This window comes from Heptranchias perlo, chromosome 27 (genome assembly GCF_035084215.1).
Source record: "Heptranchias perlo isolate sHepPer1 chromosome 27, sHepPer1.hap1, whole genome shotgun sequence".
NCBI lineage: Eukaryota > Metazoa > Chordata > Chondrichthyes > Hexanchiformes > Hexanchidae > Heptranchias > Heptranchias perlo.
In genome coordinates, this window is record NC_090351.1 from 42,607,627 (window position 1) to 42,868,352 (window position 260,726).

A 260,726-nucleotide genomic window follows, 5' to 3' on the forward strand; every position below is an offset into this window, starting at 1 on the left:
CAAACTGCTGACCACCCCACTTTCCTTCCTGGCCCCCATGTTAGCTGGTATTGTTAACAGTTCCCTCTCCTCAGGCACTGTCCCCGTCCCGTTCAAATCTGCCAACATCACCTTCCTTTTCAAAAAAAACACCCTTGACCATCTGTTCTTGCAAACTACCGCCAGCTCCAACCTCTCTTTCCTCTCCAAAGTCCTTGAGCATGTTGTCATCTCCCAAATCTGTGCCCATCTTTCCTGCAACTCCATATTTCAATCCTTCCAATCAGGTTTCCACCCCAGCCACAGTACTGAAACGGCCCTTATCAGAGTCACAAATGACATTCTATGTGACTGTAACTGTGGTAAACTATCCCTCCTCATAATTCTCGACCAATCTGCAGCTTTTGACAAGGTTGATCACACCATCCTCCTCCAACGCCTCTCCTCCAATGTCCAGCTGGGAGGGACTGCGCTCACCTGGTTCCATTCTTATCTATCCAGTCATAGCCAGAGAATCACCTGAAATGGCTTCTCTTCCCGCTCCCGCACCGTTACCTCTGAAGTTCCCCAAGGATCTATCCTTGGCCCCCCTCCTATTTCTCATCTACATGCTGCCTCTTGGCAACATCATCCGAAAATACAACATCAGGTTCCACATGTACACTGACGACACCCAGCTCTGCCTCTCTACCACCTCTCTCGACCCCTCCACTGTCCCTCATTTGTCACACTGTTTGTCCAACATCCAGTACTGGATAAGCAAAAATTTCCTCCAACTAAATATTGGAAGACCGAAGCAAATGCCTTCGGTCCCCGTCACAAACTCCGTTCCCTAGCCACCGACTCCATCCCTCTCCTTGGCCATTAAGACTGAACCAGACTGTTCGTAAATTTGGCATCCTATTTGATCCTGAGATGAACTTCCAACCACATATCCGCTCCATCACAAAGACTGCCTACTTCCACCTCTGTAACATCGCCCGTCTCTGCCCCACCTCAGCTCATCTGCTGCTGAAACCCTCATCCATGCCTTTGTTACCTCTAGACTTGACTATTCCAATGCTCTCCTGGCCGACCTCCCATCTTTCACCCACCATAAACTTGAGCTCATCCAAAATTCTGCTGCCCTTATCCTAACTTGCACCCAGTCCTGTTCATCCATCGACCCTGTGCTCGCTGACCTACATTGACTCCCGGTTCGGAATCGCCTTGATTTTAAAATTCTCATCCCTGTTTTCAAATCCCTCCATGGCCTCGCCCTTCCCTATCTCTGTAACCTCCTCCAGCCCTACAACCCTCTGCGATCTCTGCATTCCTCCAATTCCTGCCTCTTGTGCATCCCTGATTTTAATCGCTCCACCATTGGCGGCCGTACCTTCAGCTGCCGAGGCCCAAAGCTTTGGAATTCCCTCCCTAAACCTCTCTATATCTCTCTCCTCCTTTAAGAAGCTCCTTAAAACCTACCTCTTTGACCAATCATTTGGCCTCCTGCCCTAATATCTCCTTATGTGGCTCAGTGTCAAATTTTGTTTGATAATGGTCCTGTGAAGCGCCTTGGGATATTTCACAATGTTAAAAGTGCTATATATATGTAAATTGTTATTGTTATTGTTGTCACAAGCCCCCACCTGTCAAATAACCCTCACCTGTCACATAACCCCCACCTGTCACATACCCTCACCTGTCACATAACCCCCACCTGTCACATAACCCCCACCTGTCACATGCCCTCACCTGTCACATAACCCCCACCTGTCACATACCCTCACCTGTCACATACCCTCACCTGTCACATAACTCCACCTGTCACACAACCCCCACCTGTCAACCATCCACAACCCTAGGCTTCCACTTGACATTTTGCCCAGAGCTGTGACTGTTAGTGGAATTCAGATTGTGCTATCTGAACATTTGCTTTCCCAGGTTTCATCACCACAATTCAATAGTAGAATTGTTAGAATATTTTACTTTAGCTTCTAGCAGTTTATGTTCATTTGTTTTTCAACATTCTTTGAAAAAAATCCAGGTAGTGTTTACAGTGACAATTTTTTAAATAGAAAAGTTAGGTTTTTTTTAAAACAATCTGTGTGTCTGTGGAAAAAAAGACAACTGCACACATACCAATGTAACTTTTGTGTTCTATAAATTTGAGAAAGTAAATTAAGCTGAGAAAAAAAAATGGGGAGAAATTCAACTCACACCCACTTGTTTTGCATCTGAAAAATGGGCGGAAGCAGTTGAAAATCGTTGGGGGGGTGGGGGGAGAGCCAATACCAGTCCCTTTGTCCCCAAGATCCGTCTGATACAATATTCAGATAGACCAGTAAATGGACAAAGCAGCGTGCCTAAAACAGGCAGAAAGCTGCTTAAATATCCAAATTGAGGTGCTGTTCCAATTGTAGGACCTCAATTGCAAAATTCATACTCGTCGGCAGAGTGCGCTGTGCAGGCACCGCCCATTGTACAGATGTGGGGCTGCCTAACCCGCAGTCCTTAAAGGGACACCTGGAGGCTGCTCAAAGCTGCAGAGGTTCTCCTCCTGGGCCCAGAAAAACCTTTAGACTGCCGCTCGCCCGTTCAAGGCCTTCCCTTGATTGCGCCCCTGATTGACCCCACCCCCGGTGGCCCCACTCCCTGATTAGCCCCCCAATTGCCCCCCTGATTGCACCCCCTGATTGCCTCATGCCATGATTGCCCCCTGATTGCCCCACCCCCTTATTGCCCGCACCCCCTGATTGCCACCCCTGATTGCCCCCACCCCTTGATTATCTCCTCCCTCCCCCCCATACCCGACCTGCTGACCAGCTCCACATGAAAGCGGATTGATTTCCTGCCCTCCCCACGGGGCATCCATTTGTTATCCGCAACTTGCCACCAGCATTTAAATGAGGCCTGAAACCAAGTTTATCTCAGCCTCAGACCAGCACAGACCAGCACTGAGCTGAGAGGTTGGTTCGCTGATTTGAGCCCGTTTCTAATTACTAACCAATTATTACCTGTTATGTTGACAATTAGAAAATGTTGACATTCTAATAGTGACACCTGCGAATAAAAGAGAAAGAGCCTGTAATTAGCACCTGATTATCACCTTATTTTTTTTATTATTCGTTCATGGGATGTGGCGTCGCTGGCAAGGTCAGCATTTATTGCCCATCCCTAATTGCCCTTGAGAAGGTGGTGGTGAGCCGTCTTCTTGAACCGCTGCAGTCCGTGTGCTGAAGGTTCTCCCACAGTGCTGTTAGGAAGGGAGTTCCAGGATTTTGACCCAGCGATGATGAAGGAACGGCGATATATTTCCAAGTCAGGATGGTGCGTGACTTGGAGGGGAACGTGCAGGTGGTGTTGTTCCCATGTGCCTGCTGCCCTTGTCCTTCTAGATGGTAGAGGTCGCGGGTTTGGGAGGTGCTGTCGAAAAAGCCTTAGCAAGTTGCTGCAGTGCATCCTGTGGATGGTACACACTGCAGCCACGGTGTGCCGGTGGTGAAGGGAGTGAACATTTAAGGTGGTGCATGGGGTGCCAATCAAGAGGGCAGCTTTGTCCTGGATGGTGTCAAGCTTCTTGAGTGTTGTTGGAGCTGCACTCATCCAGGCAAGTGGAGAGTATTCCATCACACTCCTCACTTGTGCCTTGTAGATGGTTGAGAGGTTTTGGGGAGTCAGGAGGTGAGTCACTCGCCGCAGAATACCCAGCCTCTGACTTGCTCTTGTTGCCACAGTATTTATGTGGCTGGTCCAGTTAAGTTTCTGGTCAATGGTGACCCCAGGATGTTAATGATGGGGGATTCAGCGATGGTAATTCCATTGAATGTCAAGGGGAGCTAGTTAGACTCTGTCTTGTTGGAGATGGACATTGCCTGGCACTTGTCTGGTGCGAATGTTACTTGCCACTTATCAGCTCAAGCCTGGATGTTGTCCAGGTCTTGCTGCCTGCAGGCACGGACTTCTTCATTATCTGAGGGGTTGCGAATGGAACTGAACACTGTGCAATCATCGGCAAACATTCCCATTTCTGACCTTATAATTGAGGGAAAGTCATTGATGAAGCAGCTGAAGATGGTTGGGCCTAGGACACTGCCCTGAGGAACTCCTGCAGCAATGTCCTGGGGCTGAATTGATTGGCCTCCAACCACTACCATCTTCCTTTGTGCTGGGTATGACTCCAGCCACTGGAGACTTATCCCCCTGACTCCCATTGACTCCAACTTTATTAGGGCTCCTTGGCGCCACACTCGGTCAAATGCTGCCTTGATGTCAAGGGCAGTCACTCTAACCTCACCTCTGGAATTCAGCTCTTTTGTCCATGTTTGGCCAAGGCTGTAATGAGGTCTGGAGCCAAGTGGTCTTGACTGAATTCATACTGAGCATCGGTGAGCAGGTTATTGGTGAGTAAGTGCTGCTTGATAGCACTGTCGACGACACCTTCCATCACTTTGCTGATGATTGAGAGTAGACTGATGGGGCAGTAATTGGCTGGATCGGATTTTGTGGACAGGACATACCTGGACAGTTTTCCACATTGTCGGGTAGATGCCAGTGTTATAGCTACACTGGAACAGTTTGGCTAGAGGCGTAGCTAGTTCTGGAGTACAAGTCTTCAGCACTACAGCCGGGATGTTGTCGGGGCCCATAGCCTTTGCTGTATCCAGTGCACTCAGCCATTTCTTGATATCACGTGGAGTGAATCAAATTGGCTGAAGATTGGCTTCTGTGATGGTGGGGATATCGGGAGGAGGCCGAGATGGATCATCCACTCGGCACTTCTGGCTGAAGATGGTTGCAAACGCTTCAGCCTTGTCTTTTGCACTCACGTGCTGGACTCCGCCATCATTGAGGTGGGGATGTTCACGGAGCCTCCTCCTCCCGTTAGTTGTTTAATTGTCCACCACCATTCACGACTGGATGTGGCAGGACTGCAGAGCTTTGATCTGATCCGTTGGTTGTGGAATTGCTTAGCTCTGTCTATAGCATGTTGCCTCCACTGTTTAGCATGCATATAGACCTGTGTTGTAGCTTCACCAGGTTGGCACCTCATTTTTAGGTACGCCTCATGCTGCTCCTGGCATGCTGTTCTACACTCCTCGTTGAGCCAGGGTTGATCTCCTCGCTTGTTGGTAATGGTAGAATAAGGAATATGCCGGGCCATGACGATACAGATTGTGCTGGAATACAATTCTGCTGCTGCTGATGGCCCACAGCGCCTCATGGATGCCCTGTTTTGAGCTGCTAGATCTGTTCTGAATCTATCCCATTTAGCACGGTAGTAGTGAGGACACCATCCAACACAACACGTTGGATGGTGTCCTCAGTGTGAAGACAGGACTTCGTCTCCACAAGGACTGTGCAGTGGTCACTCCTACCAATACTGTCATGGACAGATGCATCTGCGACAGGTAGAATGGTGAGGACAAGGTCAAGTAGGCTTTTCCCTCGTGTTGGTTCGCTCACCACCTGCCGCAGGCCCAGTCTGGCAGCTATGTGCTTCAGGACTCGGCCAGCTCGGTCGATAGTGGTGCTACCGAGCCACTCTTGGTGATGGACATTGAAGTCCCCCACCCAGAGTACATTCTGTGCCCTTGCTACCCTCTGTGCTTCCTCCAAGTGGTGCTCAACATGGAGGAGGACTGACTCATCAGCTGAGGGAGGACGGTCGGTGGTAATCAGCAGGAGGTTTCCTTGCCCATGTTTGTATTAACTGTTAGAAAATGTTAACATTTAATTTGTGACATATATGTGACATGGAAGGGAGTCAGACAGAGAGAGAGAGAGAAGAGGATGCAACAGGAGAGAAATTGGAATGTGTAGTTTCTGATTTTCAGGCATAAAACGGGCATCAATTTCTGAGCACTAAACTGCTGCCAATTAGGCCCTCACTCTTTTTGCGTGCCTCTGACAGCTGCCTGAAAGTGATCTTGGCTCAACTTAAATAGCAAAGAAGAGATTTCTGTAATATTCTTGAAAAACCAGTCGGAGGATGTGCCGTGAAAGCTCCGGCTAGTTTTTCCAGTTCTAGTGTGGTCTAACTAGCAGCCCTATCTGCGGAATTGAGATGGCCTGGATTGGCAAACTGTTTGGGGGGCCCAATTGGTGCCCACACTTCACCACTATTATTACAATGAGGCCCGAGGACCAAATTCTAAGAATTTCAATCCTTGGGCCTTCACCTTCGGGCACAGCGATTGTTCCCTAAGCCTTTCTGGTATCCAAAAACTGGCATAAACCAATTTCTACTCCAAAAAATCACTTTGAGTACAGTGACCGATGTTACGTAGTTTACATTACACACTGAACCAAATAGCAATGATTTTGGTGGAGGAATGTTGACTGAGGCACAGGGAGAACTCCCTGATCTTTGGCAGAAAATGCCATGTACCTGAACCAATAGAACAACTAGACTTTGGTTTAATGTCTCATCCAAAGGATGGTACCGCTGACAGTGAAGCTCTCCCTCAGTATTGAATTTAATGCCACAGTGTATTTAAACTATACGAACTTCACAGATTCTGTTCAAAATTGAAATTTTCAGGGGACCAGGTGATGCAATTTATCTTTTATCTCTGGGGCCTGTGACGAGATCCAGCCCAGGTTGCTGGGATGAGAAACCTTTCTGTCCGTTGGCTTCAAGGATCTTCATAAATACAAAACTGCACAAAATTGCCAGTCTCATTCAGAAAGGTAACAGGATGGCTACTGGTACAACAGAGGCAGAAGTTCACTGCTGGGCAAGACTTTACTCTGCACCTCACTCTATCCCTGAATGACCAGGTACCAGAGTGTGAAGGGGTCCCTCAGAACCACATTTCAAAATAATGAGCACAAAATCCATGCAACATTATTTAAAAGCAAATGTACAATCACAAGCAAACACCAACTTGAACTTAAACTTACTTTTTATATGAAGAAAATAAGATTGAGGGGGGGACAGAATTCTGTCTTTAAAGTGCGGAGAGGAGTGGATATAAGCAGCATATGATTCAATGATTTTTTCATAGAATCATAGAATGAAACAACACAGAAGGAGGCAATTCGGCCCATCGTGCCTGTGCCGGCTCTTTGAAAGAGCTGTCCAATTAGTCCCATTCCCCTGCTCTTTCTCCATAGCCCTGCAAATTTTTCCCCTTCAAGTATTTATCCAATTCCCTTTTGAAAGAAATTTTTTGCCCCAAAAATGTAGTGAACTGGCTCCAAGATAAAGTAATTGAGGCTGAGGTGATTAAGCCCTTTAAAAAAGAGCTGGATACATGTATGTTTGGAATCAAAAGGTTACAGGGAGTATAGCTGCTTCTGTGTTGCTAGGATTAGTGAACTGTTACCATTGTGGGTGGATATTAGTGTTAATATCACCTTTAAATGAGGCCCAGGAGTTAATCTCTATCATGGTTATAATTATGGTAAATCCCTGGAAACGAAAGTGATCACGAATCTTTTGAGAAATTGCTTATCATACCTCAGATTATTGACTCCCTCCTCAAGTCACAAGCAATACGGAAAATACAGAAGGTGCAACAACCATAAAGAAAAGACAGGCTAACATTTTTGTTAACACTCTTCATCAGAACCAAAGATACCTCAGATTGTTAACTTTATCAATGTTAATTAATTTGTTTTATATTTCCATCATTTTCTGTTTTAAAGTGAATGCAATTTTACTTTAAGTTTGATGCACATTTGAAACAGTCATTCCACACTTTCTTACTGTAAAAATGACATAAATTTAAATCTGAACCACTATCGAGTTTGCATTATAGAGTTATGCAGCCCTTCGGCCTCTATCCGTGCCGTATAACTCTATAATGTTACGATAATATCATAAACTTGATATCGCCTTCTGCCTTCCCACCCCCGACCCTATTGAAATGGCACAATGCAGTTCCAGGTAAAATGTTGCTGTGGCCCTAGCTGTTTGCTGATGTGTTGGGCTTTGGCCCCTTGATTAGATGCCTGAAGTCTCCCACATGGCTGCTTGTAATGTGCTGCTCACCTCCCCTGCAACATTTGGAGTCAAACAAGTGTCATTAAAAACATTCTGTGCTAATCTGCCCCCTGAAATCTCCAGTATGTGGTTTGGCGGAGTCAAAACAGATTCCTGTGCAAGAATGATGGTGCCTATTGGATAATACTGAATAAGGGTATAATGCTGCCAAGAATATAATAACACTCTTAGATATGGTTCATACAAAAGTAAAAGAATAGACAAAAAGCTGAATATAATACAGTTGTGGCTTATGGATGTTTCTATTCAGTAAGAGGATTAAACATCTCTGGATCTGATCACTGTTTCCAGTTTCAGAAAGGCCTTGGCAAATGAAGGTTGGGAATGAGGACAGGGAGAGGAAGTGACGAGAAGGGCCCAATGAAAGAAAAGGTGCCTGAGAAACAAGTCGGGTGCAAGGCAATTTGGAAATTCTATATAATTCATTACTGGTTCAAGTAAATAAAAGTTGTAATTAGCAGGAGAAGAGATACATTGATTTTTCAGCTCTGCAGTAAAGTCGATTGCTCAACTGATTACACTGAACTTGCATTGTGGTACCCAACTGGTACTTTAATATTGCTTCACTGCACAGTTCGATTGTGATGTAGCTTTTGTGCTGCTCTGTCACTGAGGCCACCGTAGAAACAAGTATCGGGAAAAATAATGGAAGATACCCCTGTTGAACAAAGCAGACATTTCCATGTAGACTCCCACAATATTTTACTCAAAGTCATTGAACTATACTCTCTACTTACCCTAGGTGTTGCTTAAACATTAACTAGAGGGAAGGAAGCCAGAAACAAAGCGCCCTCATCACACTATAAATAGAGGGTCCCACACGGGATAGAGTCATAGAGTCATAGAGTTATACAGCACGGATAGAGGCCCTTCGGCCCATCGTGTCCGCGCCGGCCATCAAGCCCTGTCTAATCTAATCCCATATTCCAGCATTTGGTCCGTAGCCTTGTATGCTATGGCATTTCAAGTGCTCATCCAAATGCTTCTTGAATGTTGTGAGGGTTCCTGCCTCCACAACCCTTTCAGGCAGTGAGTTCCAGACTCCAACCACCCTCTGGGTGAAAAAGTTCTTTCTCAAATCCCCTCTAAACCTCCCGCCTTTTACCTTGAATCTATGCCCCCTTGTTATAGAACCCTCAACGAAGGGGAAAAGCTCCTTAGTATCCATCCTATCTGTGCCCCTCATAATTTTGTACACCTCAATCATGTCCCCCCTCAGCCTCCTCTGCTCCAAGGAAAACAAACCCAATCTTCCCAGTCTCTCTTCATAGCTGAAGCGCTCCAGCCCTGGTAACATCCTGGTGAATCTCCTCTGCACCCTCTCCAAAGCGATCACATCCTTCCTGTAGTGTGGCGACCAGAACTGCACACAGTACTCCAGCTGTGGCCTAACCAGTGTTTTATACAGCTCCATCATAACCTCCTTGCTCTTATATTCTATGCCTCGGCTAATAAAGGCAAGTATCCCATATGCATTCTTTACCACCTTATCTACCTGTTCCGCCGCCTTCAGGGATCTGTGAACTTGCACACCAAGATCCCTCTGACCCTCTGTCTTGCCTAGGGTCCTCCCATTCATTGTGTATTCCCTTGCCTTGTTAGTCCCTCCAAAGTGCATCACCTCGCACTTTTCCGGGTTAAATTCCATTTGCCACTGTTCCGCCCATCTGACCAACCCATCTATATCGTCCTGCAGACTGAGGCTATCCTCCTCGCTATTTACCACCCTACCAATTTTTGTATCATCAGCGAACTTACTGATCATACCTTTTACATTCATATCCAAGTCGTTAATGTAGACCACAAACAGCAAGGGACCCAGCACCGATCCCTGTGGTACCCCACTGGCCACAGGCTTCCAGTCACAAAAACAACCTTCGACCATCACCCTCTGCCTTCTGCCACTAAGCCAGTTTTGTATCCAAAGTGCCAAGGCACCCTGGATTCCATGGGATCTGTTCTGCTTGTAAGTTTTTCTTAAAGCAATGAGAGTAGTGGTGAACGGTTGTTTTTCAGACAAGAGGGAAGTATACAGTAGTGTTCCCCAGGGGTCAGCATTAGGACCACTGCGCTTTTTGATATATATTAATGTCCTGGACTTGGATATAGAGGGTATAATTTTAAAGTTTGCAGATAACACGAAACTTGGAAATGTAGTAAACAATGTGGAGGATAGTAACAGACTTCAGGAGGACATAGACAGACTGGTGAAATGGGCAGACACCTGGCAGATGAACTTTAATGCAGAGGAGTGTGAAGTGATGCATTTTGGCAGGAAGAATGAAGAGAGGCAATATAAACTAAATGGTACAATTTTAAAGGGGTGTGGGAACGGAGAGACATACACAAATAACAGGTGCACATACACAAATCTTTGAAGGTGCCAGGACAAGTTGAGAAGGCTGTTAAAAAAGCAATTGGGATCCTGAGCTTTATTAATAGAGGCATAGAGTACAAAAGCAAGGAAGTTATGCTAAACCTTTATAAAACATTATTTAGGCCTCAGCTAGAGTATTGTGTTCAATTCTGGGCACCACACTTTAGGAAGGATGTCAAGGCCTTAGAGAGGGTGCAGAAGAGACCAGAGACGAGGGACTTCAGTTATGTGGAGAGACTGGAGAAGCTGGTGGTGTTCTCCTTAGAACAGTGAAGGTTAAGGGGAGATTTGATAGAGGTGTTCAAAATCATGAACAGTTTTGACAGAGTAAATAAGGAGAAACTGTTTCCAGTGGCAGAAGAGTCAGTAAGCAGAGGACACAGATTTAAGGTGATCGGCAAAAGAGCCAGAGGTGACATGAGGAAACATTTGTTTATGCAGCGAGTTGTAATGATCGGGAATGCACTGCCTGAAAGGGTGGTGGAAGCAGATTCAATAGTAACTTTCAAAAGGGAGTTGGATAAATACTTAAAGAGAAAAAAATTACAGGGCTGTGGGGTAAGAGCAGGGGAATGGGACTAATTGGATAGCTCTTTCAAAGATCCGGCACAGGCACAACGGGCCGAACGGCCTCCTCCTGTGCTGCACCTACTATGATACTATGATACTATGATATGCGAGATGTTAGCTCTGGGGAATGGAATACATTCCTATATTAGGCAGATAGTGTCAACAACAAGCTCTTCCAGGTTGGAGGTCCGGTATAATATGGTCGGATACAGAGTAAAGCTCCCTCTACTCTACCTTAGCAATGTGTCTTAGGCCACCTTCAACGCACCAATGTGGCATTTTCCATTTCTCACACCATTGGCATTAGATTGCCATTTTAGTTCATTAACGGTGAAAGCAGAGATTAAATGACCCAGCTGCAATTGACTCACCTAAATTCTGATACTTTGATCATGTTGGACTCAAGTTTCAGAAGACGGAGCAATCACTATCATATGGTGAGTGGAATGCATACATTGAGGTATTGTCACTTGAGGATGAGTAGATTGAGATTAGACCTGTAGGATAGGAGCAATACTTGATCTCCACCAGTGACACTTGCACAGGAAATTTGGCTACATAATGATCAAAACACACCACTGGGAGCCTGGGAGCAAAGTTCAATCTTCACTGGCAGTGAACTCCAGTGTCCTGAGCCTAGGAAGAGAAGACAGAATCATCACACAATAAAAAAGAAACAATGAGTTAAAGCTCTTGCTTATGGGTTGCCATGATGACTCTGGATAATTGCATGGCTTGGTGAAGTACTAACCCACACAGATCAGGGAGGTCACAGGTTATATCTAAGGTCTGTGCTGAGTTAGATGATTGCAGTTTGACTGTTGCTGGAGAAAGGAGGTAGAAAATCTGCCATAGTTCCTGCTCCCTACCAACTAATCACTTTAGGACATTGCATTGGTGTGAATTAGTCTTGGCCATGATACTCTATATGGCAAAATTGCCTGGCAACAAGCTGCCAATATCACAAGGAAAGAAAGCAGATGATGCTCACACCTGTGGAATTAGTCTTTTCAAATGAGGAGGGAAGAACATTTAAAACATAGCAGTTTCTTTGTCCTCAATGTTTTCATTACCAATGTTCCTCCCCTCTCCCCAATCTTCTCCCAAGGATTTAGGTTTCTTGCTACAGAATGTTTGGTTGCTCAAGTACCAGGCACACACTCCGATTTTGCCCAAATACCTAATAATCATGTGTGAGACTTGGCAGGGAATGTTAAAATGTTCATTGGATGTGAGCACAGGGCATCAGAGCCAAGCCTACTCCTGAGCTCAACCAATGTCTACACTCCTGCTCTGGATACTGGAAGGCAATTAGGAAAGGGAACTCTGGACACCTTTCTGCTACATAACCTGGGGCTTTGCCAATTGTAGCACACCAATTGTTGTCCTGACTCAGATCGGCTAATTCAGCATAAGACAAGGATCAAACCTGGGATCCCTCTGCTTCATATGGCTCAGTTACTGATTGCATAAACTTGTTGTGCCATGAGGAAAGTGACAAAGAAAAACCCAGATAGTTCTTTTTATAGGTGAAAAATAAACATTTCAAAATACTCCTTTCATTTCCAGTTGATGGAATGTCTATGGATGTTGTTTAGATGGATTTTCAGAAGGCATTCGATAAAGTCCCTCATAAGAGACTGTTAGCTAAAGTTGAAGCTCATGGAATGAGGACAAATTATTAACCTGGTTAGGAAATTGGCTGAGCAGCAGGAGGCAGTGAGTAGGGATAATGGGCAGGTGCTCAAACTGGCAGGATATGACTAGTAGTGTCCCACAGGCATCTCTGTGTTGGGGCCTCAATTATTCACTGTATTTATTAACGACTTAGATGACGGGATAGAGAGCCACATATACAAGTTTGCCGATGTTGCAAAGATAGGCAGCATTGTAAGCAGTGTAGATGGAAGCATAAAATTACAGAGAGATATTAATAGATTAAGCGAATGGGCAAAACTGTGGTAAATGGATTTCAATGTAGGCAAGTGTGAGGTCACCCACTTTGGACCTAAGAAGGATAGAACAGGGTACTTTCTAAATGATGAAAAGCTTGAAACAATGGAGGTTCAAAGAGACTTCGGGGTCCATGTACATAGATCATTAAAATGTCATGGATAGGTACAGAAAATAATCAAAAAGGCTAATGGAATGTTGGCCTTTGTATCTAGAGGACTAGAATACAAGGATTTTATTTTAAAATTCACAAGCTTTCGGAGGCTTCCTCCTTCCTCAGGTGAATGTTCACCTGAGGAAGGAGGGAGCCTCTGAAAGCTTGTGAATTTTAAAATAAAATTGTTGGACTATAACTTGGTGTTGTAAAATTGTTTACAATTGTCAACCCCAGTCCATCACCGGCATCTCCACATCATAGAATACAAGGAGGTAGAGGTTATGCTACAGCTATATAAAACCACACCTGGTGTACTGTGTCCAGTTCTGGACACCAGACCTTAAGAAGGATATATTGACCTTGGAGGGAGTGCAGTGTAGATTTACTAAAATGATATCTGGACTCCAAGGGTTAAATTATGAGGCAAGATTACACAAACTAAGGTTGTATTCCCTGGAATTTAGAAGAATAAGGGGTGATTTGAGCAAAGTTTTCAAGATATTAAGGGGAACCGATAGGGTAGATAGAGAGAAACTAATATCACTGGTTGGGTGGGAGCGGTGGGGGTGATCTAGGACTAGGAGACATAGCCTAAAAATTAGAGCCAGGACTTCCAGGAGTGAAGTTAGGAAACACTTCTACACGCAAAGGATGGTAGAAGTTTGGAACTCTTTTCCGCAAACGGCAGTTGATGCTAGCTTGTTAATTTTAAATCTGAGATTGATAGATTTTTATTAACCAAAGGAATTAAGGGATATGGGGCTAAGGCGGGTATATGGAGTTAGGTCACAGATCAGCCATGATCTGATTGAATGGTGGAACAGGTTTGAGGGGCTGAATGGCCTCCTTCTGTGCCTATCTAACAGGCACGAGGGCTGAATGGCCTCCTCCTGCTCCTATCTAACAGGCACGAGGGCTGAATGGCCTGCTCCTGCTCCTATCTAACAGGCTCGAGGAGCTGAATGGCCTCCTCCTGCTCCTATCTAACAGGCTCGAGGAGCTGAATGGCCTCCTCCTGTTCCTATGTTGTATGTGTGATGTTTTGAAAATATTCAGGGTCTTCACCTTCCAGCTTTCTGTTAAAGTTTTCACCTCAAAAAATCCCCTGCTCTGTGAAAGATTCTTGGGCATGAAAGAGTTCATTTAAACCCAAGTAAACCAAAAGCAGCTGGAGCACAGATTAACCTCTCTCTCAAGCTCTGTTACCTCAGGGGAGCACAGAAATACTGCGCTGAATTCCAAGCATATCTGCGGCAAGTTAATGTGACTGTTATTTCAATTGCATGTCTGAAGAAACACAGCTCAATCCTATCTTTTTAGAAAGATTAGTAACTGTTAACTGCTCCAAGCACACACAGGGCCTTCTGACAGCTGCTAAAAATGATTTTTTTAATGGAATATTCCATAAATTGAAAGCCTTTGGCCCACTGGGTTCATTTTCAGAGGTTCCTGGGATTGTGCTCAGTTACATCCCTCTGAAATGTGATCTTCCAAAAATTCAGTTGTAATCAATAGTTATTGGGAATAACTTTCAAGCAAGAGCAATGGTGAGATCTGTTCTATGCTGAGATTAAGCTTGGCACATGCACGCACCCACTTAAATGGGAAAGGCCTTTGGGAGCCAGCCAACTGAACAAAACTCAAAATTAGTGAAAGAAAAAGGAAAATAAAGTTCATCAAGTTTCATGAGAGAATCCAAGAGAAAGTTAGAAAGAAAGGTGGAGATAGAGAGAGGGAAAGAGAGATTGACAGATAGAATGAAAATGAAAACAAAGGAAAAGGTGAGTGAAAGAGAGCGATTTGAATGGATAAAGTTGCCTGCACATCATACTGGCTGTAGTAACTAGGCTGCCTGTGGTTACCACGTGAGGTGATTTACTTAAAAACAGTGATGATAACAGCAAAACCTTCAGACTGGATGGCAGGGACTTTACAACCACTGCCTAAAACAAAGGTACTGATGCTCCACGATATGCAAAGATGTGCAAGTTTTGAATGAACCATCTGGGCATTGTGTTTATCACTGTCTTAAAGTTAATTGTTCTTCTCCCTGTGCACCCCCCTTCCTCCTCCTCACTGTCCAATAAGTGCAGCAGCTGGAATTAGCTATGCTTTTATGGTTAACTGTGATCATTGGCCCCAGTTGCACAATGTTATAAACTGGATAGCCAGGTGGTGAAGGATCGAATACTGGAGCCTAGTCTTCAGTTGCTTCCACAATTTTATTCACAGAGCTCCACATGACACCCACACCACACCCGAGATCAGCTCTCTTATAAATGGATACAAGAGAGTTCCCAATTGATACACACCACCTGAATATAATTAGCACTAATTGAATAAATCACATGGATACAATTAACATACAGGCCCACCAACTGGTGGGGGGAAGGGTAAAGAAAAGTACAAGGAGATTGAAGAGCACAAGGAGATTGAAGAGCATTGGCAGAATCAGATGCCACGATCACTAGGACTGTAATTGTCCAAACCAATAGGGTTCAGTGTAAGCACATTCCTTATAAAGTGAAGGGCAAGGCTGGTAGAAGTAGGGAACCTTGGATGACTCGGGAGATTGAGGCACTAGTCAAAAATAAGAAGGAGGCATATGACATGCATAGGCAGCTGGGATCAAGTGGATCCCTTGAAGAGTATAGAGATTGCCGGAGTAGAGTTAAGAGAGAAATCAGGAGGGCAAAAAGGGGATATGAGATTGCTTTGGCAGATCAGGCAAAGGTGAATCCAAAGAGCTTCTACAAATACATAAAGGGCAAAAGGGTAACTAGGGAGAGAGTAGGGCCTCTTAAGGATCAACAAGGTCATCTATGTGCGGAACCACAAGAGATGGGTGAGATCCTGAATGAATATTTCACATCGGTATTTACGGTTGAGAAAGGCATGGATGTTAGGGAACTTGGGGAAATAAATAGTGATGTCTTGAGGAGTGTACATATTACAGAGAGGGAGGTGCTGGAAGTCTTAACGCGCATCAAGGTAGATAAATCTCCGGGACCTGATGAAATGTATCCCAGGACGTTATGGGAGGTTAGGGAGGAAATTGCGGGTCCCCTAGCAGAGATATTTGAATCATCCACCGCTACAGGTGAGGTGCCTGAAGATTGGAGGGTAGCAAATGTTGTGCCTTTGTTTAAGAAGGGCGGCAGGGAAAAGCCTGGGAACTACAGACCAGTGAGCCTGACATCTGTAGTGGGTAAGTTGTTAGAGGGTATTCTGAGGGACAGAATCTACAGGCATTTGGAGAGGCAGGGACTAATTAGGAACAGTCAGCATGGTTTTGTGAGAGGAAAATCATGTCTCACGAATTTGATTGAGTTTTTTGAAGGGGTAACCAAGAAGATAGATGAGGGCTGTGCAGTAGACGTGGTCTACATGGACTTCAGCAAAGCATTTGACAAGGTACCGCATGGTAGGTTGTTACATAAGGTTAAATCTCATGGGATCCAAGGTGAGGTAGCCAATTGGATACAAAATTGGCTTGACGACAGAAGACAGAGGGTGGTTGTCGAGGGTTGTTTTTCAAACTGGATGCCTGTGTCCAGCGGTGTGCCTCAGGGATCGGTGCTGGGTCCGCTGTTATTTGTTATTTATATTAATGATTTGGATGAGAATTTAGGAGGCATGGTTAGTAAGTTTGCAGATGACACCAAGATTGGTGGCATTGTGGACAGTGAAGAAGGTTATCTAGGATTGCAACGGGATCTTGATAAATTGGGCCAGTGGGCCGATGAATGGCAGATGGAGTTTAATTTAGATAAATGTGAGGTGATGCATTTTGGTAGATCGAATCGGGCCAGGACCTACTCCGTTAATGGTAGGGCGTTGGGGAGAGTTATAGAACAAAGAGATCTAGGAGTACAGATTCATAGCTCCTTGAAAGTGGAGTCACAGGTGGATAGGGTGGTGAAGAAGGCATTCAGCATGCTTGGTTTCATTGGTCAGAACATTGAATGCAGGAGTTGGGATGTCTTGTTGAAGTTGTACAGGGCATTGGTGAGGCCACACTTGGAGTACTGTGTACAGTTCTGGTCACCCTATTATAGAAAGGATATTATTAAACTAGAAAGAGTGCAGAAAAGATTTACTAGGATGCTACCGGGACTTGATGGTTTGACTTACAGGGAGAGGTTAGACAGACTGGGACTTTATTCCCTGGAGAGTAGGAGGTTAAGGGGTGATCTTATAGAAGTCTATAAAATAATGAGGGGCATAGATAAGGTCGATAGTCAAAATCTTTTCCCAAAGGTAGGGGAGTCTATAACGAGGGGGCACAGATTTAAGGTGAGAGGGGAGAGATACAAAAGGATCCAGAGGGGCAATTTTTTCACTCAAAGGGTGGTGAGTGTCTGGAACGAGCTGCCAGAGGCAGTAGTAGAGGCGGGTACAATTTTGTCTTTTAAAAAGCATTTGGACAGTTACATGGGGAAGATGGGTATCGAGGGATATGGGCCAAGTGCAGGCAATTGGGACTAGCTTAGTGGTATAAACTGGGCGACATGGACATGTTGGGCCGAAGGGCCTGTTTCCATGTTGTAACTTCTATGATTCTATGATTCTATGATTCAGCCCCTCGTGCCTGCTCCACCATTTGATAAGATCATGGCTGATCTGTGATCTAAATCCATATACCTGCCTTTGGCCCATATCCCTTAATACCTTTGATTGCCAAAAAGCTATCTATCTCAGATTTAAATTTAGCAATTGAGCTAGTATCAATTGCCGTTTGCGGAAGAGAGTTCCAAACCACCCTTTGTGTGTAGAAATGTTTTCTGATCTCACTCCTGAAAGGTCTGGCTCTAATTTTTAGACTGTGCCCCCTACTCCGAGAATCCCCAACCAGCGGAAATAGTTTCTCTCTATCCACCCTATCCGTTCCCCTTAATATCTGATAAACTTCGATCAGATCACCCCTTAACCTTCGACACTCCAGAGAATACAACCCCAATTTGTGTAATCTCTCCTCATAACTTAACCCTTGAAGTCCGGGTATCATTCTAGTAAACCTACGCTGCACTCCCTCCAAGGCCAATATGTCCTTCCGAAGGTGCGGTGCCCAGAACTGCTCACTGTACTCCAGGTTCGGTCTAACCAGGGTTTTGTATAGCTGCAGTATAACTTCTGCCCCTTTGTACTCTCATCCTCTAGATATAAAGGCCAGCATTCCATTAGCCTTCTTGATTATTTTCTGCACCTGTTCATAACACTTCAATCATCTATGTACCTGAACCCCTAAGTCCCTTTGGACATCCACTGTTTTTTAACTTTTTACCATTTAGAAAGTACCCTGTTCGATCCTTTTTTGATCCTAAGTGGATGACCTCACATTTGTCTACATTGAATTCCATTTGCCACAGTTTTGCCCATTCACCTAATCTATCAATATTGCTTTGTAATTTTATGTTTTCATTTACACTGCTTAAAATGCCACCAATCTTTGTGTCATCGGCAAACTTAGATATGAGACTTTCTATGCCTTCATCTAAGTCGTTAATAAATATTGTGAATAATTGAGGCCCCACGACAGATCCCTGCGGGACTCCACTAGTCACATCCTGCCAATGTGAGTACCTACCCATTATCCCTACTCTCTGCCGCCTTTCGCTCAGCCAACTTCCTAACCAAGTCCATACTTTTCCCTCGATTCCATGGGCTTCTATCTTAGCTAATGGTCTCTTATGTGGGATCTTATCAAATACCTTCTGAAAGTCCATATAAATAACATCCATTGACATTCACCTGTCCACTACTTTAGTCACCTCTTCAAAAAATTCAATCAGGTTTGTCAGGCACGACCTACCTTTCACAAATCCATGCTGGCTCTCTCTGATTAACTGAAAATTCTCGAGGTGTTCAGTCACCCTATCCTTAATTATAGACTCCAGCATTTTCCCCACAACAGATGTTAGGCTAACAATCCAGCATTTTCCCCACAACAGATGTTAGGCTAACTCGATATTTGTTTTCTCCCAATTCATTCCCCTCTTGTACTGGAGGTGTGAAATCATAGAACATTTTAGCACCATGGGTGTCCGGTGCCCTCTGGTACCTCACGTAGCATTGGGAGGTCAACTTAGCTCAGTTGGTAACATTCGTGTTGCTGAATGAATAGATTGTGGTAACAAGACCCACTCCAGGATTTGAACACATGACCTCAGCTGACGTTGTGCTGCAGGAGGTGCCAGTTTTGGATGAGATTTTAAAATCCAAGCCCATCTGCTTGTTCATGTGAATGATGAAGATCACCTTGTACCATTTGAAGAAGAACATGAAAGTGTTCTGGCAACATTTCTCCCTTAACCAAAACCAGTTTAAGTGGCCATTCGTCTCATTGCTGTTTGTTTAACTTTGTGGTGTGAAAAATTCGCTGTTGTGGTTACCCAAATAACAACAGTCACAGCATTTATAAAGGAGCTAATTCAATGTGTAGCACTTTGGGATGTCCTGAGGATGTGATAGGAACAATAAAAATGCATATTCATTCTTTTCCTTTTTACCCAAGCGAAGCATCAAAAGCAAGCTTAATCCTGTCCTTATTTTCTAACAGTGTCAGCAATCAAGACTAACATGGGCCATTTTCTTTTTCTACCATCCTACCCCTAACCTTAACCCAAAACAGGCAAGAGCCTTATTTAAATATTTAAATAGGGACCGGTTGTAGGATGATTATCAAATTTTCAGTTACCACTGGGCAGAAAGTGCGCTTACCCTAATCCTAACCCTAACCCTGACCCCGACCCCAATCATAACCCTAACCAGTGGTCCTTAAAGGGACCACTGCAGGCCACTCTGAAAATGAGGCAACAGCTTCATGAATGCTCCTCCTGGCCCTACAAAAACCTCCCCACCCACTGCCGGCTGCTCACTGCCCAACCCCCCGATTGCCTTACCCTTTAAGGTTTAACTTCCAGCTCAGCTCGACAGAGGAGTTCCCAGATTTTCCTCCTCTCACCCCCACAATCGGTGAGCTGCCTATCCACGCTGGTAAACGTTTGCAGCTTGCTGAACTAATGCATATGAGGCCCGACCATGGAAATAGCTTGGGCCTCTCGCTAGTGGCATTGAGCAGGCCATACGACCGCTCCGCCCACTGCCTGCCTGATGTGTGCTATAACAAAGGGTGCTGAGGTCAATTTTCTTAGTCCTATTGTCACCCTGACTGCGATCAGCTAACTCAGAATAGACTGCGGATAAAACTCAGGAGCTTCCTGGTCACACTGAGCAATGCATTTAAAAACCGTGCTATCAGGGAGGAGGGAGGAACTGTGGACAGGGAACCAAGACAGCAGGGGGCCTTTAAACACTCTCCTACTTCAGCACTCCAAGTCTGACACAGCACATTTGCCCCCAAGCTGCAACAGATGGATTTCCTAACCCTCACATTGATTTCATTTTCTAAATTTTTATAATCAGTTGCAGCAATTTCACCGTAGACTGCTGTAAAGCCTTGCTTTGTAAAACTTTATTAAAACCAGAACTTCTGGGGGAATTTTCTTGGCAAGTTTGCTGTGGGACCGGAATAAGCTCATTATCGAACGAGAATTAGGAAAAGAAAGTCATATCAAAACGAAATCACTAGGTGAGAGAGGGAGGGCACCGCTCAATTCACATAAAAAGCCCCTTGTGTTTTACTGGTTTCGACCTTTAATAAACATTGCTCAGCTGTTGACTAATCCACCAAAGCAATGTGTCGCTCCACAGAGGGGTTGGTTTTGTGACCAGCTAACAATACGTGCTGCAGCTTGGAACAGAGAGTCAAGTGGAAAACAGGAAGTGGGAGTGGGAAGACATGCAGGAGATAATTGTTGTCCTAGAAGTGATTTCGATCTAGTCACCTCCCCACATGAAGATGACAATTTTGCACTATTACAGAAGGCTATTTCTGGCAACAGAAAAAGCGCTAAACTAGGGTCAGGGTCGGGATTAGGGTCAGGGTCAGGGTTAGTAGCAGAGTTAGGGTCAGGGTCAGGATCAGGGTTCGGGTCAGGGTCAGAGTTAGGATCAGGCTCAGGGTCGGGGTTAGGATTAGGGCTAGGGTCAGGGTCAGGCTCAGGGTTAGGGTTAGTTTGCAGATTCCATCATCGGGAAGGAATGTTCTTCACAAAATGGCACATGGGCTCTCAGGAGGGATTAGGCAAAGCATTAGAACAGAATATTCATCAGCAGCTCTGTCGAACATTGGGGGGGTTTTAATACAAACCATATAGAGGAAATCTTTGTCCTTCGGGAAATGTTTCAGAAATTCTGCACCAGATGAGAATCTCCTGGGAGGGAATACTATCAAAAAACTGGGTATGGAAGACAACACTCCTAATTTTCTGTCCAATAAATTCTGGTCCATTCTCTCCCCATGGTCCTGTATCAATCACAAAATAACCCCTCTGCCCCGCTCTCTCCCCATTGCCCTGTATCAATTCCATAATAATCCCACTGCCCCACTCTCTCCCCATAGCCCTGTATTTATCCCAAACTAATCCCACTGCCCCGCTCTCCCCATAACCCTGTATCAATCCCCAAACTAATCCCAATGCCCCGCTCACTCCCCATAGCCCTGTATCAATCCAAAACTAATCCCACTGCCCCGCTCCCTCCCCATAGCCCTGTATCAATCCCAAACTAATCCCACTGCCCCGCTCCCTCCCCATAGCCCTGTATTTATCCCAAACTAATCCCACTGCCCCGCTCTCTCCCCTTAGTCCTGTATCAACCCCAAACTAATCCCACTGCCCCGCTCTCTCCCCATAGTCCTATATCTTACTCTGCATCTAACTTTTATTCACTCTTCTCTAAAAAGATACAACGATCTCTGCCTCAATTACTCCCTGTAGCAACACATGCCTTGCTCCAACAACGCTCTGCATAAAGAAATTGATCATTTCCAATCTCATCCTCATCCTCTTAGTGACAATTTTAAATGGTTGGCCATTGTCCCAGACTCTCTAATAAGAGGAAGTACTCTTTCCCTACTCACCTATCAAAACCTTTCATAATTTTAAAAATCTTCTCTTACTCTTCTCTGCTCCTGTGGGAATAGTCCCAGTTTCTCAAGTGGATCTCACTCATCAAAACCAATAGTGCAAATTTAACAATCGGAGCTGATCTAAGAGCAAACAGCAAAATAGTTATTGGCAGGAGACTGACATCTGTTGGTTTACTGCACTACTTCTGACCTGTTACCCTGTCTCTCTGTAGAGATTGTGACGGTGTAGCAGTAAGTGAGATTCGAAGAGGAGCACGCATGTCAAAACACTGCACTTTTTCGAGGTGCAGTTCAGCAGGTCTCTTTCCTTTCTGTATTTTTGATTGAAATAAAAGACTGCAAAAAGTTAGAATGTGGATCTTAATGAACTTGCCTCTTACCTCAACAGCTGCTCACACAAGCTACCATTCCAACTCCTGGGAAAAAGCACATGGTTTAATTGAGGACAAGTTCAACCTCAAATGTGATGCCTCCTAAAGTCAATGCACATGCCGACGCTTACTGTGAAGGCTCACAGATGAAGACTGGTGATTTGGGAGAGGTTAACTGGCATCTATGGAATCTGAGCATCTTCCAGGCAGGGAGGAAAAACTACATATCTACAAACATTCCTCTGACATCAGGCAGCCTTTTCTTTGACTACAAGGATCCTACTGGACCCACAGACAGACATAAGAATATGAAAACATAAGAAATAGGAGCAGGAGTAGGCCATACAGCCCTTCGAGCCTACTCCTACTTTACTTCATTATCATCTAAGTATAGGGTAAAACACTGAGAATTAGACAAGAAGAAAAGGAATACATTTTTAAATTAAGAACAATTATGAAAATCATGTCAAAGGATTGGATAGATCACATTTGCAAAGTCAATCCAATAGAATCAAAAGTCCTATTGTCCAATTGGATAGCAGTGAAGAGACGTGAGAGGAAGGTGTGTACATAGTAACACAGGGCCAGGAGGAGGCCATTCAGTAAATCAGCGCGGCACTGGCGAATCAGCGCGGCACTGGTGAGGTCAGGACTGCCATCAGTAAGTTGGAGAACGATGAATTATGGAGTAAGCAACAGGATTATACTCAATAACACTGTTGCTGAGATCATACCATCACTAAAAGCAAGAACCTCATGGACAGAATAATGTGCATTATCAAAGAAATTAATACAATTGATAGGTTGCAATCCAGAGTAGAGCTTTTTAAAGTTGCTTTTATCTTTCTCCAGTGTCATGATCTTTTTCCTTGCTTCCCACATCCAACCTGCAGCAACTCCAAAGTAATTTGACGGACTCACTAAGCAGCCGTTGGTGACTGAATAAGTCAAAATACATTTTTATTAGATGGGACAGTGAGATTTTTGCCATTGTTTTAGGAATTATACTCTATGATTCTGACTATTTTTCTATGAATACTGCAATACAATGGCTTCAATTATAAAGAGTAAAACTGCAGTTCAAAGAATAATCCAGAAACTGTGAAAATCACTGAAAATCAGCGAGGTAGGACATGCCCAAAATTACACAACCTATCAGTTGTGGGCATTAGATTCGGGGAGGGAGCTTTGCATTGATATTTGGTCGCTACCCACTGCCCCCATACCCCCACCCACCTCCTCTCTCACCTCATCAAAGTTCCCTGAGAAACGTACTCTTGCATCCTTTTCCAAGAACATTTGTGATTGATTAAGGAGACACACCTCCAAGATCCTATCCTGATATGATTCACTAGGGAGAATGTTCCAGAAATCCCAGGGGAAATCTATCAGTCTTACCATCTGAACAGTTTCTGATTAGGATTAAAATATCCAATTAGCTGCTTAAAATGGCCTGCACTGGTCAAACTGGGTTGGTGAGATGACACCCACTGTGTTTCCCCCTGGTGAATCTGACGCAAGTGGAATTGACACCAGGGATGTGGTGAAGCTGTTTGAATCCCTGTGGAGGATCCTGTGGTCAGCAGCTTCTTCTTTCATGAGCTGGTTCTCAGTCCCTCTGATGATCTTCAGACCTGGAGTTTTCCACATCTCCCAATCCTTTCCGCAAACAATTTCCAGTCACCACACAAGATAAAGTTCAACTGTTGCAATAAACCTAGAGTGAGATTTCACAGCTCCAGAGATCCCAAACATCCTTCAGTTTCTGGGATTCAACCCAGTATTCCCGGGGTCTGCCAACATTGGACAAATCGTAGTTGTGAGATTTTAAGTTGTGATTCATATACCTGAGCCATCGCTTCGGCCTAGAAAAATAAATGTGGTTGAAAATGGCAAGGTGTGAATCAACATGGCCCACAGTGAACTGCCAAGTAGTGTTATTATACACTATTATTATACACTATTATTATATCATTATACATTATTATGTTATTATACATTATTATTATAACATCAATAAAAATTATATTATACATTTATTATTATATCATTATACACTATTATCATTACAGTATGATTATTCTCTATTATTATTATAGTATTATTCACTATTATTATGGTATTATTATACACTATTATAGTATTATTATACTCTTATTATATCATTATACATTATTATTATACACTATTATTATAATATCATTATATATTATAGTATTATTATCCACTATTATTATACATTCTTATAATAGCATTATTATACACTATTATTATAGTATTATTACACACTATTATTAGTGTTATACACTATTATTGTTAGTAAAGTATTATTATAGTATTATTATACACTATTATTATTACTTTAGTATTATTATACACTATAGTATTATTCATAGAATTATAGAATCGTAGAAGGTTACAGCATGGAAGGAGGCCATTCAGCCCATCGAGTCCACACCAGCTCTATGCATGAGCAATCCAGCTAGTCCCACTGCCCCGCCTTATCCCCATAGCCCTGCACATTTTTTTGTTTCAAGTACTTATCCAGTTCCCTTTTGAAGGCCATGAATGAATCTGCCTCCACCACCCCCTCGGGCAGTGCATTCCAGATCCTAACCACTCACTGTGTAAAAAAGTTTTTCCTCATATCAGCTTTGATTCTTTTGTCAATCACCTTAAATCTATGTCCTCTGGTTCTTGACCCTTCCACCAATGGAAAAGTTTCTATCTACTCTGTCTAGGCCCTTCATGATTTTGAATACCTTGATCAAATCTCCTCTCAACCTTCTTTGTTACAAGGAGAACAATCCCAGCTTCTCCAGTCTATCCACGTAATTTAAGTCCCTCTTCCTGGAATCATTCTAGTAAATCTCCTCTGCACCCTCTCTAAGGCCTTCACATCCTTCCTAAAGTGCGGTGCCCAGAACTGGACACAATACTCCAGCTGTGGCCGATCCAATGTTTTATAAAGGTTCATCATGATTTCTTTGCTTTTGTACTCTATGCCTCTATTTATAAAGCCCAGGACTCCATATGCTTTTTTATTCGCTTTCTCAACCTGCCCTGCCACCTTCAATGATTTATGCACATATACCCCCAGATCCCTCTGTTCCTCCACCCCTTTTAGAATTGTGCCCTCTAGTTTATATTACCTCTCCTCTTTTTTCCTACCGAAATGCATCACCTCGCATTTTTCTGCATTAAACTTCATTTGCCATGTGTTCGCCCATGCCACCAGAATGTCTATATCCTCTTGAAGTCTATCACTATCCTCTTCACTACCCTTCCAAGTTTTTTGTCATCTGCAAATTTAGAAATTGTGCCCTGTACTCCCAAGTCCAAGTCATTAATATATATCAAGAAAAGCAGTGGTCCCAGCACCGACCCCTGGGGAACACCACTGTACACCTCCCTCCAGTCCGAAAAACAACCGTTCACCACTACTCTCTGTTTCCTGTCATTTAGCCAATTCTGTATCCATGTTGCTACTGCCCCCTTTATTCCATGGGCCGCAATCTTAATAGCAAGCCTACCATGTGGCACTTTATCAAATGCTTTTTGAAAATCCATATACACCACATCAACTGCATTGCCCTCATCTACCCTCTCTGTTACCTCATCAAAAAAATCTATCGAGAGTATTATACATTATTATCTTAGCATTACTATACATTATTATTATACACTATAGTATTATTATACATTTATTATAGTACTATTATTACTATAGTATTATTACACACTATTATTAGTGTTATTATTGTTAGTATAGTATTATAGTTTTATTATACAATATTATTATTATACACTATTATTATATGCTATTGTTATATACCACTATTATTATTACAATATTATTGTACACTTATTATTAGTGTTATTATACACTATTATTATAGTATTATTGTATTCTATTATTCTAGTATTATTATACACTCATTATTATAGTATTATAGTATTATTATACACTATAATTGTTATTATAGTATTATACACTGTTGTTACTAATATATTATTATACACCATATTATTATTGTATTATTACACACTATAATTATTATTATTATAGTATTATTTTACACTAATTCTCTCCTTTCTTGTTCTCTGGCTGAAAAGTAAGAGAAAGCAAAAGGAAGTGCTGGGAATCACTGATAATCCAACCCTAAGGCAGGAGGTTTGGAAGGTTAAACTGTCCTACATCCTGAACAGGATTCAGGTCATTCTCTGATTAAAGTCAAACCTTGTACAAGTGCAACCGTATCTACATGCAAAAGTATTTCTTCCACCCATTTAGGGAAAGGTCTCCCAAGCATTTTAGATTATGTTGGTGAAGGCTACAATAACTTTGTTGGTTTGTATGTGGTATTTTTGAAAAGAGGAATAATTGCAGCTGCAAATAATCCTTTAGTGAAGCTTCTGCTTAAGTTTTTTTAGTAAAGTTTCTTTAACAATAAATAAAACACAAAGAAAGGACGCTCCAAAGGGAAGTCATTAGAATACAAAGTACTTCCTCGTTTAATCAGATTTATGAGTAAAAATCATCTGGCTCCTGGATGGCCCAGTGAGTTCATCTAAATGTGTGAATCAACCACACAGAACAAGAGGGTATCAGGTCAATTGCTAGTCTGTATTGAGTTGGCTGTCTTCAACTAGGGAACCTGTAAGAGATCTAAATGACCTTGAAGCCCTTGGGTTAGGGAGAGGAAAATTCCTGCTTCTGATATTGCTCCCAATTGTCTAATAGCCTACCTATGCTCACTATCAAGGGTTGCACATGAAAAATAGCTACTCAGACAAGGGATCAAAAGGACACTCTTTGAGAACTGTTCTAGCACATGTTCTAGCACCTGTTCCAGCCCTGTTCTAGCACATATTCCAGCCCTGTTCTAGCACTTGTTCTAGCCTACAGCCCAGCCCTATCTGTTGTTGTTAGCTGCTGAGCTTTAGGATTGTACCTCGTTGCATTGCTGGATTCGTACCTTTACTCTGCTGCTGTGCTGGGTCCTGGACCGAAGTTCATTTCTGCACTGTTTTCTGGACTTTATAATGACCTCCACCTTCACCACTGCTTTCCATGGAGACTGTATCTTCTGCTGGGCTGTCTCTATTCCAGTACCGGGTCTACTCCAACATCCTCAGTTTTCTACTCCTCTGCTGGGATTTTTCACTCTACGCTGAGCTAGCTTTGATCTCTTCCTGCTGGTTCCCATCCTGTTCAGGATTCTGATCTGAATGATCTTTGCTTTGTTGCTTTCTGTGGCAGCTAACTCCGCTCATCCTTCAGAACACCTCTGTCACCCTTCTCTGGACCGAGTGGGACCTGCTCCTCACACGCCTACTGCTGCTCCTGATCTTGTGTTTATCACCTCTCTACAGCTGTTCCTCGGGCCTGCTCCCTCATCTGCACTTATCCCACGGATTTACTTTTCACCCTCCCCTGACTCCTTGGAATTCACGGCTCTCAGCCCTTGGGGTTCACTCCCACTGCTCTTCATTCATAAGAACATAAGAACATAGGAAATAGGAGCAGGAGTAGGCCATACCGCCCCACGAGCCTGCTCCGCTATTCAACAAGGTCATTGTAAACAATTTTACAACACCAAGTTACAGTCCAACAATTTTTTTTTGAAATTCACAAGCTTTCGGAGGCTTCCTCCTTCCTCAGGTGAATGTTGTTGGAAATGAAATCGCATTTATAAATCACAGAACAATGCTTGGTGATTACAGACAGTTTTTTCAACTGCCCGTTGCCAAGGCAATCAGTGTGCAGACAGACAGGTGTTACCTACAAGGTCTCCGAATATACAAATCACCAAAAAAAAAACAGAGATAGAGAGGTAGAAACATAGAAAAGACAGCAACTGACCCGTTATATTAAAAACAGATAACATTTGTTCGCTGGTGGGGTTACGTGTAGTGTGACATGAACCCAAGATCCCGGTTGAGGCCATCCTCATGGGTGCGGAACTTGGCTATCAATTTCTGCTCAACGATTTTGCGTTGTCGTGTGTCTCGAAGGCCGCCTTGGAGTACGCTTACCCGAAGGTCGGTGGATGAATGTCCTTAACTGCTGAAGTGTTCCCCGACTGGGAGGGAACCCTCCTGTTTGGTGATTGTTGCGCGGTGTCCGTTCATCCGTTGTCGCAGCATCTGCATGGTCTCGCCAATGTACCATGCTCTGGGGCATCCTTTCCTGCAACGTATGAGGTAGACAACGTTGGCCGAGCCACAGGAGTATGAACCATGCACCTGGTGGGTGGTGTCCTCTCGTGTGATGGTGGTATCTGTGTCGATGATCTGGCATGTCTTGCAGAGGTTACCGTGGCAGGGTTGTGTGGTGTCGTGGACGCTGTTCTCTTGAAAGCTAGGTAATTTGCTGCGAACGATGGTCTGTTTGAGGTTGGGTGGCTGTTTAAAGGCGAGTAGTGGAGGTGTGGGGATGGCCATAGCGAGGTGTTCGTCGTCATTGATGACATGTTGAAGGCTGCGGAGCACATGGCGTAGTTTCTCCGCTCCGGGGAAGTACTGGACGACAAAGGGTACTCTGTTGGTTGTGTCCCGTGTTAGTCTCCTGAGGAGGTCTATGCGATTTTTCGCTGTGGCCCATCGGAACTGTCGATCGATGAGTCGGGCGTCATATCCCGTTCTTACTAGGGCGTCTTTCAGCGTCTGTAGGTGTCCATCGCGTTCCTCCTCGTCTGAGCAGACCCTGTGTATTCGCAGGGCCTGTCCATAGGGGATGGCCTCTTTGACGTGGTTAGGGTGGAAGCTGGAAAAGTGGAGCATCGTGAGGTTGTCCGTGGGCTTGCGGTAGAGTGAGGTGCTGAGGTGCCCGTCTTTGATGGAGATTCATGTGTCCAAGAAAGGAACTGATTCTGAGGAGTAGTCCATGGTGAGCTTGATGGCGGGATGGAACTTGTTGATGTTATCGTGTAGTCTCTTTAGTGATTCCTCGCCGTCCATAGAAAGAAAATGTCGTCAATGTATCTGGTGTATAGTGTTGGTTGGAGGTCCTGTGCAGTGAAGAAGTCCTGCTCGAACTTGTGCATGAAAATGTTGGCGTATTGGGGTGCAAATTTGGTCCCCATGGCTGTTCCGTGTGTTTGGGTAAAGAACTGGTTATTGAAGGTGAAGACATTGTGATCCAGGATGAAGCGGATGAGTTGTAGGATGGCGTCTGGAGATTGGCTGTTGTTGGTGTTGAGTATTGATGCTGTCGCAGCGATGCCATCGTCATGGGGGATACTGGTGTAGAGTGCCGAGACATCCATCGTGGTGAGAAGTGTTCCTGGTTCAACTGGTCCGTGGGTACTGAGTTTTTGTAGGAAGTCTGTAGTGTCGCGACAGAAGCTGGGGGTTCCCTGTACGATGGGTTTCAGGATGCCCTCGATGTATCCAGAGAGGTTCTCACACAGGGTTCCGTTGCCTGATACGATAGGACGTCCGGGTGTGTTGGCTTTGTGTATCTTTGGGAGGCAGTAGAAGTCTCCCACGTGGGGAGTACATGGGATGAGAGTGCGTAGGATGCTTTGAAGGTCTGGATCGAAGGTCTTGATCAGTTTGTTGAGCTGGTGGGTGTGTTCGACGGCCTTCGAGACACACGACAACGCAAAATCGTCGAGCAGAAATTGATAGCCAAGTTCCGCACCCATGAGGACGGCCTCAACCGAGATCTTGGGTTCATGTCGCGCTACACGTTACCCTACCAGCGAACAAATGTTATCTGTTTTTAATATAACGGGTCAGTTGCTGTCTTTTCTATGTTTCTACCTCTCTATCTCTGTTTTTTTTGTTTTTTTTTGGTGATTTGTATATTCGGAGACCTTGTAGGTAACACCTGTCTGTCTGCACACTGATTGCCTTGGCAACGGGCAGTTGAAAAAACTGTCTGTAATCACCAAGCATTGTTCTGTGATTTATAAATGCGATTTCATTTCGAGGATTTCATTTCCAACAACGTTCACCTGAGGAAGGAGGAAGCCTCCGAAAGCTTGTGAATTTGAAATAAAATTGCTGGACTATAACTTGGTGTTGTATAATTGTTTACAAATATGGAATCCCCTATCACTATTGCTCTTCTGTCCTTTCTCCTCCCCCCCTATACAACTGGGACACCCATGGTGCTATGGTCTTGGCTCTGGCTGCACTCCCCAGGGGAACCCTCTTCCTCACCAGTATTCAGAACTGAATACTGGTTGGAGAGTGAGATGCCCTCAGGGCACTCCTGCACTACCTGCCTGCTCTTTCATCTACTGGATCCGCTGGTGCACATTGCACGCACCGAGGCCATGGCGCACGTCCGCTGGACCCTGAATCAAGATCTGCTGGATCCCTGAATCAACATCTGCTGGATCCCTGAATCAACATCTGTTGGAGCCTTGAATCAATATCTGCCGGATTCAGATTCAGAAGGGAGAGTAACAAAGCTGAATCATCTGGAACGAGCTGCCAGAGGCAGTAGTAGAGGCGGGTACAATTTTGTCTTTTAAATAGCATTTGGACAGTTACATGGATAAGATGGGTATAGAGGGATATGGGCCAAGTGCAGGCAATTGGGACTAGCTTAGTGGTATAAACTGGGCGACATGGACATGTTGGGCCGAAGGGCCTGTTTCCATGTTGTAAACTTCTAAGATTCTATGATTCTATCTGCTGGAGCCCTAAATCAACATCTTCTGGACCCATGAAGCAACATCTGTTGGACCCTGAATCAGCATCTGCTGGATCCCTGAATCAACATCTGCTGGACCCCTGAATCAACATCTGATAGACCCTTAAATCAGCAAATGCTGGATCCCTGAATCAGCATCTGCTGGACCCCTGAATCAGCATCTGCTGGACCCCTGAAATAGCATCCATGGGACCCCTGAATCAGCATCTGCTAGGTCATGGTCGTCACTCCACTCTTCTTTGTCTCTAATTTTCACTTGACAACCTCCAGAAGTGCACTCACTGATACTCAGCCCCTCAAACAGCTCCTTGTCTCACTCCCTCTCTACAACTGTCTTTGAACTTGAACATTGGTTCATTGATGCTACAAACGGACTCTTCACCCCTCTGCCCTTGCAAATTACTGCCCTATCTCCAACTTCCCTTTCCTCTACAAACTCCTTGTTGCCTCTAAAATCCCTGCCCATCTTTCCCACAATTCCATGTTTGAAACCCTCCGATCAGGTTTCTGCCCCTGCTACAGCACTGAAACGGCCCTAATCGAAGTCACAAATAACATCCTCTGTCACTGTTGACAATGGAACACGATACCTCCTCATCCTTCTTGACCTCTGCAGTCTTTGACATGGTTGACCACACCATCCTCTTCCAAAGCATCTCCTCCGTTGTCCAGCTCGATGGAATAGCACTGTTACCTATTCAATCATAGCCAGAACCTCTCTGGCAATGGCCTCTCTACTCACCCCTGCACTATTACCTCTGGAGCCCCCAAGGATCTATCCTTGGCCCCCACCTCATCCTCATCTACATGCTGCATCTTAGCAACATTATCTGAAAACGTGGAGCTAGCTTCCACATGTAGGCTGACGACACCCAGCTCGTCCGCAGGTGCTATCACTGCCACATCTCTTTCTCTGCTCTCCCTTCAAACTAAAAGCTAACCCTTGTCCCTCTTTTTCATTTCAGCTGATGAAAATGTGGACATTCCTGTGCCAGTGGAGGAAGAGGAGGCCCAGCCTTCCCGAAGATGCACCATCACTCGATCTCACCCTCGCAAGCATCAGCTCAGATGCTGGCCCAACAGCATAATTTAGAGGCTAGGCTAGAGGAGGGGTCTCACCTGGCACAAGTACGCAGGAACTAGGGCAGTGGAATAGGACACCACAGGTGCCAACTTGCCGGAGGGCGAGATCACATACTGGCTCTGCTGCAGAGGACAGATACTGAGATCGAGGGCCCAGCTTACCGAAGAAGGCTGATGGACATATATCAGGAAATGCCAGGTGCACTGGGCAACCTGCCAGACAGCACGTGCACAATGTCGCGGATCATGGAGGAGTCCAGCTCCAACTTGTGTCCAGGCTTCGCGCAGAGCATTCTGTCCACTATGGACCAAGCAGTCAGCTCCATCAACACCACAGTGGCACCCACCATAATGCAGCCTCTGCTGACAGCTCTCACAGCTGCCATGGAAGCTCAGAAAGCTTCTATCTTGACAGGGGTCTCCAAAGCATCACAGTAGTCCTGTACTCTGTTCTCACGCAGAGCTGCAGTCCTAGGAGAGTGGCCTTGGCTCCATGGGAGATGCACCTGCTGTCCTCTCTCAGGATGAAAAATTCCTGTTCCCCCATCACCCAATCCGCCAGTGCCCTTGTTAGTGCTACACAGCCAGCTGGAACATAGGAACATGGGAATAGGAGGAGGCCATTCAGCCCCTCGAGCCTGCAACATGGGAACAGGAGGAGGCAATTCAGCCCCTCGAGCCTGTAACATGGGAACAGGAGGAGGCAATTCAGCCCCTTGAACCTTTAACATGGGAACAGGAGGAGGCAATTCAGCCCCTCGAGCCTGTAACATGGGAACAGGAGGAGGCCATTCAGCCCCTCGAGCCTGTAACATGGGAACAGGAGGAGGCAATTCAGCCCCTTGAACCTTTAACATGGGAAGAGGAGGAGGCCATTCAGCCCCCCAAGCTATAACATAGGAACAGGAGTAGGCCATTCAGCCCCTCGAGCCCATTCCGCCAAACAATTAGATCATGACTGATCTGTATCTTAACTCCATCTACCCACCTTGGTTGCATAACCCTTAGTATTTTTGTTATTAGGGGTATCCCTAATAACTAAAATCTATCAATCTCAGTGCTTAAATTTTCAATTGACCCCCAGCCTCAGCAGTTTTTTGGGGGAGAGTGTTCCAGATTTCCATTACCCTTTGTGTGAAGAAGTGATTCCTGACATCACCCCTGAATGGCCTCGTTCTAATTTTAAGGTTATGCCCCCTTATTCTAGACTCTCCCACCAGAGGAAATAGTTTCTCTCTATCTACCCTATCAAATCCTTTAATCATCTGACACATCTCAATTAGATCACTCCTTAATCTTCTATATTCAAGAGAATACATGTCTAGTCTATGAGCCTGTCTTCAAAATTTAACCCTTTTAGCCCGGTATCATTCTGGTGAGTCTGCACTGCATCCCCTCCAAGACCAATATGTTCTTCGTGTGATGTGGTGCCCAGAATTGAACATGGTGCTCCAGATGTGGTCTAACCAGAGCTCTGTACAGCTGTAACATAACTTCCACCACTTTGTAATCTAGCTCTCTTGAGATAAAGGCCAACATTCCATTAGTCTTTTAAATTATTTTTTGTACCTGTCCACTAGTTTTTAATGATTTCTGTACTTGGACCCCTAAATCTCTTTGCTCCTCCACAGCTCCTAACTTCTCGCCATTTAGAAAATACTCTGATCTATCTTTCTTAGGTTCAAAGTGGATGACCTTACACTTTTCCAAATTGAACTCCATCTTCCACAGTTTTGTCCACTCACTCAATCTATCAATGTCCCTTTGCAACTTTTTGCTCCCATCTACAGTAGTTACTGTGCTTTTCACTATATTTATGTCATCTAAGTCATAAATATAGTGAAAAGCTGTGGCCCCCTGTCCCTGGGGGACTCCACTAGTCACATTTTGCCAATTTGAGTACATTATCCCTACTCTCTGGGCTCGATTTTGGTGTCGGGTTTCCGGCGGGTTTCCAGCGGGGGGGCCCCGAAAATCCCGATATCCGGTCACGTGACCGGATCGCGACGAAATCCCGGCCACTTCCGGGTACCGCGCTGACGTGCGGGGCTGCGCGCGCAAGCCCCGCTGGTGGGAATCCCGCAGGCAATTAAAACCAGCGGGGTTCCACTTGAGAGTACTTGCCTTGCTTGTTGAGGTCAGTTAATGAGCTGAATCAGCTGTCAAAAGAGGAAGTGTGGGATTTTAGGTTCAAGGCAGTGAGTTTCACACACTGGGTGAAACAGTCTCTCTCCAACCAGGCGTGTTGCAGCCAGCAGCCTGTGGCAGGTGCCAAGGTGCACTCCACGGGGGAGAGCCCTCACCCACGCAGGAGGCCACCGCGTCACATAGGGCAACCCCTGCCCCCCACCACCCCCCGCCAAGCCAGAGGACAGACCGACACGAAACCGCAGCCCCAGTCCGAGGAACCACCCACCTACCCTGCACAACCCCTCAGACCAACACCTGCCAAATGGGTGGTGTGTGGACATCCTCGGAGGACGAACAGCATGACTAGCCCCAGCAGCCTTGCAGTCCACGCCGTCCGCCGCAGAGACGTGGAGCCCCCCAACACGGTGTTGTTGCATGCCCACCTGCACAGCCTACTGCACATATGTGATTCATGCCCTGTGGCTGCAGCACAGGTGGTGGCAGGTTGAGTGAGGCTGGCCGTGAGGGAGATGCACGAGAGGGTGAGTATGGGATGGAGCAATGAGATTGTATGAGGATTGGGTTGCGTGTTAGTGGCAGGATGAGTACTGGCGAGGTGAGTAGGTGGAGGTAAGATGAGGATGGGGTTTGAGTGGGTATGAAGGGTGATGTGACAGAGTAGTGTTGGCGGTGCCGAAGGAGATGTGGGGTGGGGGCAGTGTTGTGGCAGACGGAGTGTAGGGGAAAGACTTCGTGTTCTCACTGTGGCTGACCTACTGCGGTCATTGCAGCGCCTCCTGCACTGTATGCAGGTGGGCCATATGTTGGTGGCGCAGGTGACCCCCTCTGCCACCTCGAGCCAGGCCTTCTTGGTGGCAGAGGCAGGCCGCTTCCTCCCGACCGCTGGGTGGAAGATCTGTGTCCTCCCCCTCCTCCTCACCCCATCTGATGATACCTGGGGTGAGGCATCATTAAACTGGGAGCAGCCTTCCCCCTGGGCTGCTCCATGCTGCAATTTGTTCCATTGGTTGCAGCATGTGTCAGTGGAGGACTGCCCCTTTAACTAGAGAGCCTCCAGCTGACAGATCGTACTGCGCATGCGCAGCCCGCCCGACGCGCAGGCCAGCGCCGCGGACCCCGGAGGATCAGGTAATTGATTCCTATTAGTGTGTTGCCTGCTACGATCGCGCGGGCAACCCACTAATTTCTCCGAGCGTGTTGACCACGCTCCCGAAACCCAACCCGCCGGAAACCCGCATGCCTGCTAAAATCAGGCCCTCTGTCTCCTACCTCCTAACCAATTCCCTACCCATGTCAATAGGTTGCCTCCAATTCCATGCACAGAACCCATTTTATTCCACTTAATGCCCCTAAACAGGGGTTAATTCAGAAGAGAATTGAGCCCTCCTTCTTTAAACTCATGGTAACCTATACAATTACACGCCAGAGGCTGCAGCGAGACATGGTTAGATGCAGCAACAAACACTGAAATAACAATCCTCCAGACAGGACTCTATCTCAAACCAAAGCCACTGCACATTACCAGACATAAGATTTATGAATGAAAAATACTGACAGTGGCATTAAAGCTTTAAGTTGGCTTGAACTGATAGTGTGAGACAATATGCATCACTGCTGGCTGCGAGATGAAAGTAAAGGAATGGAGCTGGGACAGTGGCCTGCTGCAATTAGTCATGTGTGTAAGAAAGGCTTGTCCTGTTTTTAAGATTTGTATCTTCCCATTCAAGCACTGTGACATTTAGACTGTAAAATGTGGAAACCTGTCAAGACACAGACACTATCTACAAACCAAATCTCCAAATAAAGGTGAAATAAATTATTTGAATAGTCCATGAAACAAATTTGCTCAAGATCATCAATTAATATATTATTAAAACTGACTCTACTCTCCTGCTCACTGAACTAGCCAACTTGGACCAGATACCTATGCTCTGAAATGAAATATTAGTTGAATCCTGATAATGACATTGCTGGTTTTCCAAAGAATGTTATTCTTGGATCAGGACTTCTGTAAACTGTGGAACAAAATAGGCGATTTTTCCAATCTTTGTGTCACAGTCTGTTTAATCATCAGTCAGCGACTCAATCTAAACAAAACAGAAAACAGAAAAGTAAGAAGACTATCTGTTAGTACAGTTTACAATAGACTGATACTATTAGTGCACTGACATTTCATATCGGAATAATCGAGGAAAATGTTATATTTGGGGGTCAGGAATTCCATGCAATAAGAACAAATTGGCTTCATTCATTTGAATTCTATACAATGAAAATTATTGGGAAGGACATTGCCTCATTGCAATATTGTACAATAGGGATTGTGAGTGAAAGGGAACATAGGAACAGGAGTAGGCCTTTCCGCCATTCTATTAGATCATGGCTGATCTGAGCCTCAACTCCATTTACCCGCCTTTGCTCCATAACCCTTGATACCCTTACCCAACAATACTCTATTGATCTCAGTCCTGAAAGCTCTAATTGTGCCCCAGCATCCACAGCCTTTTAGGGGACAGAGCTCCAGATTGCTACTACCCGTTGTGAAGAAATGCTTCCTTATTTCATTTCCGAACAGCCTAGCTCTAATTTTAAGATTGTGCCCCTTTGTTCTCGACTCCCCATCAGAGGAAATAGTTTATGTAGGAACAGAAAGACCTGGGGGTATACGTACTCAAATCTTATGCAGGACAAGTTGAGAAGGCTGTTAAAAAATTATATGGGATCCTTGGCTTAATAAACAGAGACACAGAGTACAAAAGCAAGGAAGTTATGTAAACCTTTATAAATCACTGAGTATCAGCTGGAGTATTATGTCCAGTTCTGGGCACTGCATTTTAGGAAGGATGTCAAGGCCTTAGACAGGATGCAGAGGAGATTTACTAGAATGGTACCAAGGATTCGGGACTTCAGTTATGTAGGGAGACTGGAGAAGCTGGGGTTGTTCTTAGAGCAGAGAAGGATAAGAGGAGATTTAATAGAGGTGTTCGAAATCATGAAGGGTTTTGACAGAGGAGAAACTGTTTCCAGTGCTAGAAAGGTCAGTAACCGGAGGATACAGATTTAAGATAATTAGCAAAAGAACTACAAGCGATATGAGGAGAATTTTTTTACGCAGTGAGTTGTTATGATCTGGAATGCGCTGCCTGAAAGGGCGGTGGAAGCAGATTTAATAATAACTTTTATTAAGGGATTGGATAAATATTTGAAGCGAAAAAATTTGCAGAGCTATGGGGAAAGAGCAAGGGAGTGGCTCTTTCAAAGAGCCAGCTCGGGCATGAAGGGCCGAGTGACATCCTTCTGTGCTGTATCATTCTTTTAGACCCAGCATCATTCTGGTGAATCTGCTGTAACATGGGAAACCCTTCCTGAGGTGCGGTGCCCAGAGCTGAACACAGTACTCCAGGTGTGATTGCAATACTCCAGATGTGGACACAATACTTCAAAGGTGATCACAGTACTCTAGATGTGAATGTAGTACTCCAGATGTGGAGCCCATAGCTGAATGTAGTACTCCAGATGTGAGCTCAGTAGTCCAGATGTGACTGCAGTACTCCAGATATGAATACAGTACTCCAGATGTGAACCCAGTACTACAGATATGAACACGGTACTCCAGATGGGGTTTATCTGATTGAATTCAATGCTGGCTCCATTTTTACCTCCATTTGTATTGAAAAAAAAGTTCAGGCTGTTTCAGGAAATATATTGGACCTTGGGCCAATGTATTTATATATAACTACATCTTGTTAAAAATCTTACATCTGGATATAGCTTATCTAGAAAACCTTACTTCCTGTTGTCCCTCTTTTTGTCACACTTTTGTGTCAACTTTTACCATTATAAATTATTTTGTCACCTTGAATGCACAAAGCACTCGTGACAAGATATATGAATTAATGGCACAAATAGAGATAAATGGGTTTGACTGAGTAGCCATTACTGAGAAGTGATTGCAGGGTGACCAAGATTGGGAACTAAAATTCCAGGGTGCTTGACTTTTAGAAAAGGTACACAAAATGGAAAAGGAGGGTGGTGGGGCTGGGGGTGTAGCCCTGATAATAAAGGATGAGATAAAGGCAGTAATGAGAAAGGATCTTAGCTCAGAAAATCAGAATGTAGAATCAGTTTGGGTGGAGCTAAGAAATAACAAGAGGCAGAAATCACTGTTGGGAGTTTACAGGCCCCCTAACAGTAGTTATAGTGTTGGACAGAGAATAAATCAGGAAATTAGATTAAATGTAATAAGGGTAATGCAATAATCGTGGGGTCTTTAATCTTCATATAGACTGGGCAAGCCAAATTTGCAAAAGTAGTTTGGAGGACGAGTTCATTGAATGCATTTGAGACCGTTTTCTAGAACAATATGTTAAGGAACCAACTAGGGAACAGACTATTTTAGATTTAGTATTGTGTAATGAGACAGGGTTAATTAGTAATTTTATTGAAAAGGATCCTCTGGGGAAAAGTGATCATAATATGATAGAGTTTCATATTGGTTTGAGAGTGATATTGTTAAGTCCAAAACTAAGGTCATAAATTTAAACAAAGCCAATTACGCAGGTAGGATGGGTGAGTTGGCTATGGTTGATTGAAAAATTAGATTAAAAGATATGATGGTAGATAAGCAATAGCGAACATTTAAATAAATAATTCTCAACGAATATACATTCCCTTAAGGAATATAAACTCCACGGGAAAAGTGATCCAACCGTGGCTAACTAGAGAAGTTAAGGGTAGTATTAGATTAAAAGAAGAGGCTTACAATGTTGCCAAAAAGAGTAGTAAGGATTGGGAGGATTTTAGAAATCAGCAAAGGATGACCAAGAAATTGATAGAGAGGGAAAAAATTGAATATGAGAGTAGACTAGCAAAAAATATAAAAACAGACTGTAAGAGCTTTTACAACCATGTACAAAGGAAGAGATTAACAAAAGTAAACATGGGTCCCTTAGAGGCAGAGACAGGAGAAATTATGATGGGAAATAAGAAAATGGCAGAGGCGTTAAACAAACATTTTGTATCTGTCTTCACAGCAGAAATAGTGGGGAACCAAGGGTCTAATGAGAGGTTTTTTTTATATTCATTGATGGGATGTGGGCGTCGCTGGCGAGGCCGGCATTTATTGCCCATCCCTAATTGCCCTTCAGAAGGTGGTGGTGAGCTGCCTTCTTGAACCACTGCAGTCCGTGTGGTGAAGGTTCTCCCGCAGTGCTGTTAAGTACGGAGTTCCAGGATTTTGACCCAGCGACAATAAAGGAACCGCGATATAATTCCAAGTCGGGATGGTGTGTGACTTGGAGGGGAATGTGCAGGTGGTGTTGTTCCCTTGTGCCTGCTGCCCTTGTCCTTCTAGGTGGTAGAGGTCGCGGGTTTGGGAGGTGCTGTCGAAGAAGCCTTGGCGAGTTGCTGCTGTGCATCCTGTGGATGGTACACACTGCAGCCACTGTGCGCCGGTGGTGAAGGGAGTGAATGTTTAGAGTGGTGGATGGGATTGATGAAGCAGCTGAAGAAAGTGAGGAACTTAAAGTAATTAAGATTAGTAAAGAAAAAGTAGTGGAGAAATTAATGAGAGTGCCGACAAATCCCCTGGACCTGAGGGCCTACATCCTAATATTATAAAAGAGGTGGCTGCAGAGATAGTGGATGCATTGGTTTTGATCTTCCAGAATTCCCTAGATTCTATAACAGTCCCCATGGATTGGAAAGTAGCAAGTGTGACCCCACTATTCAAGAAAGGAGGGAAGAGAGAAAACGGGGAACTATAGGCTAGTTAGCCTGACAACATTAGTAGGGAAAATGCTAGAATCGATCATTAAGAACGTAGTAACAGGGCCCTTTCAACATAGCAACACAGGAACAGGAGTAGGCCATTCAGCCCCTCGTGCCTGCTCCGCCATTTGATAAGATCATGGCTGATCTGTGATCTAACTCCATATACCTGCCTTTGGCCCATATCCCTTAATACCTTTGGTTGCCAAAAAGCTATCTATCTCAGATTTAAATTTAGCAATTGAGCTAGCATCAATTGCTGTTTGTGGAAGAGAGTTCCAAACTTCTACCACCCTTTGTGTGTAGAAATGTTTTCTAATCTCACTCCTGAAAGGTTTGGCTCTAATTTTTAGACTGTGCCCCCTACTCCTAGAATCCCCAACCAGCAGAAATAGTTTCTCTCTATCCACCCTATCTGTTCCCCTTAATATCTTATAAACTTCGATCAGATCACCCATTAACCTTCTAAACTCCAGAGAATACAACCCCGATTTGTGTAATCTCTCCTCGTAACTTAACCCTTGAAGTCCGGATATCGTTCTAGTAAACCTACGCTGCACTCCTCCAAGGCCAATATGTCCTTCCGAAGGTGCGGTGCCCAGAACTGCTCACAGTACTCCAGGTGCAGTCTAACCAGGGTTTTGTATAGCTACAGCATAACTTCTGCCCCCTTGTACTCTAGTCGTCTAGATATAAAGACCAGCATTCCATTAGCCTTCTTGATTATTTTCTGCACCTGTTCATGATACTTCAATCATCTATGTACCTGAGCCCCTAAGTCCCTTTGGACATCCACTGTTTTTAACTTTTTACCATTTAGAAAGTACCCTGTTCTATCCTTTTTTGGTCCAAAGTGGATGGCCTCATTGAATTCCATTTGCCACAGTTTTGCCCATTCACCTAATCTATTAATATCCCTTTGTAATTCAAGGCTGAGATAGATATATTTTTGGACTCTAGGGGAATCAAGGGATATGGGGATTGGGCGGGAAAGTGGAGTTGAGGTCGAAGATCAGCCATGACCTGATTGAATGGCAGAGCATGCTCGAGGGGCCATACTCCTGTTCCTATTTCTTATGTTTTTATGTTCTCTCTTTATCTGTGTGTATTTATATCGGCTTGTCTCCCTCTCTCATAGGTGTTAGGAATTAAAGCATTTCCCTTTTCTAACTGTGAACAAAATACAACTGAGGTAATTCATTTGCATGAAAATTCAGCTTTTCAGAAAGTAATTATACTACCAGTAGAACAAGGAAAGTCTCTCAATCAAGGCTTAATGCACTTTCTGAAGTTTGTAGAACACAAAGCAAAAGCTACACCAGGTGTGTAATCAGTACACTGTCACTTCTTTCTCACCTTTCCTAAACACACACTGTGACACACATGGGGCACACGCACACAGGGGGGCACACGCACACATGGTGGCACATGCTGACACGGGCACAAACACACACACGGGGGCACATGCACACACATGAGGGCATGCACACTTCAGGGCATGCACATACGGCACATGCACATGGGGGCAAGCACACACAAAGGCACACACACAGGGGCACATGCACAGACAGGGATGCACACACAGGGGCACATACATGGGGTCACACATACCCAGGGCACAAACACACGTGGGGGCTCACATGCACATACGGGGATACACACACACGGGGGCGCCAACACAAATGGGGGAACATACACACACACACTTTCTTTAAAAAAAACTCTCAATATAAACACTGCCTGAAATTTTGAAATTTGTTCTCTTTCTTTTCTTTTGTCCTTTTCTTCAAATAATTTTGAAAAACACCTGAGGAGAGATTGATAGAAACCAAAGAAAAATATTCCATCAGTACAGCTGACTGAATAATTCTAACACATCTTGGGAAATTAGGTAGACTGCACAATCCAAATTCATCTAACAAAAATCTCCAGCCCAGGCTTTTGTGGAAGGCTGAGGGTTTCAATAAAAACTTTAACGAAGGAATCAAAAGACACAAAAGTTAATTCAATGGATAAATAAATATTTTGTATCATAATTTATAATCCCATTAATAATTGAAAAATGTGGGCGGCAATCCAAGTGTATGGAATTTCACTCATTCAAGTTTGAATCCTGAAAATCCTACTTTTGTATCATTTCTCTGGGTGTCTGTGGATTTTCCCTGAAGTTACAGGGAACAATGAGCAGAAATTTATCCCCTAAACTCAATTTGAATATAAATAAAATTTTAAACACTTTATTTCAGTTTGGTATTTCATTTTACACCACCCCCATTCTCTCTCATTCCCAATTCCCTGTACATTACTGATGTACAAACACGCAACATAGCCAAAGCAAATTCCTTTTGTCCATTATTTTCAGATAAACCCTCAGGTTTCTGGCAGGTTCAAAGAAACTCCAGCCTCCCTGGGTAACTGGTTTTGTTTACAACTTTTGCTCTTTGACAATAAAATAAACAATAATATTACAGTAATAAAATCTACTCAAACACCAGGAATAAATTCTTAACTGGACTATGGAATTAAACACACTTAGAAGTTGAATTTCTGCAGGCAAATCAGAGGAAATCACAAGTCTAAGGTGAGGCAGCAGAGCAGTGGGTTTAGTTTTGGATTGCTCTAGTAGATGGACCAAATGGCCTCCTTCTTTGCTACAAACTTCTATGGTTTTATGGATTAAACATTTTCAAATGAAAGGTTTTCGGAAAGCATTTTGGATGATTGGGAAAAGATAATAGGTTGCCACCTGATGGCCACATTCTGCAATTACAGGATGGCAAATCTACACAGATCAACATAAGAGCATAAGAAATAGGAGCAGGAGTAGGCCATTCGGCCCCTCGAGCCTGCTCTGCCATGCAATAAGATCATGGCTGATCTTCGACCTCAACTCCACTTTCCCACCCTATCCCCATATCCCTTGATTCCCTTGGTGTCCAAAAATCTATCGAACTCAGTCTTCAATATACTCATTGACTCAGCATCCTTAGCTCTCTGGGGTAGAGAATTCAAAGATTCACAACCCTCTGAGCGAAGAAATTCTTCCTCATCTCGGTCCTAAATGGTCGACCCCTCATTCTGCGACTATGCCCCCTAGTTCTAGACTCTCCAGCCAGGAGAAACAACCTCTCAGCATCTACCCTGTCAAGCCACTTCAGAATCTTGCATGTTTCAATGAGATCACCTCTCATTCATCTAAAGTCCAAAGAGTATCGACCCATTCTACTCAATCTCTCCTCATAGGACAACCCTTTCATCCCAGGAATCAATCAAGTGAACCTTTGTTGCACCGCCTCCAAGGCAAGTATATCCTTCCTTAAATAAGGAGACCAAAACTGTACACAGTACTCCAGGTGTGGTCTTACCAGAGCCCTATATAATTGCAGCAAGACCTCCTTATTCTTATACTCCAACATCCTTGCAATAAAGGCTAACATACCATTTGGCTTCCTAATTGCTTACTGTACCTGCATGTTAACTTTCTGTGATTCATGTACAAGGACACCCAAATCCATCTGAACACTAACATTTAATAGTTTCTCACCATTTAAAAAATATTCTGTTTTTCCATTCTTCCTACCAAAGTGAATAACCTCACATGTCCCCACATTATACTCCATCTGCCAACTTCTTGCCCATTCACCTAACCTGTCTATATCCCTTTGCAGGCTCTTTGTGTCCTCCTCACAGCTTACTTCCCCACCTAGCTTTGTATTGCAGCAAACTTGTATACATTACACTCGGTCCCTTCATCTAAGTCATTAATATAGATTGTAAATGCCTGAGGCCCAAGCACTGATCCTTGCGGCACCCCACTAGTTACAACCTGCCAACCTGAAAATAATCCATTTATCCCTATTCTCTGTTTTCTGTCGGTTAACCAATCCTCTATCCATGCTAAGATATTACCCCCAACACTATGAGCCGCCCTTACTTTGTGTACAACATTTTATGTGGCACCTTATCGAATGCCTTTTGAAAATCCAAATTTACTACATCCACTGGTTCCCCTTTATCTACCCTGCTAGTTACATCCTCAAAGAACTCTAATAAACTCTAATCAAACATAATTTCCCTTTCATAAAACCATGTTGACTATGCCTAAGCATACTATGATTTTCTAAGTGCCCTGTTACCACTTCCTTAATAATGGATTCCAGCATTTTCCCGACAACTGATATCAGGCTAGCTGGCCTGTAGTTCCGTTTTCTCTCTTCCCTCCTTTCTTGAATAGCGGGGTTATATTTGCTACCTTCCAGTCTGCCGGGACCATTCCAGAATGTAGGGAATTTTGGAAGATCACAACCAAAACATCCATTATCTCTGCAGCAACATCTTTTAGAACCCTAGGATGTAGGCCATCAGGTCCAAGGGATTTATCGGCTTTTAGTCTCATTAGTTTCTCCGGTACTTTTTCTCAACTGATATTAATTACTTAAAGTTCCTCACTCTCATTTGCCCCTTGGTTCCCCACTATTTCTGGTATGCGTTTTGTGTCTTCTACTGTGGAGGCAGATACAAAATATTTGTTTAACGTCTCTGCCATTTCCTTATTCCCCATTATAATTTCTCCTGTCTCAGCCTCTAAGGGACCAACGTTTACTTTTGCTACTCTCTTCCTTTTTACATACTTGTAGAAGCTCTTACCATCTGTTTTTATATTTCTTGCTAGTTTACCTTCATTTACCTATTTTCTCCCTCTTTATCAATTTTTTTGGTCATCCTTTGCTGATTTCTAAAACTCTCCCAATCCTCAGGCTTACTACTCTTCTTCACAACATTATAGGCCTCTTCTTTTAATCTAATACTACCCTTAACTTCTTTAGTTAGCCGCGGATGAATCACTTTTCCCTTGGAGTTTTTATTTCTCAATGGAATGTATACATGTTGTGAATATTGAAATATTTCTTTAAATGTTTGCCATTGCTTATCTACCGTCATACCTTTTAATCTAATTTCCAAATCTACCTTAGCGAACTCGCCGCTATTACCTTTGTAATTGGTCTTATTTAAGTTTAAGATTCTAGTTTCGGACTTAAGTATGTTATTCTCAAAACTCAATGTGAAATTCTATCATATTATGTTCACTCTTCCCCAGAGGATCCTTTACTGTGAGATTACTAATTAACTCTGTCTCATTACACAATACAAGATCTAAAATAGCCTGTTCCTTGGTTGGTTCCATGACGTACTGTTCTGGGAAACTGTCTCGAATTTCGTAAACTCATCCTTCAGACTGCCTTTGCCAATTTGATTTGTCCAGTCTATATGAAGACTACGATTATTGCATTACCTTTGTTACAAGCTCCTATTATTTCTTGATTAATACTATGCCCAACGGTATAGCCACTGTTAGGAGGCCCATAAACTACTCCCACCAGTGTTTTCTGCCCCTGGTTACTTCTTATTTTCACCACTATATGAGGTTTGCCACCCACCATCTCTGACCTAAAAGAAAACATAAAGACAGAGAGAGAAGCAAAAAGAGTTACGGAGAAGCAGAGAGAAGGAGAGGAGAAAAGGAGAGAGAGAAGCAAAAAGAAAGAGACAGAGAGAAACAGCAGCATGCAGGTAGCAGAGCCGTATTCTCTGTCAAATGTCATGGGAGATCAACAAGTAATAATCTATAATCAAAATATTATATAACTTTATGATCAGGATGTGACTTTAAAATAGGGACTAAATTATAGCTGTGTTCTTTGGTCCAATTTTCCCCCATCTTCTAACTTCATTTCCCTTCAAGACTACACTTGGTTTTGACTTCTTGGGCGATTGACCAGTAATAAATTAAAAATCTTACATATTTGAATATTTCCTGTCAACTTTTTTCATTATAAATTCCTATGTCCAAATATATAATGAAAACTGACTATGTAAACATCATGCTGCAATTACATCTTGCTGCCAATGAAGGGTGTAAGACTACAAATATGGAAAATACTGTAAAAACACTATAAAACTGCAAGACATGAAACAGGCTGCGCGATATGAAACAATTAACCCCAGGTACCTGTCAAAGAGACTCCAGCCCATGATCAGTTTAAGAGACTCATTTACATCAAACAATGATCCCCTGGTGAAGACAATTAACATCGTGACAATGTATAATCAAACTGAGCCTCTGAGCCATGCTCAGTCTTGGACAAGAACGGAAGGCCTTTCACACCTAAACAATGCTGTGAGCCAAGGGTTCGTCACAGTGAGGTATACCGCATTGTCCTGATGCTGTGCAGGTAGCGAGGGAGGAGATAAGGAGTTGTTTCTCGACTCACAGCTCTGCACAACTAAGGAGTTTTGAATCACCGGGATGCCCAGATGAAGATATTGAATCGGGGACAGGGACTCGATAAAATTAACATAAGTAAAGCAACAGAAATGAAGAAAATAATAGTACTAAAGAGTGACAAATCCCCAGGACCAGATGGTTTCCATCCCAGGGTTTTAAAGGAAGTAGATGAGCACGTCGCAGATGCCCTAACTATAATCTTTCATGATGTGGAGATGCCGGTGATGGACTGGGGTGGACAAATGTAAGGAGTCTTACAACACCAGGTTATAGTCCAACAGCTTTATTTGGAATCACAAGCTTTCGGAGCTTTCCTCCTTCGTCAGGTGAGTGTAGGATTCCGTAAATGCACAGCATATATAGTCAGAGAACAATGTCTGGTGATTACAGATAATCTTTCCAACTGCCCGTTATCACACCTCGGCATAGACATAATCAATGCAGTCAAAGGAGTGGAATGGTGTTCAGACAGAGAAACGTTACATCCCAGACTACTGAATACACAAGCAGTCATAACACAAAGACAGAGAGAGAGAGAGAGACACCCGAAAGGCAGAGAAAGAGAGAGAATGACCAGTTGTATTAAAAACAGATAACTTTTTTTTGCTGGTGGGGTTACGTGTAGAGTGACATGAACCCAAGATCCTGGTTGAGGCCGTCCTCATGGGTGCAGAACTTGGCTATCAATTTCTGCTCGACGATTTTGCGTTGTCATGTGTCTCGAAGGCCGCCTTGGAGAACGCTTACCCGAAGATTGGAGGCTGAATGTCCTTGACTGCTGAAGTGTTCCCCGACTGGGAGGGAACCCTCCTGTCTGGCGATTGTTGCGCGGTGTCCGTTCATCCGTTGTTGCAGTGTCTGCATGGTCTCGCCAATGTACCATGCTCCGGGGCATCCTTTCCTGCAATGTATGAGGTAGACAACGTTGGCCGAGTCACAGGAGTATGAACCATGTACCTGGTGGGTGGTGTCCTCTCGTGTGATGGTGGTATCTGTGTCGATGATCTGGCATGTTTTGCAAAGGTTGCCGGTGTAAGGCGGAAGGGAACGGAACACCTTCCAAGACGCTGTTGTTAAAAATTGTGATAGTTGGGATTTTTCAATGAGCAAACTACTGAAAGCCATGAGACAAGGTCATGCTGCCATGGCAATGGATTCTTCTGCTTCTGTAAAGTGCCAAGGAGTGTTATAATTAAAGGCGTGTTATAATTTAAGCTGTTGTTGCTCATAACAAACTGCTGTAACTTTGTGGAAATAAACTTTGAGTGTATCTATGGAGGGGGAGGGGAGGGAGGAGGGGAGAGAGGGAGGAGGGGAAGAGAGAGGGAGGGGGAGAGGAAGAGGAGGAGTAGGAGAAGGGGTAGCAGAGTGGATGGGGATGGGGAGGGGAATGGAAGAGATGAGAGGGAGAGAGGGAAGGGAGAGAGGGGAGAGGGGGAGGAGGTGTGGAGGGGAGGGGGAGAGGAAGGGGCGGGGAAGGGAAGCAGAGCAGATGGGGATGGGGAGGGAGTGGAGCTGAGAGGGAGAGGGGAAGGAGGAGCAAAGGGGAGGGCAGCAGAGGGGGAGTGGAGGTGAAGGAGAGGGGAGGTGTTGAATCAGATTGAGGAAAGAGAAGGGATCAATTCTCACAATCTTAGCTCCTCCTATAAACCACCTGCACAAGTATAGCACGGTTAAAAAAAACAAGTACTTTGAATTTTAATCCTGAAAATGTCCAGAAAAGCTACATTTAAATTGATTTTATGGGGTTTTTATGTTTAACTTCTCTTTGTTTCATCCACCTGGCTTGATGCTTGTAGCAGATTTGGGGATTGTAAATACCCGTTGTCAGCTCCCAAAGACCATCAAGGTGAGGCTTCTCACCCTAATTTTCCCTTTCCAATCTAGAAGATGCACAGAATTAAAGTATATTTTTATATAGGTTTGACATTTAATTATTTTTTGAAAAGTAAGATGGTTTCAGTGTGAAACTGATCCTTAATGACCAGGAAGAAGATCATCGAGTTCACCCATTGGTTATCCAGTGCTTCCTATTGGAAGTCGCAGTCAGCTTAGCTGTGCTCCCTTCCATAGTCAAATAGCCTGCCAACAGTCACTGAAATTAAATGTAGAATAGTCACTTAGTCAAGGTACCAGAAGATGTTCTGTGGAACCTTGTTTCAGCAGTGAATGGGCAAAATTAGAGAGTGCAATTTTAAAAAAAGTAAGTGTAAAACAAACAGAAAAATGAGCACCTTCACTGCACTGTAACTATTAGAGATTCAACAGCCACATTCTGATTCATATCTCGATTAGTCTGCTCTCTGGGGTGACCTTTCGTCTGTAGTTTCAGGAGTTTTGGCCGCCATGTTATCAGGGCATGTCTGGTGATTCATTCCCCTTGTTCATTTACTCTACATCATGTTTAATGGTGCAGTTGGCAGGGAACAGGCACTTGATGTTGATTTACAATGTAATTGAGAATTGCAAAGAGCCTGAGAATTCTGCCTCCTCACATTTGCTTGTAATGACTTTCCTGCATGCAGCTGATGTCAATTTTGCTTTCTCCTTTGCAACTTTTCTTGTCTCTCTCCATTTCATTGATACTCATTTCCTCTCCGTGCCTCAACACTCGGTCATTTTCACTTTCACTTTGGATGAGAATTGGGCAGATTCTACATGGTCGCATCTACTGTCACCACTATGGCCATCATCCTGGTATTGCCACTAACAGGATGTGGAAGGACAAAACTCACCCAACCCTTTGTCTGGAATGTGTAATTTGATCCAGTCATCATCAGGCAGACTACAGAGTTCAGACAAGTCACAGTGCTAACGCTCCTGATTTCAGAGAACAGACAGCGCTGACACTGCCAAATCCAGAGAACGCAGAAGGCTGACACTACCATGTTCAAATAGGAAGGTGTGAGGCCATGGAGGGATGTCAACATGAGGATACGAATTTTAAAATCGAGGCGTTCCCGGACCGGGTGCCAATGTAGGTCAGCCAGCACAAGGGCAATGAGTGAACAGGACTTGCTGCGAGTTAGTACACAGGCAGCAGAGTTTTGGATGAGCTCAAGTTTACGGAGGGAGAAAGATGGGAGGCCGGCCAGGAGAGCATAGAATCATAGAAGTTTACAACATGGAAACAGGCCCTTCGGCCCAACATGTCCATGTCGCCCAGTTTATACCACTAAGCTAATCCCAATTGCCTGCACTTGGCCCATATCCCTCTATACCCATCTTACCCATGTAACTGTCCAAATGCTTTTTAAAAGACAAAATTGTACCCGCCTCTACTACTGCCTCTGGCAGCTTGTTCCAGACACTCACCACCCTTTGAGTGAAAAAATTGCCCCTCTGGACCCTTTTGTATCTCTCCCCTCTCACCTTAAATCTATGTCCCCTCGTTATAGACTCCCCTACCTTTGGGAAAAGATTTTGACTATCTACCTTATCTATGTCCCTCATTATTTTATAGACTTCTATAAGATCACCCCTTAACCTCCTACTCTCCAGGGAAAAAAGTCCCAGTCTATCTAACCTCTCCCTATAAGTCAAACCATCAAGTCCCGGTAGCATCCTAGTAAATCTTTTCTGCACTCTTTCTAGTTTAATAATATCCTTTCTATAATAGGGTGACCAGAACTGTACACAGTATTCCAACTGTGGCCTTACTAATGTCTTGTACAACTTCAACAAGACATCCCAACTCCTGTATTCAATGTTCTGACCAATGAAACCAAGCATGCCGAATGCCTTCTTCACCACCCTATCCACCTGTGACTCCACTTTCAAGGAGCTATGAACCTGTACTCCTAGATCTCTTTGTTCTATAACTCTCCCCAACGCCCTACCATTAACGGAGTAGGTCCTGGTCTGATTCGATCTACCAAAATGCATCACCTCACATTTATCTAAATTAAACTCCATCTGCCATTCATCGGCCCACTGGCCCAATTTATCAAGATCCCGTTGCAATCCTAGATAACCTTCTTCACTGTCCACAATGCCACCAATCTTGGTGTCATCTGCAAACTTACTAACCATTCCTCTTAAATTCTCATCCAAATCATTAATATAAATAACAAATAACAGCGGACCCAGCACCGATCCCTGAGGCACACCGCTGGTCACAGGCCTCCAGTCTGAAAAACAACCCTCTACAACCACCCTCTGTCTTCTGTCGTCAAGCCAATTTTGTATCCAATTGGCTACCTCACCTTGGATCCCGTGAGATTTAACCTTACGTAACAACCTACCATGCGGTACCTTGTCAAAGGCTTTGCTAAAGTCCATGTAGACCACGTCTACTGCACAGCCCTCATCTATCTTCTTGGTTATCCCTTCAAAAAACTCAATCAAATTCGTGAGACATGATTTTCCTCTCACAAAACCATGCTGACTGTTCCTAATCAGTCCCTGCCTCTCCAAATGCCTGTAGATCCTGTCTCTCAGAATACCCTCTAACAACTTACCCACTACAGATGTCAGGCTCACCGGTCTGTAGTTCCCAGGCTTTTCCCTGCCGCCCTTCTTAAACAAAGGCACAACATTTGCTACCCTCCAATCTTCAGGCACCTCACCTGTAGCTGTCGATGATTCAAATATCTCTGCTAGGGGACCCGCAATTTCCTCCCTAACCTCCCATAACGTCCTGGGATACATTTCATCAGGTCCCGGAGATTTATCTACCTTGATGCACGTTAAGACTTCCAGCACCTCCCTCTCTGTAATATGTACACTCCTCAAGACATCACTGTAGAGCATGGGAATAGTCAAGTCCAGAGGTAACAAAGGCATGGATGAGGATTTCAGCAGCAGATGAGCTGAGGCAGTGTCGGAGACACGCGATGTTACGGAGGTAGAATTAGGCAGTCTTGGTGATGGAACGAATAGAGGGTCTGGAGCTCATCTAAGGGTCAAATAGAACGTCAGGGTTGTGAATGGTCTGGATCAGCCTCAGACAGTGGGCTGGGGGAGGGATGGAGTCGGTGGCTAGGAAACGCAGTTTGTGGCGGGGACCAAAGACAATGGCTTCGGACTTCCCAATTTTTAGTTGGAGGAAATTTTTGTTCATCCAGTACTGAATGTCAATCAGTGTGACAATCAGTGTAGCACGGGTACGGTACCCTAGTGGTTATGTTACTGGACGAGTAATCCAGAGACCTGGACTAATAATCCGGAGTCATGAGTTCAAATCCCACCTCGGCAGTGTGGCACCAAGGAACCCTAGTAAAATTGAAATCAACGGGAATTGGGGGAAAAGTCTCCAGTGGCTGGAGTTATACCTAGCACAAAGGAAGATGGTAGTGGTTGTTGAATCATCTCAACCCCAGGACATCACTGCAGGAATTCCTCAGGGCAGTGTCCCAACCATCTTCAGCTGCTTCATCAATGACCTTCCCTCCATCATAAGGTCAGAAATGGGGATGTTCGCTGATGATTGCACAGTGTTCAGTTCCATTCGCAACCCCTCAGATAATGAAGCAGTCCATGCCCGCATGCAGCAAGACCTGGACAACATCCAGGTTTGGGCTGATAAGTGGCAAGTAACATTTGCGTCACACAAGTGCCAGGCAATGACCATCTCCAACAAGAGATATTCGAACCACCTCCCCTTAACATTCAACTGCATTACCATTGCCGAATCCCCCACCATCAACATCTTGGGGGTCACCATTGACTAGAAACTTAACTGGACCAGCCACATAAATACTGTGGATACAAGAGCAGGATAGAGGCTGGGTATTCTGGAGCGAGTGACTCACTTCCTGACTCCCCAAAGCCTTTCCACCATCTACAAGGCACAAATCAGGAGTGTGATGGAATACTCTCCACTTGCCAGGAAGAGTGCAGCTCCAACAACACTCAAGAAACTTGACACCATCCAGGACAAAGCAGGCGCTTGATTGGCACCCCATCCACCACCCTAAACATTCACTCCCTCCACCACTGGCGCACTGTGGCTGCAGTGTGTACCATCTACAAGATGCAGAGCAGCAACTCGCCAAGGCTTCTTCGACAGTCCCTGCCAAACCCACGACCTCTACCACCTAGAAGGACAAGGGCAGCAGGCGCATGGGAACAACACCACCTGCACGTTCCCCTCCAAGTCACAGAACATCCTGACTTGAAAATATATCATCGTTGCTGGGTCAAAATCCTGGAACTCCCTACTTAACAGCACTGTGGGAGAACCGTCACCACACAGAGTGTAGAGGTTCAAGAAGGCGGCTCACCACCACCTTCTCAAGGACAATTAGGAATGGGCAATAAATGCCAGCCTCGCCAGCAACGCCCACATCCCATGAATGAATAATTTAAAAAAAGAGACAACTACGGGGTCGAGAGAGGTGGTTGTGAGGGAGAGCAGTGTGTCATCAGCGTACATGTGGAACCTGATGTGTTTTTGGATGATGTTGTCGAGGGGCAGCAAGTAGATGAGAAATAGGAGGGGACCAAGGATAGATCCTCTGAACTGTGCGAGAGTGGGAACAGAAGCCATTGCAGGTGATTCTCTGGCTATGACTGAATAGATAAGATTGGAACCTGGCGAGCACAGTCCCACCCAGCTGGACAACAGATGAGGGGCTTTGAAGGAGGATGGTGTGATGAACCGTGTCAAAGGCTGCAGACAGATCAAGATGAATGAGGAGGGATAGTTTACCTCGATAGGATGTCATTTGTGACTGTGACAAGACCCGTTTCAGTACTGTGGCAGGGGTGGAAACCTGATTGGAGGGGTTCAAACATGCGGGAAAGATGGGCAAGGATTTGGGAGGCGACATCACATAAGACCATAAAAGATAGGAGCAGGAGTAGGCCATTCAGCCCCTCGAGCCTGCTCCGCCATTTAATGAGATCATGGCTGATCTGATTTTTACCTCAACTCCACTTTCCTGCCCTTTCTCCATATCCTTTGACTCCCTTGCTGATCAAAAATTTGTCTAACTCAGCCTTGAATGTATTCAATGACTCGGCCTCCACAGCTTTTTGGGATAAAGAATTCCAAACATTCATGACTCTCTGGGAGAAGAAATTCCTCCTCATTTCCGTCTTAAACAGGCAACCCCTTATTCTGAGAGTATGCCCCCTAGTTTTAGATTCCCCCATGAGGGGTAACATCCTCTCAGCATCTACCTTATCGAGTCCCCTCAGAATCTTGTATGTTTCAATAAGATCTCCTCTCATTCTTCGAAACTCTAATGTGTATAGAACCAACCTGTTCGATCTTTCCTCATAAGACAACCCTTCCATACCTGGAATCAACCTGGTGAACCTTCTCTGAACTGCCTCCAATGCAAGTATGTCCTTCCTTAAATAAGGGCACCAGAACTGTACGCAGTACTCCAGGTGTGGTCTCACCAGCACCCTGTACAGTTGTAGCATGACTTCCCTGCTTTTATACTCCATCCCCCTAGAAATAAAGGCCAATATTCTGTTTGCCTTCCAGATTACCTGCTGCACCTGTATGTTGACTTTTTGTGTTTCATGTACGAGGACACCCAGATCCCTCTGTACCGCAGCATTTTGTAGCATTTCTCCATTCAAATAATATTTTGTTTTTTTATTTTTCCTCCCAAAAGTGGATGACTTCACATTTTCCCACATTATATTCCATCTACCAAGTTTTTGCCCATTCTCTTAAGAACATAAGAAATAGGAGCAGGAGTAGGCCAATCGGCCCCTCGAGCCTGCTCCGCCATTCAATAAGATCATGGCTGATCTGATCCTAACCTCAAATCTAAATTCATGTCCAATTTCCTGCCCGCTCCCCATAACCCCTAATTCCCTTTACTTCTAGGAAACTGTCTATTTCTGTTTTAAATTTATTTAATGATGTAGCTTCCACAGCTTCCTGGGGCAGCAAATTCCACAGACCTACTACCCTCTGAGTGAAGAAGTTTCTCCTCATCTCAGTTTTGAAAGAGCAGCCCCTTATTCTAAGATTATGCCCCCTAGTTCTAGTTTCACCTATCCTTGGGAACATCCTTACCGCATCCACCCGATCAAGCCCCTTCACAATCTTATATGTTTCAATAAGATCGCCTCTCATTCTTCTGAACTCCAATGAGTAGAGTCCCAATCTACTCAACCTCTCCTCATATGTCCGCCCCCTCATCTTTGTACTGCCTCGAGAGCAAGTATGTCTTTTCTTAAGTATGGAGACCAAAACTGTATGCAGTATTCCAGGTGCGGTCTCACCAATACCTTATATAACTGCAGCAATACCTCCCTGTTTTTATATTCCATCCCCCTAGCAATAAAAGCCAACATTCCATTGGCCTTCTTGATCACCTGCTGCACCTGCATACTAACTTTTTGATTTTCTTGCACTAGGACCCCCAGATCCCTTTGTACTGCAGTACTTTCCAGTTTCTCGCCATTAAGATAATAACTTGCTCTCTGATTTTTCCTGCCAAAGTGCATAACCTCACATTTTCCAATATTGTATTGCATCTGCCAAATCTCCGCCCACTCACCCAGCCTGTCTATATCCCCCTGTAGGTTTTTTATGTCCTCCTCACTCTCCACTTTCCCTCCCATCTTTGTATTTTTAACCTGTCAATATCCCTTTGCAGGCACTTTGTGTCCTCATCGCAACTTGCTTTGATCGCTAAAACACGTTCAAGGACTTTGGAGAGAAAAAAGGAGGTTGGAGATGGGTCGGTAGTTTTCAAGGAATCAAGGGTGGGTTTTCATGGTTGATCTTCGACCTCAACTCCACTTTCCCGCTTGATACCCATATCCCTTGATTCCCCTAGAGTCCAAAAATCTATCCCTCTCAGCCTTGAATATATTCAATGACTCAGCATCCACAGCCCTCTGGGGTAGAAAATTCCAAAGATTCACAACCCTCTACGTGAAGAAATTTCTCCTCATCTCAGTCTTGAACGGCCGCCCCCTTATCCTGCGACTATGCCCCCTCGTTCTATCTAAATATTGGGAAGACCGAATCCATTGTCTTCAGGTCCAACCACAAACTGTGTTCCCTAGCCAACGACTATCTCTTATCCTGGCCATTGTCTGACGCTGAACCAGACCATTCACAACCTCAGCATCCTATTTGACCGAGATGAGCTTCCAACCCCATATCTGCTCCATTACCAAGACCGTCTACTTCCCCCTCCGTAACAATGCCAGTCTCCGCCCCTGCATCAGCCCATCTGCTGCTGAAACCATCATCCATGCCTTTGTTGCCACTAGACTTGAATATTCCAATGCTCTCCTGGCCGGTCTCCCAGCTCTCACCCACCAAATTTGGGCTCATCCAAAACTCTGCTGCACATATCCTAACTCGCACCAAGTCCCGTTCATCTATCACCCCTGTGCTCGCTGGTTCATATTGGCTCCCAGTCTGAGAATGCCTCGATTTTAAAATTCCCATCCTTGTTTTCAAATCCCTCCATGGCCTCGCCCCTCCCTATCTTTGTAGCTTCCTCCAGCCCTACAACCCTCCGAGATCTCTACGCTCCGACAATTCTGGCCTCTTGCACTTCCCCAATTCTCATCGCTCCACCATTGGTGGATGTGCCTTCAACTGCCTAGACACCAAGCTCTGGAATTCCCTCCCTGAACCTTTCTGCCTCTCTACCTCTCTCTCCTCCTTTAAGACGTTGCTTAAAACCTACCTCTTTGACCAAGCTTTTGGCCACCTGTCCTGATATATCCTTATGTGGCCTGGTGTTAAATTTTGTTTGAAAATGCTGCTGTGAAGTTCCTTGCGACATATTACTACATTAAAGGTGCTATATAAATGCACGTTGTTGTTGTTGTTGTTGTTGTTGTTGTTGTTGTTGTTAATAGGATGGGAGGAGGCTCGTGTGGAGCATAAACACCGCATAGACCTGTTGGGCCAAATGGTCTGTTTCTGTGCAGTATAGTCTATGTAACTTGATCCAGAAGCACCCTGACTGGATGTCATCGGAGGGCAGTGGAGTCCTGCTGCTGATTAAATGGCCAATGGCAGCACTACAGGGTGGAACATATTTGGGAACAGTGGCCAAGGCAGAAAGCTCACAACTTCAGATGGTCAGGAGTTCCAGTTTTGTTGGAAGAGATTCAAGTCAGGAGGGACTGAGTGTATGGGGTCGGGGGCCGGAGGCCACAGGCCACTGAAACTGGAATCGAGGGCAATGTAGAGAGAAATAGCAGCAGCATTCAGCGTCTCTCCGCTCACATCCAGGACTCCTCTCCAGTGTTGAAAAAAAAGTAATGACCTCGCCAGAACAACAAAGATAAGATCCATATGACCTATAATGCACTCAATGTACATGTGTGCTAAGTTAATTGTAGGTAAGAGTCAGTAATGCCGTCCGAATTGACTCTCACTGTGAAATAGTGGTCAAGTCTCACATATCCATCATTATTAGTAACCAGCAGGAATGCCACATTAAGACAAAGCCTCCCTCTTGGAGCAACACACGTTCACTTGTCACAAATTCTAGCACCTCAGCTGTGCAGGTGTCAGCCCATACCAAGCTGATGGAAGGGGGCAGTTTCAGAAGAAGGCACACGACCCTACTGCCAACAAACAACTAACATCCTGTTCTCCTTTACCCTCCATCACAGGAGATGGTCGACACCTAGTCGAAAGGTGCAGGCGACAGGCAAAGGACCACCTGACATTTGGTCCTTGATTCCATAGCAGGAAAAAGCACTGTGACCCTGGGGAGTGGGACCACAGACACTGTGATGAAGTGGGATGGCTTGTGGAAGCTGTAGGTTTGTCATAATCATGGTTTGGAGGCTGAGAACCCATGCAAGAAACTAAATTGATCTCCTGTAAATGGAGCTGATGATCCTTCTTAGATACCTGGACTTCAAGGGTTAAGTTACGAGGAGAAATTACACAAATTGGGGTTGTATTCTCTGGAGTTTCGAAGGTTAAGGGGCGATCTGATCGAAGTTTATAAGATATTAAGGGGGACAGATAGGGTGGATGGAGAGAAACTATTTCCGCTGGTTGGGGATTTTAGGAGTAGGGGGCACAGTCTAAAAATTAGAGCCAGACCTTTCACAGGTGAGATTAGAAAACATTTCTACACAAAAAGAGTGGTAGAAGTTTGGAACACTCTTCCGCAAACGGCAACTGATGCTAGCTCAATTGCTAAATTTAAATCTGAGATAGATAGCTTTTTGGCAACCAAAGGTATTCAGGGATATGGGCCAAAGGCAGGTATATGGAGTTAGATCACAGATTAGCCATGATCTTATCAAATGGCGGAGCAGGCACGAGGGGCTGAATGGCCTACTCCTGTTCCTATATTCCTATGTTCCTAGATGAGTCACAGGAAGATGCGACAGAGGAGAGGTGGGCAGTTGTTTTCTAGCTCTGCCCTATCAATCCCTTTATCATCCATTCCCACATTCACATTCTCTTTCTCACTCACCAAGCCAGAGGTAATCACTAGGGAGAATCTAGATAGTTCCAATGATGGTTTATTATCGGGTGTCTCACACAACACGAGTGGGCCAGTGGAGTCCGACAGTGGCCAGTGCAGGTATCACAGCCGTCAGCCCCTGCTAAAGATCTTCAGGACTCATATCGCAGGGGTCACACTCTGAAAAGGATGTTGGACGAGCATCACACTTACATAGAGAATCATCTCAGAGGGCCCAGCTGCGAGGTCTCTAGTTTGTGACCAATGGCCTTCAATGCTTGGAACCACGGAGAGAAAAATGGCAACTGGTTTTCAAGAGTTTTTGGGTTACATCTGTCAGGTTCTATGTAATCTAAGTGCCAACAACAGGTCTGCCCTCTTGCTGATCAGTGGTCCCACAGCTCCAGGACCCAGCTCGAGTGGCACCCTCAGGATGCACTCCCCATTCCTGATGACAGCTCGTATGAACATTCGAGTCAGCCCCCTCAGATGCCGGCTCACATAGATATCAAGATATAGGGCCAGGCTGCCTGTCCGTCGACAAGGGCGATGTAGTCTATGAGGAGTCCTCCCAGGACTCAGGATCCGAGATATGGGTCTCCTCGGTCCCAAGAGTCTTATGCTACCACATCACAGCCGACAGATGTTGAAGAAAGATTAGGAACATAGGAACAGGAGTAGGCCATTCAGCCCCTCGTGCCTGCTCCGCCATTTGATAAGATCATGGCTGATCTGTGATCTAACTCCATATACCTGCCTTTGGCCCATATCCCTTAATACCTTTGGTTGCCAAAAAGCTATCTATCTCAGATTTAAATTTAGCAATTGAGCTAGTATCAATTGTCGTTTGCAGAAGAGAGTTCCAAACTTCTACCACCCTTTGTGTGTAGAAATGTTTTCTAATCTCACTCCTGGAAGGTCTGGCTCTAATTTTTAGACTGTGCCCCCTACTCCTAAAATCCCCAACCAGCAGAAATAGTTTCTCTCTATCCACCCTATCTGTTCCCCTTAATATCTTATAAACTTCGATCAGATCACCCCTCAACCTTCTAAACTCTAGAGAATACAACCCCAACTTGTGTAATCTCTCCTCGTAACTTAACCCTTGAAGTCCAGGTATCATTCTAGTAAACCTACGCTGCACTCCCTCCAAGGCCAATATGTCCTTCTGAAGGTGCAGTGCCCAGAACTGCTCACAGTACTCCAGGTGCAGTCTAACCAGGGTTTTGTATAGCTGCAGCATAACTTCTGCCCCCTTGTTTTCTCGTCCTCTAGATATAAAGGCAGCATTCCATTAGCCTTATTGATTATTTTCTGCACCTGTTCATGACTCTTCAACGATCTATGTACCTGAACCCTTAGGTCCCTTTGGACAGCCACTGTTTTTAACTTTTACATTTAGAAAGTACTCTGTTCTATCCTTTTTTGATCCTAATTGGATGACCTCACATTTGTCTACATTGAATTCCATTTGCCACAGTTTTGCCCATTCACCTAATCTATCAATATCCCTTTGTAATTTTATGTTTTCATCCACACTGCTTATAATGCCACCAACCTTTGTGTCATCGGCATTCAACACTACGCAGCGCTAACTGACACCATGAGCAATCTCAATTGTTCACCCTGACAAAAAGGCCTCCAAAACAGTCAGTGCACCCAGTCAATTCCCTGACAACTGGCCTTCAGTGATTGATAAAGAACTGTGAAGCTCTAGCTCTCGGGTCTGCTGTTCGGCAGCAGGGACCAGAGCAGTATTGACAGAGGCCACTGGCTGATTGACTCTTTAATACTGAGCAAAATAAAATGAAATGTTGAGAAGTTGTACTGTTGCAGAGTATCCCACCCCTCCCTGCTTTTGCCAAGCGCCTTGGGGCGTTTTATGTTAAAGGCGCTATATACATGCAAGTTGTTGTTGTTCTGGTTGTAGTTGTGATTTGTGTCTCCCATCCAAATGTCACAACACAAACCCTAAAGCTCTTCACACTGACGCAAACTCGAGTGCAATTGGTTCTAAGTGTGCAAGGAATCACACTTCCATTCACTCATGTTCCAAATGTGATTTTCTTTTTATGTTTTACTTTAGAGGCCAGCAAGGAAAATTAATGGGAAATAAAACACAAATAGGGACACTCTAAAAGGAAACATAACAGTTTGTGCAGAGCCTGGACTAACACAGCAGGGATTCTGCGTTTAAATATTAAGATAGCATGAGATAACAGGAAAAGCAACAACTGCTGGAAACACCCAGCAAGTGAAACAAGAAAAGGTTCACGTTTAGACACGACTCAACATAGCGGTTGTGTTTTTCCAACATTTTCTGCCTTTATTTCAGTATTCGAATTCCATCCCAGTAAAAAGAGACATGGAGAGCGTTAATGGACTGAGTTATATTTGGTAGGAGACTCCTTTGGTGCCACATAAGGAGCCATGAAATGACCGACAGAATAAACCAGCACCCACGGCCATAAAGATAACGTTAACATTTGGCAACTTGGCCGAATTAACGACCACATAAACTGACCGGGCGGCTTTGATCCTCCGCTTAATGAAGACTCGGTGCTTAAAAGCAACCTGACTTCAATAAGGGACCAAAAGCAAAGCTGCAACAGACTTTGAAACAAATTCAGAACAAAACCACTTCTTGTGTATGTTTTACCTCATAAAAATCAGAGCCAGAACAGGCTCTGGGCAAAGGTCAAACAATCTCCGTAACTCACCTCTTTCAGGATCAATATTCCACCTCATGTTCTCCGGTTTTACATTTTTTAACTACTTTCTTTTAATCAGTGTCGCCTTGTTCTCACTCTCAACCCCAACCTCTTCCAAACATTTCGAGCACATTTCTCACAGTCTTCAAAGACTTGGTTCCAATGAACCAAAGTTATTTTTATAGACCTGTAAGGCCGCCGAGGGCCAAAAGTTTGCAGATTTACTGCCTTGTTCATCCATTACATTTATTTAAGATACATTGGATTTTATTGGGAGCCTGGGATCCATAAAAGGAGTTGAGCTTTTGCTTCAACGGCTCACTGGTGCCTCTGGTGGTCAGCAGCTGGAAATACGACGTTATTACAAATGGTTTCAGCTTTGCACTGGGTTGGAATTCAGTTTTTTTGCAATAGGCCCAGACACTCCATAATACCTACAGAGACAGGTCTGACAGCCTCATACTAAATACGCAAGACACACAGGAGTGTTGTATCCAGTATTCACGTTGTGTTTTATATACACAAAACTGTTATATACCAGTAAGGAATCTTACAACACCAGGTTATAGTCCAACAAATTTATTTTAAAATCACAAGCTTTCGGAGATTATCTCCTTCGTCAGATGAATGAATGAAAAGGTTCTCAAATCGCATATCTTATACTATGTTGGGACAGCATCACACCAATCAAAAGGTGTCGTTGTTATTCAAACAGGCCAGTCACGGAGAACAGCACGTCCCAGTACACTAGATATACATTGTGTCTATTACACAGGCAGGCAGAAAGAAACTCAAAATGGCAGAGAGAGAGAGAGAATTTTAAAAAACATATAAATTTTTTCCCCCTTTTTGCTGGTGGGGTTACGTGTAGCATGACATGAACCCAAGATATACCAGTAACACGGTGGGTTATATAGTAAATATACATGAGCACTTTACTCCTATCCCAGACTGACTGTCTATGAGGCTTTCTTGCCTCTCAGGTGAGGGTAAAGGACGTAGCGAATAGAACATATTAGGAATAAATGGGATGTATCGAAAGATTGCACAAAGATGGGGAGAGCAGCCAGTTATTGGGATCCATGTGGGAGCCACTGATGTCGGTAAAGAAAAGCCTTAAATCCTGTAAAATGAGTTTCGGTGATTAGGAAACGAGTTTAGGAGGCGGTAAACTCAGGATTATTTTCCCAGTTATGTATTAGAATAGGGAAGGTCAGGAAGATTAGGGCAATGACTGGTTAAATAATCAGAATGAGGAAGTGGGGCTCTGTTTCGTTGGGCTTTGCAACCAGGTCTGAGACAGATAGGAGCTATTCCACAAAGGTGGGCTACATCTGACCGGGGAGAGTGCTAATGTACCAGTAAAACAGTTAAATAGGAAAGTGACATAGTTTTTAAACTAGGAAGAGGGGGGTGGCTGGAAAATAAAACCCAGCAGGATCAGCTATTAGAACAGGGAGAAATAGATGAGGATAATATTCATGCAGAAAACAATTCATACAGAAAAAACTTGCATTTAAATAGCACCTTTTACGACCTCAGAATGACCCAAAGGGCTTTACAGCCCATTAAGTATTTTCGAAATGTAGTCACTGTTGTAATGCAGGAAACGAGGCAGCCAGTTTGTGCACAGCAAGATCCCACAAACAGCAATGTGATAACGACCAGATAATCTGTTGTGATGTTGGTTGAGGGACAAGAAAAGAGCTAAGGAGTGAGATAAAGAAAACCAGGATGGAGAATGAGGGGAAAGAAAACAAAAAACATCAAAAAGAACAGCAAAGTATTTTACAAATATATCAGAGAAAAGGGAATGGTTAAAAGCTAGGTGAAAACCCGAGTGGAAAGAATCATGGAAGGTTACAGCACAGGAGGTCGCCATTCAGCCCATCGAATCTGTGCCGGCTCTATGCAGGAGCAATCTAGCTAGTCCCACTCCCTCGCCTTATCCCTGTAGCCTTGCAAATTTTTTCCTTTCAAGTACTTATCCAGTTCCCTTTTGAAGGTTATGATTGAATCTGCCTCCACAACCCCCTCGGGCAGTGCATTCCAGATCCTAACCACTCACTGTGTAAAAAAAGTTTTTCCTCATATCACCTTTGGTTCATTTGCCAATCACCTTAAATCTATGCCCTCTGGTTCTTGAACCTCTGCCAATGGGAACAGTGTCTCTCTATCTACTCTGTCCAGACCCTTCATGATTTTGAATACCTGTATCAAATCTCCTCTCAACCTTCTCTGCTCCAAGGAGAACAACCCCAGCTTCTCCAGTCTATCCATGTAACTAAAGTCCTTCATCCCTGGAATCATTCTAGTAAATCTTTTCTGCACCCTTTCTAAGGTCTTCACATTTTTCCTAAAGTGCGGTGTCCAGAACTGGACACAATACTCCAGCTGTGGCCGAATCAGTGTTTTATAAAGTTCATCATGACATCCTTGCTTTTATACTCTATGCCTCTATTTATAAATCCCAGGATCCCATAAGCTTTTTTAAAGCCGCTTTCCCAACCTGCCCTACCAGCTTTAACGATTTGTGTGCATATACCCCCAGATCGCATAGAATATAAGGGCAAGGAGGTTATGATGGAGCTGTATAAAACACTGGTTAGGCCACAGCTGGAGTACTGTGTGCAGTTCTGGTCGCCACACTACAGGAAGGATGTGATCGCTTGGGAGAGGGTGCAGAGGAGATTCACCAGGATGTTACCAGGGCTGAAGCGCTTCAGCTATGAAGAGAGACTGGGAAGATTGGGTTTGTTTTCCTTGGAGCAGAGGAGGCTGAGGGGGGACATGATTGAGGTGTACAAAATTATGAGGGGCACAGATAGGATAGATACTAAGGAGCTTTTTCCCTTCGTTGAGGGTTCTATAACAAGGGGGCATAGATTCAAGGTAAAAGGCGGGAGGTTTAGAGGGGATTTGAGAAAGAACTTTTTCACCCAGAGGGTGGTTGGAGTCTGGAACTCACTGCCTGAAAGGGTTGTGGAGGCAGGAACCCTCACAACATTCAAGAAGCATTTGGATGAGCACTTGAAATGCCATAGCATACAAGGCTACGGACCAAATGCTGGAATATGGGATTAGAGTAGACAGGGCTTGATGGCCGGCGCGGACACGATGGGCCGAAGGGCCTCTATCCGTGCTGTATAACTCTATGACTCTATGACTCTCTATCTCTATGTTCCTGTACCTCTCTTAGAATTGTGCCCTTTAGTTTTATTGCCTCTCCTCATTCTTCCTACCGAAATGTATCACCTCCCATTTTTCTGCATTAAATTTCATCTGCCACGTGTCCTCCCTTGCAAGGAACATAAAAGTGGACTGTAAAAGCTTCTACAAGTATGTAAAAAGAAAAAGATTAGTGAAGACAAATGTAGGTCCCTTACTGTCACTAATGGGAGAATTTATAACGGGGAGCAAGGAAATGGCAGAACAATTAAACAAATACTTTGGGTTCTGTCTTCATGGAAGATGACACAAATAACTTCCCAGAAATGCTAGGGAACCAAGGGACCAGTGAGAAGGAGGAATTAAAGGAAATTAGCATTAGTTAAAAAAAAGTGCTGGAGAAATTAATGGGACTGAAAGCTGATAAATCCCCAGGGCCTGATAATCTGCATCCCAGAGTACTAAAGAGGTAGCCATGGAAATAGTAGACGCATTAGTTGTCATCTTCCAAAATTCTATAGATTATGGAACAGTTCCTGCAGATAGGAGGGATGCAAATGTAACATCACTATTTTAAAAAGGAGGGAGAAAGTAAACAGGGAACTACAGACCAGTTAGCCTAACATCAGTAGTAGGGAAAATGTTAGAGTCTATTATAAAGGATGTGATAATAGGACACTTAGAAAACATCAATGGGATTGGACAAAGTCAACATGGATTTATGAAAGGGAAATCATGTTTGACAAACCTAATGAAGTTTTTTGAGGATGTAACTGATAGAATAGATAAGGGAGAACCAGTAGATGTGGTTTATTTGGATTTTAAGAGGTTAGTGTGAAAAATTAAAGCACATGGGATTGGGGGTAATATACTGGCATGGATTGAAAATTGGTTAACAGACAGGAAACAGAGAGTAGGAATAAATGGGTCTTTTTCGGGGTGGCAGGCAGTGACTAGTGGGGTACCGCAGGGATCAGTGCTCGGGCCCCAGCTATTCACAATATATATCAATGATTTGGATGAGGGAACCAAATGTAATATTTCCAAGTTTGCTGACGACACAAAATTAGGTGGGATCGTGAGTTGTGAGGAGGATGCAAAGAGGCTTCAAGGCGATTTAGACAAGTTGAGTGAGTGGGCAAATACATGGCAGATGCGGTATAACGTGGATAAATGTGAAATTATCCACTTCGGAAGGAAAAACAGAAAGGCAGAATATTATTTAAATGATGATAGATTGGGAAATGTTGATGTACAAAGGGACCTGGGTGTTCTTGTACACCAGTCACTGGAAGCGAGCATTCAGGTGCAGCAAGCAGTTAGGAAGGCAAATGGTATGTTAGCCTTCATTACAAGAGGTTTTGAGTACAGGAGCAGGGATGTCTTACTGCAGTTATACAGGGCTTTGGTGAGACCACATCTGGAGTAGTGTGTGCAGTTTTGGTCTCCTTATCTGAGGAAAGATGTCCTTGCCATGGAGGGAGTGCAGCGACGGTTCACCAGACTGATTCCTGGGATGGCAGGACTGTCATATGAGGAGAGATTGGGTCGACTCGGCCTGTATTCACTCGAGTTTAGAAGAATGAGAGGGGTCTCATTGAAACATATAAAATTCTGACAGGGCTAGACAGACTGGATACAGGGAGGATATTTCCCCTGGCTGGGGGGGGGGGTTCAGAACGAGGAGTCGCAGTCTCAGGATACAGGGTAGGATATTTAGGACTGAGATGAGGAGAAATTTCTTCACTCAGAGAGTGGTGAACCTGTGGAATTCTCTACCACAGAAGGCTGTGGATGCCAAGTCACTGAATATATTTAAGAAGGAGCTAGATAGATTTCCAGACACAAAAGGCATCAAGGGGTATGGGGAGAGCAGGAATACGGTATTGAGATAGAGGATCAGCCATGATCATATTGGATGGCCTACTCCTGCTCCTATTTTTCTATGTTTCCATGCCACCAGCCTTTCTATATCCTCTTGAAGTCTATCATTATCCTCTACACTGTTCACTACACTTCCAAGTTTTGGAAATTGTGCCCTGTACACCTAAGTCCAAGTCAATAATATATAGCATGAAAAGCAGTGGCCCTGGTACCAACCCCTGGGGAACACCACTGTACACCTCCCTCAAGTCCGAAAAGCAACCATTCACCACTACTCTCGATTTCCTGTTTCTTAGCCAATTCTGTATCCATGCTGCTACTGCCTCTTTTATTCCTGTTTCTTTGCCAATTCTGTATCCATGCTGCTACTGCCTCTTTTATCTTGATGACAAGCTATTATGCGGGACTTTATCAAATGCCTTTTGAAAGTCCATATACACCACATCAACGCCATTGCCCTCATCTACCTTCTCTGTTACCTCATCAAAAAACTCTATTAGGTTAGTTAAACACGATTTGCCTTTAACAAACCCGTGCTGGCTTTCCCTAATCAATCCATACTTGTCCAAGTGACTGCTAATTCTGTCCCGGATTATCTATTCTAAAAGTTTCCCCACCACTGAGGTTAAACTGACTGGTCTATAGTTGCTGAGTTTATCCTTACACCTTTTGTGATCAAGGGTGTAAACGTTTGCAATTCTCCAGTCCTCCGGCCCCACCCCGTATCTACGGATGTTTGGAAGATTTTGGCCAGTACCTCCACAATTTCCACCCTTATTTCCCTCAGCAACCTAGGATGCATCCCATGTGGACCAGGTGACTTATCTACTTTAAGTACAGTTAGTCTTTCTAGTACCTCCTTTATCAATTTTTAGACAATTGTCAATCGGTAGACAAACTACCAGGTTCCAGCAGGATACATCCTGGGATCCTGAGGGAGGAAATTGCCAAGGCTCCAGAAATTATATATTTCAGGCTGTAATGAGTGTTGATATGGGATGGAAGATTGGAGACTGGTCAATGTAGTCCCATTATTAAAAAGGGGAACAGAGCTAATCAGGCTAGTTACAGGCCTGCTAGTTTAACATCTGTGGGAGGGAAAATTTTAGAGTTTAACTAAGGATGAAATTACCACATATCTAAATAAAAGAATATAGTTAAAGTAGCCAGCACAGATCTTAAAAGAGACAATCATGCTTGACAAACCTCAGAATTCTTTGAGGAGGTAACAGACATGGTAGATGGGAAAATGCAGTGGATGTAGTGTACATGGACTTTGACAAGGTACCACATAAGAAATTACTACAGAAGATTAAGGTGTATGGAATTAGGGGGAGAATAGCAAACTGGTTTAAGAATTGGTTATAAGGGAGAAAAGAAAGTAGGAGTTAAGGGCAGTTTCTCAGAGTGGTGGGAAGTGGGTAGTGGTGTCCCCAGGGTTCACTGTGTACAGCAATGATTTGGATATCAGCCTAGAGAGAGTAGTGTCCAAATTTGCAGATGATACTAAAATGGAAGGCACAGTTAATTCTTTAGAAGACCAAAGGAAGCTGCAAAGGGATATTGATAAGATCAGGAATGGGCTAAAATGTGGCCAATGGAATTCAATGTCAGTGCGAGGTGATACATTTTCGTTAAAAAAAACAGTAATTATATTTTGAATGGGAGTGGGCTAGGAGCTGTGGAGGAGCAGAGGGATTTGCGGGAGCAGGTTCACAGGACAGCACCCCAGGTTAATAAGGCTGTAAAAAAAGCTGATGGAAATCTAGGTTTGATCACGAGGTATAGAATATAAAAGCCAAGTGGTAATAAAGAGCCTATATAAAACCTTAAGACCTCAGTGACAGCACTGTGTGCAGTATTAGGCTCCACACTATAGGAAGGATATTGAGGCTTGAGAGAGGGAACGGCACAGATTCACAAGGATGCTGCTTGGTATGAGGAAATACAAATCCAAAGAAAAACTTTAAAAACTGGGTCTTTTTCATTTGAACAACAGATTACCGGCCATATAATAGAAGTGTTTAAAATTATGACAGGGTGGGACAGGGTAGATAAAAATCAGACTGTTCAGGGGTCAAGATCGATACAAGATTAAATGTAAGAGATTTAGAAATGGAGAAACTCCTTCACACAGAGTGGAATTCACTTCCAGGGTCAGTGGTTGAGGCAGAAAGTATGTCAACATTCAAAATTAAATTGGATAGGTAGATGAAGGAAAAGGGGATGAAGGGATATGGGAACATGGAAGGTTAAAGTGATCAGGACTATTTGCTCGTGTGGAGGGTAAACTCAATGTCAAGTAATAGACAGAAGTATTACGATATAATAGCTAACAAAGTGGGAGCCTGGGGAAATGTTAAAAAAGACGACAGATGAAAACTTGGGAGTCGGGTATATAATTAAAATAGGTTGGACAATAAGGATTTAATGTCCAGACCAGAAGGTTAAAGAATGATATGTTTTGTTGATAGTTAGCAATAAGAATGTTCAAATTTTTTGAAGTTCTGAGACAGACGCAGACAGAGCCTTCAACTATAGCCAAGTCCCCCATCATTAACATCTAGTGAGTCACCATTGACCTGATGCTTAACTGGATCAGCCACATCAACATGGCTACAAGAGCAGGGCAGAGACTGGGTACTCTGCGATGAGTGACTCACCTCCTAACCCCTCAAAGACTCTCCACCATCTACAAGGCACAAGTCAGGAGTGTGATGGAATATTCACCACTCATCTGGATGAGGGCAGCATAAGAACATAAGAAATAGGAGCAGGAATAGGCCATACAGCCCTTCGAATCTGCTCCGCCATTCAATGAGATCATGGCTGATCTTCGACCTCAACTCCTTTCCCACGCGATCCCCATTTCTCTTGATTCCCTTAGCATCCAAAAATCTATCGATCTCAGCCTTGAATATACTCAACGACTGAGCATCCACAGCCCTCTGGGGTAGAGAATTCCAAAGAATCACAACCCTCAGTGAAGAATTTTTTCCTCACCTCAGTCCTAAATGGCCGACCATTTATCCTGAGACTATGATCCCTAGTTCTAGACACTCCAACCAGGTGAAACAGCCTTTCAGCATGTACCCTGTCAAGCCCTCAGAATTTTATACATTTTTATACGCATTCAAGACACAGTTTGGTCACAGCTCTCACCCCGCCCCCGGCCCCTCCAGCCTGAACTCCATCTCCACCCCCTCCAACCCTGGACTTGATCTCTGCACTGCGGCTGCAGTGTGTACAATCTACAGGATGCACTGCAACAACTCACTAAGGTTAATTCAACAGCACCATCCGACCCTGCGACCTCCACCACTGAGAAGGACAAGAGAAGTAATGTCCTATGAACACTTTCCAATTCATCACTATCCTGACTTGGACGTGTATCACTGTTCCTTCATTGTAATAAGAACAAAAGAAATAGGAGCAGGAATAGGCCACACAGTCCCTCAAGCCTGCTCCGCCATTCAATCAGATCATTGCTGATCTTCAACCTCAACTCCACTTTCCCATCTGATCCTCATATCCTTTGAGTCCCCCAGAGTCCAAAAATCTATCCATCTCAGCCTTGAATATATTAAATGACTCAGCATCCACAGCCCTCTAGGGTAGAGAATTCCAAAGATTCACAACCCTCTGCATGAAGAAATTCTTCATCATCTCAGTCTTGAATGGCAGCCCCCTTGTCCTGCGACTATGCCCCCTAGTTCTAGACTCTGTAGCCAGGGGAAACAATCTCTCAGCATCTACCTTGTCAAGCCCCCTAATAATCTTACATATTTCAATAAGATCACCTCTCATTCTTCTAAACTCCAGAGAGAATAGGGCCCATTCTACTCAACTCCACCTCATAGGACAACCCTCTCATCCCAGGAATTAATCTAGTGAACCTTCGTTCTACCACTTTCGAGGTAAGTATATCCTTCCTTAGATAAGGAGACCAAAACTGTACGCAGTACTCCAGGTGAGGTCTCACTAAAGCCCTGTACAACTGTAGTAAGACTTCCTTACTCTTGTACTCCAATCCCCTCGCAATAAAGGCCAACATGCCATTTGCTTTCCTAATTGCCTGCTGTACCTGCATACTAACTTTTTGTGTTTCTTGCACAAGGACACCCAAGTCTCTCTGAACACCAACATTTAATACCATCTGCCATTTATTGCTGGAATTTCCAACCTAACACCATCAGAACAAGGACTGCAGGGGTTTAAAGGATAAGCCCCATCGCCACCTTCTCAGGTCAACTAGAGAAGTCAGACCCAGCAGCCCCCTGCAGTCCTGTAAGGTGTAGGACCCCCACCACAATGCTCCCCAATGTGCAGCTACATCCCGTTTCCCACCTCAGTACTGCTAGATACTAACGATCTACCTCCAACTGGTAAATGTGATATATCTGGTGCATATATTGTTTTTAAAATGGTGAGGGATAAAAATTAATCACATAGGTCAAGGAATAAAAGCCACTCATTTGCAGTTTCCAAAAAATATTGGACAGAGTTGTGGAATTCAATCCCAAAATACCAGTAAAAATTCCAGCATACTAATGAATAAAAATGGAATAAGAACAGAAAATGCTGGAAACACCAGGTCAGGCAGCCTCTGTAGGGAGAGAAAGAGAGTTAATGTTTCAGGTCGATGGCCTTTCATCAGCTCTGACTTGCTGAATGTTTCCAGAATTTTCTGCTTTTATTTCAGATTTCCAGCATTCGCAGGATTTTGCTTTTGTTTTAATAAAAATGGAATTTAATTTATTGAGTCCCTGAAATTCATTACATTTCCATAAACACCTCTATTGTTATAAAACAGCAAATCCTGACTCCTTGAGCAACACCATGTGAGAATTGATGAGTGTTATTGGTATTTCGTCCAAGGCTCCACCGACACAAACTGGCTCCCAGCCTTTCCTTGCAGTTGGTTTTTCACATATGGGGAATCGATTTCCTAATTTTTTCCCCCAATGACTGTAGGGAAATAGAACTTTTTTTTTAAAATGCATTTTTGGTTTAAAAGACAAGAACCCACTTTTGAGTGAAGGCAATTCCCTGAAGGGCTTATTCATAACTTTGGAAAACCCATAACATTTAAAGAATGGGGTCTTCCCCAAGTCTGAGGCAGGGAGGGGAATTAACCATTCCACTTCCTCTCCCCTCCCCTCACCCTTTAAGCTCCCTCCTCCCCCACTGTCTCCTGTCCTAAGTGTTTGTTAGTCACTGTTTCCCTCTCTTTCTTACAACCTCCCGCAAGCCCCCCTTCCTCTCACCCTATCTTATCCTTCCAACTCCCACCCCATTCAGATCCCTTCCTGCTCCACACTCACCACCTATAAAGACAGTTTGTGGCCTGCTTTCCCCTCACCCACAACTCAACAGATGTGTGACCTGTTGGTCTATTGCGATCTCTGGTCACCTGCCCCATTCAGGACCTCAAAGATCCCTCGCTGCCCAGAACCCAGTACCTCCCACCTGAAAGGATGGGAGGGAGTGATGGTGAGGACAGAAGCAGCAACACAGACAGGCGAGAGAGAATAAACCTTCTGATTTATCGTAAGCAAAGCCATGGTGGATCTAATATTACAAAAAGCTCTCTGCTGTATTATACTTTACACTGGAGCTGACATACTCTATTCTATAGTGTGATGCACTGCATTTTACAACAACAACTTGCATTTAACATCTTTAAAGCAGTAAAATGTCCTCAGGTGCTTCACAGGAGTAATTATCAAACAAAATTTGACATCGAGCTATTAGGACAGGTGACAAGGTAGGTTTTGAGGAGCAACTTAAAGGAGGAGAGGCAGAGAAGCAGAGAGGTTTAGGGAAGGAATTCAAGAGCTTGGGGCCTAGACAGCTGAAGGCATGGCCACCAATGGTGGTGCGAAAGAAATTGGGGATGCGCAAAAGGTCAGAATTTTAATGCACTTGTTACAGTGTATTGCAACATATGCCATAATATACTGCAGCAGATAGTATTCCTGCAGGGCTGAATTCTGAGAACTGTTCCTTCACTGAGTTAAAGTCCTATGTCTCCAAATTAGGACAGGAAACAGGATCATATGCTTTCAGATACAGTATTAAACATCCAGGCTTGGTAATTTGTTTTTTATTCATTCGAGGGATATGGGTATCGCTGGCAATACCAGCATTTATTGCCCATCCTTAATTGCCCTTGAGAAGGTGGTGATGAGCCGCCTTCTTGAACTGCTGCAGTCTATGTGGTAAAGGTACTCCCACAGTGCTGTTAGGGAGGGAGTTCCAGGATTTTGACCTAGCGACAATGAAGGAATGGCCGATATTTTTAAAATTCGTTCATGGGATGTGGGCATCGCTGGTGAGACCGGCATTTATTGCCCATCCCTAATTGCCTTTGAGAAGGTGATGGTGAGCCGCCTTCTTGAATCGCTGCAGTCCGTGTGGTGAAGGTTCTCCCACAGTGTTGTTAGGAAGGGAGTTCCAGGATTTTGACCCAGAGACGATGAAGGAATGGTGATATATTTCCAAGTCGGGCTGGTGTGTGACTTGGAGGGGAACGTGCAGGTGATGTTGTTGCCATGTACCTGCTGCTGTTGTCCTTCTAGGTGGTAGTGGGAGGTACTGTCGAAGAAGCCTTGGGGAGTTGCTGCAGTGCATCCTGTGGATGGAACACACTGCAGCCACTATGCGTCAATGCTGAAGGGAGTGAATGTTTAGGTGGTGGATGGGGTGCCAAACACGTGAGCTGCTTTGTCCTGGATGGTGTCGAGCTTCTTGAGTGTTTTTGGAGCTGCACTCATCCAGGCAAGTGGAGAGTATTCCATCACACTCCTGACTTGTGCTTTGTAGATGGTGGAAAGGCTTTGGGGAATCAGGAGGTGAGTCACTCGCCGCAGAATAACCAGCCTCTGACCTGCTCTGCTCTTGTAGCCACAGTGTTTATATGGCTGGTGCAGTTAAGTTTCTGGTCAATGGTGACCCCCAGGATGTTGATGGTGGGGGATTCGGCGATGGTAATGTTGTTGAACGTCAAGGGGAGGTGGTTAGACACTCTCTTGTTGGAGATGGTCATTGCCTGGCCCGAATGTTACTTGCCACTTATCAGCCCAAGCCTGGATGTTGTCCAGGTCTTGCTGCATGGGGGCTCGGACTGCTTCATTATCTGAGGGGTTGCGAATGGAACTGAACACTGTGCAATCATCAGCGAACATCCCCATTTCTGACCTTATGATGGAGGGAAGGTCATTGATGAAGCAGCTGAAGATGGTTGGGCCTAGGACACTGCCCTGAGGAACTCCTGCAGCAATGTCCTGGGGCTGAGATGATTGGCCTCCAACAACCATCTTCCTTTGTGTTAGGTATGACTCCAGCCACTGGAGAGTTTTCCCCCTGATTCCCATTGACTTCAATTTTACTAGGGCTCCTTGGTGCCACACTCGGTCAAATGCTGCCTTGAAGTCAAGGGCAGTCACTCTCACCTCACCTCTGGAATTCAGCTCTTTTGTCCACGTTGGGACCAAGGCTGTAATGAGGTCTGGAGCCGAGTGGTCCTGGCGGAACCCAAACTGAGCATCGGTGAGCAAGTTATTGATGAGTAAGTGCCGCTTGATAGCACTGTCGACTACACCTTCCATTACTTTGCTGATGATTGAGAGTAGACTGATGGGGCGGTAATTGGGCGGATTGGATTTGTTCTGTTTTTTGTGGACAGGACATACCTAGGCAATTTTCCACATTGTCGGGTAGATGCCAGTGTTGTAGCTGTACTGGAACAGCTTGGCTAGAGGCGCAGCTAGTTCTGGAGCACAAGTCTTTGCTGTATCCAGTGCACTCAGCCGTTTCTTGATATCATGTGGAGTGAATCGAATTGGCTGAAGACTGGCTTCTGTGATGGTGGGGATATCGTGAGGAGGCCGAGATGGATCATCCACTCCGCACTTCTGGCTGAAGATGGTTGCAAACGCTTCAGCCTTATCTTTTGCACTCACATGCTGGACTCCACCATCAATGAGGATGGGGATGTTTGCAGAGCCTCCTCCTCCCGTTAGTTGTTTAATTGTCCACCACCATTCACGACTGGATGTGGCAGGACTGCAGAGCTTTGATCTGATCCGTTGGTTGTGGAATCGCTTAGCTCTGTCTATAGCATGTTGCTTCCACTGTTTAGCATGCATGTAGTCCTGAGTTGTAGCTTCACCAGGTTCGCACCTCATTTTTCAGTACCCCTGGTGCTGCTCTTGGCATGCTGTTCTACACTCCTCATTGAACCAGGGTTGATCCCTGGCTTGTTGGTAATGGTAGAGTAAGGAATATGCCGGGACATGTGCTGGAATACAATTCTGCTGCTGCTGATGGCCCACAGCGCCTCATGGATGCCCAGTTTTGAGCTGCTAGATCTGTTCTGAATCTATCCCATTTAGCACGGTGGTAGTGCCACACAACACGTTGAATGGTGTCCTCAGTGCAAAGACGGGACTTCGTCTGCACGAGGACTGTGCGGTGGTCACTCCTACCAATACTGTCATGGACAGATGCATTTGCGACAGGTAGATTGGCGAGGACGAGGTCAAGTAAGTTTTTCCCTCGTGTTGGTTCGCTCACCACCTGCCGCAGGCCCAGTCTGGCAGCTATGTGCTTCAGGACTCGGCCAGCTCGGTCAGTAGTGGTGCTACCGAGCCACTCTTGGAGATGGACATTGAAGTCCCCCACCCAGAGTACATTCTGTGCCCTTGCTACCCTCAGTGCTTCCTCCAAGTAGTGTTCAACATGGAGGAGGGCTGATTCATTAGCTCAGGGAGGGCAGTAGGTGGTAATCAGCAGGAGTTTCCTTGCCTATGTTTGACCTGATGCCATGAGATTTCATGGGATCCAGAGCCAATGTTGAGGACGCCCAGGGCCACTCCCACCTGACTGTGTATCACTGTACCACCACCTCTGGTGGGTCTGTCCTGCCGGTAGGCCAGGACATACCCAGGGATGGTGATGGAAGAGTCTGGGACGTTGGCTGAAAGGTATGATTCTGAGAGTATGGCTATGTCAGGCTGTTGCTTGACTAGTCTGTGGGACAGCTCTCCCAATTTTGGCACAAGTCCCCAGATGTTAGTGAGGAGGACTTTGCAGGGTTGACTGAGCTTGGTTTGCCTTTGTCGTGTCCGGTGCCTCGTGGTCCGGCGCCGGGTGGTCCGTCCGGTTTTATTCTTCTTATGACTTTTTTAAGCGAGATTGTACAACTGAGTGGCTTGCTAGGCCATTTCAGAGGGTGATTAAGAATCAACCACATTGCTGTGGGTCTGGAGTCACATATAGGCCAGACCGGGCAAGGACGGCAGGTTTCCTTCCCTAAAGGACGCTAGTGAACCAGATGGGTTTTTACGACAATCCAGTGGTTTCATGGCCACCATTACTGATACTAGTATTTTAATTCCAGATTTTATTTAATTAATTGAATTTAAATTTCCCAGCTGCCGTGGCGGGATTTGAACGATATATTTCCAAGTCAAGTTGGTGTATGACTTGGAAGGAAACTGCTCTATCTGGTGGACATTTCATCGCAGCAAGAGAACAAAATAAAGCAGTTTACCAAAATAAACGCTCACTTTTTAAAAAGAACTTTCATCACAAAAAAATCCAATATTTACGAAGAATTGCACTTAAATTTAACAGTTGTTTTAAATGATTTTTTATTTGAAGGGAAGGTTTGCACCATTAGAGATGCTTTTAAAAATCAAAGCTACATATTTTAGCACCGCCATCCTTTGTATATCCTGGTCTCTAACTTTAGTTGATTATCTGTATTTTTTTAAACTTTGTACAGTTATGTCTTAAATTGAGAAGATGAGCTGAAGGGCATAGGCCCCAGTACAGGATTCCCGCTTACCTCATCCGCCAGCACAGGCAAGCCGGAGCCTCTTCCCACCCATGTATTTCCAGTGAGTGTCACTAGTTAATCAACAGGGTCATTTATCATCTTTCTTTAGCCCTGGAGATAGCATAGAGATTGTGCCATAAAACAGTGAGACATTAATCCTGAGAAGAACAAAGCTGGGCTATACAACCCTATTCCTTCGTCCGTGTCATTAATAAATATGGCGAAAAGTTGAGGCCCCAGAACAGCTCCCTGGGGAACACCACTTGTCACATTCCGCCAATCAGAATTTCCAACCCATGTCAAAAGGCAACCTCCAATTCCGTGTGCTATAATTATTGCTAATAATTTCTTGTTTAAAGCATTATCGAATGCCTTCTGGAAGTCCATATAGAAAACACCCATAGACACTCCTTTATTTACCTGATTAGTGACCTCCTCAAAAAAATTCAACTATAGTTAGATGTGAATTACCCGTTACAAATCCATGCTGGCTCTCTGATCAGCTCATATTTGTTCAACTGCTCAGTCACTGCCCTAATTACAGATTCTAGTCGCTTCCCCCCCCAACTGGCGTTAAACTGGTAGGCCTGTAGTTACCTGGTTTGTCTCTCCCACCCTTCTTAAATAATGGAGTGACATTAACAAATTTCCAATCTAATGGGACAATTCCTGAATTAAGAGCTTTGAAAGATAATCACTAATGCTTCTGCAATTTCCTCACTTACATCTTTTAATACCCTGGGGAGAAAACCATCAGGTCCTAGAGATTTATGTATCCTGAGTCCCATTATTTTCTCCATTACCATTTTAAAAAAACTTTTATTGAATCCAATAAATTCCTCCTTAATTTATTTTTAGTTTCCCTTCTATCACTGGTATTTTATCCTCTTCCTCTACTGTGAAAATTGATAAAGTACGTGTTTAATAGATCTGCCGTTACCTTGTTGTCTATTACAGTATCATCTGTGTCAGTCTTTAGTGGGCCCACATCTCCCTTACTCTTAATATATTAATAAGAATGTTTACTATTAACCTTTATATTACCCATCATAGAATCTTACAGCACAGAAGGCCATTTGACCTATCGTGCCTGTGCTGGCTCTTTGAAAGAGCAATCCAATTAGTTCCATTCCCCTGCTCTTTCCCCATAGCCCTGCAATTTTCTCCCCTTCAAGTATTTATCCAATTCCCTTTTGAAAGTTACTATTGAATCTGCTACCACCACCCTTCCAGGCAGTGCATTCCAGATCATAATAACTTGCGGCATAACAAAAATTCTCATCTTACCTCTGGCTCTTATGCCAATTACCTTAAATCTGTGTCCTCTGGTTACCGACCCTCCTGCCAGTGGAAACAGTTTCTCCTTATTTACCCAATCAAAACCCCTCATGATTTTCAACGCCTCTATTAAATCTCCCCTTAATCTTCTCTGCTCTAATGAGAACAATCCCAGCTTTTCCAGTCTCTCCACGTAACTGAAAGTACTTGCAAGTTTTTCCCGTATTCCCTTTTTACAGCTCTTAATATTTTCTTTGTGTCCTTTTGTTGCTTTCTATATTTCTTTTAGTCCACTGGATTACCACTGTTCTTGGCATTTGTGCAAGTCATTTCCTTTAGTTCTATACTCCATCCTACCTCATATGTTGACCATGGTTGCTTGACTGTATAAGTGGCACTTTTGCTCTTTAGGGGTATGTATTGGTCTTGTCTTGCACTAAATACTTCTTTGAATACCTCCCACTGTTTTTCTGTAGGTTTACATTCCTTCACAGTCAACTTTGGTTAGTGTGGGATCTTTCTCCTTCTCAAACTTAAAATGTCAAACTCTATCATGTTGTGGTCACTGATTGCAAGATGCTCCCTTACTGTCAGATTATTAATGAATTCTGGCTTATTACTAAATCTAGTATTGCTTGTTCCCTTGTTGGTTCTAAAACACATTGGGCTCGATTTTCGCACCCGCGATCGGGTGCGTTCGTGGCGGGGGGGGGCTGCGAAAATCAGGGATTCCCAGGGCAGGTCGGGAGCCTGGCTCCAACCCGCCCACTTCCGGGTTTCCCACTGACGAGCTCACATGTGCGCACATCCCCCGCATGGGGGACTCCCGCCGGCAAATAAAGCCGGCGGGGTGCCACTTAAAGTACTTGAACAGGTACTTCAGGTTGTTTACAGACCTGATTGACCTGTTATTTTAGCAGGGATGGGATTTTGCAACTGACTGAGATTGTTTCCCATACTGGGGGAAACACTCCCAGTTCAAATGGACGTGTTGCAGCCACCAGCCTGTTGCAGCTGCAAAGGTCCATTTGACAGGTTGGGGAGGTGGGGGGGGGGGGGGAGGAGAGACCCTCACTCATTGCAGGAGGCCACTCTGTCACTTTGGACAAAGATTGGCCTCCACCACCCTCCTCCTAACAACAAAATTTACCAACTTGCACACTTACCCCGGTGTCCAGACACATGTACCTACCTTGCAGACCCACTCAGATGTACATTTTCCGGATGGGGACCGCCATAACTGCAGTCATGACCCCCTCGGAGGGCAAACAGCATCACCAGCCTCGCCGTCCACCTCTGACACGTGGAGCCCCACAACACAGTGCTGTGACACATCCACCTGCACAGCAGGAGGGAGAACAACCGCAGAGAGATGCGTCGCAGAGGGCACTACCCTCTCCACAGGGTCCACAGACAGAGGCTCAGCTTCCTGGACCTCTCCGAGCAGCAGTGCATGCGGAGGCTCAGAGTCACTTGACATGTAGTCGTGGACATCTGCAGCCTCCTTCATGCTGAGCTGCTCCCGGCTGGCCCGAGCACCATCTTCTTACCTGTCGCTGTCAAAGTCACCACTGCCCTCAACAACTTCTCCTCCGCATCCTTCCAGGGTGCCACTGGGGACATCGCCGACGTCACTCAGTCGTCTGCACAAAAGAGCCCTGCAAATACACCTACACCCACTCTGCAGGGACACAATGGGTGGCATCAGTTGTGGGTCTTCATTGTGATCCTAAGGAAAGGGCATTATTGCACAAAACCAGACAAGATTCGCAAAGATGTGGCAGTAGTGGTGCCAATATAATATGTAATGTGAGTTGATCAGAAATTAAATATAAGTAAAAACCATGTCAAACCCTCAAACACCCTTGTGCATCCCCTTCATGCTCACGACATGTTTGCCTTATGCTTCCTACTGCACATATGTGATGCATGCCCTGTGGCTGCAGCACAGGTAGTGGCAGGTTAAGTGAAAGAGATGCATGAGGGGGTGAGTATAAGATAGAGCCATGAGATTGTATGAGGATTGGGTTGCGTGGTAGTGGCGGGATGAGTACTGGCGAGGTGAGTAAGTGCAGGTAAGATAAGGATGAGGTTTGAGTGGGTGTGAGGAGTGATGTGACAGAGTAGTGTTGGCAGTGCAGAAGGAGATGTGGGGTGGCGGCAGTGATGTGGCAGACGGAGTGTGTGAGTAAGTGTACTCACTTTTTGGATGACCTACTTAGGTCATTGCAGCGCCTCCTGCACTGTATGCAGGTGGGCGATATGTTGGTGGTGCAGGTGACCTCCTCTGCCACCTCGAGCCAGGCCTTCTTGGTGGCAAAGGCAGGCCGCTCCCTCCCGCCCGCCGGGGGGGGGGGGGAAGATCTCTGTCCTCCCCCTTCTCCTCACCCCATCCAATAAGAGCTAGAGTGAGGCATCATTAAACCTGGGAGTAGCCTTCCCCCTGGGCTGCTTTATGCTGTAATTTTTCCTATTTCTTGCAGCATCAGTCAGTGGAGGACTGCCCCTTTAAATAGGGCTCCTCCAGCTCACAGACCTTACTGCGCATGCGCAGTCCGCCCGCCGCACAGCTTAGCAGCGGGGAACCCGGAAGAACAGGTAAGTGGATCCAATCAGCCTGCAATTGCGTGCGAGGCAGACTGATTTCACCGGGCGCAATCTACCCCCCACCGCGAACCCGCTGCCATGGTAATATCGGGCCCATTGTTTCAGAAAACTGTCCTGGACAAACTCTAGAAATTCATTGCCTTTATGACTTAAGCTCCCATTATATCCACTTTGCTTTTGCTACAAGTTTGCTATTTATGTTTCCTGCTTCTTTATCACTGCTGTCCAGGAGGTCTGTAGACAACTCCCACCAGAGTCATGCATCCTTTGCTGTTTCTTAATTCAACCCAGAGTGTTTGCACTGCCCGCTCACCCTTACTGATATCCTTTCTTTCACCTGCTGTAATACAGTTAACGGTATTGCTCCTCCTCCTTTCCCTATGTCCCCGTCCTCTCTCAAGACCTTCTAGCCTGGAATATTAAGCTTCCATTCATGCCCAGCCGGGTCTCAGTAATGGCTACTGTGTTCTACCCGTTGAGCTTTATTAGTGTATCTAATTCGCTTATTTTATTCCTTATGTTACCTGCATTTATGTAGGGAACTCTGATTTGGTTAACAGTTCCTACCCCTGCCCATATGCACTGATGATGTTTTTCTCAGTTTTTAAACTTATCACACCTTTTGTTATTTTTCAACATTCCTGTTTTATTTATACCAAGTATATTATTAATTCCTCTATTATCTGAACTTAGATTATTTCTACCTCTTTTTGCACTGTGAGCTTAGCTCTCTCCTCCCTTCTCTTTCTCATCTTGAGGTTATCAGTTTTACCATTATTTCTAGCTGAACCCTCCCCCTCCCCACCTCTTTATTGGTTTAAAGTCCTTTCTCCAGCCTTATTTATCCTTTCAGCGAGGACGTTGGTACCAGCCCAGTTCAGGTGGAGCCCGACCCAACGGTACAGCTCTTTCCTGTCCCAAAACTGGTGCTAGTGTCCCATAAAATGGAACCCCTCTTTCACACACCAATCTTTCAGCCACACATTCACTTTTCTGATCTGTTTATCTCCATGCCAATTGGCACATGGCTCGGGTAATAATCCCGACATTACTACCCGCAAGGTCCTGCTTTTTAAATTTAGCTCCTAACTCCTGATACTCCCTCAGCAGAACCTTCTCCCTTTTCTTCCCTATGTCATTGGTCCTGATATAGACCACAACTAGATCTTCCCCCTCCCTTTCCAACCGCATTGAGACAGCCTTTACCCTAGCACCAGGTAGGCAACACACCCTTTGGGACACTTGATCGTGGCCGCAGAGGATGCTATCCATCCCCCATAACTACTACGTTTCTGTTCTGTTCTGCTCTCCGCCCACCCTCCCCTCCCCTGAACTGCCTCCTGCTCCAAGGTGCCTGGGTCAGTATTGAGGCTGTCTTTCCAGCAGCCTTTCTCCTTATCCTCACAGGTAGCAAGTACATCATACCTGTTGGACAGGACCAGATTCTGCTGTTCCTCCTTCCCTGCCTCCACTATATGTATCAGTCACACAACTCTTCTTCCTGTACCTGCATCTCTCTACTTGGTATGACTGTTTTCTGCAGTAAACTATCCAGAAATTCTTCCCCCTCCCTTATGTGTCGGAGTGTCTGTAACTCACATCCCAGCTCAACGACTCTGAGCTAGAGTGACTCAAGACAGAGACATTTCTTACAGATGTGGTCATCCGGAGCAGTCTTGATGTCAACAAATCCCCACATTCTGCAGTCCTGACACACTGTCTGTGCTGCCATTTTCTATTCTATATTTATTTACTTATTTAATGTTTATATGGCAGTTATTTATTCATTCATATCAAGTGCCAAATGAATCCCTTTAAATGTTAATTTAGATTTTTCTACCGCTCAGCTTAGTAAATTTATCCTATTAGGTCTATTTACTTATTTAAAGTTGATGGTTTGGTTTTTAACCCTCGTCTCGTATGTGTTATTTTAAGTTAATTAGCCCCTTAATCAACTTTAACCAACTATATAGTTAGAATTACAGCATGGATAATAAATTAAATGCTTAGCTTAAATTCCTCAGGTACCGCCTCTCCGCAGATTAAAAGAAGTTAGGGAAGAGATAGCAGAGGTACTATCACATATATATAAAAATTTCATTAGAAAAGGGAACAGTGCCAGAGGACTGGCTAATGTGATTCCTATATTTAAAAAAGGGAGATAGAACCAGTCCAGGGAACTACAGACCAATTAGCTTAACGTCGGTGGTAGGAAAGATAATGGAATCCTTACTCGAAGATGTAATAGAAAAACATCTGGAAACTGAAAATATTAATATAATAAATAACAGATTTCAAAAGGGAAGGTCATGCTTGACCAACCTTATTGAATTCTTTGAAGTAACAGAAAGGATAGACAAGGGTAATGAAGTAGATGTAGTATATTTGGATTTTCGAAAGGCCTTCAATAAGGTGCCACATAGTAGACTCATGACTAAGGTCAGAGCATCTGGAGTCAGGGGGCAAGTAGCAGAATGGATAGCAAACTGGCTACAAAACAGAAAAGAGAGTAGGGGTTAAAGGTAATTACTCAGACTGGGAAAAGGTGGGAAGTAGTGTTCCACAAGGATCAGTGTTGGGACCACTATCGTTCACTATTTACATAAACGGTTTGGACACAAGAATCGGAAGTACAATTTCAAAATTTGCTACCACCACCAAATTGGGGGGTATAGTTAATACCGAGACTGCAGCAAAATACAGGAAGGCATTAAAAACTTGCAGAACGGGCATATAATTGGCAAATGAATTTCAATATAGGTAAGTGTGAGGTATTACATTCTGGTAGGAAGAATAAGGAGGCCACGTACTGCTTGGATAATAAGAGTCTAAATGGGATAGAGGAGCAAAGTGATCGCAAGGTCGAGATACACAGATCACTAAAAGTAGCGACGCAGGTTAATAAGGCCATTTAAAAAAAGCAAACCAAGCAATGAGGTTCATTTCTAGAGGGGTAGAATTGAAAAGCAGCAAAGTTATGTTAAACTTGTATAGAACCTTGGTTAGACCACACTTGGAATACTGTGAACAGTTCTGGTCTCCATATTACAAAAAGGATATACAGGCATTGGAGAAAGTGCAGAAACGACTTACTAGGATGATACCAGTCCTGAGAGGATACATCTATCAGGAAAGATTGAGCAGGCTGGGGCTCTTTTCTCTAGAAAAAAGACTGAGGGGCGACCTGATAGAGGTCTTTAAGATTATGAAAGGGTTTGATAGGATGGACGTAGAGAAGATGTTTCCACTTACGGGGGAGACCAGAACTAGGGGCCATTAATACAAGATAGTCACTAATAAATCCAATAGGGAATTCAGGAGAAACTTCTTTACCCAGAGAGTGGTTAAAATGTAGAATTCGCTACCACAGGAGTAGTTGAGGTGCCTAGCATAGATACATTTAAGGGAAAGCTAGATAAACACGAGGGAGAAAGGAATAGACGGATATGCTGATAGGGTTGAAGTAGGGAGGGAGGCTCGTGTGGAGCATTAACACTGGCATAGATCTGTTGAGCCGAATAGCCTGTTCCTGGGCTGTACATTCTATGTAATTCCATGTAAGGATTTCAGTTATTGGAGGGGGTACAGAACAGTGTATTCAGTTATTGGAGGGGGTACAGAACAGTGTATTCAGTTATTGGAGGGGGTACAGAACAGTGTATTCAGTTATTGGAGGGGGTACAGAACAGTGTATTCAGTTATTGGAGGGGGTACAGAACAGTGTATTCAGTTATTGGAGGGGGTACAGAACAGTGTATTCAGTTATTGGAGGGGGTACAGAACAGTGTATTCAGTTATTGGAGGGGGTACAGAACAGTGTATTCAGTTATTGGAGGGGGTACAGAACAGTGTATTCAGTTATTGGAGGGGGTACAGAACAGTGTATTCAGTTATTGGAGGGGGTACAGAACAGTGTATTCAGTTATTGGAGGGGGTACAGAACAGTGTATTCAGTTATTGGGGTATAGAGAAGGGCCACACGGTTGATCACAGAACTTAATGGAATGGCATATGAGGCAAGATTGACTATGCTGAGTCTTTTCCCTCTTGAAAAGAGAAGACTGAGAGGGGAGATGATAAGAGTTTAAAATGAAAGATTTGAACAAATTGGATCCAAGTAAACTTCTCTGCCATGTACAGAATTTAAGCACAAGCGGTCATATTTACAAATTATGGATAACAAAAGAAAATAGGAAATGCAGGAGGAAGTTTTTTAAAAAAAAACTAAAAGGGCAGTGAATATGTGGAACAGATTACCAGCACGGGTGGTGAACAAGAAACCTTAATGGGTTTCAAGAAGGAACTAGACTGGTTCTTGTCAACAAATGGGATTCAGGATTATTAGAATGCACCAAGAGAACACTGTGGATAGGTGGGCCGAAGGTAATACTATGGATAGGTGGGCTAGATGGACCAAAGAGAATACTGAGGATAGGTGGACTAGATGGGCCAAAAGGATTACTGTGAATAGGTGGGCTAGATGGACCAAAGTTCTCCTCCTGCCTGAAACTATTACTACACACCTATCTGCTGCTGAAATTTTCATGCCATTGTTACATCCAGAGTCAATTATTCCAATGCTCTCCTGGCCATTTCCAATCCTCCACCCTCCATAAACTTCATTTGTAGCCATGCTTCCAAGTGACACCCTATGCTCTAATTCACTTTCTAAACACCTCTGATTCTCCACTTCTCTCTCCTATGAGACCATCCTTAAAACCCACCTCTTTAACCAGGCTTTTGGTCACCCCATCCAAATATCTCCTCCTTTGGTTTGATAACTAATTTTTTTCCTTACACCTCTGTGAAGCACCTTTAGAGGCTCTATATAAATGCAAGGAGGTGGTGGTGGTGATGAATTACCCAACAGTTCTACAGGCACAAATCTATATTCCAGCCTTTACAAGGTGAGTACCATTATTCTCAAAATGTGAATGGCCCACAGGAAAGAAATGACATCATGAAGGGGGGAAAGTACAACTCTAATGAAAGAATTCAATAACAGATAAAATTAATTTACAGAAATGATCTATTTACTACACATACATAACATAAAACCTTGTGTTAAATGTCCACAACATCTAACATTAACACAGCACCATACCAAAAAAGGAATACAGTGTGATCGCATTCTGTACAAATGCTTTGACAGAAAGGTCTGTGCATGAAGGGATTTATTTTGTTCCCATGATTGAAATGCCTTTTAAAGTCACGCATGCAAACATACATGGACAGTATGTCAACTGTAACTGTGTCCGCACTATGCATACAGGGATTAACGAACAGATGCACCATAGATATCTCAATTTAATTAAATTCTATTAACAGAAGAGATTTGCTCATTAGCAGCCAAGTTGCCCAATGCACAACATCACCTGTCTGCAGGGATTAGAGCGAGGAGTTGTGTAAAAAAAGAAACAGTATTTTTAACAAAAATTTAAATATGCTGGGATACTGCTGACACACATAGGTCAGAAATGTGCTCAAATTATACAGGCCCTCATTTCCTAATGCAGATTTTTTTTTTAGATTGAATGCTGGAAATGTGATTTAACATGCCAGTCAACAACTTAAAAAAAATGACAGGTTAACAAACTTCTTTCAATTGCTGACTGATCTGCTGCATATTTTCAGCGTTTTCCACTCTTAGTTTTGTTATTTTAAAAAAATAATTAACCATCAAGTTATTTCCAGGCTATTTTGAACTGATTACATTGTAATTGTTGATGAAGCTGACCTGCAAAACTAAAATGCCCAGTTGATGGGCACACATGGGGAATACACTTCAGGGTGGTCATGTTGATAAACCACTCTCAAAGTTTCGTACATTATCCACAATCCTCAATTTGTTACCTACGGAACAACAGATAACTAGGTAGTAATACAATTTCACTTAATTTTTCCACCCCTTCCCATCCCCATAGTAGTTCAAAATATTCACCTGTTTTGTGGTTGGTTGAGGGTACATTCTCCAATAAGGCAACCAGCTCACTTTTTCTAGTTTGCTTTGTGAACAATTACATCATATCCTGCAATACCTTAACCTTGTGGTTGAAGAACCTTATTCAAATTCAAATGCAGTCATGCCTATTTCAACATTTTTTAAAAAACATAATTGTCATTTGAGTTAATCTATCCCATTACAATGGGCTACAAGAATGGACTCAAATTCTGACAAGCCTATAACTAGTTTGGTGAGAAAAAGAAATAGGCAAATCTTTACATTACACGTAATTAAATAATGTATTCAGCAAATTGATCTAAACAAAAAAAATCAAACTAAAATACACATTTTGAAACAGTGATTAGTCATTTAAAAGATCTTACACATTGCAGTACATTAAAAGTTTTCAGTGAGCTTAAAATTGGATAAAGGTCATTAGGAATTACTATGTTTGCATGGATTACTAAATATGTGTGGATTCTTTATATTTAGATCAGGAATTGTGCACCAAGAGAAGTGAATGGGAAGGGATCTAGTCCATTAGGATTCTATACAATGGGAATGAATGGGAGGGGGTTTGATCCATTGGAATTCCATTAAATGCAAATTAATGGGAAAAAGTTTGATCTACCAGGATTCTGCACAATGGGAGTAAATGGTAAATGAACTAGTCCATCAGGATTCTATGCACAGCGAGTGAATGAGAGGGTTTAACTCACTGCAATTCTCCACAACAAGTTTGGTCCATTGAAATTCCATAAAATGGGAGTTAACAGGGATCTGATCCATTGGAATTCTATATAGTGGGAGTAAATGGGTCCCTTAGAATTTTGCTCTTAAAACAGGTGCTCATGACTTTGGTCATGATTGTTTAAACATTGCAGAAATACAACCAAGCCACACAACCAAGCATCAGTTCACAATGCATTACAATAAGCACAGTAACTGGACCAAGGCATCTGTACTAGGGGCAGAAAACCGTCTGCTATTAACATACATAACCATTAAATAGGAACAATTCAAAATATACACCAGACCATAATGCTACGAGTGCCTCAAGCATACTTCAGTTACTTATGTCTCACTAAGCAGCTCTTTTTGTTTATTAGGAAACCAAGGTGATGGGTTATGGCCCATTATACATCTAAAGCTAAAACAAGTACAAGAGGAGACAGTGAATCAGGAAGTGGATTTCTTGGATTTTTATAGATTCTAGGAGAAAGACTACAAGAAATGAGGAATTCCACAGTTTTAAGGTCCCAGGAGAGAGTAAGTTAAGAAAAGATGCTGTGATGATTATCAAAACTCAGATGCGAGCATGAGAATAAAAAATAATTCAATGGCAGTTACCTCAAACAGCCTGCATTTTCATTCTTTACCAACAGATGAAACAGAAGAAAAAGCTTATTGTAGTCCATCCAGAAACAGACCATTAAACAGTAATTTCCAACAATAAGTAATTGATTCACACATGAACCAGCATTATCAGCTGACCTGAAGCTCATCCCAGTGGGGGTAGCTACTAATTGGCTTCCCTTATTGTCACCTAGAGGGTGAAATTCTTGGTTAATTTTCGCAAAATAAAGTAGGCATAGTAGAAAGGTATTTTACTGCTTTAGTCACATCTACCTTCTTGTTACAGTTCGTGAGCAGAGTAATTTCATTCCCAGTGGCTTGAAATGTTTCTCAATTCCCTCCCCCTTTCATTTTTTTCATCTCCTCTCCTGAAGGAGAGCTGCACTCTGGTACCTCATCCAAGTACTTGTTCATATACGAGCCTAAGCAAGCTATTCAACCACAAGAGTCAACACAAACATGCCCAATGATATCCCACCCAACGTCCACGTTGTCACTTTCCAGCTGGTGCCAGGGTTTGGCATTTGGCCTCAGTACCACATATAATGGATGGAAAAAAACTCAGCTAATATTCTTGTCATCAACAGTCATAAATTAAACAGTCTGATCTCTCACAGCCCGCAAAACCTAACTAAGTTCATGAAGATAATGACTAATTTATTACACAGTGTTACAAAACCATTGACTATTTTACAGAACCGAGTTGGAAGTTACTGCAGAAGCTCCTCCCAGCTGATTGGCTTCGAGAACACTTCCCTCTCGAGCCAAAGGTCATAGTTCATTTGGAATTCCTCTGGAAGCTCCAAGCGCTGCCCCAGGACACTCTGCAAACAGTTATCGACTGGAGCAAAATCGGGATTGCTTGGGTTTTTGTCATATCTGCGGCTATTAAACCGTTCAATGTTGGCTCTCAATGCACATTCCTCGGCCTGAAAGTCCCATGGGCGAGCATCCAAATCTAAAAATAACAGTTTTAAAAATTAAAAACTATTTATTTTAAATGGGGTTTGAAAGATCTTCAACTTTCCTGGTGTATCAATGACTTAGCTACTGATAGGGCAGCAGGTCTTCACAAGACAGCTTCGTACGAAGAATGCCCTTTGACCCAGTGGATCTCATCACTGCAGAATACCAACACTACCATTTTCCCATTAAGCCTACAGATTTTTTTAAAATTCCACTTGAACACAACACAGAACCTAGATTTAATGTTTCATCTAAAAGAATTCAACTCTGACCATGCAGCACTCCCTTAATATTGCACTGGAGAATCAGCCTAGATTATGCCTTTAAGCATAATCAGGCTAGAAGCCCATGCAAGTCATGGAGACCAGCAAGATTTTCACCATCCCCTCTGATCTTTCCCTTACTGACCCTGAATAATCCGTCCTCAGCAAAGGCCATGATTTCATCCACCTGAGGTGTTAGCCATCGCTCAGTTGGTAGCACACTCGCCTTGTATCAGGTCGTAGGTTCAAGTCTTGAACTTGAGCACAAAATCTATGCTGATTCTCGGAGGGGCAGTACCGACGGAGCGCTGCGCTCTCGGAGGGGCAGTACCGACGGAGCGCTGCGCTCTCGGAGGGGCAGTACCGACGGAGCGCTGCGCTCTCGGAGGGGCAGTACCGACGGAGCGCTGCGCTCTCGGAGGGGCAGTACCGACGGAGCGCTGCGCTCTCGGAGGGGCAGTACCGACGGAGCGCTGCGCTCTCGGAGGGGCAGTACCGACGGAGCGCTGCGCTCTCGGAGGGGCAGTACCGACGGAGCGCTGCGCTCTCGGAGGGGCAGTACCGACGGAGCGCTGTGTTGTCGGAGATGCCGCCATTTGGATGAGAGTTTAAACTCTCAAAGATCCCATGGCACTATTTCAAAGAAGAGCAGGGGAGTTCTCCCCAATGTCCTGGCCTATATTTATCCCTCAACCAACATCGCAAGAGATTATCTGGTTATTATCATATTGCTGTTTGTGAGACTTTGCTGTGTGCAAATTGGCTGTGACGTTTCCTACATTACATCATTGGCTATCAGGTGCTTTAGGGTGCCCTGTGGTCATGAAAGGCATTATAGAAATGCAAGTCTTTCTTTTTCTTTTAAGCTCTATACCTCTACAAATTCTAAACTTGACATGATGCTGAACTCTTATGTGCCTTCTTTTTCAGCCAAGAGATATGCTCTCCGTCTCTCTCTACCCTATCCCCACCCCACTACCTGCCATGGATCTTTTTATTTATTCATTCTCCGGATGTGGGCAAGGCCAGCATTTTATTGACCATCCCTAGTTGCCCTTGAGAAGGTGGTGGTGGGCCTTCTTCTTGAACCACTGCAGTCCATGTGGTGAAGGTGCTCCCACAGTGCTGTTAGGTCGGGAGTTCTAGAGTTTTGATCCAGTGATGATGTAGGAACAGTGATATATGTCCAAGTCAGGATAGTGTCTGACTTGGAGGTAATAGTGTTCCCATGCAGTTGCTGCCTTTGTCCTTCTAGGTGGTGGAGGTCGCGAGCTTGGGAGGTTCTGTCGAAGAAGCCTTGGTGAATTACTGCAGTATATCCTATAGATAGCACACACTGCAGCTATGGTGAGCCAGTGGTGGAGGGAATGGATGTTTAAGGTGGTGGGTGGACTGTCCATCAAGTGGACTGCTTTGTCCTGGATGGTGTCAAGTTTATTGAGCGTTGTTGCAACTGCACCATCCAGGCAAGTGGCGAGTATTCCATTACACTCCTGGCTTGTGCCTTGTAGGTGGTGGAGAGGCTTTGAGGGAATCAGAAGGGAAGACAGAGTGGTCAATATTGAAGTAATGAATGTAGCAAGAGAGAGTGGGTATACTGAAAATAATGAGACAAGTAGGGTACAGATAGTATGTCTGAATGAAGATCAGTATCTTCAAATGATGGAATTGGCCTTTTCTGGGAAAAGATCATGTGAAAAGCCAAAGCTGAAATGGTGGGAGTGCGGACGGAAATATCTGAATGGAAGGGTGAGAACTGATACATGTCTGCACAACAGGGTGAACGCCAAAGGCCAGCCAAGTTTTGACAACCGACAGGCTGTCTGATTGTAATCCCGTAGTACCCTGTTAATGCCAAAATCCAATTGCTGCAAACTAGTCTCAGCATTCAGTTCTGGGTGATTTCAACAACAATGCATTGGGTGGTGTAGGTGAGAGGTATAGACTGGGGGAAAAAGCATAAAGGGTAATGGAGGTGAAGGATTCCCACGGCCTCCAACCTCAGTCTCCCAATCCTGCACAGCTCGCTTCTACCTCCTTCCCAACATCCACAAACAGGACTGTCGCAGTAGATCCATCGTTTCAGCCTGTTCTTGCCCCACGGAACTTATTTCTTCCTATCTCCCCTACCACCCCCACCCTTTCTCTGGCTCTGCACTTGCTTAAAAACTGTTTAATCTTCAACTTCTTCCAGTTCTGACAAAAGGTCATCGAGCTGAAACGTTAACTCTGTTTCTTTCTCCACAGATGCAGCAAGACTTGCTGAGTATTTCCAGCATCTTCTTTTTATTTCAGATTTCCAGCATCCGCAGTATTTTGCTTTTGAAGAATTCCTAAAATGTGTACAAAAGAACTTTCTTTATCAGCATGTTTCCAGCCCAACAAGGAAGTAAGCAGTGCTGGATCTAGTTCTGGGGCATGTGTAGTGTGTTTCAGTGAGAGAACATCTGGGTAATAGTGATCATAATATAATTAGGTTTAAAGTAGTTACGGAAAGGGACAAAGAAAAATCAACAGTGAAAATGGCCAACTGGAAGAGAGCCAATTTCAGTGATTTGAGAATGAATTTAGCACAGGTGGACTGGAAACAAAGAATGGCCAAGAAAACAGTAAATGAGCGATGATTGGCCTTCAAGACGGAGATAGTTCGGGTACAAACCAAGCATATTCCCATAAGGAGGAAAGATGGGGCATCCAAAACTAGAGCTCCCTGGATGACAAAGGAAATAGAGGTTAAAATAAAAAAGAAAGAGGTTTATGACAAATGTCAGGTACAGAATACAGATAGTGGAAGGGGAAATTGAAAAAGGATATAAAGAAGGGCAAAGAGGGAATATGAGAAAAGATTAGCGGGTAACATAAGGGAACCCAAAAATCTTTTATAAACATATAAAAAGTAAAAGAATAGTTAAAGGAATGATGGGGCCGATAAGGGACGAAGAAGGAAATCTTCTTGTGGCGGCAAAGGGCAAGACTGAGGTACTGAAAGAGTACTTTGCATCTGTCTTCACAAAAGAGGATAAAGTTAATGTCGCAGTAGAGGAGAAGGGAGTAGAGATATCAGATAGGATAAAAATAGATAGAAAGGAGGTGCTAAATAGGTTGGCCTCACTCCAAGTTAACAAGTCACCCAGTCCAAATGGGATGCCTCCTAGGTTGCTGAGGGAAGCAAGGGTGGAGATAGCAGAACCTCTGACCACAATCCTTCAATCCTCCTTGGATATGGGAGTGGTGCCAGAGGACTGGAGGATTGCAAATGTTACACCCCTATTCAAAAATGGGGAGGGGGATAAACCTGGTAACCACAGACCAATCAGTCTAACATCAGTGGTGGAAAAACTACTAGAGACCATTCTCAAGGACAAAATTAATTCTCGCTTAGAGAAGCATGGGTTAATAAGGGACTGCCAGCATGGATTTGTTAAAGATAAATCTGACTAACCTGATTAAGTTCTTGATGAAGTATCAGAGAGGGTTGATGAAGATAGAGCAGTAGGTGTATATATGGACTTTCAAAAGGTATTTGATAAAGTACCACATAACAGACTTATTTGGAAAATAGAAGCACATGGGATTAAAGGGGCGTTGGTAACTTGGGTACGTAACTGGCTAAGGGATAGGAGGCAGAGAGTTGTGGTGAATGGATGTTTTTCTGACTGGAGAGAAGGATGCAGTGAGGTCTCCCAGGGGTCGGCATTGGGACCATTGCTTTTCTTGTTATATATAAATGACCTGTACTTGGGTATAAGGAGTACAATTTGGAAATTTGAAGATACAAAACTTGACAACATAGTAAATAGTGAGGAGGATAGTAGCAGGCTTCAGGAGGTCATAGACAGACTGGTGAAATGGGCAGACACATGGAAGATGCAATTTAATGCAGGTAAATGTGAAGTGATGCACTTTGGGAGGAACAACATTGAGAGGCAGTATAATCTAAATAGTACTATTTTGAGGGGGTGCATATTCACAAATCTTTGAAGGTAGCAGGGCAAGTTGATAAGGCGATTAAGAAAGCCTATGGGATACTTGGCTTTGTAAATAGGGGCACTGAATACAAAAACAAGGAATTTAGGCCTCGACTGGAGTATTGTCTACAATTCTGGGCACTACACTTTAGGAAGGATGTCAAGGCCTTGGAGACAGTGCAGAGGGGGTTTACCAGGATGATACCAGGGATGAGGGACTTCAGTTATGTGGAGAGATTGGCAAAGCTGTGAATAATGAGGGGTTTTGAGAGAGCAAATAGGGAGAAACTGTTTCCTCTGGCAAGTGGGTCGGTAACCAGAGGTCATAGATTTAAAAGAACTAGAGGGGAAATGAGAATTTTTTACCACACAGAGGGTTGTTAAGATCTGGAACGCACTACCTGAAAGGGTGGTGGAAGCAAATTCTATAGGAACTTTCAAAAGGCAATTGAACATGTACTTGAAGACAACTAATTTGCAGGGTTATGGGGAAAAAGTTGGGCTGTAAATTGGATAGCTCTTTCAAAGAGCCGGGACAGGCACGATGAGCCGAATGGTCTCCTTCTGTTCTGTAAGATTCTGTCCACTTGACAGAGAGACAAGCTGTGAGCTGGGAACAGAGTGAGGACTTCAGAAATGGGCATTTAAGTGAGAGTGGAAATTCAGTGGTGAGTGAGAGAGGAACTAGCACAGAGATAGCTTTTTAAAAAAACTGAAATTTAAGCTTTGTTTTTAACTTTAAAAATTGCAAGTCAATTGACAGTTAACTGTAAGTAGATCACTGGCCAGGTGCAGAGGGGGAGCAGATGCTTATTAAGTTAACAGAGGAACAAATGCTAAGTTCTCAATTACTTATTCACACTTAAATACTTAACTATGCAGATTATGGGCTACTAAACTTTAAAAAAGGGCATAAATGAGGCAATGGCAAAAATCTAACTAGCAGCTTTAAGTAAGAAATAAAAATCAAATACATAAAAACTCGCATCAACAAGAGGATAGGCTAAATAAACTAAACTGAGCAATAAAAGTAACTAAAGGATATCCAATTAAATCCATCTGATAATCCTAATTTAGTATTAAATGTAAATCAGTTAGCTCTGGAAATGAATAAATAACTGCTGCAAAATAAATAAATATAGAATAGATAATGGCAGCACAGGCAATGTGTCGGGATTGCAGAATGTGGGAATTTGTGGACAGTGAGACAGTCCCAGGTGACCACAGAATGTCTCCATCTTGAGTCATTCGACTCGGAGACCTTGAACTGGAGCACAAGTTAGAGACACTCCAACACGAGAGGTGCAGAAATATCTGGATAGTTTACTCCAGAAGACACGTGGAAGTATATCACAGCTATTACTGAAATATGGCTTAACGAAGGGCAGGAATGGCAGCTCAATATTCCTAGTCACAGGGTTTTCAGACGAGATAGAGAGGGGGAATAAAAAAAGGCGGGGGGGAGGGGTCGCAATAACAATTACAGCCTTGAAGAGGGATAATATGTTAGAAGGATCATCAAAAGAGGCCATATGGGTTGAATTGAAGAACAAAAAAGGGGCAATCACACTGATGGGAGTGTACTATAGACCCCCAAACAGTCAGAGGGAGATTGAAGAGCAAATATGTAGGCAAATTTCTGAGAATCGCAAATAGGGCAGTAATAGGGGATTTCAACTATCCTATTAACTGGGATAGAATCAATGTAAAAGGTATTGAGAGCGCAGAATTCTTAAAATGCATTCAGGAGAACCTTTTTTAGCCAGTACATAACAGGCCCAACATGAGAGGGGGCAGTTCTGGACTTAGTATTAGGGAATGAAGCTGGGCAGGTGGAAAGGGTCATCAGTGGGAGAGCATTTTGGTGGTAGTGATCATAATTCAGTTAGATTTAGTGTAGTTATGGAAAAAGACAAAGATAGACCAGCAGTAAAAGTTTTCAATTGGGGAAAGGCCAATTTTACTAAGCTGAGGTGTGATTTAGCAAAAGTGGACTGGAAACAGCTACTTGAAGGTAAATCGGCATCAGAGCAGTGGGAGGCATTCAAGGAGGAGATAGTGACAGTTCAGAACAAATATGTTCCAACAAAGAAAAAGGGTGGGACTCCCAAATCTTGAGCCCCCTGGATGTCAAGGAGGATACGGCAAAAAAAGGAAGCTTAGGTTAGATACCGAGAGCTCAATACTGCAGAAAGCCTAGAGGAGTATAGAAAGTGCAGGGGTGAAATTAAAAAGGAAATTAGGAAAGCAAAGAGAGGGCATGAGAAAATATTGGCAAGTAAAATCAAAGTAAACCTAAAGATGTTTTATAAATAAAGAGCAAGAGGATAACCAAGGAAAGAGTAGGGCCTATTAGAGACCAAAAAGGTAACCTGTGTGTGGAGGCAGAGACGTGGGTATGGTTCTTAGTGAATACTTTGCATCTGTCTTCACAAAAGGGTTTGATCAAAGAATCAGAGAAAGGTTACAGCACAGAAGGAGGCCATTCAGCCCATCGAGTCCGTGCCGGCTCTATGCAAGAGCAATCCAGCTAATCCTACTCCCCTGCCCTATCCCTGTAGTCCTGCAAAGGTTTTCCTTTCAAGTACTTATCCAGTTCGCTTTTGAAGGCCATGATTGAATCTGCCTCCACCACCCCCTCGGGCAGTGCATTCCAGATCCTAACCACTTGCTGTGTAAAAATGTTTTTCCTCATGTCACCTTTGGTTCTTTTGCCAATCACTTAAATCTATATCCTCTGATTCTTGACCCTTCTGCCAATGGGAACAGTTTCTCTCCATCTACTCTGTCTAGACCCTTCATGATTTTGAATACCTCTATCAAATCTCCTCGCAACCGTCTCTATTTCAAGGAGAACAACCCCAGCTTTTCCACGTAATATCCACGTAACTAAAGCTCCTCATTCTGGTAAATCTCTTCTGCACCCTAAGGCCTTCACATCTTTCCTGAAGTGCGGTGCCCAGAACTGGACACAATACTCCAGTTGTGGCTGACTTCCATACTTTTGTACTCTGTGCCTCTTTTATAAAGCCCAGGATCCCATATGCTTTTTTTAACCGCTTTCTCAACCTGCCCTGCCATCTTCAATGATTTGTGCACATATACCCTCAGATCTCTCTGTTCTTGTACCCCTTTTAGAGTTGTGCCCTCTAGCTTATATTGCCTCTCCTTGTTCTTCCTACTGAAATGTATCACTTTGCATTTTTCTGATGCTGACATTGTAGTTAAGGAGGAATAGACAGGCGTTTCTGCGGCCGCAACCGAGACTCCAGGATGGTGTGTTGCCTCCCTGGTGCAAGGATCAAGGATGTCTCGGAGCGGCTACAGAACATTTTGGAGGGGGAGGGCGAACAGCCAGCTGTCGTGGTGCACATAGGCACCAACGATATAGGTAAAAAAGGGGATGAGGTCCTAAAAGCAGAATATAGGGAGTTAGGAGGTAAATTAAAAAATAGGACCTCAAAGGTAGTAATCTCAGGATTGCTGCCAGTGCCACGTGCTAGTCAGAGTAGAAATAGGAGGATATTTCAAATGAATACGTGGCTAGAGGAATGGTGCAAGGGGGAGGGATTCAAATTCCTGGGACACTGGAAACGGTTCTGGGGGAGGTGGGACCAGTACAAACCGGACGGTCTGCACCTGGGCAGGGCCGGGACCGCTGTCCTAGGAGGAGTGTTTGCTAGTGCTGTTGGGGAGGGTTTAAACTAAAGTGGCAGGGGGTTGGGAACCTGAGCAGGGAGAGAGAGGAAAGCGTAACAGGAAGGGACAGAAGGTATGGAGTAATAGGTAAAGTGTTAAAAAAGGAAAAAGCAGGAACTAAGCGTCACAAAACAGATTTGAAAGTTCTTTATCTGAATGCACGTAGCATTCGTAATAAAATGGACGAGTTAACGGCACAAATAACTACGTATGGGTATGATCTTGTGGCCATTACAGAAACATGGCTGCAGGGTGACAACGACTGGGAATTAAATATGCCAGGGTATTTAACAATCAGGAAGGACAGGCAGGAAGGAAGGGGAGGTGGGGTGGCTATGTTAATAAAGGAAGAAATCACTGTAATACAGAGAAATGATATTGGGACAAAGCATCAAGATAATGAAACAGTTTGGGTGGAGATAAGGAATAATAAGGGAAAAAAAACATTAGTGGGCGTAGTATATAGGCCTCCTAATAGTTGCAACTCTGCTGGAAGAAGTATTAATCAGGAGATAGTCGGGGCATGTAATAAGGGAACAGCCATAATTATGGGGGATTTTAATTATCATATTAACTGGACAAATCAAATTGGGCAGAGCAGCCTTGAGGACGAGTTCATTGAGTGCATCAGGGATGGATTTCTTGAGCAGTATGTAACTGATCCTACAAGGGGGCAGGCAACCTTGGACCTGGTCCTGTGTAATGAGTCAGGATTAATTAATAATGTCCTAGTTAAGGATCCCCTTGGAACGAGCGACCACAACATGGTTGAATTCCATATCCAATTAGAGGGTGAGAAGGTTGATTCTCAAACAAGCGTACTGAGCTTGAATAAAGGAGACTATGATGGTATGAGAGCGGAATTGATTAAAGTGGACTGGGAAAATAGATTAAAGGGTAAGACGGTACATGAGCAGTGGTGTTCATTTAGGGAGTTATTTTACAACTTTCAAAATAAATATATTCCACTGAGGAAAAAAGGGTGTAAAAGAAATGACAGCCACCCGTGGCTAAGTAAAGAAATCAAGGATAGTATCCGACTAAAAACAAGGACATATAAGGTAGCCAAACTTAGTGGGAGGATAGAAGATTGGGAATTCTTCAAAAGACAGCAAAAAGTAACTAAAGGATTGATTAAGAAAGGGAAGTTAGATTATGAAAAGAAATTAGCAAAAAATATAAAAACAGATAGCAAGAGTTTCTATAGTTATATAAAAAGAAAAAGGGTGGCTAAGGCAAACATAGGTCCCTTAGAGGATGAGACCGGGAAATTAATGGTGGGAAACATGGAGATGGCAAAAATGCTGAACAAATATTTTGTTTCAGTCTTTACAGTAGAGGACACTAAGAATATCCCAACACTGGACAAACAGGGGACTCTCGGGGGGGAGGAGCTAAATACGATTAAAATCACTCAAGAGATGGTACTCAGTAAAATAATGGGACTCAAGGCGGATAAATCCCCTGGACCTGATGGCTTCCATCCTAGGGTCTTGAGGGAAGTGGCAGTAGGGATTGTGGATGCTTTGGTGATAGTTTTCCAAAATTCCCTGGACTCAGGAGAGGTCCCGGCAGATTGGAAAACTGCTAATGTAACACCGTTATTTAAAAAGGGTAGTAGGCAGAAGGCTGGAAATTATAGGCCAGTTAGCTTAACATCTGTGGTGGGTAAAATTTTGGAGTCTATTATTAAGGAGACAGTAACGGAACATTTAGATAAGCATAATTTAATAGGACAAAGTCAGCATGGCTTTATGAAGGGGAAGTCATGTCTGACAAATTTGCTTGAGTTCTTTGAGGATATAACGTATAGGGTGGATAAAGGGGAACCAGTGGACGTAGTGTATTTAGACTTCCAGAAGGCATTCGACAAGGTGCCACATAAAAGATTATTACTTAAGATAAAAAATCACAGGATTGGGGGTAATATTCTGGCATGGGTGGAGGATTGGTTATCAAACAGGAAGCAGAGAGTTGGGATAAATGGTTCATTTTCGGACTGGCAACCAGTAACCAGTGGTGTTCCACAGGGGTCGGTGCTGGGTCCCCAACTCTTTACAATCTATATTAACGATTTGGAGGAGGGGACCGAGTGCAACATATCAAAATTTGCAGATGATACAAAGATGGGAGGGAAAGTAGAGAGTGAGGAGGACATAAAAAACCTGCAAGGGGATATAGACAGGCTGGGTGAGTGGGCGGAGATTTGGCAGATGCAATATAATATTGGAAAATGTGAGGTTATGCACTTTGGCAGGAAAAATCAGAGAGCAAGTTATTTTCTTAATGGCGAGAGACTGGAAAGTACTGCAGTACAAAGGGATCTGGGGGTCCTAGTGCAAGAAAATCAAAAAGTTGGTATGCAGGTGCAGCAGGTGATCAAGAAAGCCAACGGAATGTTGGCTTTTATTGCTAGGGGGATAGAATATAAAAACAAGGAGGTATTGCTGCAGTTATATAAGGTATTGGTGAGACCGCACCTGGAATACTGCATACAGTTTTGGTCTCCATACTTAAGAAAAGACATACTTGCTCTCGAGGCAGTACAAAGAAGGTTCACTCGGTTAATCCCGGGGATGAGGGGGCGGACATATGAGGAGAGGTTGAGTAGATTGGGACTCTACTCATTGGAGTTCAGAAGAATGAGAGGCGATCTTATTGAAACATATAAGATTGTGAAGGGTCTTGATCGGGTGGATGCAGTAAGGATGTTCCCAAAGATGGGTGAAACTAGAACTAGGGGGCATAATCTTAGAATAAGGGGCTGCTCTTTCAAAACTGAGATGAGGAGAAACTTCTTCACTCAGAGGGTGGTAGGACTGTGGAATTTGCTGCCCCAGGAAGCTGTGGAAGCTACATCATTAGATAAATTTAGAACAGAAATAGACAGTTTCCTAGAAGTAAAGGGAATTAGGGGTTATGGGGAGCAGGCAGGAAATTGGACATGAAGCTGAGTTCGGATCGGTCAATGCCCTGTGGGTGGCGGAGAGGGCCCAGGGGCTATGTGGCCGGGTCCTGCTCCGACTTCTTGTGTTCTTTAGATTTGTGGTTGGGATCAGATCAGCCATGATCTTATTGAATGGCGGAGCAGGCTCGAGGGGCCGATTGGCCTACTCCTGCTCCAATTTCTTATGTTCTTATGTAATGTGAAACAATGGATGGGATAAACATAGTGAGGGGAAATATTAAGGGGTTTAGCATCTTTGCAAGTAGATAAATCGCCAGGCCCGGATGAAATGTATCCCAGGCCATTAAAAGGAGGTAGGAAATAGTGGAGGCTCTGACCATCATTTTCCAATCCTCTCTGGCTTACAGCCGTGATGCCGGAGGACTGAAGGACTGCTAAAGTTGTACCGTTGTCTAAAAAGGGAGAGAGGGATGGACTGAGTAATTACAGGCCAGTCAGCCGTAACTCTGTGGTGAACAAATAATTGGAAAAAATTCTGAGTGACTGTATTAATCATCACTTAGAAAGGCACGGATTAATAAAGGACAGTCAGCATGGATTTTTAAGGCAAGGTCGTATCTGACTAACTTGACTGAATTTTTTGAGGTGGTAACAAGGACGGTCGATGAGGATAGCGCGTTTGAGGTAGTCAGCATGGATTTTAGCAAGGCTTTTGACAAGAACCTACATGGCAGATTGGTCAGAAAAGTAAAAGCCCATGGGGTCCAAGGGAAAGTGGCAAGTTGGATCCAGAATTGACTCAGTGGCAGGAAGCAAAGGGTAATGGTCGACAGGTGTTTTTGTGACTGGAAGTCTCTTGCTTTTTGTGGTATATATCAATGATTCAGACTTAAATGTAGGGGGCATGATTAAGAAGTGTGCAGATGATACAAAGATTGGCCATGTGGTTGATAGTGAGGAAGCAAGCTGTAGACTGCAGGAAGATATCAGTGGATTGGTCAGGTGGGCAGAAAAGTGGCAAATGGAATTCAATCCAGAGAAGTGTGAGGTAATGCATTTGGGGAGGGCAAACAAGGCAAGGGAATACACAATAAATGGGAGGATACTGAGGTGTAGAGGAAAAGAGGGACCTTGAAGTGCATGTCCACAGATCCCTGAAGGTAGTAGGACAGGTAGACAAGGTGGTTAAGAAGGCATATGGAATACTTTTCTTTATTAGCTGACGCATAGACTATAAGAGCAGGGAGGTTATGATGGAACTGCATAAAACTCTAGTTAGGCCACAGCTGGAGTACTACGTACAGTTCTGGTCACCACATGACAGGAAAGATGTGATTGCACTAGAGAGGGTACAGGGGAGATTTATGAAGATATTTTCAGGACTGGAGAATTTTAGCTATGAGGAAAGATTGGGTAGTCTGGGGTTGTTTTCTTTGCAACGGAGGAAGCTGAGGGGACATTTAATTGAGGTGTATAAAATTATGAGGGGCCTAGATAGAGTGAATAGGAAGGGGCGTAGATAAAGTTCCCTCAGCAGAGAGGTCAATAACCAGGGGGCATAGATTTAAAGTAATTGGTAGAAGGATTATAGGGGAGCGGAGGAGAAATTAGGGTGGTGGGGGTCTGGAACTCACTGCCTGAAAGGGTGATCGAGGCAGAACCCCTCATTGCATTGAAAAAGTACTTGGATGTGCACTTGAAGTGCTGTAACCTACAAGGCTACGGACCAAGAGCTGGAATGTGAGATTAGGCTGGATAGCTCTTTTTCGGCTGGCACAGACATGATGGGCCGAATGGCCTCCTTCTGTGCCGTAAATTTCTATGATTTTAAGACAGCACATCACATGGAGAGAAACGGGTATAGGAAGAGGAGCATGTGACTAACTGTCAGCAGGGTAAGGGGAATCTAGCGAAGGCAACGAGGGGGAACCGTGTGGGTGATCCTTCTCAGCTTCGTCCTGAGGTCATAGGAACAGGAGTAGGCCATTCAGCCCCTCGTGCCTCTGCCATTTGATAAGATCATGGCTGATCTGTCATCTAACTCCATATACCCGCCTTTGGCCCATATCCCTTAATACCTTTGGTTGCCAAAAAGCTATCTATCTCAGATTTAAATTTAGCAATTGAGCTAGTATCAATTGCCATTTGCGGAAGAGAGTTCCAAACTTCTACCACCCTTTTTGTGTAGAAATGTTTTCTAATTTCGCTCCTGAAAAGTCTGGCTCTAATTTTTAGACTGTGCCCCCAACTCTGAGAGGAGCCGAGCCGAGCGGAGGGAGCGTCCGATAAAAGGCGGGATTTCAGAGCGCTGAGAGGAGCCGAGCCGAGCGGAGGGAGCGTCCGATAAAAGGCGGGATTTCAGAGCGCTGAGAACAGCTGAGAGGAGCCGAGCCGAGCGGAGGGAGCGTCCGATAAAAGGCGGGATTTCAGAGCGCTGAGAACAGCTGAGAGGAGCCGAGCCGAGCGGAGGGAGCGTCCGATAAAAGGCGGGATTTCAGAGCGCTGAGAGGAGCCGAGCCGAGCGGAGGGAGCGTCCGATAAAAGGCGGGATTTCAGAGCGCTGAGAGGAGCCGAGCCGAGCGGAGGGAGCGTCCGATAAAAGGCGGGATTTTAGAGCGCTGAGAGGAGCCGAGCGGAGCTGCGACCGAGTTCGAAGTGACGTCAGGAATCAGATCGGGACGCGACACAGGGGAGGCACCTGATTGGTGAGTAGGTTCAGGTGAGTATTTCTCCTTATCTACAGTAACTGAAGTAAAAGGAAAGGGAAGGTCTGCAGGTCTTATAGGAAGTAGCGTTTATTTTTTAGTGAATCAAGGTCCCTAGTGTAGTTAACATTCTCTAAATTGAGAACAATTTAAAGGAGTAAACTCCTTAAAGGGAGTGGTAAGTAGTTTTTCTTTCCTTTTTTTTTCTCTTGACATTGTAGTTGTTCTTAAGCTAATTTAAGGGTTAAGTCATGGCAGGAGATCCCAGCGCCGTGTCATGTTCCTCTTGTGGGATGTGGGAATTCAGGGATCCTTCCTGTATCCCTGATTCCTTCACCTGCGGGAAGTGTGTCCAGCTGCAGCTATTGTTTGACCGCTTGACGGCTCTGGAGCTGCGGATGGACTCACTTTGGAGCATCCGCGATGCTGAGAAAGTCGTGGATAGCACGTTCAGTGAGTTGGTCACACCGCAGATAAAAATTACTGAGGGAGATAGTGAATGGGTGACCAACAGACAGAGGAAGAGTAGGAAGGCAGTGCAGGGGTCCCCTGCGGTCATCTCCCTCCAAAACAGGTATACCGTTTTGGATACTGTTGGCGGAGATGGCTCACCAGGGGAAGGTGGCAGTGGCCAGGTTCATGGCACCGTGGCTGGCTCTGCTGCACAGGAGGGCAGGAAAAAGAGTGGCAGAGCTATAGTGATAGGGGACTCGATTGTAAGGGGAATAGACAGGCGTTTCTGCGGACGCAACCGAGACTCCAGGATGGTATGTTGCCTCCCTGGTGCAAGGGTCAAGGATGTCTCGGAGCGGCTGCAGGACATTCTGGAGGGGGAGGGTGAACAGCCAGTTGTCGTGGTGCATATAGGCACCAACGATATAGGTAAAAAACAGGATGAGGTCCTACAAGCTGAATTTAGGGAGTTAGGAGTTAAACTAAAGAGTAGGACCTCAAAGGTAGTAATCTCAGGATTGCTACCAGTGCCACGGGCTAGTCAGAGTAGGAATGACAGGATAGCTAAGATGAATACGTGGCTTGAGAGATGGTGCAAGAGGGAGGGATTCAAATTCCTGGGCCATTGGAACCGGTTCTGGGGGAGGTGGGACCAGTACAAATTGGACGGTCTGCATCTGGGCAGGACTGGAACCAATGTCCTAGGGGGAGTGTTTGCTAGTGCTGTTGGGGAGGGTTTAAACTAATGTGGCAGGGGGATGGGAACCGATGCAGGAAGTCAGTGGGAAATAAAGTGGTGACAGAAACAAAAGGCAGTAAGGGAGAGTGTACAGAACATGACCGGACAGATGGTCTGAGAAAGCAGGGCAAAGACCAAGGGAAGACTAGATTAAACTGCATTTATTTCAATGCAAGAAGTCTGATGGGCAAGGCAGATGAACTCAGGGCATGGATGGGTACATGGGACTGGGATGTTATAGCTATTACTGAAACATGGCTAAGGGAGGGGCAGGACTGGCAGCTCAATGTTCCAGGGTACAGATGCTATAGGAAAGATAGAGCAGGAGGTAAGAGAGGAGGGGGAGTTGCGTTCTTGATTAGGGAGAACATCACGGCAGTAGTGAGAGGGGATATATCCGAGGGTTCGCCCACTGAGTCCATATGGGTAGAACTGAAAAATAAGAAGGGAGAGATCACTTTGATAGGATTGTACTACAGACCCCCAAATAGTCAACGGGAAATTGAGGAGCAAATATGTAAGGAGATTACAGACAGCTGCAAGAAAAATAGGGTGGTAATAGTAGGGGACTTTAACTTTCCCAACATTGACTGGGACAGCCATAGCATTAGGGGCTTGGATGGAGAGAAATTTGTTGAGTGTATTCAGGAGGAATTTCTCATTCAGTATGTGGATGGCCCAACTAGAGAGGGGGCAAAACTTGACCTCCTCTTGGGAAATAAGGAAGGGCAGGTGACAGAAGTGTTAGTGAGGGATCACTTTGGGACCAGTGATCATAATTCCATTAGTTTTAAGATAGCTATGGAGAAGGATAGGTCTGGCCCAAAAGTTAAAATTCTAAATTGGGGAAAGGCCAATTTTGATGGTATTAGACAGGAACTTTCAGAAGTTGATTGGGAGAGTCTGTTGGCAGGCAAAGGGACGTCTGGTAAGTGGGAGGCTTTCAAAAGTGTGTTAACCAGGGTTCAGTGTAAGCACATTCCTTATAAAGTGAAGGGCAAGGCTGGTAGAAGTAGGGAACCTTGGATGACTCGGGAGATTGAGGCACTAGTCAAAAATAAGAAGGAGGCATATGACATGCATAGGCAGCTGGGATCAAGTGGATCCCTTGAAGAGTATAGAGATTGCCGGAGTAGAGTTAAGAGAGAAATCAGGAGGGCAAAAAGGGGATATGAGATTGCTTTGGCAGATCAGGCAAAGGTGAATCCAAAGAGCTTCTACAAATACATAAAGGGCAAAAGGGTAACAAGGGAGAGAGTAGGGCCTCTTAAGGATCAACAAGGTCATCTATGTGCGGAACCACAAGAGATGGGTGAGATCCTGAATGAATATTTCACATCGGTATTTACGGTTGAGAAAGGCATGGATGTTAGGGAACTTGGGGAAATAAATAGTGATGTCTTGAGGAGTGTACATATTACAGAGAGGGAGGTGCTGGAAGTCTTAACGCGCATCAAGGTAGATAAATCTCCGGGACCTGATGAAATGTATCCCAGGACGTTATGGGAAGTTAGGGAGGAAATTGCGGGTCCCCTAGCAGAGATATTTGAATCATCCACCGCTACAGGTGAGGTGCCTGAAGATTGGAGGGTAGCAAATGTTGTGCCTTTGTTTAAGAAGGGCGGCAGGGAAAAGCCTGGGAACTACAGACCAGTGAGCCTGACATCTGTAGTGGGTAAGTTGTTAGAGGGTATTCTGAGGGACAGAATCTACAGGCATTTGGAGAGGCAGGGACTAATTAGGAACAGTCAGCATGGTTTTGTGAGAGGAAAATCATGTCTCACGAATTTGATTGAGTTTTTTGAAGGGGTAACCAAGAAGATAGATGAGGGCTGTGCAGTAGACGTGGTCTACATGGACTTCAGCAAAGCATTTGACAAGGTACCGCATGGTAGGTTGTTACATAAGGTTAAATCTCATGGGATCCAAGGTGAGGTAGCCAATTGGATACAAAATTGGCTTGACGACAGAAGACAGAGGGTGGTTGTCGAGGGTTGTTTTTCAAACTGGATGCCTGTGTCCAGCGGTGTGCCTCAGGGATCGGTGCTGGGTCCGCTGTTATTTGTTATTTATATTAATGATTTGGATGAGAATTTAGGAGGCATGGTTAGTAAGTTTGCAGATGACACCAAGATTGGTGGCATTGTGGACAGTGAAGAAGGTTATCTAGGATTGCAACGGGATCTTGATAAATTGGGCCAGTGGGCCGATGAATGGCAGATGGAGTTTAATTTAGATAAATGTGAGGTGATGCATTTTGGTAGATCGAATCGGGCCAGGACCTACTCCGTTAATGGTAGGGCGTTGGGGAGAGTTATAGAACAAAGAGATCTAGGAGTACAGATTCATAGCTCCTTGAAAGTGGAGTCACAGGTGGATAGGGTGGTGAAGAAGGCATTCAGCATGCTTGGTTTCATTGGTCAGAACATTGAATGCAGGAGTTGGGATGTCTTGTTGAAGTTGTACAGGGCATTGGTGAGGCCACACTTGGAGTACTGTGTACAGTTCTGGTCACCCTATTATAGAAAGGATATTATTAAACTAGAAAGAGTGCAGAAAAGATTTACTAGGATGCTACCGGGACTTGATGGTTTGACTTACAGGGAGAGGTTAGACAGACTGGGACTTTATTCCCTGGAGAGTAGGAGGTTAAGGGGTGATCTTATAGAAGTCTATAAAATAATGAGGGGCATAGATAAGGTCGATAGTCAAAATCTTTTCCCAAAGGTAGGGGAGTCTATAACGAGGGGGCACAGATTTAAGGTGAGAGGGGAGAGATACAAAAGGATCCAGAGGGGCAATTTTTTCACTCAAAGGGTGGTGAGTGTCTGGAACGAGCTGCCAGAGGCAGTAGTAGAGGCGGGTACAATTTTGTCTTTTAAAAAGCATTTGGACAGTTACATGGGGAAGATGGGTATCGAGGGATATGGGCCAAGTGCAGGCAATTGGGACTAGCTTAGTGGTATAAACTGGGCGACATGGACATGTTGGGCCGAAGGGCCTGTTTCCATGTTGTAACTTCTATGATTCTATGATTCTATGAACTCCTAGAATCCCCAACCAGCTGAAATAGATTCTCTCTATCCACCCTATCCATTCCCCTTAATATCTTATAAACTTCGATCAGATCACCCCTTAACCTTCGAAACTCCAGAGAATACAACCCCAATTTGTGTAATCTCTCCTCGTAACTTAACCCTTGAAGTCCGGGTATCATTCTAGTAAACCTACGCTGCACTCCCTCCAGGGCCATTATGTCCTTCCGAAGGTGCGGTGCCCAGAACTGCTCACAGTACTCCAGGTGCAGTCTAACCAGGGTTTTGTATAGCTGCAGCATAACTTCTGCCCCCTTGTACTCTAGTCCTCTGGATATAAAAGGTCCCCACACAGATGCCAGTTTGCAGCCAATTCGATTCACTCCACGTAATATCAAGAAACAGCTGAATGCACTGGACACAGCAATGGCTACTGGCACCAACAATGTGGAAAACTGCCCAAGATTGTCCTCTCCACAAAAAGCAGGCAAAATCTAACCCAGCCAATTACTGCCCCATCAGCCTACTCTCAATCATCAGTAAAGGGATGGAAGGTGTCGTCAACAGTGCTTTCAAGCGGCACGTATTCACCAATAACCTGCTCACTGATGCTCAGTTTGGGTTCTGTCAGGACCACTGAACTCCAGACCTCATTACAACCTTGCTTCAAACATGGATACAGGAGCTGAATTCCAGAAGTGAGGCGAGAGTGACTGCCTTTGACATCAACGCAGCATTTGAACGAGTGTAGCACCAAGCAGCCCTTGTAAAGCTGAATCCAATGGGAATCAGGGGGAAAACCTTCTAAGAAGATCTAAGAACAGTCTAACAAGGGTACAACTATAATCATGGGTGACTTTAATCTTAAATAGATTGGTCAAACCAAATTAGCATTAATACTGTGGGGGAGGAATTCCTGGAGTGTGTACGTGATGGTTCTCTAGACCAATATATTGAGGAACCAACTAGAGAACAGGCGATCCTAGACTGGGTATTGTGCAATGAGAAAGGATTAATCAACAATCTTGTTGTGCGCAGTCCCTTAGGGAAGAGCGACCATAACATGATAGAATTCCTCATTAAGATGGAGAATGAAGTAGTTGAATCCAAAACTGGGGTCCTGAATCTAAATAAAAGGAAATTACAAAAGTATGAGGTGCGAGTTGGCTATGCTAGATTGGGAAACTTTACTAAAAGGGATGACGGTGGATAGGCAATGGCTAATATTTAAAGAACGTGTGCAGGAATTACAACAATTATTCATTCCTGTCTGGCGCAAAAATAAAACAGGAAAGGTGGCTCAACCGTGGCTTACAAAAGAAATTAGGGATAGTATTAGATCCAAAGTGGAGACATATAAAATTGCCAGAAAAAGCAGCAAGCCTGAGGATTGGGAGCATTTCAGAATTCAGCAAGGAGGACAAAGAGATTGATTAAGAGGGGGAAAATAGAGTATGAGAGTAAACTAGCAGGGAACATAAAAACTGACTGTAAAAGCTTCTATAAATATGTCAAGAGAAAAAGATTAGCGAAGACAAATGTAGGTCCCTTACAGTCAGAAATGGGGGAAATTATAATGGGGAACAAAGAAATGGCAGAACAATTAAACACAAACTTTGGTTCTGTCTTCACAAAGGAGGACACAAATAACCTCCCAAGGGTCCAGTGAGAGGGAGGAACTGAAGGAAACCGGTATTACTAAAAAAAGTGCTAGGGAAATTACTGGGGCTAAAGGCTGACAAATCCCCAGGGTCTGATAATCTACACCCCAGAGTACTAAAGGAAGTGGCCCTGGAAATAGTGGATGCATTGGTGATCATCTTCCAAAACTCTATAGACCCTGGAACAGTTCCTACAGATTGGAGGGTGGCAAATGTAACCCCATTATTTAAAAAAGGAGGGAGAGAAAACACAGGGAATTACAGACCAGTTAGCCAAACATCAGCAGTGGGGAAAATGATAGTCTATTATAAAAGATGTGATAACAGAACACTTGGAGGGCATTAACAGGATTGGACAAAGTCAGCATGGGTTTATGAAAGGGAAATCATGCTTAACAAATCTACTGGAGTTTTTTGAGGAGGTAACTAGTAGAATAGATAGGGGAGAACCAGTGGATGTGGTGTATTTGGATTTTCAGAAGGCTTTTGATAAGGTCCCACACAAGAGGTTAGTGTGCAAAATTAAAGCATATGGGATTGGGGGGAATATACTGGCATGGATTGAGAATTGGTTGACAGACAGGAAACAGAGAGTAGGAATAAACGGGTCTTTTTCCAGGTGGCAGGCAGTGACTAGTGGGGTAACGCAGGGATCAGTGCTTGGGCCCCAGCTATTCACAATATATATCAATGATTTGGATGAGGGAACTAAATGTAACATTTCCAAGTTTGCAGACGACACAAAGCTGGGGTGGAATGTGAGCTGTGAGGAGGATGCTCCAATATGATTTAGACAAGTTGGGTGAGTGGGCAAGAACATGGCCGATGCAGTATAACGTGGATAAATGTGAGGTTATCCACGTTGGTTGTAAAAACAGCAAGGCAGATTATCTGAATGGTGATAGATTGGGAAAAGGGGAGATGCAACGAGACCTGGGTGTCCTTGTACACCAGTTTGTGAAAGCAAGCATTCAGCTGCAGCAAGCAGTTAGGAAGGCGAATGGTATGTTGGTGTTCATTGCAAGATGATTTGAGTACAGGAGCAGGCATGTCTTACTGCAGTTATACAGAGCTTTGGTGAGACCACATCTGGAGTATTGTGTGCAGTTTTGGTCTCCTTATCTGAGGAAGGTTGTCCTTGTCATGGAGGGAGTGCAACGAAGGTTTACCAGACTGATTCCTGGGATGGCAGGACTAATGTATGAGGAGAGATTGGGTCGACTAGGCCTATATCCACTGGAGTTTAGAAGAATGAGAGGTGATCTCATCGAAACATATAAAATTCTAACAGGACTAGACAGACTAGATGCAGGGAGGATGTTCCCGATGGCTGGGGAATCCAGAACCAGGGGTCACAGTCTCAGGATACGGGGTAGGACATTTAGGACTGAGATGAGGAGAAATTTCTTCATTCAGAGGGTGGTGAACCTGTGGAATTCTCTACCACAGAAGGCAGTGGAGGCCAAGTCATTAGGTGTATTCAAGAAGGAGATCGATATATTTCCTAATGCTAAAGTGATCAAGGGATATGGGGAAACAGCAGGAACAGGGTACTGAGTTAGACGATCAGCCATGATCATTGTGAATGGCGGAGCTGGCCCAAAGGGCCGAATGGCCTACTCCCGCTCCTATTTTCTATGTTTCTTCCAGTTGCTGGAGTCATACTTAGCACAAAGGAAGATGGCTGTCGTTGTTGGAGGCCAATCATCTCAGCCCCAGGACATCAACTGCAGGAGTTCCTCAGAACAGCGTCCTAGGCTCAACTATCATCAGCTATTTCATCAATGACCTTCCCCCCATCATAAGGTCAGAGGTGGGGCTGTTAGCTGATGATTCCAGTCTTCAGCTCCATTCGCAATTCCTCAGATAATGAAGCAGTCCATGCCCACATGCAGCAAGCCCTGGACACCATCCAGGCTTAGTCTGATAAGCAGCGAGTAACATTTGCACCACCCAAGTGCCAGGCAATGATACAGAAACATAAAAACAGAAGTAGACCATTCAGTCCCTCGAACGTGTTCTGCCATTCAATTAGATCACAGCTGATCTGTATGTTAACTCCATTTATCTATAATAGAATCATACAACACAGGAGGACATTTGGCCCATCGGGCTCTTCGAAAGAGCTATCCACTTAGTCCCACTCGTCTGCTCCTTCCCCATAATTCTGCAGTTTTTAAATTTTCAATTGACCTAGCCTCAACATTTTTTTGGGTGAGACAATTCCAAATTTCCACTACCCTTTGTGTGAAGAAGTGCTTCCTGACATCACTCCTGAATGCCCTAGCTTTAGTTTTAAGGTTATGCCCCCTTGTTCTGGACTCCCCCCACCAGAGGAAATAGTTTCTCTCTACCTACTCTATCAAATCCTTTAATCATCTTAAACACCTCAATTATATCACCCCTTAATCTTAAATATTCAAGGGAACACAAGCTTTATCTATGCAACCTGTCCTCATAATTTAACCCTTTTAGTCCTGGTATCATACTAATGAACCTGCATTGCACCCTCTCCAAAGCCAATATATCCTTCCTGAGATGCATTGCCCAGAACTGAATGCAGTACTCCAGATGCTGTCTAACCAGAACTTTATACAACTGTAGCATAACTCCAACCTCTTTGTATTCCAGCCCCCTTGAGATGAAGGCTAACATTCCATTAGCCTTTTTAATTAATTTTTGTACTTGTCCTAGTTTTTTTTTTTAAAAAAGTGATTTCTGTACATGGACCCCAAAATCTCTCTGCTCCTCCACAGTTCCTAACTTCTCACGATTTAGAAAATACTCTGATCTATCTTTCTTAGGTCCAAAGTGAATGATCTCACACTTCCCAATGCTGAACTCCATCTGCCAGTTTTGCCCACTCAGCTAATTTATCAATGTTCCCTTGCAACTTTCTACTCCCATCTACACCACTTAGTGTCATCAGCATACTTGGATATACGACCACCTCCAACAAGAGTGCGTCTAGCCACCTCCTCTTGACATTCAATGGCATCAACATCCTGGGGGTCACCAATGACCAGAAACTCAACTGGGCCAGTCACATAACCGCCTTGGCTACTGGAGCAGGTCAGAGGCTGGGTATTCTGCGGCGAGTGACTCACCTCCTGACTCCCCAAAGCCTTTCCACCACCGACAAGGCACAAGTCGGGAATGTGATGGAATACTTTCCACTTGCCTAAATGGCTGCAGTTTCAACAACACAAGAAGCTTGACACCATCCAGAACAAAGCAGTCCGCTTGATCGGCAGCCCATCCAACAGCTGCAGCATCCACTCCCTCCACCACTGTGCGCACCGTGGCTGCAGCGTGTACTATCTACAGGATGCACTGCAGCAACTCACCAAGGCTTCTTCAACAGCATCTCCCAAACCCGCGACCATCACCTTAGAAGGACAAGGGCAGCAGGTGCATGGGAATGCCATCACCTCCACGTTTTCCTCCAAGTTACATACAATCCCAACTTGGGCATATATCGCCGTTCCTTCATCGTTACTGGGTCAAAATCCTGGAACTCTCTACCCAACAGCACTGTGGGAGCACCTTCACCACGTGGACTGCAGTGGTTCAAGAAGGCTCACCACCACCTTCTCAAGGGCAACTAGGGATGCACAATAAATGCTGGCCTTGCCGGTGATGCCCACATCCCGAGAATGTACAAGTAAAAATATATATAAATTAAGGGTGCTACTCTGGGTCTTCAGATAATCCTGGTGGGCATTGCACTACAGTACTGATGGAGTACTTCATTGCAGAGGTGTCGTTTTTTGGATGTGTTGTTGAACAGAACTCAGCTCGGTGTTCCGTGGTTCAGATGGATGAAAAGGATCCTATGCCACTCTTTCAAGAGCAGGTAGTCTCCCAGTGTTCTAGCTAACATTCATCGCTTAACTAAAATACCACCAAAACAGATCCAATTGCTATTTGTGAGCTCTTGCTACGTACGAATTGGCTGCTGCATTTACTTGCACAACAGTGGCTGCACTTCAAAGTAACTCATTATGCGTGAAGCATTCAGATGCTACAAGGCACCATATAAATGCAAGTTTTTTTCTTCTGTGTCTCTTCAAATGAATTAAATCCATCTGTTTTAAAACTATCCCAACCATTTTAGATCTGCCTGTCTTCTCAGTAGGGAGATGGTTTACAGGTTAATGGTAACCTGAACAGATGAGATAAAAATTAACTATAAATAAAACATGGAAAACAAGGTTAGTGTCAGCTTTTTGATTTCTGTGGAGAAAGAGTTAAAGAGAACAAGATTTTAAATGATCACAACATTTGCAATTCCAATTTTTTTATATTACAGAAGTACAAATATTAGCCACATACCATTTCCATAAGCCCAGTCATCGTTCAGACGGTGGCGCACTTTTTGGTAGATTGCAGACATTGTCTTCATGTTGCTCTTCCTCCACTGCCGGCCCAGGTATTTGGTCTGAACCTTCAGCAACTTCAGGACATACAGCTGCATCATGGCCTGTTTCACCTTGAGAGCTCGCTTCAGGATTGGAGCCGACTTGAACACTACCAGCATCTATATAATAAACAAGACATCAACTAACGCTCATTCAAGGCAATGGATGACAGTCTGGCCCCTTTTTAAACACTCCTCCTGACGAAATAGTCTTTTACAAATAACATTACCTAATAATCGCACAAACTACAATTTGGCAAGTGCTTGAATTCAAAAATGTACAGGTATGAAACATAGATTTCTAAAATTATTTTACTTTTTAGGGGTTTACAGCTGTGACTGTGTGTTGTGATAAATGTTATTATGGACCAAGGTTGCCCTTAATAATCTTATTCTTCATGATGTTTCCAACATGGTAGGTCCTCATTCCTAGAAAAGGTTGAAAAGCCACTCATGACTTACTGACGAGCATTACAGCATCCTCGGTACTTGTCATTCTTCATTATAAAGATTAAATGTCAAATTTTATTATACAAAATATGGAATGTAGCATTGTACAATACAGAGGTTCTAAAAGGGAGTTTTTAACAATTGGACTGCAAGCAGGAAAAGGGATTTTCAGGATCCCGAAGGCAGTCATTTTCGTTTTATTTTTAAGGTTTCAGCTTTCACTGTGCCACTGAACTAGAGCCACTGAAATCTCACAACAATGTTAAAATTAAAGAATCAGTATGAGCTGGAAATACGCAGCAAGTCCATCAGCACTTGCATATTAAGTGAACTGTTACTATGTACACAACTTCATCTGAATTGGTTGTGTATTTGAAGCATTCGCAATATTTTTCTTTTCATCTCTACAGTTAATCATTTGTCTGTAATGTTTTTTTAGAAAAAGGTTATTGTTTATACAATCAGCGAATTATGTAATGCTTCTAAATGCACTGTCGGCATCCATAAGACGCACCATGGTCCTGGAATGTTTCCATTTGGTCAGTTTATTGAGGATTCGAAGGAGGTTTATACATGAGAAGAGGTTCCTCCAGCAGAACTGGTTGTTATCACCTGCTTCCTAGGGGTGGAAAAAAACAATCAATATTATGGACTCTCAGCCATCAAAAAAATCAAAATATACCATACACATCAGGTAACAGTTAAGGGGAGAAATATTTTTAACTATGTTGGTTCTATAAGACACATTATTTCAAGGCAAACTTTGTAACCATTTATACAAACATAGCAGTTCCTCACTATAAAATTTCTCTGATAGACCGCCCAAGATTTCCTCAATGGAAGAGCCATTCAGTGCCATCAGTAAAGGAATGGTGACATCTTGCTGCTATATCTACATCAAGTGTGGAAAAACACCCAGCAGCAAAATTACAGTCTTCATCCTTCAAAATGTGGGTTGTGTCTGAAAAGAGCACTTCTGAGCTGTGCAAAACTGGGTGAAAGGCTGATGCTGACAGGTTCTTCACTGGTGGTGACAGTGTTAGGAAAAGGAGCAATTTGAAGGGATAAATTGAGTCTTACACAAGTGGTGTTCTCACACAATTTTAGTGAATTGGTTTAAGTGTGACATACACTGCATACACTGCTACAATCACCACAAGGAATCACAGATTTCTAAATCGTCACTGGATTATCCTCACAATTTTACCAAAATTATTTATGGATTTTAGCAAGGGTCCTGAATCTAAATAAAGGAAATTATGAAAGTATGAGGTGCGAGTTGGCTTTGATAGATTGGGAAACTTTACTAAAAGGGATGACGGTGGATAGGCAATGGCTAACATTTAAAGAACGTGTGCAGGAATTACAACAATTATTCATTCCTGTCTGGCGCAAAAATGAAACAAGAAAGGTGGCTCAACCATGGCTTACAAAAGAAATTAGAGATAGTATTAGATCCAAAGAGGAGACATATAAAATTGCCAGAAAAAGCGGCAAGCCTGAGGATTGGGAGCAGTTTAGAATTCAGCAAAGGAGGACAAAGAGATTGATTAAGGGAAAAATAGAGTATGAGAGTAAACTAGCAAGGAACATAAAAACTGACTGTAAAAGCTTCTATAAATGTCAAGAGAAAAAGATTAGTGAAGACAAATGCAGGTCCCTTACAGTCAGATATGGGGGAAATTATAATGGCAGAACAATTAAACACATTCTTTTGTTCTGTCTTCACAAAGGAGGACACAAATAACGTCCCAAAAATGTTAGGGAAACAAGGGACTAGTGAGAGGGAGGACCTGAAGCAAATCAGTATTTGTAAAAAAAAAGTGCTAAGGAAATTAATGGGGCTAAAGGCTGACAAATCCCCAGGGCCTGATAATCTATATCCCAGAGTACTAAAGGAAGTGGCCCTGGAAATGGTGGATGCATTGGTGATCATCTTCCAAAATTCTATAAACTTTGGAACTGTTCCGAATAAAAATCGTTGGACTATAACTTGGTGTTGTAAAATTGTTTACAATTTTTTAAATTTTTTTTATTCGTTCACGGGATGTGGGCGTCGCTGGCAAGGCCGGCATTTATTGCCCATCCCTAATTGCCCTTGAGAAGGTGGTGGTGAGCGGCCTTCTTGAACCGCTGCAGTCCGTGTGGTGATGGTTCTCCCACAGTGCTGTTAGGAAGGGAGTTCCAGGATTTTGACCCAGCGACAATGAAGGAACGGCGATATATTTCCAAGTCGGGATGGTGTGTGACTTGGAGGGGAACGTGCAGGTGGTGTTGTTCCCATGCGCCTGCTGCCCTTGTCCTTCTAGGTGGTAGAGGTCGCGGGTTTGGGAGGTGCTGTCGAAGAAGCCTTGGCGAGTTGCTGCAGTGCATCCTGTGGATGGTACACACTGCAGCCACAGTGCGCCGGTGGTGAAGGGAGTGAATGTTTAGGGTGGTGGATGGGGTGCCAATCAAGCGGGCTGCTTTATCTTGGATGGTGTCGAGCTTCTTGAGTGTTGTTGGAGCTGCACTCATCCAGGCAAGTGGAGAATATTCCATCACACTCCTGACTTGTGCCTTGTAGATGGTGGAAAGGCTTTGGGGAGTCAGGAGGTGAGTCACTCGCCGCAGAATACCCAGCCTCTGACCTGCTCTCGTAGCCACAGTATTTATATGGCTGGTCCAGTTAAGTTTCTGGTCAATGGTGACCCCCAGGATGTTGATGGTGGGGGATTCGGCGATGGTAATGCCGTTGAATGTCAAGGGGAGGTGGTTAGACACTCTCTTGTTGGAGATGGTCATTGCCTGGCCCGAATGTTACTTGCCACTTATCAGCCCAAGCCTGGATGTTGTCCAGGTCTTGCTGCATGCGGGCTCGGACTGCTTCATTATCTGAGGGGTTGCGAATGGAACTGAACGCTGTGCAGTCATCAGCGAACATCCCCATTTCTGACCTTATGATGGAGGGAAGGTCATTGATGAAGCAGCTGAAGATGGTTGGGCCTAGGACACTGCCCTGAGGAACTCCTGCAGCAATGCCCTGGGGCTGAGATGCTTGGCCTCCAACAACCACTACCATCTTCCTTTGTGCCAGGTATGACTCCAGCCACTGGAGAGTTTTCCCCCTGATTCCCATTGACTTCAATTTTACTAGGGCTCCTTGGTGCCACACTCGGTCAAATGCTGCCTTGATGTCAAGGGCAGTCACTCTCACCTCAGATTGGAGGGTAGCAAATGTAACTCCACTATTTAAAAAAGGAGGGAGAAAAAACAGGGAATTACAGACCAGTTAGCCTAACATCAGTAGTGGGGAAAATGCTACAGTCTATTATAAAAGATGTGATAACAGAACACTTGGAAGGCATTAACAGGATTGGACAAAGTCAGCATGGGTTTATGAAAGGGAAATCATGCTTAACAAATCTACTGGAGTTTTTTGAGGACGTAACTAGTAGATGTGGTGTACTTGGATTTTCAGCTTTTGATAAGGTCCCACACAAGGGGTTAGCGTGCAAAGTTAAAGCACATGGCATGGGGTGGTGGGGGGGAATATACTGGCATGGATTGAGAACTGGTTGACAGATAGGAAACAGAGTAGGAATAATCGGGTCTTTTTCCGGGTGGCAGGCAGTGGCTAGTGGGGTAACGCAGGGATCAGTGCTTGGGCCCCAGCTATTCACAAAATATATCAATGATATGGATGAGGGAACTAAATGCAACATTTCCAAGTTTGCAGACGACACAAAGCTGGGGTGGAATGTGAGCTGTGAGGAGGATGCTCCAATGTGATTTAGACAAGTTGGGTGAGTGGGCAAGAACATGGCCGATGCAGTACAACGTGGATAAATGTGAGGTTATCCACTTTGGTTGTAAAAACAGAAAGGCAGATTATTATCTGAATGGTGATAGATTGGGAAAAGGGGAGGTGCAACGAGACCTGGGTGTCCTTGTACACCAGTCGCTGGATGCAAGCATTCAGGTGCAGCAAGCAGTTAGGAAGGCGAATGGTATGTTGGCCTTCATTGCAAGATGATTTGAGTACAAAAGCAGGGATGTCTTACTGCAGTTATACAGGGCCTTGGTGAGACCACATCTGGAGTAGTGTGTGCAGTTTTGGTCTCCTTATCTGAGGAAGGATGTCCTTGCCATGGAGGGAGTGCAATGAAGGTTTACCAGACTGATTCCTGGGATGGCAGGACTAACGTATGAGAGATCGGGTCGACTAGGCCTATATTCACTAGAGTTTAGAAGAATGAGAGGTGATCTCATCGAAACATATAAAATTCTAACAGAACGAGACAGACGAGATGCAGGGAGGATGTTCCAGATGGCTGGGGAGTCCAGAACCAGGGGTCACAGCCTCAGGATATGGGGTATGCCATTTAGGACTGAGATGAGGAGAAATTTCTTCACTCAGAGGGTAGTGGAATTCTCTACCACAGAAGGCAGTGGAGGCCAAGTCATTAGAAGTATTCAAGGAGATCGATATAGTTCTTAATTCAAAAGGGATCCTGGGATATGGGGAAAAAGCGGGAACAGGGTTTTTTTTTTATTCGTTCACGGGATGTGGGCGTCGCTGGCAAGGCCAGCATTTATTGCCCATCCCTAATTGCCCTCGAGAAGGTGGTGGTGAGCCGCCTTCTTGAACCGCTGCAGTCCGTGTGGTGACGGTTCTCACACAGTGCTGTTAGGAAGGGAGTTCCAGGATTTTGACCCAGCGACAATGAAGGAACGGCGATATATTTCCAAGTCGGGATGGTGTGTGACTTGGAGGGGAACCTGCAGGTGGTGTTGTTCCCATGCGCCTGCAGCTCTTGTCCTTCTAGGTGGTAGAGGTCGCGGGTTTGGGAGGTGCTGTCGAAGAAGCCTTGGTGAGTTGCTGCAGTGCATCCTGTGGATGGTGCACACTGCAGCCACAGTGCGCTGGTGGTGAAGGGAGTGAATGTTTAGGGTGGTGGATGGGGTGCCAATCAAGCGGGCTGCTTTATCTTGGATGGTGTCGAGCTTCTTGAGTGTTGTTGGAGCTGCACTCATCCAGGCAAGTGGAGAATATTCCATCACACTCCTGACTTGTGCCTTGTAGATGGTGGAAAGGCTTTGGGGAGTCAGGAGGTGAGTCACTCGCCGCAGAATACCCAGCCTCTGACCTGCTCTCGTAGCCACAGTATTTATATGGCTGGTCCAGTTAAGTTTCTGGTCAATGGTGACCCCCAGGATGTTGATGGTGGGGGATTCGGCGATGGTAATGCAGTTGAATGTCAAGGGAGATGGTTAGACTCTCTCTTGTTGGAGATGGTCATTGCTTGGCACTTATCTGGCGTGAATGTTACTTGCCACTTATGAGCCCAAGCCTGGATGTTGTCCAGGTCTTGCTGCATGCAGGCTTGGACTGCTTCATTATCTGAGGGGTTGCGAATGGAACTGAACACTGTGCAGTCAACAGCGAACATCCCCATTTCTGACCTTATGATGGAGGGAAGGTCATTGATGAAGCAGCTGAAGATGGTTGGGCCTAGGACACTGCCCTGAGGAACTCCTGCAGCAATGCCCTGGGGCTGAGATGATTGGCCTCCAACAACCACTACCATCTTCCTTTGTGCTAGGTATGACTCCAGCCACTGGAGAGTTTTCCCCGATTCCCATTGACTTCAATTTTACTAGGGCTCCTTGGTGCCACACTCGGTCAAATGCTGCCTTGATGTCAAGGGCAGTCACTTTCACCTCACCTCTGGAATTCAGCTCTTTTGTCCATGTTTGGACCAAGGCTGTAATGAGGTCTGGAGCCGAGTGGTCCTGGCGGAACCCAAACTGAGCATCGGTGAGCAGGTTATTGGTGAGTAAGTGCCGCTTGATAGCACTGTCGACGACACCTTCCATCACTTTGCTGATGATTGAGAGTAGACTGATGGGGCGGTAATTGGCCGGATTGGATTTGTCCTGCTTTTTGTGGACAGAACATACCTGGGCAATTTTCCACATTGTCGGGTAGATGCCAGTGTTGTAGCTGTACTGGAACAGCTTGGCTAGAGGCGCAGCTAGTTCTGGAGGGTACTGAGTTAGACGATCAGCCATGATCATTTTGAATGGCGGAGCAGGCCCAAAGGGCTGAATGGCCTACTCTTGCTCCTATTTTCTATGTTTCTAATTTTTGACAAGGTTCCACATGGCAGACTGGTCAGAAAAGTAAAAGCCCATGGGATCCAAGGGAAACTGGCAAGTTGGATCCAGAATTGGCTCAGTGGTAGAAAGCAAAGGGTAATGGTCGACGGGTGTTTTTGTGACTGGGAGGCTGTTTTCAGTGCGGTTCTGGAGGGCTCAGTACTGGGTCTCTTGTTTTTTGTGGTATATATCAATCATTTAGACTTAAATGTAGGTGGGGGGGACATGATTAAGTTGTTTGCAGATAATACAAAAGTTGGCAGTCTGGTTGATGGTGAGGAAGAAAGCTGTGGACTGCAGGAAGAAATCAATGGACTGGTCAGGTGGGCAGAAAAGTGGCAAATGGAATTTAATCTGCAAGAGTGTGTGGTAATGCACTTGGGGAGGGCAAAGAAGGCAAAAGAATACACAATAAATGGTAGGATACTGAGAAGTGTAGAGGAACAGAGGGACCTTGGATTGCATGTCCACAGATCCCTGAAGGTAGCAGGACAGGTAGACAAGGTGGTTAAGAAAGCATATAGGATACTTTCCTTTATGAGCCGAGGCACAGAATATGAGAGCAGGGAGGTTATGATGGAACTGTATAAAATAGTAGTTAGGCCACAGCTAGAGTACTACATACAGTTCTGGTCACCACATTACAGGAAAGATGTGATTGCACTAGAGTGGGTACAGGGGAGATTTACGAAGATATTGTCAGGGCTGGAGAATTTTAGCTATGAGGAAAGATTGGGTAGTCTGGGGTTGTTTTCTTTGCAACAGAGGAAGCTGAAGGGACATTTAATTGAGGTGTATAAAATTATGAGGGGCCTAGATAAAGTGGACAGGAAGGAACTATTTCCCTTAGTAGAGAGGCCAATAACCAGGGGGCATAGATTTAAAGTAACTGGTAGAAGGATTAGAGGGGAGTTGGAGAATTTTTTTCACCCAGAGGGTGGTGGGGGTCTGGAACTCACTGCCTGAAAGAGTGGTAGAGGCAGAAACCCTCATCGCATTTAAAAAGTACTTGGATATGCACTTGAAGTTCCGGTAGAGACGTAATTGGCTGAATGGCCTCTTTCTGTGCCATAAATATCCATGCTTCTATTTATCCCAAATCTTAGATTATTTTAAATCCTTAAATTTTTAAAAATCTCAGCTTTGAATGTGTTAAAAAATAGTAACAAGTACAAAATTGTAAAAAGATGTATAAATTTCACCACAAAACCAACCTGAAAAATACATTTAAATGACAATTTTCGTCCCCAACTGATTTTTGTGGCCCAATAATTCCACAAGACCATGTGCATTTTGCAATACTACTACATACATACATACATACATACATAGATATACACACATACACACACACACACACACACACACACACACACACAAAGATTGGGCAAATGGAACTAACTGGATTGCTCTTACAAAGAAAGTGCATGGGCTCGATGGGTCGAATAGCCTCTTTCTGCGCTGCAACCATTCTGAGATTCTATGAGATGGGCAAGTGGATTCTACTGTACTAGTGGCTCAGTGGGTAGCACTCATCTGAGTCAGAAGGTTGTGGGTTCAATCCCGCTCCAGCAACTTGAGCAAAAAAAAAAATCTAGGCTGACACTCCAGTGCAGTACTGAGGGAGCGCTGCACTGTCAGAGGTGCTGTCTTTTGGATGAGCCGTTAAACCGAGGCCCCGCCTGTCCTCTCAGGTGGATGTAAAAGATCCCATGACACTATCAGGCGAAGAAAAGCAGGGGAGTTCGCCCCGGTGCCCTGGATGATATTTATCCCTCAACCAACATCACTAAAACAGATTATCTGGTCATTATCACATTGCTATTTGTGGGACCTTGCTGTGCGCAAATTGGCTGCTACATTTCCTACATTAAACAGTGACTACACTTCAAAAGTAATTCATTGGCTGTAAAGTGCTTTGGGATGTCCTGAGGTCGTGAAAGGCGCGATACAAATGTAAGTCTTTCTTTCTTACGATAAATTCAAAATAATTAAGCATTGTGTATAATTCCTTAATAGAGAAACCAGACTATCTTCCATTTTGCTGCCAAATACAGTCATAGTGAGCGACTGTGAGGTACATTTACAATTCACAAAGTTACATACAGACGAGGAAGGCCATCCTGCTCATCTGGATTATCATTCCATTAAAAACCTATAGCTTCCCCATCAAAGCATCTAAATCAACATCACGAGATAAGACTGAGGAAGGTTATGTGATCCATCTTTGCTCGTCCGTCCAGAATTACACTTAAAGTTCTCCCATTGCAGATTCCAATAGTTCTTAAATGATTCCAGGTTTTTCACCTCCACCATTCTATTCGGGAGTCCATTCCATATGTGGATCACTCTGTGTGAAGGAGAACTTCCTGATATCAGTTCTAAATTTGGCTTTTACTAGTTTAAACCCGTGACCCTTGTCTTATTCTCACCATTTAATTTAATTTTCCTAATCTACCTAGAATGATGATACAGCACAGAAGGACGACATTCAGCCCACCGTGCCTGTATTGGCTCTTTGTAAGAGCTATCCTTGGGGTGCCACATGTGTCAGTGCTTGAGCCTCAGCTGTTTCCAATCTATATCAATGACTTAATTGAGGGGACATATTGTAATGTATCCAAGTTTGCTGACGATACAAAGCTAGATGGGAAAGTAAGCAGTGAGGAGGACGCAACAAGGCTGCAACAGATTAAGTGAGTGGGCAAGAAGGTGACAGATGGAGTATAACGTGGGAAAATGTGAAATTATCCACTTTGGTAGGAAGAATAGACAAGCTAAATATTTTTAAAAAGGTGAGAGACTAAGAAATGTTGGTATTCAGAGGGATTTGGGTGTCCTTGTACACGAATCACAGAAAGTTAACATGTAGGTACAGTAAGCAATTAGGAACGCAAATGGCATGTTAGCTTTTATTGCAAGGGGGTCCGTCATTTAGGACCGAGATGAGGAAAAGTTTCTTCACTCAGAGGGTTGTGAATCTTTGGAATTCTCTACCCCAGAGGGCTGTGGATGCTCAGTCATTGAGTATATTCAAGATTGGGATCGATAGATTTTTGGACACTAAGGGAATCAAGGGATATGGGGATAGGGAAGGAAAGTGGAGTTGAGGTAGAAGATCAGCCATGATCTTATTGAATGGCAGAGTAGGCTCAAGGGGCTGTATGGCCTACTCCTGCTCCTATCTCTTATGCTCTATCCAATGAGTCCCACTCCCCTGCCCTTTCCCCATAGCCCTGCAAATTATTCCCCTTCAAGTATTTATCCAATTCCCTTTTGAAAATTATTATTGAATCTGCTTTCACCACCCTTTCAGGCAGTGCATTCCAGATCATAACAACTCGCTGCGTAAACATTTTTTTCCCTCATGTCGCTTCTGGTTGTTTTGCCAATTATCTTAAATCTGTCTCGTCTAGTTACCGACCCTTCTGTCACTGGAAATAGTTCTCCTTATTTACTCTATCAAAACCCTTCATGATTTTGAACATCTCTATCAAATAGAAACATAGAAACTTAGAAAATTTATGGCACAGGAGGAGGCCATTCGGCCCATTGTGTCTGTGCCGGTCAAAATAGAGCTACCCAGTCTAATCCCACTTTCCAGCACTTGGTCCGTTGCCTTGTAGATTATGGCACTTCAAGTGCATATCCAAGTACCTTTTAAATGTGATAAGGGTTTCTGCCTCTACCACCCTTTCAGGTAGTGAGTTCCAGACTCTCACCACCCTCTGGGTGAAAACATTTTTCCTCAGCTCCCCTCTAATCCTTCTACCAATTACTTTAAATCTATGCCCCCTGGCTATTGACCTCTCTGCTAAGGGAAATAGGTCCTTCCTGTCCACTGTATCTAGCCCCTCAATTTTATACAGCTCAATTAAATCACCCCTCAGCCTCCTCTGTTCCAAAGAAAACAACCCCAGCCTATCCAATCTTTCCTCATAGCTAAAATTCTCCAGTCCTGGCAACATCCTCGTAAATCTCCTCTGTACCCTCTCTATTGCAATCACATCTTTCACATAATGTGGTGACCAGAATTGTATGCAGTACAAAAGCTGGGCTCTAACTCGTGTTTTATACAGTTCTAGCATAACCTCCCCGCTCTTATTTTCTATGCCCCGGCTAATAAAGGAAAATATCCCGTATGCCTTCTTAACCACCTGGTCTACCTGTCCTGCTACCTTCTATGGACATGCACTCCAAGGTCCCTCTCTTCCTCTACACCTCTCACTATCTCCCCATAACCTTCTCTGTTCTAAGGAGAACAACCCCAGCTTCTACAGTCTCTCCACATAACTGATGTTCCTTACCCCTATTTATAATATAGTTTTATTTTATTTAGATAGAATAAAACTGTTTCTGATCCAGCCCCGATGCTGTTATAGTCTTGTAAATGTACCCTAAGGAAGTTTGGATCTCTTGGAACCTTGCCAGTTCTGCAAAAAATCCTAATCCTTCTAATCTCTCTTTGAAGGTCACGATAAAACCACTTTAGACCTTGTGTTTGCTTACTTACCAAGCTCTCTGCCGTCAGCTCAGGGAGTTCATGTACAACACAGTATGGGAAATCCAGTACCGAAATACTGTAGAGATTTGGAAATGAATGCAGGAAATTGATGATTAGTGAGTTTGAAATCCAATTTCAACGAACCCCCTTAGTACTGACTTTTCTTTTGGCCCTATGTCACACATCATATGTGCTGTCAGCTGTGGCTCAGTGGTAATACTTGTCTGAGTCAAAAGGTTGTGGGTTCAAGCCCCACTTCAAAGAGTCAAGTGTATAATCTAGGATGACACTCCATTGTAGTATTGAGGGAGTACTACACTGTTGGAAGTGCCTTCTTTTGGTGAGACATTAAAGTGAGGCCCAGTCTGCCCTCTCAGGTGGACAGAAAATATCCCATGGCATTATTCAAAGAAGAGTAGGGGAGTTCGCCCCAGTGTTCTGGCCATTATTTATCCCTCAAGCAAAATCATTAAGCAGATTTTCTGGTCATTTATTTCATTGCTATTTGTGGGACCTTGCTGTGCGCAAATTGGCTGCCACGTTTCCAAATTAAAACAGTGACTACACTTCAAAAGTACTTCATCGGCTATGAAGCATTTTGGGACATTCTAAGGTTATAAAAAACACTATATAAATGTAAGTTCTTTGCCTTTTATTAGTGTCCCTTTGTCCTACTCTCTCAGTTTACTTTGAAGCAGTGTTTATCTACTTTTGCTAAATTGTTTACTACTTTATATACCTCTAAGATTAGCCCTTTGTCACCTTACTTTAATTCTATATATTTTAGTGACTACAACTGGATACAAAAGTCAAGACATGGTCTTACTGCAGCACTATTCAATTTGAGCATGTTGCTCGCTAACCAGCACTCTAAGGTTTTGGTTCTATAATTCTATTTACTTTCTTAAATATAACCCAAGCCAAGCAATCTCCACTCTGAAGGTGGTATTGGTTTTCCAGTCAGAACAGATCAAAGTAAAATATAATGGATAGCAAATGAGATGCAAGTTACAAAATGCATTAAGAGGGTATCTTGAAAATTCACGTTCATTGGCTTAAACTACAATGGTGAAGACTCTCACTGCGCATAGGGCAGCAAGGGCCTTAAAACTCGATTCATATATACGGCGATTCCACAATCCCAGGGATCCCACAGGTGCGTGGCCTCAGACTTGCCATTCATTAAAGTGAATGATCAGAAGACCATGGGCTGCACAACCACAATTTCCCTATGAGTTGCTGTTGAGAACGTCAGATAATGGAATCACCCTACAGTATAATCAGATTGCTTTTTTCACAGTGCTATTTACAATTAGGGTACGGTAAAAAGATCAGAATCCTGTCTGCAGATATTATTCAAGGAAGGTGTAGCAAACAGCAACTTGGTAAAGATGAGACGGACTACATTATGCCAATTTTTCTCCTCTCCTGGAGGAATTGTTTCTTGCTGCATTGATTCCACAATACCAACAGCCCAATGACCATTATTTACGTGTCAGCCTCTATGGCAAGAGTCAGGAGAGATTATTCCACTGCAAGGGGCATCGCAGCTCAGTCTGGAACGTGCACTTGGTGTCCAAACGTGTACATTTCCAACACAGATTGATGGATAGCAATCAGGTGCGGAAACCCTGCCAAATTCCCCCTCCCTAACCCAAGGGTTAATCACAGAGCCCCTTATGTCATGTTGGCTAAGATCAGCTGACACAACACAGGCCAGCAATCAAATTGACAACCTTTTTGTTCTATATAGTTCTCCTACTAAACATGCTGAGCTAGAGGAATGTCCTAGATTAACAGTTCACATCAGAAAACTGATTTCAAAAAATAAGAAAATATTATGGTAGTTTGTTGCATCAAAATACTGTGCCATTGAATGGTAGTTTGCTACATCAATGTACTGTGCTATTGAATGGTAGGATGCAAATTCTTGCACATTAATCCCTACAAAAGTTACCTACCATGACCAAGCTGTCAGAGAGGAGGCTCTTCCTGCTTAGCTCCTCCAGCATAGACAACTGCAAGAGCATGACAGCACAGTAAATATTAAATCACAGTCTGCATGAGCACAAACACGCCATCCCAGTGTACAGTCTACTCATTATGCAAATGATCCCGCTTTAGGAAGGATTAGAATACAATCCCACTTAAAGACGCACTCTGGACACTGTGAAGGGATCCATAAGCCTTACCTGTTCTTAGCTGTAATGTAGGACATGATGTTCTGATTGAAGAACTTCAAAATGAGTGGAATACAGTTAGCAAAAACCAGATGCTGGGCCATGTACTCGAACTGCAGGACAATAATTCAACATAGCATCAGGTTCATTAATATTTTCTCAATCAGGCAAAGAAAACAAAACCTTCAACAAATTTATTTTAATAGCTTTCTGGTAGCCTGGCTGGTAAATGCAATACTCTAGTATTGAGTTGTACAGACAGAGAAGATCCAAGGCCCAATCCCTGGTTTGCACATTAGGACATTTTTTTACATTATAGTTGCTTTATAAATGAAAGTAGTTGTTGAACGAGCTAATCTTAGCTGTGGTAGTGGTAAGAGTACCATGTGTGGGCATCAGACTGACAGTGCAATGGCACGCTGACACTCAGTGTCTAGCACAGTAGCGCCCAACAGGTAGTCCATGCGCCAAATCGGGTCTGCGAGCTCCTCTCCTATGGCATGTGCTTCTTTTATTAAACATCCAAAACCTTTTTTTAACTATGGTTAATTTTATTGGGAGCTGAAACTAACTATAATTGAAATCAACTTCTTAAAATGAGAAGTGGACAAAAAGATCAGCTGTAGACTGTCAAATTTCTAGGGCCCAGGGGACTAGATTGGTGAATTTAGATCAATCAAGGAGCTTCCCTATTGTCCTCTTGCCCGGAAGTTTAAAAAAGCGGAGGCTGAATCTTCTCAGATTTCAAGCTTCGAGGAATGGGAAGGATGGACGTGAGGGCTGGGGGGTGGGGGGGGGGAAAGAGAGACGCGAGGGAGCGGGGGCCGGCAGGAGGGAGCAAGGGGGGGGGCGGCGGGAGGGAGCAACCCATTGGCTTGCAGGAGTCCCAGGGCAGCCCTTTGCACCAGGTCTCTTCAGGCATCCTTACGATGGGTTGCCCAACAATCGTAAGTTGAGGAAAATGAAGTCAGATGGTGGAACAAACCTCCCATCTCATTTCAGGGTGTGGGAAAAAAAGACTTGCATTTATATAATGCCTTTCACGGCCTCAGGATGTCCCAAAGCACTTTACAACCAATTAAGTACTTTTGAAATGTAGTCACTGTTGTAATGTAAGAAATGCGGCAGCCAATGGATGCACAGCAAGCTCCCACAAACAGCAATGAAGTAAAGGAACAGATAATCTGTTTTAGTGATGTTGTTTGAAGGATAAATGTTGACCAGGACACCAGGGAGAACTCCCCATCTCTTTTTCAAAGTGCCATGGGATCTTTTACGTCCACTTAAGGAGGTAGACAGGGCCTCAGTTTAATGTTTCATCCGAAAGGCAGCAGACAGTGCAGCACTCCCTCAGTGCTGCACTGAAGTGGCAGCCTTGGTTATGGGCTCAAGTCTCTCGAGTGGGACTTGAACCCACAACCTTCTGACTGGTAGTTGAGGGTGAGAATACTGAGCCATGGCTCAAGAGGGAAGGGTTCAGATTTTTGGGATAATGGGACCAGTTTTAGTTTAGAAATGATCTATACAGGATGGTCAGGCTTCATTTGAACAAGGCTGGGATCAATGTCCTCACTGGAACAGTGAGTAGTGTTGCAGGGAGGTGTTTAGACAAATATGACAGAGGGAATAGAAAAAAATGAAATGAAGTAGAAAGCAAAGCAAAAGGGACAAGTGTAGGAAGAGGGAAGAGAAAAGCAAATCAGATGGAGGATGAAGTAAAAGGAGCAAGATTGCCAACAGAGGGAGGTTAGAAATAAGGACAAAAAAAAGCTGCAAACATGAGTCCGAGAGGTGAGCAGAGTATAAAAGGGGAGACCTGGAGCGGGAAGAGAGTCTAGGAGTCTAAGGCAAGTCATGGCAGCACACACGCACCCGTGATATGCTCCTCCTGCACTATGTGGGAAGTCATGGACACTACCAGTGTCCCTGGCGACCATGTGTGCAGGAAGTGTGTCCAGCTGCAGCTACTGGCTAACCGTATTTCGGAGCTGGAGCTGTGGGTGGACTCACTGTGGAGCATCCGCGATGCTGAGACTATCGTGGATAGCACGTTCAGTGAGGTGGTCACACCGCAAGTACAGATTACGCAGGCAGAAAGGAAATGGGTGACCGCCAGGCAGAGTAAAAGGATTAGGCAGGTAGAGCAGGAGTCCCCTGGGGCCATCTCCCTCTCAAACAGATATTCTGCTTTGGATACTGTTGGGGGAGATGGCTTATCAGGGGAAAGCAGCAAGAGCCAGGTTCGGGGCACCACGGGTGGCTCTGCTGCACAGGAGGGGAGGAAGAAGAGTGGCAGGGCTATAGTGATAGGGGATTCCATTGTAAGGGGAACAGATAGGTGTTTCTGCGGCCGCAAACGTGACTCCAGGATGGTATGTTGCCTCCCTGGTGCTAGGGTCAAGGATGTCACGGAGCGGCTGCAGGGCATTCTGGAGGGGGAGGGTGAACAGCCAGTAGTCGTGGTCCATGTTGGTACCAACGACATAGATTAAAAAAAGGGATGAGGTCCTACAAGGTGAATTCAAGGAGTTAGGAGATAAATTAAAAAGCAGGACTTCAAAGGTAGTGATCTCAGGATTACTACCGGTGCCACGTGCTAGTGAGTATAGGAACAGGAGAATAGACAGGATGAATGCGTGGCTGCAGGGATGGTGTAGGAGGGAGGGATTTAGATTCCTGGGACATTGGGACCAGTTCCGGGGAAGGTGGGACCTGTACAAGCGTGACGGGTTACACCCGAGCAGGACCGGGACAAATGTCCTCGCGGGGGTGTTTGCTAGTGCTGTTGGGGAAGGTTTAAACTAGAGTGGCAGGGGGATGGGAACCTGAGCGGGGAGTCAGAAGGGAATAAAGTTGAGAGCAGCAAGAGAGGGGAAGACCCAGGGGAAATCTACAATACAAATAGTACAAACAGTTGTTCAAGAACAAGTGAAAGGGAAAAGCATAGAGCAGCGGAAAGAAAGTGTACTTTAGGCACGACAGATAAAATGAAAACTAGAAGGCGTAAGGCGATTAACCCAGCATCAAAGCTGTGGCAGGGGGTTGGGAACCTGAGCAGGGAGACAGAGGAAAGCATATCAGGAAGGGACAGAAGGTATGGAGTAAAAGGTAAAGTGTTAAAAAAGGAAAAAGCAGGAACTAAGTGTCACAAAACATATTTGAAAGTTCTTTATCTGAATGCACGTAGCATTCGTAACAAAATGGACGAGTTAACGGCACAAATAACGACGTATGGGTATGATCTTGTGGCCATTACAGAAACATGGCTGCAGTGTGACAACAACTGGGAATTAAATATGCCAGGGTATTTAACAATCAGGAAGGACAGGCAGGAAGGAAGGGTGGCTATGTTAATAAGGGAAGGAATCACTGTAATACAGAGAAAAGATATTGGGACAAAGAATCAGGATAATGAAACAGTTTGGGTAGAGATAAGGAATAATAAGGGGCAAAAAACACTCGTGGGCGTAGTATAGAGGCCTCCTAATAGTTGCAACTCTGCTGGAAGAAGTATTAATCAGGAAATAGTCGGGGCATGTAATAAGGGAACAGCTATAATTATGGGGGATTTTAACTATCATATTAACTGGACAAATCAAATTGGGCAGGGCAGCCTTGAGGAAGAGTTTATTGAGTGTATTAGGGATGGGTTTCTTGAGCAGTATGTAACTGAACCTACAAGGGGGCAAGCAACCTTGGACCTGGTCCTGTGTAATGAGCCAGGATTAATTAATAATGTCCTAGTTAAGGATCCCCTTGGAATGAGTGACCATAACATGGTTACATTCCATATCCAATTAGAGGGCGAGAAGGTTGGTTCTCAAACAAGCGTACTGAGCTTGAATAAAGGAGACTATGATGGTATGAGCGCGGAATTGATTAAAGTGGACTGGGAAAATAGATTAAAGGGTAAGACGGTACATGAGCAGTGGTGTTCATTTAAGGAGTTATTTTACAACTTTCAAAAAATATATATTCCACTGAGGAAAAAAGGGTGTAAAAGAAATGACAGCCATCCGTGGCTAAGTAAAGAAATTAAGGATAGTATCCGACTAAAAACAAGGACATATAAGGTAGCCAAACTTAGTGGGAGGATAGAAGATTGGGAAGTCTTCAAAAGACAGCAAAAAGTAACTGAAGGATTGATTAAGAAAGGGAAGATAGATTATGAAAATAAATTAGCAAAAAATATAAAAACAGATAGCAAGAGTTTCTACAGTTATATAAAAAGAAAAACGGTGGCTAAGGCAAACGTAGGTCCTTTAGAGGATGAGACCGGGAAATTAATGGTGGGAAACATGGAGATGGCAAAAATGCTGAACAAATATTTTGTTTCAGTCTTTAAGCTAGAGGATACTAAGAATATCCCAACACTGGACAAACAGGGGGCTCTGGGGGGGGGGGGGGAGGAGCTAAATACGATTAAAATCACTAAGGAATTGGTACTCAGTAAATTAAATGGGACTCAAGGCGGATAAATCCCCTGGACCTGATGGCTTACATCCTAGGGTCTTGAGGGAAGTGGCAGGAGGGATTGTGGATGCTTTGGTAATAATTTGCCAAAATTCTCTGGACTCGGCAAAGGTCCCGGCAGATTGGAAAACTGCCAATGTAACACCCTTATTTAAAAAGGGTAGTAGGCAGAAGGCTGGAAATTATAGATCAGTTAGCTTAACATCTGTGGTGGGTAAAATTTTGGAGTCCATTATTAAGGTGACAGTAGCGGAACATTTGGATAAACATAATTTAATAAGACAAAGTCAGCATGGCTTTACAAAGGGGAAGTCATGTCTGACAAATTTGCTTGAGTTCTTTGAGGATATAACGTACAGGGTGGATAAAGGGGAACCAGTGGACGTAGTGTATTTGGACTTCCAGAAGGCATTCGACAAGGTGCCACATAAAAGATTATTGCTCAAGATAAAGAATCACTGGATTGGGGGTAATATTCTGGCATGGGTGGAGGATTGGTTATCTAACAGGAAGCAGAGAGTTGGGATAAATGGTACATTCTCGGACAGGCAACCTGTAGCCAGTGGTGTTCCGCAGGGGTCGGTGCTGGGTCCCCAACTCTTCACAATCTATATTAACGATTTGGAGGAGGGGACCGAGTGTAACATATCAAAGTTTGCAGATGATACAAAGATGGGAGGGAAAGTAGAGAGTGAGGAGGACATAAAAAACCTACAAGGGGATATCGACAGGCTGGGTGAGTGGGCGGAGATTTGGCAGATGCAATACAATATTGGAAAATGTGAGGTTATGCACTATGGCAGGAAAAATCGGAGAGCAAGTTATTATCTTAATGGCGAGCAACTGGAAAGTACTGCAGTACAAAGGGATCTGGGGGTCCAAGTGCAAGAAAATCAAAAGGTTAGTTTGCAGGTGCAGCAGGTGATCAAGAAGGCCAATGGAATGTTGGCTTTTATTGCTAGGGGGATAGAATATAAAAACAGGGAGGTATTGCTGCAGTTATATAAGGTATTGGTGAGACCGCACCTGGAATACTGCACACAGTTTTGGTCTCCATACTTAAGAAAAGACATACTTGCTCTCGAGGCAGTACAAAGAAGGTTCACTCGGTTAATCCCGGGGATGAGGGGGTGGACATATGAGGAGAGGTTGAGTAGATTGGGACTCTACTCATTGGAGTTCAGAAGAATGAGAGGCGATCTTATTGAAACATATAAGATTGTGAAGGGGCTTGATCGGGTGGATGCGGTAAGGATGTTCCCAAGGATGGGTGAAACTAGAACTAGGTGATGGTCGAAGGTTGTTTTTGTGACTGGAAGCCTGTGGCCAGTGGGGTACCACAGGGATCGGTGCTGGGTCCCTTGCTGTTTATGGTCTACATTAACGACTTGGATATGAATGTAAAAGGTATGATCAGTAAGTTCGCTGATGATACAAAGATTGGTAGGGTGGTAAATAGCGAGGAGGATAGCCTCAGTCTGCAGGACGATATAGATGGGTTGGTCAGATGGGCGGAACAGTGGCAAATGGAATTTAACCCGGAAAAGTGCGAGGTGATGCACTTTGGAGGGACTAACAAGGCAAGGGAATACACAATGAATGGGAGGACCCTAGGCAAGACAGAGGGTCAGAGGGATCTTGGTGTGCAAGTTCACAGATCCCTGAAGGCGGCGGAACAGGTAGATAAGGTGGTAAAGAAGGCATATGGGATACTTGCCTTTATTAGCCGAGGCATAGAATATAAGAGCAAGGAGGTTATGATGGAGCTGTATAAAACACTGGTTAGGCCACAGCTGGAGTACTGTGTGCAGTTCTGGTCGCCACACTACAGGAAGGATGTGATCGCTTTGGAGAGGGTGCAGAGGAGATTCACCAGGATGTTACCAGGGCTGGAGCGCTTCAGCTATGAAGAGAGACTGGGAAGATTGGGTTTGTTTTCCTTGGAGCAGAGGAGGCTGAGGGGGGACATGATTGAGGTGTACAAAATTATGAGGGGCACAGATAGGATGGATACTAAGGAGCTTTTTCCCTTCATTGAGGGTTCTCTAACAAGGGGACATAGATTCAAGGTAAAAGGCGGGAGGTTTAGAGGGGATTTGAGAAAGAACTTTTTCACCCAGAGGGTGGTTGGAGTCTGGAACTCACTGCCTGAGAGGGTTGTGGAGGCAGGAACCCTCACAACATTCAAGAAGCATTTGGATGAGCACTTGAAAGGCTACGGATTAAATGCTGGAATATGGGATTAGAGTAGACAGGGCTGATGGCCGGCGCGGATACGATGGGCCTCTATCCGTGCTGTATAACTATGACTCTATGACTCTATGATAATCTTAGAATAAGGGGCTGCTCTTTCAAAACTGAGATAAGGAGAAACTTCTTCACTCAGAGGGTAGTAGGTCTGTGGAATTTGCTGCCCCAGGAAGCTGTGGAAGCTATATCATTAAATAAATTTAAAACAGAAATAGACAGTTTCCTAGAAGTAAAGGGAATTAGGGGTTACGGGGAGCAGGCAGGAAATTGGACATGAATTTAGATTTGAGGTTAGGATCAGATCAGCCATGATCTTATTGAATGGCGGAGCAGGCTCGAGGGGCCGATTGGCCTACTCCTGCTCCTATTTCTTATGTTCTTATACAGCAGGTGATTCAGCATCCGTGGAGAGAACAGTGGACATTGAGCTTGCTGCCTTCTTCAGAACTGAAACGTATGGAGACGAACAAGCATATTAATGGAATCAGAAGGGGGAGTGGAAGGAAAAAAAGATACGCACACTGTGGAAATATCAGTGGAATGATTGTTGGATGGTGTAACAGAAGGAAACATTGAAGAAATTACGAACATTAAGGAAACAAAGGACATGTGTAAAGTAAATGCAGTGGGAAACAAAGATAAAGGTGAGATATATGAGAGACGGGGATCAGATTTTAAATTAAAACAAAAGATGCTGGCCAAGTACACTGGGTCCAACAATGCTGAAAAGGGAAGTAACTGGTCAATTGGGGGTAGGAGCTCAACATTCTCTGCAGCACTGTGTTCTAACAAGGGGCCTTCTCCCACCCAACTCTCCTGGACACTGGCAAACCCACCCCACAACCAGCAATCCTGCTGTAAAGGAAATGGAGGATATCGCTCTAAGTTACTAAGGCCAAGTTCAGATCAGGGAAAGATGAAATATTGTTCTTGAAGTTTGCATTGTGCTTCGTTTGAACAGTGAAAGAGGCCAAAGACAGAGAGGTCAGAGTGGGAATGGGAGGGGAGTTAAAGTGGTCCCTACATCATATTGATTGACTTAAAACACAATAATTACTCTCCTGCATTCTCCTTCTTAGCCTGGCCAAAGCTTTTCCTCTCAGCTGTTTAAAAACTGCCTGTTTGTGTGACTCGGTTTTTATCTCCCTCTGGTCACAGCCAAAAAGGAAGCCAGACTCTGTAGACTGACCACCCCTATCAAGCAGAGAGTTCCCAACACAATACTGTGAGGTATTTACTGATTACCGAGATAGGCGACTGAATAGCTTATCTTCAGTAATCTTTGAGGAAGCAACTCAAAGCTTAGCTTATTAACATTTTAAATATCCATCATCTCAGTGCCTTTTTTAAAATCTTACGTAAATACACTTTGTTTTAAAAGCAACTGTTTTTCCCTCAAAATCCTCTCTGTGGAAAAAAGTTTTTTAAAAAATCACAAATTTGTGTTTAAATCCCTCCATGCCCTCACTCCACCCTATCTCTACAACTCCTCGCAGCCTTACAACCCCCTCCCCCGATTCCTTGGTTTCTCTGAGTCCACCTTTTGTGCACCATCCATTCCCTTTGCCCCGCCATCAGTGGCTGTGCCTTCAGCTGTTTAAGACGCTGTGCTCTGGATTTTATAATCCGTTTGGCTTCTCTGCTCCTTTAAACACTTCCTAAAACCCACCTTTGTCACTTCTCCTAAACTCTCCTTTTGGCTTAGCGTGTGTTTTTTCTCACCTTTTGGAAAGTTTTTCTATGTTGAAGACACTTTATATCACAAGCTGTTGTTATACAAAATATTCAGGGGATAGAGTAGGGAAGAAAGGATAGCAGTGTTGATCAAAGATTCCAAAACAGCACTGGAACACAGCGATGATATATTGGATAGTGTAAAAGCTGAATCTATTTGGAGTTACTGCATCTTCGCTGTGTGGGGCAGGCTCGATGGACCAGCTGGTCATTTCCTGCCTATCATTTTCGTATGTTTCATATATAGGAATAAGATGGGAACTGTTACTCTATTGGAGTATATTAGACTGCTAAACAGTGGAAGAGAGGTAGAACAAGAGACATGTAGAGAAAATTGAGAAAAATTAAGCAAAAACTGGACAATAATGGGTGGCTTTATCCAAAGGTAAGTTCATGTAAGAGTAATGCTAGTGGCAAAGAAGGGAAGGAGTTTCTACAATGTGTGCAGCATTGCTTTCTAGATCAGTTCACTTTTAATCCAACAAGGAAAGAGACAGTGCTCGACTTAGTTCCAGGGAATGAAGTGGGACAAATAATATAAAGATAGGGAAACATCTAGGAAACATTGACCATAATCAGGTTCGATATCAAAATTGAGAAGAAAGGGAAAAAAATAAAGGTTATAGACTGGGGAAGAAAAACAATTTTAATGAGACAAAAGGAACTAGATAAACTAGAAGGGAAAACTGGCACATAAGACTGTGGGCAAACTATGGGAAATTCAGACTAGACATATTTGCACAAGTAAAGGTGGTGTAGCAAAAACTAAAATTCCTTGAATGAGCAGAGAAATTATTAATGATACTTAAAAAAGGCATATGACAATGCCAGGGCTAATAATACAAAAAATCAAGCTGAATATAGAAAACAGAGGGGAAGCAAAAAGATTAGAAATGCGAACAGAAGGAATGAAGAACGACCGCAGGGAACACAAAAGGAATCAGCAAAGAATTTTATAAACACATAAAATGTAGAATAGTTAAAGAAAGGGTAGACTGATTCGGGATAAAAAAGGAAATCTTAAGGAGTTGAAGAAATGGCAAAGGTACTAAAAGGTTGGCAACAGGAAGGAAAAGGTACAAGAGAAAGAGGCGGAGCAATGAGCTGATAAATATAAAGAAAGAAGTACTGAAAAGAATTGGTGGAACTGATAGTGGAAAAGACACTGTGCCCTAATGGTATGCAACCTGTTAAAAAAGCCCAGGAGATGTTTTATTTGTTCTTGATGTGGGTGGCACTGTCCATCCCCCATTGCCCCAAGGGCATTAAGTCAACCACATTGTGTGGGACTGGAGTCACCTGTAGGCCAGATGTGGCAGACTCACTTCCCTGAAGGTGCCAGCTACAAATTACTAGATTGTGACAGTTCAATTTCGCAACATGCGATGGTAGGATTTGAACTGATGACCTCTGGGTTGCTAGCCCAGTACTACAACCACTAGGTTTTATTATCCTAGTGTAGTTTATAGGTTTATAAACTGGGTGTAGAGTTCAAAAGCAGTGCATTGTTGGGGCACAGAATGCCCTGTCGGAAACAGCAATGGAAACAGAATCATCATAGCTTTTAAAAGACGTGCATAAATATTTTTTAAAAAAGAAAAAAGAATGGAAGGGCATGGGGATTAGACATCTCCTCCATCGCTTAGTGAGTTGACCTAGTGAATATGTGAGCCAAAGAGACCAGAAAGATCCCAGGTTCAACTCCAAGCTTTGCTGAGTTTATCAACCAGGATGATGGTAGCAGGGCTACAATTGGCTTCAAAGCCTCTAGGTCAAGAAGGGGAAAAATAAACTCCCACGGTCCCTGCTCATGATCACTGTCGAGTGACTCATAGTGAAAGTGTTCATGTGTAGACATCAGATGAGAAGAGGATTGAATTTGGCTATAATACCATTGTTCACACAGCTGACATTCACAATTAAGGCTCACACATGAATAATAGCCACTTGCACGAAATGCAGGAGGAAAACCTTGGGTGGGAACCTAACAAGGAGTTAATGCCTTTGGGAGACTACACAGAATTACATAGAATGTACAGGACAGAAACGGGCCATTCAGCCCCACAGGTCCTTGACTGTATTTATGCTCCACGTGAGCCTCTTTCCTCGCTACTGCATCTCACCCTATCGACATATCCTTTGGTTCCTTTCTCCCTTGTGTTTATCTAGCTTCCCCTTAAATACATCTATGCTAGCTGCCTCAACTACAACTTGTGGTAGCGCTTTCCACATTCTAACCACTTTCTGGGTAAAGAAATTTCTCCTGAATTCCCTATTGGATTTATTAGTGACTATCTTATATTTATGGCCCTGACGAAGGAGGAAAGCTCCGAAAGCTTGTGATTTAAAATAAAACTGTTGGACTATAACCTGGTGCTGTGCAAGTCCTTACATTTGTCCACCCCAGTCCATCACCGGCATCTCCACATCATTCCTGTATTTTGTCGCAGTCCTCCTCAGTATTAACTATACCGCCCCCCCCACCCGCCCCCCAATTTGGTGTCGTCCACAAATTTTGAAATTGTACTTCCGATTCCCGAGTCCAAATCAGTGGTCCCATCACCGATCCTTGTGGAACATCACTTCCTCCCCCCTTTTGCCAGTCTGAGTAGCTACCTTTAACCATTACTCTCCATTTCCTGTTTAATAGCCAGCTTGCTATCCACTCTGCTCCTTGTCCCGACTCCACATGCTCTGACCTTAGTCATGAGTCTACTATGCGGTACCTTATCAAAGACCTTTTAAAATTCCAAACATATTACGGAAGAGGAGCGGAAGCCAAAAAAAATGTAGAGAAGTACTGTATGCCAAACAAAACATCACCATTAAATATTAATGGATTGATTAGGTCATACAATAGCGTTACTCACCTGATAGATGTGGTTGAGTTTGAAATGCTTAAGCAGTAGTAACAGGACAGCAGAAATTGCTTTCACAATGACCTCTTTGTGTCGGTTGACATCCACTCCCAGCTTCATACTCTGTAGCACTGTGGTACTGTTAGGATAAAGATGGCATTACTGTACGATGGTGTAATAGTCACTTAGGTAACAGAAGATGAAGAGGCAGGAAAGAAAGAGAGCTCCTGGGATAAGAGAAGGAGCAGGGATGAGGAAGAGTCAATGAGCTCAGAGAACTGATGGGGAGAAAGAGTGCTGGTCTGACAGAGAACAGGATATAAGTATAGCTCGGCCACAGAAAAAAGTCTCAAACCTCCTGAACACAACTGCAATTTACCAAGTTAACTTCAAAAGCTGCAATATATTAGATGAAGATAATTCTAACCAAGTTACTTCCTGTTAGTTCCCAGTCTTTATATTCCATGGAAATTAAGGTCTATAATCTACTAAATGCAATGAAACAATCCAATATGAGGGAGGCCAAGTTCCCTAGTCTCCAAAAGCGAAGGAGATACTTACGGCATTTCTTCTGGTAGAACATCAGCAAGAATGTTGATTGAGTCAGTCTTTGCTTTTGAAGTTGGTGCTGCAGCCAGAAGAATCTTTAGTAAGGCAATCTGTGGGGAAGAGTTGAAGGCAGAGACTTATGAAGAAAATAATCTTTTAGATTTATTCTTCTATCCATCAGGAAACCTCAACTATAATTACCTCCTCAAAAAAAAATTAGCAGCTTAAAGATATAGTTGTGAAAAGGATTGAAGTTTTACAGGAATGAATATAGGCAATGATGATTGAATATTGTACAAAACACTATCATGTTAGGTACAGCACAGGAGGCAGCCATTCGGACCATTGCGCCTGTGCCAGCTCTTTGAAAGAGCTATCCAATTAGTCGCTTACCCTGCTCTTTCCTCATAACCCTGTCAATTTTTTCCCTTCAAGTATTTATTCAATTCCCTTTTGAGATTTACTATTGAATCTGCTTCCATCACCCTTTCAGGCAGTGCATTCCAGATCATTACAACTCGCTGCATAAAAAAATGTTTCCTCATGTCACCTCTGGCTCTTTTGCCAATCATCATAAATATGTGCCCTCTGGTTACTGACCCTTCTGCCACTGGAAACAGTTTCTCCTTATTTACTCTGTCAAAACTGTTCGTGATTTTGAACACCTCTATCAAATCTCCCCTTAACCTTCTCTGTTCTAAGGAGAACACCACCAGCTTCTCCAGTGTCCCTACATAACTGAAGTCCCTCATCCCTGGTATCAATCTAGTAAATCTCTTCTGTACCGTCACTAAGGCCTTGACATCCTTCCTAAAGTGTGGTGCCCAGAATTGAACACGATACTCCAGCTGAGGCCGAACCAGCATTTTATACAGGTTTAGCATAACTTCCTTCCTTTTGTACTCTATGCCTCTATTAATAAAGCTCAGGATCCCATATGCTTTTTTAACAGCCTTCTCTACTTGTCCTGCCACCTTCAATGATTTGTGTATGTGCACCCTCAGATGTCTCTGTTCCTGCACCCTCTTTAAAATTGTACCACATGGTTTATATTGCCTCTCCTCATTCTTTGACCCAAAATGTATCACTTCACACTTCTCTACATTAAATTTCATCTGCCATGTGTCTGCCCATTTCATCAGTCTATGTCCTCCTGAAGTCTGTTACTATCCTCCACATTGTTTACTACATTTCTGAGTTTCGTGTCATCTGCAAATTTTGGAATTATACCCTCTATGCCCAAGTCCAGGTCATTAATGTAAATCAAAAAGAACAGTGGTCCCAATACTGATCCCTGGGGAACACCGCTGTATACTTCCCTCCAGTCTGAAAAACAACCATTCACCACTACTCTCTGCTTTCTGTCCCTTAGCCAATTTTGTATCTACACTGCCACTGTCCCTTTAATCCCATGGGCTTTAATTTTGCTAACAAGTCTATTACGTGGTACTTTATCAAATGGCTTTTGAAAGTCCATATACACAACATCAACCGCACTACCCTCATCAACCCTCTCTGTTACTTCATCAAAGAACTCAATCAAGTTAGTCAAAAACTATTTTCCTTTAACAAATCCATGCTGACTTTCATTTATTAGCAAATACTTTTCCAAGTGCCAATTAATTTTGACCCGCATTATTGTCTCAAAGTTTTGCCACCACCGACGTTAGGCTGACTGGCCTGTAATTGCTGGGTTTATCCCTTTTTTTGAACAAGGGTGTGACATTTGCAATCTTCTAGTCCCTCCGGCACCATCCCCATATTTGAGGATTGGAAGATTGTGGCCAGAGCCTCTGCAATTTCCACCCTTATTTCCTTCAGTAACCTAGGATGCATCCCATCTGGACCAGGTGACTTTTCTACTTTGAGTACTGCCAATCTTTTAAGTACCTCTTTTTTATTTTTATCCTATCCAACATCACTACTACCTCCCCCTTTACTGCTACAATGGCAGCATCCTCTTCTCTAGTGAAGACAGATGCACAGTATTTATATTACCTCAGCCATGCTCAAGCAGATCTTTTTTGTCCTTAGTTGGTCCCACTTTTCCTTTGACTACCCTTTCACTTTAAAAAAAATTTGTTCATGGGACGTGGGCGTCGCTGGCAAGGCCGGCATTTATGGCCCATCCCCAATTGCCCTTGAGTAGGTGGTGGTGAGCCGCCATCTTGAACCGCTGCAGTCCGTGTGGTGACGGTTCTCCCACAGTGCTGTTAGGAAGGGAGTTCCAGGATTTTGATCCAGCAACGATGAAGGAACGGCGATGTATTTCCAAGTTGGGATGTGGTGTGACTTGGAGGGGAACGTGCAGGTGGTGTTGTTCCCATGTGCCTGCTGCTGTTGTCCTTCTAGGTATGATGTGGAGATGCCGGTGATGGACTGGGGTGGACAAATGTAAGGAATCTTACAACACCAGGTTATAGTCCAACAATTTTATTTTAAAATCACAAGCTTTCGGAGATTATCCCCTTCATCAGGTGAATTGTTGGACTATAACCTGGTGTTGTAAGATTCCTTACATTTGTCCTTCTAGGTGGTAGAGGCCGCGGGTTTAGGAGGTGCTGTCAAAGAAGCCTTGGCGAGTTGCTGCAGTGCATCCTGTAGATGGTACACACTGCAGCCACTGTGCACCGGTGGTGAAGGGAGTGAATGTTTAGGGTGGTGGATGGGGTGCCAATCAAGTGGGCTGCTTTATCTTGGATGGTGTCGAGCTTCTTGAGTGTTGTTGGAGCTGCACTCATCCAGGCAAGTGGAGAGTATTCCATCACACTCCTGACTTGTGCCTTGTAGATGGTGGAAAGGCTTTGGGGAGTCAGGAGATGAGTCACTCGCCGCAGAATTCCCAGCCTCTGACCTGCTCTCGTAGCCACAGTATTTATATGGCTGGTCCAGTTAAGTTTCTGGTCAATGGTGACCCCCAGGATATTGATGGTGGGGGTTTCGGCGATGGTAATGCAGTTGAATGTCAAGGGGAGGTGGTTGGACTCTCTCTTGTTGGAGATGGTCATTGCCTGGCACTTATCTGGCGTGAATGTTACTTGCCACTTATGAGCCCAAGCCTGGATGTTGTCCAGGTCTTGCTGCATGCGGGCTCAGACTGCTTCATTATTTGAGGGGTTGCGAATAGAACTGAACACTGTGCAATTATCAGCGAACATCCCCATTTCTGACCTTATGATGGAGGGAAGGTCATTGATGAAGCAGCTGAAGATGGTTGGGCCGAGGACACTGCCCTGAGGAACGCCTGCAGCAATGCCCTGGGGCTGAGATGATTGGCCTCCACTACCATCTTCCTTTGTGCCAGGTATGACTCCAGCCACTGGAGAGTTTTCCCCGATTCCCATTGACTTCAATTTTACTAGGGCTCCTTGGTGCCACACTCGGTCAAATGCTGCCTTGATGTCAAGGGCAGTCACTCTCACCTCACCTCTGGAACTTAGCTCTTTGGTCCATGTTTGGACCAAGGCTGTAATGAGGTCTGGAGCCGAGTGGTCCTGGCGGAACCCAAACTGAGCATCGGTGAGCAGGTTATTGGTGACTATGTGCTGCTTGATAGCACTGTCGACGACACCTTCAATCGCTTTGCCGATGATTGAGAGTAGACTGATGGGGCGGTAATGGGCCGGATTGGATTTGTCCTGCTTTTTGTGGACAGGACATACCTGGGCAATTTTCCACATTGTCGGGTAGATGCCAGTGTTGTAGCTGTACTGGAACAGCTTGGCTAGAGGCGCAGCTAGTTCTGGAGCACAAGTCTTCAGCACTACAGTCGGGATGTTGTCGGGGCCCATAGCCTTTGCTGTATCCAGTGCACTCAGCCGTTTCTTGATATCACGTGGAGTGAATCGAATTGGCTGAAGACTGGCTTCTGTGATGGTGGGGATATCGTGAGGAGGCCGAGATGGATCATCCACTCGGCACTTCTGGCTGAAGATGGTTGCAAACGCTTCAGCCTTGTCTTTTGCACTCACGTGCTGGACTCCGCCATCATTGAGAATGGGGATGTTTGCAGAGCCTCCTCCTCCAGTTAGTTGTTTAATTGTCCACCACCATTCACGACTGCAGTGGTTCAAGAAGGCGGCTCACCACCATCTTCTCGAGGGCAATTAGGAATGGGCAATAAATGCCGGCCTCGCCAGCAACGCCCACATCCCATGAGCGAATAAAAAAAACAAGCATTGGGGTTCATTTCTCAAGGGATAGAATTGAAAAGCAGAGAAGTTACGTTAAACTTGTATAGAACCTTGGTTAGTCCACACGGAGTCCTGTGCACAGTTCTGGTCTCCATATTATAAAAAGGATATAGAGGCATTGGACAAGATGCAAAAAAGATTCACAAGGATGATATCAGGACTGAGAGGATATACTTATCAGGAAAGACTAAACAGGCTGGGGCTCTTTTCTCTAGAAAAGAGAAGACTGAGGGGTGACCTGATAGTGGTCTTTAAGATAATGAAAGGGTTTGACAGGATAGACAGAGAAAATGTTTCCACTTGCAGGGGAGTGCAAAACTAGAGGTCATCAATGTAAGATAGTCATTAATAAATCCAATAGGGAATTCAGGAGAAACTTCTTACCACTTTTTGGGTAAAGAATGTGGAATGTGCTACCACAAGGAGCAGTTGAGGTAAATAACACAGATGCATTTACAGGGAAGCTAGATAAGCACATGAGGGAGAAAGAAATAGAAGGGTATGCTGATAGGGGTTGATGACGTGGGGAAGGAGGAGGCTCGTGTGGAGCATAAATGCCGGCATAGAACAGTTGGACCGAATGGCCCGTTTCTGTGCTGTAGACTCAATGTAACTCAATGACTGGTTCTTGGCAAGGAATGGCACATGGCAACTGAAGGGGGAAAGGGAATCAAAACAGCAACAAATATAAGGAGAGGGCTTTGCACTCACCATGTATTGAGGTAGACTGGGTAGTATACCCTGGTACAGAATTTCAGCAGGTGTCAGTTCAAATTCCTCATCTCCCTACAAACAGGAAAAAATAATCACAGAAATAACTTGGCAGTTAATTCTTGAATTTCAGAAAGACACTTGTTCTGGATTTTCACCATGGGCATTACCTCGGTGACTTCCACTGATCTCAAGCATTTTCACTGGAATGCAAGCCACATACATACTGCATTTTACATGGGCACTCTATAGAGGTGACATACTGTATTGCACTGGGTCATTCTACAGGCTAACAGTGTATTACACAGGGAACCTCATGGATTGACCACAATATTAAAGAAGCTCCACAAGCCAAACAGCATGTTACACAAGGACCGTTATACACTATGTTACATAGGGTCACATTATAGGCTGAACAGTATACTACATACTGGCATTGTAGAGAATGCATAGTACATTACACAGCAGGCATTCAATGGGCTGAACAGTACATTACACAGTGGGTACTCACTGGGCTGAATAGTACATTGCACTGAGCGCCCTCTACAGGCTGAATGGTAAATTGCATAGGGAAAAATCTATAGGCTCAACAGAGGGCATGCTATAAGGTGAATAGTGAATTATATAGGACTAATCTATAGACTGAACAGTACAAGAACAGGAATAGGCCATTCAGCCCTTGAGTCTGTTCCACCGTTCAATCAGATCGTGGCTGATGTGTACCTCAACTCCATTTATACACTTTTTTTTGGATAAGGGTATCCTTTGATACCCTTATCCAAAAAAAAGTCTTGAAAGCTCCAAATGTCCCCCAGCATCCACAGGCTTTTAAGGAAGAGAATTTCAAATTTCCACTACCAAAAGTGTTTCCTGATTTCACTTGAATGGCTGAGCTCTAATTTTAAGATTATGCCCCCTTGTTCTGGACTCACCCACCAGAGGAAATAGTTTTTCTGTATCTGTACAGAAGAACAAATATGTAGGCAAATTTCTGAGTGCAAAAATAAGGCAGCAATAATAGTAGGGGACTTCAACTACCCTAACATCAACTGGGAATCAAACAGTGTGAGGGGCACAGAGGGCGCAAAATTCTTGATTGGTGTCCACGAGAACTTTTTTAGCCAGTACGTGACAAGCCCAATAAGAGGGGATGCAATTCTAGATTTAGTCCTGGGAAATGAAGATGGGCAAGTGGGTGAAGTGACAGTGGGTGACTATATTGGGGATAGTGGCCACAATTCAGTTAGTTTTAGCATTATTATGGAAAATGGACAGTTAAATCAGGAGTTAACGTTTTAAATTGGTGGAAGGCAAATTTTACAGAACTAAGAGGTGATGTGACAGAAGTGGACTGGACACAACTACTTGGAGAAATCAGTGGCAAGCCAGTGGCAGGCACTAAAAAGTGCAGACACGCCCCCTCAAAGAAAAAGGGTGGCACTGCCAAATTTAGAGTCCCCTAGTTGTCTGGAAGTATACGGGGCAAGATAAAGCAGAAAAAGAAAGCTTATGACTGTCACAGAAAACTAAATACTGCAGAAAGCCTAGAGGAGTATAGAAAGTACAGGGATGACATAAAAAAGGAAATAAGGAAAGCAAAGAGAGGGCATGAAAAAATATTAGCTAGTAAGATTAAATAAAACCCTAAGATGTTTTATCAGTACATTAAGAATAAGAGGATAGCTAAGGAAAAGGTGGGACCTATCAGGGATGATAAGGGTAACTTGTGTGTAGAAGCAGAGGATGTGGGTAGGGTTTTAAATGAATATTTTGTCACCGTATTCACAAAGGAAAGGGATGATCCGGACGTAGTAGTTAGAGGAGAGGTGTGAAATATTGGATAAGGTAAAAATTATGAGAGGGGAAGTACCAGAGGGACTGGAATCCTTGAAAGTTGATAAGTCACCAGGGCCGGTTGGATTGTTTCCTAGGCTATTGAAGGAAGCCAGGGAGGAAATAGCGGATGCTCTGAGGATCATTTTTCAATCCTCATTAGATACAGGGGAGGTACCGGAGGACTGGAAGACTGCAAACATGGTACCATTGTTTAAAAAGGCCTTGAGGGAAAGACCGAACAATTATAGGCCGGTCAGTCTTACCTCGGTGGTGGGCAAACTATTAGAATCAATACTGAGAGATAGGATAAACTGTCACTTGGAAAGGCATGGTTTAATCAGGGATAGTCAGCATGGATTTGTTCAGCGAAGGTCATGCCTTACAAATCTGATTAAATTCTTTGAGGAAGTGACAAGGAGGATTGATGAGGGTAGTGCAGTGGATGTTGTCCACATGGATTTTAGTAAGGCATTTGACAAGGTCCCACATGGCAGACTGGTCAGAAAGGTAAAAGCCCATGGGATACAGGGAAATGTGGCGAATTGGATCCAAAATTGGCTCAGTAACAGGAAACAAAGGGTAAAAGTCGATGGATGTCTTTGCAAATGGAAATCCGTTTCCAGTAGTGTGCCACAGGACTGTGTTGGGTCCCTTGCTGTTTGTGGTATGTATGAATGATTTGGACTTGAATGTAGGGGGCATGATTGGCAAATTTGCAGACGACACAAAATTTGGCCGTGTAGTTGAGTGAAGAGGGTAGCTGTAGACTCCAAAAAGATATCAATGGGTTGGTGGAGTGGGCGGAAAAGTGGCAAATAGAGTTCAACCCGGAGAAGTGTGAGGTAATGCACTTAGGGAGGGCAAACAGTAAAAGGGAATACGCAGTAAACGGGAATATATTGAGAGGGGTAGAGGAAGTGAGAAACCTTGGAGTGCATGTGCACAGGTCTCTGAAGGTGGCAGTACAGGTAGATAAGGTTGTGAAGAAGGCATACGGAATGCTCTCCGTTATTAGCCGAGGTATAGAATACAAAAGCAGGGATGTAATGATGGAAACTGTATAAAACGCTGGTAAGGCCACAGCTGGAGTGTTGTGCGCAGTTCTGGTCACCACATTACAGGAAGGAGATAATTGCTCTGGAGAGAGTGCAGAGAAGATTTATAAGAATGTTGCCAGGGCTTGAAAAATTGCAGCTATGAGGAGAGATTGGATAGGCTGGGGTTGTTTTCTTTGGAGCAAAGGAGGCTGAGGGGTGACTTGATTGAGGTGTACAAAATTATGAGGGGTCTAGATAGAGTAGACAGGAAGTACCTGTTTCCCCTAGCGGAGAGTTCAAGAACTAGAGGACATAGATTTAAGCTGATTGGCGGAAGGATTAGAGGGGACATGAGGAAAATCTTTTTTTTAACCCAAAGGGTGGTGGGTGTATGGAATTCGCTGCCCGAATTGGTGGTAGAGGCAAGGACCCTCAAACTCTTTTTAAAAAGTACCTGGACCTACACCTAAAGTGCTGTAAGCTGCAGGGCTACGGACCGGGTGCTGGAAGGTGGGATTAGAATGGGCACCTGGTTGTTCTTCGAGCCAGCACGGACACGATGGGCCGAATGGCCCCATTCTGTGCTGTATCTTTTCTATGGTTCTATCTACCCTATCAAATCCCTTTGTCATTTTAAACAGCTCGATTAGATCACCCCTCAACCTTCTATATTCAAGGGAATACAAGCCAATTTTATGCAACCTGTCCTCATAATTTAACCCTTTAAGCCCCAGTATCATGCTGGTGAATCTGCACTGCACCCCCTTCAAGGCCAACATATCCCTCCTGAGGTGCGGTGCCCAGAACTGAACGCAGTACCCCAGATGGGATCTCACCAAGGCTCTGTACAACTGAAGCATAACTTCCTCCCCTTTGTATTCCAGTCCCCTTGAGATAAAGGCCAAAATTCCATTAGTCTTTTTGATTACTTTTTGGGCCTGGATACATGAAGATCCAAATCCCTTTGCTCTTCCACAGTTCCTAGCTTCTCACCATTTAAAAAGTATTCTAATGTGTCATTCTTGGATCCAAAGTGGATGACCTCACGCTTGCTTACATTGAGCATAACTTGCCACAATTTTACCCGCTCACTTAATCTGTCTCTTTGTAACTTCCTGCTTCCATCTGCACATCTTACTGTAACTCCTAACTTAGTTTCATCTGCAATCCTGAATTTGCAACTCTCTATTCCTTCATCCAAGCCATTGATAAATATGAAGAAGGAGGAAGCCTCCGAAAGCTTGTGAATTTCAAATAAAATTGCTGGACTATAACTTGTTGTAAAATTGTTTACATTAAATAATGGAGTGACATTTCTAACTTTCCAGTCTAACAGCACAGTTGCACACAAGAGACACCCTACAGACTGAAGAAGACACAAGCAGTACGATAAAGGATGAGCAATACATTATACAGAAGGCACCATATAAGCTGAACAGCGTATTATATAAGTGGCACTCCTCATAAGATGAATATGTTACAATGGAGCACACTACTGGCTGAACAATACAAAGAATCATTGATACCTACAGCCAGAATGCAGCCATTTGGCCCATTGTGCTGTGCTAGCTCTGTGAAAGAGCTATCCACTTCGTTCCATTCCTCTGCCCTTTGTTTTAATTTTAATTTTTCAAATATTTACTCACTTCCTTTTTAAAAGCTTTATGAATTCCACTTCCATTACTGTTTCTCCCTCAATATAAACTCTACTGTATTCACGGCTACCCGCTCAACTTTGCCAACTCACTCTCTACTCCCATCCCCTAGACAAGGCAATCTCCAACTACTTCCTTGTTTCTCTCATCACCCAAATACCCCAATCCCCATTAATCCTATTTTATTGTGTGTCCTCCCCAGAAAAACCTTTAGTCGCTCCTATGCTGGTTGCTGCCCCTGGTATAGCCCCCATCTTGGCTCCCTCAACTCCAGGCTCAATCCTGCTCTCGCCCTGATCCCACGTCCTTCGCTAATTTCTCTCCCATCTTCCCTCATGCCCTCTCCAACCTCATTTTGTTACGAGACTCACTTCCTGCTCCCTTGATCCTTTCTCACAAAACTGCTGAGCACTCAACTTCCCTTCCAGCTCCCCAAGCTACCTGACATTGTAAATGGTTCCCTCTCCTCAGGTACAGCACTCTCCCTTTCAAAACACTCATCATCACCTCCTCCACAAAAATCCCACCCGTCGGTCCACTGTGCTTGCAAACTACCGCCCAATCTCCAACCTCCCTTTCCTCTCCAAAGACCTTGAACTTGTTGTCGCCTCCCAAATCCATGGCCATCTTTCCCGCAACTCCAAGTTTGAATCTCTCCAATCAGGTTTCCACCCCTGCCACAGCACTGAAACTGCCCTAACCAAAGTCACAAATGATATTGTCTGACTATAACCATGGTGTATTTTCCCTCCTTGACCTCTCTGCAGTCTTTGACATGGTAAACCACACCATTTTTCTCCAACGCCTCTCCTCCAGCTCAGTGAGACTGCCCTGTCTTGGTTTCACACTTATCAAATCGTAGCCACAGCATCTCTAGCAATAACTTCTCTTCCTGCCCCCGCAACATTATCTCTAAGAATCTATCCTTGTCTCCCTCATCTGCATGCTGCAATTTAGCAACATCATGTGGAGACATGGACTGAGCTTCCATGGGTACACTGACTTCACCCAACTTTACTTCACCACCTTTCTCGTTTCCTCCACTGTCTCCGTGCTGTCAGACTGCTTGTCCAACATCCAGTCTTGGATGAGCCATAATTTCTTCCAGTTAAACAGTGGGAAGACTGAAGTCATTGTCTTCAGCCCCTGCCACAAACTACGTACTCTAGCCACTGATTCAATCCCCTTCCTCGGCCACTGTCTCAGGCTGGACCTGACTGTTCACAACCTCAGCATCCTGTTCGACCCGGAGCCGAGTTTCTCATCCTCTATCGTCTCCATCATAAAGAATGCCTATTTCCACCTCCATAACATCGCTCCCTACCTCAGCCCATCTACAGCCGAAACTCTCACCATGCCTTTGTCACCTCCAGAATTAACTATTCTAAAGCTCTCCTGGACAGCCTTTAAACTTCTGCTCAGCCAAATCTCTGCTGTCCATATCCTAACTCACACCAAGTCACGCTCACCCATCACTACTATTCTTGCTGACCTACAATGGCTCCCGGTCCATAAGCCTCTAGTTTAAAATTCTCATCCTCATGTTTAAATCCCTTCATGGCCTCGCCTCTCCCTATCTCCATCACGTCCTCCAGCCCTCCAACCCTGCAAGAACCCTCCGTTCTTCCGACTCTGGCCCCTTCCCTTCACCTCACCATAGGCAGCCAAGCCTTCCGCCGCCACATTCTAGAATTCCCTCCCTAAACTCCTCTGGATCTCCACCTCCCTCTCCTCCTTAATGACTCTCGTTACAGCCTACCTCTTTGACCAAGCTTTTGTCACCCCTCCAAACATCTTCTTTGGTTCAGCGTCCATTTTGTCGGATTATGCCTCTGTGAAGCACCTTGGGATATTTTTCTATGTTAAAGGTGCTATATAAATATAAGCTATTGTTATTTATATAGCAAATGTTGATAGTGCCCCCACCCAAATCCAGATCTTTACACATTGAGAAAAGCAATTGGCCCAATATTGACCCTTGGGGGGCACCATGATTTACATCCCTCCAATCTAAAAACATTCATTCATTAACCATTACTCTGTTTTCTTTCCTTTTACCAACTTCCTTTTAATACCATGTGCCTTAGTTTTATCAACAAGCCTCGTATGTGGCACTTTATCTAACACCTTTTGAAAATCCATATTCACAACTTCCACTGCATTTCCCATATCAATGCACTCCGTTATTTATTCAAAGAACTTGCTACATTTGTCAGACATGACTTGCCTTTTACAAATCCATGCTGGATGTGCCTAATTAACCCATGTCTTTCTCGGTGAATATTAATTTTATTCCATGTTATTGTTCTAGAAGCTTACCCACTGATGTTAGGCTGACTGGTCTATATAAAATGAGAGGCACTTTATACAGTGAACAGTATATATTACATAGAAAGCACACCAATGGGCTTAAGAACCAGATTTATTAACAACAATTCTACTTGTGATTGACATAAACTGACTTCAAAATTTAGAAATAGCACCATTCATACCGCAGAGATTGGCTTTTTCAGATATTCCTCCTCCTTCTTGATCTGAATCTCAGCTATTGATATGTACTTGTGCTGCAAAATAAAACAATGATGAGCTTATACACTGATAGAGAAATGTAATCATATGTTTTAAAAGCCAAGTATACGCAATATATGTATTTCCCTCTAATTTCTTTTGCTGATCACTGAAGGACACTGGTTTTGAGGAATGGAATACTTTCCATTTCAAGCACTCTGTCAGCATCAAGTACTCCCAAGGTAGGCATAGCATATTAAATGTAGAGTAAAACATCCTTTACATTAGCCCAACAATTTGCGTCAGCTCCAATCTCAGAAGAGCACCCCTTCTGCGCCAGTGACATTTCTCATGTCAACCATCCTGTGGCCTCTGGTGATGAGTTCTGATGACAGCTCATCAACCTAAAACGTTGACATTGTTTCTCTTTCTGCAGATGCTGCCTGACCTGCTGAGTATTTCCAGCATTTTCTGTTCTTATTTCAGATTTTGAGCATCCAACATCCATTTTCTTTTATGATCCTGTGGCCTCAGATTGCCAGTTTAGTGCTGAATCAGTGCCAAATTAGAAGTTTTACTTTGGGTCCATGCCAATTGGGATTTGAACCAATGCTCCGGAAACAGTATGTACCTTGTATAATATGTATTATAATCCAGTAAAAGTACTGTAATTTTTATCACAATTTTTAAAAACAGAGACCGACTGTTTCTAAAACGATAGCAATTCTGTAACAGGAATCTTTTTTTAAAAAATTACATTTGATTTGAAAACATTTTCTTTTATCTTTGCCCCTTTTTAATGCAACTGGTTGAAATACACTGTCATGCATTACATTCATAGTATATAAGGTGCACTGTTCTTGGCACAGGGTGATAATGAGTAAGCCACACGGTCAAGTTCTGGGAAATGACAGAACTTACAACCAGAAATTAGTACAAGTGGAGACTGAGTTGAAAAGGAGACTTCAATTCATTAATTCACAAATAAAGTTTTGAGCAAATTATATACATTAGTCTAAATATTATGGTGTGCAATCATACTTCAATGCTTAACATGTTCGTATAACATTAATCTGTCCACTATTTTAATGCAGGCGTTAACCCATTTTAAATAAAATCCATTTACATTTTAAAGCAAGAGACAAAGTAGTCTGATATAAATGCATCAAGTGTCCCTATGCAAATATCTCTCATAATCTTTAGGCTACACATCTATTACCTTATTAAAAATCTTATGTCTGCACACAGTTCCAGCCTACAAAACCTTACTTCCTGTTGTTACACTTTTAAGTCAACTTTTTTTGCATTATAAATTCCCATGTCCACATTTATAATGGAGATGGCCTATGTAAACTTGTCACGTAATTATACAATTTGGCCACTGGAGGCATTGTGGAGCAAATTTGAGCACTTTCTCTTGCAGCTCTGCCGCCACCTTGGTATGTATTAAAAGACAAGTAGCAAACTGTAGCTAAACATAACATTTATGTTTATTTTAAAATTCAAATTTTCTGGTTTTGATTTTATATATTCAAATATGTTTAATGACTCCAATAGTGTTTTCACCCCCCACTAGAATCATAGAATGGTTATAGCACAGAAGGAGGCCATTCGGCCCGTCGAGCCTGTGCCGGCTCTCTGCAAGAGCAGTCCAGTTAGTCCCACTCCCCTGCCCTTTCCCCATGGCCCTGCAGATTTTTTCCCTTCAAGTACTTATCCAATTCCCTTTTGAAAACCACAACTGAATCTGTCTCCACCACCCTTTCAGGCAGTGCATTCCAGATCATAACCACTCGCTGCGAAAAAAGTTTTTCCTCATGTCGTCTTTGGTTCTTTTGCCAATCATCTTAAATCTGTCTCCTCTGGTTCTTGACCCTTCCGCCAATGGGAAGAGTTTCTCTCTCTCTACCCTATCTAGACCAGTCATGATTTTGCACACCTCTATCAAATCTCCTCTCAACCTTCTCTGTTCTAAGGAGAACAACCCCAGCTTCTTCAGTTTATCCACGGAACTGAAGTCCCTCATCCCTGGAACCATTCCACTAAATCTTTTCTGTACCCTCTCTAAGGCCTTCACATCCTTCCTAAAGTGCGGTGTCCAGAATTGGTTCATCATAACCTCCTTGCTTTTGTACTCTATGCCTCTGTTTATAAAGCCCAGGATTCCGTATGCTTTTTTAACCGCTTTCTCAACCTGCCCTGCCACCATCAACGACCTGTGCACATATACCCCCAGGTCTCTCTGTTCCTGCACCCCCTTTAGAATTGTACCCTTTAGTTTATATTGCCTCTCCTCGTTCTTCCTACCAAAATGTATCATTTTGCACTTCTCTGCGTTAAATTTCATCTGCCATGTGTCCACCCATTCCACCAGCCTGTCTATACCCCCTTGAAGTTTATCTCCATACTCCTCACTGTTCACTATACTTCCAAGTTTTGTGTCATCTGCAAATTTTGAAATTGTGCTCTGTACACCCAAGTCCAAGTTATTAATATACATCAAGAAAAGCAGCAGTCCTAGTACTGACCCCTGAAGACCACCACCGTATACCTTCCTCCAGTCCGAAAAACAACTGTTCACCACTACTCTGTTTTCTGTCTCTTAGCCAATTTCGTATCCATGCTGCCACTGCCCCTTTTATTCCATAGGCTTCAACTTTGCTGACAAGCCTATTATGTGGCACTTTATCAAACACCTTTTGGAAGTCCATATACACCACATCAATTGCACTGGCCTCATCAAAAAACTCAATCAAGTTAGTTAAACAAAATTTGCCTTTAACAAATCCATGCTGGCTTTCCTTAATTAATCCACACTTGTCCGAGAGACTGTTAATTTTGTCTCGAATTATCGTTTCTATATGCTTGCCCACCACCAAGGTTAAACTGACTAGCCTGTAGTTGCTGGGTTTATCCTTACATCCTTTTTTGAACAAGGGTGTAACATTTGCAATTCTTCAGTCCTCTGGCACCACCCCCATATCTAAGAGGGTAGTGCCACCCCCACCCCACCTTTTTCCTCAACCGAGGATTCCCCTGCACTGTAGTTGACAGGGCCCTCGACCATGTCCGTTCTATTTCCTGCACTTTTGCCCTCACCCCTAACCCTACCTCCAGAACCAGGATAGGGTCCCCCTTGTCCTCACCTTCCACCCCACCAGCCTCCACATTCAACATATCATCCTCCGCCATTTCCGCCACCTCCAGTGCAATCCCAACACCAAACACATCTTTCCCTCCCCTCCCCTTTCAGCATTGCAAAGGGACCGCTCCTTTTGAGTCACCCTGGTCCACTCTTCCATCACCCCCAACACCCACTCTCCTCCCAGCCCCAAACGATCCTTCCAGATGAAACAGCGGTTTACTTGTACGTCTTTCAATTTAGTATACTGTATTTGCTGGTCACAATGCAGTCTCCTCTACTTTGGGGAGACCAAACGCAGATTGGGTGATCGTTTTGCTGAACACCTCCGCTCAATCCGCAAGCGTGACCCTGACCGGTCGGTCGCTTGCCATTTTAATTCCCCATCTCACTCCCACTCTGACCTTGGCCTTTTACGCTATTCCAATGAAGCTCAACAAAATGCTCGAGGAACAGCACCTCATCTTTTGTTTAGGCACTTTACAATCTTCCGGACTCAACATTGATTTCAATAACCACTGCTCCCATTTTTTGTTTGTGGCACTGCAGCTGCTGGTAATGGTTCTACTATTGCCATTTATAGCTCCTCTAGACCCATCTTTTGTTTCTTTACTTGTCCCATTACTACCCTCCTTGCCTTGCAACATCATCTCTTTTGTCATTTCATCACTCTTACCCTCTAACCTATCACAGACCTTTCCTTTTGTTCTTTTCTCCCTTCCCTCCCTCCCTCTGTACTTGCTTAAAAACTGTTAACTCTTTAACATCTTCCAGTTCTGACATAAGGTCTTTGACCTGAAACATTAACTCATTTCTTTCTCCAAAGATGTGCCTGGCTTGCTGAGCTTCTCCAGCATTTTATTACACAGTTAGATTGTGCTCAGCACACGCATGCACGCACACACAATTAGATTGCGCTCCCGAACACACACATCAGATTGCGCTCAGCGACCCTGTTGATCCCGATGCTGTTGCCCACCAATGTTTCAGTGCCGCTAATCCTAGCTCCCATTGGTTGGTGTACAAATCAACAGTTGCTGATAGCCCTCGCTCTCATCAGCTTGCAGCCTCTTACTGACCACTACTGTTGCCCAACTGAGCTTTGCTTTCTCCCCATTCCTTGCCCTGGTCATGCCCTTGCCGAGTAGCCCTCAAGAAGCTGGTGGTGAGCCTTCTTCTTGAACCGCTGCAGTCCGTGTGGTGAAGGTGCTCCCACAATGCTGTTAGTTAGGGAGTTTCAGAATTTTGACCCAGAGACGATGAAGGAACAGCCAATATATGTCCAAGTCAGGATAGTGTGTGACTTGGAAGGGAACTTGGAGGTGGTGTTGTTCCCATGCTTCTGCTGCCCTAGTCATTCTAGGTGGTAGAGCTAGCAGGTTTGGGAGATTCTGCCAAAGCAACCTTGGTAAGTTGCTGCAGTGCAACCTGCAGATGGTACACACTATCGCTATGTACGCCAGTGGGGGAGGTATGGATGTTTCAGCTGGTGGATGGGCTGTCCATCAAGCAGACTGCTTTATCCTGGATGGCATTGAGCATCTTCAGTGTTGTTGGAGCAGCACCCATCTAGGCAAGTGGAGAGTATTCAAATCAGACTCCTGGCTTCTGGCTTGTAGGTTGTGGGGAGTCGGGGATGAGTCACTCGCCACAGAACACCCAATCTCTGTCCTGCTCTTGTAGCCACAGCATTTATGCGGCTGGTCCAGTTGAGTTTCTGGTCAACGGTGACCCCCAGGATGTTGATGGTGGGGGATTCGGCGATGGTAATGTCATCGAATGTCAAGTCAAAGTGGTTAGGCTCTCTCTTGTTGGAGATGGCCACTACCTGACACTTACGTGGCGTGAATAATACTTGTCAATTATCAGCCCAAGCCTGGATGTTGTCCAGGTCTTGCTGCATGCAGGCATGGACTGCTTCATTATCTGAGGAATTGCAAATGAAGCTGAATACTGTGTACTCATCAGCGAACATCCTTACTTCTGACCTTATGATGGAGGGAAGGTCATTGAAGCAGTTGAAGATAGATGGGCCTAGGACGCTGCCCTGAGGAAATCCTGCAGCGATGTCCTGGGGCTGAGACAATTGGCTTCCAACAACCACAACCATCTTCCTTTGCATTGTGACTCCAGCCACTGGAGAGTTTTCCCCGAATCCCATTGACTTCAGTTTTACTGCGTACAGTTTTGGCCTCCTTATCTAAGGAAGGATAAACTTGTCTTAGAGGCGGTTTAACGAAGATTCACTAGATTAATTCCTGAGATGAGAGGGTTGTCTCATGAGGAGACATTGAGTAGAATGGGCCTATACTCTCTGGAGTTTAGAAGAATGAGAGGTGATCTCACTGAAACATAAGATTCTGAGGGGGCTTGACAGGGTCGATGCTGAGAGGTCGTTTCCCTTGGCTGGAGAGCCTAGAACTAGGGGGCATAGTCGCAGGATATGGGGTTGGCCATTTAAGAATGAGATGAGGAAGAATTCCTTCACTCAGAGGGTTATGAATCTTTGGAATTCTCTACCTCAGAGGGCTGTGGATGCTGAGTCGTTGAGTATATTTAAGGCTGAGAAAGATAGATTTTTGGACTCGAGGAAATCAAGGGAAATGGGGATCAGGCAGGAAAGTGGAGTTGAGGTCGAAGATCAGTCATGATCTTACTGAATGGCAGAGCAGGCTTGAGGAGCCATATGGCCTACTCCTGCTTCTGCTCCTATTTCTATGTTCTTTTATGTTCTTACTAGGGCTCCTTGGTGCCACAATTGGTATAATGCTGCCTTAATGTCAAGGGCATTCACTCTCACCTCACCTCTGGAATTTGGACCAAGGCTATAATTAAGTCTGGAGCCGAATGGTTCTGGCGGTACCCAAACTGAGCATCGGTGAGCAGGTTATTGGTGAGGTTATTGCTGCTTGATAGCACTGTTGACGATTCCTTCCATCACTTCGCTGATGATTGAGAGAAGGCTGAGAGGACGGTAATCGGCCGGGTTGAATTTGTCCTGCTTTTTGTGGATAGGACATACCTGGGCAATTTTCCACATTGTCGGGTAGATGCCAGTGTTGTGGCTGTACTGGAACAACTTGGCTTGGAGGCGCGAATAGTTCTGGAGCACAGGTCTTCAGCACTACAGCCGGGATATTGTCGGCATCCGTAGCTTTTGCTGTGTCCAGTGCACTCAGTTGTATCTTGATTTCACAGAGTGAATCGAATTGGCTGAAGACTAGTATCTGTGATGGTGGGGACCTCAGGAGGAGGCCGAAAAAGATCACTTAGCACTTCTGGCTTAAGATGGTTGTGATCATATCAGCCTTGTCTTTTGCACTCGTGCTGGACTTTGCCATCATTGAGGATGGGGATGTTCATGGAGCCTCCGCCTCCCGTTAGTTGCTTAATTGACAACAGCATTCACGACTGGACATGGCAGGACGACAGAGCTTTGACCTGATCCGTTGGTCGTGGGATCGCTTGGCTCTGTCTACAGCCTGCTGCTTCCGCTGTTCAGCATTCCGTGTAGTCCTGTGTTTTAGCTACACCAGGTTGGCACCTCCTTTTCAGGTATGCCTGGTGCTGCTCCCAGCATGTTCTTCTACACTCCTCATTGAACCAGCGTTGGTTATCTGGTTTGAAGGCGATGGAGGAGTGAGGGATACGTCAGGCCATGAGGTTACAGATTATGGTGGAATACAATTCTATTGCAGCTGATGGCCCACAGTGCCTCATAGATGCCCAGTTTTGAGCTGCTAACTTCTCAATCTATCCCACCTAGCATGATGGTAGTGCCACAACACGATGGAGGGTGTCCTCAGTGTGAAGACAGGACTTGGTCTGCACAAGTTCTGTGCAGTGGTCACTCCGACCAATATGATTATGAACAGATGCATCTGCGACAGGTAGATTGGTGAGGACGAGGTTAAGTAGGTTATTTCCTCATGTTGGTTCTCTCACCACATGCTGCAAGCCCAGTCTGCCAGCTGTCCTTCAGGACTCAGTCAGTTCAGTCAGTAGTGGTGCTACCAAGCCACACTTGGCGATAGGCATTAAAGACCCCCACCTAGAGTATATTCTGTGCCCTTGTTACCCTCAGTGCTTCCTCCAAATGGTGCTCAACATGGAGAAGAACTGATCCATCGGCTGAGGGAGGGCGGTAGGTGGTAATTAGCAGGAAGTTTCCTGGCCCGTATTTGACCTGAAGCCGTGAGACTTCATGGGGTGCGGAGTCAATGCTGAGGACTCCCAGGGCCACTCCCACCCAACTGTATACCACTGTTCCCCCACCGGAAGGGTGGGATATACCCAGAGATGGTGATGGATGAGTTTGGGACGTTGGCTGATAATCATACTCACAGAATCACATCTATCAGGTTGTTACTTGACTAGTCTGTGAGACAGCTCTCCCAGCTTTGGCACCAGTCCCCAGATGTTAGCGACGAGGACATTGCAGGGTCGACTGGGCTGGGTTTGCCTCCGTCGTGTCCTAATTCGATGTAGGCCCAGACTGAGTAAGGACAGCAGGTTTCCTTCCCTAAAAGTGAACCAGTTCGGTTTAACAATCAAAATGACCACTTGGGCAAGTTTCTAGTGTTGTGGCCTGTGGAACTGTACCCTGAGGCACATCAAAGAGGAGCATCGGGAGAATATGGAGAAAAAAACATCTGGAGACTGCTTTCTCTGTACACCTTTTGTATCAAAATTGTAAACAAGTTCTATAAAGACTTTATGATTTTGCAGAGGTTAAAGCTGGTTCTCCGCTCCCACCCCACCACCCTCCACCCCAGCTTTACCTGTTTAAGGGTTTTGATACTTTCGTGGATGGGTCTTGGTAATCCAACAATGGTATCAGTGTCACTGCGAAGAAAAAACAGAATAAGTTTTACAGATTCAGTCGTCATTGCAATCATGCCCGCAACTTTCCAATGCAATTCTCCTGTAATTATTCTGGGTCTACAGGAGTACCGGCCCACTCATAGATCCCTTTCCGAAGAAGGGGCTCCATTCAAAATGTTAATTATCTTTCCCATTTTCACATGCTGATGGAACTGCTGTGTATTTCCAACATTGTCTGTTTTTATTCTGACTGTTCAATTAGTTCTGAAATGTGGATCATTTAAAAAGATTTGTTAAGAGAGGAAACATATAAGGCCTTTTATATTATAGGTTGGCTGACAAATGACATTCTCCAGAATTTACTTTCAAATGTTACTGCCAGTCTCCCTGTGAACCAGTCTCCGCAAAAGCTCTATGGCATTGTGACATCAACTAGTGACATCATAATCTACAAAACTCAAGATGGGGGAACACACACGATGACATCATTGACTGCTGTGTTCAGCTCGCATTTACTGAGCAGCATTGAGACATAGTCACACTGGTGAGAGGTACCAAGACCCAGGAAAAAGGGGTGTTTCTGGGCAGTCTAATGAAGCTAGTCAGTTCTGGCTTCATCAGGCCAGCAGCTGAGAGCTACAGAAATCAACAACTGAACAAAATTTTAAAGCAAAATGTTAAAGCCAAAAAGACTGGGATTGTTTTCGTGAGAAAAGAGAAGACTTGAGGGGTGACCTGATAGAGGTCTTCAAAATTATGACAGGGTTGAATAGGGTAGAGAAGATATTTCCACTTATGGGGAGACCAAAAGTAGGGGCCATAAATATAAGATAGGCATTAATAATTTCAATAGGGAATTCAGGAGAAGCTTCTTTACCGAGAGAGTCGTCAGAACGTGGAACTTGCTACCACAAGTTTAGGCGACTAGCATAGATGCATTTAAGGCTAAATAAACACGAGTGAGAAAGGAGGAAGGATATGGTGATAGGGTTAGTGAAGACCAGGGGGGGGCGGAGGGAGACGCGGCGGGGGGGGGGCGGAGGGAGACGCGGCGGGGGGGGGGCGGAGGGAGACGCGGCGGGGGGGGGGCGGAGGGAGACGCGGCGGGGGGGGGGCGGAGGGAGACGCGGCGGGGGGGGGGCGGAGGGAGACGCGGCGGGGGGGGGGCGGAGGGAGACGCGGCGGGGGGGGGGCGGAGGGAGACGCGGCGGGGGGGGGGCGGAGGGAGACGCGGCGGGGGGGGGGGCGGAGGGAGACGCGGCGGGGGGGGGGCGGAGGGAGACGCGGCGGGGGGGGGGGCGGAGGGAGACGCGGCGGGGGGGGGGCGGAGGGAGACGCGGCGGGGGGGGGGGGGCGGAGGGAGACGCGGCGGGGGGGGGCGGAGGGAGACGCGGCGGGGGGGGGCGGAGGGAGACGCGGCGGGGGGGGCGGAGGGAGACGCGGCGGGGGGGGCGGAGGGAGACGCGGCGGGGGGGGCGGAGGGAGACGCGGCGGGGGGGGCGGAGGGAGACGCGGCGGGGGGGGCGGAGGGAGACGCGGCGGGGGGGGCGGAGGGAGACGCGGCGGGGGGGGCGGAGGGAGACGCGGCGGGGGGGGCGGAGGGAGACGCGGCGGGGGGGGCGGAGGGAGACGCGGCGGGGGGGGCGGAGGGAGACGCGGCGGGGGGGGGCGGAGGGAGACGCGGCGGGGGGGGGCGGAGGGAGACGCGGCGGGGGGGGGCGGAGGGAGACGCGGCGGGGGGGGCGGAGGGAGACGCGGCGGGGGGGGCGGAGGGAGACGCGGCGGGGGGGGCGGAGGGAGACGCGGCGGGGGGGGCGGAGGGAGACGCGGCGGGGGGGGCGGAGGGAGACGCGGCGGGGGGGGCGGAGGGAGACGCGGCGGGGGGGGCGGAGGGAGACGCGGCGGGGGGGGCGGAGGGAGACGCGGCGGGGGGGGCGGAGGGAGACGCGGCGGGGGGGGCGGAGGGAGACGCGGCGGGGGGGGCGGAGGGAGACGCGGCGGGGGGGGCGGAGGGAGACGCGGCGGGGGGGGCGGAGGGAGACGCGGCGGGGGGGGCGGAGGGAGACGCGGCGGGGGGGGCGGAGGGAGACGCGGCGGGGGGGGCGGAGGGAGACGCGGCGGGGGGGGCGGAGGGAGACGCGGCGGGGGGGGCGGAGGGAGACGCGGCGGGGGGGGCGGAGGGAGACGCGGCGGGGGGGGCGGAGGGAGACGCGGCGGGGGGGGCGGAGGGAGACGCGGCGGGGGGGGCGGAGGGAGACGCGGCGGGGGGGGCGGAGGGAGACGCGGCGGGGGGGGCGGAGGGAGACGCGGCGGGGGGGGCGGAGGGAGACGCGGCGGGGGGGGCGGAGGGAGACGCGGCGGGGGGGGCGGAGGGAGACGCGGCGGGGGGGGCGGAGGGAGACGCGGCGGGGGGGGCGGAGGGAGACGCGGCGGGGGGGGCGGAGGGAGACGCGGCGGGGGGGGCGGAGGGAGACGCGGCGGGGGGGGCGGAGGGAGACGCGGCGGGGGGGGCGGAGGGAGACGCGGCGGGGGGGGCGGAGGGAGACGCGGCGGGGGGGGCGGAGGGAGACGCGGCGGGGGGGGCGGAGGGAGACGCGGCGGGGGGGGCGGAGGGAGACGCGGCGGGGGGGGCGGAGGGAGACGCGGCGGGGGGGGCGGAGGGAGACGCGGCGGGGGGGGCGGAGGGAGACGCGGCGGGGGGGGCGGAGGGAGACGCGGCGGGGGGGGCGGAGGGAGACGCGGCGGGGGGGGCGGAGGGAGACGCGGCGGGGGGGGCGGAGGGAGACGCGGCGGGGGGGGCGGAGGGAGACGCGGCGGGGGGGGCGGAGGGAGACGCGGCGGGGGGGGGCGGAGGGAGACGCGGCGGGGGGGGCGGAGGGAGACGCGGCGGGGGGGGCGGAGGGAGACGCGGCGGGGGGGGCGGAGGGAGACGCGGCGGGGGGGGCGGAGGGAGACGCGGCGGGGGGGGCGGAGGGAGACGCGGCGGGGGGGGCGGAGGGAGACGCGGCGGGGGGGGCGGAGGGAGACGCGGCGGGGGGGGCGGAGGGAGACGCGGCGGGGGGGGCGGAGGGAGACGCGGCGGGGGGGGCGGAGGGAGACGCGGCGGGGGGGGCGGAGGGAGACGCGGCGGGGGGGGCGGAGGGAGACGCGGCGGGGGGGGCGGAGGGAGACGCGGCGGGGGGGGCGGAGGGAGACGCGGCGGGGGGGGCGGAGGGAGACGCGGCGGGGGGGGCGGAGGGAGACGCGGCGGGGGGGGCGGAGGGAGACGCGGCGGGGGGGGCGGAGGGAGACGCGGCGGGGGGGGCGGAGGGAGACGCGGCGGGGGGGGCGGAGGGAGACGCGGCGGGGGGGGCGGAGGGAGACGCGGCGGGGGGGGCGGAGGGAGACGCGGCGGGGGGGGCGGAGGGAGACGCGGCGGGGGGGGCGGAGGGAGACGCGGCGGGGGGGGCGGAGGGAGACGCGGCGGGGGGGGCGGAGGGAGACGCGGCGGGGGGGGCGGAGGGAGACGCGGCGGGGGGGGCGGAGGGAGACGCGGCGGGGGGGGCGGAGGGAGACGCGGCGGGGGGGGCGGAGGGAGACGCGGCGGGGGGGGCGGAGGGAGACGCGGCGGGGGGGGCGGAGGGAGACGCGGCGGGGGGGGCGGAGGGAGACGCGGCGGGGGGGGCGGAGGGAGACGCGGCGGGGGGGGCGGAGGGAGACGCGGCGGGGGGGGCGGAGGGAGACGCGGCGGGGGGGGCGGAGGGAGACGCGGCGGGGGGGGCGGAGGGAGACGCGGCGGGGGGGGCGGAGGGAGACGCGGCGGGGGGGGCGGAGGGAGACGCGGCGGGGGGGGCGGAGGGAGACGCGGCGGGGGGGGCGGAGGGAGACGCGGCGGGGGGGGCGGAGGGAGACGCGGCGGGGGGGGCGGAGGGAGACGCGGCGGGGGGGGCGGAGGGAGACGCGGCGGGGGGGGCGGAGGGAGACGCGGCGGGGGGGGCGGAGGGAGACGCGGCGGGGGGGGCGGAGGGAGACGCGGCGGGGGGGGCGGAGGGAGACGCGGCGGGGGGGGCGGAGGGAGACGCGGCGGGGGGGGCGGAGGGAGACGCGGCGGGGGGGGCGGAGGGAGACGCGGCGGGGGGGGCGGAGGGAGACGCGGCGGGGGGGGCGGAGGGAGACGCGGCGGGGGGGGCGGAGGGAGACGCGGCGGGGGGGGCGGAGGGAGACGCGGCGGGGGGGGCGGAGGGAGACGCGGCGGGGGGGGCGGAGGGAGACGCGGCGGGGGGGGCGGAGGGAGACGCGGCGGGGGGGGCGGAGGGAGACGCGGCGGGGGGGGCGGAGGGAGACGCGGCGGGGGGGGCGGAGGGAGACGCGGCGGGGGGGGCGGAGGGAGACGCGGCGGGGGGGGCGGAGGGAGACGCGGCGGGGGGGGCGGAGGGAGACGCGGCGGGGGGGGCGGAGGGAGACGCGGCGGGGGGGGCGGAGGGAGACGCGGCGGGGGGGGCGGAGGGAGACGCGGCGGGGGGGGCGGAGGGAGACGCGGCGGGGGGGGCGGAGGGAGACGCGGCGGGGGGGGCGGAGGGAGACGCGGCGGGGGGGGCGGAGGGAGACGCGGCGGGGGGGGCGGAGGGAGACGCGGCGGGGGGGGCGGAGGGAGACGCGGCGGGGGGGGCGGAGGGAGACGCGGCGGGGGGGGCGGAGGGAGACGCGGCGGGGGGGGCGGAGGGAGACGCGGCGGGGGGGGCGGAGGGAGACGCGGCGGGGGGGGCGGAGGGAGACGCGGCGGGGGGGGCGGAGGGAGACGCGGCGGGGGGGGCGGAGGGAGACGCGGCGGGGGGGGCGGAGGGAGACGCGGCGGGGGGGGCGGAGGGAGACGCGGCGGGGGGGGCGGAGGGAGACGCGGCGGGGGGGGCGGAGGGAGACGCGGCGGGGGGGGCGGAGGGAGACGCGGCGGGGGGGGCGGAGGGAGACGCGGCGGGGGGGGCGGAGGGAGACGCGGCGTGGGGGGCGGAGGGAGACGCGGCGGGGGGGGCGGAGGGAGACGCGGCGGGGGGGGCGGAGGGAGACGCGGCGGGGGGGGCGGAGGGAGACGCGGCGGGGGGGGCGGAGGGAGACGCGGCGGGGGGGGCGGAGGGAGACGCGGCGGGGGGGGCGGAGGGAGACGCGGCGGGGGGGGCGGAGGGAGACGCGGCGGGGGGGGCGGAGGGAGACGCGGCGGGGGGGGCGGAGGGAGACGCGGCGGGGGGGGCGGAGGGAGACGCGGCGGGGGGGGCGGAGGGAGACGCGGCGGGGGGGGCGGAGGGAGACGCGGCGGGGGGGGCGGAGGGAGACGCGGCGGGGGGGGCGGAGGGAGACGCGGCGGGGGGGGCGGAGGGAGACGCGGCGGGGGGGGCGGAGGGAGACGCGGCGGGGGGGGCGGAGGGAGACGCGGCGGGGGGGGCGGAGGGAGACGCGGCGGGGGGGGCGGAGGGAGACGCGGCGGGGGGGGCGGAGGGAGACGCGGCGGGGGGGGCGGAGGGAGACGCGGCGGGGGGGGCGGAGGGAGACGCGGCGGGGGGGGCGGAGGGAGACGCGGCAGGGGGGGGCGGAGGGAGACGCGGCAGGGGGGGGCGGAGGGAGACGCGGCAGGGGGGGGCGGAGGGAGACGCGGCAGGGGGGGGCGGAGGGAGACGCGGCAGGGGGGGGGCGGAGGGAGACGCGGCAGGGGGGGGCGGAGGGAGACGCGGCGGGGGGGGCGGAGGGAGACGCGGCGGGGGGGGGGCGGAGGGAGACGCGGCGGGGGGGGGCGGAGGGAGACGCGGCGGGGGGGGAGGGTGAGGGAGAGACGCGGCGGGGGGAGTGGGGAGGGAGAGACACGGCGGTTGGGGGGGGTGGGGGGAGGGCGGGACGCGGCGGTTGGGGGGGGGGGGGTGTGGGAGAATTGGTTATCGGGGGTGACGGACACAAAAAGGGCCGTTGAATGTCAAGGGGAGATGGTTTGACTCTCGCTTGTTGGAGATGGTCATTGCCTGGCACTTGTCTGGTGCGAACGTTACTTATGAGCCCAAGCCTGGTTGTTGTCCAGGTCTTGCTGTATACGGGCTCGGACTGCTTCATTATTTGAGGGGTTGCGAACGGAACTGAACACTGTGCAATCATCAGCGAACATCCCCATTTCTGACCTTATGATGGAGGGAAGGTCATTGATGAAGCAGCTGAAGATGGTTGGGCCTAGGACACTGCCCTGAGGAACTCCTGCAGCAATGTCCTGGGGCTGAGATGATTGGCCTCCAACAACCATCTTCCTTTGTGTTAGGTATGACTCCAGCCACTGGAGAGTTTTCCCCCTGATTCCCATTGACTTCAATTTTACGAGGGCTCCTTGGTGCCACACTCGGTCAAATGCTGCCTTGAAGTCAAGGGCAGTCACTCTCACCTCACCTCTGGAATTCAGCTCTTCTGTCCACGTTGGGACCAAGGCTGTAATGAGGTCTGGAGCCGAGTGGTCCTGGCGGAACCCAAACTGAGTATCGGTGAGCAGGTTATTGGTGAGTAAGTGCCGCTTGATAGCGCTGTCATCACTTTGCTGATGATTGAGAGTAGACTGATGGGGCAGTTATTGGCCAGATTGGATTTGTCCTGCTTTTGTGGACAGGACATACCTGGGCAATTTTCCACATTGTCGGGTAGATGCCAGTGTTGTAGCTGTACTGGAACAGCTTGGCTAGAGGCGCAGCTAGTTCTGGAGCACAAGTCTTCAGCACTACAGCCGGGATGTTGTCGGGACCCATAACCTTTGTTGTATCCAGTGCACTCAGCCGTTCCTTGATATCACGTGGAGTGAATCGAATTGGCTGAAGACTGGCTTCTGTGATGGTGGGGATATCAGGAGGAGGCAGAGATGGATCATCCACTCCGCACTTCTGGCTGAAGATGGTTGCAAACGCTTCAACCTTGTCATTTGCACTCACATGTTGGACTGTGCCATCAGTGAGGATGGGGATGTTTACAGAGCCTCCTCCTCCTGTTAGTTGTTTAACTGTCCACCACCATTCACGACTGGATGCGGCAGGACTGCAGAGCTTTGATCTGATCTGTTGGTTGTGGAATCGCTTAGCTCTGTCTATAGCATGTTGCTTCCGCTGTTGGGCATGCATGTAGTCCTGAGTTGTAGCTTCACCAGGTTGGTACCTCATTTTGAGGTATGCCTGGTGCTGCTCCTGGCATGCTCTTCTACACTCCTCATTGAACCAGGGTTGATCTCCTGGCTTGTTGGTAACGGTCGAGTGAGGAATATGCCGGGCCATGAGGTTACAGATTGGGCTGGAATACAATTCTGCTGATGGCCCACAGCGCCTCAATGAGGAGTGTGGAAGAGCATGCCCATTTTTGAGCTGCTAGATCTGTTCTGAATCTATCCAATTTAGCACGGTGAAAGTACCACACATGTTGGCTGGTGTCCTCAGTGCGAAGACGGGATTTCGACTCCACGAGGACTGTGCGGTGGTCACTCCTACCAATACTGTCATGGACAGATGCATCTGCGACAGGTAGATTGGTGAGGACGAGGTCAAGTAGGTTTTTCCCTCGTGTTGGTTTGCTCACCACCTGCTGCAGGCCCAGTCTGGCAGCCCCAGTCTGGCAGCTATGTCCTTCAGGACTCGGCCAGCTCGGTCAGTAGTGGTGCTACCGAGCCACTCTTGGAGATGGACATTGAAGTCCCCCACCCAGAGTACATTCTGTGCCTTTGCTACCCTCAGTGCTTCCTCCAAGTGGTGCTCAACATGGAGGAGGACTGACTCATCAGCTGAGGGAGGACGGTAGGTGGTAATCAGCAGGAGGTTTCCTTACCCATGTTTGACCTGATGCCATGAGATTTCATGGGGTCCGGAGTCAATGTTGAGGACTCCCGGGGCCACTCCCTCCTGACTGTATATCACCTCTGGTCGGTCTGTCCTGCCGGTGGGAGAGGACATACCCAGGGATGGTAATGGAAGAGTCTGGGATGTTGGCTAAAAAGTATGATTCTGAGAGTATGGCTGTGTCAGGCTGTTGCTTGATTGGTCTGTGGGACAGCTCTCCCAATTTTGGCACAAGTCCCTCGACGTTAGTGAGGAGGACTTTGCAAGGTCGACTGGGCTTGGTTTGCCGTTGTCGTGTCCGGTGCCTAGTGGTCCGTAGCCGAGTGGTCCGTCCGGTTTTATTCTTATTATGACTTTTTTTTTTAAAAGCGAGATTGTACAACTGAGTGGCTTGCTAGGCCATTTCAGAGGGCAATTAAGAATCAACCACATTGCTGTGGGTCTGGAGTCACATATAGGCCAGACAGGGTAAGAACGGCAGGTTTCCTTCCCTGAAGAACATTAGTGAACCAGATGGGTTTTTATGACAATCAGGTAGTTTCATGGCCACCATTACAGATACTAGTTTTTTTTTAAATTCCAGATTTTATTTAATTAATTGAATTTAAATTCCCCAGCTGCCGTGGCGGGATTTGAACTCATGACTCCGGATTATTAGTTCAGGCCTCTGGATTACTACCAGTAACATAATCACTATGCTTCCGTACCCGATAATAGCAATCATAATATGATCAAGTTGAACGTTATGTTTGAAAGGGAGAAACCAGTAACAGCTACTAAGGTTCTAAATTTAGGTAAGGCTGACTTCAACGGGATGAGACAGAGACTGTCCACAGTAAACTGGGCAAATCTGTTAACGGGTAAAACGACAGATGATCAGTGGGAGATGTTCAAAAAAGAACGTGAGATACAGACCAGTTTCTACCCCTAAGGGGCAAGAGCTCTACTTGCCAAAAAAACCAGCCATGGACGACAAAAGAGGTAAAAGACAACATAAAACTAAAAGAAAAAGTATACAAAAGTGCAAAAAAAAGCACAAATCCTGGCGACTGGGAGAGATACAAAGAATATCAAAGGGTGACAAAACAGTAAGAGCTACAAAAAGGGAGTGTGAAAAGCACGGAATAACAAAATCAACACAAAATTTTTACAATTATATTAGGAAAATGAGGGTAGTCAAAATCAATGTGGGCCCCTTAGAAACTGATAACGGTGATATTGTAAATGAAAAGGAAAGGGCGGACATATTAAATAATTACTTTGCGTCAGTATTTATAGTAGAGGAAGAGGACAGCATGCCGGACACCCCAAGGAAACTAATTTTGAATAAGGGACGGGGACTCACCATAAGCAATTTAACAGTAATGAAGAAAATAATGGCATTTAGAGTGACAAATCCCCAGGACCAGATGGTTTCCATCCCAGGGTTTTCAAGGAAGTAGGTGAGAATATTGGAGATGCCCTAACTATAATCTTCCAAAGTTCTCTCGATTCAGGAACTGTTCCTTTAGATCGGAAAATTGCACGTCACTCCGCTATTTAAGAAAGTTGAGGGGGAAACCAGGGAATTATAGGCCAGTTAGCCTAACATCTGTTGACGGGAAATTACTAAAATGTATAATTAAGGATAGAAAAACTGAACACCTTGAAAGTTTTCTGATCAGAGAGCACCAGCATGGATTTGTAAAGGGTAGGTCCACGCCTGACGAATCTGATTGAATTTTTTGAAGACGTGACTAAAGTAGTGGACAGAGGAATGTCTATGGATGTTGTTTATATGGACTTCCAGAAGGCATTCGATAAAATCCCTCATAAAAGACTGTTAGCTAAAGTTGAAGCTCATGAAATTGGAGGCAAATTATTGACCTGGTTAGGAAAATGGCTGAGTGGCAGGAGTCAGAGAGTAGGGATAATGAGCAGGTACTCAAATTGGCAGGATTTGTGACTGTGGTGTCCCACGGCCATCTGTGTCGGGGCCTCAACTTTCACTGTATTTATTAACGACTTAGATGATGGGATAGACAGCCACATATCCAAGTTTGCCGGTGACACAAAGATAGGCAGCATTGTAAGCAGTGTAGATGGAAGCATAAAATTACAGAGAGATATTAATAGATAAAGTGAATGGAAAAACTGTGGCAAATGGATTTCAATGTAGGCAAGTGTGAGATCATCCACTTTGGACATAAAAAAGATAGATCAGAATATTTTTTAAATGGTGAAAAGCTCGAAACAGTGGAGATCCAAAGATGCTTCGGGGTCCATGTACATAAATCATTAAAATGTCATGGACGTTTTCAGAAAATAATCAAAAAGGCTAATGGAATGCTGGCCTTTATATCGAGACACTAGAATGCAAGGGGGTGGAAGTTACGGTACAGCTATATAAAGCCCTGGTTAGACCACACCTGGAGTACAGTGTTCAGTTCTGGGTACCGCACCTTAGGAAGGACATATTGGCCTTGGAGGGTGCACAGCATAGATTCACTAGAATGATACCTGGACTCTAAGGGTTAAATTACGAGGAGAAATTACACGAACTAGAGCTGTATTCCCCAGAATTTAAAAGATTAAGGGGTGATTTGATCGAAGTTTTCAAGATATTAAGGGGAATTGCTAGGTAGAAAGAGAAACCATTTCCACTGGTTGGGGAGTCTAGGACTAGGGGATGTAGCCTAAAAATTAGTGCTAGGACTTTCAGGAACGAAGTTAGGAAACACTTCTACATGCAAAGGAAGGTAGAAGTTTAGAAAACTCTTTATATCGAGACACTAGAATGCAAGGGGGTGGAAGTTACGGTACAGCTATATAAAGCCCTGGTTAGACCACAACTAGAACTAGGGGGCATAATCTTAGAATAAGGGGCTGCTCTTTCAAAACTGAGATGAGGAGAAACTTCTTCACTCAGAGGGTGGTAGGTCTGTGGAATTTGCTGCCCCAGGAAGCTGTGGAAGCTACATCATTAGATAAATTTAAAACAGAAATAGACAGTTTCCTAGAAGTAAAGGGAATTAGGGGTTATGGGGAGCGGGCAGGAAATTGGACATGAAGCTGAGTTCGGATCGGTCAATGCCCTGTGGGTGGCGGAGAGGGCCCAGGGGCTATGTGGCCGGGTCCTGCTCCGACTTCTTGTGTTCTTTAGATTTGTGGTTGGGATCAGATCAGCCATGATCTTATTGAATGGCGGAGCAGGCTCGAGGGGCCGATTGGCCTACTCCTGCTCCAATTTCTTATGTTCTTATGTTCTTCTGCAAACAGCAGTTGATGCTAGCTCAATTGCTAATTTTAAATCTGAGTGATAGATTTTTGTTAACAAAGGTATTAAGGGATATGGCGGGTACATAGTTAGGTCACAGATCAGCCATGATCTGATTGAATGGCAGAACAGGCTAGAGGGGTTAAATGGCCTACTCCTGTTCCTATACCACCAAAACCCAAGTTTTTTTTTAACAAGGCCCAAGAATGATTGATGTGAGCGGGAAAAAAATAACCACAGTGGCACAGTGTGGGTGATCTTTTTAGACTGGGATTAGGGTTAGGCATATTTTTTGAGGCAGAGTAGAGAAACTTTACTTTACTTTGCATCTAACTGTTCTATAACTGACTTGAGAGTGCTTGATGCTGATAGGCCGAGTGGTTGATAGTGAGGAGGAAAGCTGTAGAGACTGCAGGAAGCTATCAAAGAAATGGTCAGGTGGGCAGAAAAGTGGCAAATGGAGTTCAATCCGGAGAATTGTGAGGTAATGCATTTGGGGAGAGCAAACAAGGCAAGGGAATACACAATAAATGGAAGGATACTGAGAGGTGTAGAGGAAATGAGGGACCTTGGAGTGCATGTCCACAGATCCCTGAAGGTAGCAGGACTGGTAGATAAGGTGGTTAAGAAGGCATATGGAATGCTTTCCTTTATTAGCCTGGGCATAGAATATAAAAACAGGGATGTTATGCTGGAACTGTATAAAACTTTAGTTTGGCCACAGCTTGAGTACTGCACACAGTTCTGGTCACATTACAGGAAGGATGTAATTGCACTAGAGAGGATGCAGATTGGATAGGCTGTTCTCCTTGGAACAGAGGAGACTGAGGGGTGATTTGATTGAGAAGTACAAAATTATAAGGGGCCTTTTATAGAGTGCTAGGAAGGACCCATTTCCCTTAGCGGAAGGGTAAACAACCAGGGGGCATAAATTTAAAGTGATTGGTAGAAGGATTAGAGTGGAAATTAGGAAAGATTTTTTTCACCCAGAGGGTGATGGGGGTCTGGAACTCACTGCCTGAGAGGGTGGTAGAGGCAGAAACCCTCAACTCATTTAAAAAATACCTGGATGTGCAACTGAAGAGCCGTCACACCTGCAGGGCTACGGACCAAATGCGGGAAAGTGGGATTAGACTAGGTGGCTCCTTTCTCAGCCGGCACGGACACAATGGGCCGAATGGCCTCCTTTTGTGCCATAAATTTTCTATGATTCTATGATGCTGGGTGCCTGAATTGGGAAGTGCGCCATTTAACAAACCTTACTATCCCTCACCTTCAGGAGCACAAAACGTTACTTTAAAAACTGTAAAAATATTGATGAGGTAAAAAAATAAATAAATTTATAGACCACTTTCATGTACTGGCATGCATAACGAGGAGTGAAAGCCTCAGCACCTGATCAAAGACACAAGACTCTGGGAACACTGCCAGAAATAACACTGCTCAAACTCTGTAGTGTAACCAGAGCAGCAATTTGTTTTATTAACTGCCGGCTAAAATTCATTTCTATGTTATAAAAACTTACCAAACCCACTGAAAACTGAAGGAATGATTACCAACAGAACAAGAGAAGTGGATACTCACTTTCCTAAAGTATAACCGATAAATTTACTTCTGCTGGATTCTAAAAAAGTTTCAATGTCTTTTTCTCTGTGGGAAAAAAAAAGTTCTTTATCATCATGGGGAAAAACTAAGAAAAGCTAGCTGAGAATTTTGGCATAAATTATTCAAAATTAAAACAGATTACGATCTCAGTTAGCAAAAATTAAAACGGTTATTGTTTCCTTTATGGTAAATATCCGCAATTTTATACAAGTCATCTGGATCCTCCATCATCTCCCACGCGCAATGTTCCAGGCAGGTCTTTCTGCTGCACTGCTCCATATGGGTTTCTGCTCCTGACCACTATCCACTGATCCCCATCCATAAAAGTGTATGCATGTGTAGATGTCAGTGAGGACAGGACCACGCTTGGAGACCATCTCTTCGCAGCTGAATATCCTGATGACAATCAGACTGGGGTTTCTGCTTGTTCGCTCACCAGCTGCTGATCACAGCCCCCCACAACCCCCCTCCCCACCCCGACCCCCGTTTCACTCTAAAGGAAGGAAAATTACAGGCTGACAAATGCAGAAGTGGAAAATCCTGGCCTTAATGTCCAGGTTCACATATGAAGAAAGGTTTCTTGTGAAAGATATTGGAGCATGGCGGGGCAGGGGACGATCCAGGACATCCAGAGAGCAGAGAAGAGGAGGAGAATACTGACAGAAATAAATTAGCAAGATCAATAATATTTGGACAGGAACTTACAGTGGTACGGTCAGAAAAACTAAATAAATTAAGAATGCACATCTAGTATAGTCAGACCCATTTAAAAATAACGAGCAGAAGCTCCACACCTGACTTTAGGTGCCCAAGGCAGTCCCTTTGGAAGTGATAATCGTTCCGAGGTTGCATGTGGGATTGGTGGTGGCATAACCTCTTCCCTTTCCAAAGAAAATGCTTCAGTCTCAATAGAGTTATCATTATCGTCATTCTCATCATCCTCTTCTCGTGGATCATCGGTTTTGTACGGGTCCTTCTCATTATAAGCATCCAAGTTATCCTGCTTCATAAGTGCCTGCGTTGGGAAACACAAGAACAAAAGAATTTTTGTGAATACGAAAAGGTCAATATGAACGACAGTCTGTCGGCCCTTTTTCAAGAGATCAGCCCCATCATCCCACCATGGTCCCCAATCTTTTGGCACCAAAAAAACTCAATTACCCCCTGAACTCACATTTATACGGAATCTTACAACACCAGGTTATAGTCCAACAGTTTTATTTGAAAATCACAAGCTTTCGGAGGCTTTCTCCTTCATCAGGTGAGTGTCGAGATTCATTGAAAATTACCGCATATATAGTCATAGAACAATGCTTGGTGATTACAGATAATCTTTCCAACTGCCCGTTATCAAGGCCATCAAATGAATTGAATATTGTTCAGACAGAGAAACCTTAGATACCCCAGACAACTGAATATACAAACGGCCAGAACCAAAGAAAGAGAGGGAGAGAGAGAGAGAAACATCCGAAAGGAAGAGAAAGAGAGAGAATGACCGATTGTATTAAAAAGATAACTTTTTTTTTCCCCTGGTGGGGTTACGTGTAGCGCGACATGAACCCAAGATCCCGGTTGAGGCCGTCCTCTGCAAGACATGCCAGATCATCGACACTGATACCACCATCACACGAGAGGACACCACCACCAGGTACATGGTTCATACTCCTGTGACTCGGCCAACGTTGTCTACCTCATACGTTGCAGGAAAGGATGCAGACACTGCAACAACGGATGAACGGACACCGCGCAACAATCGCCAGACAGGAGGGTTCCCTCCCAGTCGGGGAACACTTCAGCAGTCAAGGACATTCAGCCACCGATCTTCGGGTAAGCGTTCTCCAAGGCGGCCTTCGAGACACAAGACAACGCAAAATCGAACAGAAATTGATAGCCAAGTTCCGCACCCATGAGGACGGCCTCGACCGGGATCTTGGGTTCATGTCGCGCTACACATAACCCCACCAGGGGAAATAAAAAAGTTATTTGTTTTTAATACAACTGGTCATTCTCTCTCTTTCTCTTCCTTTCGGATGTTTCTCTCTCTCTTTCCCTCTCTTTCTTTGGTTCTGGCCGTTTGTATATTCAGTTGTCTGGGGTATCTAAGGTTTCTCTGTCTGAACAATATTCAATTCATTTGATGGCCTTGATAACGGGCAGTTGGAAAGATTATCTGTAATCACCAGGCATTGTTCTATGACTATATAAGCAGTAATTTTCAATGAATCTCGACACTCACCTGATGAAGGAGAAAGCTTCCGAAAGCTTGTGATTTTCAAATAAAACTGTTGGACTATAACCTGGTGTTGTAAGATTCCTTACATTTGTACACCCCAGTCCATCACCGGCATCGCCACATCATCACATTTATACTGTACATTTCAATGATCTTCTCTGGTAACTTATTCCATGGCTTTACCACCATTTGATGAAAACATTTCCTCCCAACTTCCCTTCTTACTCCTAACATTACCCTTGTCTCTTTCTCATTTTGCAGACTACACTAATATATGAGGTGGTCGAACGAGCTGGAGGGGCCCCAAACACTCCTTCCAGGTGAAACAGCAGTTTACTTATACTTCTTTCAATTTATTATACTGTATCCGCTGCTCACAAAGCGGTCTCCTCTACAGTGGGGAGACCAAACGCATATCAGGTGATCGCTTTGCTGAACACCTCTTCTCAGTCCGCAAGCGTAACACTGATCTGCCAGTCGCTTGCTATTTTAATTCCCCATCCCACTCCCACTCTGACCTCGGTCTCTTATACTGTTCCAATGAAGCTCAACTTAAGCTCGAGTAACAGCACCTCAAGTTTCCTTTAGGCACTTTACAACCTTCTGGACTCTATACTGATTTCAATAACTTCAGACCATAACCACTACTCCCATTTTAAAAAAATTTTCTTTAAGTATTGGACTGCAGCTATTGGTTATGGTGCTGCTGTTGCCATTTACAGCTCCTCTAGACTGTTTCTTTACTTGTCCCATTACCACCCTCCTTGCCTTGCACCATCATCCCTTTTGTCATTTAATCACTCTTGCCCCCTACCCTATCACAGACCTTCCCTTTTGTTCTTTCCTTCCCTTGTCGAAACTTAACACTATACCAATGCACTAACACACTCAGACCAGTATCACAAAGGGAAAAGTTTTACTTTAATTGACTTGTATACAAGGGAAGCTGTACTCTGAACAATGGTCAGAATAACCTCTTCACTGAACAAAGGAAACAGTTCACATTTATACAGTTTAATTAGCAATGTCCACCTGTCATAGAATATGGGCGTACATGTACATTCTTTATTGGTTCAGGTTGTTCGTCAATCAAGTAGTGAGCCTGCCCCTCTGGACGTCCATAGCTCATCCCTGTTTTGGCACGTAGGCCTCGTAGGCCCGAGCACACTATCCTCCCTACATTCTAAAGCTGGTTATCAGTAGGGCTGAAGTCAGTCTCAAGGCCACATGGCCTCTCAAGAAACTGTATTCTCATTATATTTTATAGTCAGCAATACCCTTATCTGCTCGGGGTGGGGGGGGGGGGGGGGCAGACAGTACCAAGCACCTGCACAGCCAACTTAATTATCAACATACCAAGGCTTAAACGTAATTACACAATTGTGTTTTTCTGTGTGTGTGCTGTAGCTACCCCATTATGGGAGCCAAGGAGTTAACATTGGTCAGATATCCATCATGCATTTCTTCTTTAATATGGTCAAGTAACTGTTCACGCATTTCTACATTAATGTGGTCAGGTACTCTTTATGCATTTCTACACCGTCTCACCACCCCCCTCCCCCCTTCACTGGCTCTGTACTTGTTTAAAAACTTTAACTCTAACATCTTCCAGTTCTGATGAAAAGTCTTCGACCTGAAACATTAACTCTTTCTTTCTCCACAGATGCTGCCTGGCTTGCCAAGCTTCTCCAGCATTTTCTGTTTTTATTTACTTTTGCTACTCTCTTTCTTTTTACATACTTGTAGAAGCTCTTACAATCCATTTTTATATTTAGTGATCTTTGTACATGGACCCCTCAATCTCTCTGGACCGCCACTGTTCCTAGCTTTTCACCATTTAAAAAAAATACTTTTTGATCTATCCTTTAAGTCCAAAATGGATAACCTTACACTTACCTGCGTTGAAATCCATCTGCCACAGTTTTGCCCACTCACTTAATCAATGTTCTCTTTCTAATTTTATGCTCCTGTCTACACTACTTACTATGCCACCAATCTTTGTGTCATCAGAAAACTTGGATATATGGCTCTCTATTGTGTTATCCAAGTCACTGATAAATATAGTGAACAGCTGAGGGCCCAGCACAGATCCTTGTGGAATACCACTAGTCACTTCCTTCCAATTCGAGTACATATCCATTATCCTACTCTCTGTCTTCTACCGCCTAACCAGGTCAATAATGTACCTTAAATTCCAAAAGCTTTAATTTTAGCTCACAGTCTCTTATGTGGAACCTTATCAAATGCTTTATGGAAGTCCATATAAACTACATCCATAGATATTTCCCTGGTCACTACTTCAGTTACTTCCTCAAAAAATTCAATTAGGTTCGTTAGACATGACCTACCCCTTACAAATATAGATCAATGACTTGGATTAAGGAATGGAGAGTTATATATCCAAGTTTGCAGGTTAGGAGAAACAGTAAGGAAGTTGCAATGTAGAAGGAAGCATAAAATTACATACAGATTAAGTGAATGGACAAAACTGTGGTAAATGGATTTCAATGGACCAGCCATATAAATCCTGTGGCTACAAGAGCAGGTCAGAGGCTGGGTATTCTGCGGCGAGTGACTCACCTCCTGACTACCCAAAGCCTTTCCACCATCCACAAGGCACAAGTCAGGATTGTGATGGAATACTCTCCACTTGCCTGGATGAGTGCAGCTCCAACAACACTCAAGAAGGTCGACACCATCCAGGACAAAGCATACCGCTTGATTGGCACCCCATCCACCGCCCTAAACATTCACTCCCTTCACCACCGATGCACAGTGGCTGCAGTGTGTACCATCGACAGGATGCATTGCAGCAACTCGCCAAGGCTTCTTCGACAGCACCTCCCAAACCCGTGACCTCTACCACCTAGAAGGACAACAGCAGCAGGCACATGGGAACACCACCACCTGCACGTTCCCCTCCAAGTCACACACCATCCCGACTTGGAAATATATTGCCATTCCTTCATCGTCGCTGGGTCAAAATCCTGGAACTCCCTTCCTAACAGCACTGTTCAAGAAGGCGGCTCACCACCACCTTCTCAAGGGCAATTAGGGATGGGCAATAAATGCTGGCCTTGCCAGCAACGTCCACATCCCGAGAACCAATAACAAAAAATGTAGCTAAGTATTAGGTCATCCACTTTGGACCTAAAAAGGATAGATCAGAGTACTTTCTAAATGATGAAAAGCTCAAAACAGTGGAGGTCAAAAGTGACTATGGGGTCCACGTAGATAGATCATTAAAATGTCATGGACAGGTACAGAAAATAATCAAAAAGGCTAATGGAATACTGGTCTTTATATCTAGAGAACTAGAATACAAAGGGGTAGAAGTTATGCTACAGTATGCAACGCCCTGGTTAGACCACACCTGGAGAACTGTGTTCAGTTCTGTGCATCGCACCTGAGGAAGGATATGTTGGCCTTGGAGGGAGTGCAGCATAGGTTTACTAAAATGATAACTGGACTCCAAGGGTTAAATTACGAGGAGAGATTACGCAAACTAAGGTTGTATTCCCTGGAATTTAGAAGATTAAGGGGTGATTTGATCGAAGTTTTCAAGATATTAAGAGCAACTGATAGGGTAGATAGAGAGAAACTCTTTCCACTGGTTGGGGAGACTAAGACTAGGGCACATGGCCTAAAAATTAGAGCCAGGACTTCCAGGAGTGAAGTTAGGAAACACTTCTACACGCAGAGGGTGGTAGAAGTTTGGAACTCTTCCACAAATGACAGTTGATGCTAGCTCAATTGTTAATTTTAAATTTGAGATTGACAGATTTTTGTTAACTAAAGGTATTAAGGGATGGGGCTAAGGCGGGTATATGGAGTTAGGTCACATATCAGCCATGATCTCATTGAATGGCGGAACAGGCTCGAGGGGCTAAATGGCCTACTCCTGTTCCTATGTTCAATGGGATATTGATAGATTAAGTAAGTGGGCAAAACTGTGGCAAGATGGAGATCAATGTGGGGAAGTGCGAGATAATCAACTTTTGATCCAAGAAAGACAAATTGGAATATTTTCTTAATGGCAAGAGACTAGAAATGTGGAGGAGAAAAGGAATTTGGGTGTCTCAAGAAGATTTTTTTGACTATCACATTTGAACATAAATGAAAAGGCATGAATTTTGTCCGTGCTGGTGCTCTACTGTGATGAAGCAATCTGGTTGCAAATCAACTAACTAAAAGAACAAGTTCAAGATTTGAGCTGTAACTGTGGTGCCAGTATTGGCATGACCACAACATCAGTGATAAATGGCAGCTATTTTAGTGAACGGACACCAGGCTCACCTTGTGCTCCCTGCGAGCCCGTTTCTGCTGTTGTTCTATTAGGTCGGAGGCAGATGCCGGTGGTGAGGCAGCTCTCATGTTACGGATCACTTTAATGCTGTCTTCAGGAAGTGGTGGGAGACCAAGTGCCTCACGTTTCTTCACTTTAAGAACCTGCAAGTCTTCAAAGCCTCCCAATGACAACTGTTAAAAAGCAAAATAAATACATCTAATTTGGGGTCTCACCTAAAATGTTGTCCTATTTAACACTTTCAGATGCTAACTGAAACTTGTGTCAAGACATGCTGACTTGGAAATTTTAAGCCTGAGGAAAGTGAACTTTCATATACAGTTGAGATTAAACAATTCTTGAAGCATCTTAATAATCTATAAATGTTAATCCAGTTCTTGGTTCAGCAACCACTGGTAGGCCTCTGAAAGCTTGCTCAAGTGATCATTCTCAACATGTGAGCCAAAACAGGATGCTTGACTTTGGGAGGGCATCGTAGCCGCCCCGGTCCAGCCCCCACCTATCAGACATTTTCCAGTGGGAATCGCTAGGCAGCAATCAGAAGCATTACTAATTTCCCCCACTTTAGTCTAGGGTACTGAGACCAATTTTAATGCCCCTGCTACCATGCTGATTGAGAATGCTAACCCAGTGCAAACCAGGGATCAAAGCCAGGACCTTTCTCTGACTTTACAAAACACAGACTTTCCCTCTAAGCCACTGCGACAGCTGGCAATTTTTACTTTTAAAAAGGAGGGTGAAACGACCTCTTTAAACACTGAATACGAGCAATGAAAAATATCTTCTCCCATTTTATACCTATTGTTAAAACTTACCAATACAGTTTTCCAAAGCAGCAGCAGAACCTTCTTCATGGGGAAATGGGGAGCGTGGCCACTGCAGAATTTGGTCACCATGCCAAACAGCATGACTGAAAACGGCTCGTTGTTGTACAGGGATAAACCTAGGAGAAAAAAGAAAGGAGCGTACATAGTATTATGCAAGTGGACAAATATTTCAGGGAGGGTTTTTTTTTAATTTTGGAGACAGATTGGGGCGGGGGCGGGGGCAGACCTTAAAAAAAAATTATAAAAATACTATAGAGGAAGAGTGGTTAAAGAGAATGTTGGGTCAAAGTGGCTCGGTTGGTAGCACTTTTATCTGAGTTAGAAGATTGTAGGTTGAAGTCCCACTTGAGCACATAATCTAGCCAAACACTTCATTACAATACCAAAGAATTGCTTCATTGTCCTTTGGATAAGGCATTAAATGGAGTTCCTGTCAGCCAGTGATTCAGATGGACATTAATGATCCTATTTCATCTGAAGAACAGCAGAGATTTCTCCCGATGTCCTAAGCAACATTCCTTCCTTAACCACACCAAGAAATAGATTTGGTTGGTGATTCATCCAATTGGTGTTTGTGGAATTTTCTGCTGCAAAACAGTTGCCAGTTTTAGCAAGTTAAAGTGCTTAGATGGACATAATAATTCCATGGCACCATTTCAAAGAAATGCAGGTAGACCTCTCGGGGTCAGTTTCCACATGACCACTCCACAGCCTGTCATTAGACCGCTTGTCCGAAATCCAGTCTTGGATGAGTCGCAATTTCCTCCAGCTAAACACTGGAGACAATGAAGCAGTCATCTTTGAACTCCACCACAAACTCCACACCAGTGCGACTGATTCCACCCCCCTTCCCAGCAAAGCCTCGGGCAGAACCATACTATTTGCAACCTTGATGTCATGTTCAAACCCGAGTGCTTCTGATCCTTAATCTTCTGAAATCATAAAGATCGCCCACTGTCCGGATTCACAAATCACTAAAAGCTAGTGCACAGGTACAAAAAACAATAAAAAGACTAATGGAATGAGGGGCTTATTCTCAATGTGGACTGCAATACAAAGGGAAGCAAGTTATGCTTAAGTTGTACAGTTATACCACAGGAAGGATATATCTGCATTGGAAGAAGTACAGTGCAGATTCACCAGAACAATACCAGGGCTTAAAAAGTTAAATTATGAGGAAAAGTTGCATAAACTGCAGCGGTTCGAGAAGGCAGCTCACCACCACCTTCTCAAGGGCAATTAGGGATGGGCAATAAATGCTGGCCTTGCCAATGACGCCCACATCCCATGAACAAATAAAAAAAACTTGACTTGCAAGTTGTTGTTGTAGTATTCTCTTGATTTTAAAAGGTTGAGGGGTGATCTAACCGAGTTGTTTTAAAATGATAAAAGGATTTGATAGAGTAGATATTAAGAAGCTATTCCCTCTGATGTGGGAATCTAGAACAGGTGGGCATAATCTTAAAATTAGAGCTAGACCATTCAAGAGTAAAATCAGGAAGCACTTTTTCACACAAAGGGTAGTGGAAATCTGGAATCCCTTTCTTCCCGCCCCACAAAAGGCTGTGGATGCTGGGTCAAGTGAAATTTTCAAAACTGAAACTTACAGATTTTTTTATAAAGGTAAGGGTATCAAGGGACATGGATCTAGGGTTGGTAAATGGAGTTGAGGTAAAGATCAGCAATGATCTAACTGAATGGCGGAATAGGGTCGAAGGGCTGAATGTTCCACCTCTGCCTTACCTCAGTCCAACTGCTACTGAAACCCTCAAGACTCAACTATTCTAATGCTCTCTTGACCAACCTCTCATCCTCCATAAACTTAGCTCATTCAAAACTCTCCTGCCTATATCCTGTCCCACATCAAATCCTGCTTACCCATCACCCTTGTCCTCGCTGACCTACATTGGCTCCCAGTCCCCCAACAACTCAAGTTTAAAATTTGCATCCTTGTGTTTAAATCCCTTCATAGCCTCACCCCTCCTCATCTCCGTAAACTCCTTCAGCCCAACAACTCTTACCCCTTCAAACTCTCCGTTTCCCCGACTCTGGCCTCTCGTGCATTCCCCCGCTCTGCCCCATGTGTGCCTTCGGCTGCCTGGGCCCCACAATCTAGAATTCCCTCCCTAAACCCCCTCACCTCCCTGTTCTCCTTTAAGGCCCTCCTTAAGACCTACCTTTTTGACCAAGCTTTTGATCATCCCTCAACTGTTTAAGTTCAATTTTAAAGTTTAAATTTTTAAGTTTCTGTCAGGCTTCAGCAGAGAGAGCTGCTGTAGTAAGTTAATTGGTTAGCTAGATTAAACTGGTACCTGAAGGTGGGGCAGGCCTGACTCATCTGAGTTACAAACTGTAGAAATACAAGGGCCTGTCAGTGCGACAGCATGGAGTGCGGCAGGACAGAGTGATCTGCTGAGAGTTTGGTAAGTGTGGGAGTTGGAGGAAGTGGGGGAAGGAGGTGCTGCTTTGCCTCGCTTTTCCTAACTTTATCCCCAGAGCGGCAGTGGACCTGAGCATAGAAGACCGAGATTGGGGAATAAAAGCAGCAGCAGACCTGCAACAAGAGAAAACTACTGTGCGACGTCACAGGTGAGGCAGGAAAGTCCGAGAGGTGAGGACAGTATCAAAGGAGAGACCGAGAGCGGGAGGAGAGTCTGAGAGTCTAAGGCAAGTCATGGCAGCACAGCTCGCGCCCGTGATATGCTCCTCCTGAACTATGTGGGAAGTCATGGACACTACCAGTGTCCCTGGCGGCCATGCGTGCAGGAAGTGTGTCCAGCTGCAGCTACTGGCTAACCGTAATTCGGAGCTGGAGCTGCGGGTGGATTCACAGTCTCAGCATCGGGGATGCTCCACAATCGTGGATAGCACGTTCAGTGAGGTGGTCACACCGCAGGTAAAGATTACGCAGGCAGAAAGGAAATGGGTGACCGCCAGGCAGAGTAAAAGGACTAGGCAGGTAGAGCAGGAGTACCCTGGGGCCATCTCCCTCTCAAACAGATATTCTGCTTTGGATACTGTTGGGGGAGATGGCTTATCAGGGGAAAGCAGCAAGAGCCAAGTTCGGGGCACCACGGGTGGCTGTGTTGCACAGGAGGGGAGGAAGGAGAGTGGCAGGGCTATAGTGATAGGCGATTCAATTGTAAGGGGAACAGATAGGCGTTTCTGCGGCCGCAAACGTGACTCCAGGATGGTATGTTGCCTCCCTGGTGCTAGGGTCAAGGATGTCACGGAGCGGCTGCAGGGCAATCTGGAGGGGGAGGGTGAACAGCCAGTAGTCGTGGTCCATGTTGGTACCAACGACATAGGTTAAAAAAAGGGATGAGGTCCTGCAAGGTGAATTTAAGGAGTTAGGAGATAAATTAAAAAGCAGGACTTCAAAAGGTAGTGATCTCAGGATTACTACCAGTGCCACGTGCTAGTGAGTATAGGAACAGGAGAATAGACAGGATGAATGCGTGGCTGCAGGGATGGTGTAGGAGGGAGGGATTTAGATTCCTGGGGCATTGGGACCGGTTCTGGGGAAGGTGAGGCCTGTACAAGCGGGACGGGTTACACCCGACCAGGACTGGGACTAATGTCCTCGCGGGGGTGTTTGCTAGTGCTGTTGGGGAAGGTTTAAACTAGAGTGGCAGGGGGATGGGAACCTGAGCGGGGAGTCAGAAGGGAATAAAGTTGAGAGCAGCAAGAGAGGGGAAGACCCAGGGGAAATTTACAGTACAAACAGTTGTTCAAGAACAAGTGAAAGGGAAAAGCATAGAGCAGCGGAAAGAAAGTGTACTTTAGGCACGACAGATAAAGTAAAAACTAGAAGGCGTAAGGTGATTAACCCAGCATCAAAGCTGAAGGTCAGGCTAGGGTGTGTGACCCAACTAAGAGTGCTATATACAAATGCACAGAGTATAAGGAATAAATTAAATGAACTACAGGTTCAAATTCAAATTGGAGGGTATGACATGATAGCTATTACTGAGACTTGGCTGCAGGATGGTCAGGATTGGGAACTAAACATACCAGGTTATAAGGTTTACAGGAGAGATAGGGAAAATGGAAGAGGGGGAGGAGTAGCCTTAATGATTAGAGATGAAATCACTTCAATGATAAAGGAGGATATAATGAGAGGTAAGCAGCCAACAGAGACCTTATGGGTTGAATTGAGAAATAGGAAAGGATCTAAGACTATGGTGGGAGTTGTATATCGGAGCCCTGGCAGCAACTCTGAAGTGCTAGGTTGTATAAATGCAGAGATTAGACAAGCGTGTAAGAAAGGTATACTGGTCTTAATAGGGGACTTTAACCTTCACATAGAGTGGGAAAAGCAGACTAGCAACTGTCAGAAAGGTAGTGAATTTCTTGAGTGTGTCCGGGATAGTTTTCTACAGCAGTATGTCCTGGAGGCAACAACGGGGCAAGCCATACTAGATTTAGTTAACGGCTTAACTGTGCGTGAACATCTATCCCATAGTGATCATAACACGATAGAGTTCAATGTAGTGTTTGAAAGGGAAAAAAGTGAATCAGCTGCTAAGATTCTAGACTTGGGCAAGGCCGACTTCAATGGGATGAGACAGAGACTGTCTACAGTAAACTGGGCAAATCTGTTAATGGGTAAAACGACTCATGATCAGTGGGAAATGTTTAAAGAAACATTTAACGTGATACAGAATCGGTTTATACCCTTGAGGGACAAGAACTCTACTTGCCAAAAAAAACAGCCATGGACAACTAAAGAGGTAAGGGACAGTATAAGACATAAGGAAAGGGCATACAAAAAGGCAAAAAATGGCACAGATCCTGGCGAATGGGAAACATACAAAGATCAACAAAGGGTCACAAAACAGATAGTAAGGGCTACAAAAAGAGAGTATGAAAAGAAACTCGCAAGGGATATCAAAACCAATACGAAGAACTTTTATAGTTATATTAGGAAAAAGAGGGTGGTCAGGAGCAGTGTTGGCCCCTTAAAAATTGAAAGTGGGGATATTGTCATTGACAATGGGGAAATGGCGGACATGTTGAACAATTACTTTGCGTCAGTATTTACAGTCGAAAAAGAGGATAGCATGCCGGAAATCCCAAGAAAACTTATATTGAATCGGGGACAGGGACTCGATAAAATTAACAGAAGTAAAGCAACAGTAGTAATGAAGAAAATAATAGCACTAAAGAGTGACAAATCCCCAGGACCAGATGGTTTCCATCCCAGGGTTTTAAAGGAAGTAGGTGAGCACATTGCAGATGCCCTAACTATAATCTTTCAAAGTTCTCTAGATTCATGAACTGTCCCTTCGTTGAGGGTTCTATAACAAGGGGACATAGATTCAAGGTGAAAGGCGGGAGGTTTAGAGGGGATTTGAGAAAGAACTTTTTCACCCAGAGGGTGGTTGGAGTCTGGAACTCACTGCCTGAAAGGGTTGTGGAGGCAGGAACCCTCACAACATTCAAGAAGCATTTGGATGAGCACTTGAAATGCCATAGCATACAAGGCTACGGACCAAATGCTGGAATATGGGATTAGAGTAGACAGGGCTGATGGCCGGCGCGGACACGATGGGCCGAAGGGCCTCTATCCGTGCTGTATGACCCTATGACCCTCTAGATTGGAAAATTGCACATATCACTCTGCTTTTTAAGAAAGGAGAGGGAAACTGGGGAATTATAGACCAGTTAGCCTAACATCTGTTGTGGGGAAAATGCTGGAGTCTATAATTAAAGATAGGGTGACTGAACACCTCGAGAATTTTCAGTTAATCAGAGAGAGCCACCATGGATTTGTGAAAGGTAGGTCGTGCCTGACAAACCTGATTGAATTTTTTGAAGAGGTGACTAAAGTAGTGGACAGGGAAAAGTACGGACTTGGTTAGGAAGTTGGCTGAGCGAAAGGCGACAGAGAGTAGGGATAATGGGAAGGTACTCACATTGGCAAGATGTGACTAGTGGAGTCCCACAGGGATCTGTCTTGGGGCCTCAATTATTCACAACATTTATTAACTTAGATGAAGGCATAGAAAGTCTCATATCTAAGTTTGCCGATGACACAAAGATTGGTGGCATTGTAAGCAGTGTAGATGAAAACATAAAATTACAAAGCGATATTGATAGATTAGGTGAATGGGCAAAAACTGTGGCAAATGGAATTCAATGTAGACAAATGTGAGGTCATCCACTTTGGATCAAAAAAGGATCGAACAGGGTACTTTCTAAATGGTAAAAAGTTAAACAGTGGATGTCCAAAGGGACTTAGGGGTTCAGGTACATAGATTATTGAAGTGTCATGAACAGGTGCAGAAAATAATCAAGAAGGCAAATGGAATGTTGGCCTTTATATCTCGAGGACTGGAGTACAAGGGGGCAGAAGTTATGCTGCAGCTTTATAAAACCCTGGTTAGACCGCACCTGGAGTACTGTGAGCCGTTCTGGGCACCGAACCTTCGGAAGGACATATTGACCTTGGAGGGAGTGCAGCGTAGGTTTACTAGAATGATACCCGGACTTCAAGGGTTAAGTTACGAGGAGAGATTACACAAATTAGGGTTGTGTTCTCTAGAGTTTCGAAGGTTAAGGGGTGATCTGATCGAAGTTTATTAGATATTAAGGGGAACAGATAGGGTGGATAGAGAGAAACTATTTCCGCTGGTTGGGGATTTTAGGAGTAGGGGGCACAGTCTGAAAATTAGAGCCAGACCTTTCAGGAGCAAGATTAGAAAACATTTCTACACACAAAGGGTGGTAGAAGTTTGGAACTCTCTTCCGCAAACGGCAATTGATACTAGCTCAATTGCTAAATTTAAATCTGAGATAGATAGCTTTTTGGCAACCAAACGTATTAAGGGATATGGGCCAAAGGCAGGTATATGGAGTTAGATCACAGATCAGCCATGATCTTATCAAATGGCGGCGCAGGCACGAGGGGCTGAATGGCCTTATCCTGTTCCTATGTCCCCTCCTAATATCTCCTTTTTTGGCTTGGCGTCCATGTTTTTTGATTACACCGCTGAAACGTTTTGGAACATTTTTCTATGTTAAAGATACTAGGTAAATGCAAGTTGTTGTTGACCCACTGTCATGGGGAAGCCTGACATGCTTTTTATTTTGCATCTTTATGCAAAAATAAGTTGTATTGTTTGAATTAAGTGAGTCCAATTATAACTGCCATTCTCTACGCTCGTTGTAATATGAAATAAAGCAGCTTACCCATTCGCAAAAGGCCTCATCTCACCAAGTGTTTGCTTGGTCTGCCTTCGAAGAGATTACTGGAGCATTTGTGTGAAATACATGAATATTCAATCCACATCACAAAGGGATGCTATTGTTACATCCCTCGGTTATGCTATTGTGCAAGTAGATAAAGGGCAGTATGAGTCAACTCCCAATGAAAAGATGCTCAAATCACTTATGGGAGCGACGGGCTCCACTGAACCCGAGAAGGTGTCTACACAGACTCCAAATTGTAACAACTCTATATAAATGCTAGCTTTTTTCTTCAATTTTTTCTGCACAACTTTAATGCATTTGCAAACAATCCCCTCGGGATTAAACAAATTGATGAGAGCATTAAAATAGCACAGACAAGAATTTACGTAATTCCAAATCATAAATATAAGATAGTCACCAATAAATCCAATAGGGAATTTAGGAGAAACTTCTTTACCCAGAGAGTGGGTACCACAAGGAGTAGTTGAGGCGAAGAGCATAGATTCATTTAAGAGGAAGCTAAATAAACACGAGGGAGATGTAATGGAACAATATGCTGATGGGGTTAGATGAAGTAGGGAGGGAGGAGGCTCGTGTGGAACAAACACCGGCATAGACCCGTTAGGCCAAATGGCCTGTTTCTGTGCTGTAAATTCTAAGTAATTCTATGTAATATGTATAATGTATTATTCAGAATTACAAATAATAGCACACACATTACATTAAACCCATAGGTGTTCTCCCTAGAGAGGGAGAGGGGGGAAAAAAAGATGGAATAAAGGGGAATATCACCGTGGATATTTCTCTCCCATTCTAAGTTGTGGTTGGTTCAAGATGGAATTGGCAGACACATGGAAGCAAATAACTAGGGAGTGTGATATATATTTTATCAAAAACAGAATTTACATTTCTTTCTGCTTACTGTTTCCATTAATCAGACAGAACTTATTGCCACACCTAGGTCTGTTCTGAAGGTCTCCCTCATTGTCCTCCACTCCGGATTATCCTCATCCGTTTCCTGACGGATTGTCTCCACCATCAGGTACATTATGTTTAGCAGCACTCTGAGAAACAGGAATATGGAGTAAACAAGGGAACACCATGAACATATAAGACACAGGACTTGATTATTACTTTACTCCTGATAACATAGAGCTGTGTACACACACTGGCTGACCATCAGCAAACAGCATGTTACATCAGTGCCATCACTGAGTTTTCAGTGAATTGTAACTCTGGCAGTGTGAAAATATCAATTTATTTTGCACTTGAAGTGTAATGGTATTGCAGTACAATTATAGACTTTAGGCCCACAGTTCCTGGAGCTCTGTTCCACAAATGGAAATATGCAAGGTTAGAAGGGGGCAGGACTTGCAACTGCCAGACTGTTGCACCCCAATCCTGGGGTCAGAGTCATTTCCATGGGTGGAGGCAGGAATTTTGCAGGGGCACCTTACAACAACAAGGTGCAAGCCATTGCTGCCAAGGATGCCTAAAAACATAAAAAGAAAATTCACTAATCACTAATTCAAAGTTGTTCTTAGAAAGCCAGCACCCGAAGCCGCTGTGAGCCCCACTTCTGCCAGGATTGGGTCCTGCTAAGCTAATACACCTGCATCATATGCAAGTGTACTTAGCACTGGGAGCAATGAAGACGGGTGACATCATTCCGCCAATTCCATCTCTTCCTGTGACATTCACAAGGGGTGGGTGGGTCGGCATGAAGTACGCACCCCCAGTTCTGGCACAATTTGTTGGCATACTAAAAAAGGGGGGGAAGACGCAAGGTCCTGCCCCAAATTCCTGAGGGCCCACCTCAACTACACTGCCAATGTGTGCTCCCACACCCAAGAACTTTTGTTCCTTGGTCTTTCCAAACTTCTGTTGCATCAGCAAAGGACATTTTGAAATGTGTAACACTGAGCTGAAGTCACAGGTCTGTCATTGGTGGTTGGAGTAATTTAAATTAAGCAGCATACAAGATATGTATTGGCATAACACTGAAGTGCACTGGTTTAAGTACGGTTTTCCAATATAAAAGAGCCAATAATTCTAATAATTACTTAAATTGGCAAAAGTACATAAAGACCATTGATCCTGAGGGAATTCAAAGATCTTTTTCTCATCTGTCCCAACCTCTCTCTTTTCATCACACCTTCTTCTTTTGTCCCTTCTATGATCCAAATATGCTGTCCCACAGTCTACAGAGAGTCTTACTGTTAAATCAATTTTCCCTTCCCCCAGTCATCTACAGGCTTTTAAGACCCATCCTGATCTCATCCAACTTCTACTTCACAATATATCTTATAATTTTTAAAAATCTGTTCTTGGGATGTGGGTGACACTGGCAAGGGAGCATTTGTTACACATCCCTAGTTGCCCTGCAAGCATTAAGAGTCAACCACAGTGTGAACTGGGGTCACATGTAGGCCAGACCAAGTAGAGGCAACAGGTTCCCTTCCCTGAAGAACTAAGAGGTGATTTGGCAGAAGTGGACTGGCACAACTACTTGAGGAGAAATCAGTGGCAAGCCAGTGGCAGGCACTAAAAAGTGAAATTCCACAGGTATAATACAAACACGTCCCCTCAAAGAAAAAGGGTGGCACTGCCATACTTAGAGTCCCCTGGTTGTCTACAAGTATATGGGGCAAGATAAAGCAGAAAAAGAAAGCTTATGACTGTCACAGAAAACTAAATACTGCAGAAAGCTTAGAGGAGTATAGAAAGTACAGGGATGACATAAAAAAGGAAATAAGGAAAGCAAAGAGAGGGCATGAAAAAATATTAGCTAGTAAGATTAAAGAAAACCCAAAGATGTTTTATCAGTACATTAAGAACAAGTGGATAATTAAGTAAAAGGTGGGACCTATGAGGGATAAGGGTAACTTGTGTGTAGAAGCAGAGGATGTGGGTAGGATTTTAAAATGAATATTTTGTCACCGTATTCACAAAGGAAAGGGATGATCCGGAAGTAGTAGTTAAAGAGGAGAGGTGTGAAATATTGGATAAGGTAAACATAACGAGAGAGGAAGTACCAGAGGGACTGGAATCCTTGAAAGTTGATAAGTCACCAGGTCCGAACGGATTGTTTCCTAGGCTATTGAAGGAAGCCAGGGAGGAAATAACGGATGCCCTGAGGATCATTTTCCAATCCTCACTAGATACAGGGGAGGTACCGGAGGACTGGAAGACTGCAAACATAATACCATTGTTTAAAAAGGGTACAAGGGAAAGGCCGAACAATTATAGGCTGGTCAGTCTTACCTCGGTGGTAGGCAAATTATTAGAATCAATACTGAGAGATAGGATAAACTGTCACTTGGAAAGGCAGGGTTTAATCAGGGATAGTCATGCCTTACAAATCTGATTAAATTCTTTGAGGAAGTGACATGGAGGATTGATGAGGGTAGTGCAGTGGATGTTGTCTACATGGATTTTAGTAAGGCATTTGACAAGGTCCCACATGGCAGACTGGTCAGAAAGGTAAATGCCCATGGGATACAGGGAAATGTGGCGAATTGGATCCAAAATTGGCTCAGTAACAGGAAACAAAGGGTAAAAGTCGATGGATGTCTTTGTGAATGGAAATCCGTTTCTAGTGGTGTGCCACAGGGCTCAGTGCTGGGTCCCTTGCTGTTTGTGGTATGTATGAATGATTTGGACTTGAATGTAGGGGGCATGACTGGCAAATTTGCAGACGACGCAAAAACTTGCCATGTAGTTGATAGTGAAGAGGATAGCTGTAGACTCCAAGAAGATATCAATGGGTTGGTGGAATGGGCGGAAAAGTGGCAAATGGAGTTCAATCCGGAGAAGTGTGAGGTAATGCACTTAGGGAGGGCAAACAGTAAAAGGGAATACGCAGTAAACGGGAATATATTGAGAGGGGTAGAGGAAGTGAGAGACCTTGGAGTGCATGTCCACAGGTCTCTGAAGGTGGCAGTACAGGTAGATAAGGTTGTGAAGAAGGCATACGGAATGCTCTCCGTTATTAGCCGAGGTATAGAATACAAAAGCAGGGATGTAATGATGGAACTGTATAAAACGCTGGTAAGGCCAAAGCTGGAGTATTGTGCGCAGTTCTGGTCACCACATTACAGGAAGGACGTAATTGCTCAGAGAGTGCAGAGAAGATTTATAAGAATGTTGCCAGGGCTTGAAAATTGCAGCTACGAGGAGAGATTGGATAGGCTGGGGTTGTTTTCCTTGGAACAGAGGAGGCTGAGGGGAAACTTGATTGAGGTGTACAAAATTATGAGAGGTCTAGATAGAGTAGACAGGAAGTACCTGTTTCCCCTAGCGGAGAGTTCAAGAACTAGAGGACATAGATTTAAGCTGATTGGCGGAAGGATTAGAGGGGACATGAGGAAAATCTTTTTTTTACCCAGGGGGTGGTGGATGTATGGAATTCGCTGCCCGAATTGGTGGTAGAGGCAAGGACCCTCAACTCTTTTAAAAAGTACCTGGACCTGCACCTAAAGTGCTGTAAGCTGCAGGGCTACGGACCGGGTGCTGGAAGGTGGGATTAGAATGGGCACCTGGTTGTTCTTTGAGCCGGCGCGGACACGAAGGGCCGAATGGCCCCCTTCTGTGCTATATCTTTTCTATGGTTCTAGTGAACCAATTGCATTTTTACGACAATCTGGCAGCTTTCATGGTCACATTTTCTAGTGCCAGGCCACAAATGACCAGATTACCAATTTCACAACTTGTCATAGTGAGAGTTGAACTCACTATCTCTGAGTTGCTAGTTCAATAACAATGCACTCTCTCTCTCATTCTTTTCAACATTGGTGATGCCCTGCACTATGGTCCTTGCCCCTTCAACTAAGTTTTCTAAGATTTCATAGTTATTTATTAACTTCAATTTTCACAAACACTTCAAACTAGAGCTGATTGGAAAGGTATGAGTATATACACATCACACACTTTAGTAGTTTATGTTTTTATTTTAACATATTTGGAGAAATGCATATAAGGCAGTACAGGAGACTGGATCAGAGAAAGCTGGCTATGAATTGACTGGGTTGAATAATTCAGGAGCAATGTGTACTGGGCATGCAAGTATTGGACATAAAGTGGATCCCAACATTTGTAAGTACCCTGTCCAGTTCTGGTCACCAAGAAACAGGGGAAACATTAAGCAATGAGGTAGTGCAGAAAAGAATCACCTATCTGATCCCTGGTGTCAGAGGACCGAATCAAGAGGAAAGACTAGAGAAACTGAAGCTTTCCATCCTTGGAAAAGATCACTGAGAAATTACTTTCCAGAGGTATACAAGATGGTTAAATAAATAGAAAAGGTAAATCCAGAACATTTCTTCAAACTAAACCACAACAGTAGAACAAGGGGGTGCAGGTTCAGGTCATAAAAGATATATTTAGGACTGATGTTAAGAAGTTCTTCATACAAAGGTAATGTGGAGTGACATTTGGTTAGGATTAGGAGGCAAAAACCTTGGAATCATTTAGGAAACAGTTGCCTGTTACAATGGCAAGGACTGGTGGGTATTTCTAAATGAATAAAATGCAATGGACCAAGTGCTTTTCCCAACTATATATATTTTGTTATGTCCTACCTGAGATCTGTACTGTCAGCCAAAGAGATTGCTGGCTTCCGCACTGCATTACTACATGCAGCACTGTTGCTGGAAGGTAATGCCATATGATTAATAATGTGAATTCAAGAGACTTCACACAGAAATAAATATTCCTAAACATATTAATCAAATGAAAATTTACCACTCAGTAAATCTGAAGTGATTAACCAAAAGTTCTGTTATCTTAAAGAATACATCAAATACACACATTAACTGCTGTCAGAAGGGACAGGGCAGTGGAGCTACAAAGCACTTTGCAAACAGTTAAATGTAGCTTCCCAGATGGCCCAGTAGGTAAAGACACCACCACACAGAACTAGATCATAGACAGCAGATGACCCCAGATTCAATCCCCACTATATACTGGGTTACAGATCTTATAGCAGCAGCTGGGCCATGAAAATTAGCCTCAGTCCAAGATGACTCACTGGCAGAGTTTCCAACCCTAAAACACTTCCGAAATGAGGAATTTGCGGTGTAGTTTTTGAAATCAAGCACATCTCTGTTATAGACCATGGGGAAATCTACAATACAAATAGTACAAACAGTTGTTCAAGAACAAGTGAAAGGGAAAAGCATAGAGCAGCGGAAAGAAAGTGTACTTTAGGCACTTTAGGTAATTTAGGCACGACAGATAAAATGAAAACTAGAAGGCGTAAGGCGATTAACCCAGCATCAAAGCTGTGGCAGGGGGTTGGGAACCTGAGCAGGGAGACAGAGGAAAGCATATCAGGAAGGGACAGAAGGTATGGAGTAAAAGGTAAAGTGTTAAAAAAGGAAAAAGCAGGAACTAAGTGTCACAAAACATATTTGAAAGTTCTTTATCTGAATGCACGTAGCATTCGTAACAAAATGGACGAGTTAACGGCACAAATAACGACGTATGGGTATGATCTTGTGGCCATTACAGAAACATGGCTGCAGTGTGACAACGACTGGGAATTAAATATGCCAGGGTATTTAACAATCAGGAAGGGCAGGCAGGAAGGAAGGGGAGGTGGGGTGGCTATGTTAATAAGGGAAGGAATCACTGTAATACAGAGAAAAGATATTGGGACAAAGAATCAGGATAATGAAACAGTTTGGGTAGAGATAAGGAATAATAAGGGGCAAAAAACACTCGTGGGCGTAGTATAGAGGCCTCCTAATAGTTGCAACTCTGCTGGAAGAAGTATTAATCAGGAAATAGTCGGGGCATGTAATAAGGGAACAGCTATAATTATGGGGGATTTTAACTATCATATTAACTGGACAAATCAAATTGGGCAGGGTAGCCTTGAGGAAGAGTTTATTGAGTGTATTAGGGATGGGTTTCTTGAGCAGTATGTAACTGAACCTACAAGGGGGCAAGCAACCTTGGACCTGGTCCTGTGTAATGAGCCAGGATTAATTAATAATGTCCTAGTTAAGGATCCCCTTGGAATGAGTGACCATAACATGGTTACATTCCATATCCAATTAGAGGGCGAGAAGGTTGGTTCTCAAACAAGCGTACTGAGCTTGAATAAAGGAGACTATGATGGTATGAGCGCGGAATTGATTAAAGTGGACTGGGAAAATAGATTAAAGGGTAAGACGGTACATGAGCAGTGGTGTTCATTTAAGGAGTTATTTTACAACTTTCAAAAAATATATATTCCACTGAGGAAAAAAGGGTGTAAAAGAAATGACAGCCATCCGTGGCTAAGTAAAGAAATTAAGGATAGTATCCGACTAAAAACAAGGACATATAAGGTAGCCAAACTTAGTGGGAGGATAGAAGATTGGGAAGTCTTCAAAAGACAGCAAAAAGTAACTAAAGGATTGATTAAGAAAGGGAAGATAGATTATGAAAATAAATTAGCAAAAAATATAAAAACAGATAGCAAGAGTTTCTACAGTTATATAAAAAGAAAAAGGGTGGCTAAGGCAAACGTAGGTCCTATAGAGGATGAGACCGGGAAATTAATGGTGGGAAACATGGAGACGGCAAAAATGCTGAACAAATATTTTGTTTCAGTCTTTAAGCTAGAGGATACTAAGAATATCCCAACACTGGACAAACAGGGGGCTCTGGGGGGGGAGGAGCTAAATACGATTAAAATCACTAAGGAATTGGTACTCAGTAAATTAATGGGACTCAAGGCGGATAAATCCCCTGGACCTGATGGCTTACATCCTAGGGTCTTGAGGGAAGTGGCAGGAGGGATTGTGGATGCTTTGGTAATAATTTGCCAAAATTCTCTGGACTCGGCAAAGGTCCCGGCAGATTGGAAAACTGCCAATGTAACACCCTTATTTAAAAAGGGTAGTAGGCAGAAGGCTGGAAATTATAGATCAGTTAGCTTAACATCTGTGGTGGGTAAAATTTTGGAGTCTATTATTAAGGAGACAGTAGCGGAACATTTGGATAAACATAATTTAATAGGACAAAGTCAGCATGGCTTTACAAAGGGGAAGTCATGTCTAACAAATTTGCTTGAGTTCTTTGAGGATATAACGTACAGGGTGGATAAAGGGGAACCAGTGGACGTAGTGTATTTGGACTTCCAGAAGGCATTCGACAAGGTGCCACATAAAAGATTATTGCTCAAGATAAAGAATCACTGGATTGGGGGTAATATTCTGGCATGGGTGGAGGATTGGTTATCTAACAGGAAGCAGAGAGTTGGGATAAATGGTACATTCTCGGACAGGCAACCTGTAGCCAGTGGTGTTCCGCAGGGGTCGGTGCTGGGTCCCCAACTCTTTACAATCTATATTAACGATTTGGAGGAGGGGACCGAGTGCAACATATCAAAGTTTGCAGATGATACAAAGATGGGAGGGAAAGTAGAGAGTGAGGAGGACATAAAAAACCTACAAGGGGATATAGACAGGCTGGGTGAGTGGGCGGAGATTTGGCAGATGCAATACAATATTGGAAAATGTGAGGTTATGCACTTTGGCAGGAAAAATCAGAGAGCAAGTTATTATCTTAATGGCGAGAAACTGGAAAGTACTGCAGTACAAAGGGATCTGGGGGTCCAAGTGCAAGAAAATCAAAAAGTTAGTTTGCAGGTGCAGCAGGTGATCAAGAAGGCCAACGGAATGTTGGCTTTTATTGCTAGGGGGATAGAATATAAAAACAGGGAGGTATTGCTGCAGTTATATAAGGTATTGGTGAGACCGCACCTGGAATACTGCATACAGTTTTGGACTCCATACTTAAGAAAAGACATACTTGCTCTCGAGGCAGTACAAAGAAGGTTCACTCGGTTAATCCCGGGGATAAGGGGGTGGACATATGAGGAGAGGTTGAGTAGATTGGGACTCTACTCATTGGAGTTCAGAAGAATGAGAGGCGATCTTATTGAAACATATAAGATTGTGAAGGGGCTTGATCGGGTGGATGCGGTAAGGATGTTCCCAAGGATGGGTGAAACTAGAACTAGAGGGCATAATCTTAGAATAAGGGGCTGCTCTTTCAAAACTGAGATAAGGAGAAACTTCTTCACTCAGAGGGTAGTAGGTCTGTGGAATTTGCTGCCCCAGGAAGCTGTGGAAGCTACATCATTAAATAAATTTAAAACAGAAATAGACAGTTTCCTAGAAGTAAAGGGAATTAGGGGTTACGGGGAGCGGGCAGGAAATTGGACATGAATTTAGATTTGAGGTTAGGATCAGATCAGCCATGATCTTATTGAATGGCGGAGCAGGCTCGAGGGGCCGATTGGCCTACTCCTGCTCCTATTTCTTATGCTCTTATAGCTACTTTATGAGATTCTTCTATTGTTATTAATGCTTCTTACTATCCAATTTTGTTTTTAATGCTTGAGGCATTCATATACATATCATTCATTCCCAACTCCATGTTTGAATCTTTCCAATTAGGTTTCTGCCTCTGACAAAACTAATCTAAAACTAATCTAACCAAAGTGACAAATGACATTCTCTGTGACTGTGACCGTGGTAATTTTCCCTCCTCGACCTCTCTGCAGCCTTTGACACGGTTGACCACTCCATCCTACTCCCAACACCACTCCTCCATGTCCTGCTCGGTGGGACTACCCTCATTTGGTTCCACTCTTATCTTTTCGAACATAGTCAGAGCATCTCTGGCAATGGCTTCTTTTCCAACCCCTGCAGAGTTACCTCTGGAGTCCTAGGATCTATCCTTGACTCCGTCCTCTTCCTCATCTACCTGCTGCCCCTTGGAAACATCATCTAAAGATGCGGGGTTACGTTCCACATGGATGCTGATGACACTCAGCTCGGCCTCCACCACCTCTCTCGACTCTCCACCGCCTGTGTTGTCAGGTTGCTTACCATCTTCCAATCCTGGATGAGCAGTAATTTCTTCCAGTTAAATATGGGGAAGACTGAAGCCATTATGTTCGGCCCCCGCCACAAACTGCATTCCCTCACCATCGATTCCATATCCCTCCCCAGCCACTGTCTCGGGTTGAACCAGACTGTTAGAAACCTCAGCGTCCTATATGACCTTGAGCTGAGTGTCCAACCGCACATCCTCCCAATCACTTCCACCTCTCATAACATTGCCTGACTGTGCCCTCCAGCTCAGACCATCTGCTGCTCAAACCCTCATTCATGCCTTTGTCACCTCCAGACTCCACTATTCCAATGTTATCCTGGCCAGCCCCCCATCCTCATAGGCGAGCTCTTTAGAGATTTGGATGAGCTGAAGTTTATGGGAGGTGAAGGACTGAATGACAAACAAGCAGTCTGACAACACAATGATAGTGGAGGGGATGAGCGACGTGGTTGAGAGGTAGAGTTGAATGTCGTCTGCATATAAGTGCAACCTAACCACACATCTTCAAGTGATGGTTGCCAAAGGGGCTGTATGCAGTTGAGGAAGAGGACGGGGCCATAGGCAACGGTCCGGGCAGGGAAAGAAACCATTGTTGGAGATGCTCTGGCTACAAACAGTGGATCAAAGCGAGGACAGTCCCACTGAGCTGGACAACAAAGAGGCGGTGGAGGAGAATGGTGACGTCAACCTTGTCAAAGGTTGCAAAGAAGTCGTGATGGCATAGTGTACCACGGTCAGAGTCACAGAGGATGTCATTTGTGCATTGTGCATAGAGCTGTTTCATTTCTATGGCAGGGGTGGAAACCTAATGGGAGAGATTCAAACTTAGAGTTATAGAAAAGATGGGCATGGATTTGGGAGGCAACAATATGTTCAAGGACTTGAGAGGAAAGGGAGGTTGGAGATGGGACAGTCATTTGCAAGGACAGACAAGTCGAGGGTGGGGCTTTTTCAGGAGGCTTTTGATAACGGTGGTTTTGAAAAGGAGTGGGCAGTGCCTGAAGAGAGGGAACCATTTATAATGTCAGGCAGCATGGGGGACCAGGAAGGGATGTTGGATGCTCAGCGGTTTAGTGGGAATGGGGTAAAGGGAGCAAGAGGTGGCTCTCATAGACAAGATGAACTCAGAGAAGGCATGAAGGGAAATGGGAGAGATACTAGAGGAAGACCCAATTATATAATAACATTGGCAAATAGTTTCAACTCACAGCTGCCTGCTTCTCATCTGAAAAACAAGTGGCCGGCTCCTGAAAATGGACAGGCAGCTCGATATCCAAGGCTCGTCTGATGCAATTTTCAGGCAAGTCTGTGAATAGACAAGCCCGACTGAAACATGTGAAAGGCTGCTCAAATATGCAAATCGGGATCCTACACTGGTTGTAGGGTCCTAATTGCAAATTTCAGTTACGAAAGGGTGGAGCCTGCGCTGTGCAAGCTCCGCCCAGTTGTGCCAGGTGTTGAGTGGCCGAACCCACAATCGTTAAAGGAACAGCTGGACACCACTCACAAAACAGCCACGGAAATTTTTTTTTGGGTGGGCCAGAAGTGCTGATCATGGGTCCCACAAAAAGCTCTGGCCTGCTCGAACCCCCCCATGTGGCCAGTCCTAACTTGCTGACTGTCTTGCCATGGAACCGGCTGATTTTCCACCCTTCCACAACCGGCGAGTTGCACAGGGCGCCCGTTTAGCATCCGCACCTTGCTGGCAGCATTTAAACTCCAATATGATTGTGCCTCCCGATGCCCGCTTTGGGTCTGCGTGCAACCATTCCGTAAACTTTGCGCCCATTGCAAGCAGAAGTTGAACTTTTCCCCCAAAAATCTCTATAAAAAAGAATTTAAAGTTTTGCATATAGTGTACATCGCACTTTCATTGTGCCAATAGCACAGAAGAGGCCATTCGGCCCATCGTGCCTGTGCCGGCTCTTTGAAAGAGCTATCCAATTAGTCCCACTCCCCTGCTCTTTCCCCATAGTCCATCTTGAGCCAATCAAAAACACTATCACTATGCAACTCAAAATCCAACAAAGCAATCAGAAAATATTTTACCACTTACTTCACCATATCACAAACTTTTACTGTAACAGCCAACCCACTATGAACCCCTAGTGCGTGTGCATATCTTTGGAAAGTTCTGTACTCACTCAATCTCCATGCTGAGCAGCTCCACCAGTGCAGTAAAGGTGCCAACCTCAAGGAGCAAAAATACATTATACCTCATCCACTGCTGGACCTCTCCCTCGGAGTTACATTCACCAAATGTACCTGCAAGCCAGCATAAAGGATCACAATCAGTTTGCTTCAATATCATGGTTCTAAACTATATAACAACTTGTATTTATATAGCAACTTGTATTTATATAGCAATTTAACAAAGAAATATTCTAAGCACTTTGGATGGGGGAGGGACGGGGTAGATAAAAGGAAGAGTGGTTTCTAAGCCCTGGTGTGAGATTGCGGAGAGGTAACTGGAAGCTTGGTCAAAGATGAACAGAATTGCACTCAAAACCCATTGAAAGAAGCAAGTAGTGAAAAAATGAAATAAAACAAAAAATGGACATGCAGAAAGAGCATCTGAAAGAGAGAAAAAAGTTAACAATTTGGGTTTGAACCTTTAGAGCATCTTTCCTTTTTAAGGTGCTGAACTTTGCATTTTCACCATCGTCCCACTAATCCAAGAACCTTTTTTTTTAAAGATTAGAATTAGCAAAATATATTTGCTAGCGTAGGGATGCAAATTGAGCCACCATTTTTGGCAAGGGGTCACCACCTTTTTAAGTCGTCATGCAGGGAATTTCATCCAATCACTATCAACACAAAGACATTTCCGTATGTATCCTGCTTTTAAGCACTTGGGTCAATAATTTGCTTGGGGGTTAAGCATTACTGGTCAAAATTACTGGACAACTTGCTTTCCGCTAGTGCCCTTCACAAAGAAAAACATCTCAGTCTTTACAAGGCAGACAGAAAAGTGAACAGCAAACAAGAGAAAAAGGTATTTTTGGGGAGTGGTGCAGGCATGGTCAAATGGAAGTATTTTTAGAAGGGTGGAGGATGTCAAGGTGGAGTGATTTTGGGAGAGTAACCCAGAAAGCAGGGGACCTAATGCCTGAAAGAATGAGGATTAATATGGTGTCAAAGAATTGGAGGGTGCAGCAGAGATGTATAGCTGGAGATCAAGGAGGTAGGATTGTCAAAATCCTGGATTAAGAATTAAACATAAGAGCGGGAGATCACCGGAGCGGCGGGAAACAGCGAGAGCGGAGAGAGGTTAAAAACAGCGCACAGCGAGAGCGGGAGTTCACCGGAGCGGCGGGAAACAGCGAGAGCGGAGCTAGGTTAGAAACAGCGCACAGCGAGAGCGGGAGTGGAACGACCACGTTCCGATGGTGCAAGGGTCAGGGATGTCTCGGAGCGGCTGCAGGACATTCTGGAGGGGGAGGGTGAACAGCCAGTTGTCGTGGTGCATATAGGTACCAACGATATAGGTAAAAAACAGGATGAGGTCCTACAAGCTGAATTTAGGGAGTTAGGAGTTAAACTAAAAAGTAGGACCTCAAAGGTAGTAATCTCAGGATTGCTACCAGTGCCACGGGCTAGTCAGAGTAGGAATGACAGGATAGCTAGGATGAATACGTGGCTTGCGAAATGGTGCAAGAGGGAGGGATTCAAATTCCTGGGCCATTGGAACCGGTTCTGGGGGAGGTGGGACCAGTACAAATTGGACGGTCTGCATCTGGGCAGGACTGGAACCAATGTCCTAGGGGGAGTGTTTGCTAGTGCTATTGGGGAGGGTTTAAACTAATGTGGCAGGGGGATGGGAACCGATGCAGGAAGTCAGTGGGAAGTAAAGTGGTGACAGAAACAAAAGGCAGTAAGGGAGAGTGTACAGAACATGACCAGACAGATGGTCTGAGAAAGCAGGGCAAAGACCAAGGGAAGTCTAGATTAAACTGCATTTATTTCAATGCAAGAAGTCTAATGGGCAAGGCAGATGAACTCAGGGCATGGATGGGTACATGGGACTGGGATGTTATAGCTATTACTGAAACATGGCTAAGGGAGGGGCAGGACTGGCAGTACAATGTTCCAGGGTACGATGCTATGGGAAAGATAGAGCAGGAGGTAAGAGAGGAGGGGGAGTTGCGTTCTTGATTAGGGAGAACATCACGGCAGTAGTGAGAGGGGATATATCCGAGGGTTCGCCCACTGAGTCTACATGGGTAGAACTGAAAAATAAGAAGGGAGAGATCACTTTGATAGGATTGTACTACAGACCCCCAAATAGTCAACCGGAAATTGAGGAGCAAATATGTAAGGAGATTACAGACAGCTGCAAGAAAAATAGGGTGGTAATAGTAGGGGACTTTAACTTTCCAACATTGACTGGGACAGCCATAGCATTAGGGGCTTGGATGGAGAGAAATTTGTTGAGTGTATTCAGGAGGAATTTCTCATTCAGTATGTGGATGGCCCGACTAGAGAGGGGACAAAACTTGACCACCTCTTGGGAAATAAGGAAGGGCAGGTGACAGAAGTGTTAGTGAGGGATCACTTTGGGACCAGTGATCATAATTCCATTAGTTTTAAGATAGCTATGGAGAATGATAGGTCTGGCCCAAAAGTTAAAATTCTAAATTGGGGAAAGGCCAATTTTGATGGTATTAGACAGGAACTTTCAGAAGTTGATTGGGAGAGTCTGTTGGCAGGCAAAGGGACGTCTGGTAAGTGGGAGGCTTTCAAAAGTGTGTTAACCAGGGTTCAGGGTAAGCACATTCCTTATAAAGTGAAGGGCAAGCTGGTAGAAGTAGGGAACCTTGGATGACTCGGGAGATTGAGGCCCTAGTCAAAAAGAAGAAGGAGGCATATGACATGCATAGACAGCTGGGATCAAGTGGATCCATTGAAGAGTATAGAGATTGCCGGAGTAGAGTTAAGAGAGAAATCAGGAGGGCAAAAAGGGGACATGAGATTGCTTTGGCAGATAAGGCAAAGGAGAATCCAAAGAGCTTCTACAAATACATAAAGGGCAAAAGAGTAACTAAGGAGAGAGTAGGGCCTCTTAAGGATCAACAAGGTCATCTATGTGCGGAACCACAAGAGATGGGTGAGATCCTGAATGAATATTTCACATTGGTATTTACGGTTGAGAAAGGCATGGATGTTAGGGAACTTGGGGAAATAAATAGTGATGTCTTGAGGAGTACACATATTACAGAGAGGGAGGTGCTGGACGTCTTAACGCGCATCAAGGTAGATAAATCTCTGGGACATGATGAAATGTATCCCAGGACGTTATGGGAGGTTAGGGAGGAAATTGCGGGTCCCCTCGCAGAGATTTTTGAATCATCGACAGCTGCAGGTGAGGTGCCTGAAGATTGGAGGGTAGCAAATGTTGTGCCTTTGTTTAAGAAGGGCGGCAGGGAAAAGCCTGGGAACTACAGACCGGTGAGCCTGACATCTGTAGTGGGTAAGTTGTTAGAGGGTATTCTGAGAGACAGGATCTACAGGCATTTGGAGAGGCAGGAACTGATTAGGAACAGTCAGCATGGTTTTGTGAGAGGAAAATCATGTCTCACAAATTTGATTGAGTTTTTTGAAGGGTAACCAAGAAGATAGATGAGGGCTGTGCAGTAGACGTGGTCTACATGGACTTTAGCAAAGCCTTTGACAAGGTACCGCATGGTAGGTTGTTACGTAAGGTTAAATCTCACGGGATCCAAGGTGAGGTAGCCAATTGGATATAAAATTGGATTGACGACAGGAGACAGAGGGTGGTTGTCGAGGGTTGTTTTTCAAACTGGAGGCCTGTGACCAGCGGTGTGCCTCAGGGATCGGTGCTGGGTCCGCTGTTATTTGTTATTTATATTCATGATTTGGATGAGAATTTAGGAGGCATGGTTAATAAGTTTGCAGATGACACCAAGATTGGTGGCATTGTGGACAGTGAAGAAGGTTATCTAGAATTGCAACGGGATCTTGATAAATTGGGCCAGTGGGCCGATGAATGGCAGATGGAGTTTAATTTAGATAAATGTGAGGTGATGCATTTTGGTAGATCCAATCGGGCCAGGACCTACTCCGTTAATGGTATGGCGTTGGGGAGAGTTATAGAACAATGATCTAGGAGTACAGGTTCATAGCTCCTTGAAAGTGGAGTCACAGGTGGATAGGGTGGTGAAGAAGGCATTCAGCATGCTTGGTTTCATTGGTCAGAACATTGAATACAGGAGTTGGGATGTTTTGTTGAAGTTGTACAAGACATTAGTAAGGCCACACTTGGAATACTGTGTACAGTTCTGGTCACCCTATTATAGAAAGGATATTATTAAACTAGAAAGAGTGCAGAAAAGATTTACTGGGATGCTACCGGGACTTGATGGTTTGACTTATAGGGAGAGGTTAGATAGACTGGGACTTTTTTCCCTGGAGAGTAGGTGGTTAAGGGGTGATCTTATAGAAGTCTATAAAATAATGAGGGGCATAGATAAGGTAGATAGTCAAAATCTTTTCCCAAAGGTAGGGGAGTCTATAACGAGGGGACATAGATTGAGAGGGGAGAGATACAAAAGGGTCCAGAGGGGCAATTTTTTCACTCAAAGGGTGGTGAGTGTCTGGAACGAGCTGCCACTGGCAGTAGTAGAGGCGGGTACAATGTTGTCTTTTAAAAAGCATTTGGACAGTTACATGGGTAAGATGGGTATCGAGGGATATGGGCCAAGTGCAGGCAATTGGGACTAGCTTAGTGGTATAAACTGGGCGACATGGACATGTTGGGCTGAAGGGCCTGTTTCCATGCTGTAAACTTCTATGACTCTATAAAACAAAGTGTAAACAAACAACAAAAGTGCTGATGTACAAAGTCAACAGGTCAATTAGTCTCCGAAAGCAAAAAAAAATGTTTCAGATGTGATCCTTCATTGCAACACGTTAAGCATAGAAGTTTACAGCACAGAAGGAGACCATATGGCCCATCACGTCTGTGGCGGCTCTTTGCTGGAGCAATTTAAAATAATCCCACTGCCACAACTTCTCCCCTAATCCTGTATCTTCACTGTTTCAAATATTTATCTACTTTTCCCTTAAAAAATATAATGGTTTCAGTCTCAACAACTCTCTGTTGCAAAGCAATCCATGCTCCAACAACCATGACTAAAAAAAATTCTAACCTTTCCATTTTTGGTGTTAATTTAAAATTGATGACCCTTTTTCACTGACTCCTAACCAAAGGAAATATACTTTCCCTTTTCACCTTATCAAAATTCTTCATTATTTTAAAAACCTCTTAATTCCTCCTAGCCTTCTCCGCTTTCCTGGAAATAATTTCAGCATCGCAAGTATCTCGTCGTAATGCTTCCAAAACCTGGCATTATCCTGGTGAATCCATTATGTATGCTCTCTATAGCTTTAATGGTCTTCCTATAATGGGGTGCCCAAAACTGCACATGGTACTCTAAATGTGGCCTAACCATTACCTTGTACAGGTTTATCATTACCTCTTCGCTCTTGCGTTCCACGGCCATATTTATAAAACTGAAAAAGCTATCAGCTTTTTTTTAAAAAATGGATTAATCTACCTGTTCCCACATTTTCAGGGAATTATAGTATTTGAACCCCTGGGTCTCTGTTCATCCCCACTCCGTGACATTATTCCATGTCTGCCAATTCTACTAACCTGCCCTCCTGAAGACTTCTACAACCCTCATTGCTGTTTGTCACCCCCTACTTTTGTGTCATCAGCAAATTTCAAGATTGTGCTCCTTATGCCCAAATCAAGCACCACCCTTAAGGTCATGCTTTAACTCCTTAAACTCTCTCTGCAAGACCTCAAACATACCTATACAGAGAAGGTTGAGAGAGAAGATTTGATAGAGGTGTTCAAAATCATGAAGGGTCTAGACAGAGTAGAGAGAGAAATTGATCCCATTGGCAGAAAGGTCAAGAACCAGAGGACATAGATTTAAGGTGATTGGCAAAGAACCAAAGGTGACATGAAGAAAAACTTTTTTACAGAGCGAGTGGTTAGGATCTGGAATGCACTGCCAGAGTGGGTGGTGGAGGCAGATTCAAACATGGCCTTCAAAAGGGAACTGGATAAGTATTTGAAAGGAAAAAATTTGCAGTGCCATGGGGATAGGGCGGGATTGCTCTTGCATAGAGCCGGCAAAGACTCGATGGGTCTAATGGCCTCCTTCCATGCTGTAACCTATGATTCTATGATATCTAGGTTACTGGTTCCAATATGGAGCCAAACTTCTGGCTGCTCCCTCTCCCTTCCTAGACGATTTTCCACCTGTTCCCTAATTTACTACAGTCGGTCACCAGGGAGGCAACATACCAATTGGGGCTCCCAGTCATAACTGCAAAAAAAGGCTGTCTATTCCCCTGACTACAGAATCTTCCATTTACCCTTGGGGGACCACATTCTTGAGAGTACAATCCAGAAACTACTTATCTTCTCTGATGCTGCACTTTGTGGCTAATTGCTTCCACAGAACTGAGATCCGCTACTTCAGAAACTCAATTTTCCGACTCTTAGTGCAAATGTCCCATGTACAGCGAGGATCCATGATGGCCCACATAGCATGCTCCACACACAAGTCACCCACATAACAACTTAAAATGCTAATAGTATTATGGTCAGTGTAAGGACCACTGCTCTTTTTGATATCTATAAATGACGGACTTGGGTATAAAGGGCATAATTTCAAAGTTTGCAGATGACACAAAGCTTGGAAATGTAGTAAGCAGTGAGGAGGACAGTAGCAGACTTCAGGATATAGAGAGACTGGTGAAATCAGCAGGCACTTGGCAGATGAAATTTAACAGAGAAGTGTGAAGTGATACATTTTGGAAGGAAGAATGAGGAGAGGCAATATAAACTAAATGGCACAATTTTACAGGGGGTGCAGGAACAATGAGACCTGGGGGTGTACTTTCCCAAATCTTTGAAGGTGGCACGACAAGTTGATAAAGCTGTTAAAAAAGCATACGGATTCTTGGCTTTATAAATAGAGGCAGAGTACAAAAGCAAGGAAGTTATGCTAAACCTTTATAAATCACTGGTTTAGCCTCAGCTGGAATACTGTATATAATTCTGGGCTTTATGAAGGATGTCTATGCCTTAGAGAGGGTGCAGAGGAGGTTTACTGGAATGCTATCAGGGATGAGGAACTTCAGTTATGGAGAGACTGGAGAAGCTGGGATTGTTCTCAGAGAAGGTTAAAGGGAGATTTAATAGAGGTGCTCAAAATTGAGGGTTTTGATAGAGTAGATAGGGAAAATGTTTCCACTGGCAGGAGGAACTGCAAATGTCACTCCATTATTAAACTACCAATGTCACTACATTATTTAAGAAGGGTAGGAAAGATAAACTAGAAAATTATAGGCCTATAAGTCTAACATCAGTTTGGGGGAAGTTACTAGAATCTGTTATTAGGGACAGAGGGACTGACCATTTGGACAAATATGAGCTTATCAGAGAGAGCCAGCATGAATTTGTAACTGGTAAGTCGTGTCTAACAGACAAAGTTGAATTTTTGGAGGAGGTAACAAACGTGGTAGATAAGGGAGTGTCTATGGATATTAATTATATGGACTTCTAGAAGGCATTTGACAAGGTTCCACATAAGAGACTGTTAACAAAAATGAGAGCACATGGAATTGAAGGCAAACTATTGGCTTGGATGGGGAATTGGTTAGGAGGTAGGAGACAGATAGTAGGGATAATGGATAAATACTCCAATTGGCAACATGTGACTAGTGGTGTCTCCCAGGGATCTGTACTGGGGCCTCAGCTTTTCACTATTTATAAATTGCTTGGATGCAGGAATAGAGAGCTGTACATCTAAGTTTGCTGATGACAAAGTTAGGTGGCACAGTAAATAGTGTAGATGGGAGGAGAAAGTTGGAAAGAGACATTGATAGATTAAGTGAGCAGGCAAAACTGTGGCAGATGGTGTTCAATGTAGGAAAGTAAGAGGTTATCCACTTTGGACTTAAAGATAGATCAGAGTATTTTCTAAATGGTGAGAAGCTAGGAGCTGTGGGTGAGCAAAGAGATTTAGGGGTCCAAGTACAAAAATCACAAAAAGCTAATGGACAGGTACAAAAAATAATTTGAAAGGCTAATGGACTGTTGGCCTTTATCTCAAGAGGGCTGGAATACAAAGTGGTGGAAGTTAAGTTACAGCTGTACAGAGCTCTGGTTAGACCTAATCTGGAGCACTGCGTTCAGTTCTGGGCACCACATCTCAGGAAGACGATGTTGGCCTTGGAGGGGGTGCAGTGCAAATTCACCAGAATGATACTGGGGCTAAAAAGGTTAAATTATGAGGACAGATTTCATGGACTAGGCTGGTATTTCTTTGAATATAAAAGATTATGGGGTGATCTAATTGAGGTGCTTAAGATGATCAAAGGAACTGATAAGGTAGAGAGGGAAACTTTTTCCGCCAGTGGAGGAGTGCAAGACAAGGAGACATAACCTTCAAATCAGAGCCAGGCCATACAGGAGAGAAGTTAGGAAACACTACTTCACGCAAAAGGATGGTAGAAGTGTGGAACTCTCCCCGTAAAAACCAGAGAGAGAAACTATTTCCTCTGGTGGGGAGTCCAGAACAAGGGGGTATAATCTTAAAATTAGAGGTAGGCCATTCAGGGGTGACTGTCAGAAATCATTTCCTCGCACAAAGGGTAGTGGAAATCTGGAACTCTATCCCCCAAAAAACTGTTGAGGCTCTAGGTCAATGAAAATTTCAAAACCGAGATTGATAGGTTTTTGTTAGGCAAGGATATTAAGGTTTACAGAACCAAGGCGAGTAGGTGGAGTTAAGGTAGAGGTCAGCCATGGTCTAATTGAATGGCGGAATAGGTTCGAGGGGCAGCCATTGATGGGGCGAAGGGAGTGGAGGATGCACAAGAGGTCAGAGTTGGAGGAAGAGAGTTTTCAGAGGGCTATAGGGCTAGGGTAAATTACAGAGATAAGGAGGCGAGGCCATGGAGGGATTTGAACATGAGAACGAGAATTTTAAATTCGAGGCATTGCTGGACCAGGTGCCAAAGTAGGTCAGCGAGCACAGAGATGATGGGTCTGTGAGACTTGGTACGAGGTTGTGGAGGGTGGAAGATGGGAGGCTGGCCAGGAGAACGTTGGAATAGTGAGTCTGGAGGTAACAAATGCATGGATGAGGGTTTCAGCAGCAATGAGCTGAGGTGGGGCAGAAACTGGTGATATTACGGAGGTTGAAGTAGGCAGTCTCGTGATGGAGAGAATGTGGGGTCAGAAGCTCCTCTCAATGGCAAATAGGATGCTGAGGTTGCAAACTGTCTGGTTAAGTCGGAGTCGGTGGCCGGGGGGAGGGATGGAGTCGGTGGCCGGGGGGAGGGATGGAGTCGGTGGCCGGGGGGAGGGATGGAGTCGGTGGCCGGGGGGAGGGATGGAGTCGGTGGCCGGGGGGAGGGATGGAGTCGGTGGCCGGGGGGAGGGATGGAGTCGGTGGCCGGGGGGAGGGATGGAGTCGGTGGCCGGGGGGAGGGATGGAGTCGGTGGCCGGGGGGAGGGATGGAGTCGGTGGCCGGGGGGAGGGATGGAGTCGGTGGCCGGGGGGAGGGATGGAGTCGGTGGCCGGGGGGAGGGATGGAGTCGGTGGCCGGGGGGAGGGATGGAGTCGGTGGCCGGGGGGAGGGATGGAGTCGGTGGCCGGGGGGAGGGATGGAGTCGGTGGCCGGGGGGAGGGATGGAGTCGGTGGCCGGGGGGAGGGATGGAGTCGGTGGCCGGGGGGAGGGATGGAGTCGGTGGCCGGGGGGAGGGATGGAGTCGGTGGCCGGGGGGAGGGATGGAGTCGGTGGCCGGGGGGAGGGATGGAGTCGGTGGCCGGGGGGAGGGATGGAGTCGGTGGCCGGGGGGAGGGATGGAGTCGGTGGCCGGGGGGAGGGATGGAGTCGGTGGCCGGGGGGAGGGATGGAGTCGGTGGCCGGGGGGAGGGATGGAGTCGGTGGCCGGGGGGAGGGATGGAGTCGGTGGCCGGGGGGAGGGATGGAGTCGGTGGCCGGGGGGAGGGATGGAGTCGGTGGCCGGGGGGAGGGATGGAGTCGGTGGCCGGGGGGAGGGATGGAGTCGGTGGCCGGGGGGAGGGATGGAGTCGGTGGCCGGGGGGAGGGATGGAGTCGGTGGCCGGGGGGAGGGATGGAGTCGGTGGCCGGGGGGAGGGATGGAGTCGGTGGCCGGGGGGAGGGATGGAGTCGGTGGCCGGGGGGAGGGATGGAGTCGGTGGCCGGGGGGAGGGATGGAGTCGGTGGCCGGGGGGAGGGATGGAGTCGGTGGCCGGGGGGAGGGATGGAGTCGGTGGCCGGGGGGAGGGATGGAGTCGGTGGCCGGGGGGAGGGATGGAGTCGGTGGCCGGGGGGAGGGATGGAGTCGGTGGCCGGGGGGAGGGATGGAGTCGGTGGCCGGGGGGAGGGATGGAGTCGGTGGCCGGGGGGAGGGATGGAGTCGGTGGCCGGGGGGAGGGATGGAGTCGGTGGCCGGGGGGAGGGATGGAGTCGGTGGCCGGGGGGAGGGATGGAGTCGGTGGCCGGGGGGAGGGATGGAGTCGGTGGCCGGGGGGAGGGATGGAGTCGGTGGCCGGGGGGAGGGATGGAGTCGGTGGCCGGGGGGAGGGATGGAGTCGGTGGCCGGGGGGAGGGATGGAGTCGGTGGCCGGGGGGAGGGATGGAGTCGGTGGCCGGGGGGAGGGATGGAGTCGGTGGCCGGGGGGAGGGATGGAGTCGGTGGCCGGGGGGAGGGATGGAGTCGGTGGCCGGGGGGAGGGATGGAGTCGGTGGCCGGGGGGAGGGATGGAGTCGGTGGCCGGGGGGAGGGATGGAGTCGGTGGCCGGGGGGAGGGATGGAGTCGGTGGCCGGGGGGAGGGATGGAGTCGGTGGCCGGGGGGAGGGATGGAGTCGGTGGCCGGGGGGAGGGATGGAGTCGGTGGCCGGGGGGAGGGATGGAGTCGGTGGCCGGGGGGAGGGATGGAGTCGGTGGCCGGGGGGAGGGATGGAGTCGGTGGCCGGGGGGAGGGATGGAGTCGGTGGCCGGGGGGAGGGATGGAGTCGGTGGCCGGGGGGAGGGATGGAGTCGGTGGCCGGGGGGAGGGATGGAGTCGGTGGCCGGGGGGAGGGATGGAGTCGGTGGCCGGGGGGAGGGATGGAGTCGGTGGCCGGGGGGAGGGATGGAGTCGGTGGCCGGGGGGAGGGATGGAGTCGGTGGCCGGGGGGAGGGATGGAGTCGGTGGCCGGGGGGAGGGATGGAGTCGGTGGCCGGGGGGAGGGATGGAGTCGGTGGCCGGGGGGAGGGATGGAGTCGGTGGCCGGGGGGAGGGATGGAGTCGGTGGCCGGGGGGAGGGATGGAGTCGGTGGCCGGGGGGAGGGATGGAGTCGGTGGCCGGGGGGAGGGATGGAGTCGGTGGCCGGGGGGAGGGATGGAGTCGGTGGCCGGGGGGAGGGATGGAGTCGGTGGCCGGGGGGAGGGATGGAGTCGGTGGCCGGGGGGAGGGATGGAGTCGGTGGCCGGGGGGAGGGATGGAGTCGGTGGCCGGGGGGAGGGATGGAGTCGGTGGCCGGGGGGAGGGATGGAGTCGGTGGCCGGGGGGAGGGATGGAGTCGGTGGCCGGGGGGAGGGATGGAGTCGGTGGCCGGGGGGAGGGATGGAGTCGGTGGCCGGGGGGAGGGATGGAGTCGGTGGCCGGGGGGAGGGATGGAGTCGGTGGCCGGGGGGAGGGATGGAGTCGGTGGCCGGGGGGAGGGATGGAGTCGGTGGCCGGGGGGAGGGATGGAGTCGGTGGCCGGGGGGAGGGATGGAGTCGGTGGCCGGGGGGAGGGATGGAGTCGGTGGCCGGGGGGAGGGATGGAGTCGGTGGCCGGGGGGAGGGATGGAGTCGGTGGCCGGGGGGAGGGATGGAGTCGGTGGCCGGGGGGAGGGATGGAGTCGGTGGCCGGGGGGAGGGATGGAGTCGGTGGCCGGGGGGAGGGATGGAGTCGGTGGCCGGGGGGAGGGATGGAGTCGGTGGCCGGGGGGAGGGATGGAGTCGGTGGCCGGGGGGAGGGATGGAGTCGGTGGCCGGGGGGAGGGATGGAGTCGGTGGCCGGGGGGAGGGATGGAGTCGGTGGCCGGGGGGAGGGATGGAGTCGGTGGCCGGGGGGAGGGATGGAGTCGGTGGCCGGGGGGAGGGATGGAGTCGGTGGCCGGGGGGAGGGATGGAGTCGGTGGCCGGGGGGAGGGATGGAGTCGGTGGCCGGGGGGAGGGATGGAGTCGGTGGCCGGGGGGAGGGATGGAGTCGGTGGCCGGGGGGAGGGATGGAGTCGGTGGCCGGGGGGAGGGATGGAGTCGGTGGCCGGGGGGAGGGATGGAGTCGGTGGCCGGGGGGAGGGATGGAGTCGGTGGCCGGGGGGAGGGATGGAGTCGGTGGCCGGGGGGAGGGATGGAGTCGGTGGCCGGGGGGAGGGATGGAGTCGGTGGCCGGGGGGAGGGATGGAGTCGGTGGCCGGGGGGAGGGATGGAGTCGGTGGCCGGGGGGAGGGATGGAGTCGGTGGCCGGGGGGAGGGATGGAGTCGGTGGCCGGGGGGAGGGATGGAGTCGGTGGCCGGGGGGAGGGATGGAGTCGGTGGCCGGGGGGAGGGATGGAGTCGGTGGCCGGGGGGAGGGATGGAGTCGGTGGCCGGGGGGAGGGATGGAGTCGGTGGCCGGGGGGAGGGATGGAGTCGGTGGCCGGGGGGAGGGATGGAGTCGGTGGCCGGGGGGAGGGATGGAGTCGGTGGCCGGGGGGAGGGATGGAGTCGGTGGCCGGGGGGAGGGATGGAGTCGGTGGCCGGGGGGAGGGATGGAGTCGGTGGCCGGGGGGAGGGATGGAGTCGGTGGCCGGGGGGAGGGATGGAGTCGGTGGCCGGGGGGAGGGATGGAGTCGGTGGCCGGGGGGAGGGATGGAGTCGGTGGCCGGGGGGAGGGATGGAGTCGGTGGCCGGGGGGAGGGATGGAGTCGGTGGCCGGGGGGAGGGATGGAGTCGGTGGCCGGGGGGAGGGATGGAGTCGGTGGCCGGGGGGAGGGATGGAGTCGGTGGCCGGGGGGAGGGATGGAGTCGGTGGCCGGGGGGAGGGATGGAGTCGGTGGCCGGGGGGAGGGATGGAGTCGGTGGCCGGGGGGAGGGATGGAGTCGGTGGCCGGGGGGAGGGATGGAGTCGGTGGCCGGGGGGAGGGATGGAGTCGGTGGCCGGGGGGAGGGATGGAGTCGGTGGCCGGGGGGAGGGATGGAGTCGGTGGCCGGGGAGAGGGATGGAGTCGGTGGCCAGGGAACAGAGTTTTTGGTGGGGGCCGAAGACAACTGGAAGAAATTTCGGCTTATCCAGGACTGCCCCCTTTGTACTTCAGTGAGCAAAGATGGAGGCCACAACAGAGGCAACAGTCAGGATGGGAGAGTGTGAGGGCTTTACTAAGGACGAGGGCATCAAAGGCAGAGGCGAAGAAGTGAATTAGCAGATTGACAGCTGCAGAAGTATCGTGGTGAACATTAAACCAAAGACTAGGCACTGGGGAGTTTGAAAGTGCCTTTGTAAGTGATTTGGGAGAGTGTTTTTCACCAGAGGAGGATATGGGGTTAGAAGGGGAAAGGGGATGAGAGGCCACGTGAGATGACAAGGTCGGGGGATGGCAGTGAATATGGTAGGAGAGTTTATTTAGAGGTTGAGACAACAGTAGCATTCAAACCGAAAAAGACAAGCAGAGAGGTTGCAAAATATGTTGATGCGCCTGATCTTGATCATTGTTTTTCCACATTTCACTGTTGTGGAAAGCTGAATTTTCCTTTTACTCAACACTCTTATCATAGACATGGCTTCTCTTAAACACTTGACAAAAGCAAGTTGGCAGCTAAAAAAGTCTTAATTAAAAGGAGATCCCCCACCCCCCCCAAAAAAATCCATTAACACCATCAAGCTACAGAGGCCATGGGGGCTGGTGATCCAGTGGGTTAGACCCACGCTTTTCACTTCTAGGATTTGGGTTCAGATTCAGTTGAGGCTGATGAATTGAGAAAGTCCCATGTAAAATGAATTTGCAACAGCCTCAATCCAGTTCCTTGGTGACAAGGGCCCGTAACAAAATTGCCCTAATTTGGCATTAAATTGGCAACCACATTTAGAGAGTGGCTGTTGTAGAAAATGGAAAAATGTCACACTGGTGCAGTAAGGGGCACTGAGGTTAGGGCAGAGCAGAGAGAGGTTTAGTTTGCGTCCTGTGCTATATTCCATCTGGCAGTGTTCACGTACTGATACTGGTTACTCTTATTGGAACATTTTTCACCTTAATGAAACAAAAATTCACAATAAAAAGGTCAGAGATCAGTGAATTTACATTACATTCAGCTAAAAGTCTTCTTCATCTAGACTTTACCTTGTGCCATATAAAGTATGGCGCGAGCCACTTTCAGTCTTTTCTCCCTGGCAGTTACCTCCAGGCCATCCAGCAATCTCATGGCATGAGCCTGGTGCTCTGAGATATCCACTTCTGTCCATTTCTTGTCTTTCACTGCACAGCAAGTCATTAGCATGTATTAGTTATTCATATTATAGGCAAGAATCATACAACAGCAGGACAGTTCTTGCTCCCATTTAAAAAATTCCTGAGAATGTGTTACAAGGCATTAACAATTTGAGGAGCTATGAAGCATCATATCATTGCAGTCACCTGAAACCTGATTTATTTTAGTTTTGATAAAAGCAGAAATGGTCACTCACTGAGCACATAATTGCAGAAATTCAGAAAATGCATTTGCAGTGGCGCAGAATCCTACAGCTTTAACAACTCGATTATGGAGCAGCAGGACATGAGATTCTAACAACTTGATTGTGCAGCAGGACATGAGATTCTAACAACTCAAGCCCCCACAAGGTAGATTGCAATTTCATCTGTACCATCAGTGAGACAAAGCCAGCAAAGGCTAGGTGATTCCCAATAACAAGAGGAACAAAAAAGCAGGAGAGTAAGTCAGCTTGGACCATATAGACAAGAACCAGGATATCAAGTGCAGCATTGGGGAACCTAATGGCAGGGGAAGCAGAGAAATTATAACTTTTTAAGAGTGAACTTCCTTTATGTTTCTCACAAAGGTCGAGAAAGCAAGCAGCTGGCACCAGAACATCTGCACAATGCTGCTTTGCACAGCAGCTAGGAAGTGTACTAGAGCAGCATGCACTGTATCCTTCCCCACCGAGGCACAATTGGTTCAGTACTCCCCACACTGGTGCACCTGAAATGAGGAGATTGAGCCTGTATTCCACCAGTTCATGTTGCTGGTCCAGCATACTGCATCTCACCAAAATTTTTAATAACTCAGGAGAAATAAAAGCATACAACTCAAAAGATGCAAACTGTACTTTCACCAAACTTGTGCAGTAGACAGAATGCCCACTAATGATCTAACTTTGGGGAATAGTAAACTGTATTATAGAATCATGGAATCTTATAGTATGGAGGCCATTTGGTCAGTCATGTCTGTGCCGGCTCTTTAAAGAGCTGTCCAATTTAGTCCCATGCCCCAGCTTTTTCCCCATAACCCTGTAAATCAGTCTTCTTCAAGGACCAATTGTCAATTACCTTTTGAAAGTTCCTATGGAATCTGCTTCCACCCCTCTTTCAGGTAGTGCATTCCAGATCTTAACCCTGTGTGAAAAAAATTCTAATTTCCCCTCTAGTTCTTTTGCCAATTATTTTAAATCTCTACATCTACCTCTAACCTTCTCTGTTCTAAGGAGAACAATCCCAGCTTCTCCAATCTCTCCACATAACTGAAGTCCCTCATGCCTGGTATCATCCTGGTAAACCTCCTCTGTACCCTCTCCAACACCTTGACATCCTTCTGGTGTCCAGAATTGTACAGCTGAGGCCTAACCAATGACTTTTAAAGGTTTAGCATAACTTCCTTGTTTTTGTATTCAGTAACCCTAATGCTATTTACAACGCCAAGTATCCCATACGCTTTCTTAACCGTCTTATCAACTTGCCCTGCCATCTTCAAAGATTTGTGATTGTGCACCCCCAGGTCCCTCTGCTCTTTATAGCATTTTAAGAAGTTTTGACTTATAGATGAACCACTAGCCAACCATTTTAATACATTGCTCTGTTAAATAAGCCAAGTTTCATCATTGGTTATAGCAGTACAGTATGATGGCATTCTATTTTTAATTAATGAATCTAGTGTAATGAAACTAGTGTCACAATAAGAGGAGAAATAAGAATCAAATAACAGAAATGGTGTATATGTGACTGCACAAAGTATTAAAAGCAAAATTGGAGAGTTAGAAGCATCAATAACTATGGAGGGATATTATATGGAAGCTTAGGTTTAGACAGGATTGGGAACTTAATATTCCTGGTTGTAACATTTTCAGGAAAGGTAGGTAACAGGGTGGAAAACATGATTAGAACTATTTGCTTGCATGGACGGTAAACCCCAACACAGACTGGTTGGGCCGAATGGCCTGTTCCCATGATGTAACTTCTATGTATTTCTATTGTTCTATCACAGCAATAGTACGTAAGGATATTATACAGCAGTGTTGCCCAGTAGAAAATCCCTGACTAGCCACACATGTGGCTATGATAACACCATTTTAGTAGAAAACACTTTATACACCATATAGATAAATGTATGTCACATATGTATATTTACTTAACAAACATCTACCACCATTCAGTGCAAAACATTGCAGTCTTTCTCTTTCACCCAAGTTTGGAATTCTGGAATCTCAGTGCAGCTTCTATGTTTTTGTCCAGCAGTTGCAAGCGGTTCTTAGACTTCTTCAAAGGGATTACTGAGAACGTTGACTCACACGAGACTCGGCAGACCCAGACCCAGCCCCCGCTCTCCACCCAGAACGCGGTTGGACGCTGCCTGCCCTTTTTCTCTTTGCCCTATTGGAGCTGTTTATCATTGGTCGAGTTTGCTTTCTTCTGCTGGCCTGGAGCGGTTATTCCGATTAGTCGCGCTGACTATGACGTCAGCTCCTCTCTCCATACAATGTTGCTGGTGTCGCCATAGTGCTTACACCCAGTGCTTTCACCTGTGTTACACACTATTTTAGCAGATAACTAATACACAGTAACCAAGGAAGTAAAGCATGCAATGATCAAAAAATATTCGCACTCTGCTTATTGTCTCACCATTTTACCAACATACGAATAAAAAGGTTAAAGTTCACGTGCATACGCCATGTGAATGAGTATTGGGATCACATGCCCAACAACAGTGTCTATTACTCATTTTTAATTCACTAATCAAAAATGTAATTAGCCACATGTGGGTAGTGGCTAATGTATTGGACCACACTATTCTAAGTGTAAGGACAGAATCCATAATGGATTTAAGAAATAGCAAGGGATATTGTCCAATTTTCAATGTGCATTATAGGCCAGCAAACAGAGGAGGTGAAATAGAGGGGGAGATCTGCAGACAGATCAGAAGGATGTGCAAGAACAACAGGGAATTATTAGGTGATATTAATAATCCAAAGGTAGATTGGAATAAAAAGTCATACATGCGGTCAAAGTAGGGAATGCTTTTTAGAATGCATGCAGGACTCCTAGATCAGAAGGTTTCGTCCAACATGGAAAGAAGCGTTACTTGATTTTGTTGAGAAATGAAATGGGGAAAATAGCTGATGTAAGAGTATGAGAATAATTGGGAAGTGGAGACCAGAACATAGTTAGGTTCAATGTAAGAAGAGAAAAGGATAATGAAGGATCAAAGATAACACTTCTGGACTGGAAAAAGGCAAAGTTGTGAGATAAGGAGGGATCTGGCCCAAATTAGCAAGGACAGACAAGCCAGCAAACAGGTGGACAGATCAGCACTGGGAAATCTTCAAATATGAAAGAGTACAAAATAAATATTTTCCTACAAGGCAAAAAGGGATGCATTAAAGACTAGAATTCAAGTCAAAATCATTAAAACATCATTAGGACTGCTATTACACAGCCACCAAAGTAAGTAGTCTCTGAGATAAAGTTCACCCGCAATTTATATATACAAATATAAGCATGGCCTATTTAACAGCAAAAGGCTCTTCATTACCATGAGTTTTGAAGTCTTCTTCAAAGCATTTCCTGTTCAGGTGAAGCTCAGGACCCTCTGTGTAACTGTAGAGTTCTAGCAAAACAAAATGTTAAATGTATCAGGAGTGGAAAATCAAGAGTTGACATTCTGTCATAGATGTGACCAATGGTCAATCATTGTTACATAAAAATACATGAAAAAAAAGGACAGGCTGCTGACAGACAAAACACTAAGTTTTATAAATGAAGAAAATTTATGTTTTAAAAGGTTATGTTCTATTACTTGAGCTTCAAAGAACCAAATGTCTGCATTAAAAATCTTACATCTGCTTGCATTTCCTGTCTGCGGCACTTGACTTTGTTACATTTTTGTCACACTTTTTCCATTATAAAGTACCGTGTCCACATTTATTATGGAAAATACCCATGTAAATGTGTCACACTGATTGAGAAGTCTGGTCACTGGATTTTCACAATTCTCTGAAAATATTTCCTGAATTATTTTCATCTCTTATTTTTTCCCCCTCATTAACACAAACTTTTCATGTCCAAAATAAGCATTAACCAAAATAAGAAATTCAAAAAATTACATATTTCACAAGAACATGATTAAATTCATCCATTTGATTTAAGAACATAAGAACATAAGAAATTGGAGCAGGAGTAGGCCAATCGGCCCCTCGAGCCTGCTCCGCCATTCAATAAGATCATGGCTGATCTGATCCCAACCACAAATCTAAAGAACACAAGAAGTCGGAGCAGGACCCGGCCACATAGCCCCTGGGCCCTCTCCGCCACCCACAGGGCATTGACCGATCCGAACTCAGCTTCATGTCCAATTTCCTGCCCGCTCCCCATAACCCCTAATTCCCTTTACTTCTAGGAAACTGTCTATTTCTGTTTTAAATTTATCTAATGATGTAGCTTCCACAGCTTCCTGGGGCAGCAAATTCCACAGACCTACCACCCTCTGAGTGAAGAAGTTTCTCCTCATCTCAGTTTTGAAAGAGCAGCCCCTTATTCTAAGATTATGCCCCCTAGTTCTAGTTTCACCCATCTTTGGGAACATCCTTACTGCATCCACCCGATCAAGACCCTTCACAATCTTATATGTTTCAATAAGATCGCCTCTCATTCTTCTGAACTCCAATGAGTAGAGTCCCAATCTACTCAACCTCTCCTCATATGTCCGCCCCCTCATCCCCGGGATTAACCGAGTGAACCTTCTTTGTACTGCCTCGAGAGCAAGTATGTCTTTTCTTAAGTATGGAGACCAAAACTGTATGCAGTATTCCAGGTGCGGTCTCACCAATACCTTATATAACTGCAGCAATACCTCCTTGTTTTTATATTCTATCCCCCTAGCAATAAAAGCCAACATTCCGTTGGCTTTCTTGATCACCTGCTGCACCTGCATACCAACTTTTTGATTTTCTTGCACTAGGACCCCCAGATCCCTTTGTACTGCAGTACTTTCCAGTCTCTCGCCATTAAGAAAATAACTTGCTCTCTGATTTTTCCTGCCAAAGTGCATAACCTCACATTTTCCAATATTATATTGCATCTGCCAAATCTCCGCCCACTCACCCAGCCTGTCTATATCCCCTTGCAGGTTTTTTATGTCCTCCTCACTCTCTACTTTCCCTCCCATCTTTGTATCATCTGCAAATTTTGATATGTTGCACTCGGTCCCCTCCTCCAAATCGTTAATATAGATTGTAAAGAGTTGGGGACCCAGCACCGACCCCTGTGGAACACCACTGGTTACTGGTTGCCAGTCCGAAAATGAACCATTTATCCCAACTCTCTGCTTCCTGTTTGATAACCAATCCTCCACCCATGCCAGAATATTACCCCCAATCCCGTGATTTTTTATCTTAAGTAATAATCTTTTATGTGGCACCTTGTCGAATGCCTTCCGGAAGTCTAAATACACTACGTCCACTGGTTCCCCTTTATCCACCCTATACGTTATATCCTCGAAGAACTCAAGCAAATCGTCAGACATGACTTCCCCTTCATAAAGCCATGCTGACTTTGTCCTATTAAATTATGCTTATCTAAATGTTCCGTTACTGTCTCCTTAATAATAGACTCCAAAATTTTACCCACCACAGATGTTAAGCTAACTGGCCTATAATTTCCAGCCTTCTGCCTACTACCCTTTTTAAATAACGGTGTTACATTAGCAGTTTTCCAATCTGCCGGGACCTCTCCTGAGTCCAGGGAATTTTGGAAAACTATCACCAAAGCATCCACAATCCCTACTGCCACTTCCCTCAAGACCCTAGGATGGAAGCCATCAGGTCCAGGGGATTTATCCACCTTGAGTCCCATTATTTTACTGAGTACCATCTCTTGAGTGATTTTAATCGTATTTAGCTCCTCCCCCCCGAGAGTCCCCTGTTTGTCCAGTGTTGGGATATTCTTAGTGTCCTCTACTGTAAAGACTGAAACAAAATATTTGTTCAGCATTTTTGCCATCTCCATGTTTCCCACCATTAATTTCCCGGTCTCATCCTCTAAGGGACCTATGTTTGCCTTAGCCACCCTTTTTCTTTTTATATAACTGTAGAAACTCTTGCTATCTGTTTTTATATTTTTTGCTAATTTCTTTTCATAATCTAACTTCCCTTTCTTAATCAATCCTTTAGTTACTTTTTGCTGTCTTTTGAAGAATTCCCAATCTTCTATCCTCCCACTAAGTTTGGCTACCTTATATGTCCTTGTTTTTAGTCGGATACTATCCTTGATTTCTTTACTTAGCCACGGGTGGCTGTCATTTCTTTTACACCCTTTTTTCCTCAGTGGAATATATTTATTTTGAAAGTTGTAAAATAACTTTGTCTTTTAATGCTTCAGTAAAGTTTTTACTTGACGGTCTAAGTCTCTCACAGTGGTCTGTGTTTGGAGTTGATATTTTTGCCCCAAGCTGTGACACAGATGAATTTGGATTGTGCAGTCTGAGCATGTGCAGTGGACCTAATTTCCCAGCATGCATCAATACCAGTGTCAGCTACAGAAGATTTTTTTTCTTTAGCTTCGAGCAGTCTCAAAAGTTTTAAAAATGATTTGAAGAAAAGCTAGAGGAAAAAATTCAAAAGCTTTACTGAAAAAAGAGAATGACGTGTGGGGGCAGAGGGGCGCGAGGGAGCTCAAGGGGGACAGGATGCAGGTTAGGCAGCATCTGTGAAGAAAGGTTAGCTCCTTTGTTTTTCTCAGCCGATCATTCCCCTCCACCATAGTAGACAGGGCCCTTAACTAAGTCCATCCCATTTCCCACACTAACCCCCTCACCCAATCTCCTTCCTCTCAGAACAATAGTATCCCCTGGTCCTTACCTTTCATCCCACCAGCCTCTACATTCAACAGATCATCCTCCACCATTTCCGGCACCTCCAAGGCAATCCCAACATCAAATACAGGTTATTAGATGTTGGGATGTAGTAAAAGTTTGATATTGAAATAGTGAGGTGATCCGGCCTCTTGCAACTGCACTTAGAACACAGTGTACAGTTCTGGTCACCACCATACAAAAAGGACATTGCAGCTATTGAAAGAATGCAGAAGAGAGCAACCAGAATGATTAAGGGGATGGAGGGATTGGATTATGAGGTGCGAATATATAAATTGGGCACGTTCTCAATGGAAAGGAGAAGGTTGAAATGTGATATGATTGCTGTTTTTAAGATTCCAAAAGTATTGTCGATTGTGACTAGCTGTTTCACCTTGTCCAGGACAGTAGAACCAGAGGACACGGCCTGCACTTGAAGGGGATAAATTCAAAACTAATCTGCGGAAACAATATTTCAGTGAGCGAGTGGTTAATCTATGGAGCTGGCTCCCTGGGGAGATGGTGGAAGCAGTTAGCATTAATTCATTCAAATTAGATAGATTTCATTCACAAAATAATATTTTGGGACACAATATATGAGTAATTTGAGACATGACATGTGGTAAGTGTAACAGGCTTGGGACCTACGGGTTCCCAAAGCTCTCCATCACTGGGGGTTTTCCTCGCCTCATGTCTGGGTCTGTTGTAGACTCACTGATAGAGATTGATTGATACGGTTAGTCAACAACCCCATTATCCTTGTATCATGGGATTACCAGGATGGTAGAAGGCAAACTAGATGGAGGACATTTTTCCTCAAGCAATTCCTATGTTCCTAACCACAGTTCCAATGTTCTCTCTGACAGCCGGTGTTGATAATGTAGAATGACTGTACCAGCAATTCCATGAATAGGAGGTTGAGTTGGTGCTTGGGTTGGGATCCCCCATTGGTACACACTAGCAGGTTGGTCTGCACCCCTGTGTCAAACTGCCTTTTTCTTCCATCACACTCCGGGGCCATTGGAGTCTGATCAGCTTTGCCAGGTTTTCCATGCTTCCCTCACCCTCTGCTATTCTGCCTAAACCATTCACACATCCTCTGGAGTATATATCCATTGTATCTCTAATTTCTTTCATCATATCTCATTTTGCCGTACATCATTATTACTTATGTCTTTTAATCATCTCCTTTTCTCCACCTATTCACTTTACAGATCATTCATTTTCCTTTCTTGTGTGTGGTCATTTTTCCCTGCTCACTTTTCCTTTGCTCCAGTCCTCCTTATAAGCTGTTCATCTGTAACATCTTCTAGTTCTGACAAAGGGTCATAAACCTGAAATGTTAACCTAACCTTTTTTCTCTTTCCACAGATGTTGCCTGAAGTGTTTCCAGCATTTTCTGTTTTTATTTCAGATTTCCAGCATCTGCAGTATTTTGCTTCTAATTTAATTATTTTTAAAAAACAAGTTCAATTTTAAAAGCAAACAAATCTTCTTTTGAAAGAAATGGATAGGAATGTGCAATAGGTGGGGGAAGGAGGTGGGAAACTGGTTAAAGGTGAGAGGGCCTGACCCTTGACCTTGAGGCGTAAGTGATAGTGGAGGGAGTGGATGGTGGGTTAAGGATAAGATGCGTGACAGCGAAGCAAGAGAGAAGGCAGTTCAAGGGGGAAGAGGTGGAGGTAGTGATTGGAGTGCAGGTGTGGTAGGAAGGGAAATGGGTAGTTGGAACGAGAAGGGGGAAGGGGGCACAATTGGAGCAAGGAGGTGGGGAAGGAGCACTTGATTGGGGACGGGAAGGGAGCTCCTGAGGGACATGTTTTTCACACACCCCAAATGGAGCCTGCAGAGCCCCTTTCAGCACAAGACTACCTGTGACCTGACAGGGGAGTAGAAAACAAGAAAAAGAGAGAAGCAGCATTACTAAGACAGTTGAGACACTATTCCCCCACTTCCAGTGTGCACCGGATTGACTTGTGCTTATGCAGACTTCCCGTCAACGTCCTGTTGTAAATCCCTATGTCCAGTTAAAATAGGAACGTGCCTGTAAACTGGTCACACTATAATTCCACTGGCAAGAGGGTGGAAATGTGCAGGTCACCAGCAGCAATTTCCCCAATCCTGGTCATGGCAAAAGGCTGAATTACAAAAGGAGGAGGGGGGCTGGGTGTCCCATCGAATATTGTACACATTCATCCATTACTATTTCACACTCATTAACATTCCACATAATAATTTTTTCAATCTGGTTTCAGAGATTTCTTCATCTTCCTCACTCCGTGTTCTTACCTGAGAGCTCTGCCATCCATTTATCCGTATCAGAATATTCAAACTCCAGGTCAGGTGACTCAGAGAAACCCTGGGGGTGGGGAAGAGGGAGAAAGAAATCAAAAAATTGGATTAAATATCAATCAGAAAGACAGAAAGTCAGCAGAGATATTGTATAGTGTTGAAATACAACAATAAAACTAAAGCTATTAGAATGCCAGGCATGAGGTGGTCATTACAGGGCACGGTACACAGGGGTGCAGCAGGACGGGGTGCCAGTTACCTGCACCACAGCAATAAAGGATGCATGTTTGACTACTCTGACACTTTAAACTTGGTGGTTACTCTGACTACCTCATCACAATGAAGTACACTGGGTAGCACAATACATTAGGACTACCAATCTGCTAAGCCACAAAGGCATGAGAAACATGAGGCCCTGCACTGTTAGTTCATCTCTCTCATACTAACAAAGACAAATGCCAAGCGCTTCTGCCAACAGCAAGAGTGAAAATCAAAAGGACAAATATCCCGGCACAGTCACTCTGGTAATTCTTAAGTTCTATTTACAGATGCCCTCCCCCACCACTGGTCAGGCATCAGCAGTATGTGGGAGACAACTACGTGAGAAAAATAGAAAATAACGTACTTTAAAAATATAAATTAGGACTGCAGTATACTGCAACCAAAATAACTATTAAAACTTGTAATTCTTGATTAAATCCTGAACGTAGTATGCCAATAATCAATACTAAATGCTCAGTTATGGAGCTCAGGGGTTAGAGATTTAATTCAGTCATTCAAAAAAGAGCAAATGTTTCTAAATCTGTGGCAAGTACGGGGATGTGACTACAACACCAGCAAGAGGGTGAAGACAGTCTGAGCAGGATTTGGTCGTGGAACTAAATAATGGTGCAGAGATTGATGGCCTCCCAGAATATTATGTAAAAAAATACAGCTCTGTAAAGACAAAACAACCAATTTTTATAAAGATGATTTGAAATAATGGCTGGAATCATGGACATCAAGACTAGAATCATAGAAAAGTTACAGCACAGAAGGAGGCCATTCGGCCCATCGAGTCCGTGCCGGCTCAATGCAAGAGCAATCCAGCTAGTCCCACTCCCCCGCCCTATCCCCGTAGCCCTGGAAATTGTTTCCTTTCAAATACTTATCCAGTTCCCTTTTGAAGGCCATGATTAAATCTGCCTCCACCCACCCCCTCTGGCAGTGCATTCCAGATCCTAACCACTCGCTATGTAAAAAACCTTTTCCTCATGTCACCTTTAGTTCTTTTGCCAATCACTTTAAATCTATGTCCTCTGGTTCTTGACCCTTCTGCCAACGAGAACAGTTTCTCTCTATCTACTCTGTCTAGACCCGTCATTATTTTGAATACCTCTATCGCAACCTTCTCTGTTCCATGGAGAACAGCTTCTCCAGTCTATCCACGTAACTAAAGTCCCTTATCCCTGGAATCATTCTAGTAAACCTCTTCTGCTACCTCTCTAAGGCCTTCACATCTTTCCAAAAGTGCAGTGCTCAGAACTGGACACAATACTCCAGCTGTGACTGAACCAGTGTTGGAGCGCTTCTCCAATTCTGGCCTCTTGCTCATCCCCGGTTTTCATCACTCCACCACTGACGGGCGTGCCTTCAGCTGCCTAGGCCCTAAGCTCTGAAATTCCCTCCCTAAACCTCTCCGCCTCACTCTCTTTTGAAACGCTCCTTAAAACCTACCTCTCCTGTCCTTATAGCTCCTTATTTGGCTTGGTGTTAAACTTTGTTTGCTAACGCTCCTGTGAAGCATCTTGGGATGTTTTATTACATTAAAGGCATTATATAAAGGCAACTTATTGTTCTACAGGGACTTTAAGAAAGTCTTTGATAAGATACCACACAGGAGACAATTAGAGAAAATTAAGGGGTATTAAATTTGATTTAAAATTGGTTAGAAGGGAGGAAACAGTAGGAGTTATGGGCAGTTTCTCAGAGTGGTTGGAAGTGGGTAAAAGTGACCCACATGGTTCACTTCTGGGGCCACTTCCGTTCACTGTGTATATAGGAACAGGAGTAGGCCATTCAGTCCCTCAGGCCAGTTCCACCATTCAATTACATCATGATTAATCTGTAATTGATATAAATTTATCCGCCTTGGTTCCATATCCCTTAGTACAAATGCCTAACAAATATCTATCAATCTCAGTTTTGAAATTTTCAATTGACCCTCAGCATCAACAGCTTTTTTGGGGGCAGGGCAGGGGCAGATTTCCACTACCCTTTGTGTGAAGAAGTGCTTCCTGACATCACCCCTGAATAGTCTAGCTCTAATTTTAAGGTTATACCCCCTTGTCTGGACTCCCCACCCCAGAGGAAATAATAGTTCTCTATCAAATCCTTTAATCATCTTAAACACCTCAATTAGATCACCCCTTAATCTTCTATACTCAAGGGAATATATGATGTGGAGATGCTGGTGATGGACTGGGGTGGACAAATGTAAGGAGTCTTACAACACCAGGTTATAGTCAAACAGCTTTATTTGAAATCACAAGCTTTCGGAGCTTTCCTCCTTCGTCAGGTGAGTGCAGGGTTCCATAAAGGCACAGCATATATAGTCAGAGAACAATGCCTGGTGATTACAGATAATCTTTCCAACTGCCCGTTATTACCCTAACCGGGATCTTGGGTTCATGTCACGCTACATGTAACCCCACCAGCGAAAAAAAAGTTATCTGTTTTTAATACAACTGGTCATTCTCTCTCTCTCTCTCTCTGCCTTTCGGGTGTCTCTCTCTCTCTGTCGTTGTGATCTGACTGTGTATTCAGTAGTCTTGGATGTAATGTTCCCCTGTCTGAACACCATCCACTCCTTTCATTGCTGTGATTACCTCTCTGCCGAGGTGTGATAACGGGCAGTTGGAAAGATTATCTGTAATCATCAGGCATTGTTCTCTGACTATATATGCTGTGCATTTACGGAACCCTGCACTCACCTGTCGAAGGAGGAAAGCTCCGAAAGCTTGTGATTTCAAATAAAGCTGTTGGACTATAACCTGGTGTTGTTAAACTCCTTACAAGGGAATACAAGCCTACTCTATGCAACATGTCCTTATAATTTAATCCTTTTAGCCACAGTATTACTCTGGTGAATCTGCACTGAACCCACTCCAAGGCCAATATAGCCTTCCTGAGGTGCGGTGCCCAGAACCGAACACAGTACGCCAGATGTGGTCTCACCAGAGCTTTATACTGCTGTAGCATAACTCCCATCTCTTTATATTCCAACCTTCTTGAGCTGAAGGCCAAAATTCCATTTGCCTTTTTGTACCGGTCCATTTGCTTTGTGATTTGTGCTTGGACCCCTAAATCTCTGCTCTTCCACAGTTCCTAGCTTCTCACCGTTTAGAAAATACTCTGATCAATCTTTCTTACGTCCAAAGTGGATGACCTCACACTTCCCAACACTACCAGTTTTGCTCATCACTTAATCTATCAATCACTGTCCCTTTATAACTTTCTGCTCCCATCTACACTACTTATTGTGCCATCTAACTTAGTGTAGTCAGCAAACTTGGACATATGGCTCTCTATTCCTTCATCTAAGTCATTAATAAATATACTGAAAAGCTGAGGTCCCAGTACAGATCCTTGGGAGACACCACTGGTGGCATCCTGCCAATTGGAGTACATGCAATTATCCTTATTATCTGTTTCCTACCTAACCAATTCTCCACCCATATCAATAGATTGCCTCCAATTCTATGCACTTTCATTTTTGTTAACAATCTCTTGTGTGGAATCTTATTGAATGGCGTCTGGAAGCCCATATAAATAACATCCATAGTCACACCCTTATCCACCACGTTTGTGACCTCAAAAAATTCAACTAGGTTAGTCAGACATAAGAAATAGGAGCAGAAGTAGGCCATACAGCCCCTCGAGCCTGCTCCTCCATTCAGTCAGATCATGGCTGATCTTCCAACTCAACTCCACTTTCCTGCCCGATCCCCACATGACTTACCCTTTACAAATACAATAATAATGATTTGGATATAGGGCTATTGGAGTGGTGTCCAAATTTGCAGACGATACCAAAATAGAAGGCACAGTAAATAATTCTGAGAACCAAAAGCAGCTGTAGGGGAATATTAATAAGATGGTGGAATGGACAAAAAAATACAGATTCAATTCAATTTTAGTAAATGTGAGGCGGTACCCCCGCTGTAACAGGCAGTGCCCTCATGGATGGGCAGGACCCCTCACTGTAACGGGCTGGCGGTGTCTCCCCCCCGGACACAGTGTCTCCCCCGGGACCTGTTGCCTGGAGCCGGTTCTCACCTCCGAGTCCTTTCGCTGGTTCCTAAAAAACTCGCGGCCTTTTGGTAAGACCCTGGGTTTGCCGAAGCTACTGTTGGCAGAAAGTCCAGTCGCAGCCCCGTTCGCGGGCCCTGACCCCAACGCCGATCCGGGCCCAACTCCAGCCAGCGCCCCGCCGCTAGTCTCCATTACCGGCTCTGCGTACTTCTCGCGAGAGCTGAGATTACTCTAATCTCACGAGATTTCAGCGGGACGGAGGTAATTTCCCTTGCCAATATGGCCGCCTTCCAGCCCCGCGATCCTCTACCAGTATGGCCGCCTTGCAGCCCCGCGATCCTCTACCAATATGGCCGCCTTCCAGCCCCGCGATCCTCTACCAGTATGGCCGCCGCGCAGCCCCGCGATCCTCTACCAATATGGCCGCCTTCCAGCCCCGCGATCCTCTACCAGTATGGCCGCCTTGCAGCTCTCGAATGGGCGGGGTATTTGCCCATTTCAGAAGCGACAAGGGATGTCGCGCCGTTGGGGTTTGAATTTACCCCGCTCCCCACGAACATTCTGTTAGTGGCCGATGAAGAGCAGCGTCTGCGCCGGAGCAGGGGAGGTATGGTTGCCAACTCTGGTTGGATGCATTCCTGGAGATTTAATCACGTGATGTTCTGACCACATGACATTTGATCACATTTACCTGAGGAAGGATGGTTGTCTCCTCTTGTATTGGGATTCTCATTTCAATTTGTTTTATTTCACTGGGGCCTGCCGCTTCTGTTTGGCTCACATCTATTGTTTTTGTCTGTTTTACTTGCCATTATCCTTTTTTTGATAGTTTTTCTTATCCCGGGCTGGGGTTATGGCATTGTGTTTGATCTTGGTCCCCATCAAACTGTGACTTTCTATATTCGGGTTTTTTGCTCCAAGGGTGCTGTTTATTTGAGTGTTGTGGGCTGGCTTTAGCATTAAGAGTTAGGGTTTGAGGCATATGTTGGATTCTTAAAACAGAACATAAGAACATAAGAAATAGCAGCAGGAGTAGGCCATACAGTCCCGCAAGCCTGCTCTGCCATTCAATAAGATTATGGCTGATCTTCCATCTCAACTGCACTTTCCTGTCTGATCCCCATATCCCTTGATTCCCCTAAAGTCCTAAAATCTATCTCAACCTTCAACATCCTCAACGACTCAGCATCCACAGCCCTTTGGGGTAGAGAATTCCAAGGATTGACAACACTCTGTATGAAGAAACTCCTCCTCATCTCAGTCCTAAATGGCCGACCCCTTATCCTGTGACTATGACCCCTAGTTCTAGACTCTCCAGCCAGGATAAACAACCTCTCAGCATCTACCCTGTCAAGCACCCTCAGAATCTTGTATGTTTCAATGAGATCACCTCTCATTCTTCTAAATTCCGGAGAATATAGGCCCATTCTACTCAATCTCTCCTCATAGGACAACCCTCTCATCCCAGGAATCGATCTAGTGAATCTTTGTTGCACTACCTTTAAGGCAAGTATATCCTTCCTTCGATAAGGAGACCAAAACTGTACACGATACTCCTGGTGAGGTCTCACCAAACCCCTGTATAATTGTAGTAAGACTTTCTTACTCTTGTACTCCAACCCCCTTGCAATAAAGGAGAACATGCCATTTTCCTTCTTAATTGCCTTTCTAACTGCGTAAAAAATTTTCCTCATGTTGCCTTCGGTTCTTTTGCCATCACCTTAAATCTGGTTCACGACCCTTCCACCAATGGGAGCAGTTTCTATCTTTCTACTCCGTCTAGATCCCTCATGATTTTGAACACCTCTATAAAATCTCCTCTCAACTATCTCTGCTCTAAGCAGAACAGCTCCAGCTTCTCCAGTCTATCCACGTAACTAAAGTCCCTCATCCCTGGAACCATTCTAGTAAATCTTTTCTGTACCCTCTCTAAGGCCTTCACATTCTTCCTAAAGTGCAGTGCCCAGAATTGGACACAATACTCCAGTTGCGGCTGAACCAGTGTTTTGTAAAGGTTCACCATAACCTCCTTGCTTTTGTACTTTATGTCTCTATTTATAAAGCCCAGGATCCGATATGCTTTTTTAGCTGCTTTCTCAACCTGCCCTGCCAACTTCAACAACCCGTGCACATATATCCCCAGGTGTCTCTGTTCCTGCACCCCCTTTAGAATTGTACCCTTTAGTTTATATTGCCTCTCCTCGTTCTTCCTACGAAAATGTATGCGCAAATTTTGAAATTATGCCCTGTACTCTCAAGTCTAAGTCATTAATATATATCAAGAAAAGCAGTGGTCCCAGCACCGACCCCTGGGGAACACCACTGCACACCTCTCTCCAGTCTGAAAAACAACCGCTCACCACTACTCTCTCTTTCCTGTCATTTAGCCAATTCTGTATCCATGTTGCTATTGTCCCCTTTATTCCATGGGCCACAATGTAGATTAAACTTGTTCCTGGATCAGTAGCAGAGCAGTGCTGACTCATCTGAGTCACAAACAGTATAAATACATAAAGGGCAAAAGAGTAACTAGGGAGAGAGTAGGGCCACTTAAGGATCAACAAGGTCATCTATGTGAGGAACCACTAGAGATGGGTGAGATCCTAAATGACTATTTCGCATCGGTATTTACGGTTGAGAAAGGCATGGATGTTAGGGAACTTGGGGAAATAAATAGTGATGTCTTGAGGAGTGTACATATTACAGAGAGGGAGGTGCTGGAAGTCTTAACGCGCATCAAGGTAGATAAATCTCCGGGACCTGATGAAATGTATCCCAGGACGTTATGGGAGGTTAGGGAGGAAATTGTGGGTCCCCTAGCAGAGATATTTGAATCATCGACAGCTGCAGGTGAGGTGCCTGAAGATTGGAGGGTAGCAAATGTTGTGCCTTTGTTTAAGAAGGGCGGCAGGGAAAAGCCTGGGAACTACAGACCGGTGAGCCTGACATCTGTAGTGGGTAAGTTGTTAGAGGGTATTCTGAGAGACAGGATCTACGGGCATTTGGAGAGGCAGGGACTGATTAGGAACAGTCAGCATGGTTTTGTGAGAGGAAAATCATGTCTCACAAATTTGATTGAGTTTTTTGAAGGGTAACCAAGAAGATAGATGAGGGCTGTGCAGTAGACGTGGTCTACATGGACTTTAGCAAAGCCTTTGACAAGGTACCGCATGGTAGGTTGTTGCATAAGGTTAAATCTCACGGGATCCAAGGTGAGGTAGCCAATTGGATACAAAATTGGATTGACGGCAGAAGACAGAGGGTGGTTGTAGAGGGTTGTTTTTCAAACTGGAGGCCTGTGACCAGCGGTGTGCCTCAGGGATCGGTGCTGGGTCCGCTGTTATTTGTTATTTATATTCATGATTTGGATGAGAATTTAGGAGGCATGGTTAGCAAGTTTGCAGATGACACCAAGATTGGTGGCATTGTGGACAGTGAAGAAGGTTATCTAGGATTGCAACGGGATCTTGATAAATTGGGCCAGTGGGCCGATGAATGGCAGATGGAGTTTAATTTAGATAAATGTGAGGTGATGCATTTTGGTAGATCAAATCGGGCCAGGACCTACTCCGTTAATGGTAGGGCATTGGGGAGAGTTATAGAACAAAGAGATCTAGGAGTACAGGTTCATAGCTCCTTGAAAGTGGAGTCACGGGTGGATAGGGTGGTGAAGAAGGCATTCAGCATGCTTGGTTTCATTGGTCAGAACACTGAATACAGGAGTTGGGATGTCTTGTTGAAGTTGTACAAGACATTAGTAAGGCCACACTTGGAGTACTGTGTACAGTTCTGGTCACCCTATTATAGAAAGGATATTATTAAACTAGAAAGAGTGCAGAAAAGATTTACTAGGATGCTACCGGGACTTGATGGTTTGACTTATAGGGAGAGGTTGGATAAGCTGAGACTTTTTTCCCTGGAGAGTAGGAGGTTTCGGGGTGATCTTATCGAAGTCTATAAAATAATGAGGGGCATAGATAAGGTCGATAGTCAAAATCTTTTCCCAAAGGTAGAGGAGTCTATAACGAGGGGGCATAGATTTAAGGTGAGAGGAGAGAGATACAAAAGGGTCCAGAGGGGCAATTTTTTCACTCAAAGGGTGGTGAGTGTCTGGAACGAGCTGCCAGAGGCAGTAGTAGAGGCGGGTACAATTTTGTCTTTTAAAAAGCATTTGGACAGTTACATGGGTAAGATGGGTATAGAGGGATATGGGCCAAGTGCAGGCAATTGGGACTAGCTTAGTGGTATAAACTGGGCGACATGGACATGTTGGGCAGAAGGGCCTGTTTCCATGTTGTAAACTTCTATGATTCTATGAATACCTGTGAGTGCAACCGGCACTGAGTGCAGTGGGCACAGAATGAACAACTTGGGAGTTTGGTAAGTATGGGAGTTCGGTGACATGGGGGAAGGAGGTGCTCCATAGCTTTGCTTTTCCTAACTTTTACCACAGAGAGGCGGTGGACCTGAGCAGCAGCAGACCGAGGCCCGAGAGCAGGTATAAAAGCAACAACAGACCTGCAACAAGAGAAAACTGCAGTGTGACATCACAGGTGAGGCAGGTAAGTGAATTGTAGTGATTGTGGGCTAAGTTTTAAGTTAACATATAGCATATAACTAAATTTTAAAAACTAAACTTAATTTAATAAGTTAAATGAGGTAAATAATTTGATGAATATTAAACTAATTAATCAAATAAATAAAATAATGTGAGAACAAGGGATGTGTTGCTGCTGCAATATGTGGGAGCTTGTGGACATTTTTGTCCAGGGCGACTACATCTGCGGTAAGAGTCTGCGCTCGAGGTACTTTGGCTCCAAGTTGAGGAGCTGGAGTCCGCGCTGCAGACATTGTGAGACATCAGGGAGGGAGAAAGCTACCTGGACCTTTTGCTTCAAGAGGCAGCTATGCCCCTTAGATTAAATACTTTAGAATTGTTACATGGTCAGGGATAGGAGTGTGTGACTGCAAGTGAGGCAGGTATGGGGATCCAGGAGGTAGTATTGCAGGACCCTTAGTCCCTGCACTTGTCCAATAGGTTCGAGGTTCTTGCAACCCTTGTGGACAAGTGCGGGGACTGTGGGGAGGATGAGCAAACTGACAACGGCACCGTGGTACAGGAAGCCGATCAAGTGGGGGGAGTAAAAAGGAAGTTGGCTGTAGTAGGCGACAGTACACTGTTCTCTGCGGCCAGGAGCATGAGTCCCTAAGGCTATGTTGCCTACCCGGTGCCAGGGTTAAGGACATCTCCTCCGGGCTGGAGAAGATCTTGGAGTGGGAGGGGGAGGATCCAGTTGTCGTGGTCCACGTAGGTGCCAACGACATAGGTAGGACTCAGGAAAAGATTCTGCTCAGAGTTTGAGCAGCAAGGGACTAAATTAAAAAGCAGAACCACAAAGGTAATCTCTGGATTATTACCTCAGCCACGAGCAAATTGGCATAGGGTCAACAGGATCAGGGAGATGAATGTGTGGCTCAAAGATTGGTGTGGGAGAAGTTTGGTTCTATCTTCACAAAGGAGGACACAAATAACCTCTCTGAAATGTTAGGGAACCAAGGGTCTAGTGAGAGGGAGGAACTGAAGGAAATCAGTATTAGTAAAAAAATAGTAAAATAGTGCTAGGGAAATTAATGGGGCTAAAGGCTGACAAATCCCCAGGGCCTGATAATCTACATCCCAGAGTACCAAAGGAAGTGGCCCTGGAAATAGTGGATGCATTGGTGGTCATCTTCCAAAATTCTATAGACCCTGGAACAGTTCCTACAGATTGGAGGGTGGCAAATGTAACCCCACTATTTAAAAAAGGAGGGAGAGAAAAAACAGGGAATTACAGACCAGTTAGCCTAACATCAGTAGTGGGGAAAATGCTAGTCTATTATAAAAGATGTGATAACAGAACACTTGGAAGGCATTAACGGGATTGGACAAAGTCAGCATGGGTTTATGAAAGGGAAATAGTGCTTAACAAATCTACTGGAGTTTTTTGAGGAGGTAACTAGTAGAATAGATAGGGGAGAACCAGTGGATGTGGTGTACTTGGATTTTCAGAAGGCTTTTGATAAGGTCCCACACAAGAGGTTAGTGTGCAAAATTAAAGCACATGGGATTGGGGGGAATATACTGGCATGAATTGAGAATTGGTGGACAGACGGGAAACAGAGAGTAGGAATAAACGGGTCTTTTTCCGGGTGGCAGGCAGTGACTAGTGGGGTACCGCAAGGATCAGTGCTTGGGCCCCAGCTATTCACAATATATATCAATGATTTGGATGAGGGAACTGAATGTAATATTTCCAAGTTTGCAGACAACATAAAGCTGGGGTGGAATGTGAGCTGTGAGGAGGATGCAAAGAGGCTCCAATGTGATTTAGACAATTTGGGGGAGTGGGCAAGAACATGACAGATGCAGTATAACTTGGATAAATGTGAGGTTATCCACGTTGGTTGTAAAAACAGAAAGACAGATTATTATCTGAATGGTGATAGATTGGGAAAAGGGGAGATGCAACGAGACCTGGGTGTCCTTGTACACCAGTTTGTGAAAGCGAGCATTCAGGTGCAGCAAGCAGTTAGGAAGGCGAATGGTATGTTGGTGTTCATTGCAAGAGGATTTGAGTACAGGAGCAGGGATGTCTTACTGCAGTTGTACAGGGCCTTGGTGAGACCACATCTGGAGTATTGTGTGCAGTTTTGGTCTCCTTATCTGAGGAAGGATATCCTTGCCATAGAGGGAGTGCAACAAAGGTTTATCAGACTGATTCCTGGGATGGCAGGACTGACGTATGAGGAGAGATTGGGTTGACTAGGCCTATATTCACTAGAGTTTAAAAGAATGAGAGGTGATCTCATCGAAACATATAAAATTCTAACAGGACGAGACAGACTACATGCTGTTCCCGATGGCTGGGGAATCCATAACCAGGGGTCACTGTCTCAGGATATGGGGTATGCCATTTAGAACCAAGATGAGGAGAAATTTCTTCATTCAGAGGGTGGTGAACCTGTGGAATTCTCTACCACGGAAGGCAGTGGAGGGCAAGTCATTAAATATATTCAAGGAGATCGATATATTTCTTAATGCAATAGGGATCAAGGGATATGAGGAAAAAGCTGGAACAGGGTACTGAGTTAGACGATCAGCCATGATCATTTTGAATGGTGGAGTTGGCTCAAAGGGCTGAATGGCCGACTCTTGCTCCTATTTTCTATGATTCTGCAAGTGGGTTAGGGTTAGGGTAACGCAGCATTAGGGTGGGGTTAGCGCTTTGGGCAGAGGGGGGAGCAGGCCCTCCCTGTGTTGTCTGCCACTTAGGTTAGGGTTAGGATTAGGGTTAGGTGTTATGGGGTGGGGTGGGGTCAGGGTTAGGTTTTAGGGGTAGGGTTGGGTGTATTAGGGTTAGGATAAGGCTTAGGGGTTAGGGTTAGGGGTTAGGATTAGGGTCAGTGAGAGTTGCATTAGGGTTAGGGTTACGCTGCATTAGGGTTAGGATAAGGGTGCGCTAGGGTTAGGGTTGCATTAGGGTTAGGGTTAGTGCTGCATTAGGGTTAGTGTTATGGTTAGTGCATTAGGGTTAGGGTTAGGGTTAGGGTAGCTGCATTAGGGGTAGGGTTAAGGTTACACTGCATTAGGGTTAGGGGTATGTTTAGGGTAAGGGTTACGCTGCGTTAGGGTTAGGGTTAGGGTTAGGGTTACGCTGCATTAGGGTTAGGGTTAGGGTTAGGCTGCATTAGGGTTAGGGTTAGGGTTAGTGCATTAGGGTTAGGGTTACGCTGCATTAGGGTTAGGGTTAGGGTTAGTGCATTAGGGTTAGGGTTAGGGTTAGGGTTACGCTGCATTAGGGTTAGGGTTAGGGTTAGGTTTTAAAATGGTGGGCAGAGGGGGGAAACGCCCTCCCTATGTTGTCTGCCTCTTGGTTCTGGCCCGCACCTCAGACTGTTGCTGTTGTCCAAATGAATGCACCTTGTGCTTTAGCTTTAGGCACCATCCAGAGTTCCTGCTTGGCTACTACTGAATGTGTCCCGTCCTGCAGCCTTAAGTACCATCCATCGTTCCTTCTTGGAACACTCCGACCGGTTTCGCCATCTTGCGGCTCATCAGGGAGCTACAAACAAACAGACCAAGTCCTTAGTGCGTCACTTGCAAAGGTTAGGTTTTAAAATGGTGGGCAGAGGGGGGAAACGCCCTCCCTATGTTGTCTGCCTCTGCATTAGGGTTAGGGTTAGGGTTAGGGTTAGGGTTAGTGCATTAGGGTTAGGGTTAGGGTTAGGGTTACGCTGCTTTAGGGTTAGGGTTAGGGTTAGGGTTAGGGTTACGCTGCATTAGTGTTAGGGTTAGGGTTAGGGTAAGGGTTAGGGTCAGGGTTAGGGTAACGCTGCATTAGGGTTAGGGTTAGGGTTGGGTTAGGGTTAGGGTTAGGGTTAGGGTTACGCTGCATTAGGGTTAGGGTTAGGGTCAGGGTTAGTGCATTAGGGTTAGGGTTAGGGTTAGGCTGCATTAGGGTTAGGGTTACGCTGCATTAGGGTTAGGGTTAGGTTTAAGGTTAGGGTAAGGGTTAGGGTTAGGGTAACGCTGCATTAGGGTTAGGGTTAGGGTTACGCTGCATTAGGGTTAGGGTTAGGGTTAGGGTTACGCTGCATTAGGGTTAGGGGTAGGGTTAGGGTTAGGGTTACGCTGCATTAGGGTTAGGGTTAGGGTTAGGGTTACGCTGCATTAGGGTTAGGGTTAGGGTTACGCTGCATTAGGGTTAGGGTTAGGGTTAGGGTTACGCTGCATTAGGGTTAGGGTTAGGTTTAGGGTTACGCTGCATTAGGGTTAGGGTTAGGGTTAGGTTAGGGTTAGGGTTAGGGTTAGGGTTACGCTGCATTAGGGTTAGGGTTAGGGTTCGGGTTACGCTGCATTAGGGTTAGGGTTAGGGTTAGGGTTACGCTGCATTAGGGTTAGGGTTAGGGTTAGGGTTATGGTTACGCTGCATTTGGCTTAGGGTTAGGGTTAGGGTTAGTGCTGCATTAGGGTTAGGGTTAGGGTACGCTGCATTAGGGTTAGGGTTAGGGTTAGGGTTACGCTGCATTAGGGTTAGGGTTAGGGTGCATTAGGGTTAGGGTTAGGGTTAGGGTTAGGGTACGCTGCATTAGGGTTAGGGTTAGGGTTAGGGTTAGGGTTAAGCTGCATTAGGGTTAGGGTTAGGGTTAGGGTTACGCTGCATTAGGGTTAGGGTTAGGGTTAGGGTTAGGGTTACGCTGCATTAGGGTTAGGGTTAGGGTTAGGGTTAGGGTTAGTGAGGTTAGGGTTAGGGTTAGGGTTACGCTGCATTAGGGTTAGGGTTAGGGTTAGGGTTAGGGTTACGCTGCATTAGGGTTAGGGTTAGGGTTAGGGTTAGTGCATTAGGGTTAGGGTTAGGGTTAGGGTTAGGGTTGCTGCATTAGGGTTAGGGTTAGGGTTAGGGTTAGGGTACGCTGCATTAGGGTTAGGGTTAGGGTTAGGGTTAGGGTTACGCTGCATTAGGGTTAGGGTTAGGGTTAGGGTTACGCTGCATTAGGGTTAGGGTTAGGGTTAGGGTTAGGGTTACGCTGCATTAGGGTTAGGGTTAGGGTTAGGGTTACGCTGCATTAGGGTTAGGGTTAGGGTTAGGGTTAGGGTTAGTGCATTAGGGTTAGGGTTAGGGTTAGGGTTAGGCTGCATTAGGGTTAGGGTTAGGGTTACGCTGCATTAGGGTTAGGGTTAGGGTTAGGGTTAGGGTTACGCTGCATTAGGGTTAGGGTTAGGGTTAGGGTTAGGGTTACGCTGCATTAGGGTTAGGGTTAGGGTTAGGGTTACGCTGCATTAGGGTTAGGGTTAGGGTTAGGGTTACGCTGCATTAGGGTTAGGGTTAGGGTTAGGGTTAGGGTTACGCTGCATTAGGGTTAGGGTTAGGGTTAGGGATACGCTGCATTAGGGTTAGGGTTAGGGTTAGGGTACGCTGCATTAGGGTTAGGGTTAGGGTTAGGGTTAGGGTTACGCTGCATTAGGGTTAGGGTTAGGGTTAGGGTTACGCTGCATTAGGGTTAGGGTTAGGGTTAGGGTTAGGGTTACGCTGCATTAGGGTTAGGGTTAGGGTTAGGGTTAGGGTTACGCTGCATTAGGGTTAGGGTTAGGGTTAGGGTTAGGGTTACGCTGCATTAGGGTTAGGGTTAGGGTTAGGGTTAGGGTTACGCTGCATTAGGGTTAGGGTTAGGGTTAGTGCATTAGGGTTAGGGTTAGGGTTAGGGTTAGGGTTAGTGCATTAGGGTTAGGGTTAGGGTTAGGGGTTAGGGGTTAGGGTTAGGGTTAGGGTTACGCTGCATTAGGGTTAGGTTTTAAAATGGTGGGCAGCGGGGGGAAACGCCCTCCCTATGTTGTCTGCCTCTTGGTTCTGGCCCGCACCTCAGACTGTTGCTGCATTAGGGTTAGGGTTAGGGTTAGGGTTAGGGTTTAGGATTAGGATTAGGGTTAGGGTTAGGGTTAGGGTGCATTAGGGTTAGGGTTAGGGTTAGGGTTAGGGTACACTGCATTAGGGTTAGGGTTAGGGTTAGGGTTAGGCTGCATTAGGGTTAGGTTTAGGGTTAGGGTTAGGGTTAGGGTTAGGGTTACGCTGCATTAGAGTTAGGGTTAGGGTTAGGGTTAGGGTTAGGTTTTAAAATGGTGGGCAGAGGGGGGAAACGCCCTCCCTATGTTGTCTGCCTCTTGGTTCTGGCCCGCACCTCAGACTGTTGCTGTTGTCCAAATGAATGCACCTTGTGCTTTAGCTTTAGGCACCATCCAGAGTTCCTGCTTGGCTACTACTGAATGTGTCCCGTCCTCCAGCCTTAAGTACCATCCATCGTTCCTTCTTGGAACACTCCGACCGGTTTCGCCATCTTGCGGCTCATCAGGGAGCTACAAACAAACAGACCAAGTCCTTAGTGCGTCACTTGCAAAAGTTAGGTTTTAAAATGGTGGGCAGAGGGGGGAAACGCCCTCCCTATGTTGTCTGCCTCTTGGTTCTGGCCCGCACCTCAGACTGTTGCTGTTGTCCAAATGAATGCACCTTGTGCTTTAGCTTTAGGCACCATCCAGAGTTCCTGCTTGGCTACTACTGAATGTGTCCCGTCCTCCAGCCTTAAGTACCATCCATCGTTCCTTCTTGGAACACTCCGACCGGTTTCGCCATCTTGCGGCTCATCAGGGAGCTACAAACGCTGCATTAGGGTTAGGGTTAGGGTTAGGGTTAGGGTTAGGGTTGCATTAGGGTTAGGGTTAGGGTTAGGGTTAGGGTTACGCTGCATTAGGGTTAGGGTTAGGGTTAGGGTTAGGGTTACGCTGCATTAGGGTTAGGGTTAGGGTTAGGGTTAGGGTTAGGTTTTAAAATGGTGGGCAGAGGGGGGAAACGCCCTCCCTATGTTGTCTGCCTCTTGGTTCTGGCCCGCACCTCAGACTGTTGCTGTTGTCCAAATGAATGCACCTTGTGCTTTAGCTTCAGGCACCATCCAGAGTTCCTGCTTGGCTACTACTGAATGTGTCTCGTCCTCCAGCCTTAAGTACCATCCATCGTTCCTTCTTGGAACACTCCGACCGGTTTCGCCATCTTACGGCTCATCAGGGAGCTACAAACAAACAGACCAAGTCCTTAGTGCGTCACTTGCAAAGGTTAGGTTTTAAAATGGTGGGCAGAGGGGGGAAACGCCCTCCCTATGTTGTCTGCCTCTTGGTTCTGGCCCGCACCTCAGACTGTTGCTGTTGTCCAAATGAATGCACCTTGTGCTTTAGCTTCAGGCACCATCCAGAGTTCCTGCTTGGCTACTACTGAATGTGTCTCGTCCTCCAGCCTTAAGTACCATCCATCGTTCCTTCTTGGAACACTCCGACCGGTTTCGCCATCTTACGGCTCATCAGGGAGCTACAAACAAACAGACCAAGTCCTTAGTGCGTCACTTGCAAAGGTTAGGTTTTAAAATGGTGGGCAGAGGGGGGAAACGCCCTCCCTATGTTGTCTGCCTCTTGGTTCTGGCCCGCACCTCAGACTGTTGCTGTTGTCCAAATGAATGCACCTTGTGCTTTAGCTTCAGGCACCATCCAGAGTTCCTGCTTGGCTACTACTGAATGTGTCTCGTCCTCCAGCCTTAAGTACCATCCATCGTTCCTTCTTGGAACACTCCGACCGGTTTCGCCATCTTACGGCTCATCAGGGAGCTACAAACAAACAGACCAAGTCCTTAGTGCGTCACTTGCAAAGGTTAGGTTTTAAAATGGTGGGCAGAGGGGGGAAACGCCCTCCCTATGTTGTCTGCCTCTTGGTTCTGGCCCGCACCTCAGACTGTTGCTGTTGTCCAAATGAATGCACCTTGTGCTTTAGCTTCAGGCACCATCCAGAGTTCCTGCTTGGCTACTACTGAATGTGTCTCGTCCTCCAGCCTTAAGTACCATCCATCGTTCCTTCTTGGAACACTCCGACCGGTTTCGCCATCTTACGGCTCATCAGGGAGCTACAAACAAACAGACCAAGTCCTTAGTGCGTCACTTGCAAAGGTTAGGTTTTAAAATGGTGGGCAGAGGGGGGAAACGCCCTCCCTATGTTGTCTGCCTCTTGGTTCTGGCCCGCACCTCAGACTGTTGCTGTTGTCCAAATGAATGCACCTTGTGCTTTAGCTTCAGGCACCATCCAGAGTTCCTGCTTGGCTACTACTGAATGTGTCTCGTCCTCCAGCCTTAAGTACCATCCATCGTTCCTTCTTGGAACACTCCGACCGGTTTCGCCATCTTACGGCTCATCAGGGAGCTACAAACAAACAGACCAAGTCCTTAGTGCGTCACTTGCAAAGGTTAGGTTTTAAAATGGTGGGCAGAGGGGGGAAACGCCCTCCCTATGTTGTCTGCCTCTTGGTTCTGGCCCGCACCTCAGACTGTTGCTGTTGTCCAAATGAATGCACCTTGTGCTTTAGCTTCAGGCACCATCCAGAGTTCCTGCTTGGCTACTACTGAATGTGTCTCGTCCTCCAGCCTTAAGTACCATCCATCGTTCCTTCTTGGAACACTCCGACCGGTTTCGCCATCTTACGGCTCATCAGGGAGCTACAAACAAACAGACCAAGTCCTTAGTGCGTCACTTGCAAAGGTTAGGTTTTAAAATGGTGGGCAGAGGGGGGAAACGCCCTCCCTATGTTGTCTGCCTCTTGGTTCTGGCCCGCACCTCAGACTGTTGCTGTTGTCCAAATGAATGCACCTTGTGCTTTAGCTTCAGGCACCATCCAGAGTTCCTGCTTGGCTACTACTGAATGTGTCTCGTCCTCCAGCCTTAAGTACCATCCATCGTTCCTTCTTGGAACACTCCGACCGGTTTCGCCATCTTACGGCTCATCAGGGAGCTACAAACAAACAGACCAAGTCCTTAGTGCGTCACTTGCAAAGGTTAGGTTTTAAAATGGTGGGCAGAGGGGGGAAACGCCCTCCCTATGTTGTCTGCCTCTTGGTTCTGGCCCGCACCTCAGACTGTTGCTGTTGTCCAAATGAATGCACCTTGTGCTTTAGCTTCAGGCACCATCCAGAGTTCCTGCTTGGCTACTACTGAATGTGTCTCGTCCTCCAGCCTTAAGTACCATCCATCGTTCCTTCTTGGAACACTCCGACCGGTTTCGCCATCTTACGGCTCATCAGGGAGCTACAAACAAACAGACCAAGTCCTTAGTGCGTCACTTGCAAAGGTTAGGTTTTAAAATGGTGGGCAGAGGGGGGAAACGCCCTCCCTATGTTGTCTGCCTCTTGGTTCTGGCCCGCACCTCAGACTGTTGCTGTTGTCCAAATGAATGCACCTTGTGCTTTAGCTTCAGGCACCATCCAGAGTTCCTGCTTGGCTACTACTGAATGTGTCTCGTCCTCCAGCCTTAAGTACCATCCATCGTTCCTTCTTGGAACACTCCGACCGGTTTCGCCATCTTACGGCTCATCAGGGAGCTACAAACAAACAGACCAAGTCCTTAGTGCGTCACTTGCAAAGGTTAGGTTTTAAAATGGTGGGCAGAGGGGGGAAACGCCCTCCCTATGTTGTCTGCCTCTTGGTTCTGGCCCGCACCTCAGACTGTTGCTGTTGTCCAAATGAATGCACCTTGTGCTTTAGCTTCAGGCACCATCCAGAGTTCCTGCTTGGCTACTACTGAATGTGTCTCGTCCTCCAGCCTTAAGTACCATCCATCGTTCCTTCTTGGAACACTCCGACCGGTTTCGCCATCTTACGGCTCATCAGGGAGCTACAAACAAACAGACCAAGTCCTTAGTGCGTCACTTGCAAAGGTTAGGTTTTAAAATGGTGGGCAGAGGGGGGAAACGCCCTCCCTATGTTGTCTGCCTCTTGGTTCTGGCCCGCACCTCAGACTGTTGCTGTTGTCCAAATGAATGCACCTTGTGCTTTAGCTTCAGGCACCATCCAGAGTTCCTGCTTGGCTACTACTGAATGTGTCTCGTCCTCCAGCCTTAAGTACCATCCATCGTTCCTTCTTGGAACACTCCGACCGGTTTCGCCATCTTACGGCTCATCAGGGAGCTACAAACAAACAGACCAAGTCCTTAGTGCGTCACTTGCAAAGGTTAGGTTTTAAAATGGTGGGCAGAGGGGGGAAACGCCCTCCCTATGTTGTCTGCCTCTTGGTTCTGGCCCGCACCTCAGACTGTTGCTGTTGTCCAAATGAATGCACCTTGTGCTTTAGCTTCAGGCACCATCCAGAGTTCCTGCTTGGCTACTACTGAATGTGTCTCGTCCTCCAGCCTTAAGTACCATCCATCGTTCCTTCTTGGAACACTCCGACCGGTTTCGCCATCTTACGGCTCATCAGGGAGCTACAAACAAACAGACCAAGTCCTTAGTGCGTCACTTGCAAAGGTTAGGTTTTAAAATGGTGGGCAGAGGGGGGAAACGCCCTCCCTATGTTGTCTGCCTCTTGGTTCTGGCCCGCACCTCAGACTGTTGCTGTTGTCCAAATGAATGCACCTTGTGCTTTAGCTTCAGGCACCATCCAGAGTTCCTGCTTGGCTACTACTGAATGTGTCTCGTCCTCCAGCCTTAAGTACCATCCATCGTTCCTTCTTGGAACACTCCGACCGGTTTCGCCATCTTACGGCTCATCAGGGAGCTACAAACAAACAGACCAAGTCCTTAGTGCGTCACTTGCAAAGGTTAGGTTTTAAAATGGTGGGCAGAGGGGGGAAACGCCCTCCCTATGTTGTCTGCCTCTTGGTTCTGGCCCGCACCTCAGACTGTTGCTGTTGTCCAAATGAATGCACCTTGTGCTTTAGCTTCAGGCACCATCCAGAGTTCCTGCTTGGCTACTACTGAATGTGTCTCGTCCTCCAGCCTTAAGTACCATCCATCGTTCCTTCTTGGAACACTCCGACCGGTTTCGCCATCTTACGGCTCATCAGGGAGCTACAAACAAACAGACCAAGTCCTTAGTGCGTCACTTGCAAAGGTTAGGTTTTAAAATGGTGGGCAGAGGGGGGAAACGCCCTCCCTATGTTGTCTGCCTCTTGGTTCTGGCCCGCACCTCAGACTGTTGCTGTTGTCCAAATGAATGCACCTTGTGCTTTAGCTTCAGGCACCATCCAGAGTTCCTGCTTGGCTACTACTGAATGTGTCTCGTCCTCCAGCCTTAAGTACCATCCATCGTTCCTTCTTGGAACACTCCGACCGGTTTCGCCATCTTACGGCTCATCAGGGAGCTACAAACAAACAGACCAAGTCCTTAGTGCGTCACTTGCAAAGGTTAGGTTTTAAAATGGTGGGCAGAGGGGGGAAACGCCCTCCCTATGTTGTCTGCCTCTTGGTTCTGGGTTAGGGTTAGGGTTAGGGTTAGGGTTAGGGTTAGGGTTAGGGTTAGGTTTTAAAATGGTGGGCAGAGGGGGGAAACGCCCTCCCTATGTTGTCTGCCTCTTGGTTCTGGCCCGCACCTCAGACTGTTGCTGTTGTCCAAATGAATGCACCTTGTGCTTTAGCTTTAGGCACCATCCAGAGTTCCTGCTTGGCTACTACTGAATGTGTCCTGTCCTGCAGCCTTAAGTACCATCCATCGTTCCTTCTTGGAACACTCCGACCGGTTTCGCCATCTTGCGGCTCATCAGGGAGCTATAAACAAACAGACCAAGTCCTTAGTGCGTCACTTGCAAAGGTTAGGTTTTAAAATGGTGGGCAGAGGGGGGAAACGCCCTCCCTATGTTGTCTGCCTCTTGGTTCTGGCCCGCACCTCAGACTGTTGCTGTTGTCCAAATGAATGCACCTTGTGCTTTAGCTTTAGGCACCATCCAGAGTTCCTGCTTGGCTACTACTGAATGTGTCCTGTCCTGCAGCCTTAAGTACCATCCATCGTTCCTTCTTGGAACACTCCGACCGGTTTCGCCATCTTGCGGCTCATCAGGGAGCTATAAACAAACAGACCAAGTCCTTAGTGCGTCACTTGCAAAAGTTAGGTTTTAAAATGGTGGGCAGAGGGGGGAAACGCCCTCCCTATGTTGTCTGCCTCTTGGTTCTGGCCCGCACCTCAGACTGTTGCTGTTGTCCAAATGAATGCACCTTGTGCTTTAGCTTTAGGCACCATCCAGAGTTCCTGCTTGGCTACTACTGAATGTGTCCTGTCCTGCAGCCTTAAGTACCATCCATCGTTCCTTCTTGGAACACTCCGACCGGTTTCGCCATCTTGCGGCTCATCAGGGAGCTATAAACAAACAGACCAAGTCCTTAGTGCGTCACTTGCAAAAGTTAGGTTTTAAAATGGTGGGCAGAGGGGGGAAACGCCCTCCCTATGTTGTCTGCCTCTTGGTTCTGGCCCGCACCTCAGACTGTTGCTGTTGTCCAAATGAATGCACCTTGTGCTTTAGCTTTAGGCACCATCCAGAGTTCCTGCTTGGCTACTACTGAATGTGTCCTGTCCTGCAGCCTTAAGTACCATCCATCGTTCCTTCTTGGAACACTCCGACCGGTTTCGCCATCTTGCGGCTCATCAGGGAGCTATAAACAAACAGACCAAGTCCTTAGTGCGTCACTTGCAAAAGTTAGGTTTTAAAATGGTGGGCAGAGGGGGGAAACGCCCTCCCTATGTTGTCTGCCTCTTGGTTCTGGCCCGCACCTCAGACTGTTGCTGTTGTCCAAATGAATGCACCTTGTGCTTTAGCTTTAGGCACCATCCAGAGTTCCTGCTTGGCTACTACTGAATGTGTCCTGTCCTGCAGCCTTAAGTACCATCCATCGTTCCTTCTTGGAACACTCCGACCGGTTTCGCCATCTTGCGGCTCATCAGGGAGCTATAAACAAACAGACCAAGTCCTTAGTGCGTCACTTGCAAAAGTTAGGTTTTAAAATGGTGGGCAGAGGGGGGAAACGCCCTCCCTATGTTGTCTGCCTCTTGGTTCTGGCCCGCACCTCAGACTGTTGCTGTTGTCCAAATGAATGCACCTTGTGCTTTAGCTTTAGGCACCATCCAGAGTTCCTGCTTGGCTACTACTGAATGTGTCCTGTCCTGCAGCCTTAAGTACCATCCATCGTTCCTTCTTGGAACACTCCGACCGGTTTCGCCATCTTGCGGCTCATCAGGGAGCTATAAACAAACAGACCAAGTCCTTAGTGCGTCACTTGCAAAAGTTAGGTTTTAAAATGGTGGGCAGAGGGGGGAAACGCCCTCCCTATGTTGTCTGCCTCTTGGTTCTGGCCCGCACCTCAGACTGTTGCTGTTGTCCAAATGAATGCACCTTGTGCTTTAGCTTTAGGCACCATCCAGAGTTCCTGCTTGGCTACTACTGAATGTGTCCTGTCCTGCAGCCTTAAGTACCATCCATCGTTCCTTCTTGGAACACTCCGACCGGTTTCGCCATCTTGCGGCTCATCAGGGAGCTATAAACAAACAGACCAAGTCCTTAGTGCGTCACTTGCAAAAGTTAGGTTTTAAAATGGTGGGCAGAGGGGGGAAACGCCCTCCCTATGTTGTCTGCCTCTTGGTTCTGGCCCGCACCTCAGACTGTTGCTGTTGTCCAAATGAATGCACCTTGTGCTTTAGCTTTAGGCACCATCCAGAGTTCCTGCTTGGCTACTACTGAATGTGTCCTGTCCTGCAGCCTTAAGTACCATCCATCGTTCCTTCTTGGAACACTCCGACCGGTTTCGCCATCTTGCGGCTCATCAGGGAGCTATAAACAAACAGACCAAGTCCTTAGTGCGTCACTTGCAAAAGTTAGGTTTTAAAATGGTGGGCAGAGGGGGGAAACGCCCTCCCTATGTTGTCTGCCTCTTGGTTCTGGCCCGCACCTCAGACTGTTGCTGTTGTCCAAATGAATGCACCTTGTGCTTTAGCTTTAGGCACCATCCAGAGTTCCTGCTTGGCTACTACTGAATGTGTCCTGTCCTGCAGCCTTAAGTACCATCCATCGTTCCTTCTTGGAACACTCCGACCGGTTTCGCCATCTTGCGGCTCATCAGGGAGCTATAAACAAACAGACCAAGTCCTTAGTGCGTCACTTGCAAAAGTTAGGTTTTAAAATGGTGGGCAGAGGGGGGAAACGCCCTCCCTATGTTGTCTGCCTCTTGGTTCTGGCCCGCACCTCAGACTGTTGCTGTTGTCCAAATGAATGCACCTTGTGCTTTAGCTTTAGGCACCATCCAGAGTTCCTGCTTGGCTACTACTGAATGTGTCCTGTCCTGCAGCCTTAAGTACCATCCATCGTTCCTTCTTGGAACACTCCGACCGGTTTCGCCATCTTGCGGCTCATCAGGGAGCTATAAACAAACAGACCAAGTCCTTAGTGCGTCACTTGCAAAAGTTAGGTTTTAAAATGGTGGGCAGAGGGGGGAAACGCCCTCCCTATGTTGTCTGCCTCTTGGTTCTGGCCCGCACCTCAGACTGTTGCTGTTGTCCAAATGAATGCACCTTGTGCTTTAGCTTTAGGCACCATCCAGAGTTCCTGCTTGGCTACTACTGAATGTGTCCTGTCCTGCAGCCTTAAGTACCATCCATCGTTCCTTCTTGGAACACTCCGACCGGTTTCGCCATCTTGCGGCTCATCAGGGAGCTATAAACAAACAGACCAAGTCCTTAGTGCGTCACTTGCAAAAGTTAGGTTTTAAAATGGTGGGCAGAGGGGGGAAACGCCCTCCCTATGTTGTCTGCCTCTTGGTTCTGGCCCGCACCTCAGACTGTTGCTGTTGTCCAAATGAATGCACCTTGTGCTTTAGCTTTAGGCACCATCCAGAGTTCCTGCTTGGCTACTACTGAATGTGTCCTGTCCTGCAGCCTTAAGTACCATCCATCGTTCCTTCTTGGAACACTCCGACCGGTTTCGCCATCTTGCGGCTCATCAGGGAGCTATAAACAAACAGACCAAGTCCTTAGTGCGTCACTTGCAAAAGTTAGGTTTTAAAATGGTGGGCAGAGGGGGGAAACGCCCTCCCTATGTTGTCTGCCTCTTGGTTCTGGCCCGCACCTCAGACTGTTGCTGTTGTCCAAATGAATGCACCTTGTGCTTTAGCTTTAGGCACCATCCAGAGTTCCTGCTTGGCTACTACTGAATGTGTCCTGTCCTGCAGCCTTAAGTACCATCCATCGTTCCTTCTTGGAACACTCCGACCGGTTTCGCCATCTTGCGGCTCATCAGGGAGCTATAAACAAACAGACCAAGTCCTTAGTGCGTCACTTGCAAAAGTTAGGTTTTAAAATGGTGGGCAGAGGGGGGAAACGCCCTCCCTATGTTGTCTGCCTCTTGGTTCTGGCCCGCACCTCAGACTGTTGCTGTTGTCCAAATGAATGCACCTTGTGCTTTAGCTTTAGGCACCATCCAGAGTTCCTGCTTGGCTACTACTGAATGTGTCCTGTCCTGCAGCCTTAAGTACCATCCATCGTTCCTTCTTGGAACACTCCGACCGGTTTCGCCATCTTGCGGCTCATCAGGGAGCTATAAACAAACAGACCAAGTCCTTAGTGCGTCACTTGCAAAAGTTAGGTTTTAAAATGGTGGGCAGAGGGGGGAAACGCCCTCCCTATGTTGTCTGCCTCTTGGTTCTGGCCCGCACCTCAGACTGTTGCTGTTGTCCAAATGAATGCACCTTGTGCTTTAGCTTTAGGCACCATCCAGAGTTCCTGCTTGGCTACTACTGAATGTGTCCTGTCCTGCAGCCTTAAGTACCATCCATCGTTCCTTCTTGGAACACTCCGACCGGTTTCGCCATCTTGCGGCTCATCAGGGAGCTATAAACAAACAGACCAAGTCCTTAGTGCGTCACTTGCAAAAGTTAGGTTTTAAAATGGTGGGCAGAGGGGGGAAACGCCCTCCCTATGTTGTCTGCCTCTTGGTTCTGGCCCGCACCTCAGACTGTTGCTGTTGTCCAAATGAATGCACCTTGTGCTTTAGCTTTAGGCACCATCCAGAGTTCCTGCTTGGCTACTACTGAATGTGTCCTGTCCTGCAGCCTTAAGTACCATCCATCGTTCCTTCTTGGAACACTCCGACCGGTTTCGCCATCTTGCGGCTCATCAGGGAGCTATAAACAAACAGACCAAGTCCTTAGTGCGTCACTTGCAAAAGTTAGGTTTTAAAATGGTGGGCAGAGGGGGGAAACGCCCTCCCTATGTTGTCTGCCTCTTGGTTCTGGCCCGCACCTCAGACTGTTGCTGTTGTCCAAATGAATGCACCTTGTGCTTTAGCTTTAGGCACCATCCAGAGTTCCTGCTTGGCTACTACTGAATGTGTCCTGTCCTGCAGCCTTAAGTACCATCCATCGTTCCTTCTTGGAACACTCCGACCGGTTTCGCCATCTTGCGGCTCATCAGGGAGCTATAAACAAACAGACCAAGTCCTTAGTGCGTCACTTGCAAAAGTTAGGTTTTAAAATGGTGGGCAGAGGGGGGAAACGCCCTCCCTATGTTGTCTGCCTCTTGGTTCTGGCCCGCACCTCAGACTGTTGCTGTTGTCCAAATGAATGCACCTTGTGCTTTAGCTTTAGGCACCATCCAGAGTTCCTGCTTGGCTACTACTGAATGTGTCCTGTCCTGCAGCCTTAAGTACCATCCATCGTTCCTTCTTGGAACACTCCGACCGGTTTCGCCATCTTGCGGCTCATCAGGGAGCTATAAACAAACAGACCAAGTCCTTAGTGCGTCACTTGCAAAAGTTAGGTTTTAAAATGGTGGGCAGAGGGGGGAAACGCCCTCCCTATGTTGTCTGCCTCTTGGTTCTGGCCCGCACCTCAGACTGTTGCTGTTGTCCAAATGAATGCACCTTGTGCTTTAGCTTTAGGCACCATCCAGAGTTCCTGCTTGGCTACTACTGAATGTGTCCTGTCCTGCAGCCTTAAGTACCATCCATCGTTCCTTCTTGGAACACTCCGACCGGTTTCGCCATCTTGCGGCTCATCAGGGAGCTATAAACAAACAGACCAAGTCCTTAGTGCGTCACTTGCAAAAGTTAGGTTTTAAAATGGTGGGCAGAGGGGGGAAACGCCCTCCCTATGTTGTCTGCCTCTTGGTTCTGGCCCGCACCTCAGACTGTTGCTGTTGTCCAAATGAATGCACCTTGTGCTTTAGCTTTAGGCACCATCCAGAGTTCCTGCTTGGCTACTACTGAATGTGTCCTGTCCTGCAGCCTTAAGTACCATCCATCGTTCCTTCTTGGAACACTCCGACCGGTTTCGCCATCTTGCGGCTCATCAGGGAGCTATAAACAAACAGACCAAGTCCTTAGTGCGTCACTTGCAAAAGTTAGGTTTTAAAATGGTGGGCAGAGGGGGGAAACGCCCTCCCTATGTTGTCTGCCTCTTGGTTCTGGCCCGCACCTCAGACTGTTGCTGTTGTCCAAATGAATGCACCTTGTGCTTTAGCTTTAGGCACCATCCAGAGTTCCTGCTTGGCTACTACTGAATGTGTCCTGTCCTGCAGCCTTAAGTACCATCCATCGTTCCTTCTTGGAACACTCCGACCGGTTTCGCCATCTTGCGGCTCATCAGGGAGCTATAAACAAACAGACCAAGTCCTTAGTGCGTCACTTGCAAAAGTTAGGTTTTAAAATGGTGGGCAGAGGGGGGAAACGCCCTCCCTATGTTGTCTGCCTCTTGGTTCTGGCCCGCACCTCAGACTGTTGCTGTTGTCCAAATGAATGCACCTTGTGCTTTAGCTTTAGGCACCATCCAGAGTTCCTGCTTGGCTACTACTGAATGTGTCCTGTCCTGCAGCCTTAAGTACCATCCATCGTTCCTTCTTGGAACACTCCGACCGGTTTCGCCATCTTGCGGCTCATCAGGGAGCTATAAACAAACAGACCAAGTCCTTAGTGCGTCACTTGCAAAAGTTAGGTTTTAAAATGGTGGGCAGAGGGGGGAAACGCCCTCCCTATGTTGTCTGCCTCTTGGTTCTGGCCCGCACCTCAGACTGTTGCTGTTGTCCAAATGAATGCACCTTGTGCTTTAGCTTTAGGCACCATCCAGAGTTCCTGCTTGGCTACTACTGAATGTGTCCTGTCCTGCAGCCTTAAGTACCATCCATCGTTCCTTCTTGGAACACTCCGACCGGTTTCGCCATCTTGCGGCTCATCAGGGAGCTATAAACAAACAGACCAAGTCCTTAGTGCGTCACTTGCAAAAGTTAGGTTTTAAAATGGTGGGCAGAGGGGGGAAACGCCCTCCCTATGTTGTCTGCCTCTTGGTTCTGGCCCGCACCTCAGACTGTTGCTGTTGTCCAAATGAATGCACCTTGTGCTTTAGCTTTAGGCACCATCCAGAGTTCCTGCTTGGCTACTACTGAATGTGTCCTGTCCTGCAGCCTTAAGTACCATCCATCGTTCCTTCTTGGAACACTCCGACCGGTTTCGCCATCTTGCGGCTCATCAGGGAGCTATAAACAAACAGACCAAGTCCTTAGTGCGTCACTTGCAAAAGTTAGGTTTTAAAATGGTGGGCAGAGGGGGGAAACGCCCTCCCTATGTTGTCTGCCTCTTGGTTCTGGCCCGCACCTCAGACTGTTGCTGTTGTCCAAATGAATGCACCTTGTGCTTTAGCTTTAGGCACCATCCAGAGTTCCTGCTTGGCTACTACTGAATGTGTCCTGTCCTGCAGCCTTAAGTACCATCCATCGTTCCTTCTTGGAACACTCCGACCGGTTTCGCCATCTTGCGGCTCATCAGGGAGCTATAAACAAACAGACCAAGTCCTTAGTGCGTCACTTGCAAAAGTTAGGTTTTAAAATGGTGGGCAGAGGGGGGAAACGCCCTCCCTATGTTGTCTGCCTCTTGGTTCTGGCCCGCACCTCAGACTGTTGCTGTTGTCCAAATGAATGCACCTTGTGCTTTAGCTTTAGGCACCATCCAGAGTTCCTGCTTGGCTACTACTGAATGTGTCCTGTCCTGCAGCCTTAAGTACCATCCATCGTTCCTTCTTGGAACACTCCGACCGGTTTCGCCATCTTGCGGCTCATCAGGGAGCTATAAACAAACAGACCAAGTCCTTAGTGCGTCACTTGCAAAAGTTAGGTTTTAAAATGGTGGGCAGAGGGGGGAAACGCCCTCCCTATGTTGTCTGCCTCTTGGTTCTGGCCCGCACCTCAGACTGTTGCTGTTGTCCAAATGAATGCACCTTGTGCTTTAGCTTTAGGCACCATCCAGAGTTCCTGCTTGGCTACTACTGAATGTGTCCTGTCCTGCAGCCTTAAGTACCATCCATCGTTCCTTCTTGGAACACTCCGACCGGTTTCGCCATCTTGCGGCTCATCAGGGAGCTATAAACAAACAGACCAAGTCCTTAGTGCGTCACTTGCAAAAGTTAGGTTTTAAAATGGTGGGCAGAGGGGGGAAACGCCCTCCCTATGTTGTCTGCCTCTTGGTTCTGGCCCGCACCTCAGACTGTTGCTGTTGTCCAAATGAATGCACCTTGTGCTTTAGCTTTAGGCACCATCCAGAGTTCCTGCTTGGCTACTACTGAATGTGTCCTGTCCTGCAGCCTTAAGTACCATCCATCGTTCCTTCTTGGAACACTCCGACCGGTTTCGCCATCTTGCGGCTCATCAGGGAGCTATAAACAAACAGACCAAGTCCTTAGTGCGTCACTTGCAAAAGTTAGGTTTTAAAATGGTGGGCAGAGGGGGGAAACGCCCTCCCTATGTTGTCTGCCTCTTGGTTCTGGCCCGCACCTCAGACTGTTGCTGTTGTCCAAATGAATGCACCTTGTGCTTTAGCTTTAGGCACCATCCAGAGTTCCTGCTTGGCTACTACTGAATGTGTCCTGTCCTGCAGCCTTAAGTACCATCCATCGTTCCTTCTTGGAACACTCCGACCGGTTTCGCCATCTTGCGGCTCATCAGGGAGCTATAAACAAACAGACCAAGTCCTTAGTGCGTCACTTGCAAAAGTTAGGTTTTAAAATGGTGGGCAGAGGGGGGAAACGCCCTCCCTATGTTGTCTGCCTCTTGGTTCTGGCCCGCACCTCAGACTGTTGCTGTTGTCCAAATGAATGCACCTTGTGCTTTAGCTTTAGGCACCATCCAGAGTTCCTGCTTGGCTACTACTGAATGTGTCCTGTCCTGCAGCCTTAAGTACCATCCATCGTTCCTTCTTGGAACACTCCGACCGGTTTCGCCATCTTGCGGCTCATCAGGGAGCTATAAACAAACAGACCAAGTCCTTAGTGCGTCACTTGCAAAAGTTAGGTTTTAAAATGGTGGGCAGAGGGGGGAAACGCCCTCCCTATGTTGTCTGCCTCTTGGTTCTGGCCCGCACCTCAGACTGTTGCTGTTGTCCAAATGAATGCACCTTGTGCTTTAGCTTTAGGCACCATCCAGAGTTCCTGCTTGGCTACTACTGAATGTGTCCTGTCCTGCAGCCTTAAGTACCATCCATCGTTCCTTCTTGGAACACTCCGACCGGTTTCGCCATCTTGCGGCTCATCAGGGAGCTATAAACAAACAGACCAAGTCCTTAGTGCGTCACTTGCAAAAGTTAGGTTTTAAAATGGTGGGTTAGGGTTAGGGTTAGGGTTAGGCTTAGGGTTAGGGTTAGGGTTAGGGTTAGGGTTAGGGTTAGGGTTAGGTTTTAAAATGGTGGGCAGAGGGGGGAAAACGCCCTCCCTATGTTGTCTGCCTCTTGGTTCTGGCCCGCACCTCAGACTGTTGCTGTTGTCCAAATGAATGCACCTTGTGCTTTAGCTTTAGGCACCATCCAGAGTTCCTGCTTGGCTACTACTGAATGTGTCCCGTCCTCCAGCCTTAAGTACCATCCATCGTTCCTTCTTGGAACACTCCGACCGGTTTCGCCATCTTGAGGCTCATCAGGGAGCTACAAACAAACAGACCAAGTCCTTAGTGCGTCACTTGCAAAGGTTAGGTTTTAAAATGGTGGGCAGAGGGGGGAAAACGCCCTCCCTATGTTGTCTGCCTCTTGGTTCTGGCCCGCACCTCAGACTGTTGCTGTTGTCCAAATGAATGCACCTTGTGCTTTAGCTTTAGGCACCATCCAGAGTTCCTGCTTGGCTACTACTGAATGTGTCCCGTCCTCCAGCCTTAAGTACCATCCATCGTTCCTTCTTGGAACACTCCGACCGGTTTCGCCATCTTGAGGCTCATCAGGGAGCTACAAACAAACAGACCAAGTCCTTAGTGCGTCACTGCATTAGGGTTAGGGTTAGGGTTAGGGTTACTGCATTAGGGTTAGGGTTAGGGTTAGGGTTAGGGTTAGGGTTAGGGTTAGGGTTAGGGTTAGGGTTAGGTTTTAAAATGGTGGGCAGAGGGGGGAAAACGCCCTCCCTATGTTGTCTGCCTCTTGGTTCTGGCCCGCACCTCAGACTGTTGCTGTTGTCCAAATGAATGCACCTTGTGCTTTAGCTTTAGGCACCATCCAGAGTTCCTGCTTGGCTACTACTGAATGTGTCCCGTCCTCCAGCCTTAAGTACCATCCATCGTTCCTTCTTGGAACACTCCGACCGGTTTCGCCATCTTGAGGCTCATCAGGGAGCTACAAACAAACAGACCAAGTCCTTAGTGCGTCACTTGCAAAGGTTAGGTTTTAAAATGGTGGGCAGAGGGGGGAAAACGCCCTCCCTATGTTGTCTGCCTCTTGGTTCTGGCCCGCACCTCAGACTGTTGCTGTTGTCCAAATGAATGCACCTTGTGCTTTAGCTTTAGGCACCATCCAGAGTTCCTGCTTGGCTACTACTGAATGTGTCCCGTCCTCCAGCCTTAAGTACCATCCATCGTTCCTTCTTGGAACACTCCGACCGGTTTCGCCATCTTGAGGCTCATCAGGGAGCTACAAACAAACAGACCAAGTCCTTAGTGCGTCACTGCATTAGGGTTAGGGTTAGGGTTAGGGTTACTGCATTAGGGTTAGGGTTAGGGTTAGGGTTAGGGTTAGGGTTAGGGTTAGGGTTAGGGTTAGGTTGTATGGTGTGGGCAGGAGGGTAGTTACACCCTCTTGTGTTCGTATTCTCACTCATCCCTTGAGCTTCTTGTCACTTATACCTGCCACTTTTGGTTGGCCCACGCTTTACCTTGCCACCTGGCTTCTTTTTCTTGCCGATCGCTTCTTAGTAATTTCTTGATCCGTAATCCTTTGATCCCCCTCTGGGGTTATAATCAGTTCCTGGGTTTTGCCAATTTATGGCCTCTATGTCGTATTTAGTTATTATTATTGGTGTTGGAACTCTACCCTTTATTTTACGTAGTGTTAGGGTTATGTTGTATTGAGGTTGGGGGGTTCAGGTTAGGGTTAGGGTTGCTGCACTGGGGTTAGTGTTGGGGTTAGGTGAGGGTCAGGGTCGCAGTTAGGTTCAGGGCTATATTGGGGTTAGGTTGGGGTGCATCAGGGTTAGGGTTAGGTGTTTAGGGGTGGGGTGGGGTTAGGGTTATGTTTTAGGGGTAGGGTTGGGTGCATCAGGGTTAGGGTTAGGTGTTTAGGGGTAGGGTAGGGTGCATCAGGGTTAGGGTTAGGTGTTTAGGGGTAGGGTAGGGTGCATCAGGGTAGGGGATTAGATTCAGGGCTGGGGGGTTGGAGTTATGGGTTAGGGTTGCATTAGGGGTAGGGTTAAGTGAGGGTCAGGGTTTAGGAGTAGGGTGGGGTGTGTTAGGCTTAGATTTTAGGGGTGGGGTGGGTTAGGGTTAGGGTTAGGGTTAGGGTTAGGGTTAGGGTTAGGTTTTAAAATGGTGGGCAGAGGGGGGAAAACGCCCTCCCTATGTTGTCTGCCTCTTGGTTCTGGCCCGCACCTCAGACTGTTGCTGTTGTCCAAATGAATGCACCTTGTGCTTTAGCTTTAGGCACCATCCAGAGTTCCTGCTTGGCTACTACTGAATGTGTCCCGTCCTCCAGCCTTAAGTACCATCCATCGTTCCTTCTTGGAACACTCCGACCGGTTTCGCCATCTTGAGGCTCATCAGGGAGCTACAAACAAACAGACCAAGTCCTTAGTGCGTCACTTGCAAAGGTTAGGTTTTAAAATGGTGGGCAGAGGGGGGAAAACGCCCTCCCTATGTTGTCTGCCTCTTGGTTCTGGCCCGCACCTCAGACTGTTGCTGTTGTCCAAATGAATGCACCTTGTGCTTTAGCTTTAGGCACCATCCAGAGTTCCTGCTTGGCTACTACTGAATGTGTCCCGTCCTCCAGCCTTAAGTACCATCCATCGTTCCTTCTTGGAACACTCCGACCGGTTTCGCCATCTTGAGGCTCATCAGGGAGCTACAAACAAACAGACCAAGTCCTTAGTGCGTCACTGCATTAGGGTTAGGGTTAGGGTTAGGGTTACTGCATTAGGGTTAGGGTTAGGGTTAGGGTTAGGGTTAGGGTTAGGGTTAGGTTTTAAAATGGTGGGCAGAGGGGGGAAAACGCCCTCCCTATGTTGTCTGCCTCTTGGTTCTGGCCCGCACCTCAGACTGTTGCTGTTGTCCAAATGAATGCACCTTCTGCTTTAGCTTTAGGCACCATCCAGAGTTCCTGCTTGGCTACTACTGAATGTGTCCCGTCCTCCAGCCTTAAGTACCATCCATCGTTCCTTCTTGGAACACTCCGACCGGTTTCGCCATCTTGAGGCTCATCAGGGAGCTACAAACAAACAGACCAAGTCCTTAGTGCGTCACTTGCAAAGGTTAGGTTTTAAAATGGTGGGCAGAGGGGGGAAAACGCCCTCCCTATGTTGTCTGCCTCTTGGTTCTGGCCCGCACCTCAGACTGTTGCTGTTGTCCAAATGAATGCACCTTGTGCTTTAGCTTTAGGCACCATCCAGAGTTCCTGCTTGGCTACTACTGAATGTGTCCCGTCCTCCAGCCTTAAGTACCATCCATCGTTCCTTCTTGGAACACTCCGACCGGTTTCGCCATCTTGAGGCTCATCAGGGAGCTACAAACAAACAGACCAAGTCCTTAGTGCGTCACTGCATTAGGGTTAGGGTTAGGGTTAGGGTTACTGCATTAGGGTTAGGGTTAGGGTTAGGGTTAGGGTTAGGGTTAGGGTTAGGGTTAGGGTTAGTGCATTAGGGTTAGGGTTAGGGTTAGGGTTAGGGTTAGGGTTAGGGTTAGGTTGTATGGTGTGGGCAGGAGGGTAGTTACACCCTCTTGTGTTCGTATTCTCACTCATCCCTTGAGCTTCTTGTCACTTATACCTGCCACTTTTGGTTGGCCCACGCTTTACCTTACCACCTGGCTTCTTTTTCTTGCCGATCGCTTCTTAGTAATTTCTTGATCCGTAATCCTTTGATCCCCCTCTGGGGTTATAATCAGTTCCTGGGTTTTGCCAATTTATGGCCTCTATGTCGTATTTAGTTATTATTATTGGTGTTGGAACTCTACCCTTTATTTTACGTAGTGTTAGGGTTATGTTGTATTGAGGTTGGGGGGTTCAGGTTAGGGTTAGGGTTGCTGCACTGGGGTTAGTGTTGGGGTTAGGTGAGGGTCAGGGTCGCAGTTAGGTTCAGGGCTATATTGGGGTTAGGTTGGGGTGCATCAGGGTTAGGGTTAGGTGTTTAGGGGTGGGGTGGGGTTAGGGTTATGTTTTAGGGGTAGGGTTGGGTGCATCAGGGTTAGGGTTAGGTGTTTAGGGGTAGGGTAGGGTGCATCAGGGTTAGGGTTAGGTGTTTAGGGGTAGGGTAGGGTGCATCAGGGTAGGGGATTAGATTCAGGGCTGGGGGGTTGGAGTTATGGGTTAGGGTTGCATTAGGGGTAGGGTTAAGTGAGGGTCAGGGTTTAGGAGTAGGGTGGGGTGTGTTAGGCTTAGATTTTAGGGGTGGGGTGGGTTAGGGTTAGGGTTAGGGTTAGGGTTAGGGTTAGGGTTAGGTTTTAAAATGGTGGGCAGAGGGGGGAAAACGCCCTCCCTATGTTGTCTGCCTCTTGGTTCTGGCCCGCACCTCAGACTGTTGCTGTTGTCCAAATGAATGCACCTTGTGCTTTAGCTTTAGGCACCATCCAGAGTTCCTGCTTGGCTACTACTGAATGTGTCCCGTCCTCCAGCCTTAAGTACCATCCATCGTTCCTTCTTGGAACACTCCGACCGGTTTCGCCATCTTGAGGCTCATCAGGGAGCTACAAACAAACAGACCAAGTCCTTAGTGCGTCACTTGCAAAGGTTAGGTTTTAAAATGGTGGGCAGAGGGGGGAAAACGCCCTCCCTATGTTGTCTGCCTCTTGGTTCTGGCCCGCACCTCAGACTGTTGCTGTTGTCCAAATGAATGCACCTTGTGCTTTAGCTTTAGGCACCATCCAGAGTTCCTGCTTGGCTACTACTGAATGTGTCCCGTCCTCCAGCCTTAAGTACCATCCATCGTTCCTTCTTGGAACACTCCGACCGGTTTCGCCATCTTGAGGCTCATCAGGGAGCTACAAACAAACAGACCAAGTCCTTAGTGCGTCACTGCATTAGGGTTAGGGTTAGGGTTAGGGTTACTGCATTAGGGTTAGGGTTAGGGTTAGGGTTAGGGTTAGGGTTAGGGTTACGCTGCATTAGGGTTAGGGTTAGGGTTAGGGTTAGGGTTAGGGTTACGCTGCATTAGGGTTAGGGTTAGGGTTAGGGTTAGGGTTAGGGTTAGGTTGTATGGTGTGGGCAGGAGGGTAGTTACACCCTCTTGTGTTCGTATTCTCACTCATCCCTTGAGCTTCTTGTCACTTATACCTGCCACTTTTGGTTGGCCCACGCTTTACCTTACCACCTGGCTTCTTTTTCTTGCCGATCGCTTCTTAGTAATTTCTTGATCCGTAATCCTTTGATCCCCCTCTGGGGTTATAATCAGTTCCTGGGTTTTGCCAATTTATGGCCTCTATGTCGTATTTAGTTATTATTATTGGTGTTGGAACTCTACCCTTTATTTTACGTAGTGTTAGGGTTATGTTGTATTGAGGTTGGGGGGTTCAGGTTAGGGTTAGGGTTGCTGCACTGGGGTTAGTGTTGGGGTTAGGTGAGGGTCAGGGTCGCAGTTAGGTTCAGGGCTATATTGGGGTTAGGTTGGGGTGCATCAGGGTTAGGGTTAGGTGTTTAGGGGTGGGGTGGGGTTAGGGTTATGTTTTAGGGGTAGGGTTGGGTGCATCAGGGTTAGGGTTAGGTGTTTAGGGGTAGGGTAGGGTGCATCAGGGTTAGGGTTAGGTGTTTAGGGGTAGGGTAGGGTGCATCAGGGTTAGGGTCCAGGGTCAGAGTTGTGATTAGATTCAGGGCTGGGGGGTTGGAGTTATGGGTTAGGGTTGCATTAGGGGTAGGGTTAAGTGAGGGTCAGGGTTTAGGAGTAGGGTGGGGTGTGTTAGGCTTAGATTTTAGGGGTGGGGTGGGAGATTAGGTTTGCTGTATTAGAGTTACGGTTAGGCTTTAGGGGTAGAGTGGGGTGCATTTGGAGAGTTGTGATTAGATTCAGGGCTGGGGGGTTGGAGTTATGGGTTAGGGTTGCATTAGGGGTAGGGTTAAGTGAGGGTCAGGGTTTAGGAGTAGGGTGGGGTGTGTTAGGCTTAGATTTTAGGGGTGGGGTGGGAGATTAGGTTTGCTGTATTAGAGTTACGGTTAGGCTTTAGGGGTAGAGTGGGGTGCATTTGGAGAGTTGTGATTAGATTCAGGGCTGGGGGGTTGGAGTTATGGGTTAGGGTTGCATTAGGGGTAGGGTTAAGTGAGGGTCAGGGTTTAGGAGTAGGGTGGGGTGTGTTAGGCTTAGATTTTAGGGGTGGGGTGGGAGATTAGGTTTGCTGTATTAGAGTTACGGTTAGGCTTTAGGGGTAGGGTGGGGTGCATTTGGAGAGTTGTGATTAGATTCAGGGCTGGGGGGTTGGAGTTATGGGTTAGGGTTGCATTAGGGGTAGGGTTAAGTGAGGGTCAGGGTTTAGGAGTAGGGTGGGGTGTGTTAGGCTTAGATTTTAGGGGTGGGGTGGGAGATTAGGTTTGCTGTATTAGAGTTACGGTTAGGCTTTAGGGGTAGAGTGGGGTGCATTTGGAGAGTTGTGATTAGATTCAGGGCTGGGGGGTTGGAGTTATGGGTTAGGGTTGCATTAGGGGTAGGGTTAAGTGAGGGTCAGGGTTTAGGAGTAGGGTGGGGTGTGTTAGGCTTAGATTTTAGGGGTGGGGTGGGAGATTAGGTTTGCTGTATTAGAGTTACGGTTAGGCTTTAGGGGTAGAGTGGGGTTAGGGTTAGGGTTAGGGTTAGGGTTAGGGTTAGGGTTAGGGTTAGGGTTAGGGTTACGCTGCATTAGGGTTAGGGTTAGGGTTAGGGTTAGGGTTAGGGTTAGGGTTAGGGTTACGCTGCATTAGGGTTAGGGTTAGGGTTAGGGTTAGGGTTAGTGTTAGTGTTGCTGCATTAGGGTTAGGGTTAGGGTTAGGGTTAGGGTTAGGGTTACGCTGCATTAGGGTTAGGGTTAGGGTTAGGGTTAGGGTTAGGGTTGCATTAGGGTTAGGGTTAGGGTTAGGGTTAGTGCATTAGGGTTAGGGTTAGGGTTAGGGTTAGGGTTAGGGTTACGCTGCATTAGGGTTAGGGTTAGGGTTAGGGTTAGGGTTAGGGTTACGCTGCATTAGGGTTAGGGTTAGGGTTAGGTTTTAAAATGGTGGGCAGAGGGGGGAAACGCCCTCCCTATGTTGTCTGCCTCTTGGTTCTGGCCCGCACCTCAGACTGTTGCTGTTGTCCAAATGAATGCACCTTGTGCTTTAGCTTTAGGCACCATCCAGAGTTCCTGCTTGGCTACTACTGAATGTGTCCCGTCCTCCAGCCTTAAGTACCATCCATCGTTCCTTCTTGGAACACTCCGACCGGTTTCGCCATCTTGCGGCTCATCAGGGAGCTACAAACAAACAGACCAAGTCCTTAGTGCGTCACTTGCAAAAGTTAGGTTTTAAAATGGTGGGCAGAGGGGGGAAACGCCCTCCCTATGTTGTCTGCCTCTTGGTTCTGGCCCGCACCTCAGACTGTTGCTGTTGTCCAAATGAATGCACCTTGTGCTTTAGCTTTAGGCACCATCCAGAGTTCCTGCTTGGCTACTACTGAATGTGTCCCGTCCTCCAGCCTTAAGTCCAAATGAATGCACCTTGTGCTTTAGCTTTAGGCACCATCCAGAGTTCCTGCTTGGCTACTACTGAATGTGTCCCGTCCTCCAGCCTTAAGTCCAAATGAATGCACCTTGTGCTTTAGCTTTAGGCACCATCCAGAGTTCCTGCTTGGCTACTACTGAATGTGTCCTGTCCTGCAGCCTTAAGTACCATCCATCGTTCCTTCTTGGAACACTCCGACCGGTTTCGCCATCTTGCGGCTCATCAGGGAGCTATAAACAAACAGACCAAGTCCTTAGTGCGTCACTTGCAAAAGTTAGGTTTTAAAATGGTGGGCAGAGGGGGGAAACGCCCTCCCTATGTTGTCTGCCTCTTGGTTCTGGCCCGCACCTCAGACTGTTGCTGTTGTCCAAATGAATGCACCTTGTGCTTTAGCTTTAGGCACCATCCAGAGTTCCTGCTTGGCTACTACTGAATGTGTCCTGTCCTGCAGCCTTAAGTACCATCCATCGTTCCTTCTTGGAACACTCCGACCGGTTTCGCCATCTTGCGGCTCATCAGGGAGCTATAAACAAACAGACCAAGTCCTTAGTGCGTCACTTGCAAAAGTTAGGTTTTAAAATGGTGGGCAGAGGGGGGAAACTTCCTCCCTATGTTGTCTGCCTCTTGGTTCTGGCCCGCACCTCAGACTGTTGCTGTTGTCCAAATGAATGCACCTTGTGCTTTAGCTTTAGGCACCATCCAGAGTTCCTGCTTGGCTACTACTGAATGTGTCCTGTCCTGCAGCCTTAAGTACCATCCATCGTTCCTTCTTGGAACACTCCGACCGGTTTCGCCATCTTGCGGCTCATCAGGGAGCTATAAACAAACAGACCAAGTCCTTAGTGCGTCACTTGCAAAAGTTAGGTTTTAAAATGGTGGGCAGAGGGGGGAAACGCCCTCCCTATGTTGTCTGCCTCTTGGTTCTGGCCCGCACCTCAGACTGTTGCTGTTGTCCAAATGAATGCACCTTGTGCTTTAGCTTTAGGCACCATCCAGAGTTCCTGCTTGGCTACTACTGAATGTGTCCTGTCCTGCAGCCTTAAGTACCATCCATCGTTCCTTCTTGGAACACTCCGACCGGTTTCGCCATCTTGCGGCTCATCAGGGAGCTATAAACAAACAGACCAAGTCCTTAGTGCGTCACTTGCAAAAGTTAGGTTTTAAAATGGTGGGCAGAGGGGGGAAACGCCCTCCCTATGTTGTCTGCCTCTTGGTTCTGGCCCGCACCTCAGACTGTTGCTGTTGTCCAAATGAATGCACCTTGTGCTTTAGCTTTAGGCACCATCCAGAGTTCCTGCTTGGCTACTACTGAATGTGTCCTGTCCTGCAGCCTTAAGTACCATCCATCGTTCCTTCTTGGAACACTCCGACCGGTTTCGCCATCTTGCGGCTCATCAGGGAGCTATAAACAAACAGACCAAGTCCTTAGTGCGTCACTTGCAAAAGTTAGGTTTTAAAATGGTGGGCAGAGGGGGGAAACGCCCTCCCTATGTTGTCTGCCTCTTGGTTCTGGCCCGCACCTCAGACTGTTGCTGTTGTCCAAATGAATGCACCTTGTGCTTTAGCTTTAGGCACCATCCAGAGTTCCTGCTTGGCTACTACTGAATGTGTCCTGTCCTGCAGCCTTAAGTACCATCCATCGTTCCTTCTTGGAACACTCCGACCGGTTTCGCCATCTTGCGGCTCATCAGGGAGCTATAAACAAACAGACCAAGTCCTTAGTGCGTCACTTGCAAAAGTTAGGTTTTAAAATGGTGGGCAGAGGGGGGAAACGCCCTCCCTATGTTGTCTGCCTCTTGGTTCTGGCCCGCACCTCAGACTGTTGCTGTTGTCCAAATGAATGCACCTTGTGCTTTAGCTTTAGGCACCATCCAGAGTTCCTGCTTGGCTACTACTGAATGTGTCCTGTCCTGCAGCCTTAAGTACCATCCATCGTTCCTTCTTGGAACACTCCGACCGGTTTCGCCATCTTGCGGCTCATCAGGGAGCTATAAACAAACAGACCAAGTCCTTAGTGCGTCACTTGCAAAAGTTAGGTTTTAAAATGGTGGGCAGAGGGGGGAAACGCCCTCCCTATGTTGTCTGCCTCTTGGTTCTGGCCCGCACCTCAGACTGTTGCTGTTGTCCAAATGAATGCACCTTGTGCTTTAGCTTTAGGCACCATCCAGAGTTCCTGCTTGGCTACTACTGAATGTGTCCTGTCCTGCAGCCTTAAGTACCATCCATCGTTCCTTCTTGGAACACTCCGACCGGTTTCGCCATCTTGCGGCTCATCAGGGAGCTATAAACAAACAGACCAAGTCCTTAGTGCGTCACTTGCAAAAGTTAGGTTTTAAAATGGTGGGCAGAGGGGGGAAACGCCCTCCCTATGTTGTCTGCCTCTTGGTTCTGGCCCGCACCTCAGACTGTTGCTGTTGTCCAAATGAATGCACCTTGTGCTTTAGCTTTAGGCACCATCCAGAGTTCCTGCTTGGCTACTACTGAATGTGTCCTGTCCTGCAGCCTTAAGTACCATCCATCGTTCCTTCTTGGAACACTCCGACCGGTTTCGCCATCTTGCGGCTCATCAGGGAGCTATAAACAAACAGACCAAGTCCTTAGTGCGTCACTTGCAAAAGTTAGGTTTTAAAATGGTGGGCAGAGGGGGGAAACGCCCTCCCTATGTTGTCTGCCTCTTGGTTCTGGCCCGCACCTCAGACTGTTGCTGTTGTCCAAATGAATGCACCTTGTGCTTTAGCTTTAGGCACCATCCAGAGTTCCTGCTTGGCTACTACTGAATGTGTCCTGTCCTGCAGCCTTAAGTACCATCCATCGTTCCTTCTTGGAACACTCCGACCGGTTTCGCCATCTTGCGGCTCATCAGGGAGCTATAAACAAACAGACCAAGTCCTTAGTGCGTCACTTGCAAAAGTTAGGTTTTAAAATGGTGGGCAGAGGGGGGAAACGCCCTCCCTATGTTGTCTGCCTCTTGGTTCTGGCCCGCACCTCAGACTGTTGCTGTTGTCCAAATGAATGCACCTTGTGCTTTAGCTTTAGGCACCATCCAGAGTTCCTGCTTGGCTACTACTGAATGTGTCCTGTCCTGCAGCCTTAAGTACCATCCATCGTTCCTTCTTGGAACACTCCGACCGGTTTCGCCATCTTGCGGCTCATCAGGGAGCTATAAACAAACAGACCAAGTCCTTAGTGCGTCACTTGCAAAAGTTAGGTTTTAAAATGGTGGGTTAGGGTTAGGGTTAGGGTTAGGGTTAGGGTTAGGGTTAGGGTTAGGGTTAGGGTTAGGTTTTAAAATGGTGGGCAGAGGGGGGAAAACGCCCTCCCTATGTTGTCTGCCTCTTGGTTCTGGCCCGCACCTCAGACTGTTGCTGTTGTCCAAATGAATGCACCTTGTGCTTTAGCTTTAGGCACCATCCAGAGTTCCTGCTTGGCTACTACTGAATGTGTCCCGTCCTCCAGCCTTAAGTACCATCCATCGTTCCTTCTTGGAACACTCCGACCGGTTTCGCCATCTTGAGGCTCATCAGGGAGCTACAAACAAACAGACCAAGTCCTTAGTGCGTCACTTGCAAAGGTTAGGTTTTAAAATGGTGGGCAGAGGGGGGAAAACGCCCTCCCTATGTTGTCTGCCTCTTGGTTCTGGCCCGCACCTCAGACTGTTGCTGTTGTCCAAATGAATGCACCTTGTGCTTTAGCTTTAGGCACCATCCAGAGTTCCTGCTTGGCTACTACTGAATGTGTCCCGTCCTCCAGCCTTAAGTACCATCCATCGTTCCTTCTTGGAACACTCCGACCGGTTTCGCCATCTTGAGGCTCATCAGGGAGCTACAAACAAACAGACCAAGTCCTTAGTGCGTCACTGCATTAGGGTTAGGGTTAGGGTTAGGGTTACTGCATTAGGGTTAGGGTTAGGGTTAGGGTTAGGGTTAGGGTTAGGGTTAGGGTTAGGGTTAGGTTTTAAAATGGTGGGCAGAGGGGGGAAAACGCCCTCCCTATGTTGTCTGCCTCTTGGTTCTGGCCCGCACCTCAGACTGTTGCTGTTGTCCAAATGAATGCACCTTGTGCTTTAGCTTTAGGCACCATCCAGAGTTCCTGCTTGGCTACTACTGAATGTGTCCCGTCCTCCAGCCTTAAGTACCATCCATCGTTCCTTCTTGGAACACTCCGACCGGTTTCGCCATCTTGAGGCTCATCAGGGAGCTACAAACAAACAGACCAAGTCCTTAGTGCGTCACTTGCAAAGGTTAGGTTTTAAAATGGTGGGCAGAGGGGGGAAAACGCCCTCCCTATGTTGTCTGCCTCTTGGTTCTGGCCCGCACCTCAGACTGTTGCTGTTGTCCAAATGAATGCACCTTGTGCTTTAGCTTTAGGCACCATCCAGAGTTCCTGCTTGGCTACTACTGAATGTGTCCCGTCCTCCAGCCTTAAGTACCATCCATCGTTCCTTCTTGGAACACTCCGACCGGTTTCGCCATCTTGAGGCTCATCAGGGAGCTACAAACAAACAGACCAAGTCCTTAGTGCGTCACTGCATTAGGGTTAGGGTTAGGGTTAGGGTTACTGCATTAGGGTTAGGGTTAGGGTTAGGGTTAGGGTTAGGGTTAGGGTTAGTGCATTAGGGTTAGGGTTAGGGTTAGGGTTAGGGTTAGGGTTAGGTTGTATGGTGTGGGCAGGAGGGTAGTTACACCCTCTTGTGTTCGTATTCTCACTCATCCCTTGAGCTTCTTGTCACTTATACCTGCCACTTTTGGTT

General features: G+C 46.0%; 1 protein-coding gene across 1 annotated transcript; it reads right to left on the bottom strand.

The window, feature by feature from the left end:
• Positions 1 to 84,218: 84,218 nt before the first annotated feature.
• strip1 (striatin interacting protein 1) lies at positions 84,219 to 223,708 on the bottom strand. The gene is made up of 21 exons (XM_068007761.1): positions 223,534 to 223,708; positions 219,214 to 219,283; positions 213,610 to 213,684; positions 209,931 to 210,065; positions 195,646 to 195,766; positions 189,187 to 189,255; positions 184,565 to 184,671; positions 176,402 to 176,529; positions 175,577 to 175,759; positions 169,842 to 170,062; positions 169,027 to 169,092; positions 156,327 to 156,390; positions 148,388 to 148,459; positions 141,368 to 141,442; positions 136,476 to 136,573; positions 135,927 to 136,053; positions 124,612 to 124,712; positions 122,429 to 122,495; positions 112,289 to 112,393; positions 111,240 to 111,444; positions 84,219 to 87,465 (listed from the first exon to the last, which is right to left on the bottom strand). The coding sequence occupies exons 1-21, from the start codon at positions 223,699 to 223,701 to the stop codon at positions 87,218 to 87,220; spliced, it is 2,505 nt and encodes an 834-aa protein (XP_067863862.1). The 5' UTR covers positions 223,702 to 223,708; the 3' UTR covers positions 84,219 to 87,217.
• Between the last annotated feature and the right edge of the window lie 37,018 nt (positions 223,709 to 260,726).

What these genes read in the sequence shown, in the direction of transcription:
- strip1 (XM_068007761.1), bottom strand. Translation starts at nt 223,701, where the DNA reads ATGGAGACTAGCGGCGGGGCGCTGGCTGGAGTTGGGCCCGGATCGGCG. An exon ending in AGAAGACTTCAAAACTCATG is followed by an intron (nt 210,066 to 213,609) that starts GTAATGAAGAGC and finishes CTTGCTGTGCAG; the next exon opens with TGAAAGACAAGAAATGGACA. An exon ending in TGAAAAAGCCAATCTCTGCG is followed by an intron (nt 141,443 to 148,387) that starts GTATGAATGGTG and finishes TCCTGTTTGTAG; the next exon opens with GGAGATGAGGAATTTGAACT.